General features: G+C 39.4%; 10 protein-coding genes and 6 pseudogenes across 20 annotated transcripts; 3 read left to right on the top strand and 13 right to left on the bottom strand.

The window, feature by feature from the left end:
- The first annotated feature begins 18,354 nt into the window (after nt 1-18,354).
- On the top strand, nt 18,355-19,293 carry OR51I2 (olfactory receptor family 51 subfamily I member 2). The gene has a single exon (XM_066360625.1). It carries the CDS (start codon nt 18,355-18,357, stop codon nt 19,291-19,293), a length of 939 nt encoding a protein of 312 aa, XP_066216722.1.
- Nucleotides 19,294-27,892: 8,599 nt separating this feature from the next.
- LOC136388818 (olfactory receptor 51I2-like) lies at nt 27,893-28,837 on the bottom strand. The gene has a single exon (XM_066360624.1). It carries the CDS (start codon nt 28,835-28,837, stop codon nt 27,893-27,895), a length of 945 nt encoding a protein of 314 aa, XP_066216721.1.
- A 14,818-nt stretch (nt 28,838-43,655) lies between these two features.
- Nucleotides 43,656-44,668, top strand: LOC136388817 (olfactory receptor 52D1-like). The gene is given in 2 exon segments (XM_066360623.1): nt 43,656-43,691; nt 43,694-44,668. Coding segments are annotated over 2 exon segments (1,011 nt in total).
- A 16,422-nt stretch (nt 44,669-61,090) lies between these two features.
- OR52D1 (olfactory receptor family 52 subfamily D member 1) lies at nt 61,091-64,896 on the top strand. The gene is made up of 2 exons (XM_066360622.1): nt 61,091-61,200; nt 63,475-64,896. Exon 2 carries the CDS (start codon nt 63,525-63,527, stop codon nt 64,476-64,478), a length of 954 nt encoding a protein of 317 aa, XP_066216719.1. The 5' UTR covers nt 61,091-61,200; nt 63,475-63,524; the 3' UTR covers nt 64,479-64,896.
- A 7,297-nt stretch (nt 64,897-72,193) lies between these two features.
- On the bottom strand, nt 72,194-73,750 carry LOC136388020 (ubiquilin-1-like). Its single transcript, XM_066360079.1, has one exon. It carries the CDS (start codon nt 73,748-73,750, stop codon nt 72,194-72,196), a length of 1,557 nt encoding a protein of 518 aa, XP_066216176.1.
- Nucleotides 73,751-86,960: 13,210 nt separating this feature from the next.
- Nucleotides 86,961-88,758, bottom strand: UBQLN3 (ubiquilin 3). Its single transcript, XM_066360621.1, is given in 2 exon segments — nt 86,961-86,987; nt 86,989-88,758. Coding segments are annotated over 2 exon segments (1,797 nt in total).
- A 16,471-nt stretch (nt 88,759-105,229) lies between these two features.
- UBQLNL (ubiquilin like) lies at nt 105,230-107,002 on the bottom strand. Its single transcript, XM_066360078.1, is given in 10 exon segments — nt 105,230-105,426; nt 105,429-105,452; nt 105,455-105,500; nt 105,503-105,636; nt 105,639-105,695; nt 105,698-105,970; nt 105,973-106,059; nt 106,062-106,148; nt 106,151-106,363; nt 106,366-107,002. Coding segments are annotated over 10 exon segments (1,755 nt in total).
- Nucleotides 107,003-109,241: 2,239 nt separating this feature from the next.
- Nucleotides 109,242-116,237, bottom strand: LOC136394213 (olfactomedin-4-like). The gene is made up of 6 exons (XM_066367019.1): nt 116,112-116,237; nt 114,222-114,374; nt 113,164-113,388; nt 112,814-112,979; nt 112,253-112,412; nt 109,242-110,126 (listed from the first exon to the last, which is right to left on the bottom strand). The coding sequence occupies exons 1-6, from the start codon at nt 116,178-116,180 to the stop codon at nt 109,403-109,405; spliced, it is 1,497 nt and encodes a 498-aa protein (XP_066223116.1). The 5' UTR covers nt 116,181-116,237; the 3' UTR covers nt 109,242-109,402.
- A 3,607-nt stretch (nt 116,238-119,844) lies between these two features.
- On the bottom strand, nt 119,845-127,910 carry OR52H1 (olfactory receptor family 52 subfamily H member 1). The gene is given in 10 exon segments (XM_066360077.1): nt 119,845-119,971; nt 121,587-121,665; nt 126,982-127,111; nt 127,113-127,158; nt 127,160-127,436; nt 127,439-127,599; nt 127,601-127,718; nt 127,721-127,792; nt 127,795-127,865; nt 127,867-127,910. Coding segments are annotated over 10 exon segments (1,125 nt in total).
- A 7,554-nt stretch (nt 127,911-135,464) lies between these two features.
- On the bottom strand, nt 135,465-254,745 carry LOC136394159 (tripartite motif-containing protein 5-like). 11 transcript variants are annotated; one of them, XR_010749166.1, is made up of 9 exons: nt 254,616-254,732; nt 249,210-249,697; nt 248,417-248,512; nt 247,246-247,476; nt 229,215-229,237; nt 227,425-227,525; nt 227,150-227,176; nt 136,511-136,679; nt 135,465-135,715 (listed from the first exon to the last, which is right to left on the bottom strand). XR_010749166.1 is itself a non-coding variant. In XM_066366936.1 (8 exons), exons 1-8 carry the CDS (start codon nt 254,677-254,679, stop codon nt 136,672-136,674), a joined length of 1,038 nt encoding a protein of 345 aa, XP_066223033.1. In that variant the 5' UTR covers nt 254,680-254,732; the 3' UTR covers nt 135,465-136,671. The 11 variants fall into 11 exon arrangements, 9 of the variants coding, with proteins under 9 accessions (XP_066223033.1, XP_066223025.1, XP_066222998.1 ...); XM_066366936.1 differs by having other exon boundaries at nt 135,465-136,679; XM_066366928.1 differs by lacking the exons at nt 135,465-135,715; nt 136,511-136,679 and adding an exon at nt 144,468-145,987.
- Nucleotides 141,271-143,472, bottom strand: LOC136388814 (tripartite motif-containing protein 5-like; annotated as a pseudogene).
- On the bottom strand, nt 176,490-177,067 carry LOC136389680 (E3 ubiquitin-protein ligase TRIM22-like; annotated as a pseudogene).
- On the bottom strand, nt 184,095-224,402 carry LOC136389678 (tripartite motif-containing protein 5-like; annotated as a pseudogene).
- Nucleotides 191,883-201,413, bottom strand: LOC136389679 (tripartite motif-containing protein 5-like; annotated as a pseudogene).
- Nucleotides 254,746-261,565: 6,820 nt separating the features above from the next.
- On the bottom strand, nt 261,566-282,557 carry LOC136388016 (E3 ubiquitin-protein ligase TRIM22-like; annotated as a pseudogene).
- A 1,909-nt stretch (nt 282,558-284,466) lies between these two features.
- Nucleotides 284,467-287,401, bottom strand: LOC136388015 (tripartite motif-containing protein 5-like; annotated as a pseudogene).
- Nucleotides 287,402-288,358: the final 957 nt, after the last annotated feature.

The raw sequence follows: 288,358 nt of genomic DNA, 5'->3' as shown, positions 1-288,358 counted from the left end.
TGTAAGTAAGACTTGTGTACCATATGTTTGAAAGAAATAAGATAAGTATATAAATAAGTAAACTTTAATTGATTGCAAGGGTTCTCAGGTTACAACAGTCTCAACATATGATGTTTCAAGTTTACGATGCTCACTCTCATAAAAAACTTTAAAAAATTGAGATGTGAGTGCTTCGCCTTACGGCATTAACATCATACTTACAGACTATGTGGGCAAGCTAGTTTGGTTGTGCGTGAGGGAGTTGACATCCTCCAGTATGCTTACCTACTCCATTTTGGACTGTTAAAAGCAGAAGTGTTACATTTAAGTTAGGCTAGGCCTAGGGTGTGTTTTGATCTATACCAAAATTTGGGTTACGTCGCTGTTATAGGAGCACAACTATATCATAACCCAAAAATCCCTTGTTTATGAATGCTGAAATATTTAAAGGAGAGTGTATTGATATGCAACTTAACTTTGATATACTTTGATAAGATAAATGAATTGGTGGATGAATAGAAGAATGGACATATGGGTAGGTATATGATAAAGATAGCATAATAAAAATTAATAATATTTAAGTGGTAGGTATACTTGTGTTTATTATAAAACTTTCTCAACTTTTCTATGTGTTTACATTTTTTTCATGATAAAATGTTGGAATATTTTAAAAATTTATTATTAAAATGTAGTTGGCATACAATATTACATTAGTTTCAGATGTACAACATATTGATTTGACATTTATTATATATATTTTATAATGTGATCCCACACTAAGTCTAGTAAAATTTTATAAATAAAAGAAATAGAGCAGGATATAGAGCATTGTTCTTTTTTTTATTATTATAATTTTATTTTTTTAATGGGGCGACATCAATAAATCAGGTTACATATATTCAAAGATCAACAAGTCCAGGTTATCTTGTCTTTCAATTATGTTGCATACCCATCACCCAAAGTCAGATTGTCCTCTGTCACCTTCTATCTAGTTTTCTTTGTGCCCCTCCCCCTCCCCCTTTCCCTCTCCCTTTCCCCCCTCCCCTCATAACCACCACACTCTTATCAATGTCTCTTAGTTTCACTTTTATGTCCCACCTACGTATGGAATAATGCAGTTCCTGGTTTTTTCTGATTTACTTATTTCACTTCCTATAATGTTATCAAGATACCACCATTTTGCTGTAAATGATCCGATGTCATCATTTCTTATGGCTGAGTAGTATTCCATAGTGTATATGTGCCACATCTTCTTTATCCAGTCATCTATTGACGGGCTTTTTGGTTGTTTCCATGTCCTGGCCACTGAGAACAATGCTGCAATGAACATGGGGCTGCATGTGTCTTTACGTAGCAATGTTTCTGAGTTTTGGGGGTATATACCCAGTAGAGGGATTGCTGGGTCATAAGGTAGTTCTATTTTCAGTTTTTTGAGGAACCACCATAATTTCTTCCATAATGGTTGTACTACTTTACATTCCCACCAACAGTGTATGAGGGTTCCTTTTTCTCCACAGCCTCTCCAACATTTGCTATTACCTGTCTTGTTAATAATAGCTAATCTAACAGGTGTGAGGTGGTATCTCATTGCAGTTTTGATTTGCATTTCTCTAATAACTAAAGAAGATGAGCATCTTTTCATATATTTGTTGGCCATTTGTACTTCCTCCTGGGAGAAGTGTCTGTTCATGTCCTCTTCCCATTTTTTATTGGATTGTTTGTTTGTTTGTTGTTGAGTTTTATGAGTTCTTTGTATATTTTGGATATTAGGCCCTTATCTGAGCTGTTGTTTGAAAATATCATTTCCCATTTAGTTGGCTTTCTGTTTATTTTGTTATCAGTTTCTCTTGCTGAGCAAAAACTTCTTAGTCTGATGTTGTCCCATTCATTAATTTTTGCCTTCACTTCTCTTGCCATTGGAGTCAAATTCATAAAATGCTCTTTAAAACCCAGGTCCATGAGTTTAGTACCTATGTCTTCTTCTATGTACTTAATTGTTTCAGGTCTTATGTTTAGATCTTTGATCCATTTTGAGTTAATTTTAGTACAGGGAGACAAACTATACTCCAGTTTCATTCTTTTGCATGTGGTTTCCATTTGTCCCAGCACCATTTATTGAAGAGGCATTCCTTTCTCCATTGTATGTTCTTGGCCCCTTTATCAAAAATTATTTGACTATATATATGTGGTTTTATTTCTGGACTTTCTATTCTGTTCCATTGGTCTGAGTGTCTATTTTTCTGCCAATACCATGCTGTTTTGATTGTCGTGGCCCTATAAGAGAGTTTGAAGTCAGGTATTGTAATGCCCCCAGCTTCATTCTTTTTCTTTAGGATTGCTTTGGCTATCCGGGGTTTTTTATAGTTCCATATAAATCTGATGATTTTTTGCTCCATTTCTTTAAAAAATGTCATTGGAATTTTGATGGGAATTGCATTAAATTTGTATATTGCTTTGGGTAATATAGCCATCTTGATTATATTTATTCTTCCTAACCAAGAACAAGGAATATTCTTCCATCTCATTATATCTTTCTCGATTTCTCTTAACAATGGTTTATACTTTTCATTATATAAGTCCTTTACATTCTTTGTTATGTTTATTCCTAAGTATTTTATTTTTTTGTTGCAATTGTGAAGGGGATTATTCTTTTGAGTTCGTTCTCAGTTGTTTCATTGTTGGCATATAGAAAGGCTATTGACTTCTGTATGTTAATTTTGTATCCTGCGACCTTACTGTATTGGCTTATTGTTTCTAGTAGTCTTTTTGTGGATTCTTTGGGGTTTTCGATGTATAGGATCATATCATCTGCAAAAAATGATACCTTTACTTCTTCTTTTCCGATATGGATGCCTTTTATTTCTTTGTCTTGTCCGATTGCTCTGGCTAGAACCTCTAATACCACATTAAATATGAGTGGAGAGAGTGGACAACCCTGTCTTGTTCCTGATTTAAGGGGGAAAGCCTTCAGTTTAGTGCCATTTAATATGATGTTAGCTGATGGTTTATCATATATGGCCTTTATCATGTTGAGATATTTTCCTTCTATACCCATTTTGTTGAGAGTCTTAAACATAAAATTGTGTTGTATTTTATCAAAAGCCTTTTCTGCATCTATTGATAAGATCATGTGGTTTTTGTTCTTTGTTTTGTTGATATGGTGTATTATGTTAACCGTTTTATGTATGTTGAACCATCCTTGAGATTCTGGGATGAATCCCACTTGATCATAATGTATTATTTTTTTAATATGTTGTTGTATTCGATTTGCTAGTATTTTGTTTAGTATTTTAGCATCTGTATTCATTAGAGATATTGTTCTTTAGTTTTCTTTTTTGTGCCATCCTTGCCTGGTTTTGGTATGAGGGTTATGTTGGCCTCATAAAATGTGTTTGGAAGTATTGCTTCTTCTTCAATTTTTTGGAAGACTTTGAGTAGAATAGGAACCAAGTCTTCTTTGAATGTTTGATAAAATTCGCTGGTATAGCCTTCAGGGCCTGGACTTTTATTTTTGGGGAGGTTTTTAATGGTTTTTTCTATTTCTTCTCTACTGATAGGTCTGTTTAGGCTTTCTGCTTCTTCTTGACTCAGTCTAGGAAGGTTGTATTGTTCTAGAAATTTATCCATTTCTTCTAGGTTGTTGAATTTAGTGGCATAAAGTTTTTCATAGTATTCTACAATAATTCTTTGTATATCTACGGTGTCCGTGGTGATTTCTCCTCTTTCATTTTGGAATTTGTTTATATGAGTTCTTTCTCTTTTTTCCTTGGTAAGTCTTGCCAAGGATTTGTCAATTTTGTTGATCTTTTCAAAGAACCAGCTCTTTGTTCTATTAATTTTTTCTATAATTTTACTGTTCTCTATTTCATTAATTTCTGCTCTGATTTTTATTATCTCCTTTCTTTGGCTGGTTTTGGGTTGTCTTTGTTCTTTTTTTCTAGTTCCTTAAGGTGTGAAGTTAAGTGGTTCACTTGGGCTCTCTCTTGTTTGTTCATATATGCCTGAAGTGATATGAACTTCCCTCTTATCACTGCTTTTGCTGCATCCCATAGATTCTGATATGTCGTATTGTCATTTTCATGAGTCTGTATATATCTTTTGATCTCTGCACTTATTTCTTCTTTGACCCATTCATTTTTTAAAAGTATGTTGTTTAGTTTCCACATTTTTGTGGGATTTTTTTTTTCCTTTTTGCAGTTGATTCCTAGTTTCAGGGCTTTATGATCAGAAAATATGCTTGGTACAACTTCGATTTTTCTGAATTTGCTGATGTTGTTTTTGTGGCCCAACATATGGTCAATTCTTGAGTATGATCCATGTACACTGGAGAAAAATGTATACTCAGTCACTTTGGGATGAAATGTCCTGTAGATGTCTATCATATCCAGGTGCTCTAGTGTTTTGTTTAAGGCCACTATATCTTTGTTGATTCTCTGTTTCGATGACCAATATAGAGCCATCAGCGGTGTATTGAGGTCTCCAAGTATGATTGTATTTTTGTCAGTTTTTGTTTTAAGGTCAATAAGTAGCTGTCTTATATATTTTGGTGCTCCTTGGTTTGGTGCATATATATTAAAATTGTTATTTCTTCTTGATTCAGTGTCCCCTTAGCCAATATGAAATGGTCATTTTTGTCTCTGAGTACTTTTTCTGTCTTGTAGTCAGCATTATCAGATATGAGTATTGCTACACCTGCTTTTTTTTGGATGTTATTTGCTTGGAGTATTGTTTTCCAGCCTTTCACTTTGAATTTGTTTTTATCCTTGTTACTTAGATGAGTTTCCTGTAGGCAGCATACAGTTGGATTTTCTTTTTTAATCCATTCTGCTACTCTGTGTCTTTTTATTGGTGAGTTTAATCCGTTTACATTTAGTGTAATTATTGACACTTGTGAGTTCCCTATTGCCATTTTATAGATTGCTTTCTGTTAGTTTTGTGTCTTGTTTGATCCTTCTCTTTCGTTTTTCTATCTTTTGTTTTTATTTGGTTGTATTCCATACATCTTTCCTCTGTTGCTATCTTTTTTATCTCATGTACTTCTGTGGTGGTTTTTTCAATGGTGGTTACCTTTAAGTTATGAAAAGGGTTCCTACCCTGTTCATTGTAGCGCACTATTTTGTGAGTACTTTTGCACTCCATCGTCCTTTGCTACTGTTAATCTTCATCCTCTCACCCCTTTCTTTTTGTTGTTGTCACAGTTTAAATTTGGTTTTATTGTGTTCTTCTTGGAGCTTTTACTTGTGGCTCTGTTTTTTTTTTGTTCTTTTATCTGATTGGAGAACCCCCTTTAGTAATTCCTGGAGTGGGGGTTTTCTGATGATAAATTCCCTCATCTTTTCTGTATCTGTGAATGTTTTTATTTCTCCTTCATATTTGAAGGATAGCTTTGATGGGTATAGTATTCATGGCTGAAAGTTCCTCTCTTTCAGGACTTTAAATATTGGGGTCCACTCTCTTCTAGCTTGTAGAATTTCTTCTGGGAAATCTGATGATAATCTAATGGGCCTTCCTTTATATGTTGTATTCTTCTTTTCCCTGGCTGCCTTGAGAATTTTTACTTTGCCATTGGTTTGTGCCAATTTCATTATGATGTGCCTTGGAGTAGATTTGTTGGGGTTAAGAAAACTCGGAGTTCTGTTTTCTTCATGAATTTGAGGCTTTAGTTCTTTCCACAGGCTTGGGAAGTTCTCATCTATTATTTGTTTGAGTATGTTCTCTGTTCCATTTTCTCTCTCTTCTCCCTCTGATATACCTATTATTCTTATGTTATTCTTTCTGATGGAGTCAGATAATTCCTGTAGGGCTATCTCATTTTTTTTAAATTTTTGAGTCTCTTTCTTCTTCTCTCTGTTGTGCCTCAAGTTCCTTGTCTTCTATTTCACTAATCCTCTCTTCTATCTGGCCTGTCCTATTAGCTAAGCTTGTTACCTCGTTTTTCAGCTCATGAATTGAGTTTTTCATCTCTGTTTGATTTGTTTTTATAGTTTCAATTTCCTTAGACATATATTCTTTGTGTTCATTGAGTTGTTTTCTGAGCTCCCTAAATTGCCTTTCTGTGTTTTCTTGTATATCTCGGAGGATTTTTAGGATTTCTATCTTGAATTCTCTGTCATTTAACTCCAAGGTTTCCAATATATTAAATTTTTTCTCCATAGATTTTTCCTCATCTATCTGTGTTACCTCTCTTTCTTTTGTATCCATGATATTCGATTTTCTCTTCCTTAATGGCATCTGAGGGTGGCTTTGTTGATAGTATTAATGAGATTTAATAAAGAATAAAAAGTTAAAAAAATAAAAAATTGAAAAAAGTTGAGTTTTTTTTAAATTTAATGAAATAAAGAAAACTAAAATGAAATAAAAATTAAAAAAAAGAAAATTATTCCCCCCCTCCTTTTATCCTCTCCTCTCCTCTCTCCTTTTTCTTGAGAAAATCTTGTGGTGAACTGTGAATTATATTGTATTTAATAGAACAAACAATGCCTGTAATGGAGGGCCTGAATTGGGGAAAAGTAATAAAGGGGCAAGACAAAAAATAATAATAAAAAAATAAAATAAAAAATAAAATAAGGGGGGGTATGGACCCACAAAAAGCAAATAATGAAAAAATTTGGATCAAGAATAAAATGATTTGCGTTTAGGTGTTGGTTGACTAAGAGTTATGATGAGAGGAGTATGAGGGAAACAGGAAAATGGGGGGACAAATTAAAAAATTACTATTGTATTTAGTGGAACAAGAGCTTGATAAAATGGAGAGCCAGGGATGGGAGCACTGCTAGTGAGTTAAAAAGGTGAAGTAAAAGCCCCCCAAAATGCCACAAACATAAGTTTGAGTCCCAGATAAAATAATTTGTTCGTTATTGAGGTTTGAATAAGAGGAGACGTAAAGGAGAAAGGAAGAAACTAATATAGAGGGAGAAAAGAAAGAGAGAGAGAGAAAAAAGAGGGAACCACTAAAAGAAGAAAAAATAAAAAAGAGGAGAGAGAGAGAGAGAGAGAGTTAAGGGTTTTGGAGTGCAACCCTCATAGAGAGAAAGGAAGAGGAAAGAAAAGATAATGGGAGATGTAACACTTATGGGTAGTGTAGTTCAAGGAGAGGAGAGAGTAAGACCGGTAGAGAGTTAAACAACCAAATTGGAGGAGGAAAAAAAAAAATCAAGGATGAAGATAAGAGAAACAAATGAACAAATATAATAAAATGGGATAGGTTATAAAGTCTGCGGATTATTCTTGATTTTGAGAGGTTATCTTCTTGCTTTTTCTTTTCTCTCCCTCTTCCTGGTAGGTGACTCTGTACTCCGGGTTCTGCCCCTTTGGCATGCTCAGGTAGAGGTTTGCAGTTGATAAGTCTCTATGGCGATGTCATGTATTGTGCTTCAGTCTCGTTGGCAGTTGAGGTTCATTAGCATTTATAGGCTCCAACAGTGAGAGAGTCCGTGTTCCTGGAGCCTCTCTCCTAGTCTTTCCTTCCTCAATTAGTAGCCTGATAATCCAGCTATGGGGTTGCTGCTGCCTCTGCCGGGATAGTAAGAGGCTCAAAGAGCTGGCAACTCCCCACTCTATTCCCATTCAGCACAGGGCTCTGGGTAAGGTTCAGTCAGTCAGAGCAGCTAGAAAAATCAGCCGGGGCTTCCACCCACTCAAAGACCTCTGGCTCTGCCACTCTATCTGGTAACATGGGCGGGCACCCACTCCCGGGGCGCTTGGAGGAAACTCTCATTCACTATCTGCGCGTGCAGACCAGGATGTTAGACCAGAAGTCTCGCCCTCTGAGTGAAAACCCCCGCCCGCACTGAAAAGTTCCAGCATTGGAATTGGCTCTTGCTCCATCCCCGTGTGCAGCTTTTTCAAGGTGCTGGGGCAGCCTGAGACTCCGCCCTCGGCCCACACAAAAGCCCCTGACTCTGCCCCTCCATGGGACAACACGGGCTCCCACTCCCGAGGTGCTGGGAGGAGTCTCCTGCCCACTCTCCATGCGTGCAGACCAAGATGTCAGGACCGAAGTCTTGCCCTCTGAGTGAAACCTCCCGCCCACACTGAAAAGTTCCAGCGTTGGAATTAGCTCTCACTCCCTTCCCGTGCGTGGCTCCCTCAGGGTGCTGGGGCGGCCCGAGATTCCGCTTTTTGGCCCACACAAAGGTCCCTGACTCTGCCCTTCTGTGGGATAACACGGGCAGGCACTGCCGAGGCACTCGGAGGAATCTCTCGCTCACTATCTGCATGCGCAGACCAGGATATCAGACCAGCGGCCTCACCCTCTGAGTGAAACCCCCGCCTGTACGGAAAAGTTCCAACATTGGAATTAGTTCTCGCTCCCTCCCCGTGTGTGGCTCTCCCAGGGCGCTGGGGCGGCCTGGAGGTTTTCGGCCCACACAAAGGCCTCTGACTCTGCCTCTCTGTGGGGTAACACGGGCGCACCCTCCCGGGGCTTTGGAAGGAATCTCTCGCCCACTATCTGCGCGTGCCAACCAGGAGATCAGGTAAAATGTCTGCCCCGCTTGTCTTTCTTTGTCTGGGTTTGGCGCGAGTGTTAGCTGTATTGCCCGGGTTGTCACAGGAACAGTTTTTCCTCGGCTTGGATCTCCGTGCCACAGCCTGGTTCGGCCGTTTGTGCCGCGACCTGGATCTATTCACCCCCTTTGCCCACCTTAGTTTCTATATTCTCAGTTTCCAGTGAAAGCCGCCCTGTTTAGGTTAGTGAGGAAGGCAGAGCATTTCTTACTCCCTATTTCCTTCAGGGTTTGGTTATATATTTAGCCAATTTTTCGCTCAATCATACCTTTGGGTGTATTGCGAAACATCTGGAGGCTCCACGGATAGGTTTTTCTGTTTCTGGTTGAAGATCTTGTTGAGGTTTGGGGGAGATTTATCGGTATCACTTCCTACCCTGCCATTACTCTGATGTCATCTCTAGAGCATTGTTCTGAAAGCACAAACCATGTTTAAAATTATAATGAAATTCAACCAAATGCAAATAATCTAACAGCCTATTTTAAACCAACCCTGAGAATCTTTTATGTAAACTCAATATTAGTACAGGGTATGACAGTCTTGATATACAACGTTTCAAATTTATTTCTCTCATTCTCATAAAAACTTTAAAAAAATTGAGATGTGAGTGTTTTAGCTTATATTGTTAGCATTGTACTTACAGACTACAAGGGCTAACCAGTTTGGTTGCCCATGATGGAAGAATACTCAGTAACATGGCCTATGAATGTGGGAGTTGGTGTCCCCGAGTACAATTACCTACACCTGACTGAAAAGCTCAACTGTTCCATATGTGTTAGGTTAGGGTGTGTTTCGACTTACCCCAAAATTTGGGTTACATCACTGTCATAGGAATGAACTGTGTCATAACCCGAGAACCCCCTGTAGATGTTATAGGATGAATTTTATGAATTTGACATAATTGATATCTTTTCATATGGTGAAAGACAAGAATCAAATTTCTCAGCTGTATCTTGTTTTGCCCCAAGGTTAATTGCTATGGTTAGTAAAAAAGGCCCTCATTGCTATATGTGTTCTCTAAGTTAGGGCCATCTGGTTTTCCCCCAAAACTATTCTCTCCCCTATGGAGGCTGCAGAACCATGCAGAACCAACTACAAAGAGTATAATCACTGCTTTCAGAAATTAACAATGTTATTAAAAAACAGTCATCAATTCTATTTGAGTAGGTAAGGTTTCAGTAATAAAGGTAGGTTTTGATTATGTGCAAGTCTTGAAGTAGTTCCCCCCAAAAATCTGGCTTTCTGGCTGTGAGAGTGATCATTTTACACAGCAAGATTTCTCCTCTTTAGAACTCAAGTTCAATTACTCTCATCTTTCACAGACTACAGTGAGTTACCCCTTACATGGTGTTAACTATGAATATCAAACTCCACAGGAGAGGGCCCATTTTACATGCTAATGATACATGAAGAATGAGGTGACTGAATGAATTATGCTTCTATTCTGTACTATGGATAGGTTTGATTAAAATCTACTCCCACTCTTCTGCAGCTCTTCTGCATATATCCACAGTCAAAATATTACTTGGAGAATATCCCAAACTCCATTGTCAGTGTACTTCCAGATAGATCCTGCTGTTAGGAAACATTGGCAGAAAAAGAGTATGTCACTTTCTACACTCCCCTACCTGAGGCAGAGTCTCTGGCATGGTTTGTAGCTCATCCATGGCTCCAGCTTCTGCTGGCTGAGATCACCTTGGCTCTAGTTAGCTTCAGCAATACCACTTTGACTCTCCAGCCTAAGAGGTGGTACTGGCTTTCAGTAGTTGCAAGTCTCTAGGTTGTATTAACATCTTCTAGTCAGTTTCTCAGCTCTTTTGAAATTTGTTTAAACAGTTCCCAGGATTAAGTTTATTGTTTCATTGTGTTGGTTATTACATAATTGTCTCTCAGCTTCAATCCACCTTTTATATTACAATTTGTGATACTGGGACTGTCTTCTGCAAACTGTACTTCTTATTTGTCAAAGAACTTCCAAGATCTGTAAATGGAATGGGTGTGGGAAGAGGCTCTAGGAAGTTGGGACAGGAAGGAAGAGGATTTGATTTCTGTTGCTGTCCATGGTACCCAAGTAAAACTTCTTCACTCAAGCAACAGTGGTTAATTCCAGTGACACAGTGGGTTGCATTTTGCAGCTTTTTAATGTTCCCAGAAACAGACTAAGTCGGAGAAGTCCCCAGATCCTCCCTGTAAATCTTAATCATTCAGGACCTCTTGTATAAACTGTTAGACCCCATCACCACCTAAACCATGACAGTTCTCAAAAGTCTGAGTTTCAGCTCTGCAGCATCCCTCCTCCAAGCTTGTATAAATTAATCATTGTGAACCCCTCCCTTTGATGTCCAGGCCTAGCATTCAAAGCTACTTTTCAAAATTACTACCTCTAATGACACCCTTATTTTTTCTTTTTCCCTTGGGCATTCTGTAAGACTTGGTTAACAATATTTTTACATTTATTTTTCTTAATTAAGGGAATTGATGTGGTTTTAATATTCTAACTAAATTATAACTAGACCTTGGACTCTGTTTCTTGGGTTAGATTGTGACTAATACTTGTGAATTCAATAGTTACTAAATACTATATTCCAAGCACTATGTTAAGACTAAAGGTGTAGGGATGATCAAAACCAGTGAGATCTTTCTTTGGGAGAACTAATGGTATAGTTGGAAAAACAAAAGTAAATGCATTGCAATCAATGTGAAAGGACTGTTATCAAGAAATAAGGCATATTGTGGAAGTATGGGAGTTTACATTAATGCAAATAATCAAAAATGCTTGAACAGATAAGACACCAAAAATAATATATAACTAATTCATTTATTCATTCATGTCATTATTCAACAAATATTATTAGACATCCAATATATACTAGGGGGAGGTGAGAGGGACTGGATTCTTTCTTTTTTCATGGTCTCCATATTAAGTTTTGTGACAATAGCCTGAAGAAATTATAAATAAATTTCCTCATTGACATTACCTGTAACATTCCAGGGTAAAATAAAGGAAGAAGTATTTGAAAGAATTCATTGGTGCTAGAACAAGTCTGAAACTTTTTGGGTTAAAATTTTCTAAATTTGATGTAATATTTTCTAAATGGATAATTGTGCATCTTATATTATTTTCTCACTTCAGAAAATACTTTTAAACTTCTTTTTAAAGAAACTTTGAAGGCTAGTGAATGACAATAGATGACACTATTTTAGAGTACATGTAGTAAATGCTAATTTATGGGAACATTTTAGCTATTTCCCTGAATATGTACACTTGCATGCCTCACTCTATTCTGAAAGCAACTGCTAAATACTTACATCACACGAAGTCCTGCCAAGCCCTAAATAAGACATGGCTTCTAAAACTATGATGCTGACAATAATCTCATTCATTCATTCTAAAGGTCAAGAAACTCCCAGCCACTGAACTAGGTAAGGGGGTTTGTAATTTATTTACAGTTGTAGAACATTTTAATAGTATTTGACAGATTCTGTAATGAAAAAATGTCAAGGACCCATGGCATCATAAAAAAGCTCAAGTGAATCATGTAGCAGAAGAAACTCAATGAGTCTTATAGGTATAGGATTCACCAGGAAGAGTTTTCATTTTTCCTTTAATTTAACATTTTCTCTTTATTACAGCTTACATGAAATATAATTTTGTATTAGTTTCAAATGTACAGCTTATTGGTTAGACAATCAAATACTTTACAAAGTTATCCCCTGTTTTTTTCAAGTACCCACCTGGTAGCATACATAGTTATTACAACATTATTGACTATATTCTCAATGCTATATGTTACATCTATCTGCCATGAGAACTTCCCATTTGAACTTCTTAATTCTTTCATCTTTTTTACCCAGTGCCCCAACCATCCATCCCTCTGACAATCATCAGTTTGTTCTCTGTATCTATGAAATTATTTCTCTTTTTGTTGTTCTTTATTCTGTCCTTTAGATTCTACATGTAAGTGAGATGACAAGAAGGAGTTTTCAATGGCAGAATTCCTCACTTGGGAAATAATGTAGAAAAAACCACTAGAGCACAGTCATAAAACAGAGTATTTGAGAATTTGCAAGAGGTTCAGGAAAACAGGAACAAACATTGTGAGGCTTGGAGTGAAGAGAGCTTGGAGAAAAACATACATATTTAACAGCTGTGAATTTTGCAAAGGAATGGTTTAAAAACAGAAAACAGGCAAGTCCCAAACAGCATAATTTTAGCTCAGAAAATGAAAAGGCCTTCTGAGTGGAGAAATTTCAATCTGATTAGAGTTTGAGGTACATTTGTAAATGGAACACAATTTTATTTATTTATTTATTATTTACTTACTTACTTATTTATATAGAGAGACAGACATACAAAAAGACTGAAAAGTATAGAGATGAGACACATCAATTCTTCATGTGGCATCTTAGTTGTTCATTGATTACTTTCTCATATGTGCCTTAATTGGGGGGGGGGTAGGGAGTAACTCCTTGCTCCAGCCAGTGACCTTGGGCTTCAAACCAGTGACCTTAGGCTTCAAACCAACAACCTTTGGACTCATGCCAGTGACCATGAGGTCATGTCTATGATCCCACGCTCTAACCGGCAACCCCATGCAAGCTGGTGAGCCCATGCTCAAGCTGGTACCTCAGGGCTTCAAACCTGGGTCCTCAGCATCCCAGTCGGACACTCTATCCACTGTGTCACCTCCTGTTCAGGCTGGAACATGGTTTTAAAATGGATTCTTCACCTGACCTGTGGTGGCACAGTGGCTAAAACGTCGACCTGGAAATGCTGAGGTCGCCGGTTCGAAACCCTGGGCTTACCTGGTCAAGGCACATATGGGAGTTGATGCTTCCAGCTCCTCCCCACCTTCTCTCTCTGTTTCTCTCTCTCCTCTCTCTCTCCCTCTCTGTCTCTCTCTCTCCCTTTATCTCTCCTCTCTAAAATGAATAAATAAAATTAAAACAAATTTTTTTTAAAATGGATTCATCTCTCAAAATAACTGATACATGAAAACAATGGACATTAGTTTTAATGAACAACCATTAGTACTTTTTTAATTTATTTTCAAAGAACCAGTGATGTGACTTTAAACTCCTTCTCTGAATTTATTGGTTCTCAACCATGAGTGCGTTTGTTCCTCAGGGGACATGTGGCAATGTCTGGAGCATTTTTGGTTGTCATAAGTGGGGTGGATATCTATTGGACCACGGGTGTTTAATATAAATATCCTATAATGCACATGACATCACATCACAACAAAAAATTATTTAGCCCAAAGTGTTAATAGTGCTGAGGTTAAGAAAGTCTTGCTTTATTAATATACAATTAAATTATGAGTTAGAGAATTTAGTAAAGATTTCTAAAGTGTTTCTTTGAAGAGAGTTAAATTTCCCACCTCACACCCCACACCCGAGAGAAAGGGAAGGGTGGTAACTCCACTTTACCATGAGTCCAAAGAGAGGGACTTCAAGGATTCTACTCAAGAAATGTATGCCCCTGAAATTTAGGAAGAGAGACACACAATAGACTGTTTCCTTATCTCTGCTTGAGAATCTAAATGGAGATATAAAAGTTACCTTGCTGTGCTAATAGCAGAATTGCATGGAAGACTATCACTGTTTTGGGTAAGGCATTTGTTGCAGTAGAGGAAGGCTGACCATTCCCTGGATGGGTTACATGCTAGAAAGAGATGGCATGGTGTGGTCTTAGAACCTGTCTTGAAGAACATATAGTTCTACGAAGGGCATCTGGGTTGTGGATAGAATCATAAACAATCATTAAAAAATAGATTTTAAAAAAGGGGTTAAATCAAGTAGAAAAAAATATAAAACATAGGGAGAACATATTTTTGAATGATCTCTGAAAACACCCAATGAAGGAAGTCAGCTTTAAACATTTAACATACCTAGTAAGCAAGACAGCAGCTAACTGAAGCACTAATTATAAAGCTTCCACTTCCCTCCTTTCTCCTCCCTGAAGAAGTCAGAAACAGTGGTTAACCAGTAAGGGAGAGGAAAAGGGGAAAGGCTATAAAATTTGGATACTGGGAAGCTTGATTTATAACCTGGAGTCCAATATTCTAATTACTTACCAGAGGATGATTTATTTTCTGAATGTGACAGGAAACTGAGTTTTCAAACAGAGGAAAAAATAGCTCTATTTAACACACTTAAAGGGAAAATAAAAGTAAAAATAGTAATTTTCTGATTATACCTTATTTGTGAGATTAGTCAAAATATTACTTAACTCTGAGATCCCTTAGAAGATGATGAGCTTTTCTCATTATGATGGCCTGGCCATCATTCACCAGATGGTGTCGTGCATTGGGTATTGAAATTGTCTGGCAGAATGCTGCAGGGTGTTTTTTGTTGTTGTTGTTGTTTTCAGTTAAAAGTGCCCATGTTTTATTCTCATAAATCATTAAGGATCTCAAGAGACTATAACCTTCTTGATGCATTTTCAGACACAAAATTAGCATCTCTCTGTTCTCTCCAGGGGCTTATAGTGAGATATAAAAACAGCAGGCAGGAATTCACTTTAAGAGATAAAGAGAAGAATGTGTTGTTCTGTGGTATCTTTCATATGATTCTCTTCTGGTGAGTTCTGAATTCCTGTTCTAGTAAGCTAGCTGACTCTTCTGATGCCTGTTCCAAGAAAGAGTTAAATTGGGACAAGATTAAGGTGAGAAAGGGATTGGGTGGAGGTTACCGGATAGCAGCATCTTATGGTGATCAGAGTAGGCAGAAATATCCTTGGACTTGTGGTTGTTGTTCCTTGGGAAACTGCCTCTGATTTCTAACAACATTTATCTGCTAGCTCACTTTCCAAAGTCCATTCCTTGGGATCAATATTTCTATGAGTTATTAACATTGTTGCAAGGTCAGGGAGGGAAGCAGGACTCAGGGCACAGAAAAGGTTCAGAAATCCAGGAGCAAAATACTCACAACTTATTTCATGACTCAGACTAACAGCTGAGCCAGAACATGATGTCATCCTGCTCTTGTTTTATAAATTTTGAGATAAAATATGTAAAGGATCCCAGGAGATTAAAAGAGTAGGAGAAATCAGCTAGTCATTAACTTCAGATGAACTGTAAATAGCTAAGCGTTTCTTTTACTATTTAAGACATAGATTAAAACCTATGGTCTTTAGAGGAACCTCTCTATACATCCCTTCAACCCCATGCCTACCTTATTTTGCCTTCTTCCAGCATCCTTAGCAAATATTCTTAGGAATTCTTTCCTTGACCAAAAATTAAAATGTAAAACAGAAGAACATCACAGCCATAAAGTCTCTTAGAATATGTCCTTAAAAAAATTATAAAGAAAAGGCCCCCAAAAGAAGAATGAATTTTCACAAGCTCATATAACCAAGCCATATCAGAGCCAAGGTTGAATCCCAGGCCTCCTGACCCCCAGCCCAAGGGCTGTTGTCTTTAATACTCCTCGTTCCTATATGATCTCAGTTAAAAAAAAAAGTTGTGGATTCCAAAAAATACAGCTCAGCATTAGAGACAATTAGTTTTCACATCATTTTCTCCACATGAATCTGACTTTAGCACTCCCTTTGTTCAAGGGCATCTGAGATACCTCCATTCAGAAATGTGTATGTATATTTCTCTTTTCAACTTCTTCTTCAATACTTTCATAATGCCCCAAAGATCTCAGTAAGATATTAGACAGTCTTACAGATCTTTTTTAAATCGAGCTTTCACTCACCTACTTGCCGTGCACAACGAAGCAAGCTCACCTCAGTGGGCTTCAGTGTCTACATCGGTCAAGGATTAAGTGAGTAACTGGCTGCAGAGTACCTAGGACAATAGCATGTACTCAATACGTATAGTTTTTCCTCATTGTTTTCTTTTCTTCACATGCATCCAGACAACATAGAGGTCAGTGGCCACTAAGTGACAAAAAATGTGAACCAGGAATTGTTCAGGTAGGCTTTTTGCCATAAACACGAAATCTGAGGTTTTTATACCCAACATGGCTCTGGCCCTGCCCTTCAGAGAATCCTATTTTCATTGAAGCCTATATTCTTCTCCTTTTTATTTCAGTTCCCCTTCCATTAGCTCAGTCTCTTCTGCTTTCTCTGATCACCTATATGAGGCTCTGTATGGAAAATAGAAATTGTAGTCAGGTAGGTCGACAAGAAACAGACAAGGCTGGTCAGTCCTGGATCTTAAAGAATCACAGTCTGGATGGGAGACAGGTACGCACAGACTGAGCCCCTGGACCAGAAATGCAATCAATCACATAGAGAAGCAGTCCTTACTTTCTAGGAACTACAGGAAGATCTAAGTTTTATACTGCCAGAGAAATGCAGGAAGGTGTTTTGGAGACATATGCTGCATCACACAGCATCCCTGTGACCCTCAGATACCTAAGGCTTCCAGATCCCCCTCCTCCTCCATTTCCATCAAAAGGAATTTGAAATTATGCTGTGGCCTTGCTTTGTTAGAGGTTGGAGAGGAAGGAGAAGGGGAAAATAGTGGTATATAGTTCTGAAACTTCTCTTCCAAAGAGAATGACTTATAAGCCTGAAATATGTCTGCCAGGTGACAAGTCTTTTAGCTTCTCTATCTTCAATCACAATGAGGAAATGAACATAAAAGCATTTTTTAAAAATTAGACTGATAGAAGAATAAAATATATAATCACTTTCACAGAGATACAGTTGTGAGTTAACCTCTAGGAACTGAGAATGTAATATGTATAAGAAAAACTGTGAGTAAATGCAATACAGGAGGTGGAACAGTGCCTAAATATAAGTGAGTTAATAACAGTGGGTAAGTATAAACCTATAAATATGCAAGTGGAACTGTTGTGTGAGTATACAAATCTATGAATAGCCTGAGTGTTATGCATATATAAATGCTACATGTATGTAAATGTGGACTGAGCATGATAGGGCTCAGGCATATTCAAAAGTATACAGGTCAAGAGGTAGTGTGTGAACATATCCATATAATAAGAGTAAGGTGGTGAGAGTTGGCTGTGAGTGAGTGTTTTGTAAGAATATGAACGGGACAGAGCATAGGTTGGTGTAGAGGGTCGTGGATGTGTCTACGTGAATAACAGACATATTGAGAGTACATATGACTGGGAAAGTCTGTATTTGGAACAATGCCCTCTCACAGGCCTCATGTTAGTGTACCTATAGAATATTAAGGAAAGAATTTACAAGTTTTTAAAAAGCATGAACAGTTTTGTGCCTTTGCAGAAGCATATGGTTTCTTTGCTGGTTTTTTTTTTTTTTTTTTTTTTTTTTTTTTTTTTGCAGCAACTCTGACAAAAAAAAGCTGATGTCTGGGGGTGGTCACTTCCTCCACATCCCACTGCCCCTCCCCACCTCCTTGACCAAACACACACCACACAAACTAGCTTCCAGGGAATGCTCTCATTAATCGGTGACACATCTGAATTAAACACCGTTTTCAAGGATATATTTAAATAAATACTTCCAAGAGCTGTTGAAAATTCAAAGTCTTGGTGTCCTTTTATGATAATGATCTACTCATTGTAGGTAACAATTTTCATTCAATTATGCTTCTAAAATACATTAAAATTGTGAAAAAATATAGTTTAAATATTTTTCTTGTAACTAATTAATATTTTTAAAGTATTTGTCAATGTCTTTTTTCTTTCTTTAAATAGGGGGAAATATTAGCCCAGCCTGTACGGCCAGATGGTCATAAAATATAAAGTGTTCACCTGCATTATTCTAAAAGCAGTGATTTCATGAATGCATCCATTTCCAACTAAGTAGACATCATCTGCTGTGTCTCTCTCCTTGGTTTCTTCTCCTCTAATAAGTGCAACTCTTAGAAATCTCCACTTCATATTGTTTCACCCTGAGAAGTATCCTGGATTCCTCCTGCCATGAGATTGTTCAATGTTACTCACCCTACTTCCTTCCTCCTGACTGGTATCCCTGGCCTAGAGAGCTCTCACTCCTGGTTATCAGGGCCCCTCTGTGTGATGTATGCTGTGGCCCTTGTAGGCAATACAGTGATCCTTCAAGCTGTGCGAGTAGAGGCCAGCCTCCACAAGCCCATGTACTACTTCCTGTCCATGCTGTCCTTCAGTGATGTGGCCATGTCCATGGCCACACTGCCTACTGTGCTCAGAACCTTCTGCCTCAATGCCCGCAACATTGCTTTTGATGCCTGTCTGATCCAGATGTTTCTCATTCATTCCTTCTCCATGATGGAGTCAGGTATTCTCCTGGCCATGAGCTTTGACCGCTATGTGGCCATTTGTGATCCCTTGCATTATGCCACTGTGCTCACCAATGAAGTTATTGCTGGGATGGGTGTAGCTGTGACTGCTCGGAGCTTCATCACCCTCTTTCCTCTTCCTTTCCTTATTATGAGACTGCCTATCTGCAGATCCAATGTTCTTTCCCATTCCTACTGCCTGCACCCAGATATGATGAAGCTGGCCTGTGCTGATATCACTATCAACAGCATCTATGGACTCTTTGTTCTTGTATCCACCTTTGGCATGGATCTATTTTCTATCTCCCTCTCCTATGTACTCATTCTGCGCTCTGTCATGACCATTGCTTCCCAAGAGGAACGCCTCAAAATTCTCAACACCTGTGTGTCACATATCCTGGCTGTACTTGCATTTTATGTGCCAATGATTGGGGTCTCCACAGTGCACCGCTTTGGGAAGCATGTCCCACGCTACATACATGTCCTCATGTCCAATGCCTACCTTTTTCTACCTCCTGTGCTCAACCCTCTCATTTATAGCGCCAAGACAAAGGAGATCCGCCGAGCCATTGTCCGCATGTTTCGTCGCATCAAAATGTGACTTTCACATTTGGCTTTAAAATATGATGTTTATTGTAGCCATAGGCTGTCATTCATGGTATGATCATGATCATTGTCATCATCATCATGTCATCATCAAGAATAAGATAGATATGTTTACTTGGGAAAAGTAAAAGCTCAGAAAATGGAGAGATAAAACTTGTAACAGAAAACAAATAGTAGTGCATTTATCAAGCATCAATAGCATTATTAGCAAGATAAATATTAGAGGCATTAAGTGATTAGTCAAAGCTTTATAGAGAAAAATTAATCCAAGCTAAGAATCATTTTTTTACAATAATAAATATTACTAATATAATAATAATTATTACATTGAGTCTTTAAAGTGTCAGTTTTGTTCTGTTGTAAATTATTCGTGTGCATTAATTCAGTTATTTTTTATAACAATCCTATGAAGTATAGAAAATTAAGTAAATTATTCAGGGTAACACCATTCAGATGAACCAGCGCTAGTCTGCTTCCAATATTTGTACCTAAGCATTGCAAGTACTGCCTCTCTGTCTAATGGCATCATTATTACCATTACCATTCCTCTTGTTGCTTTCACCACCATTTTCACTCCCCCAAATTCAGGAGCTGTTTTAACTTCACAATGTGAAATTTGATGTATTGGCATAACTTGTCATAAGATAAATAAACAAACATCACCCAGAAAAACTGGCAGAGCTGGAATCTAGAATAAACTCCAGATTTCCCTCTGCTTCCTTTATCTACCCACCAATTAATACCTCCCCCAAGAAAAGTAATTTTCAATATCTGAACCATAAACTTATTTTTTGACATGGCACTATACATATGACTTCTCTTTCTCTTTTTTTTGGGGGGGATATTTTAATTTGCACCCACAGTGACATAAAAATAGATGTTAGAAATTATGCCCTTCTAGCCTGACCAGGCAGTGGTGCAGTAAATAGAGCATCGGACTGGGGACCCAGATTCGAGACCCTGAGGTGGCCAGCTTGAGTGCGGGCTTATCTGGTTTGAGCAAAGCTCATCAGCTTGGACTCAAGGTCGCTGGTTAGAGCAAGGGGTTACTCAGTCTGCTGAAGGCCCGCGGTCAAGGCATGTGTGAGAAAGCAATCAATGAACAACTAAGGTGTCGCAATGAAAACCTAATGGTTGCTGCTTCTCATCTCTCCTTGTTCCTGTCTGTCTGTCCCTATCTATCCCTCTCTCTGTCTCTCTCTCTGTCTCTGTAAAAAAAAAAGAAATTATGCCCTTCTAGACTTCCCAGCTATAAAAAAGGCCTGTAATAGGCTGAGTAGAGCATTGATCTCTTGGACATTACAAAATAATTCTTTCAGACCTTCTCTAAAGTTGATTTTCCTTCCATACTCTTTTCCTTGATATCAGAGAAGTGGGATTCAATAACAAATTCCTTGGCCTAATTTTAGTGGTCACAGAATAAATTTGGGCTTACTTCTAGACTAAAATAAAGGAGATGACCAAACTCACCAGTGAAACTGGTCTGGAGACCTCATACTAACAAAAGATACATTATCTAGAGTTTTTATCTCTGTGCAATGCTCTACTGAAAAAATATCAAGGAGATGTGCCAGGTGCCAAATCGAGGAAACTATTTCTGAGTGGTGATAATGTAAATACATATTTGGGATCTAGTGTTTCCACAAAAATTTCTTAACTTCAACAAGAGACACACAATATATGCGCTGTTGTCCACAAAATAAATTATTTCTCAGGGCATGATTGAATAACAGACTCAGCATCATTTTATATGAAAAATAATTGAGAAATTAGAGGTCTAGAGTCAAAATAGGGTCTTTGTCAATATAAATAATGACCTTTTTAATTCATAAACAGCATTCTTAATTGAAACATTAATAATAATAATTATAATAGTTTATAATGTCTTGAAAGTTTAATTTTAAATGAGTATAAAGATGCAAAGGCAAGGTTTGGCAAACCTACTATATGAAAGTGAAGAAAGCACTTACTGATTCCCATCCCTCAAAGAGAGGGGAAGACATCTTGGACCACAGACTTAACCTTGAATCCCAATGGTATAGCAGGATAAAAGACAAGGGGAGGGGAATAGGAGCCTGCTGAAAGATGCTCTGGCTCTGTCTACTTCATTTCCTTTCTTTTCACTTCATCATTAGTTAGAAATACTGCTTGTTTATACAGGATAAGGGAAGAGCATTTTAAGTTTTGTCTCTTCTCATGAGGCAGGTGGCATAAGAAAACTTGGGGCCACTCCTGCAATGTCTATTTTAAGAAGGCCTGGTGTAAGTCCTGTTGTTTGACCTTAAGTAGAAAATCACTTTTAACTCTTTTAATTTAACAGGATTTTCTTTGAATTCAATGTTTTTCCCTATTAATGGTAAAATACTTAGACTTTGGCCTCGTAAAAAGGAGAAAAGAACTTCTTATACTTTTTTTTTTTTTGGAACTTCTTAGGCCTACCTTTAACCTAAGAAAAGTAACATATTGAACATGGTCCAGCTAAACTTGTGAAGGGTCTGTTTTGAAGTTTATGGTGGGAAAAAAGTCTTTGAATAACATAGGTCATTATTTTGTCTTGTCCTATAATGGGAGCATATCTCATGCTCTGGGCCCATGTTGGGTGGGTCGATGGAGAAACAGAGAGAGAAAAAAATAGAGCAAGGGTTATGGTAAGATAGTATTCTTGCCTGACCAGGCAGTGGCGTAGTGGGTAAAGCATCGAACTGGGATGCGGAGACCCAGGTTTGAAACCCTGAGATTGCCAGCTTGAGCGCAGGTTCATCTGGTTTGAACAAGGCTCACCAGCTTAAGCCCAAGATTGCTGGTTTGAGCACTCAGTCTGCTGTAGACCCCCATTGAAGTCACATGTGAGAAAGCAATCAATGAACAACTAAGGTGCCACAACAAAGAATTGATGCTTCTCATCTCTCCCTTCCTGTCTGTCTGTCCCTATCTGTCCCTCATTCTGACTCTCTCTCTCTCTCTGTCTCTGTCACACACACACAAAAAGATAGCATTCTTGATCTCTGTGCCTCGTAAATGACTCAATAAAAGTTAATATAAACAGAATGTGATAAAGAATTGAAAAAGTGCAAATCCAAATTATGTGGACTTTATGAAATTAATTTCTCTGTGAACCCAGGAAGTGAGAGAACCTTCAGAAACAGAAGTGTGGTAGAAAAGGGTAACAAATAAGCCCCAGGACGTGGCCATCAGCCCACTTTCTGAGTACCACAGAGAAGTCCAACTCTTCCTCGCGAAGCCGTCTCCAGACCTGACCAGCTCAGCTCGGACAACACTACAATGCTGCTGCTGCTGCTGCCATTACAGTTTAATTGGATGAGAAGTGCACTTCACCCAGAAACTGTTTTCGAAAGAATAAATAGGAACCAGGCACAGAGAGTCTCTCCTCTGAGTTACGGCTATCATGGTCTTGTTAGACCAGGGATAGGTGAACGTGGTTTGTGTTCATATTGATAAATTGTTTTTTCTTTTTCTTTTCTTCTATTATCCAAGGAAAACCTGTTTATTAAATATATGAAATAAATACAGTAGCTAAAATATCCATTAAGTAATTATTTTATTAGTTCATTTTGTACATGTGCAATTCAGGGGTCAGCTTATACCACCCAAATGTTTGATATTTCAGTGGAATTTTTATAAACCTACAATACTATTCAAATGGAAAATACAATCACCTTCCAGAACTTTCTATAAATTTGTGGAGTCATGTATCATTATATTAAAGCACTGGCATGTGGCAGGCTTTATTAAAATTTTAGGTGAAAAAGAGATCTCAACTAATAGAAATGCAAAAAGCATTAGTCATTGGATGATCTTGATGGTACTTCATTTATGCCAGTCATATTATTGAGAGAATTTCTCCCTAAACTTTTTCCAGCCTTAATTCCTCATACCAGTGATATGCAGTTATTGCCTTTTATTTAACCCCGGGTCTAAAAATCATGGAGAAATTTTTTTTCAGGAAAATATATAATTCTGGTGGAAAGCTATTTTTTCTTATAAGTTATTTTGTTTGCTTTTAAGAAACATAACACTTCATTGATTTATTTTTCAGTCAACAGAGTTTATTGAAACCTAAAATGTGCTCAGCATGGTATTAGGACTGAGGGTCCAGTGATCATGGAATTTAGTCATAGGTTTTGTGAGAGAAACCTACATGAACAGAGATTGAAGGGGTATGTCAAAGTCTCCTGAGATGTGTTTAATAACTACATGTTTCTTTTTAGTACAGAGATTGAAGGGGTATGTCAAAGTCTCCTGAGATGTGTTTAATAACTACATGTTTCTTTTTAGTACCCCTTGCAAAGCTACACCATGGTTTGAGTGAGCACACTATGATGGAAGTGTGTTACTGGTGGGAATATAGTAATCATTCCTGTGAACTGTATAAAGGCTCTGTATTTAAAGTAAACTTCCCATATTACTGGGCTTGAAGAAATCAACTCCCTGCATGACATCTGCATTTTTACAATATAAGACAGACTATCAACAACCATGGATTAGAATCAATGTTAAGTGTTAGTCTCAACAGTGATAAAGACAAATTCTTCTGTAAATTATAGTTTAGAACTGATAGAGTACAAAGTGGTATTTTTTATATTTGACAAGACATTGTAAAAACAAAAATTTTCGTATAATATTAATACAAAAGAATCTGAAAGTTAACATTTTTATAAACAATTCCTTGACTAAATGTAAAAGAGGCAAGTAAAATAAATCTGAAATTCAAACAAAGAAATTCCTGCTTAACAGTCAGGTTCAAACCCTTATGTAACTGGGTCGTAGACACAAATTAGAAATATTTCCTATGTCAATTACTCAATTTAGGTATAGAGATTGATAATTACATTCAACAGGAAATATCGATCAACATTTAGAATTCAAATATCTACAAAAACATTTTTACAAATAAAGTAGAAAAACAAGTTTAGGTTTATTAGGGAAAGAGACTTAAAAGACACAACTCAGGTCAAATTGGACAACGAGGAATGATTTCTAAACCAATCCTGATTTATATTCAATGTAATTTCTTAATTTTTCCATTGATTTGAGAGAAGGAGTGAGAGAAGCATCAATTTAGTTGTTTCATTTAATTGTGTATTCATTGATTGCTTCCTGTCTGTGCTCTGACTATGATCGAACTCACAAGCCAGGTTGACACTTTATCCACTGAACCACTCGGCCAGGGCCTCAATGTACTTCCTTAAAGAAAAGCCTTTGCCTTCAGTTCAGACAAAAATATTATAAACTGGTTTATAACTTATCATTTATTTAGATGTTAGTACACTATTTAAATACTATTTGATCAGTGTGAACAAATGCAATTTATCTCAGAAAGAAAAACCTCTTTTCCCAAGTCTGTTAATTAGGAAATTGATCAATATTTATTAGGAAGCAATAAAACATACATACACACACACAAATATTGGATTTTTTATATTAAGAAAATAACAGCTTTTCATTTTCTATCCCCATAACATATTTCTCTGTAATGTATATTCAGTATAAACAGGTTATATGTACTCGTATGTGTGTGAGCATGTGCATCCTAGTAATCCTTCCTAATCCAAATACATACTGGAGGGTGAATCTTTCTGGAACACTAAACGAAACTTTTATCACTTTTGTGTAGTGATTCCTTATTTGTTCAGAGCTAACCACAGCAGACTTAGAATCAACTGGTGAAACACACAGGAAACATCTCTCCATGTCCCATGACTTTGTTATCAGGAAACAGACTCAATCCATCCACACATCCCCAGTGCTCAGCACAGAGCTAGGCCCGTATCAGTCAGCCCCATGTGTGTTTGTTACAGGAAGAAATAGGGGATCTGTGTACAAAATGCTGATAGAAGTACTTTCAATGTCACACTGGTACTCTTCCTATCCTCATACCTTATTCTGTGGCTTCTGAATTCTGTAATTGAGATTAAGATGTATTTTCTTAAAAAATAAGCCTGACTCCATTGGAGCAAAGGATGGCCCAGGCGCTGGGGATGGCTCCTTGGCGCTGCTCCAGGCACTAGAGTGGCCCTGGTCGCGACAGAGCGACGCCCTGGATGGGCAGAGCATCGCCCCCTGGTGGGCGTGCCGGGTGGATCCCGGTCGAGCACATGCGGGAGTCTGTCTGACTGCCTCCTCGTTTCCAGCTTCAGGGAAAAAAAAAATAAGCCTGAAATACTAAAGCCAGCTATATGATTTCTAATATTTAGATATAGATACTGAAACAAGAAGATCTAGAAAGATTTTTTAAAAAGAAGGAAAATTGCCATTGTAATCATGACTCTAAGGGTTGTGGGTCAATTTTTGCCCTTCATTTTTTTCCTTTCATGTTTGCTCATAACTGTGCACAGAGTTAGTTTAAATCCCATTTTCAACCCCATATATAAGGAAGGAAGGTTTTTCAGGGTGACTGGGAAAGGATTCTCTGGACTGGGAGGGAATAGCAGGGTAGTTTTCCCAGCTTCGTGGCTTTAGGGTTCCCTCTGCTTTTGCGCAAAAACTCAAAGTAGCCCCACTCTTGAAGACCCCTTCTGAGTCTCTCCTTCCTTCTATTCTAGCCTTGAGCTCTCCAGGCCTTTTATTCCAAGCAATACAAACAGCTTGTGATATTTATGTAACAGTAGCATCATTTTCTTGCATCTGCTTCCTCTTTAGCCTTTGCACCTGTCATCAACACCTTTCTATTTGAGTAATCTTTATGTTACATGTGGTTCCCTTCAAGCTGAGGTTATAGTCTCTCAGTAAAGCTTCTGTGCTAAACTTTTCTAAGATTCTCAAGTGCGTAGGACCACAGCTGCATTGCTCGATCTGCTCAAGTGCAAGAGGACTTAAACCTGGAAAAGACTGTTCCCAGGTTCACCAGTCAATCTCAAAGCCATCTGCCCAAGTTTCTGTTTTGGGTATGGTCTCCTCTTTTTGGGGGTGGATATTGTGACTTCTTGTTTTAGTTTAAATTTCCTGTAGAAGTAAGTTTTGTTATTACTTTCACTACACTGCTTCCCACTACATAATTCTAATCTTGGCTACATCGACCCTATTATAGAATATTTGAGGTTTCCTAGTCATCTAATATTATTGGAGAAGTTATCCCTAGATTTCAATTCTAGTTTTTTTGTGAGATTTTTGTTGTTATTTTGGCACTTAAGAGATATTTAGAAATGATTCATATCTATATTTTTGCTATGTGTAGGGTATCATAATGTTACTCAGCTCCTATGGCTTTATTTTAGAAAAGTTATTTTATGATTTTATGAGAAAAATACATGGGAAGGATACTTATTTTTTTTAAATGGTAACTTTTTGCCCCAGCATCTGTTTTCACCCATCGTCCAATAAAATTGAATTATGCCATGACCTATCACCCAGTGAAAGTCTCCATTCCATGTGTTTACTTTTGCCAAGAGTTACAAGCCAGCATGGTCTGTCTTGGGTGTGCTTTGCATGAATTTGCAGAGTATTCCTCTTACTTTATGGCTATTACTCTCTGGAGATTATGGTTTGTGAATTTTTTTGGTATCCGTCAGCCACCTCTCCTCCACTTTAACATATGCTGAGATTCTGGGCTTGGCCATGAAAGTCCATATTTCAGCAAATCATGGTCAAACTTTCAATGCTTCTAGAGCAAACACATATCACCATTAATAACTAACATATTCTAGCCTGCCATTTAGAGTGTTTATTATCTTCCTAGAAGAAAGTAATTCTTCCCCTAGTCATGCCTAAGGGGTGGCAACTTATGATTTTCTTCACAAATTTTTCTTTCAGCCTTAAACTTATGAATTTCAAGTGTTATATCATTTATAGTTCACATTCAATATGGCAAGCATATATGTTTCATTTTATATAATGCAAGAGGCTCTTATTTCAAAAGTATAAAATTAGCCACAGCTATTGTATATCTTTAATTTCTTTTTCTTTTTTTGCGAGAGAGAGAAAGGAACAGACAGGAAGAGAGAGAGAGGAGAAGCAACAATTCTTTATTGCAACATCTTAGTTGTTCATTGATTGTTTTCTTATATGTGCCTTGATTGGGGTGGGGTGCTCCAGCAGAGCGAGTGACTCCATGCTCAAGCCAGTGACCTTGGGCTTTTGAACCTGGGTTCTCAGTATCCCAGGCTGATGCTCTATCCACTGTCCTACCGTCTGGTCAGATATGTGTATCTTTAATTTTTAAAGCTTAAAAATATTTAAAACTAGTACTACTTTTAAAATATTGAGTAATACTTATGATCTCAAGTAACATAATACCCAACCATACTACTGTTGACACGTATTCATTAGTTTTTGAAATTTATTTGAAAACACAAATGTTTATAGATATTTAGACTAATAAAAGAGTTTAACTGAAGACCTATTTTCTTGTTAGATCTGAGAAGTTATTTTTGGCAACCTGTGACACATTTAAATATAATCTAAAACAACATGATGTTTTGAGTTGTGAGTTATAGCTAGGCTATACCATACACTACTGGCAGGTACCAAATTGTAGGCCCATGGAGATTGAAATCCTCCAAAGAACTAGCCTAGAACATGCAAAAATCAGCAATAATAAAAACTCATAGGGTACCTTTCAGAAGTTTTCTCCTTGATCACAGCTTAAATCCCAATAACATCTTGCGTAGCCTCTTACGAATCTCTTTAGTCTTAATGGAATAAATAATTGGGTTTAGCATTGGAGGCACAAAGAGATAAACCAGAGACATGAACTTGTGCACATACTCAGGGGAATGTTTTCCAAATCTGTGAACCATGGATACACTAACCATGGGTACGTAAAAGATGAGCACAGCACAGATGTGTGACACACAGGTGTTGAATGTCTTAAGCCTTTCCTCCTGGGAGGTAATGGCTAACACAGAGTGTAGTATGAGAACATAGGAGAGGAGGATAAGCACTGAGTCAGCACCAAATGCAGAGATAACAATGAACAGGCCATACATGCTGTTGATGGTTGTATCTCCACAGGGCAAGTGGATGAGGTCAGGATGCAAGCAGTAGGAGTGGGTCAGCACGTTGGCCTTACAAAAAGGCAGCCTCTTCAGAAGGAAAGGCAGTGGGAAGACCATACAGAAGCTGCGGATGATGATGGATACACCTATGTGAGCCACGCGGATATCAGTGAGCACAGTAGAATAACGCAAGGGGTTACAGATGGCCACATAGCGGTCAAAACTCATAGCCAGCAAGATTCCAGACTCTGTCCAAGAGAAAAAGTGGATGAAGAACATCTGAGTCAGGCAGGCATCAAAGGCAATCTCTGGAGCATGAGAACATAAGGCAGCCAGTACGGTGGGCAAGGTAGAAAAGGACACACCCAGATCATTAACAGACAACAGAGATAAGAAGTAGTACATTGGCTGATGCAAGCTCTGCTCCTCCTTTATGATGAAGAGAATTAGAATGTTGCCCAGGATGGAAATGGCATAAAGCAGAAAGAGGAAGGCAGTTAACCAGTGTTCCAAGCCCTCCATCTCTGGGAAGGCTGTTAGTGTAAAGCTGGTAGTGCTTGAGATGTTAGTCCCAAAACTGTTCATGGGGTCCCTGGGTGGCTTTTAGGGAAACACAACCAGAATGAAATGAGGTTAGACAGTAGAAGATATAAAGAACAAGGGTAGTCACTGTCTTCAAGATGGAAGAGACAATAACATTTAAATTTAATACCAAAGATCTTGAAAAGGCAAGGAAGAAGTGGGTTAGGGGTCACTGGCTATATCTCAGGCCTTCCGCAGTCTGACTATATCAACAAATGGGTTATATTCTTCAACTCCTTCCCCATGAAATCCTTTGACTCTTTTCTTTTTTTCAAACATCTCCTATTCTTTCTGTCTCTGTCATTTATAAAGAAAGATTTAAATATTTCTCCATTGGTGGAAAATGGTTTTGCTCTTTTTCTGTACCAAATGTCATCCACCATCTTCTTCAAGAGGCAAGATACAGTGTGTCTTTCATGAAGTCCTTCCTTAATATTTTCCACTTATTAATGCATCCCCTTTTGTACAAGTATGACATTTTTGTCTATATTCTGATCTGTGTCTCTTCTTTTGTCTGCCCATAAGCATCACACCAGCTTCTCATCCTCTCTTTGTTGCTTGAGCTCCTCACTTACTCACCAAGAGTCCAGAAACTCATGCTCCTTCACTCCTGATTGTTCCTGGGTTTTCTCTCTGGTATGTTTACATGTGTTTTCTCTGTTTAGATTAAAGATTCTCAAACTGAGCTGCATGTTAGAATCACTTGAGTACTTTAAAATAACTTTTTTTTTTTTTTTGCCTGGACTTTACTCATACCAACTAAATCAGAAGGTCTAGCAGTGGAACTCAGGAATCAGTATTTTTTAAATAAACTTCTCAAGTGATTTCACTAGGCAGGCAAGTTTGAAATTAGAGGTTTATATAAATTCAATGAGCTTCACATATGCCCCACCTCATAACAACTTTTTCTTTAATGGGCTTTAATTTCAGGATTTACTATCATAGGAAACAAAGAGTAACAAAAACCCTTTTTATTTTCCTCACATATTCTTTAAATAATCACTCATTTCTCTGCTCTCTGTATAACTATCTTCAAAACTATTTTGCACTCATAATGTCCTTCTAATCTTGCCTCTGTATAGCGATGATCCCAAATGTATATCTCCAGTTCAGACTGCTCTTCTAGTTCTAGGCTCAACTCCCTACCAATTGAAATATCTCATCAGCCTCTCAAACATAACAAATGTGAACTTGAGCTCTTTAGTAATCACCATACTTGATCCTCTCCAATATGCATCATCTCATAAAAATCCATTATCATCTATTCACCAGTCCAGAAAAACCTAGGATGTTTCTCTCAATTTCTCTTACTATATCTAATAAATCTAATACCAGCTTTCCAAAAATATACTTAACACGGGCTGTCCTCTCTATTTCACTTTCAGTTGTAATTCATGCCCCGGCATCTTCAACCAGGATTTCTGCAAGATCTTCTCTAATCTATTCTCCATAAAATAGCCACATTATTTGTTTATAATACAAATAAAATAATTTTTACTCCTACTAAAAATCTTCCAATAGTCGCCCTTCCCTTTTGAAATAAAATGTAAATAGAATTCAAGCATCCTTACTATGACATAGAACAGCATTAACACTACCTGGAAACTTACCTCCCAATGTCTAATCATTCTAATCATCTCTGCTCACGGTCCTATGTCCCTGTTGTATATCCTCACATATTTTTCTCTTATCACACTTTAGAATTATAATGAATTCTTATACATGTTTGATTATTTGAATTTGGTCATTTTTCTCCCTCAATAAATTGTAAGTTCCTGTAACTGGCTCTTTTTCTTCTCAGTTTTATCCTCAATACATCGCCTAGTCACTGGGCATGGAGCCCTGGATTAGGACTCAGGGATTACCAGTTCTAGTTCCAAACAATAAATACTGATTAAATAAATAAACTATCTTAGAAAATATATACGAACTTCATTAAATATTTGTATTCTAATCACTTTAGGATTTTGAAACTACAAATGAGATTTCTACAGAAAGGAAAGAGCTGAAGTCCCAACTTACCTCCCCAGGGTAGCTCTGGTGGATGGGAGGAGAGAGGTAGGTGAAGTGTTCATCAGGGAAGAAACAGTAAGAACTCTGCACACTCGGCTCATAACCTTCCTGCCAGCCTCCACCCCCTCCATGCTCTGAGCTGTAAAACTGCCTCTTTGTGTCCCCTGGGCCTAGTACATCCCATGGCTCTGAGGTGGCTGGGGCAGCAGGGAATGCCAGAAATGTGAGGTAGGTGGCTCCTTTGTGACCTGGCATTTCTTTCAAACTGTGCAATTTCAAAAAGAAAAACAAAACAAAACAAACAAACAAAAACAACAACAACTAAGAGTTAGAACTAAATTATTCTTCATTTAGTAGAAAAGAATATGAGGTCCAGATAATCCATTCAACAAGTGGAAAACTCACCGAGCTGAACTGAATCCCAGATCCTGTAATTTTCACAGCAAATTTGCAAGAAAGGCAGTTGCTATCACAATTCTTCCAATGCACCTTCCAAATTACAAAAATGTTTTAAAGTATAATTACATATAGTACTTCCATTACCATTTCCAAACTTTTAATGGGCTTGTGCTATGACACTGCCTTCCTTTTCAAACTTTATCTTGAGCCATTTCTCCTCTGTTTTTTCTATTACCACCATAATTATCTTTTACTCCCTTGCCTATGCTAGAGTTACTCCTTCCTCATGGCCTCCTCATGGCCTTCACAAAAGCTCTTCCCATGTCTTGGAAGCTTTTCTTCATTCACTTTTCCTTCTTTGGGCCAAATTCTTATCCATTAGCTCTTAGCTTAAACTACCTTATGAAAGATTTTTCTAACCCCTTAGCTTAATAAATATATATCTAACATTCTCCAATGGCCTTTTCTAGTTCTTCCCAGAGTTGTGATTATGTGATTTAATGTAAACAATAAATTACTTATTCCATGTCTCTCTTTTATATTTATATACAAATTCCATGAAAGATGAATCTGAACTTTTTATTCTTTAATATCTAAACCATCTTTTTATTTCTAGATAGATACAGTGGTAATATTATTAAGGTACATATTAAAAGGATTTGAACTTTATCCTTAAGCAATAGGAGCCACCTAATGGGTGTTTTGTAAACGGATAGAATCTTTAGAGAGATTATTCTGGCTGCAGTTTGGGGAAACAAGAGAAAAGAATGGTGAACAATAAGATCAGTTTTAAGATATTGCCAGGGTGAAGTGAGGAGTAATAATAAAGGCCCAAAATAAGATAACAACAGTGATGAAGTAGAGGCAAAGACTGGATAAATCAAAGTCTAATTAGAATTTTCAGGACTTAGTATCCAATTATAGATAAAGGGGTAAGGTAAAATAGCTAAAATAGCTAAATTCTCTCTTAAAATTTATTTTATTACTAAAAGATTTCTCTACCAAAATAGTAAATAGCAAATTCCAAAATTGGCAAAATTGATCTCCCCTTATTTTAACCAGAAAGTATATAAATTATCACTTTACAAAAATATACAGATAAATTTTTTTTTCATTTTTACAGAGGCTAGGATTTTGTTATATTAGATGTCTTTTCTGGAATCTGTTATTGTTTAAATACTTTTTCATTATTTCACTCACTAACGTGATAAATTATATTGTGTCCTTTTTAAATCCTAGGACAGGTGCCATTTTTATCTATATTGATTAAGTGTATTCACAACTTTTAATATTTATATGTGTTTTTATTATATGTTTAATCTATAGAAGTTTTGTTGACAAAATTTGTTTGTATCTCTTATCAGGACTATACTTGCCCTGTTACATAGCTTTCCAATTTTATTTATGACTTAATATGTATAAGAAGCATTATCTGTTTCTTAAAATTTGAGAGAAAATTAAGGAAAAGGATCTTTTACTATAATATGTTGGGGTGGGAGTAGAGTTAACTTTTCATTTCTTTCTCAATTACTAGTTAATTCTTTATTTATTTACATTTAAAATTTTCCAAAAATATCAATTTACTCAAGATTCAAATTACTTATAAAATGTTCTACAGTCATTTAAAAAATAAATCTATTCTAGCCCTACCGGGTGGCAGTGCAGTAAATAAACATTGACCTGGGATGCTGAGGACTCAGGTTCAAAACTTTGAGGTCACCAGCTTGAACATGAGCTCACTGGCTTGAGCACAGGCTCAGCAGCTTGAACGCAGGTTCACTGGCCTGAGCGTGTGATCATGGGAATGATCCCATGGTCTCTGGCTTGAGCCCAAGGTCACTAGCTGGTGCAGAGTCATTGGCTAAGTCAGAACCCTAGCCCCCAGTCAAGGCACATATGAAAATCAATCAACAACTTAAGTGCTTTAACTAGGAGTTGATTTTTCTCATTTCTCTCCCTTCCCATCTATCTTTCTGTCTGTCTGTCTGTCTGTCTGTCTCTCTCTCTGTGTGTCTCTCTCACAAAATAAATAAATCAATAAATTTAATCTAGTATTTTATGTAATTAAGTTTTTTTCCCCATTTGATTACATTTTCCAGTAGCTTGTTAAAAATTAGTTACTGGATTATTTTCACTCTTTCCCATTCACATTCATTCACTTCTTTTATTTTAACTATTTTAATTGTATTTTATTCTTTTATAATGTCCAAAATTGAATGCTTAATTTCTTAACTTTTACTCTTTTTTTTTTTCATAAAGATACTACCCTAATTAACCAAAATCTATTATTACTGAATGTTATATCACTTAATATAATTTACATATAATTACATGATCTCATTCTAAAATCTGGGTGGACAGTGTGTGTTACTAAAATAAATGTGAGTGCTTTTGGATTATGTTGATAAACAAATTAATAGGCAAATAATGTTTGGTTACATATTTTTATGCATAAACATGCTTTATATAACTCATTTTGAATTTGTTCAACTAATTTATAGAAATAATTTTAATGAATTGGAAATGCTAGGGTTAAAGATATTGACTTTGAGTGATGGGTATACAACATAATTCACAGTTCAGATGCTATAGAAGCGCTTACCTGCAACTTATGTACTCTTTTTTGTGTGTGTGACAAAGACAGAGAGATACAGAAAGAGGGACAGATAGGGACAGACAGACAGGAAGGGAGAGATATGAGAAGCACCAATTTTTTGTTGCAGCACCTTAGTTTCTCATGGATTGCATTCTCATATGTGCCTTGACTGGAGGGTGGTGGGCTATAGCAGACCTAGTGACCTTGCTTAAACCAGTGACCTTGGGCTGAAGATGGTGAGCCTTGCTCAAACCAGATGAGCCCGTGCTCAAGCTGCCAACCTCGGGGTTTCAAACCTGGGTCCTCTGCATCCCAGTCCTATGCTCTATCCACTGCACCACAGCCTAGTCAGACAAACTATGCAGTCTTATTGATCAATGTCAACCTTTTAAATTTAATTTTATAAATAAAATGAAAAACATAAAAAAATAAAATATTTATTTTATTCATTTCAGAGAGAAGATGGGAGAGAATGAGAAAGAGACAGGAATATCAATTTGTTACTCTGTGTGCCCTGACTAGGGATTGAAACATCAATTTCCACACTTCTGGATAATGTTTTAACCAGGTGAGCTATCCAACCAGGCAGCCTTGACTTTTCTTTACTTTTTGTAGTCCCACCAGGCTTACAGTAATGCAAAGTCTTGAACAGGAGATGTACTAAGTGAGTCACTGATCTCTTCTGAGGTTTTGTTGTCTTTATTGTAAATTGGAGATACTAAGAAACTTAGCTAAAGATGTTGTGTATATATAAATGTGACAATTGTGAAAAATCTTAGGAACAAAGACTTTTCAACTCTGAGTTCTAAAGCCTTCCCTATACTCTCCCCTCCAGCCTTTCGTCTGCCTTTGCTCCTCTATCTGCACCAGAACTTCTCTATATTTTCTTCTCAGGAAACAATATTTTCTCCATGACATAATCTTAGGACCCTTTTGCTTTTCCTACCTGAAAATATTTCTTAAACATTTTTGTTTGCCTTTGTATGCAATATGTGGATACCTTTCATTTAGAGTCTTTAGCAATACATAAAGTCCTGCCAAGTGGCTTTCAAAACACATAGTTATTTTATATATCCCTACATAACATATTATTCTGAGAAAAATGTGGTGGTGCTTATTCATACCAATACATCTATATAGCCTAATAGGGTGTTTCTCCTGGGAAAGTAGTGACTTGAAGAAGAAAGAATGGCATAATTTCAGTGAACAAGGGCATCAGATAGAAAATATAGAACTGAGGAAGTGGTAAAAGTAGAATCATGCAGGAAAAGAACAAAAACGAGAACCTGACTCAGATCAGAACAGCCTTTCTTCTTTTATATTGTCATAGTCTAACACTGAGAATTTTTACACTAGAGGCAGAGTACCTTAGGCCTGAGTCCAAAGTGTCTGAAACCCCAATTTACCTACTAAAAATAGCTCCAGGCATGGAAGATGCTGAGGGAGGTAGAGCAGTAGTAGGGGTCCTGCATGCCCTGCCAATAGTCCCCAGTTACCTCTGCAAAGTACATTACCTACGCAATATAAGACTACCTCCAGAGAATCAATCCCTTAAGCTTATGTCAACTCAGAAGCTCACAAACTACTGGGAATATGGAATACCCACAGTGCTCAAAACTTCACTGACTTAACATTTCTTCACTCATATACAGTAGGGATGATCAGAACTGGAGGGATCTGCAAGTATATTCTATGTAGCCTCTCATTATTTTACAGACGTGATCATTAGAACCTAGAAAGAAAAGGAGAGATATCAAATTTATATAGCTTGACAGTGGCAGAATATTTCAATCTAGGTCTTCTAACGTAATCTGTGACTTTTTTTAAAATTTTATTTATTTATTTATTTTTTACAGAGACAGAGAGTGAGTCAGAGAGAGGGATAGACAGGGACAGACAGAGAGAAAGAGAGAGATGAGAAGCATCAATCATTAGTTTTTCATTTCGCGTTGCAACACCTTAGTTGTTCATTGATTGCTTTCTCATATGCGCCTTGACCATGGGCTTCCAGCAGACCGAGAAACCCCTTGCTGGAGCCAGCATCCTTGGGTTCAAGCTTGTGGGCTCTTGCTCAAACCAGATGAGCCCGTGCTCAAACTGGTGACCTTGGGGTCTCGAACCTGGGTCCTCGGCATCCCAGTCCAATGCTCTATCCACTGCACCACTGCCAGGTCAGGCAAATCTGTGACTTTTTAATAGATAACTGACCAATATCCACAAGAAATAATGAATCATACGAAGAGTGCTTAAGTTTCATATAAATTCATTTCAGCTGAGTGTATTAGAATTTGAGAGACTCTCCCTAGAAGATCATCAATGAAATTGACTCAACCAGGATAAGAAGCACTAGTACTCTGCAGCTGACCACATACACAGTATAATTACAAGTCAAATTATTGAAAGTATTTGCCTAAGTCAAGAAGATGTTGAGAGCACTGCAGTATGCTTAATTATTTTTGAATACTTGCTAGAAAAACAACATTAAGTAATAAAGATTAGATGAAAAAGTTTTGAGCTATACAGACATGAGCTTGAGTCTAGAATATGCCACTTGCCTTGAGAAAGTTTCTGAATCACACACAGTTTTATTGCTTCTCCTGTAAAGTAAGTTATAATCACTCTTACATCCTAGAATGATGAGGATGATCAAACAACCTACGGCATGCACAGCATTTAGCCTATTTTCTGACACATAGCACTTTATGGATGCTAATGATTGTGTTTCAATCCCAAACACTGGGTCTTGAAAGTAAAATAATTAAGAATGGATAGGGATCTAGGTGTACAACACAGTAGGAATAAATTCTTGAATAATGTTGACTCATTTGTAGGAAAACACAAGCAGAAATAGCTGAAAGGAATAGTGATTAGTAACAAAAGACACATACTTGAACCAGATTGGGGAGTGCAATAAAAGAAATCCTGTTTAGAAAGAACTTCTCAGATACCTGAGGTTTGTCTCAGACAAACAAGGCTGAAAATGTAGTAGAATTCAGTGCATTACCAAATATATTCCAAGATCTCATAGTCACACTGATTATCAAGGGAAAGGCAGGAGATCACCCAATCCCTGGTCAATAACACACAGATTTATCTGAATTTTATATCTATTGCTTCTTTTCTTATTCTATTGCGTTTTTGTCATAAGCCAATCTCTTTAAACTTTCCCTTATGAAAAAAGTAATACTCTTAATTTATTGCAAAGTTGCTATCTTTACCCTAGGGTCTACGATGTACAGTATATGTTAACAACAGTAACAGTAAGTCAAGTCCTTTATTTAACGTAGACACACTTTTAGTCATGGGAATGTGTAGATGAATAAGTATATCAAGTAATATTCTGCCTTACAAGAGCATAAGGAAACATAATAATTTAGTGTATGCATTTTATTAGATGCTTCTTAATCTCCTGGATAACTTCTCCCTAAAGACCTCCATTCTCTCTCTTCATTCTGGACCAGCTGCTTCCTGGTTCTATTACGCAGCTGTCATTAAGGAATTCGCTCTACTGCTCTGTTTCCTGGCTCACATATTTTACCTGGCTTTCATATTTTTGGCTGAGAGTCTTTCTCTTTCTATTTTTTAGGAAGATATTTATTAATTGTATGGCATGTCTTTTTTATTTTAAATGCAATACATATTTTTCTATCTCTCCTTCAACTGTTTGTAGAAAAACTTCCCTGTGCAATACACTTTGCCAAGCATCATAAAGATCTGGTGCTAATTTCCCTGTGTGTGTTTTGGAGGAATGGAGGAGGGGCAGTTTTCTCCATACTTCCAGACATTAGCTGAATGTCCTACAATTTAAATAAATTCTGACACCACCTACCCAGAGTTAGTACAAGATTCCACAGGTTAAAGGCTCAGTCCCATAAGACTGCCTTCCTCTGAGCAGTGGAGTCGCTATAAGCATGATATGCCCCAGCCAAATACTGTTGGAAATTGGTTGCTCACAGTGGGATTCCTCTTGCTATCTCCATGTGTGATTGAGGCGTGTTTGAAAGACCAAGAAAAAACCTCCTCTCCACTTCTTCCACCTGGGCAGGGCCTACCTGCCTCTATACCATGTTTCTGGCTCCTGAGATCTTATCAAGGATGGGTCCTAAGAAACCTCTGGCAGATGAAAAATATGAGGGCTAAGGATCCCAATGGTAGTAAATGCTAAATCAGGAATATAATTCATTTTCTTGCCCTTCAGCTCTAGGGTTTTATTTTTCTCCAAAGCCAAGTCCTCATCCAGGGGCCCTCTTCTTAGGGGACTTTCAGAAGCTAAAATGTGGGGTTGGCTAGAATTGAAGGTGATAGACATAAAATCACCAATGATACTCAGTGTTCACAATGTTTCTCCAACTTCATCAAGAATTTGGGGGGCATTGTCTCTTTCAAATATAAAAATCAAATTTAGAGGAAAATACACTTTACCCATTTTACAGATGAGAAAAATTAATGCCCAGAAGGTCAAATTAAGTTTAAAGTTATAATGCCATTGAGTGGCTTCATTCAAACATTCATTTATTCACTTAATATTTTCCTAAACCTAATAATTTTTATCCAGCAAAGACACTGGAACATACCTCATTTGTCTGTGAACCATTACTATCTCTGCCTTTTTTTCTTCTGTTTATCCTTATTTCTCTATTTGATTGTCTCTCTATCTTTATCTCTCTTTCTGCTTCAAAAATAAAGAAAAAAAAGGAAAGAAAAGAAACTAAAATCAGTCTCCTTTATCCTTGTGACTGGAAACTCTTTGCTTTCCCCTAAGGCCACCAGCTAAGACCTTGGAGACACACCTGACCGCTTTCCCACCACCCCACATGGATCTGGGGCTTGCATCAACTTCATTTATAGTGTCACAGAAGCTTTTAAGGTCAATGATTATATAATTTTATTATTTTAAATATTTTCATTTAATATATAATTTTCAAAGATAAAATTTAATTATGTTTACAATTAGATGGTTTTTAATACATTTACAAAGTTAAACAACCATCATCAATATCTAATTTTAGAATATTTTCATCACTTTAAGAATAAGCTCTGTAGAAGACAATTAAAAAACTTAGGTAGCAGTATTATTTTACAATATCAATATTGACACTATGATAAATACTGTATCCTTTTCTACTAGTTAAATATGGAATGAAAACTTTTACATGTCAACTTTACATTTTTGTGGGAGCATGTACCATTTCAAAATTATTTTAGAAAATAATCAGGCAAAAATGTTGAAGACCATTGGTTGAAATTAACATAAGAGAAGATAGGTACAGTAGTCTCCCCTTATCCATGGCTTCAGTTATTTTTGGTCATCTGCAGTCTGAAAATTTAAATAAAAATTTCAGATATAAATAATTTATTACCTTCATATTGCCCACCATTTGGAGGAGTGGGACCAAATATGGCACCAGCTCATGGAGGACCTGAATTATTCTTTTGTCAAGCATATCTGCACTGTATGCACTACTTGCCCTTTGGTCACTTAGTAACCATCTCAGTTATCAGATCACCTGTTGCACTGTGTAGTGCTTGTGTTTAAATAACCCTTACTTTACTTCATAATGGCTCCAAAAATCAAGAGTAGTTTCAGTTCTATCACAGATATGTATGAACAGAGAATAATATAGTATATGTAGCATTCAATTCTATCTGTGGCTTTAGGCACTCAAACTAAGCAAGGGGACTATTGTATGTATAAGGAAAAAGAATATAATACTTTGAAGGTTGTGACAAAAGGAATCCTTGGTATTGAGGTTTGATGTGTAGCTAATGTCAAAGGATGTAAAAGGAACTTGCTAAAACATTGATGTTATTTACTACCATGGCTAGTCTCATGGGCATGATACCCAGGCAGTGCATAAAAAATAAACCCATGCTTGAAAGGATCCTGTGTTTTTCTCTGTCCTGCTTCCATGCTCTTGCAATTCTTAATAGGCACTTTTGAACTAATGTTTTGTGAAATGAAATGTAATAGGACAACAGAGTATAAAAATGTCCACTGTCATTTCTTGCCACCTTATTTGTTTATATCAATAGTATTAGTAATGCTCTATGAACACAGAATACTATAGACTCATGTATGAAAATTCAGTGAGATACACAGTATTAATGTGAAAAGAAGTGAGAAAGGAAGAGAGACTAGTGAAGAGAAACAAAAATTACTAGATTGTATTTCCACTTTTCTAGAAAATGCTCTATACGTAGCTTCCTATTTTTACTTCTTTCTCAACCTTCTTCACTCCCACTTTATGCTCTCCTTAAAAATGAACACCATGGCTCAGATCCCTAGAGTAGGCCCCATGGGTTTTCACACCTGAGTGTCACAGGGAGCAATAAATAACCTCCTGAGCAGAGGAAGCTGGGACCCAGAGCTGAACTAAAGACACTCACTGGGCTCAAAAAACAGGACAGATTACAAATTTCAACTCAAACATATCAACATTCAGACACCATTATCCTCCAATTCACACTTATACAACCTGCACAAAAAAACACAGTTTTTACATCCCTAAATGAACCATTGCACACTGGTATACACCTGTACAAGCTATTATTTCAGCACATACCCTCTCATATAGCCTCACACTCACATATAACACAGGTCACAGGCTCCAACCTCAGCATGCTCAACTTGTAAGCACACATTACTCACATAGGTACATTCTGGAAATCAGATTACTCAAAAATTTGTGTTGAAAAAAAGAACTCAGAGTTCATTTATTGAAGACTAGCTTTCAGGGGAAATTTGAGAAAGAGCCTTTGTAGTGACCCAGAGACAGCGCTGAATGTAATGCATTTGGAGGGATGCACTATTCCACCCAGAATGGTGCTTCAGCTCACTGTCTTTTCCCTATTTACTTCCTTGAAAAACAACATTGCTTGTACCTAATTTTTCTGGTACTCATATATAAGATGCTCACAGAGTAAGAGCTTCCTTATAATAACCTTTAGAAATCTTCTGTTCAGGCAAGAATAGGCTAGGGAAAAGAGGGAAGAGCAGCTGGTAGTGACTTCAACTCTCCACTCTTCACCACCCAAGCTTCTTTCCTTTAGTGGCTGGGGCCACTCTTGAAAGTCTCCAGGCAAATCAGAGGGGCTTTCCACTGTATCTTTCTCTTTGGAATTCAGGTGAGTAAAGTTAGTACAGCATTAGATAACTGATATTACAATGCCTTTACAAAAAAAATAATAATTCAAATGTTGGCCATATATATAAACAGTTGAGATGAAAACACCAAATGTTAAATCAGGAGACTTGAGACCCAATTGTAGTTCTGACAGTAACAGGCTTTGAGGTTTGGGTGATATCAGATCACTTCTCTGAACTTGGACTTCCTCTTGGCAACACAGATCTGAGTATGATTATTATATTCTTTATCACTCCCATATGCAGCTATAAGGTAAAGAGCTTGTGACATCAGATCATTTACAGCAAAATGGTGGGATCTTGATAACATTATAAGGAGTGAAATAAGTAAATCAGAAAAAAACAAGAACTACATGATTCCATACATTGGTGGAACATAAAAATGAGACTAAGAGACATGGACAAGAGTGTGGTGGTTACCAGGGGTGGGGGGAGGGAGGACAGGGGGAGAGTTAGGGGGAGGGGGAGGGGCACAGAGAACTAGATAGAGGGTGGCGAAGGACAATCTGACTTTGGGCGAGGGGTATGCAACATAATTTAATGAGAAAATAACCTAGACATGTTTTCTTTGAATATATGTACCCTGATTTATTAATGTCATCCCATTACCATTAATAAAAATTTATTTAAAAAAAAAAAAAAAAAAAAAAGAGCTTGTAAAATTGGGGAGGGCATTGTTTTTGTGTCCAAACTTTTTAGTTCCATACACTTTAATTTTTTTTTAAGCTAGAAAGACAAAGAGTGGGACAGATAGGGAGAGACAGACAGAAACAAAGAGAGATGAGAAGCATCAGTTCTTCACTGTGTCACTTTAGTTGCTCATTGATTGCTTTCTCATATGTGCCTTGACTGGGGGCTACACCAATACTAGTGATCCCATGCTCAAGACAGCATCCTTAGGCTTCAATCCAGCAACCTTTGGGCTCGAGCCAGTGACCAATGTGTCATGTCTATAATCCCATGCTCAGCCAGAGATCCTGCACTAAAGCCAGATGAGGCTGCGCTCAAGCTGATGTCCTCTGGTTTTGAACGTAGGTCCTCTGCGTCCAAGATCAAAATTCTATCCACTGTGTCAGTGCCTGGTCAAGCCACTTTAATCTTTCTCAACCACAAAAACAGTGTGACATAAGTAAGCCAGCTGTTTTCATTCCCAATTTAGAAATGAGAAAATTGAGTCTCAAAAAAGTTATGAGAATTATTCAATGCTAAATAGTAAATAAGTAGAAAAGCTGAGACTAGAATTACATTGTTGTTATTTTTTAAAATTACAGTTTACATTCTCTATTTTTCTATATTTCTTTCAGATGTACAGCATAGTTGTTAGACAATCATGAACTTCATAAAGTAGTTTCCATGATATTTTCAGTACCCACCTGTCCCAATAAATAGTTATTACAGGTTTATGACTATATTCTCTATACTGTAATTTGCATCTCTGTGACTATTTTGAACCTACCAATTTGTTGCTTTTTATAAATTCAGACTTCCCGAAGAAGAAAAGGAATTGTCCTAGGTCATATAATCCTCTTGTAATAGAATAAGGACTAAAATTCATGATTCTAGGCCTCTCATAAAAGGTTTTTTTAAGAATTATAATATTACTGAGATACACAGTACATTATACTAGCTCTCTTCAACAAAAAATAATTCACTCTTCCAGGATGTGTACTGTTGGTGAACTCTAGGATATTTCACTCCTTCCCTCAATTTACCTCTATTATCAATGACATTCTGATCAGGCCATTAACTCCACCATTGCACTGGTAGGTATACAGTGTACTGAACTGGCTCTACCATAGTTAGCAGTGCTGTCTCCTCAGCTAGCATAATTGATGCACATCTTGCTTTCATTCATGTTACCCTCAAGCAGGCACAAAACACTGTAGTTATTTAATCATGAAGCATTTGAATATATTCAGGTAGCCTAGTATATTCTTTGTAGACACTAACGGTGACATAGAAAATTAAGACATTTGGTGTATATCTGGGTAGATATGGTATAAGACACTGAATAAGTCAGTAAATCATTATGACATGAAGGCAAGGCGCCAATACAAGGCAAGATTCAATCAGAATTGAATCTTACAGTGAATACTGAGAAAAATTTTTAGGTACAGAGATAGCTGTGTTGTGCAAAAGTTGCAATTATGCAAAGATATAGTTCTTAGTTCAATAGACTTTTAAAAAGTAATGGATGAATAAAAAATATAAAAGATGACTAAAGTCTAGAGTAGAGGGGACGCTTCTGAGAGGCAAAGGCCTCCCAGATGTTAAACATATAGTTTTACTTATATGTAAAAACTAAAGAGGTTAAAAAAAAACCCAAAAGTAAAGGGGCTCCTTGAGCAAAGGGAAGATCATAAACTAAGAGGCTAGAAAGTTTTCTATATGTAAACAAAAGAGAGTGAATGATGTGCAGGATGTAGTGGGAGATGAATCTGTAAGTATTGTTCTCATCTAGAAAGAAAAATCCTTAAATTCTTAGCTTGGTGCTTTGAACATAAAACGCAAAACATGAATTTTGAATATAGAAAGGGAAAAATGATAAAAATGGATTATATGTAATAGTATCTTTTAAGATTCTTAAACACATTAATGATAAATATTTCTCTTAGTCTAAAATAGATTGTTGATAGATCATCATTTTATGTGAATAAACCAAATACTTAATGTTACAGGACAGGTGTACTATCTTTCTTTGGATAGAGTCTTTTATTTGCCAGACAGAATGTCAACTTCCAACATTAGTGATGACAGGCTCCCATCGACTCTCTTCCTGACGGGGATCCCAGGACTGGAGTGGGCACACACCTGGATTGCCATCCCCTTTTGTGCCATGTATCTGGTAGCACTGGCTGGGAATGCTACCCTCATCTTTGTCATTGTCATGGACAACGTATTTCATGCACCCATGTACATGTTCCTTTGCCTTCTCTCACTCACTGACTTGGCTCTCAGCTCTACCACTGTCCCCAAAATGCTGGCCATCTTGTGGTTTCATGCTGGAGAGATTTCCTTTGGTGGCTGCCTTGCCCAGATGTTTTGTGTCCATTCTATCTATGCTCTGGAGTCCTCAATTCTTCTTGCCATGGCCTTTGATCGATATGTGGCTATCTGCAACCCACTCAGATACACAATCATCCTCAACCATACAATCATAGGTAAGATTGGCCTTGCTGGGATATTCCGCAGTGTGGCCATTGTCTCCCCTTTCATCTTTTTATTGAGGAGATTGTCCTACTGTCAGCACCATGTCATGGCACACACATACTGTGAGCACATGGGCATTGCTCGACTGGCCTGTGCAAACATCACTGTCAATGTTGTCTATGGGCTGACTGTGGCCTTACTGGCCGTGGGTCTGGACTCTATTCTCATTACTATCTCCTATGGTTTTATTCTCCGTGCTGTCTTTCGTCTTCCATCCCACAATGCCCAGCACAAGGCACTGAGCACTTGTGGCTCTCACCTTGGTGTCATCCTGGTCTTCTACATTCCTGCCTTCTTCTCCTTCCTCACGCACCGTTTTGGCCAACACCGAGTCCCCAAGCATGTGCACATCTTTCTGGCTAATCTCTATGTGCTGGTGCCTCCTGTGCTCAACCCACTCATCTATGGGGCTAGGACTAAGGATATTCAGAGTCGACTTATAAGACTGTTTCATTTGAAAATTTCAATATGAACTCTGAGAAAAGGTTGGAAATGAGAAGAGTAAAATTGTATGGTAGCTGTCTCGATACATGTACATTGGCAGAAACCTATGATATGAGAGGACTGTGTTTATATGGGTGCAAACTCTGAAAAGGCCAGAAGAGTTGGAGATATCTGTAATTACATTGAAATGTCTTTTTATCCTGAGGCTCTTTGAGCAGCTCTGAATAGCCCAGAAAGGTAAAAATATTTTTAATTTTGTCTCAGAAATATCTATGATTTACAAAATAGTGAGCCAGTTACTGTTCTGAAAGGAGTCTCAGTTTCATGGTAAAAATTGTCTACTCTCAGTTCAAATAGAAAAAAAAATATTTGAGGTAAATTGAATTGAGATCCAATAGTTTGAGTGATTAAGCACACAGGATCTCAAATCAAAGTGCCTGGATTTGAATCCTGGTTCCTTCACTCCCTAGTTTTGTGGCCTTGAGCATTTTGTTAAATCTTTCTATGCCTCAGTTTGACAAACTGTTAAATGAAGGATAATGACAATATATAACTCTTAATGTTGTAGTGAGGAATAAATACATTTAAAAATGTCCTTAACATTTAACATGCTCAATAAAATAAATATGAAAAAGTTATGTAATCTTTTTAAATATTATTAGCCAAAGTACAACTTACTTAAGGCTGTTGTATATTATATCACTTCACAGGATTAGTATGATAAAGATATAACACATTTTAAAATATTTAGACAGTGCTTGTGATATGAATAGTGCTCTTTAAAACTCTATTTTCTCTACCTCTCTAGACTTCCATTTTGAAATACCTTTCTTTTTAGCCATAAAGTAATTTCTTATTTAAGATTTAAAGAAGATTGCTCCGAGGCCAGGTACTGTTCAAAATAATTCTTTCCTGGCCGGTTCGCTCAGCGGTAGAGCGTCGGCCTGGCGTGCGGGGGACCAGGGTTCAGTTCCCGGCCAGGGCACATAGGAGAAGCGCCCATTTGCTTCTCCACCTCCCCCCCCTCCTTCCTCTCTGTCTCTCTCTTCCCCTCCAGCAGCCGAGGCTCCGTTCGAACAAAGATGGCCCTGGCGCTGGGGATGGCTCCTTGGCCTCTGCCCCAGGCTCTAGAGTGGCTCTGGTCGCGGCAGAGCGACGCCCCGGAGGGGCAGAGCATCGCCCCCTGGTGGGCAGAGCGTCGCCCCTGGTGGGCGTGCCGGGTGGATCCTGGTTGGGCGCATGCGGGAGTCTGTCTGACTGTCTCTCCCTGTTTCCAGCTTCAGAAAAATACAAAAAAAAATAAAAATAAAAAAAAATAATTCTTTATTGCTTTATTAAACTCAGTTCTAAAATACACAAATTAGTCCACAGAAACTGCTCCCAATGGCCCCCAAATAACCCTAAGTTTAGGTATTTGTATGGACAATATCTCATATATTATCCAGAGCTTTTTGATGAAAAGAAATGTGATGTGTGGATCCAAATAGACTTGAATTTAAATTTTGACTTTCTGTTTTACTAACAGCTGCATAAATTAGGGCACACCACTTAATCAACCCCAACCTTAGTATCATTGTGCATTATTGTTCCTGACATAAATCAAGCACTTAATAAAAATTAGTGGTAGTTGATAGTATTTAATTAAAAAATATTTAATTGATGAAACTTATGCTATATTTATTATATTTGCATGTTCTAAAATCATTTATATTGTTTATATATTTACTTCTTTTTTTTTTTTTTTTTTTCATTTTTCTGAAGCTGGAAACGGGGAGAGACAGTCAGACAGACTCCCGCATGCGCCCGACCGGGATCCACCGGGCACGCCCACCATGGGGCGACGCTCTGCCCACCAGGGGGCGATGCTCTGCCCATCCTGGGCGTCGCCATATTGCGACCAGAGCCACTCTAGCGCCTGGGGCAGAGGCCACAGAGCCATCCCCAGCGCCCGGGCCATCTTTGCTCCAATGGAGCCTTGGCTGCGGGAGGGGAAGAGAGAGACAGAGAGGAAAGTGCGGCGGAGGGGTGGAGAAGCAAATGGGCGCTTCTCCTGTGTGCCCTGGCCGGGAATCGAACCCGGGTCCTCCGCACGCTAGGCCGACGCTCTACCGCTGAGCCAACCGGCCAGGGCTATATTTACTTCTTGATTGATGTATTTATTAGCATTCTAAACTTGATCAGATTAAGCATCTTAGGTCTTTTGTATGTATGCTAATATACTCTTAATAAATATTATAGAAAAGTTCTATAGACCATACTGGTATATATCATACTTTCTGATGTATTAATAAATAAATGAATTTTGTTTTTATTGTGCTATTATGATGAGTGATAACAATGTATGTCAAGCATAATGTCTGGCACATGATAAACATTCAACAGTTACACATTGCTTATTTTATATTACACTGGGCTGATCAGCTGAAAACATATCCACAAATATCAGGACAGAGGGAAGGGAGAATTTTTCAAAGATGATTGAAAATTTAAGAAATTGCAATTTAAGAAAGAGTATCACAAACTGCCTGGGTAAGACAAAAAGAGAAAGTGATAGTTTTGGCCATGAAATAGTCCAAGTCTAACTGTAGAAGCCAGTTCACACTCAGGGAGCTACCAAGGACCAAGGCCAGTCATGTCTGTGGCCTCAGTAGAGCTCAGAAGAGAAAAAGCAATGTTAATCAGCTTAGCAATATATAAATTAAGTGCAATCCTTATCAAAATCCCAATGTCATTTTGTAAAGAAATAGAACAAAAAGTCACAAGGTTTGTATAGAACCATAAAAAACCCCAAATAGCCAAAAAATTCTGAGGAAAAAGAATGAAGCCAGAGGTATCACACTGCCTGACTTCAAATTATACTATAGAGCCACGATAATCAAATCACTATGATATTGGCAGAAAAACAAATATACAGACCATTGGAACAGAATCAAGAGCCCAGAAATAAAACCACATTTATATGGACAAATCATATTTGACAAAAAAATCGAAAACACACAATGGAGACAAGAAAGCCCCTTCAATAAATGGTGCTGGGGAAATTGAAAAGCCACATGCAAAAGAATGAAACTTGACTACAGTTTTTTCCCCTGCACAAAAATTAATTCAATATAGATCAAAGACCTAAATATAAGATCCAAAGTGTATAAAGAGGGACATATATAAGGTGATGAGAAATGATTTGACTTAGGGTGATGTGTATACAACATAATCAGCAGTTCAAATGATGTGAAAATATTTACCTAAAACCTATGTATTCCTTTTGATTAAAGTCACCCTGTTAAAATTAATTTTTTAAATAAAATTTTTTTAAAAACAAGAGAAATGCAAAGGCATAGAACAGGAACAGGAAGAGAAGGAGGGACAGGACAGCTGTGCAGGAACAGCCACCAAGAGGACTGCTGAGAGAGCTTGAAGACGTTGGGTGAGATCGGGTCCCTGGGGGCCACAAAGCCGGACAAAGATCAAAAGAAATGTGCAGCCCTTACAAGTTTTATAAATTTACTGAAACAGTGGTGGATAAATCTCAATCAGGTCTTTGATAGGTTTATTGAGGTGAAATTGATGTACAAACACTGAACATGTTTAGTGTTTACGATTTGATTTGTTTGGACATATACATAACTCCATAGTCTGCGTATTAAACATATTCATCACCCCTGAAAGTTTCTGTGTGTGTATGTGTGGGTGTGTTAATAATCTTCAATCAGTTTTAACTCAGCCTGAAATAAGGTTAGTGGTTAACAGGAGAAAGCAGTATTTCCCCAAGTGATACTTCCCTGATCACCACAACCCAGAATTCAGTATTATTCATGCTGTCCAGGTTCATCCATGCTGTCTTAAGGGTAAGATTGTCTTCATTTTTACGGCTGAGTAGTATTCCATTGTATAAAATACACACATAAAAAGAATTTGACTATTGAGGAAAGACAAAAGTCACTAATCATCAAGTATTTGCAAATTATTCAGCCTGCCCCTGCTAGAGCCTTAAGCAACCTTACTAGACCACTTTGTAAGTCGCACATTGAGAAGGAATCAGTGCAATGAGCAAATTGCAAAGAACAGTTTACAATAAGCCTAAGCATGGAATTCTGCCACATTGGATATTCCTTTTCTTTTTGCCCTGAGTCTAGCTCTTTCAGTTTGTGCTGAGGGAGATCTTTTTTTTTATGATGCATAGTATTTCATAATTTATTTTTATATTTAATACTGTGCTGAGGAAGATCCTTTGAACATGGACTTTGAGTAATTAAGTCCCGATGAGGTCCTGAGCAGCCAACCTTTTGAGTTCTCCCCAATGTCATAGCCCATTCCCAGATCTTACATTCACCTCATCACTCCCAAGTCAGTCTGTATGTGTCTCATACAACACACACACACACACACACACACACACACACACACACACACACACACACACACACACACCTACATTCATTTTCTTGTGTATGCACAATTTTTATTAAAAATCCTTTTTCTGAGTCCTGAGGAAACTCTCTCTACCACCTCCCTTAACCTCCTACTTGATGGCCTCATTACTTTATTTTGATTTATTTAGTGCTTACTATAAATAAGCATAGTAAATTTCTTCATTGTGATTTGGATTACTCTCTGAGATTAGAGGAATTGGAGAGACTAAGCCTAGAGCCAAAGGTTATCAGAGAAGTGAAGATGAAGACAATGGCAACACAAGAAGCTGAACTGCCTACATGGGGGCAACTGAAGACACTTTCCTAGGAGGCAGAAAATGTTTTGATTGGGACTAAGACTCCAAAAACATCCCTGACTCTGTTTCTGGCAATGTTGGCTGTTGTGCCCATAACAGTAAGAGGAACTAGCTATTCTTACTAAATTTATATTCTTAATTTCCTTTAAATAGACCTGATAATTGGAAAAACACTCCCTTTTTCTGTTTATGTTAATAATTCTGTGTGGCTTCCAGGACCACTTGACAGGTGTGGACCCTTAAGGCCTGAAGAAGAAAGACAGGTTATATCAAATTATACTGTGGGATCAGGTGGATTACCCTTTTTTATAGGTGCAGGAGATCATTGCTTAAATATAAAATCACAGGATTCATTACTACATAGAATGGGTCACATCGCCTTATTCTATATATATCCAAGGGCAGACCTTTCAGACTTATATTCGCCTACCTTATATGTTCATGATTGGTCCTGTGTTCTGGAATGAATCATTTTATCTCATTACCTGTGTGAATTGATCTTTTTATACATGTATCAGTTCCTTTATTAATTATAATCAATCTGTGATTCTGTGTATATATTTAAAGCTAGCACAGAAGTCTGGATCCCTGTTTAGATGCATAGACAATGGCAAAAGTCGCCTGAAATGTATTTAATAGATGAAACTCTAAAAAAGATATATATGACACTTTTAGAGAAAAATTAAAATTGCTTTCTAGTACACTTTTATTAAGTAATATTGCTAATGGATTTTTTTAACTAAACCCTGTTAAACATTTAAAGTTATCAAAAGCTTCTACAATAAGTGCATTAATTGTCATTGCTGTTTTATTTGTTTGTTTGTTTGTATTTTTCTGAAGTTGGAAACGGGGAGGCAGTCAGATAGATTCCTGCATGCGCCCGACCCGGATTCACCTGGCATGCCCTCCAGGGGGCGATGCTCTGCCCATCTGGGCTGTTGCTCTGTTGCATCCAGAGCCATTCTAGCACCTGAGGCAGAGGCCACAGAGCCATCCTCAGCTCCTGGGCTAACTTTTCTTCAATGGAGCCTTGATTGTGGGAGGGGAAGAGAGAGACAGAGAGGAAGGAGAGGGGGAGGAGTGGAGAAGCAGATGGGTGCTTCTCCTGTGTGCCCTGGTTGGGAATCAAACCTGGGACTCCTGCATGCCGGGCTGACGCTCTACCACTGAGCCAACCAGCCAGGGCCTGTTTTATGTTTTTGTATTTGCTTAGTCTGGAGAAAGAGCAGAAGCAAATTGTGTCATTTCCAAGGACGAGCCTCCTTACAAGGAGGCTTAATGTTTCAGAATGAGATAAAGAAAAAGGGGAAAGATGTTGTAAAGAAGCCAAAGCACCAAGTGACTTTCTGTTCCCATCCTGAGGAAGTGAAGGTCCAGACCAAGGATACATGACGAAAGGCAGTCGCACGTCCAGGGAAGGCCTCAGGGACGCGATGCTTGGCCCTGCTGGAGCTTTCTGCAGGTCAGAAATCAGACAGATGGTGTGGTGTTATGTCTCAGAAAGGGCAAGAGCAATCTAATCAGTTTTGCAAAATTAAATAATAAAATTAGACACTGTATTCTGCTTGTTAGTTTCTCACGCATGATGTCATGTGTCTGCTTAATAAATTGGATAGCTGATCTCTCCAAGTAACCTCAATCCTGGAGAGATTGGGGTCCTCTACTTGCAGTATTATTGCTGCCTCATTCCTTTGCGGCTGCTCTTCAAGAAACCCTGAAAACAACAACTATGCCTCTCTCTATTTTATTCTCTAATCTGGAGTAAGACTAATACTTTTAAAAGGCAAATCTAAAATTCACGTTGCTCTGATTAGAAAACTTGCATGCTCCCTCACTGCCAAGAAATTAAATGCCAACTCACTGGCTTAGAATTAAAGGTCCTCATGGTCAGTACTAAATGAATATTTCTGGCCTCAAATCTCAATTATTTTTTCTTCAAGATACCTAGATAGGACTATTTGTTATGCAAACTTGAACCACAATTCCTCAACTCCCAGAGGTTGCCCAGAATGTGTATACCTATTCAAACCATTTTCCAGGCCACAAGATCAGTGATGCCCTCCAAAGATACTTGGCTGTTCACTGCCAACAGAGATAACTTCTCTCTCATAATTCTCACAACTCTAGTTTTGCATCTTCTTTTGTACCTGTTTCTCTGCCTGCCTTGCATTATAGCTATGAGAGTCCTATCTCTTCTACTGACTCACTAGCTGCAAAAACTTAGTCCCGACTCCTTTTCCTTTAAATATTTATTTTGGGGGCAAATTCCTAAATTGTTTTTTAGGGTCCAGGTCCATAAGCTTAGTACCTATGGTTTTTGTGTTTTTTTTGTATTTTTCTGAACCTGGAAACGGGAAGAGACAGTCAGACAGACTCCCACATGCGCCCGACCGGGATCCACCTGGCACGCCCACCAGGAATGACTCTCTGCCCACCAGGGTCGATGCTCTGCCCCTCCGGGGCGTCGCTCTGCCGCTACCAGAGCCACTCTAGCGCCTGGGGCAGAGGCCAAGGAGCCATCCCCAGCGCCCGGGCCATCTTTGCTTCAATGGAGCCTTGGCTGCGGGAGGGGAAGAGAGAGACAGAGAGGAAGGAGGGGGGGGTGGAGAAGCAAATGGGCGCTTCTCCTATGTGCCCTGGCCGGGAATCGAACCCGGGTCACCCGCACTCCAGGCCGATGCTCTACCGCTGAGCCAACCGGCCAGGGCCAGTACCTATGTTTTCTTCTATGTAATTTATTGTTTCAGTTCTTACATTTAGGTCTTTGATCCATTTTGAATTAATTTTTGTGCAAGGAGACAAATCGTAGTCAAGTTTCATTGTTTTACATGTGGCTTTTCAATTTTCCCAGCACCATTTCCAGAAGAGGCTTTCTTTTCCCCATTATGTGTTTTTGGCTTCTTTGTCAAAGAATTTTTGTCCATAAATATGTGATCTTATTTCTGGGGTCTTGATTTTGTTCCATTGATCTGTATATCTGTTTTTCTGCTAATATAATGCTGTATTGATTATCATGGCTTTATAGTATATATATTTTTTTACTTTTTAAAAATTAATTTTAATGGGGTGACATTGATAAATCAGGGTACTTTTGTTCAGAGAAAACACTTCTAGGTTATTATGCCATTTGATTATGCTGCATTCCCATCACCCAAAGTCCAATTGTCTTCCGTCAGCTTCTAACTGGTTTTCTTTGTGCCGCTCCCCTCCCCCAACCCCCTCCCTTTCCTCCCCTCACCCTGTAACCCCCACACTCTTGTGCAACATGGATGGATCTTGATAATTTTACAGTATAATTTGAAGTCAGGTAGCATGATACCTCTAGCTTCATTCTTTTTTTTTTTTTAATTTTCTTTTATTTATTCATTTTTAGAGAAGAGAGAGAGACAGGGAGAGAGAGGAGAAAGAGACAGAGAGAGAGAAGGTGGAGGAGCTGGAAGCACCAACTCTCATATGTGCCTTGACCAGGCAAGCCCAGGGTTTCAAACAGGTGACCTCAGCATTTCCAGGTTGACGCTTTATCCATTGCGCCACCACAGGTCAGGCCCAGCTTCATTCTTTTTTCTCAGGATTGCTTTGGCCATTCTGGTTTTTTTATGGTTCCATACAAACTTCTTAAATATTTTTCTATTTCCTTGAAAAATGACATTGGGATTTTGATGGGCATTACATTAAATTTCTATAGTGCTCTGCGTAACGTTGCCATTTTAACTATGTGGATTTTCCCAATTTATGAACATGGAATATTTTCCATTTTATTGTGTCTTTTTTAATTTCTTTCAATACTGTTTTGTAGTTTTTGTGTATTCCTAGATTTTTTGGGTTTTTCTTCTGTTTTAAAACAAACTGGTTTTTTTTTAGTTTATTTTTCAAAGTTTCATCTTTGGCATATAGAAAAGCAATATAATTTTGTATATTGAATTTTTATCCCGTGAGTTTACTGCATTGTTTTTATCATTTCTAACAGTTTTTTTGGTGGAATGTTTGGGGCTTTCTATATACAGGATTATATCATCTGCAAAGGCAAGATAAGTAAAGGCCAAAACAATAAATAAAACTATATCAAATTAAAAAAAATTTTTTTACTGTATACAATAAAAGAAACTGACAACAAAACAAATAAGCAGCCAACTAAATGGAAGATAATATTTTTAAACAACAGCTCTGATAAAGGGTTAATTTCCAAAATATATAAAGAACTCACAAAGCTCAGCAACAAAAAAGCAAACAATCCAATTACAAAATGAGAGGAAGACATGAAGAGACACTCTCCTAAGATGACATACAAAGGCCTTTAGATATATTAAAAGATGTCTTCTTTATTAGCTATTTGAGAAATGCAAATCAGAACTACAATGAGATACTACCTCACATCTGTTAGATTGGCTGTTACCAACAACACAGGTAATAACAAGTGTTGGAGAGGCTGTGGAGAAAAAGGAATCCTCATTACTACTGTTGGAAATGTAAACTAGTACAACCATTATGGAAGAAAGTATGGTGGTTCCTCAAAAAATTAAGAATAGAACTATCATATGACCCAGCAATACCTCTATTGTGTATCTACCCACAAAATGCGAAAACATTTGTACAAAAGACACCTGCACCCACATATTCATGAGGCAGCATTATTCACGGTGGACAAGACATGAAAACAACCAAAATGTCACTCGATAGAGGATTGGATAAGAAGATGTGGTACATATATACAATGGAATACTACTCAGTCAGAAGAAATGATGACATAGTATCATTTACATCAACATGAATGGACCTTGAGAATATTATACTGAGTGAAATAAGTATGTGTAAAAGCTAAGAACAGTATGATTTCACACATAGGTGAGATGTTAGAGACTCATAGACATAAGTAAAAGTGAAGTGGTTACCAGGGAGAGGGATATTTGGGAGAGGAAAATGTGGGGGAGGGGTTCAGAAAAGGGTTTAAAGAGGGACAAATACAAGGTGATAAAAAATTATTTGACTCTGAGTGATGGGTATACAACATAATAGACAGTTAAAATGCTATAGAAACGTTTACCTGCAACTTATGTACTCTTTTTTTGTGTATAACAAAGACAGAGAGATACAGAGAGAGGGATAGATAGGGACAGAGAGACAGGAAGGGAGAGAGATGAGAAGCACCAATTCTATATTGTGGCACCTTAGTTTCTCATTGATTGCTTTCTCATATATGCCTTGACCAAGGGACAATAGCAGACAGAGTGACCCCTTGCTTAAGCCAGCAACCTAGAGCTCAAGATGGTGAGCCTTGCTCAAACCAGATGAGCCTGTGCTCAAGCTGGCAACCTCGGGGTGTTGAACCTGAGTCCTCTGCATCCCAGTCCTATGCTCTATCCACTGCACCACAGCCTGGTCAGACAAACTATGCAGTCTTATTGATCAATGTCAACCTTTTAAATTTAATTTTATAAATAAAATGAAAAACATAAAGAAATAAAATATTTATTTTATTCATTTCAGAGAGAGGATGGGAGAGAATGAGAAAGAGACAGGAATATCAATTTGTTACTCTGTGTGCCCTGACTAGGGATTGAACCAGCAATTTCCACACTTCTGGATAATGTATTAACCAGCCGAGCTATCTGACCAGGCAGCCTTGACTCTTCTTTACTTTTTGTAGTCCCACCAGGCTTACAGTAGTGCAAAGTCTTGAACAGGAGATGTACTAAGTGAGTCACTGATCCCTTCGGAGGTTTTGTTCTCTTCACTGTAAGTTGGAGATGCTAATAAACTTAGCTAAAGATGTTGTGTATATCCAAATGTACACAGTTGTGAAAACTATTAGGAACAAAATATTTTCAACTCTGAGTTCTAAAGCCTTCCCTGTACCCTCCTCTCCAGTCTTTCATCTGCCTTTGCTCCTCTATCTGCACCAGAACTTCTTTATCTTTTCTTCTCAGTATACAATATTTTCTCCATGACATAGTCTTAGGACTCTTATGCTTTTCCTACCTGAAAACATTTCTTAAACATTTTTGTTTGCCTCTGTGTGAAATATGTGGATACCTTTTATTTGGAGTCTTTTAGCAATACATAAAGTCCTGCCAAGTGGCTTTCAAAACACGTAGGGTCTTTTTATATATCCCTACATAACATATTATTCTCAGAAAAACGTGGTGGTGCTTATTCATACCAATACATCTATATAGCCTAACAGGGTGTTTCTGCTGGGAAAGTAATGACTTGAAGAAGAAAGAATGGCATAATTTCAGTGAACAAGGGCATCAGTTAGAAAATATAGAACTGAGAAAGTGGTAAAAGTAGAATCATGCAGGAAAAGAACAAAAACAAGAACCCTACTCAGATCAGAACAGCCTTTCTTCTTTTATATTGTCATAGTCTAACACTGAGGATTTATATGTACACTAGAGGCAGAGTACCTTAGGCCTGAATCCAAAGTGTCTGACACCTCAATTTACCTATCAAGGGTAGCTCCAGGCATGGAAGGTGCAGAGGGAGGTAGGGTAGTAGTGAGGGTCCTGCATGTACTGCCCATAGTCCCCAGTTACCTCTGCCAAATAGGTTGCCTAAGCAATATAAGGCTACCTCCAGAGAATCCCTTGAGCTTATGTCAACTCAGAGCTCACGAACTAATGGGAATATAGAACATCCACAGTGTTCAACACCTCACTGACTTAACGTTTCTTCACTCATATACAGCAGCAGGAATGATCAGAACTGGAGGGATCTGCAAGAAAATTCTTTGTATCCTCTCATTTTACAGAAGAAATTATTAGAACCTAGAAAGAAAAGAAGATATCTCAAATTTATACAGCTTGACAGTGGCAGAATATTTAAACCTAGGTCTTCTAAAATAATCTGTGAATTTTTACTAGATAACGGTGACCAATATCCACAAAAAATAATGAATCATATGAAGAGTGCTTAAGTTTCATATAAATTAATTTCAACTCTATGTATTAGAATTTGTGAGACTCTCACCTGGATCACTCATGAAGTTGACCTCCACCAGAATAAGAAGCACTAGTACTCTGCAGCTGACCACATACACAGTATAATTACAAGTCAAATTATAGAAAGTATTTGCCTAAGTCAAGAAGGCGTTGAGAGCACTGCATTATGCTTACCTTTTCATAAATGTTTTTTGAATACTTGCTAGAGAAACAATATTAAAAAAAAAAAAAGATTAGCTGGGAAAGTTTTGAGCTAGATAGACCTGAGCTTCAGTCTAGGATATGCCACTTGCCTTGAGAAAGTTTCTAACTCACACACAGTTTTATTGCTTCACCTGTAAAATAAGTTAAAATCACTCTTACATCCTAGAATGATGAGGATGATCAAACAACCTATGGCATGCAAAGCATTTAGCCTATTTTCTGACACATAGCACTTTATGGATGCTAATGATTGTGTTTCAATCCCAAACACTGAGTCTTGAAAGTAAAATAATTAAGAATGGATAGGGATCTAGGTGTACAACACAGTAAGAATTAATTCTTGAATAATGTTGACTCATTTGTAGGAAAACACAAGCAGAAATAGCTGAAAGGAATAGTGATTAGTAACAAAAGACACATACTTGAACCAGATTGGGGAGTGCAATAAAAGAAATCTGGTTTAGAAAGAACTTCTCAGATACCTGAGGTTTGTCTCAGACTAACAAGGCTGAAAATGTAGTAGAATTCAGTGCATTACCAAATATACTCCAAAATCTCATAGTCACACTGATTATCAAGGGAAAGGCAGGAGATCACCCAATCCCTGGTCAATACACACAGATTTATCTGAATTTTATATCTATTGCTTCTTTTCTTATTCTATTGCGTTTTTGTCATAAGCCAATCTCTTTAAACTTTCCCTTATGAAAAAAGTAATACTCTTAATTTATTGCAAAGTTGCTATCTTTACCCTAGGGTCTACGATGTACAGTATATGTTAACAACAGTAACAGTAAGTCAAGTCCTTTATTTAACATAGACACACTTTTAGTCATGGGAATGTGTAGATGAATAAGTATATCAAGTAATATTCTGGTTTACAAGAGTCATAAAGAAACATAATAATTTAGTGTATGCATTTCATTAAATGCTTCTTAATCTCCTGGATAACTTCTCCCTAAATACCTCCATTCTCTCTCTTCATTCTGGACCAGCTGCTTCCTGGTTCTATTACGCAGCTGTCATTAAGGAATTCACTCTACTGCTCTTCAAGGTTGATATTCTATTTCCTGGCTCACATATTTTACCTGGCTTTCATATTTTTGGCTGAGGGTCTTTCTCTTTCATATTTTTAGAAAGATTTTTATTAATTGTATAGCATGTCTTTTTTATTTTAAATGCAATATATATTTTTCTTTCTCTCCTTCAACTGTTTGTAGAGAAACTTCCCTGTGCAATACACTTTGCCAAGCATCATAAAGATCTGATGCCAATTTTCTGTGTGTGTTCTGGAGGAAGGGAGGAGGGGCAGTTTCTCCACACTTCCAGACATTAGCTGAATGTCCTACAATTTAAATGAATTCTGACACCACCTACCCAGAGTTAGTACAAGATTCTACAGGTTAAAGGCTCAGTCCAATAAGACTGCCTTCCTCTGAGCAGTGGAGTGGCTATAAACATAATATCCCTCAACCAAATACTGTTAGAAATTGGTTGCTCACAGTGGGATTCCTCTTGCTATCTCCATGTGTGATTGAGGCGTGTTTGAAAGACCAAGGAAAAACCTCCTCTCCAATTCTTCCACCTGGGAAGGGCCTACCTGCCTCTATACCATGTTTTCTGGCTCCTGAGATCTTATCAAGGATGGGTCCTAAGAAACCTCTGGCAGATAAGAAACATGAGAGCTAAGGATCCCAATGCTAGTAAATGGTAAATCAGGAATATAATTCATTCTTCTTGACCTTCAGCTCTAGGGTTTTATTTTTCTCCCAAGCCAATTCCTCAAACCAGGGGCCCTCTTCTTAGGGGACTTTCAGAAGCTAAAATGTGGGGTTGGCTAGAATTGAAAGTGATAGACATATAATCACCAATGCTACTCAGTTTTCACAATGTTTCTCCAACTTCATCAAGAATTTGGGGGGCATTGTCTCTTTTAAATCTAACAACCAAATTTAGAGGAAAATATACCTTACCTATTTTACAGATGAGAAAAATTAATGCCCAGAAGATCAAATTAAATTTAAAGTTATAATGCCATTGAGTGTCGGAGCTTCATTCAAACATTCATTGATTCACTTAACATGTTCCTAAACCTAATAATTTTTATCCAGCAAAGACACTGGAACATGCCTCATTTGTCTGTGAACCATTACTCTCTCTCCCTTTTTTTCTTCTGTTTATCTTTATTTCTCTATTTGATTGTCTCTCTATCTTTATCTCTCTTTCTGCTTCAAAAATAAAGGGAAAAAAGGAAAGAAAAGAAACTAAAATCAGTCTCCCTTATCCTTGTGACTGGAAACTCTTTGCTTTCCCCTAAGGCCACCAGCTAAGACCTTGGAGACACACCTGACCGCTTTCCCTCCACCCCACATGGATCTGGGGCTTGCATCAGTTTCATTTATAGTGTCACAGAAGCTTTTAAGGTCAATGATTATATAATTTTATTATTTTAAATATTTTCATCATTAATATATAATTCACATAATAAAATTTAATTAAGTTTAAAATTCAGTGGTTTTTAATACATTTACAAAGTTACACAACCATCATCAATATCTAATTTTAGAATATTTTCATCACTCTAAGAATAAGCTCTGTAGAAGACAATTAAAAAACTTAGGTAGCAGTATTATTTTAAAATATCAATATTGACACTATGATAAATACTATATCCTTTTCTACTAGTTAAAGATTGAATTAAAAAATTTATATGTCAACTTTACATTTTTGTGGGAGCATGTACCATTTCAAAATTATTTTAGAAAGTAACCAGGCAAAATGTTGAAAACCATTGGTTGGAATTAACATAAGAGAAGATAGGTACAGTAGTCTCTCCTTATCTATGCCTTCAGTTTATTTTTGGACATCAGCAGTCTGAAAATATTAAGTGCAAAATTCCAGATATAAATAATTTATTAGCTTCAAATTGCACAACATTCAGATGATTGTGATCAAATATTGCACCATTTCATGGAGGACCTGAATTATTCTTTCCTCAACATATCCACACTGTATGCACTACTTGCCCATTGGTCACTTAGTAACCATCTCAGTTATCAGATCGCCTGTTGCACTGTGTAGTGCTTGTGTTTAAATAACCCTTACTTTACTTCATAATGGCTCCAAAGCTCGAGTAGTTTCAGTTCTACCGCAGGTATGTATGAATAGAGAATAATATAGTTCATGTAGTGTTCAATTCTATCTGTGGTTTTAAGCCCTCGTGATTAAGCGAGGGGATTACGGTATGTACAAGGAAAAAGAATATAATACTTTGAAGGTTTTGATGAAAGGAATCCTTAGTATTAAGGCTTGATGTGTAGCTAATGTCAAAGGATGTAAAAGGAACTCGCTAGAAGATTGATATTATTTACGACCAGGGCTAGTCTCATGGGCATGATACCCAGGCAGTGCATAGACCCATGCTCGGAAGGATCCTGTGTTTTTCTCTGTTCTGCTTCCATGCTCTTGCAATTCTTAATAGGTTGAGCTCCAGCCTCAGCATGCTCAATTTGTGAAATGAAATTGTGAAATTAAATGTAATAGGACAACAGAGCATAAAAATGTCCACTGTCATTTCTTGCCACCTTATTTGTTTATAGTATCAGTAATGCTCTATGGTCACAGAATACTATGGACTCATGTATGAAAATTCAGTGAGAATGCACAGTATTAGCTTGGAAAGAAGTGAGAAAGGAATGGAGTGTAGCAAAGAGAAACAAAAATTATTAGATTGTATTTCCACATTTCTAGAAAATGCTCTATACATAGCTTCCCTTTTTCACTAATTTCTCCCCCTTTTTCTCCCCCTCTTTATGCTCTCCTTAAAAATGAACACCATGGCTCAGATCCCTAGAGTAGGCCCCCTGGGTTTTCACACCTGAGTGTCACAGGGAGCAATAAATAACCTCCTGAGCAGAGGAAGCTGGGACCCAGAGCTAAACTGAAGACACTCACTGGGCTCAAAAAACTGAGGACAGATTACAGATTTTAACTCAAACATATCAACATTCAGACACCATTATCCTCCAAATCACACCTATACAACCTGCACAAAAACATAGTTTTCACATCCCTAAATGAAACATTGTATACCAGTATACACCTGTACAAGCTATTATTTCAGCAGATACCCTCTCATATAGCCTCACACTCACATATAACACAGGTCACAGAGCTCCAGCCTCAGCATGCTCAACTTGTAAGCACACATTACTCACATAGGTACATTCTGGAAATCAGATTCCTCAAAAATCTGTGTTGAAAAAAAGAACTCAGAGTTTATTTACTGAAGACTAGCTCTTGGGAAGAGATTGGAGAACAAGCCTTCATAGTGACCCAGATACAAGGCTGAGTGTGATGCATTTGGAGGGATGCACTATTCCACCCAGAGTGGTGCTCCAGTTCCCTGTCTTTTCCCTATTAACTTCCCTGCAAAACAACTGCTTGTACCTAATTTTTCTCGTACTCATATACATGATGTTCACAGAGTAGCGGCTTCCCTATAATAATCTTTAAAAATTTTTCTTTAAGGTAAGAATAGGCTAGGGAAAAGAGGGAAGAGCAGCTGGTAGTGACTCCAACTCTCCACTCTCCACCACCCAAGCTTCTTTCCTTTAGTGGCTGGGGCCACTCTTGAAAGTCTCCAGGCAAATCAGAGGGGCTTTCCACTGTATCTGTCTCTTTGGAATCCAGGTGAGTAAAGTGAGTACAGCATTAGATAACTGATATTACAATGCCTTTACGAAAAAAAATAGTAATTCAAATGTTGGCCATATATATAAACAGTTGAGATGAAAACACCAAATGTTAAATCAGGAGACTTGAGATTTAATTGTAGTTCTGACAGTAACAGGCTTTGTGGTTTGGGTGATATCAGATCACTTCTCTGAACTTGGACTTCCTCTTGGCAACACAGATCTGAGTATGATTATTATATTCTTTATCACTCCCATGTGCAGGTATAAGGTAAAGAGCTTGTAAAATTGGGGAGGGCATTGTTTTTGTGTCCAAACTTTTTAGTTTCATATACTTTAATCTTTTTGTTAGGCAAGAAAGAGAGAGACAGATATGGACAGACAGAAAGAAAGGGAGAGAGATGAGAAGCATCAATTCTTCACTGTGTCACTTTAGTTGCTCATTGATTGCTTTCTCATATGTGCCTTGACCGAGGGGCTACACTAATGCTAGTGTCTTCATGCTCAAAACAGCATCCTTGGGCTTCAAGCCAGCAACTTTTGGACACAATCCAGAGACCATGGGATCATGTCTATGATCCCATGCTCAAGCCAGAGATCCTGCACTCAAGCCAAATGAGGTTGCACTCAAGCTGGCTACCTCAAATTTTGACCCGAGTCATCTGCATCCCAGATCAATACTCTATTCACTGTGTCAGTGCTTGATCAAGCCACTTTATTCTTTCTCAACCTCAAAAACAGTATGAAATAAATAAGCCAGCTGTTTTCATTCCCAATTTAGAAATGAGAAATTGAGTCTCAAAATGATTATGACAATTATTCAATGCTAAGTAGTGAATAAGTAGGAAAAATGAAACTAGAATTCCATTGTTTTTTTTATTCTTAAATTACAGTTTAAATTCTCTATTATTTTATATGCATTTCGGATGTACAACATAGTTGTTAGACAACCAAGAACTTTATGGAGTAGTCTCTGATATTTCCAATAACCATCTGTCCTAATAAAAAGTTATGACTGGCTTATTACTATATTCTCTATACTATAATTTGCATCTCTGTGACTATTTTGAACCTACCAATTTGTTGCGTTTTATAAATTGAGACTTCCCAAAGAGGAAAAGGAATTGTCCCACGTCATATAACACTCTTGTGATAGAATAAGGACTAAAATTCAGATTCTAAGCCTCTCATAAAAGGTTTTATAATATTACTGAGAAAGGCCGTACATCATATTAGCTCTCTACAACAAAAAATAATTCACTCTTCCAGGATGTGTACTGTTGGTGAACTTTAAGACATTTCACTCCCTCCCTCAATTTACCTCTATTATCAATTGACATTCTGATCAGGTCATTAACTCCACCATTGCACTGGTGGGTATACAGTGTACTGAACTGGCTCTACCATAATTAGCAGTGCTGTTTCCTTAGCTAGCATAACTGATGCACATCTTGCTTTCTTACATGTTACCCTCAAGCAGGCATAAACACTGTAGTTATTTAATCATGAGGCATTTGAGTATATTCAGGTAGCCTAGCCTCTTTGTAGACACTTTACGTGACATAGAAAATTAAGACATTTGGTATATATCTGGGCAGATATGGTACAGACACTGAGTAAGTCAGTAAAACATTACGACATGAAGGCAAGACACCAATATTATGCCATTAAGAGTTATCAGAATTGAATCTTTCAGTGAATACTGAGAAAAATTTCTAGGTTCAGAGATAGCTGTGTTGTGCAAAAGTTGCAATTATGCAAAGATATAGTTCTTAGTTCAATAGACTTTTAAAAAGTAATGGATGAATAAATAATATAAAAGATGACTAAAGACTAGAGTAGAGAAGTGATGCTTCTGAGAAGCAAAAACATATTGTTTTACTTATATGTAAAAACTAGAGAGGTTAAAAAATACTAAAGTAATGGGGCTTCCTGGGCAAAAGGCCCCTTTAGCATAAACTAAGAGGCCAGAAAATTTTCTAGATGTGAACAAAAGAGAATGAATGATGTGCAAGATGTAATGGGAGATGAATCTGTAAGTATTGGTCTCATCTACAAGAAAAAATTCTTAAATTCTTAGCTTGGCGTTTTGAACATAGAATTTAAAACATGAACTTTGAATATAGAGAAGGGCAAATAACAAAAATGGATTATGTATTTTAGTATCTTCTAAGAGTCTTGTACACATTAATGATAAATTTTCTCTTAGTCTAAAATAGATTGTTGATAGATCATCATTTTATGTGAATAAACCAAATACTTAATGTTACAGGACAGGTGTACTATCTTTCTTTGGATAGAGTCTTTTATTTGCCAGACAGAATGTCAACTTCCAACATTAGTGATGACAGGCTCCCATCGACTCTCTTCCTGACGGGGATCCCAGGACTGGAGTGGGCACACACCTGGATTGCCATCCCCTTTTGTGCCATGTATCTGGTAGCACTGGCTGGGAATGCTACCCTCATCTTTGTCATTGTCATGGACAACGTATTTCATGCACCCATGTACATGTTCCTTTGCCTTCTCTCACTCACTGACTTGGCTCTCAGCTCTACCACTGTCCCCAAAATGCTGGCCATCTTGTGGTTTCATGCTGGAGAGATTTCCTTTGGTGGCTGCCTTGCCCAGATGTTTTGTGTCCATTCTATCTATGCTCTGGAGTCCTCAATTCTTCTTGCCATGGCCTTTGATCGATATGTGGCTATCTGCAACCCACTCAGATACACAATCATCCTCAACCATACAGTCATAGGCAAGATTGGCCTTGCTGGGATATTCCGCAGTGTGGCCATTGTCTCCCCTTTCATCTTTTTATTGAGGAGATTGTCCTACTGTCAGCACCATGTCATGGCACACACATACTGTGAGCACATGGGCATTGCTCGACTGGCCTGTGTAAACATCACTGTCAATGTTGTCTATGGGCTGACTGTGGCCCTGCTGGCCATGGGCCTGGACTCTATTCTCATTACTATCTCCTATGGTTTTATTCTCCGTGCTGTCTTTCGTCTTCCATCCCACGATGCCCAGCACAAGGCACTGAGCACTTGTGGCTCCCACCTTGGTGTCATCCTGGTCTTCTACATTCCTGCCTTCTTCTCCTTCCTCACGCACCATTTTGGCCAACACCAAGTCCCCAAGCATGTGCACATCTTTCTGGCTAATCTCTATGTGCTGGTGCCTCCTGTGCTCAACCCACTCATCTATGGGGCTAGGACTAAGGATATTCGGAGTCGACTTATAAGACTGTTTCATTTGAAAATTTCAATATGAACTCTGAGAAAAGGTTGGAAATGAGAAGAGTAAATTTGTATGGTAGCTGTCTCAATGCATGTACATTGGCAGAAATCTATGATATCAGAGGACTGTGTTTATATGGGTGCAAACTCTGAAAAGGCCAGAAGAGTTAGAGATATCAGTAATTACATTGAAATGTCTTTTTATCCTGAGGCTCTTTGAGCAGCTCTGAATAGCCCAGAAAGGTAAAAATATTTTTAATTTTGTCTCAAAAATATCTATGATTTACAAAAAAGTGAGTCAGTTACTGTTCTGAAAGGAGTCTCAGTGTCATGGTGAAAATTGTCTACTGTCAGTTCAAGTAGAAAAGAAAAAGAATATTTGAAGTAAATTGAATTGAGATTCAATAGTTTGAGTGATTAAGCACAGAGTATCTCAAATCAAAGTGTCTAGATTTAAATCCTGGTTCCTTCACTCCCTAGTTTTGTGGCCTTGAGCATTTTGTTAAATCTTTCTATGCCTCAGTTTGACAAACTTAAATGAAGGATAATGACAATATATAACTCTTAATGTTGTAGTGAGGAATAAATACATTAAAAAATGTGCTTAACATTTAACATGCTGGAAAAAGTAAATATAAGATGAGAACGTTATGTAATGTCTTTAAATATTATTAGCCAAGTGATAACTTATTTTAGGCTGTTTTATATTATACCACTTCACAGGATTAGTATGATGAAGATATAACACATTCTAAAATATTTAGACAATGCTTGTGATATAAATAGTGCTCTTTAAAACTTTATTTTTTCTACCTCTCTGGTCTTCCATTTTGAAATATCTCTCTTTTTAGCCATAAGGTAATTTTTTATTAAAGATTCAGGAAAGATAGCTCAGAGGCCATGTGCTGTTTAAAATAATTCTTTATTGCTTTCCTAACCTCAGTTCCAAAATACACAAATAAGTCCACAGAAACTGCTTCCAGTGGCCCAAAAATAACCCTAAGGTTATGTATTTGTATGGACAATATCTCATATATAATCCAGAGTTTTATGATGAATAGTTATGTGTTGTGTGGATCCAAATAGACTTGAACTTAAATTTTGACTTTCTCTTTTACTAACAGCTGCATAAATTAGGGCACACCCTTAATCAACCCCAACCTTAGTATCATTGTGGATCATTGGAGCTGACATAAGTCAAGCACTCAATAAAAATTGGTGGTAGTTGATAGTATTTAATGTAAAATCTTTAAATCTATAAAAGTATCTATGTTTATTATATTTGCATGATCTAAAATCATTTATGTTGTTTATATATTTACTTCTTGATTGATGTATTTATTATCATTCTAAACTTTATTACAGTAAACATATTATGTCTTTCTTATGTAATGCTAATATACTCAATAAATATTATGGAAAAATTCAACAGACCATACTGGTATATATCATATTTTCTGATGTATTAATGAATAAATGAATGATGTTTTTATTGAGCTATTATGATGAGTGATAACAATGCATGTCAAGCATAATGTCTGGTACACAGTAAACATTCAACAGTTGTACATTGCTTATTTTATATTACACTGGGCTGATCAGCTAAAAACATATCCACAGAGGTAAGGGAGAGTTTTTCACTCAGGATTGCAATTTAAGAAAGAGTATCACAAAGTCCCTGGGTGAGGCAAAATGAAAGTGATAGTTTTGGCAATGAAATAGTCCAAGTCTAACTGTAGAAGCCAGTTCACACTCAGGGAGCTACCAAGAGCCAGGGCCAGTCGTGTCTGTGGTCTCAGTGGAGCTCAGAAGAGAAAGAGCAATGTTAATCAGCTTAGCAATATATAAATTTAATGCAATCCTTATCAAAATGCCAATGTCATTTTTTTTAGACATAGAACAAAAAGTCACAAGGTTTGTATAGAACCATAAAAAAACTCAAATAGCCAAAGAAATTCTGAGGAAAAACAATGAAGCCAGAAATATCACACTGCCTGACTTCAAATTATACTATAGAGCCACGATAATCAAAACACTATGATATTGGCAGAAAAACAAACTTACAGACCAATAAAACAGAGTCAAGAGCCCAGAAATAAAACCACATTTATACGGACAAATCATCTTCGACAAAAAAATCGAAAACACACAATGGAGACAAGAAAGCCCCTTCAATAAATGGTGCTGGGGAAATTGAAAAGCCACATGCAAAAGAATGAAACTTGACTACAGTTTTTTCCCCTGCACAAAAATTAATTCAAAATAGACCAAAGACCTAAATATAGGATCCAAAGTGTGTAAAGAGGGACATATATAAGGTGATGAGAAATGATTTGACTTAGGGTGATGTGTATACAACATAATCAGCAGTTCAAATGATGTGAAAATATTTACCTGAAACCTATGTACTTTGATTAACATCACCCTGTTAAAGTTAATTTTCTAAATAAAATTTTTTTAAAAATAAGAGAAATGCAAAGGGTAGAACAGGAACAGGAAGAGAAGGAGGGACAGGACAGCTGTGCAGGAACAGCCACCAAGAGGACTGCTGAGAGAGCTGGAAGACGTTGGGTGAGATCGGGTCCCTGGGGGCCACAAAGCTGGACAAAGATCAAAAGAATGTGCAGCCCTTACAAGTTTTATAAATTTACTGAAACAGTGGTGGATAAATCTCAATCAGGTCTTTGATAGGTTTATTGAGGTAAACTTGATGTACAAACACTGTCCATGTTTAGTGTATACGATTTGATTTGTTTGGACATATACATAACTCCATAGTCTGTGTATTAAACATATTCATCTCCCCTGAAAATTTCTGTGTGTGTATGTGTGGGTATGTGTTAATAATCTTCAATCAGTTTTAATCAAGGCTGAAATAAGATTAGTGGTTAACAGGAGAAAGCAGTATTTTCCCCAAATGATACTTCCCTGATCACTACAACCCAGAATTCAGTATTATTCATGCTGTCCAGGTTCAACCATGCTGTCTTAAGGGTAAGATTGTCTTCATTTTTACGGCTGAGTAGTATTCCATTATATAAAATACACACGTAAAAAGAATTTGACTATTGAGGAAAGACAAAAGTCACTAATCATCAAGTATTTTCAAATTATTCAGCCTGCTCTTTCAGCCTGCCCCTGCTAGAGCCTTAAGCAACCTTACTAGACCACCTTGTAAATCGCACATTGAGAAGGAATCAGTGCAATGACCAAATGCAGAGAACAGTTTACAATAAGCCTAACCATGGAATCCTGCCACATTGGATATTCCTTTTCTTTTTGCCCTGAGTCTAGCTCTTTCAGTTTGTGCTGAAGAAGATCTTTTTTTTTATGATGCATAGTATTTTATAATTTATTTTTTTACTTACTACTGTGCTGAGGAAGATCCTTTGAACATGGACTTTGAGTAATTCAGTCCTGATGAGGTCCTGAGCAGCCAACCTTCTGAGTTCTCCCCAATGTCATAGCCCATTCCCAGATCTTACATTCACCCCAACACTCCCAAGTCAGTCTTTATGTGTCTCTTACAACACACACACATACACACACACATGCACACACTCACACATGCACATACTCACACACACATACATTCACTTTCTTGTGTATGTACAATTTTTTTTAAAAATTCTTTTTCTAAGTCCTAAGGAAACTCTCCCTACCACCTCCCTTAACCTCCTACTTGACTGCCTCATTATGGAATTTTGATTTTATTTGTGCTTATTACAAACTCTAGAATCAAAGAGCTTGGGTTTCTTCATCTCTGTTAATCACAAACTGTGAGACTTTGGGAAAATTACAAACTAAATAAGGCACACTTTGTCTGCCTATACATGAGTCACCTCAGTGATAGAGCAGAGATGTGCAGAAAATAATGGGTCGCCCTGGCCGGCTGGCTCAGCGGTACAGCATCGGCCTGGCGTGCGGGGGACCCGGGTTCGATTCCCGGCCAGGGCACACAGGAGAAGCGCCCATTTGCTTCTCCACCCCCCACCCCCTCCTTCCTCTCTGTCTCTCTCTTCCCCTCCCGCAGCCAAGGCTCCATTGGAGCAAAGATGGCCCGGGTGCTGGGGATGGCTCCTTGGCCTGTGCCCCAGGCGCGAAAGTGGCTCTGGTCGCGGCAGAGCGACCCCCCCGGAGGGGCAGAGCATCACCCCCTGGTGGGTAGAGCATCGCCCCTGGTGGGCGTGCCGGGTGGATCGCGGTCGGGCGCATGCGGGAGTCTGTCTGACTGTCTCTCCCCGTTTCCAGCTTCAGAAAAATAAAAAAAAAAGAAAATAATGGGTGAACTGAGAAAGTATTGATGACTTTCACTAAGACATTGGGACCACGGAATTCAGAGTAGGGATAGGAGCCAGGGGAAATAAGCTGAGTTATATTTGGAAGTGCTGAGCCAGAGGTTCCTCTGGGACATCCAAGGGAAAGGCTAGTGTGCTGTGGAAAGTACAAATAGATTAGCTTTAGGAACCATGTTAATTAATAACCATGTTAGTAGAAGTAAGAGCAAGTACTAAGAAAATGGCCAAACTCATTGAAGGATGAATGAAGAAATAACCCGTGTCAGAGAGAGATTAAGGTTGGTTGAGGCCTCGGGCACAGAAGAAATTTTTGGGCCCCTTACAAAAAGAGAGAGAAGAAAAATAAGAATGCATTTTAACCATATTTTTACATAATTTGTACATAATTAAAATTACACATATGAAACCAAACTTGGTGTCATTAGAAAAAAGTGTAAAGTTGGGTTTTTCCAGGGCCCTTTAGAAGTCAGGGCCTAGGACGCACACTCAGCGCTCCCACCATAAAATCCACCTCTGATCAGTGTAACATACTCTCAGGATGCACGACTCTCTAAGACAATAGTTAAGAGAATAGATTAAATAAAGGAGCTTAAAGAAAGAGAAGTCGGTACATTAAATTCCCCAGAAATTTTTGGGAAAATAAAAAAATGAGAAAGAGTCTTGAGAAAGTTTCTGCACCATACTGAGGATAAGATAGAGACTACAGAAAGTGGTAAAACATGATCACTGGAAGGGCAGACGAAATTCAGGGATAAAGGGAGAGATAAAGTTTAGTAACCAATAAGGCAACAAATGCAAGCATTTTGCAGCATAAAGGCAGGAAGTGTGCAGAGGAAGGGAGGATGGAACTTCAGAGGTCATGGAGGTGGACCACATAAGAAAGGATCCTGGAACAGGGAGATATCAGAGGAAGAGCCCTGGCTGAGAGGGAAGTTAAACCTCCTTTCTTTGCAATACCGAGACTGGCCATAATGACAGAGAGATATGGTCAAAGAGTGGGAGGCTTCCAGACATAAAGAAAACCAATACAGTAAGGTCGCAGGATACAAAATTAACATACAGAAGTCCATAGCCTTTCTCTATGCCAACAATGAAATATTAGAAAACGAACTCAAAAAAATAATCCCCTTCACGATTGCAACAAAAAAAATAAAATACCTAGGAATAAACATAACAAAGAATGTAAAGGACCTATATAATGAAAATTACAAAGCATTGTTAAGGGAAATCGAAAAAGATACAATGAGATGGAAAAATATTCCTTGTTCTTGGATAGGAAGAATAAATATAATCAAAATGGCCATATTACCCAAAGCAATATACAAATTTAATGCAATTCCCATCAAAATTCCTGTGAGATTTTTTAAAGAAATGGAACAAAAAATCATCAGATTTATATGGAACTATAAAAAACCCCGAATAGCCAAAACAATCCTAAAGAAAAAGAATGAAGCTGGGGGCATTACAATACCTGACTTTAAACTATATTATAGGGCCACAATAATCAAAACAGCATGGTATTGGCAGAAAAATAGACACTCAGACCAATGGAACAGAATAGAAAGCCCAGAAATAAAACCACATATATATGGTCAAATAATCTTTGATAAAGGGGCCAACAACACACAATGGAGAAAAGAAAGCCTCTTCAACAAATGGTGTTGGGAAAACTGGAAAGCCACATGCAAAAGAATGAAACTCGACTACAGCCTGTCCCCGTGTACTAAAATTAATTCAAAATGGATCAAAGACCTAAATATAAGACCTGAAACAATAAAGTACATAGAAGAAGACATAGGTACTAAACTCATGGACCTAGGTTTTAAAGAACATTTTATGAACTTGACTCCAATGGCAAGAGAAGTGAAGGCAAAGGTAAATGAATGGGACTACATCAGAATAAAAAGTTTTTGCTCAGCAAGAGAAACTGATATAAAAATAAACAGACAGCCAACTAAATGGGAAATGATATTTTCAAACAACAGCTCAGATAAGGGCCTAATTTCCAAAATTTACAAAGAACTCATAAAACTCAACAACAAACAAACAAACAATCCAATAAAAAAATGGGAAGAAGACATGAATAGACACTTCTCCCAGGAAGAGATACAAATGGCCAACAGATATATGAAAAAATGCTCAGCTTCATTAGTTATTAGGGAAATGCAAATCAAAACTACAATGAGATACCACCTCACACCTGTTAGATTAGCTATGATCAACAAGACGGGTAATAGCAAATGTTGGAGAGGCTGTGGAGAAAAAGGAACCCTCATTCACTGTTGGTGGGACTGTAAGGTAGTACAACCATTATGGAGGAAAGTATGATGGTTCCTCAAAAAACTGCAAATAGAACTACCTTATGACCCAGCAATCCCTCTACTGGGTATATACCCCCAAAACTCAGAAACATTGATACGTGAAGACACATGTAGCCCCATGTTCATTGCAGCACTGTTCACAGTGGCCAAGACATGGAAACAACCAAAAAGCCCTTCAATAGAAGACTGGATAAAGAAGATGTGGCACATATACACTATGGAATACTACTCAGCCATAAGAAACGATGACATCAGATCATTTACAGCAAAATGGTGGGATCTTGATAACATTATAAGGAGTGAAATAAGTAAATCAGAAAAAAACAAGAACTACATGATTCCATACATTGGTGGAACATAAAAATGAGACTAAGAGACATGGACAAGAGTGTGGTGGTTACCAGGGGTGGGGGGAGGGAGGACAGGGGGAGAGTTAGGGGGAGGGGGAGGGGCACAGAGAACTAGATAGAGGGCGGCGAAGGACAATCTGACTTTGGGCGAGGGGTATGCAACATAATTTAATGACAAAATAACCTAGACATGTTTTCTTTGAATATATGTACCCTGATTTATTAATGTCATCCCATTACCATTAATAAAAATTTATTTAAAAAAAAAAAAAAAAAAAAAAAAAAAAAAAAAAAGAAAACCATGGGTTCCTGGGAAGCAAAAGCCGGGATTCCTTTAGAGTCACTCAGGTTGGCCTAGCAGGGGATCATGGCGACAATGGTAAGGCTTGGTGAGGAACTGGGTTGCCAACTGAACAGGAACAAAAACACTGAAAAAACCATATATGATTTCCCTACTTCATGTTCAAATTTGCAAAATACTCTCTTATGAAAGGTATCAGAAGGTGAAGCCCAGACCCAAGACCATTTAATATGATCATTTCCTTCCCCAAACAACATTCCCTTTGCCCAACCACCCCCCCAAATTGACATCACCCATGAGTTCCAAGCAATCTTTTTAATGTAGAGTAGGCTTGGGTAGTGAGGGAGGGGATGTTTCAGTATGCACATGTTCTGAGTAAGAGGAATTTCCAAAATAAGCTACTTCCCCTCCCTTCCCCTTTCCCCTTCTCGACCTCTCTCTCCATGGATTGGTGCATTGCGGATGTAAGCTGAAGGGACCTAGGCCTCTGGTTCCCCCAGCAACCTCTCAATGGCAGCGTGGATGTCTCCGCCTGTGGCCATCAGGGCCTGCAGGTTAGCATCACGATTAGTAAAGCCCATGGCCTTCAGATGTTCCACTTCTTGCTGGTACCTGCTTTCATTGAGGAGGGGTGAGGATGGTGAAGATTGGGTAGACAGGGAGCAGGCATTGGCCAGTGCATGGAGAAGCTGGAGAACAGCCATGGTTGGTTGGACAGGGTCTGTTCTGTAACCCTGTCCTGCACCCTTACTTTCAGGGGCTCTTGTAGTCCCATGTGGTCTACCTGCACCCCAGAAACAGGATCCCAGGCCAGGTACCTCCCTGGACAGTATCTTCAGGCCCTTTTCTATTTGTATCAATGCCTGCAGTGCCCGTGGGTTGGTGAGGATGGGGAGTAGTGGTATATGATGTCGCAGAGGACTGCCAGCAGCCAGCTGCTGTAGCAGAGCTGGATTTTGCTGAAGGACATGCAAGGCTCTACGCAAGGCAGAGGGTGAGGGTCTTAGCTGACTAGTTAGAGTGGCTTTCTCTGTGGGCTGCTGGCCATCCTGGGAGGAAAGATCTTGGCCTGAGCATGAGTGTGGCATACCAGTCTTGCACCCTGAATTGGCCTGATTTGAGGCCATGCCCCTGGCCTGGGCAACTACTCCTGCACTGACCTCTTGTGCCAATGGCCTGACAGGAGCAGAAGCGGTGGGGATGGCAGTGATGGTGTCAGTACTGTTGTTTACATTGGCCTCCCCATTGCCAACCTCTGAACCCGGATTGTGACCTCTGGAAGTAACCAGTGGGGCCAGAGTGAAGAGCAGGAGCTGCTGGATATCAGAGCAGACCGGACGCATGGCATTATCACCACCTGGCACTGCCTTCAAGGCCTCTAGCCCTGGCTTATCTGCCTGCAGGAGCGCTTGTTGCTGGGCTGGGCTCTGCAAGGTTTCCAGAGCCTTAAGATCTGGCTCAGGTTTCTGTACTGGCCTTGAGGACTCAGGAGCATGGCTAGTATTGGCTGGTTTCTCACTTGCCAGGCCTTGAACCAGAGGGTCTTCCAAGAACTGCACCACAGGCTCAGGTGCAGCCATCAGGAGTTGAGCCAGCTGGCCAAAGAAGTCAGCCAGATCAGGTGAACTCCGGGCTAGCCAGCCCAGCCTGGCTACGATCCCAGCACTCTCTGAGGTCGAGGGTTCAGAATGATGGGGGCAGTGGTCTATAGGGTCTGGCAGAGTTCTGGAACTGGACAGAGTTCCTTTCAGATGCATCCTTACCACCAAGTGAACTGTAGTTCCATCAAGGATACCACGTTGGCTCAGAATGTCTTGATCCCGGAGGATCTTTCCTGTGAAGATGAGCACCAGGCGGTCAGTATCACAGTGAAGGCGTTTGGAAATCAATTTCTTAAAGTGACGGACACTGCTATTTTCTGCCACCATAAATTCCTGGAAGTCCTGAGGGGTCTTGACAGACACTCTGATGATATGTGATGACTCTCGACCAGATACCAGGTGGCTGTCCCCTGCTTCTTTCCTAACCCGTTCCATATTTCCTTGAGAGCAGAGGCAGGACCACCCGAGGACCTGTAGAAATGTAGATGTAGCACTGAGCCCACCTGGTGGCAGGTACTGGTAGGTGTCCAGTGATGTTCTCTCACCCAAGTCCTATAGACACCACCTCCCAGTGTACCCCTGCAGCCACCAGGCTCCCATTGGGATGGCAGCTGTCCTTCTCCGGGGCCAGCCTTAGGGGACATGATGTCAGTGATGAGGTCACAGTTGAGATCTGAATGGGGGAAGGGCAGAGGTCTCTACCATCTGCCTTAAGTTGGCTCTCTTTGTGATTTGAGTTAAATAGTAAAAAAAAAATAATGTTCTTTTTTAAAGACATGTTTTGCAGAAGTACTGTTGAAAACCATACCAACTGAGTTTGATCAATGAATATATATGAGTAGCAAAGGCCACTATGGAATCAGCTACGAAGTACGGATTCTAGTCACCTATCTTTCACTAAATTTCTATCTAATGATCATGGCCTAGTCAAGACGACAGGTTCCCATTTCTATATGAAGAGAGTAGAGATATGTATAATTAGTCCATTCAGCCTTAATTAGGGTCTTGTAGGCAGCTAGCATCTCTGAGAACCACAAGGCTGAGTAACCCATCTAGTTGGTTATAAGAAAGAATCATGTTCCCCAAAAACTTGTAAACAGTTACTCCCAAAGAGATAAACTATTATTTCAGCTCTCACAGGATCAGATCTGAAACAAGAGAAGTTGTAAGAAATTAACAAAGTTTGAATTCAGGTCTTTATTACTTAAATAGATTTAAGGTATATTTGAAAAGAAGATTTGTTACTTGGGAGGGGGCATATTTTGGTTATAAAGACAGAAAACAGGGTCTCTCTCAGGCACTGTTTTGATCAGTGGGTGGGCCCCTAGGTAAAGTCTCTAAATCCCTGTAGTAATTATATATTTTTATTGAAAAGATGAATATATCAGTCTGTTCTAAGGTTTTGCCATTATAAAATGGAATCAGAGCTGCTACCCCAGAAAAATTGCTGGGTACATCTTACTCCTCAAACCTTTGGAATATTCGAACTGGACACAATAACCTTTGGATTGGGACAAAAAACAGTGCGCTACAAACAACTGTTTGGAAAGCAGACACCCCAAAGACAGTACTGAAAATGAAACTACTTCTTTAGAATTAGCACCACTGGGTATAGCTAAAGAATAACTTAGCTTAATTGCACCTATAGAAATTCCTTTCTTGGCTACTAACACCAATAGAAATTTCTTCCTTCTATTCATGCAATTACTCCCCTTCCCTTTGCCATTAATAGCTCCTAATGGAAACACTATCTGGGTTTCTACCTGAATTACTGCTCCTTAAAATTGCAAGTTCCTAGAGTGAGTGAACTCTTGACTCGCTCTTCACAAACCTGCCTTACCCATAGTTATCCCTATCGCAGCTAAGTACACAGCCAAGACAGCTAATGTCAGAACAAGTCTTTAAAATTTGCCTTTCCCTTTAGTCTCCTTCCCTTTTCTAATAAGATTATCATTCAACCGACTCTCCAGGCCCAAAACACAGAAATCATCCTGATTCTGCTCTTTCCACATCTAATTTATCAGTGGCATTATGAGCTTTTTCTTTGAAATATGTCCTAAATGTGATCATCTCAATACTTTCAATACTGCAACAGCCTGCTGCTGGTGTCCCTGCTGTCTTTCTTGGTCCATTAGAGTCACTACTTCCCATAGTTGTGCTGGTCTCAAATTGTCAATTACCAATATTGTAGCTGGATGGGCCCCGTTGTTATTTTATTTTTTTTTTTATTAAATTTAATACAGTGACATTGATAAATCAGGGTACATATGTTGAGAGAAAACATCTCCAGATTATTTTGACATTTGACTGTGCTGTATACCCCTCCCCCAAAGTCAAATTGTCTTCTGTCACCTTGTATCTGGTTTTCTTTGTGCCCCCCGCCCCCCCACCCCCCCATCCCCCATTGCCATCACATTCTTGTCATCCTCAGCAATAGCTATCAGGGAACTCTGAAAGAGACAGACATTATTTACAAGTCCTGGAAGTTACATGGCACATATGGGACCCCATGAAAAGGTCAGAGAAGGAGAGACAGAGACAGAGAGAGAGAGAGGGAAGTACAGACCTGGGGTTCTGCATAATTCAGACAGAAAGTCAGATAGTGTTTCCATTAGGAGGTATTAATGGCAAAGAGAAGGGGAGTAATTGCATGAATAGAAGGAAGAAATTTCTATTGGTGTTAGTAGCTAAGAATGGAATTTCTATAGGTACAACTAAGCTAAGTTATTCTTTAGCTATACCCAGTGGTGCTATTTCAAAGTTGGGGCCCTAGTGTTCTGAGGGCTTACTTATTGTTGGTGGATTTAAAACCTGAGAGCAGTAATTTAAAAAACAGCAAGAGAAAAAATAAGATGCCTAAATGGTCTATTATGGAAGTCAGCCATGATCTCTAAAACAAAGGAAATATCAGATGAGAGGGGGCACCATGGCTCTTTATCTAGTCCTGTAGCTGGCAATGTGTTTCTTTGGAGATAGCTGTCTTTGAAGTTGAGGCCTCTTTGAAGTGGGTATCTGAGAAATCAAAGCTAAAGTCTGGCACTTGCATTACAAAAAAAATATGCGCCATCAAGGCTTAAAACTAAAAGTAGTGAAATGATATTTAAAAAATATAGCCCAACCACAATAAACAAAATAGGATGGTATTGGCAGAAAAACAGACACAGAGACCAATGGAACAGAAACAAGAACCCAGAAATAAAACCACAAATCATCTTCAACAAAGGAGCCAAAAACACACAATGGAGAAAAGAAAGTCTCTTCAATAAATGATGCTGGGAAAATTGGAAAGCCACATATAAAAGAGTGAAACTTGACTACAGTTTGTTCCCCTGCACAAGAATTAATTCAAAATGGATCAAAGACCTAAATATAAAATTTGGAACTATAAATTACATAGAAGAAAACATAGTTACTAAGATCATGGACTTTGACCTCAGAGAACAATTTATAAATTTGAACCCAAAGGCAAGGTAATTAAAGGCAAAAATAAATCAATGGGACTATATCAATCTAGAAAGCTTTGCACAGCAGAAAAACAAAACAAATCACAAGAAAAAAACTGACAACAAAACAAATAGGCAGCCAACTAAATGAGAGATATTTGCAAAAACAGCTCTGATAAGGGGTTAATGTCCAAAATATATAAAGAATTCTCAAAGCTAAGCAACAAACAAGCAAATAATCCAGTTAAAAAATGGGGAGAGAATTGGAACAGACAGTTCTCCCAAGAGGATATACAAATGGCCAAGAGATATATGAAATGGTGCTCATCTTCACTAGCTATTTGAGAAATGCAAATCAAACCTACAATGAGATACTACCTCATACCTGTTAGATTGGCTATTACCAACAAGACAGGTAATAACAAGTGTTGGAGAAGCTGTGGGAAAAAAAGGAATCTTTATTCACTGCTGGTGGAAATGCAAATTAGCACAACTACTATGGAAGAAAATATGTTGGTTCCTCAAAAAATTAAGAATAGAATTACCATATAACCTAGCAATTCCTCTACTGGGCATCTACCCCAAAAGCTTGAAAACATTGGTATGTAAAGACCCTCACATTTATTGCAGCATTATACACAGTGGCCAAGACATGGAAACAATCAATGTGTCCCTCAAAAGAGGATTGGATAAATAAGATGTTGTACATATATACAATGCAATACTACTCAGACATAAGAAATGATGATATAGTGACATTTACAACAACATGGATGAACCTTGAGAACATACTGTGTGAATAAAGCAAATCAGAAAAAGCTAATAACTGTATGATTTCATACATAAGTGTGATATAAAACTGAGACTTATGGACATAGATAAAAATGAAGTGGTAACCAGGGGGAAGGGAAGGTGGGGGAGGAGTGTGGGGGAGGAAGGGTATAGAGAGGGACAAATATAAGGTGAGAGAAAAGGATATGACTTTGGGTGATGGGTATACAACATAATTAACAGTTTAAATGCTATAGAGATGTTCACCTGAAACCTTTGTACTCTTATCGATTATTGTCACCGTGTTAAAGTTAATTTTCTAAATAAAATTTAAAAAATAAAAATATAATTCAATTTACCCCACCTTTTATCCCAAAACCATCAACGGTTTTTCTTATTATACTTTAGTGAATCTAAATGCAGAGTGCTTCTGTCCCTGGAACACACTTAGTGCTTGCTTGTTTGTTTGTTTTCTTTTTTTTTTTTTTTTTGTATTTTTCTGAAGTGAGAAGTGGGGAGGCAGAAAGACAAACTCCCAGATTCCCGCATGCACCCCACGGGGATCCACCTGGCATGCTCACTAGGGGATGATGCTCTGCCCATATGAGCCATTGCTCCATTGCAACCAGAGTCATTCTAGCACCTGAGGCAGAGGCCATGGAGCCATCTTCAGTGACCACGGCAATTTTTGCTCCAATGGAGCCTTGGCTGTGAGAAGGAAAGAGAGAGATACAGAAAAAGGATAGAGGGAAGGGTGGAGAAGCAAATGAGTATTTCCTTTATGGGCCCTGGCCAGGAATTGAACCCAGGATTTCCACATGCTGGGCCGACGCTCTACCACTGAGCCAACTGGCCAGGGCCTTCACTGCGTGTTTTTTGAACTGATGTTTCTTTTGACCAGGAACTCTTCTTGCTCCTGCCCTTCACTTTCATAACTCCCTTTGTTCATCACATCTCTGCTTAAATGATGTTCTTCCTAGACTACCCCAAAAAAGCCCACTTGTGGTTCTCTGTTTCCTTATCATATTAACTTTCTTCTTAGCCTGTCACCTTTGTTTGAAGTTAGATTGATCGTTTGGTGCCTGTTTCTCTGTTGGTTCTGTGAAGGCAGGGCTTTGTGTCTAGAATACCTCCCTTCTTCAGCACTTAGCACAGAACCTGTCATAGAGATGGTGTTCAATTAACATTAGCTTAATAAATAAACAGATCTCCAAGTCTCCCTTCTCTAAACCTTGCACATCTAAGCTTATTAAAAATTTTTATAAATTCTATCTCCAAAATATATTTTCAGTTTGCCACTTCTTGCCATATGCCTTTGTGGAAATCCCCAGTCTGGCCTGGCTGGTTGTCAGTTGATTAGAATATTGTACTTATACACCAAAATTTGATCCTCAGTCAAGACATATAAAAAAATCAACCACTGAATGCACAAATAAGTGGAACAACAAAATCAATGTTTCTCTCTCTTTCTCACCTTTCCTCTTTCTCTAAAATCAATAAGTAGTTTTTAATTGCTTATTCTAAACAATAAAAAGCGACTCAAAAACCTTTATTGAATTATATATAAAAAAAACAACAACCAGAAAACCTAAGGGCAACACCATCTCTCGCTACAATGCCTGCATAGGTCTTCTGACAGGACTTGGCTTCCACCCTTGCTGCCCTCTCATTCACGTTCCACATAAATTGAAAACAAAATCCATACTCTGTACATGTGCAACAAAGCCCTGTGCGATCTTACACTCACCTGTCTTTCACACCTCACCTTAATGCACTCTCCCTCTTATTCTCTGTAATCTTGACACTGAGGAGAAACAAAGTTTTTCACCCCAAACTATGTTTATTAGGGTATTATTTTAAGCTGGCTGTTATAAGAAACAAAATACTCAGAAAGAATCTTTAACTGCCTAAAGGAACTCAGATAGAAAAACCTGCTTAAAAGAATCAAGCCATCACCTTAACATAATGTGAACTACGTGGAACAGACAGAGAGGAATAGCAAAATTGGTTGGACTCTGTGTCCCAATGTTTGGTGGCCCAGCAATAATTTGCTGAGCAAATTCTCTCTTTTTCATCTATTTGTGTGTTGCCTACTTTCTCTTTGAAATTTCAGACCCCTGCCTCCTTCTCCTTAGTTCAGAATAGTATATAAGCCTCAACTGCCCATGTGTCCTCAGGCCCCATAGTCTTAGGGAACCCTGAAACGTACATATGTTATAAATTTGGTCATTTTCTCCTGTTAATTTGTTTTGTGTTAATTTATTAGTCAAAAAGAATTTTTTAGACAGAATTCAGAAGCGTAGAAGGATAGTTATTTTTCCTCTTCACAACCCTCTATTCTTTTCTTTTTCCTCTTTTTCTTCCAATGTATCAAACTCTGTCTGAACTTGGAGACCTTTTTCACACTTTTTCCATCTGCTTGAAACATTCTTCTCCCAGCTCTTTGAGTGTCTGGCTTCCCCTTACCATTCAAGTTTTGGCATAAATATTCTCTCCACAGAGATATACTATGACCATCCTTCTAAAAATATATTCCTCCTCCCCTAGAAACATACTTTGTTTATTTTCTTAATGAAATGTATTATAATTATAATTCAATATTTTTATGTAATAGGAAGTAATATATAATGGAGATTAAGAGTGCAGCCCCTAGAAACACAAATTCAAACCCAGTCTCTGTCTCCATCATTTACTAGCTGTGTAACCTTAGACTTGACACTTAACATTCTTTTTTTTTTTTTAATTTTTGAATTATTGATTTCAGTGAGAGAAGGAAGGAGAGAGAGAAAGAGAGGGAGAAGTAGGAACATTGAGCTGTTCCTGTAGGTGCCCTACTTAAGGAATCAAACCAGCAACCTCTGTGCTTCAGGACAATGCTCTAAATAACTGAGCTATCCAGCCAGGGTGTAGACACATAACATTTTTATACCTTACTTTACTCAAGTGTAAAATGGGTTTAATAATGGTACCTACCTTATAGGGTTCTTTTAAGAACTAAGTAAGTCAATATGTACAAGTTTATAGACAAGTGCCTAGTTCTTGGTGAATGCTCTGTGTTAGCTATTCCTTCTATTTATTGTTTGTTTGTTTGAAGTCTGTTATCTCTACAACATTATAAGTTCCTTAAGCATTTGTATTTCTAGCACTAGGCACAGTTTCTGACATATGATAAGTGTCTGGAAATATTTTACCAAACTAATAAGTTGCAAAAGGTGACGTTAGTATGTTGGAAGTAAAGCTCCATACTATACAAACAAGTTGAAAGGCAGGCTATACAACAGTGTGTGCAATATAATACCAGTTCTGCAAAATATATAAAAGAACACTGTCATAGAGTTAGCAGTGTTATCTCAGTAGTGGAATTATTGCAGGAGGTTTTTGTATTCTTATTTTATTTATTAATATTATCTAAATATTTTTTAAATATTAAAATTTTTAAATTGGAAAGGGAAATCAAATTATGGTTTTAGAAAAGAAGGGTTTCGACTGTTAGAATAGTAGAGACTCAATGACGATTTATCAAGAAAATATTGGCTTGCTGTTTGAAAATCAATGACAAAAAGGAAATAAGAATTTAAAATGTAACTGATGATAACACGGTTTCATCACAGTAATATCCTTTCTAAAAATATAATGAAAAAATTTTACTTAAAATAACCAAAAAAATATAATGTTTAAATAAAGCTAAATGTGTAGAACTTATCTGAAAAAAACTACAGTTCTTGATAAAAAAATAGAAACATTTCTTATTTTAAAAGAATAAAACTATCTCTAATACATTTCTCAATTTTTTTCTGATTGATAAATGTAAAGGAATGCCAACTAAAATGCCATTTTCCTTTTTCTGAAATTTGACATCTGAATTCAGAAAAAGCAACAAATTAGACAATGGGATTTTATAAAGCAATAATGAGTCATGCACTGGTCTTTTACTATTAAATATTTCAAAATTAAAATAATTTGAAAGACTGGGGGAAAAAGATGAAGGAATTAAAAACTACAAATTGGTAGTTACAAAATAGTTCAAAAGAGATAAACTATAGCATATGAAATATAGTAAAAAATATTGAAATAACTGTGTATAGTACCAGGTAAGTACTTAAAATAACAGAGAGACCACTTTGTAAAGTATATAGTTATCTAACTTTTATACTGTACACCTAAAACCTGCATAAAATATTATATATTGAGTGTAAACTGCAATTGAGAAAAATTTTTAAAGAAAAACCAATAGACAGATAAATAAATAAAATAATTGAAGAAGCATAGCAGTAGTACATTTTTAAAAATAGATACACATATACTCATATGAGAAACATGGAAAGAAAGATATTTTAGTCCAGTGTAGATATTTTCAAAAGTCAAGGGTGAATAAATTTCAATTTAATACCACAAACTCTGTCCCTTGCACTATGAGTAAGGATTAAAGCATTAACATCATTTAGTGCAGTGCTTAAGAGTATAGGCTCTGGAAGTAGACTGTTTAATTTCAAATCCTGGCTCTACTATACAGAAACTGTGCAACTTTAAAGGAAATGCTTTTACCCTCTTCCTATGCCTCAGTTTTTCTCATTTGAAAAATATAAATAATAATATGATCTGCATTAAAAAAAATATTGTGTGGTTTCATTTGTAAAACTCAGAACAAGGCCTAGCATATAGAAAAACATAAAAAGTGTTAACACTTATTAAAAGTCAATGTAATTTTTGCAACCCTAAAATATCTAGAAAATTTTGGGCTTGTATTAATCCCCTTAGTGTGGGATCTTTTCAAAGCCCTGTGGATGAAAAAGGAGCCACATGCTGAACCTGACAAGCTCAGAAAAAGCATGTATGGTGGCCTTTCAAACTCAGAGACCTAAAGTGACCACACAGGATGGTCTGAAATGAAAACTTTCTTAAGAAGTGAGAGGAGGGGAAACAGAGACAGATTCCTGCATGCACCCCAACCAATCAACCTGGCAAGCCCCCTATTAGTGATGGTCTACCCTTAGAGGGTCATTCATTGCTTGGCAACCGAGCTATTTTTATCACCTGAGGTGGAGGCTCCAAGAAGCCATCCTCAGTGCCTGAGGTCAACTCTCTTGAACTGATAGGGTCATGGATGTTGAAGGGGAAGAGAAAGAAAGTGAGTGAGATAAGAGAGGGTGTGGAGTGGAGAAGCAGATGGTCACTTCTCCTGTCTGCTCTGACTGGGACTTGAACCTAAAACGCCACACACTGGGCAGGTCAATGCTCTGCCACTTAGTAAATGGTCAGGGCCAAAACGTTCTAACTAAAAGCAGTTTATGGTGGGTAGTCATGTCCTAGAGTGGTATTTTTCTTAACAAAGGTCAATGCTCACCTTAATCTAGCCTGTTTGTTGTCTTTTCTAGAATATTGTCATATCTATAATAACTTACCTGGTAACATATGGGTAATTTTCTTTTTCTTCCCTCCTCAGGGCATGCATCATACCAGAGCAGGAACCAACAAACACCCTTATTGTTGTTATTACCATGTTAATTAGCACCTGTCCAGGCAGTGGCACAATAGACTATTGAACTGGGATGCAGAGGACACAGGATTAAAACCCCGAGGTCACCAGCTTGAGCGTGGGCTCATCTGGTTTGAGCAAGGCTCACCAGCTTGAGCTCAAGGTCATTGGCTTGAGTAAAAGATCACTTACTCTGCTGTAGCTCCCCGATCAAGGCACATATAAGAAATCGATCAATGAACAACTAAGGAGCCACAATAAAGAACTGTTGCTTCTCATCTCTTTCCCTTCCTGTCTGTCTGTCCCTATCTGTTCTTTCTGACTCTCTCTGTTTCTGTCACAAACAACAAACAAACCATGTAATTACCTTATGTCTGCGTATGCATAAGAAATTTCAGTATAGAGGGGGTGTCCTTGGGTTATGGCAGTCTCAACATAGAATATTTAAAGTTTATGTCACTTCCAAAAACTTTAAAAAATTGAGACGTGAGTGTTCGGCTTACACTGTTAGTGTCATACTTATGAACTACCTGGGTGAACTAGTTTGGTTGCGCACTGTGGAAGAATATGCAGTAATACGGCCTATGAGTGAGGGAGTTGGCATCTCCCAGTATGCTTACCTATAACCATTTTGGACTGTAAAAAGTGCAAGTATTGCATTTGCATTAGGCTAATCTGTGTTTTGACTTACACCAAAATTTGGGTTACTTCACTGTCATAGGAATGAAACTATGTCGTAACCCAAGGACCCCCTGTACATATTTTTACTTTTAATCCAATCCCAAATATTTCCCCACTTTGCTTTCTTGTACCTCCCTAATCTATCACTAATCAATTTCATGTAACCCTCTTACATCTTCCCCTTTGATTCTAATGTATAAAATAAGTAGGGAAGCTGCCATTTTCTAGAGCATCTTCTCAATCCATTGAGACTTCGCTCCCCGGCAATTGTAGACAGCTTGGCTCAAATAAAGTCGTAAAAAATTCTTATAGGTTTGGAAGTTTGTTCTGTTGACATCACTTAATCTCCTCAACCATTTTCTCATTCAGTCACTCATTTCCTCACTCTTCATTCAATACTGACTTAATTATTTACCTAGTGCTTTGCATACACCAGACCCTATGTTAGCTGCTATTGGAGAACAGTGACTGTGCCTGCCCCAGGAAACCCCTTCTCCTGGAAGTTCACCTCTTTCACTATGGAGCAAGGAATAGGGCTAAAGAGTTCAGTTATTGATGAGTCTATAGCAAAGATTCTAAATACCCCATCAACTGTAGAGGGCGGCTCTCCAGAAGACATGGCCAGAAATGAGTCCATTTAATGAACTCTTCTCCCTATCCAGGACTTTTAGATGCAGATTCCCTCCTTTCCATCCATCCTGGTAAATTTGCTTTCCTTCCTCATAATAAGACACATGAAAGCAGCAACATTTCTTTATCCATTCTTTGTTTTCTTTTTTTTCCAGGATGAAAATTAGAGATGGTAGGTGTACATCTATCTTTCCAGTCGGAAGTAGCCCCCAAACACTTGCCTTATTAGTTTCAGAAAATGGGAGGCAAGACTTTTTATCTTTGTTTCCCCTTGCACAGTCATAAACTACAATTCCTTTGATTTTGACAAGCACTCTCCCACTGATGGGGATTAAAGTGAAGGATAGAGGAGGTCTTGGGATCTGGTGCTCCACTTAGATATTAAACACTAAAGCAATGGGAGAAAGAGGTTGTCCCTAAAACCTCTTTTTATCTCTAAGCCACCTACAGGTAGTTAAAAAGTAAAGATAGTTTTGTTCAAGTATTTTGGGTTCTAAGTAGAGTTTCTGTTTCTCCCAGTCTCTGAAAGGGCCTCCAAAGCTGAATCTCTGACATTTGAACACACACCACAGCCACTTGTACCACAGCAGTGTCCTCTACCAAAGACACTTCTCTTTCCTTGACAGGAATATAATTTTTAAAAATGTTTATATTTCCTTTTTGTGATAAAACTCTGTGTTGTGTGTGTAGCCTTATACAGGTGGACATAAGGTGTGCCTCTGTGAAGACGTGTTTACCTGTGAATATGCACTGAATGTTGGTGCATTTCTCCATAGTGTGCTTATCAGTGTGAGTCCATGGGTATATTTACGCCTATGGGGACTGGAAGGCATGGTTTTTTCACTGGATTTATGAATTGTAACACTTTCACCCTAGAAGTAATAAGCAACAGGAAGCAACCCTGAATGGAAACTAAAATTTAGTCCAAAATTCCAAGGGCACTTCCTGTGTGTGACAACTTCTACCTCAGTGCCTTGTATCTAATGAGTCTTCTGCTGGAATAGTCTTACCTCCCCTCTCAAACCTTTACCTACTTCATTCTTACTTTTCAGATGGTAGCTTAGAGTGCATTCTCATGGCAGTCTTCCTTGTCTCTGCAGAAGAGATCAAACTCATCATATATTTTACACTCTGCTTTTTCTTCTTAGCACTTATCATCGTTTGTAATTACAAATGAGTACCACTCTTCAAATACAATGTGAACAGTTCATACTACCAGATGATAAACTGATGAGGGCAGTATCATCTCTCTTTTACTCTCATTGAATGCCTAAAAGTGAAGGTGGAGCCCAAGGTAGGTATTTAATGTCATAGCTAGGAGGTGCAAGAAAGACAAAAATACAGGGCAGGTAAAGTCTGTGTCAATGACAGAAATTCTCTGAATCTGCTTGTTAAGGAAAGTAACTTTGTACACCTGGTGATATAGGGGCATCTTAGAGCTCAGCCTGAATTTCACTCAGGGATCAGCCTCAAATCCAGAAAATGAGAGCCACCTGTACAATAGTCTTCAGGGGCAATAAAAATAAGAACCTGTCCATTTTCACTCTTCAGTCAGGCCGGTGGTAGAAGCACTAAAGAATGAAATACATGGGCCCTGGTCAGTTGGCTCAGCAGTAGAGCATTGGCTTGGCCTGTGGAGGTTTGATTCCCAGTCGGGGCACACAAGAGAAGCGCCCATTTGCTTATCCACCCTTCCTCCTCTCCTTTCTCTCTATCTCTCTCTTTCCCTCCTTTCCCTCCTGCAGCCAAGGCTCCATTGGGGCAAAGTTGGCTCAGGTGCTGAGGATGGCTCCATGGCCTCCACCTTAGGCACTGAAATGGCTCTGGTTGTAATGGAGCAATACCCCAATGGGAAGAACATCGCCTCCTGACGGGCATACCAGGTGGATCCCGGTCAGGTGCATGCGGGAGTCTGTCTGACTGCCTCCCCACTTCTAACTTGAGAAAAATACAAAAAAAAAAAAAAGAATGAACTACATGGTAGCAGTTCCCACAGGACACAAAATTCAGGGGACCTTTGGAAGCTCACTAAGAAAGCTGCCTCGGCTCACCTTGCTCTATTCCCCATGCCTCTGAATTTTCTAATTTCACACTTCCAGTGTCCCCTCAAGCCCTCCCATTCATGCACAGAGCTCTGACCACTTCTCCCACATGTTCCCATTTCTCAGAGCCCACAAAGAATCAGACACAGGCAGCAACTGACACTGGAAATTGGATGTAATTGCATCTCAAGTCAGGCATAGGTGGAGCTCAGACTGGGCACCACGATGGCACAGGGGCAGGGGTGGTTGGGTCACTCACAGCACCTTCACCCTGTTTCTGGCCCTCATTTGTCCTCATTGACTCTGAAGTGACAGTGTCTCTGCAGTAAAGGGCATCATAGTAAATTTGGTTCATAATGCGGTTGCATTCAAGAATGGGGGAGCTAAGCAGTGGGATATGGGAGAAAAGAGGAAAAGGTACAGTCAGAATGACTCATGCTCCTACAACTGCCTCAGCTTCTCCGCTGCAGCATCCACATCACCTCCTGTGGCTATGAGGGCCTGGAGGTTGGCTTCGGGATTTTGAAAGCCCATGGCCTGCAGTTGTTCAAGCTGTACCCGGAAGTGAGAGTCGGGCTGCTGCTGCTGGGAATTGTTACTAGCTAGGGCTTGCAGTATCTGGAGGAAGGGAGAGGAATGGAAGCCTAGCTCCATAGATCCTTGTGCTGGGGGATCCTCAGGAACTGGGGCTGGGGAAGGAGCCTCGGGTATATGGGTGCCTTCTATAGGTTCTGCACCTCCTGCCATATGTTCCAACCCTCCTAGGCAAGGCATAAACCACAGTAGGAGATGAGGTGATTCAATTGCCAGGACCTTCAGAGCCTGCTCAATTTGCAGCAGGGCATGCATGGCACGAGGGTTTGCCATGGCTGCCTGAAGGTGCAGCAGCAGGGGCAGCTGCTGGCTCATCTTATCCTGCAAATGTGGGGCCTGATTCATGCTGGCTGGCCGCAGAGATCTTGGATAAGCTGGTGGCGGCAGCCAGCCATGTTCAGAGATCCCAGGGGTAGCCACCATGGGGGAAGGTGGTGAAGGAACAAATGAGGACCTGTTGGAAACACTCCCCAGCCCTGAGATAAGATCAGGCAGGCTGCTGTTGTGACCAGTGGAGCCATTCCCTGTACCATCTTGGCTTTCATTTTTCCTAGGACTACTCTCTGTGGGATATCTCAGGAACGCTGGACAAGAGGACTTGCCCTTCATTGCTACTGACTCTTTGAAGAGTGGGGGGGCTGACTCAGGTTTCTGGGATGAAGATGAAGTTGGAGGATCTTGATTTCCTGTTGGTGGTGTTTCTTGGCTTGGGCTGAGGGTAGATGCAGTCCCCTGCTGGTAGGTTCTCAGGAACTGGGGGGTCTCATGTAATTGCTGGAGATAGTCATAAAGCCCTATATTAGCCAGAATGTTGGTAACCCTATTTTTAACTTCAGATATGTTCTGGTTCTCAGGCCACCTACCTCCCCTGCCACCTGAGCCTCCATATGTAGAAGCCCAGGGGTTGGGAAGAGGGTCACAGTTCTCCATCCTTGAAGGTTGACTGCTGTTCGTGGTAGCATTAGCAGTAGTGATAGCAAAGGGATTGCCACCAAACTGCTCCTGTACTGCATTGAGCATTGGGTCCATAATATCTGTGTACATGGTCCGAAGCACATTGTAGCCACCAGGGATGCTCTCCAGGTTACTGAGGGCCTGGTCCTGGCTACGCATCATCTCTTGCATCACGGCAGGGTTGCGTAAAAACTCCAGCGTCTGCCGCATGATTTCGGGGTTGTTGAGAATATGGCCAATCTCAGGGTTGTGCTGGATCAGCTGCTGCATATGAGGGTTGTCAAGAACCAGCTGGTGCACAAGGCCTGTGTTGGATAGAAGACCCTGGACAAAAGGATCATCAATGATCTGAGCCACAAACTCAGGCACAGATACATCCTGCCACAACAGGGAGCTTGGATGGTCAAGGAAACTACCAGAAGTCAGACCCAGCCCACTGAGGCCTGTGAGGACACCTAAGCTAAAGGTGGGTGGCCCATCTGCTGGGTAAATGGAGCTTGGCTGAGGGAGCAACCCAGGGGCTGGAGGAGAGACTGAAGAAGCTGGGGACTCAGTGGCCACCATACAGCGCTGCATCTTGATGACCAAGTGGACAGTGAGTCCATCTCGCACTCCACACTGTGCCAGTGAGTCTGGATCCTTGAGAATTTTTCCAGCGAAGATTAGGATCAGCTGATCAGGGTGAGCCTTAAAGCGCTGAGATATCTCTTTCTTCAGCTGCTGGATGGTGCAAGTGTCCGTAACTGAGAAGTCCTCCTTGGCCTTGGGCATCTTCACTGTCACCTTGATGAAGTGGGGATCCTGGACAGGTGTTAGGCTGTCCTTTGGCACGGCCCCTCCACTCTTGGCCATGGTGTACAGTAGGAGGCCCAGGTCTGTGGGGAAACAGCTGGAGGATAGGAATGTGAGACCAAAGTCATCCTTTTGGACAGTGGTGAAAGTAGGAAAAGTAAGCAGAAGAGGGCTTGGGATTTCAGAGTGGGAAAACTGGAGGGTTCAGATAGGAGAGGCAATGACGGTTCCTGGGATATGATCCTTTGAGAGGATTATGGGTCTGAGAGATGATGAGGTTAGGGATGGAACACCTGAGACCCTGAGAAAGAGGTCCACAGTGGCAAGAAAAAGAACCCAGTTTGGCAAATACATACCGATCAGCTGTGACCCCGTCCTTCTACTTATAAAGCATTCCAACTGCCCTCATCTTGCTGAACAGCCAGCCCTGAAGACTTCTGGGCTGAAACCCACTCCACCAGGTCACCTCTGTGACCTCAGCACTGACATCACAGCTTCATACAATGGGCTCTTGAAATTTCTCCAGCATCCCTCACCCCAACCTTCAACTTTGCCACTTACTTTGTCTCAGTTGCTATTTTAATAGTGAGAGGCCTTGGCTGACCCTCCTTCTGAGTCTAAGAGTCCTGTTTCCACAACCCCTGGTATGTAGTATGTGGAAACTCACTTGGTTAAACAACTAAGAAAGATTCCTTAACTTTTTGTGTCCTCATTAATACTCAGATCCAGCTACTTTTCAGTCTACCTTCTTCTTCCTGACAGCTTATGTTTCTGTCTTTGCTCTGAGTCAACATTAGTCATAAATTATTTCTATATTTTTAAAGTACTGAGTTTCTGATGGGCAGAAGCTAGAGTATGAGAAAGGGATGAAGGATAACAATTTTTTTAGTTAAAAAGAACTGTTATTATCCTCCAGAACAACTCCAACAATAGATGGGCTATTTATTGAGATTAGAAAAAACAAAAACAAAACAGAGAAAATATGGTTGTTATAGAGAAAATTAAGATTTCATTGTTACCTATATCTGATATGTCTATTTTATATCCAACTGGAAGTGTAGAAGATAGTTAAATATCATGAGTCTAAAGTTTATCCACATTGACAAGGTATTTAGAATCATGAGCTTAATGAATATAGAAAAAGGACAGAGGTTAAAAAAAAAAAAAGACCAAGAGAAAGAGAGAAAGATAAAAGTTTTAAAAAGGAGAGAGTAACCACATGTGTCAAATGATACTGGTAGACCAATAGGATGAGAACTTATAATTTATGTTGGATTTGACAAGACAGAATTACGACTATGATGAAATGAGTTTTGGGAAAATGGTGGGAGCAGAAAACTTGATGGCTTGGGTTTAAAATCACATGGGCTGGAAAGAAACTGGATCCAATAAGAGTATTCTAAGTGAGGGGGGGGGGGAGAATGCTGGCTGTATGGTAATGTGGCGATAAAGGCTTTTTTTGTTTTTTCTTAAGATGACAATATTACAACATAGTTTTATTCTGATGGGAATTATCCAATGAGAAAAAAAGTGATGCAGGAGAAAGAAAACAATTTCAAAAGTAAATTATTGAGTAGATAAATTAGTGGAGAGTTTGATTTAGGAGCATGGACATGTCATTCAATACAAGATGGAGGGCAGAGTGTACAAGTACAGATGCAAGTTAATTGTTCAAGTTAATGATGGACACAGCTGTAAGTCACTTCTGATCACTGTCTTCTTCTTGGAATATGCAAAAAGCAGAACATGCATTGTGATCAAGAATAGAAATGGAGCCCCTGGCTCAGCAGTAGAACATTGGCCCGGGGTGTGGAAGTCCCAGGTTCAATTCCTGGCAAGGGCACACAGGAGAAGTGACCATCTGCTTCTCCAACCTTCCCCCTCTCCTTTCTCTCTTCCCCTCCTGCAGCCAAGGCTCCACTGGAACAAAGTTGGCCCATGTGCTAAGGATGGCTCCATGGCCTCTACGTCAGGCACTAGAATGGCTCAGTAGCAACAGAGCAATGCCCCAGATGGGCTTAGCATCGCACCCTGGTGGGCATGCCAGGTGGATCCTGATCAGGCACATGTGGGAGTCTGTCTGTCTGCCTCCCTGCTTCTCATTTCAGAAAAATACTAAATAAATAAATAAATAAATAAATAAATAAAAATAGAAATGGGGATGGTGAAGGTTTGAGAAAAGTGGAAGAATTATAAAATTGTTATCTCAGAACATAAGATCAAGGACTAAGACATTGGATCTTTAAGTGTGGTTCCCCAGACTAGCAGCATCAGCATCACCTGAAAACTTATTACAAATGCAAAACCTGGAGCTTCACTCCCGACCTATTAAAACAGAACCTCTTGGAATGGAGCTCAGAAATGAGTGTTTTGACGCACTGTCCAGGTTATTCTAATGCAGACTCTGGTGAGACATATTGGAGTAAGATTATGTATGAGGTTCACTAACAGACCAATTAAGGCTTTTGGTAATAAATTTAGATGTGATTAGTCAGCACAGTTGTCTGTTTTTCTTTGCCTATGCAGAGATCAGGTGGAGTTGGATAGATCATGGTGAGTTTTCTAGGTGAGTGCTGTGCCAGAATGGTTATAACGATAGATATGGAGTAGTGGTCAAACTAGATAATAAGCAGAAAGCAAAAGATGGTGCAAGGAGAACACCTACCCCACTTCTAAGTCCATAGGGAATGACAAAGCAAACAGCACTGCTGGAAGAGCAGTGTCCCCAGTGCACAGACAGAATTCAGTTACAGCAAAAAAGATGAGGGAACTTTTGGAAAGTTATATGGATAAGGGTTTTGTTGTTGCTAAATTGTGAGTTTTAAATGGTAAGGTGGAAAGGTTTGGAGAATTGATGATGATTGGAATGTTGAATCAGAGAGATGTTCAAGTATATTTGGATAAGAACTTAAAAGATGACCTGGAAAGCCTAGGCTTTTTATGTAATCTGAGCCAACTAAGGTATAAGACTTAATTAGATTAATAGGATGTCTTATTGGGGATATAAAGCATCAGTTCTAGCTATATGTTTTTTTTTTTCTTAAGGTGTATCATTTTAGGAGGTTGTGGTGGTGGAATGGGAGTCTTTGGGAATAGGTTTACAGGTGCACTTGGAGTTTTGTGCACCTATCCTTTGCTCTTGCTGATGAATATGTCAAGGCTGAACAATGGGTGGTCTGTGAAGAGCACAGACATCTCTGTGGATCCCCTTTGCAGTCCAGAATCAGAATATTTACCACCTCCACTGTTAATGCCCTAGTCTCAGACACTGCCATCTTCTACCTGCTCTATCACAAAAACACCTACTTGTTTTACTTTCAACTTTTTCTTTTACCACAGTCTTGTCACCTCTCAGAAACAAGGCTAATAAATTAAATCACTTCATTCCTTTGTTCAAAATCCAGCACTGATTTCCATAGTAAAATCTAAAGTCCTCACTAGTCCTACAAATCTCTTCATGATTCCTGTGATGTCCTATCCCCCTTCCACCCCATTTTCTTGGTCACTCCAGCTACATCATTTGCTTTTTATTCTTCAAACACAAGAAGAGTCCTACCTGATGGCTTTTACTTTTATTATGTAGGCTCTTCTTCCTGAACATCTTTTTCCCAGGGAAATGCATATTGAAGTCTCGAACTCCTTCTGATTTCTGCTCAATGGTCACCTTTTCAGAGGTCTTGATTATTGCCTATTTAGAATAAATAGCTTAATGTCCTTCATGTTTCTTCATGGTATATCATCACCTGACATATCTCTAAGTTGAATACCGTATCCCCACAAAAGGGAGTAAACTCCATAAGTAATGAATCTTTAACACTGCTGTTTCTTTGATGCTTAAAACAATAGTTGACTTATTAACTTATGGCAAGAACTTATTAAATTATTTAATAGTTGAGTAGTTGAACTACAATTGTTTTTGTACCAATTGGCTGAGATACTCATGATGAGATATGAAAAAAGGAGATGGGACCTTGGTTCATCATAGAAAATGAAAGCTACAAGGGAAAAATTAAAAGCACTCCTCTCAAGATCAGAAACAAGACAGGGTACTAAAATAAACTCAAAATGGATCAAAGATCTAAACATAAGACCTGAAACGATAAAGTACATAGAAGAAGACATAAGTACTAAACTCATGGACCTGGGTTTTAAAGAGCATTTTATGAATTTGACTCCAAAGGCAAGAGAAGTGAAGGCAAAAATTAATGAATGGCACTACATCAGACTAAGAAGTTTTTGCTCAGCAAGAGAAACTGATAACAAAATAAACAGACTGCCTACTAAATGGGAAATGATATTTTCAAACAACAGCTCAAATAAGGGCCTAATATCCAAAATATACAAAGAACTCATAAAACTCAACAACAAACAAACAAACAATCCAATAACAAAATGGGAAGAGGACATGAACAGATACTTCTCCCAGGAAGAAATACAAATGGCCAACAGATATATGAAAAGACACTCATCTTCTTTAGTTATTAGAGAAATGCAAACAAAACTGCAATGAGATACCACCTCATACCTGTTAGATTAGCTATTATTAACAAGACAGGTAATAGCAAATGTTGGAGAGGCTGTGGAGAAAAAGGAACCCTCATTCACTGTTGGTGGGAATGTAAAGTAGTACAACCATTATGGAAGAAAGTATGGTGGTTCCTCAAAAAACTGAAAATAGAACTACCTTATGACCCAGCAATCCCTCTACTGGGTATATACCCCAAAAACTCAGAAACATTGATACGTAAAGACACATGCAGCCCCATGTTTATTGCAGCATTGTTCACAGTGGCCAGAACATGGAAACAACCCAAAAGCCCATCAATAGATGACTGGATAAAGAAGATGTGGCACATATACACTATGGAATACTACTCAACCATAAGAAATAATGACATCGGATCATTTACAGCAAAATGGTGGGATCTTGATAACATTATACGAAGTTAAATTAGTAAATCAAAAAAAAATAGGAACTGCACTATTCTATACGTAGGTGGGACATAAAAGTGAGACTAAGAGTCATTGATAAGAGTGTGGTGGTTATGGGGGGAGGGGGGAGAGGGAGAGGGAAAGAGGGAGGTGGAGAGGTACAAAGAAAACTAGATAGAAGGTGACAGAGGACAATCTGACTTTGGGTGATGGGTATACAACATAATTGAATGACAAGATAACCTGGACATGTTATCTTTGAATATATGTATCCTGATTTATTGATGTTGCCCCATTAAAAAAAATAAAATTATTAAAAAAAAAAGAAACAATACAGGGGTTCCCCCTTTCATCCTTATTCAACATAGTTCTGAAAGTCCTAGCCACAATCAGACAACAAGAAGAAATAAAAGGCATGCAAATTGTAAAAGAAGAAGTAAAACTGTCATTATTTGCTGATGACATGATACTGTACATAGAAAACCCTAAAGTCTTTGTCAAGAAACTACTAGGCCTAATAAATAATTTCAGCAATGTGGCTTGAAATAAAATTAATATCCAGAAATCAGTGGCATTTTTATACAACAATAAACTGTCAGAAAGATCAATTAAGGAAACAATCTCCTCTACTATTGCAACAACAAAAACAACAAAAAAGCATCTAGGAATAAATTTAACCAAGGAGGTAAAAGACTTATACTTGGAAAATTATAAGACATTGAAAAAAGAAATCAGGGAAGATACAAACAAGTAGAAGCATATATACCGTGTTCATGGATAGGAAGAATTGACATCATTAAAATGTCTATGTTACCCAAGACAATCTATAGATTCAAAGCAATTCCTATTAAAATACTAATGGCATACTTCACAGACTTAGCACAAATATTTCAAAAATTTATATAGAACCAAAAAATTACCTGAATAGCTTCAGCAATCTTGAAAATGAACAACAAAGTGGGAAGTATCACACTTCCTGATATCAAGTTATATTATAAGGCCATTGTAATCAAAACAGCTTAGTATTGGCATAAGAAACAGAAATACAGATCAATGAAACAGAAGAAACCCCAGGAATAAACCCATGCCTATATGGTCAATTGATATTTAATAAAGGAAGCAAGAGTATACAATGAAGTAAAGACAGTCTCTTTAATAAATGGTGTTAGGGCCTTTCCCATAGATGGCGATGGAATAAGCAGATGTACCAACTTCCAACTCTCAGAATCAAAGTGGATTAGAACTTAATTTTAAGAACCATTGTCTGGAAAAACCAACTTTGAACTAAACTAAGAGGACTCTTCAACCAAGGAACACTGAAGAAGCCACGTTAAGACTGGTAGGACAAGCAGAAATGTGGAGAGGACTTCCTAGCTCCCTGGAGCAAATGGCAGCCCGGAGAAACTGGCTTGGTAAGAAAAGAGTTTAGCAGAGGGGGTGGCCCCAGGAACAAAGCCTCAGCCTGCAGCCCCAGAGACTAGAAGAGGTGTATGGACAGTATCTAGCTGCGAATCAAGTCAGGATACTGTTTCTGAGAAAGAGACACTTTTCTCAGATCCAGAATTCTTCTTAAAGGGACCGCACAGAAAACCTCTTTCACAACCATCCACCCAGGGCTCTGGGGGACAGGAAGAGAGGAGAGAACTGAAGTAGCAGGAAGAGAGTGTAATCTAGGAGGCACAGGTAGAAACACTTTGAGGGACAGCCACCCTAACCCCTGGGCTGAGTCTCTCCCCAAATCTGAAGAGAATATTTCCCCTGGAACCAGCAATACCAGCAAAGGGAAGCAGGACACCAGCCAAACAAGCTCTCCCACAAAACTCAGAGTAGAGCCACTAGGAAGGAGGAAGAATTCAGGACTACAGTATGGTGTGTTAGGGTCTGACCTGCAGCGCCACCACCCACACTGCTGAGGGCTAGCTGGAGGGCAGGCAGCAGCTGGACACAGAAGTGCGGTGGGGGTGGAAGACAGGCCAGCCACGCTTGAGGCCCGGTGTGAGCTCAGTCTAGCCTCACAGGGGCAGAGGGGATGCACAAAAGCAGTCAGGCCCAGCTGCGGGCCCGCCTGCAACCCAGCTTGCAGGAGAAGGGCAGGATCCCGGGATGGGTGGAGATTTGCTGCTGAGCAAGGGCCCGCAGGCATGCAGCCTCACCTAACCTGCAAAGCCAAGGCTTGTGGCCCTACACATGAGCCGGCTCCACCCACAGGGGTGGGGTGAAAGCCTGGGAAAAGGTAGAGACCAGCAGTTGAGCAAAGGTGCTCACCCCTGCCCTTAGTGCTGAGGCTAGTGGCCCATGCACAGCGTGCAACCCCACTTGTGAGTCTGGGGCGAAAGCCAAGACCAGCTGAGGCTTGTAGAGCTGGGCAATGAACACAGCCCCTCCTGTGGAGGAGAGTCAGAAACTGCAGCAGGCCAGCACTGGCAACGCCCATACCCGAACTCCCTAGGCAGCTGCAGTGGGGGTGGTGGGCCTGCAGACAGACCACACCTAGGGAACACAGAGGCAGCACCCATTGGAATCCAGTATCCAAACACTTCTTATGCACAGATAAAATAGGCAGGCAGAGAAATGCAACCCAAATGAATCAAGAGAAATCCCCAGAAAAGGATCTGAATGAGTATAACCAAATTTAAAGATGCAGAGTTTAAAAGAACTATTGTTAGGATGTTCAAAGAGCTTAGAACAACAAAAGATGGTTATTACAAACACCTAAATAAAGAGATAGCAAATATAAAAAAGGAAATTGAAATAATAAAAAAGAACCAGTCAGAAATGACAAATACAATATCAGAATTGAAGGCCACAATGGCAGTAATTAAAAGCAGGATGAATGAAGCTGAGGATCAAATCAGTGAGTTAGAGGACAAGATAAACAAAGGTATAGAAGCAGAGCAGCAAAAGGAAAAGAGACTCAGAAAGTCTGAGGAAACTCTAAAAGAGACTCAAAAAGCCTGTGACAACATGAAAAGAAATAACATCTGCATCATAGAGATTCCTGAAGAAGAAGAGAAAGAACAAGGAATAGAACCTTTGTTCAGTCAAATCATAATTTGAAAAATTCCCTAAATTAAGGCAGGAAAAAGTCTCACATGTTCAAGAAGCCTGAAGAACTCCATTAAAGAGAAACCCAAAGAAATCTAAACCAAGACACATTATAATTAAAATACCAAAGCTAAGTTATACAAAGAAAATATTAAAAGCTGCTAGAGAAAAAAAGACTATCACCTACAAAGGAACCTCCATAAAGATGACTTCCGACTTCTCAACAGAAACACTTGAGGCCAGAAGGGAATGGCAAGAAATATTCAAAGTAATGCAGAACAAGAACCTACAACCAAGACTATTAAGCTATCATTTAAAATTAAAGGAGAAATAAAAAGCTTCCCAGACCAAAAATAAAAAAAAAATAAAAAAAAACCTCAAAGAATTCACTACAACCAAGCAAATGCTTCAAGAAATGCTAAGGTACCTGCTATAAACAGATTAAAGGGGGAAAAGAATATAGCAAAAGAGGAATACAACTTTAAAGAATAAAATGGCAATAAACAACTACATGTCAATAATAACCTTAAACCCTGGCCGTTTGGCTCAGTGGTAGAGCATCAGCCTGACATGCAGGAGTCCCGGGTTTGATTCCCAACCAGGGCACACAGGATAGGCATCCATGCTTCTCCACCACTCCCCCTCTTTTTCCCTCCCTGTCTCTCTCTTCCCCTCATGCAGCCGGGGCTACATTGCAGCAAGGGTGGCCCAGGCACTGAGGATGGTTCCATGGCCTCTGCCTCAGGTGCTAGAATGGCTCTGGTTGTGGCAGAGCAATGCCCCTGATGGGCAGAGCATCACCCCCTGGTGGGCATGCCAGGTAGATCCCAGTCAGGCACCTGTGGGAGTTTGTCTGACTGCCTCCCCATTTCCAGCTTCAGAAAAATACAAAAAAATAAATAAATAAATAACCTTAAATGTAAATGGATTAAATGATCCGATCAAAAGACATAAGTTAGCTGTGTGGATAGGAAAACAGAACCCTTATGTATGCCGTCTACAAGAGACACACCTTAAAATAAAAGATTCACATAGACTGAAGGTAAAAGGATGGAAAAAATATTTCATGCAAATGAAAATGAAAAATAAGCTGGGGTATCAATACTTATATCAGACAAAATGGACTTGAAAACAAAGGCTATAGTAAGAGATAAAGAAGGACACTACATAATGATAAAGGGAACAATCCAACAGGAAGATATAACCATTATAAATATCTAAACACCTAATATAGGAGCACCTAATATATAAAGCAGACTTTGATGAATATAAAGGGTGAGAACAACAGCAATACTATAATAGTAGGGGATTTTAATACCCCACTAACATCAACAGATAGATCCTCAAGAGAGAAAATTAACAAAGAAACAGTGGACTTAAAGGACATACTAGACCAACTCGATTTAATAGATATCTTCAGAACCAGAATATACATTCTTTTCAAGTGCTCATGTACATTCTCTAGAATAGACCACATGTTAGGGCACAAAAGTGGTCTCAACAAATTTAAGAAGATTGAAATCATATTGAGCACTTTCTCTGATCACAATGGCATGAAACTAGAAATCAACCACAACAGAAAAACTGAAAAATACTCAAAAACTTGGAAACTAAATAGCATGTTATTAAATAATGAATGGGTTAACAATGAGATCAAAGAAGAAATTAAAAAATCCTAGAAACGAATGATAACGAGCATACATCAACTCAAAATTTATGGGACACAGCAAAAGCAGTCCTGAGAGGGAAGTTCAAAGCATTACAGACATACCTCAAGAAGCTAGAAAAAAAACTCAAATAAACAACTTGACCCTGCATTTAAAAGAACTAGAAAAAAAACATCAAGTAAAGCCCAGAGCTAGTAGAAGGAAGGAAATAATAAAGATCAGAGCAGAAATAAATGACATAGAGGCTAAAGTAACAATAGAGAGGATCAATGAACCCAGGAGCTGGTTCTCTGAAAAGGTAAACAAGATGGATGAACCTTTAACCAGACTCACCAAGAAAAAAAGAGAGAGGACTCAAATAAATAAAATTACAAATGAGAGTGGAGAAATAACAACTGACGCAACAGAAATACAAAATATTGTAAGAAAATACTATGAAGAACTGTACGTCAAAAAACTAGACAACCTAGATGAAATGGACAAATTCCTTGAAACATACAATGTTCCAAAAATCAATCTGGAAGAATCAGAAAACCTAAACAGACCAATTACAACAAATGAGATTGAGACAGTTATCAAAAAACTCCCAAAAAAGAAAAGTCCTGGGCCTGATGGCTTCACAAGTGAATTCTACCAAATATTGAAAGAAGAACTAACTCCTATCCTTCTCAAGCTATTTCAGAAAATTCAAGAGGAAGGAAGACTTCCAAGCTTCTTTTATGAGGCGAGTATAAATCTGATTCCAAAATCAGGCAAAGACAACACAAAGAAAGAAAATTAGCTTAACATATACACTATGGAATACTACTCAGCCATAAGAAACGATGACATCAGATCATTTACAGCAAAATGGTGGGATCTTGATAACATTATAAGGAGTGAAATAAGTAAATCAGAAAAAAACAAGAACTACATGATTCCATACATTGGTGGAACATAAAAATGAGACTAAGAGACATGGACAAGAGTGTGGTGGTTACCAGGGGTGGGGGGAGGGAGGACAGGGGGAGAGTTAGGGGGAGGGGGAGGGGCACAGTGAACTAGATAGAGGGTGGCGAAGGACAATCTGACTTTGGGCGAGGGGTATGCAACATAATTTAATGACAAAATAACCTAGACATGTTTTCTTTGAATATATGTACCCTGATTTATTAATGTCATCCCATTACCATTAATAAAAATTTATTTAAAAAAAAAAAAAAAAAAAAAAAAAAAAAAAAAAAAAGAAAGAAAATTATAGGCCAATATTGCTAATGAATTTAGATGCTAAAATCCTCAAAAAAATATTAGCAAACTGGATCCAGCAATATATGAAACAAATCATACACCATGATCAAGTGGGATTTTTCTGGGGAGGCAAGGCTGGTACAATATTCGTAAATCAATCAATGTGATTCATCACATAAACAAACAGAAGGAGAAAACCACATGACAATTTCAATAGATGCAGAAAAAGCATTTGATAAAATCCAGCACCTATTCATGATCAAAACTCTCAGCAAAGTGGGAATACAGGGAACATACCTCAACATGATAAAGGCCATCTATGGCAAACCCACAGCCAACATCATACTCAATGGGCAAAAATTAAAAGCAGTCTCCTTCAGATCAGGAAGAAGGCAGGGGTGCCCCCTTTCACCACTCTTATTCAACATAGTTCTAGAAGTCCTAGCCACAGCAATCAGATCAGAAGAAGAAATAAAAGGCATCCAAACTGGAAAAGAAGAAGTAAAACTATCATTATTTGCAGATGATATGATACTGTATATAGAAAACCCTAAAGTCTCAGTCAGAAAACTACTAGACCTGATAAATGAATTCAGCAAAGAGGCAGGATATAAAATTAATATTCCAAAATCAGAGACATTTTTATACACCAACAATGAACTGTCAGAAAGAGAAATTAAGGAAATAATCCCTTTTACTATTACAACTAAAAAAATTAAATACCTAGGAGTACATTTAATCAAGTAGACTTGTACTCGAAAAATTATAAAACATTGATAAAAGAAACCACGAAGATACAAATGTGGAAGCATATACCATGCTCATGGTTAGGAAGAATACACATCATTAAAATGTCCATATTACCCAAAGCAATTTATAAATTCAACGCCATACCAATTAAAATACCAATGACATACTTCAAAGATATAGAACACATATTCCAAAAATTTATATGGAACCAAAAAAGAACACAAATAGCCTCAGCAATCTTGAAAAGGAAGAATAAAGTGGGAAGTATCACACTTTCTAATATCAAGTTAGACTACAAGGTCATTGTACTCAAAATAGCTTGGTACTGGCATAAGAACAGGCATATAGATCAATGGAACAGAACAGATAACCCAGAAACCAATCCACAGCTTATGGGCAACTGATATTTTACAAATAGGTAAGAGCATACAATGAAGTAAAGACAGCCTCTTTAACAAGTGGTGTTGGGAAAATTGGACATATAGCTGCAAAAAATGAAACTAGAGCACCAACTTACACCATTCCCAAAAATAAACTCAAAATGAATAAAAGACTTAAACGTAAGCCGTGAAACCATAAGCATCCTAGAAGAAAACATAGGCAGTGAGCTCTCCGACATCTATTGCAGCAATATATTTGCCAATTTATCTCCACGGGCAAGTGAAATAAAAGACAGAATAAACAAATGGGGACTATATCAAACTAAAAAGGTTTTGCACAGCTAAGGACAATAAGAACAGAATAAAAAGACAAACTACACAATGGGAGAATATATTCAACAATAGGACTGATAAGGGGTTAATATCCAAAATTTATAAAGAACTTGTAAAACAACACCAAGAAGACAAAGAATCCAATCAAAAAATGGGCACATGGCCCTGGCCGGTTAGCTCAATGGTAGAGCATCGGCCTGGCGTGCAGAAGTCCCGGGTTCGATTCCTGGCCAGGGCACACAGGAGAAGTGCCCATCAGCTTCTCCACCCCTCCCCCTCTCCTTCCTCTCTGTCTCTCTCTTCCTGTCCTGCAGCCGAGGCTCCATTGGAGCAAAGATGACCCGGGCGCTGGGGATGGCTCCTTGGCCTCTGCCCCAGGCGCTAGAGTGGCTCTGGTCGCAACAGAGCGACGCCCCAGAGGGGCAGAGCATCGTCCCCTGGTGGACAGAGCGTCGCCCCCTGGTGGGCGTGCCGGGTGGATCCCAGTTGGGTGCATGCAGGAGTCTGTCTGACTGTCTCTCCCCATTTCCAGCTTCAGAAAAATACAAAAAAAGAAAAAAATGGGCACAAAAAATGAATAGACACTTCTCCAAAGAGGATATACAGATGGCCATAGGCATATGAAAAAATGCTCAACATCACTAATCATTAAAGAAATGCAAATTAAAACCACAATAAGATAGATATCAGTTCACACCAGTCAGAATGGCACTCAATAAAACAACACAGAATAAGTGCTGTTGAGGATGTATAGAAAAGGGAACCCTCCTGTACTGCTGGTGGGAATGCAGACTGGTGCAGCCTTTGTGGAAAACAGTATGGAAATTCCTCAAAAAATTAAAAATCAGACTGCCTTTTGACCCAGCTATTTTTCTTTTAGGAATATACCCTAAAAACACCGTAGCACTGTTCCAAAAGGAGAAATGCACTCTCATGTTTATGGCAGCATTGTTCACAATAGCGAAGATCTGGAAACAGCCCAAGTGTCCGTCTATAGATGAGTGGATTACAAGGCTTTGGTATATATATACTATGGACTACTACTCAGCCATAAGAAATGATGACATTGGATCATTTACAACATGGATGGACCTTGATAACATTATACTGAGTGAAATAAGGAAATCAGAAAAAACTAAGAACTATATGATTCCATACATAGATTAGACATAAAAATGAGACTCAGAGACGTGGACAAGAGTGCGATGGTTACCTGGGTGGGGTGTGGGGAGGAAGGCAAGAGAGGGAGGGGGTTGGTGAGGGTAGGGACACAAAGAAAATCAGATGGAAGATGACAAAAGACATTTTGACTTTGGGTGATGGGTATGCAACATAATCAAATGTCAAAATGACCTGGAGATGTTTTCTCTGAATACATATACCCTGATTTATCAATGTCACCTCATTAAAATTAATAATAAAAAATTTTAAAAAACCCAAAAACTAAAAAACTAAAATAAAATAAAATAAAATAAATGGTGTTGGGAAATTGCACAGGTACATGTAAAGAAATGAAACTAAACCACCAACTCACACCATTCACAAAAACACCAACTCACATTATTTACAAAAACAAACTTAAAATGGATAAAAGACTGATATGTAAGTCGGGAAACCATAAAAATCTTGAAAGAAAATATTGCCAGTAAACTCTGATATCTGTCATAGAAATAAATATATTTGCCTATATATCTCCACAGGCAAGTGAAATAAAGGATGAAATAAACAAATGGCACTATGTCAAACTAAAAAGCTTTTGCACAGCAAAAGACACCATTAATTAAAATAAAAGAGACAAACCACACAATGGGAGAACATATTTGCTGATGTCTGATAAGAGGTTAATAACCAAAAATTTATAGAGAACTTGTAAAACTCAACACCAGGAAGGTCAACAATATAATTTAAAAATGGTCAGAGGAACTGAATAGACACTTCTCCAAAGAGGAAATAGGTATATGAAAAAATTCAACGTCACTGATTAGAGAAATGTGAATTAAAACCATAATGAAATACCACCTCACACCTGTCAGAATGACCCTCATTAGCAATTCAACACACAAGTGAGGGTGTGGAGAAAAGGGAACCCTCCTGCACTGCTGGTGGGAATGCAGATTTGTGCAGCCACTGTGGAAGACAGTATAATGTTTCCTCAAAAAATTAAATATAGAACTGCCTTTTGACCCAGTTATCCCAATTTTAAGAATATATCCTAAGAATCCCAAAACACTAATTCAAAAGAAGATACACACCCTCGTGTTTATTGCAGCATTGTTTACAATAGCCAACATCTGGAAACAGCCAAAGTGTCCATCAGAGGACAAGTGGATAAAAAAGCTACAATACATATACACAATGAAACACTATGCAGCCATGAAAAAGGATATTTTACCTTTTGCAATTGCATGAATAGACCTGGAGATTATTATGCCAAGTGAAATAAGCCAGGCAGAGAAAGACAAATATTATATCATTTCACTTATATGTGGAATCTCATAAGCAAGGAACTGAGGAACAGAACAGAGGCAGAGGCAGGGTCACAGGGAACAGAGGGACAGCTATCAGAGGGAAGAGGTGTGAGAAGGCATGATCAGAGAAGATAAAATAATTAATGAAATTATATATACATAACACATAGATACAGATAAAAGGATAGCAAATCCCAGAGGGAAGGGCAGCAACAGAGTCAGAGGAAACGGGCTATAGGGGGTGTAATGGGGGGCGCACTGTTGGGGAGTGAGAGTGTTATATTGAGTGGGACACTTAAATCCCTGTTAACACAATACATTTACAAATTTAATAAAAACTAAAAAAAAAAAGAAAATGCAAGCTACAAACATATGCTGAGGAATGATGTTACTGGAAAATGTTGTGTCCCATGGAAGCCTGTTTTGTTTTGGTTTTGTTTGTTTTTTATGAATGTGAGTAAAGGTGGTGGCAGCCTAACCTCTCCATGCTAGAGAGAGAACAGTAACAGTCCAGCAAAACCCTATGGTTGTAAATATGGCAATTAATAACAGACTCTTAGGAGGATTAATTGTCAGTAAGACCTGACTGAAATGTGGACTTTTCCTACGTTGGCCCACTATTCTCCCACTTTCTTTTTTTTTTTTTTTTTTTTAATTTTTCTTTTTTTTTTTTTTTTAATAAATTTTTATTAATGATAATGGGATGACATTAATAAATCAGGGTACATATATTCAAAGAAAACATGTCTAGGTTATTTTGTCATTAAATTATGTTGCATACCCCTCGCCCAAAGTCAGATTGTCCTCCGCCTCCCTCTATCTAGTTCTCTGTGCCCCTCCCCCTCCCCCTAACTCTCTCCCTCTCTCCCTCCCATGTCCTCCCTCCCCCCACCCCTGGTAACCACCACACTCTTGTCCATGTCTCTTAGAAGATGTGGCACATATACACTATGGAATACTACTCAGCCATAAGAAATGATGACATCAGATCATTTACAGCAAAATGGTGGGATCTTGATAACATTATACGGAGTGAAATAAGTAAATCAGAAAAAACTAAGAACTACATGATTCCATACATTGGTGGAACATAAAAACGAGATTCTCCCACTTTCAAGTTTGAACAATTTGGATTTGAGAAATCAAGAAAATCTTTAAAACTAAATATCTGATTCTATTTATAATATTTTTCCCTTTTGTTTGTTTTGCCTTCCTTACATGTGGGTTTGCTATGTATCTTTGTGTATGCACATAAATATGTGTACCTGTGTGTTGAATGTGTGCATATATATATATATATATATATATATATATATATATATGAATCTTCAGCTGTGTAAATCTGTGTATCTTTACATCCCTGTCTGAGGCTTATACGTATGCATGGTGTTAGGTATATGAGCATGGTATGATATCTGTGCATGTAGTTCTATGTGTACTATGATTATATTAATATAAACATGTGAGTGTTTACATATGAAGGTAAGTGAGACTGGGATATCACACAGAGAGTTGCCTTTTTTTGTGTGAAAGGAATAAAGCCAAACCTCAGATGGGAACAAGTGGGTGTAGCCATTTTATTGACATATCTTTCTACCATGGCCAATGGTCAATTATTTGGTAGAGAAGGTATTGGTCACTTTCTCCTACTCCAGGACTTCTCTGGCTGGCAGAGAGGTGGTCAAAAGAGTTAGCAGGCAGGAAAGAAGAAAATAGGCAGGCATTGTGGCTACAATCCCTGGGATATCTTGAGCTTGCTAAAACAGCACTCAGTGGCAATGAGCACCTGCGGATTGGTGTGGTGGTTCTCAAATCCCATGGCCTGAAGAGATACCATTTGCTTGCTGAAACAAACCTCAGGGCTTATAGAGGGTGGAAAGGAGAGTCTCCAGCTAGAGACTAGCTGGACTGCTCCAGATTTTGGCAGCACTCAGGTCCTTTGGGCTCAGCCTATCTGGCACATCCCAGATGTCATGGATGTTGCAGCCCAAGCCCCAGAGAGATAAGGTGCAACCCAGGGCAGAAGAATAGGATCCTCACTGGCCAGCAGCTTCAGACCCTGCTCAATCTGCAATATTGCTTGTGATGCCTTAGGGTGGGTTAGGGCTATAAACCCGTCAGAAAGCTGCATCTGTGCAGGAAGGTGAGCAGCTGATGCCTCCACTGTTCACTCAGCTGGGACATACAAACAAAATCATCTGGGCTTCCAGGAAGGAGTTGTTCAGAAACAATTGCATCATGCTTCCTATGTTATGGGAAGTGCTGTTCTCCTCTGACAGCTAGAAATCATCCTCTAACTTCTAGTCAGAGCTGTTACTGGCATCGTTGCTTTTTCCCTGGGGTTGCTATGTGAGTTGTATGCTAAGTAAGGCTAGTTCCCCAGCTGACTGTTGAATGGCACAAGTATGAGTCTGGCCTCTGGTGGAGTTAATGATAATAATACTAGTCCTATAAGTATGGTTCATCTCACTGGGGTAGCACTGGCTGAGGTGATTAAAGATAAACCACAAGATCTATTATAAATGACTCAGGTAATAGGGAGCTGTGGGAGCTGGTCATGCTTTCCTGCAATGATGGTGGAGATAGGGATGATGACTGGACTTGTTCTTGCACTTGATTTTCCAAGAGAGCTGTGAAAGTATTGCCCCAAAGGGATCTTGTGTACTATTGAGTAATTGGTTATTAGAATCAACATAGTTCTGATCCAAGGCACTGTCCCCATCTGTGATTGTCTCTACATCCAGGTGTAAACAAGGGCTCAGTGGATGCTCAAGATTCTGTGCCAGTATCTGAATGAGCTCTTGAATCAAGACAAGGTTCCTGGCCAGCTCCAGCATCTGCCATAGGATGTCAGAATTGTCATATGTGAGACTTCTGGGTTCTGCTGCACTGGTTGTTACATTTCTGGGTGTTCTAAGATGAACTGTCTCATGAAGTCCATGGTGAACAGAAGCCACTGGGTGCTATCATTCTCCAGTATCTGTGCTATATACTTAGGACCACCCAATTCCAGGGCCTGCTTATGCACTTGAGGTGCACTAGGCTTCACAAAGAGGGCTAATTCCACTGGGGTATGACTCATACCAGCAGGCTGGAACACCCCACTGCTGTTTCCTTTGGTGATTCTGTCCCAGTGGCAGAGCTCATTGGTCAGTAGGTCCCAGGAGGAATGGGCTAAGGTTCTGGAGACTTGTTTTGACTTGATGACCAAGTAGATAGTGTGGCCATTCAGGATGACCCTCTGTCTCAGTGTTTCATGGTCTTTGAGAAGATGGCCCGTGAAGACCAGCACTAGTTTGTCCATTTCGCATTGAAAGTGAGCCAATAGCTTCTCCTTGAACTGCCTCACCAAGATGTCATCAGCTATCATAAAGTCTTCCTCCTTGCCTAATGTCTTCAGTGTCACTTGAATGGTACTCAAAGAGATGTTCTTGTTGGCAGGCAGACCTGAAGGACAGCCAGTCTGAGCCATGCTGGATGTTCTGGACATGACGTGCTGCATGAATTTTAGTGGGAAGGCAGATGGGGAGCAAGTGGTAGTAGGGGCAGGAGGGATGAGACTCTGTCTCAGGTATTAAGTTCTCAGGCTACAGGCTTGTTTTTTTTTGTCACCCCAAAAAGGAAGAGTAACCAGGCTGGACTAGGTATTTTGTGATGTTCTATCCCCATCTGAGTTGTCCAGATGTGGCCCAGCTGAGATCTGTCATGACTACTGATTTATACTTGCTACAAAATGGTCTAAGTAGAGATGGCTTCTCCTGGGGCTGTCCCTCCCCTTGCCCCACCCACCAAGAGCATAACTTCTTCAGAAAAAGGATATTGTGATGTTAACTCTGGCCTCACAGTCTCTGCCAGAACTAACAGAGAAAGGAGGACATATTTAGGGGGTTCAAATCTACATAATAAAATAAATTTTAAAAATTATGCAGAAAATTGAGAATAAAGTTATCAGGTTGGAACTATTAAAATATATAAATAAATAAAAGGCCAGAATGGTTGTGTGGGATATGTAGTACTATGTGGGGTCCTTTATAAGAGTATTAGGCTTATAGTATGAAAAGTTGGGTCTACTGAAGCCATAAGCTAACTATCTGTGGGTAAGAATGAAATCTCTCTCATAGAAAGAAGCTTATTGCATTTGTTAGTACTGTAATCTGGAGAAAGTTGATTACAAATAAAAATAGAGCAAGAACAAAGTTTTTAAATGAAAGAGAAGGTCATTTTTTTTCTCTAAGTCTAAATTTAAAGGATTGCAGACTCAATTGCGAGCATTCTCAGAGGATTGGGATCAAAGGTAGAGATTTTCTTTATCCTAGAAGCAGGAGCAGAGTTAGCCAGTGCAGCTCCCTAGAGGCATTCCAAACTAAAGGTTAATGAGCCTTTTCTTGCAAAGGTTAATAAATTAACTTATCATTTGGTCTTTTCTATATGTTATTACAGCAGAATTTTTTAGAATGATTTGTTCCAATGTTCTAGCATGATTTTAATTGCCTACTTTTGTGTTGAAGCATTAAGAGGAAGATACTTCCATAAACCAAGGTGAGAGGAAAGGTGGTTAACAGTGGAATTTCTAACTAGACAAGTTTATGCAACTAAAATGTCAGATACTCAGTACCATGCAAATTTGGAAGATGGTGATGGATTTTTATTTGGGTAGTAGATGAATTTCCTGTTGTTAGTAGATAGGTTAAAATGCATACATATGTCCAGGTTGGTGTTTGAGTGTGGATGGAAATATTGTATATGAGGGTGTTTACCTCTGATTGGATAAATATTTGCAAATGTATACATGTGAAAGTATATTCATGAGGTAGTGTATATAAAGTATTCTGGTATCTGTGTGACTGAAGACTTCAGGACCTGAAACCTTAAACATTCCATTCACCTGCCCCATGCGCAGGTGCACTGTGCAGATAGGAGTCAAGAAAAGTGTCCAGGCCCATATGTACCCTGTGTCTTGAAGATGAGCAAAGAAGCTCCAGACAGTTGTCTAGGAGACTTCCTGCTATTACACTAAAGGGTTCTTTATTGAGAATGTCTGGATCAACACCTCAATACACGTCAACCCTACCTCGGGCTCAGCCATCAGTTGCTCACTTACTGGAGCAGGACTCAGACCTTAGCCCCTTTTCACTCATACTCAAAAGTGAGACTATGTTACACAGTGAGATGTTGATTTTTACACCAAGACACTACCCCCTTTTCCTCCAGATACTCCACAGGTGGCTGGGAATAAGAAAGGGAACTTGGGCCTGACCTGTGGTGGCGCAGTGGATCAAGCGTTGACCTGGAACAGTGAGGTCGCCAGTTCAGAACAAAAACAAAAACCCTGGGCTTGCCTGGTCAAGGCACATATGTGAGTTGATGCTTCTTGCTCCTCCCCCCTTCTTTCTCTCTCTCTCTATCTCTCTCTCCCTTTTCTCTAAAAAATTAATAAAAAATAAAAATAATTTTTTAAAAATACTATTTAAAAAAAAAAGATAAAAAGGGAACTTGCACATCCCAGTCTAATGACCATCTCTCCTGGATCTTCTGCACCAGAAGCAGAGGCTGTCAACCTGAGATCAAATCTAGCTCACAGAGTCCTACAAATGTAGGAGCTGAATTCAGTTTCAACACAGAATATGAGATGTATTTTAAGTTCAGCTCCTATAATTCTATGATTCAAGTAAAGAGGGAGCAACATTTTCCAGCCCATATTTTGTTTCCCAATGAAAACCCAATTAAATCTACCCACACAATTATTAAAGAAAACTTTAATGAGCTGATTGAGATGCTAAGTTGAAAGAACTAAGTATAATCAATGCCACCAATCATTATGGCTGATGGCCATTTGGGGAAGTGGGCCACGTAGAGGGTGAAGAGGAGGACACACTTTTACCAATGCTCTTCCCATTGGGGCTCAGGGCCTGAAGGGCTTGTTGGGTTGGACAGCTTTGGGTAGAGCTGAAACCGCAGAGGATCTTTTGGCTGCTGCTGGTGGTGGGTTGGGCTTCAGCACCAGGAAGCTGAGGTCATAATTGACCAAGTAGCCATCATTGTAGACATACAGCTTGTGATCTAAGGGGCAGTAGTTGATGCCATGCAGCGTTTCCAACATCTTATCCAGCAGGATGCTGAGATGGCTCTCCTGCCCATTAGTGGTATCGAAAGCATAGAAGATCTCTTCCTGGCGGGTGTTAAGGGAGCGTAAGGCATAGAGCACCCCACAGGCCATGAAGGCCCCTGACAGGGCGGGCTTGTACTGGCTGGTGCGCCAGGTATTCTCCACTTCCAGGGTGCTGGCATTGAGGAGGCTCACAACCAGGTTGCCTTTGCTCTCCTCTGTGGCATAGAGCACCCATAGACCCTTCTCGTCACTGGCAAAATCTAAGTCCTTCCAGGGCACACCAGCATAGGAGAAGCGGTTGTTGTAGGTGGCGCCGGGCAACGGGCGCTGCAGAACCAGGCGGTTAGTAGAGAGGTCTACCTTGGCTATTTCACCTGTGCCATAGTAGTTGAAGTACATGAAGTTCTTGTACACAGTATTGCCACTGCCATCACCATAGCCCGTCTTCCGCTCCTCATAGTTCTTCATCAGCACCAGGTCGTCATAGGACTTGTATAGTCGGTAGTAGTCAAAGTACCTAGACCAAACCCCACATCAGAATCATCAGGAGACAGCAAGAAGCAGAGTAACAAAGTGCTATTAAAAATGAGCACACTGGGCCTGACCAGGAGGTGGCACAGTGGATAGAGTGTTGGACTGGGTTGCAGAGGACCCAGGTTCGAGACCCCGAGGTTGCCAGCTTGAGTGCAGGCTCATCTGGTTTGAGCAAAGCTCACCAGCTTGGACCCAAGGTTGCTGGTTCCAGCAAGGGGTTACTCGGTCTGCTGTAGCCCCACAGTCAAGGCACATATGATAAAGCAATCAATGAACAACTAAGGTGCCACAACGGAAAACTAACGATTGATGCTTCTCACCTCTCTCCATTCCTGTCTGTCTGTCCCTATCTATCCCTCTCTATGCCTTAATAAAAAATGGGCAGGCTGGTGTTCTAATTAATAGTGGGCTTTGGAATCAAACAAAATTGATTTTTAACCATTTTTTTTTACTTATACTATGACAAAATAAATAATTGTAAAAGCAAAAACCCAGTTCCAGTAGTAATACAATCAATGGCAATAATATCTAATAGGTACAATGCATGTATGATCTCATTTAATTTTAATAAAATCATTTTCAGATAAGTTTTATCCCCATAGACTAGGAGATTGGGTCTCAGAAAGATTAAGTAATTGGCTCCAGGTTAATCAGTTCATATGTCAAATTTGTAAAAAAAAAAAAAAAAAATCTCTAAAATAATTACTAGAATATTCATTTCAAGGTAAATAATCAAGTAAATGATAGCTATTAATTTTTCTTCTTTAAGGATAATCTTTTATACTTAGACTTCACTATCTATCTGTGCTAGAGACACAGGAGTTTTGAAGTTGGATTCAGGAGGTCTTAAGCTCAGATGGTCACTTTGGAAAGACTTTAAAATTGTTCCTGATTTATGAGTATTGCCATCTCTTAATATCAGGCAGTAAGTGCTGCTATACCAGTAGAGATTTTGAAAGGATTTAAAAACCAAAGCTCCTGGGCCACTTTACTCAGTGGATAGAGCTTTGGCCCAGTGTCTGGATGTCCTGGGTTCAATTCCTGGTAAGGGCACACAAAAGAAGCAACCATCTGCTTCTCTCCCCCTTTTCTTTCTTTTCCCCTCCCACAGCCAGTGGCTCAATTGGTTCAAGCATGGCCCTGGGTGCTTAGAATAGCTCAGTTGGTCAGAGCACATCAGCCTCAGGAGCTAAAAATAACTGTTGATTCGAGCTTTGGCCCCAGATGAGATTGCTGGGTAGATCCTGGCTGGGGTGCATGTGGGAGTCTGTCTCACCATCTCCCCTTCCCTCGCTTTAAAAAAAAAAAAAAGCCAAAGCAGGTAAGTATGTTCTGTATACTACAAAATATCTATAGGACTTGGGAAGCCTTTTCAGCAGAAAGCTCAGCCTCCTGAGATAAGCTTCCACTGCGATTCTTTAACGACTGGTTCAACCCGCATTCATCCCTCCCATGACCACCTACTCAGTTGAGTTTATATCACACTTCTGTATGTACTGACTTTAAATACCTGGTCTGTGATTTGTGTCTGCCTTCCTAGCCAGGCTGACAGTTTACTGAAGGGCTCATTCATCTACCCATTGATTCATTTAACCATTCTTTAACAAATATTTATCTGCTCCTACTATGTTGTCCACACTTTTCTGTGTAATTTCATGTCGTATTCTCATTTATTTAATTACTCTCATTTTACAGCCGGCTAAAAATAAGTCTGAGATGTTAATTCATATGATTCAAACTCATATCTGTTTGATTCCAAGTGTCAAGTATGATCAATTTTACCCTCTGAACTTCTTCTGAGCAGAAGTTAGGATTTTGAGGTCCAGGTATAAAAGAATTTGTTTGGAGATAAATTAAGCTAAGCATAGAACCAGCTTTAGATTATGATGGGATTAGAAATTTCAGACAGTGAGTTTGTGAAAAAAGCTTAGGGCAGGTTGGGCTTCACCCCTGAGAGTAGACTCTCACGAGAGTAATCAAGCTGAGAATAAGTTTTCCCAGGAGCACACCTGAAATAGAGGGAAGAAGCTGAGATGAGACCACAAAGAAACCTGTTAGGGTATATTTGGAATGCACCTGGTTGCAGAAGAGAAATCATCCTGGACTCACCTGCTGTCTGTACGCAGAGGGGCCACCCAGTAGAGGGAAGAAGATGAGTTAGGTGCTGAGTCTCGGCCCCAGGCTCCTGCCTTGTAAGAGAAGCCTCTCCAATTGAGCTGCACCACGAGGGGTCTGCTGACTTTCTGGAGGCCTCCATGGGCACAAGAACCTAGAGGAGACAACAAGCAAGGTATGAAATAGGTGTGAAGCACATGACCTCCAGAGAGCAGAATATGAATGTGTAATAATCATGTGTGCAGTTGAGTGTATGTCCATGCACCTGAATGTGTACATAAGTATATAATCAGGTGTGATTGTGCATGAATAGAGACTAGTGTGTATGTCTGATTATGGGTATATTTACATGTCTATGTATATGGGTATGCCTGTGTGTGAGAATGTACCGATCTCAGTCTGCTTCCCTTAGTGATATACCAAACAAGGAAATAAAAGACTTACTTAACATCAAGATCTTTACTGCTCACCCCTCAGTACACCATAGCCAACCCTACATGCCCAACCCTGTCCTTGGATATATGAGATCCTGGGAAGTTCCGTCTGAGGCCTCACCTGGGGGCAGGTATGGGCCAGGGTTTATGGAGACCTCCTCTTGCTCCTTCTCCCTCTCACACTCGCTGAGGCGGCTCTCAAGGACATCCACCTCCTGACGGAGAGCATGGAAGCTGCGCTGGTTAGAGTCAGCCAGAAGGTTGAGTGTGAGGCTGGCATTAGCTACCTATGGAAATGAGATGCCAGGAATGTGGGCCACTGAGTGTTCTTAAGAACTGAACTCAGGCTTGCACATTTCTCAGCTCAGGGTCTTCTTCCTCAGAAAGAAGTGCTTTTGGAAACTTAAATTTGTGATTAGATAAGACAGGAGGCTAAGGAGGGAAGAGAAATATTTAAATCCATCCACATACCTGGCTCTGGAGTTGGTAGAGGATGTTCTCAGCCTCCCTAATCTTTCCCTTCGCCTTAAGCTGGGCCGCCAGCTCCTGTGCCGCTTCCAGCTCCAAGCGCAGCAGGTTGAAGGTTGGGAACTCATAAGAGGAAGCAAGGGCAGTAGGACCTCTGGCCTTCGGGGTACCGTTCATTTCCAGGATCTGGGTATCCTGATCTTTGATGGTGCGTGCATACTCACTGACCTGGCATGGGGAGATGGACAGGCAGTTCCTCCAAACTTCAACAGCTATGGCTCTTCCTATCCATTTACAAACCATCTTCACTCAAGTGCCACTCAGCTTACAAAATGTTATCTTATCCGCCACCTTATTTGCTTTCACTAACAGTCCTTGAAGTGAGCATTAACATTATTCCTATTTTACAGCTGAGAACACTAGCATCCTTTTTGCTACAAGAAAAATTAGTGTTCCCCCTGCACCACCCAGATTCTCTCCTTTTCTGTTTAGAGCTGAGCACTCTCAGGAGGTTAGTGAGTGCATGAATAAATTGACTTCCAGTTTCCAGTATGGTCCCATACCATCAACCTTCCCCAGGAGTTCCACTAGAGACCATTGCAAATAGCAAACTGCCTGTCACACTGCTGATGCAATATTTTGGTTTACTCATCCTCACTTATAGCATCAATTCCAAGCTCACCAGCCCCAACCCACACCTCCCTCTACCGATTGCTCCTATTTTAACTCTTCCACTCAAACCCTGTCCTACCTTCTTTGCACCGGTCTTTCCACTTCCAAGCCTTTTTTTGCTTTCTGCCCTCTTTCCACCTCCCTGTGAATCCATACTCACTAATTCACCCGTTAATGTAGGAAGCACCCTTTACACAAGCCTCTCTGTTACTTCCCCTGGCACCCAAAAACAGTACCTAATTTTCTGTTTATACTAAGGATACACCTCAAAGATGAGGGCTGTGCTTCTCTTCAGCGCCTTCTTTACTACCAGAACTCATCCTCATGCTGAGTCCAGGAGAAGCTGTGCCTATACCACTTCTTGCTCCAGCCCCAGCCCCAGAACTCACCCTGGACAGCTCCTGCTCGTACTTGCCCATAAGCTCCTGGGCTGTACTCCGTAGTTGTTCCAGCTGCTTCAAGAGGATGTTGTTGTTGGGCAGGTAAACCACACAATGACATATATCATCCTTATCCATGGAGCCTGACACACCTCTTACCAGCTGCAAAATTATGGTTAAAGGCACATTAAGCATATATATTGAGGCACAATGAGCTTTTTGGCAACATGAGACAGGAGAAGTGGTTGCCCCTGCTGATGTGCCTAAGAACAGTCGTCTCTGCACAGGAGGTGGTTCTGGACACGTCTGGGCATTCTTCTGCCATGGGTTTGAGTGACCCTTTCTTTGACTTCCCAGACCTGAAGCTACAGTCTCCTTCCAACTCCTATCGGTAGGGCCACCCTCACCCTACTTCATGTACTGTCTGGATCTGGCTGTGATTCCCGATTCCCATAACTGGAAGCAGACTTTAGTCTATGAGAGAGAGAAAGGCTGCTCTGAAGGACTTGTCAAGGGACCAGTTTAGAGGCTACAGTTTTGTGCAGCACCCCCACTCTAGAGACTTTGTAAATCCCCACAGCTTTGCTTTGTCTTGAAGACAGCAGATACAGAGAGGTCCAAATTGTCAAAGGAAAAAATTCATAATAATGGCACCATGGGGCAACAAAGTCTGGACTGCTATTTGGCATTCACAAGAACATGACAAGGTAGAATTTGTAACCCATGCTTTATAAAGGGAAAACCAGAGATTCTGAGAATTAAATATATATGTATATATATTCTCCTGAGTTACATGATTAATAAGTGATCAGGCTGCAAGCTGCCTGCAGGTCTCATGTTTGTTCTACATCCAGTGCCTGTACTCCTAAGGGAGCAGCAGCGCTCCCAGCTGTGTTCGGGTGGGTGTGCAATGCAGGCCCGCAGTGTGGGGGAGGCAGGCAGCTGCTTTGCCTCAGCTAAACAGAGGGGGGGGGGAGGTTCTAGAAATGAGAGATGCATCATTTGAAATCTTCTCCCCTTTAACTTTAATTGTACTTATAAACCCACTCATTCTAGAGCCAGTTTGCCTAAGTTCTACTTCTGGCCCTGTGACATTGGGTGAATTACTTTACTCTCTTGGTGTTCCAGTGTCCTTGTGTGTAAATAGAATCTTATGCTTTATTTTATGAATACATATATGTAGCGATTAATTTGTAAAGACTCTTACTAGCCTGTGGTTATTATAGTTATTTATTATAGATTCTAAGTTATTAAGACTCATTAGTTTGTTAGTTATTAGGAGCCCCTATGGCCATCTTCCCTTGCCCATTTTGAAGCTGGATGGGCTAGTTCTAGATTGAAGACTCCTTCTCAACTTGTTGGTTAGGCCTGTGGCACCAGATGAGGTTTCTTTACAGAATCTTTGAGAATTAAGATATGTCTCTAGTCCTCCTCTGAATAGTCCCATACCTAGTGTCTGTGGCCTTGGTAGTTAATCTGGCATTATCTTCTGCCTGCTGCAATTCCAGCTCAACAATATAGTTTAGGAGGATAATGAAGCAGAAATCACATGCTTACAACAGCCCAAGCTAACTTACCTTAGCTCCAGCATCCTTAACACAGGTAAAGGGTGGCAGACTTCTGCATAAAATGAAGGTTAATAAAGAGCATGTGGACAGCCTAGAATTTATTCCTCTCACCTTCATCCTTGTTTTCCTCTCTCACTATAAGCCCACCCAAGCCCAGGGATCTTCAAAGCAGGCAGAATATTCTGTCCTCCTTCAACCCTTCCCTCTCTACCTTCTCTCTCTCCCAGAACATAGGAAGTTATTTAAAAGGACCCAAGAAGTGAGGGAAACCATTCCAAAACACAGAACCATCTCCCACTCTGCTTGCAAGCCCTCCACCATCCACCTATACCTGAGTCTGTCCTGGGAGCACCAGGGGCAGCAGCAGTAGAGTAGTCAGAAGGGTTAAGACGGGTTGCATGTTGCATCAGCTGCAGGATGGACTAAGATCTCTGAGTTCCCCTATGCTTTTATCTTTGGTCCAAGTGAACAACAGCCTCACCAGGAGGGGCTCAGATTTCGACATCTGAAGGGAGGGAGGGTGTGGAGAAGGTATGGGGGTAAAGGGTGGGAAAGAAAGCTTGCAACACACTGGTGCCTCCTACAAATATGTGGTGGAATGAGTTTCTCACTATAAACAGGGTCTTTCTCATTCATCCCCGATCTGAGATCCGTCTTTGTCCTGCTGGGCACCCCTGTTCAAACAGATTAAGGCAAACCTGATACATTCTGTGGAGGCCTTGGGATGGGTCCATTTCAGGAAGGATTATGGCCTTTCCCTCAGCTTGAGGGAAGGAAAACTCTAGAAGGAAATGCGACCTTACCTGCTTCATCTCAAGGACAGAAGCCATGAACTTAACCATGCGCCCTTGGATGAGGGACAAGCTGTATATCTAGGAGGGTTGCTTCAGCAACACTGTGCTGGTCTCCTCTGTTGTGTGCCCTGCCTCACTCCCAGAATGTGTCTCTTCCACTCTTACAGATTTTCTAAACATTTCTATCCCACCCCCCTATTCAAATGTAGCCCCCAATTCAAGCTCCTGATGCCAGTAGCCTCCACTGTCTATACTTCAGGAAAGTTGCATCCCAGTATCTTCTAACAACTCACACAGTCTGCTGAACCTCCAGTCCTCTGGGCTCCCAACTGGTCCCTACAGCCAGAGAAGAGTTTGTGTTCTGAGTCCTGGATAAGGAGTCATAGTACAGTGGCCCTGGTGCTGCTTTGCTTCTTGAGTACTCAGGCCATGATGAGTCTCACATCTGCCCAAATGCCAAGGAGAATGTTAGTTTTTCTGTGAAGTACATGTCACTCTCCCTACCCTGTTTTTCCATTAAAGAATTTGGGTTTTGTAACTCTACTGTCTGTATCCTTTATTAATTTCTTATTTCTCACTGCACCCCCAACTTTAGATACTAAGGGAATTCAACATAAAGGTCCTTTGCTTACTTATCCTACCCTTTAGGATCCTTTGCCCAGCACACAATACCTGGTTGAGAAAGGCATATGAAACCTCCACTTCTCCTTCTAGGGAAAGGATCTGAGAGCTTAGGTGAGGTGACTCCACGTAAATATGCCCTAGGCTCTGTTAGGCAATCATTGATGAGATATCATATCTTATCTTGCTTTATAGATTTTCAACCTCAGACTTCCTGCCTAAGCCCAGGGATCTATTCTCCAACTCCTCTGGCCTGGTCTTGATGTAACAGTGGGTCCAGAGGAGCCACAGAGTTCAGGGAGATAAGAAATGAGTTGGAAAATCTAAGCTGCATGAAATTGGAAACCTATGCAGAATCAGTATCCAGGAGGGTGTTACTAAACCTAAGGACAGGAGTGACGGAGAGGAGAAAGGGTGAAAGAACAGAGAGAACATGAAGCATAAAAACGGGTGCTGGGTCATCTTATTACTATTTGACAGCTGAAACTAGCAAGTGGTACTAGTTGAAAAAAGCAGGAGAAGGCTAAGGATCTAAGTCAAGTAAGAAATAGCTTGGCCCTGACCAGTTGGCTCAGCGGTAGAGTGTCAGCCTGGCGTGTGGGGGACCCGGGTTCGATTCCTGGCCAGGGCACATAGGAGAAGCACCCATTTGCTTCTCCACTCCCCCCTCTCCTTCCTCTCTGTCTCTCTCTTCCCCTTCCGCAGCCAAGGCTCCATTGGAGCAAAGATGGCCCGGGTGCTAGGGATGGCTCCTTGGACTCTGCCCCAGGCGCTGGAGTGGCTCTGGTCGCGGCAGAGCGAGCCCCGGGGCGGGGGGGGGGGCAGAGCGGGTGGATCCCGGTCGGGCGCATGCGGTAGTCTGTCTGACTGTCTCTCCCCGTTTCCAGCTTCAGAAAAATACAAAGAAAAAAAAAGTAAAAAAAAAAAGTAAGAAATAGCTTAGGGAGGCAGCCACAGTAGTGTCTACTCCCTTCTTTCCCTGAGCCAACAGGTCTTCCAGATTTAGGTATTATTCACCCAGCTCAGAAACCAGGTCAGTTTCCAGAACTGTGTTCTATTTTATTCACATTGTGTTATTTTCCCAGCACCTTCTGTCTTCATCCCTTCAGCAAATATGGAATCTTTGCTTAGTGTTACACACTGTACAAAAGGCCCCATTCAGAGCCACCTTTCACTAATCTGATCCTGGCTAGATAGAGTGATGGAGAAAGACAAGATCCTGATGCCTAAGCTGTCCTGGGCCTTCCTGCCTGCCCAGGTCCAGGTCTGACCGCTTCTATATGTACGTGATACATCTACGGAGATCAATATGGGGTTAGAAAGAGCTGTGATAGTCCAAGCATGGAAGGCATAGGGATAGGTCAGTTCAATATGTACCGTGTCCTCATGATAAGAATAGAAGTGAGGTGAGCATAGAGCCATCTATTGGCAGATAATGGATATTCCATGGTTAGCTCTCTGCCTAAATGGGTCCCGCAGCACTGCTTGACCATCTGAGGGCACACACTGGAGAAAATAGAGTGCTCATTCATTTTCATGAGAAGCTCTCTCAGGGCCCACATCCCTCATTGCTCCAACCCAGCAGAGCTGAAGCAAGTGCTTGAGACTCTGAACAAGCTGCTGGGCCCGCACTCTGTAGACAGCAAGATTAAGGACACATGTGGCACCATTATGTAGAGTTTAGCCAGCAGAATGTGGGCATGGCTGGGCACTGTGTGGCAGCCAAAATGGCAATCCAAGGAAGAGATGAGTACAGGTATAAAGAAGAGAGTGAAGATACTGGCATGAGACCTGCAAGTACCCAGGGTTTTGTGGTGGGCACCATGGGATGGCAAGGAACAGACATCATGGAGAATGTGAGTTGAGGAAGCACCTATGAGCTCTAGGTTCAGGGCTGGTGAGAGAAACATAATGGCCAGTGTGTACCAAATGTTTCAGTGTATGTCATCACATGCCCACTGAGCCATACACATAAACGCAGTAGGTGTAGGGAACACCCCATGCCAACAATGTTGCAGTCTCTGCAGCAGAACTACAAGAAGCACCATGATACAAGCACGATGGATCACAAAGTCTACAGCCACTATACTGATCACACACTGGGTCAGCAATATTCCATAACACAGAGGCTGGCAGATGGCCACATAGTGATCCACAGCCATAGCGAGCAGCACTGACTCCACAATGAAGGCTACGTGGGCCAGAAAGAGCTGAGTTAGGCAGGCCTCAAAGGAGATCTCATCTGATGGACCCCAGAGCACAGCCAGAGCCTTGGGCACTGTGGATATGGCCAGAATGAAGTCAGTGGCTGCCAGAATTCCCAGGAGCGGGTACATGGGTGCCTGGAGTGTCTTGCCAACTGCCATCTGCCCCAGTTGAAGGGCACATCTTGTTGAAGAGGCCATGTACATACAGCAGGCACAGACAGACAGGCATGCAAGGCCTGGTATTCCCAACAAGACAAAGGGCCTGGGCCTGGAGATGAGCATGGTCTGGTTGAAAGCAGGCAGAATGGGATCCAGCTCCATCTCCTGGTTCCAGCTGGGCCTGTCCCTGTGGGGTATAAATGGAGCCTGAGAGAGGCAGTCCACAGTTCTACAAATGCTAGATAGATGAGGACAGGGCTTAGGGCTTAGGGTGCTATAGTATTTATGGAGAGTCATCTTTATGCCAGACACTGTTCTGAGAATTTCGTATATGCTGACTTACAGATTCCCTAACCGTCGTGTTGCCATAGGATGGATCAAGGTTAACAGCCTTACTCTTGGTCACACATCTGAGAAATAGAACCAGGATTTGTGTCAACACTCATTAGGCTAAAGACCATGCTCTTCTTCACATTGAGTGGGAACTTAAAACTCTGTCAACATGATAAATTTAAAAAGAAAAGAAAACAAAATGAAAGAAAAAGAAAAGAAAAGATCATGCTCTTCTGATAGTTTTCTCTGAATGAGATGTCTCTTCTTCAAATCAGGCTCATGGGGACATTGAAATGTGTTTTTCCTGATGATGTGTCCCAAAGTTATGTCTGTCATGTTATCTAAGCCTAATCTTTCCAACTGCCATATAGCCTTTGTGCTCCCTTCACTCCCAGAGAAAGGTAAGGCAGAGGAGGGAAATACGCAATGGCTATTTTCTACTCCATTTACTGACAGCTGCTCAAACAAAGCTCCTTTTCCAAGATCCTTTCCCAGAAGCCACTTTATTAGCTTAGACTCACTCACTGAAACATCACAATTCTCCCAGACTGTCCAGTATTTTTTTTCCAGGGACCCATATCCTCTGATAATTCCTCCCTCCTGCTTTGATCCATCATAGCTCTATGTACTTGTGTCATAAATTTAATTTCTCCCTTGACCAGTATAGACATTCATGTCCTGATTGAGCTTTGTGACCTTTATGTTCTTCTCATCTTTTGTTCATGGGGGAAGCCCTTGGATTATACAGAACTCAGTCCGGGAAAGTTCTGATCCCACTGAGGGCACAGCAGAGCATCCAGGTCAGACTGCCATAGAAGCACCTGGTCCAGATGTGGCATTCATGCCACAGTAACAGTACCAGTGGTGGTCAGTTTAAAATGGTTGAGGCAGGTGGACTTCACATACCTGGGTTTATGTGAGTATGAAACAGCCTACAAGAAGCTCTTCATGCTCCACCTAAAGACCACAATTATGTCTTTGAATTTCATAAGATATAGAATCTGGTATTTTAACCTAGTCCTAGAGACTGAGGAACCTGGGAGAGATGAGCAGAGAATCAGGTCTCTGGCCCTGGGTGAAGCTATCAAGCTTCTGTATGTGCTCCAGCCTTCTTTGCAGCACAGCATCCTGGGCCTTCTCTCACATCCCCACTCTGATGCTCGCCGAGTAGGGTCAGCTACTTTACCAGCTAGACTTTTCTACATGGACGTCTTCTTTAGAAACCAGAGCTTCCTTGTGAAGGATGAAGCTTCACCAAGTCATGGGGACTCTCTCACAACGGGAGCCCTTGTGAGTTCCTCTGAACCCTGGGAACATTTTGCTGTGACCAACTAAGCAGGCCCAGACTTTACAAAAGAAGAAGGGTGTGTCAAGTCCCTCAGGGCTTGAGAATGTCTCTTACAAAACCACAGGGTAAGCACAACTGTACCCAGGCTGGGGCGTGGTTAAAAAAAAAAAAAAGTCCTGTACTCAAAGTGTGGGCTCTACTAGCACACTTCCTCTTGGCAATATTCCAGGGACAGCTCCCCTGTTTTCTCCAGGTTTACCAGCCATACTCCTGCTATTCCCATTTCCTCCTATAGGCTAAACGACAGGGAGGAGAAGGAAGCCAGGACCCATTTCCCACCCTCCAGCCTCAGCCTCTGTTCTGCATTTGCTTCTCTGTAGCTGCAGTCGCATGCTTCATATCACCTACCTGCCTTCTCTGCTCTCCTTGCCTGCCAGTCTCTCACTTCATCTCCAGGCCTAGTGCCACGGTAGGTCAGGAGTTCTGCAAAGGACACATTGAGGGAAAAGTGAGGTAGATTCTCTATTCTCCCTGAACTCCCAGGCCCTACTGTCTCTGAGCTGTGGCTCGGAGTCCAGGAGCTTCTCCTTGCTGGTGACGTACTTTAAAGGTGTCACACTAATGTGTGCTCCTATCTGTGATCAGGAAACTGGTGTATAGAGAAGATAAGGTCACATAGAACTGAGACTAGGAATAAGATCTCCTGGATCACAGTTCAGGACTGTTTCCTGTCCTGGACTTTTTGCCTATTCTTCAATTGAGAACAAGTTTCTACTTGAAAGAAGTTGGCTTTACCACTCACACAGATACGGCAGCTCTACTTGCCCCTGGGATTTCACTCCCACTCTGAGGGTATCCTCATTCTGACTCCATTCACATTTCTTCCTGGCATGAATCTTTGGGGCTACTAGTGGTGCACAGACCTGCATGAACCAGCCATAGGCTGTGACTTGTCCCCCCCCTCTTCTGCCTCCTCTCCATGGGATTCCAAGCCAGAGTTCATCACTTCCTCCTCCTTTTTCTGTTGACCCTTTTCAGGGGGCCTCTGGCTCCTTAGAGCTACTCTACTCAGAGAGGATCACATACCATGTCCTGCCTAAGAGACTTGAGGGACAAGATATTCCCTCCAGGAAAGAATAGAATATTAAAGAACATATTAAATGCATCTGGAAGCATTATGGGAAAAAAGGAATAGTAAAAAGAGGTCAAGAAGTGAACTCAGACAGCAGTACAGGGTTGTTATATTATTTGCAGTGAATAGGTTAATCACTTTGAACCCTGATTTAAACAGAATATGTAGTCCTTATCCTGATTTTGGAGGAGGTAGGCGTGAGAGAAAAACATGGTTCAAGGTTACATTTTTCTTGCTTCTGTTTATTCCCACTTAAGCACAGTGGTTAAGATCCAGAGTGGGTTCTGAAGCCACATTACCAAGGATGACACCCTACTTCTGCTACATATAAACTGTGACTTTAGACAAGATACTCAGTTTCTTTATGCCTCAAGTTTCTTGCTTATTTAAAAAAAAATATTGAATGATTTTAGAGAGAGGATAGAGAGAGAAAGAATGGGCCATGGAGGAGCAGAAAGCATCAACTTGTAGTTGCTGCATATGCCTTAACCAGGCAAACCTGGAGTTTCAAACCAGCGACCTCAGCACTTTAGATAGTCACTTTATCCACTGCACCACCACAGGTCAGATGCCTCAATTTTCTTATCTCTAAAATCAAGATAATAATAAACATGCCTACATTATAGAAATAATGTAATGATAAATAAAATAATGTATGTAAAGCAACTATATAGGGTAAAACAGTGTCTGAAACACAGTAAATGCCTAACACATGTTAAACAATATTATTATTATTATTATTATTTCCTTAGTACTTTTTTGTTTTATATTTTATTGATTTTTAAAGAAGGGGATGAGATAAGCGAGAAGCTTCAACTTGTAGTAATTGCTTCTTGTATGTGCCTTGACTGAGCAAGCCCAGGGATTCAAAGTGGAGACCTTAGCATTCCAGGTCAACACTTTACCACTGCGCCACCACAGGTCAGGCATATCCTTAGTACTTTTATTACTCCTGGAACAAAATAACTATATCTAATTGTCTTTGCCACATGATTTTAAGCATATGTACAAAATCTGGCCTAGGTATAAGATGCAAGAATCTGGACAACAAGATGGGAGCAAATGAGATGGCAGAGTGAGTGTGGCTCAAGTCTAAAAGGCAACAGAAATCAAATCCCAAAGCCCTAAAGAGTGGTTAGATGTGGAAAGTCTGGAAGAGAGTGTATAAAGGATATATTTGTTGATATCTACTTTTTATAGAAAAGTGTTCTATATTCTTAAAATGGGAAGTCAATTCCTTTATTAATAAGGTCTTAATAGCCCTTATTTAGTATAAGAGATGTAGAATTCACAAAAAAGAAAAGATATAGAATGAGGCAATTTATGTGTTAGAAAATTACCTGCTGATTTTTGCATAATGTCTTAACCCAAACTAAAATATGAATTTTATTCATGGTCTGACAATTAGGCAGAATATTTGCAATCTTAAAAGAGTCATTGTCAACTAGGATAGTAAATTTAAACTTGAGGAAAGAACAAAGCTGTGGCTAATCTATTTTATTTGTGGGTTTTGTTTGTTTGTTTGTTTGTTTTTTGTTTGTTTGTTTTTGAATGAGAGGCAGGAAGAGAGACAGGAACATAAAGCTGTTCCTGTATATGCCCAAACCAGGAAATTGAAATGGCAACTTCTGTGTACCAGAATGATGCTCCAACTAACCAAGCTATCCAGGCAGGGCTTAATTTTTTTATTGATTTTTAGGGAGACAGAGAAAGTAAGGGTGAGAAAGCAGGAGGGGAAAAGAAGCATTCACTTTTTGTTCCACTGAGTCATGCATTGTTTGGTTGTTTCCTGTCTGTCTTGACCAGGGATTGAACTCACAACCTATTGTATTGGGATAACACTCTTTTTTTTTTCTTTTTTTTTTTTTCTCTCACATTTTGCTGAAGCTGGAAACAAGGAGGCAGTCAGACAGACTCCCGCATGCACCCGACCGGGATTCACCCGGTATGCCCACCAGGGGGCAATGCTCTCCCCCTCTGGGGAGTCACTCTGTTGCATCCAGAGCCATTCTAGTGCCTGAGGCAGAGGCCACAGAGCCATCCTTAGCACCCGGGCCATCTTTGCTCCAATGGAGCCTTGGCTGCAGGAGGGGAAGAGAGAGATAGAGAGGAAGGAGAGGGTGAGGGGTGGAGAAGCAGATGGGCACTTCTCCTGTGTGCCCTGGCTGGGAATCGAACCCAGGACTCCTGCACGCCAGGCTGATGCTCTACCACTGAGCCAACCGGTCAGGGCCTGGGATAACACTCTTAACCAACTTAGCCAACTGACCAGGGCCTGTTTTCTCCTTTAATAAATAGTAAAAGGGAGGTAGCACTTTCTTTTTTTTTTACTTAGGTTTTATTCAATCACATTTGAAATGCAACATTATATTAATTTCAGGTGTATAATATAATGATTAGAATTATATAACTTACACTGATTACCTCCATAAGTCTAGTGGGTTCTATATATAGCTATTACAATACTGTTGACTGTATTCTCTATGCTGTGGGGTGAGAGTATTTTAAATGATAATGATGAGCTCAAATTTAAACACTATGGTCCTAGGGAGCAATGGCAGTGGTATTAGTAAAATACTAACATAACAGCTAACATTAGAACACTGTTTTAAAATCTGAAAAGCATATTTATCTACAATTTTTTAAAATCCTAGTACCAATCTCCTGAGGTAGGAAAGCAGACACTGAAATTTAAAGGAAAATCACATCTAGAAACTGAGACATAGTTACCAGCAAAGAGTCCATAAAGACATAGAAATGCATGAAGTCTTCTGGGAAGGGTATAAAAATAATAATAACAGATAAATGGTTCAAAGACAGAGGGTGGAAAGAGGAAATGGAGATAGTGCAGGACAGAATCCTTCCTTTGTTATTTTTGTTATTTTTCTAGGTCACTAAGCCTGCATGAAAGCCATTGGTGCCTGTTGGTGAATAAGCATGGGTTTGTGTTACTGCCAGGTTGAAGGATGCACATACATTTAAATTATCTTGGCTCAGGTCAGACTCAATTTATGTATTATTCTTTTAGTAAAATTTTTAAAGTATCGGCTGTTGACCAATTCACATTTTCAGCAAGAGGGAAATAACCAACCAGAAGAGAATAAAAGATAATCTCTTCTGATATTTTTGAGCATTTTTAAACATTTGGCACAGGAAGCAGAATCCCCGGTCACATGTGGCTAAATTTAAGACAACTGGAGCTTAGAAGGACAATAAAAACAGGCTCTGATATTCTGGAGTCTGTTTTTGGAACAGTGAGGCTGTGTTCAATGGGAAGGAATATCTCTGAACTGGAGGGGGAGGGGGATGAGAGATTTTGTTCTAACTCTACATATATGACTTCTTTACTATGTACCTGGGAAAAGTCATTTTTACTTTGTCCTCTTCATCACTTTACTCAGCTTTATTTTTTGCACTGGTTATATTATTGCTATTTGAAAGCAATGAATGTATTTGTTTTCATGTTTCCTATCTGCTACTCTTTCTAGAATATAAGTTCTATAGAAGCAGGGTAGATCCTCTTTCATAATTTTTAACCTCATATTCTGAATGCTTAGAATAAAGTTTGAAATATAGTACCTACTCAAATATTTTCCAAATGAATAAATATTTTTTTAAATTTATTGGAACAACTGTATATCTTTCTTTTTTCACAATATATAGTAATTCCTCAGTTCTAATGCTTATGACATTTGGACGCATCTTACCATAAATGTTACATCACCATAGTGCTGCCCTTCTCATCCCTTTTCTCACTGTAGAAGTGTGTCTTCTAATTGACTCTCTTGCAATCAAGAAAATGAATTCTATAAATAAGAGCTCCACTAGTCCTTTGGACAATGGGGAGCATATTTAATACTAGCATTCAACTGAACTAGCTTGAAGTCTCACCACTGTATGATATAAAGAGGGCTAAAAGATTTTTCTTTTTTTTCTTTTTTTTATCTTCCACAATGAGAAATCCAGTCCTTTTCCTGGACCTCCAACTATTTTTAAGAGTCATGTCCTCCAGGGTCACTCACTTCCTCAATGTGTCTTGAAGCCTGAAAGCTACTCTTCTATCTCAGCACAAGTGCCAGTACCTCTGGCGTTGATAAATATACTTCTCTCATTTCCATGACAGCACTGCTGAAAGAACTCATTGCTTTCATTACTAATTATAGCAGATTTATACTGAAAATGTTTATGTGCAGGGTGGATAGACATTTAAGGAAATACAGTGAGGCATAACATGGATAATAATTGAATCAAATATTGTAAATGTCCTAAATCCATTTCTTAATCCTATTAATAAGTAATGTCTAACTGATAATTTTACTTTGTCTCTCTCCCTTAGTGACTCTATCTCACATTTTTTTCTTCATAACTATAAACCTCAATTTCCAAATTTTAATATTTTTCCATTAGAGTAAGTAATACAGCTCTCTGTTTGCACCTTCTTTTCCCTGATCAGACCTTGTAGAATAACCATAAGGAAACAACTCATCCAAGAATATTTTATACACAGGACCATCTTTTTCATAGGTATCATACCATTTTCCTGGTATGCAAAAGTACCTGCAGACAGTTCTTACTTCAATATCATTTGCTTTTATATTTTTGCTACATTTAAATACACTACAAATTATCTTAGCTATTCCAGTATACAGTGGAATATCATTCTATACCTTTGGTAGAAAACAAAAATATGACCTTATTTCTGATCTGCTTGGTCTTCACTTCATAGACAATGGGGTTGAGTGCAGGTGGAAGAAATGTATAAAAATTGGCAAAAATAATGTGAAATGTGTGGGAAATAATTATGTCCAAAGTGACAGGCAAGAATGGAGAAAAAGTCAAGTGTTTATGAGAATGACACAGAAGTGGGAACCACAAGTGCCAAGTGCCTTCTGGTGGGCATCTCGGGGAGGAAGGTGAAAAACAGCACAGAGAATGAGGGCATAAGAAAAGGCAATGAGAATTACATCTGAGATTACTGTCACGATGGGAACACAAAAGCTATACCAGATGTTGATTGAGATATCAGCAGAGGCGAGTCAGGCAATATCTATATGCTCACAGTATGCATGGGGTACAATGTGTGTCTGGCAGAAAGGCAGGCGTTTGAGCAAGAATACAGAAGCAAGATGATGCAAAAGCTGTGAAAAGAGATGCCCACAACAGTCTTGATGATGTTCTTGGGGGTCAAGAAAGTGGTGTATCTCAAAGGAAAAAAAAAAAAGGCCACAAAGCAATCAAATGCCACAGCCATCAAGATGGCTGAATCCAGAACAAAGCTATAGTGGGGAAAACATTTGTGTAAGTTACCTTTGGAATATAATTTCTCAAGGCCCAAGCAAAAAGGTACTGAGTGTTTTAGGAACACTAGCTGTGGACAAGATAAGGTCAGTCATGGCCAGCATGAGAGAAAGAAGGACATAGGACTGTGAAGGCTACACTTCACTTCGGTGAGGTAGAGAAGGATGCAGTTTCCCACCTGGCCAAGATATAGATGATACAGAAGGGAATCCCAATCCACACGTGGGAATGCTCTAGGCCTGGAATCCCACCAGGATGAAGGTCCTGTGTTGTAGCTGCTCAGGTTGAAAATGACCATTGCAAACAAAGATTTAGCCTGGGTTCTGAGGACGGAGAGTGTTAAAGGATAGTTAGGGTCACTTGAATCACTCTCACTTCCAACCACCTGTCATTATTGATTTTTGTAAAGAAAAGGTGATCATATAACTTGTCATCCAAAATAAAAAATTTTGATTTAAATAAAGATTGATATTACAACAACTGAGGTTAACATGCATAAACCAGAATTATCTTAAATGTATTTGATTTATACAATCATTTTACATAGAAAGAATATCTTCTTTTTCAATAATTTAAACAACTTTTCCAAGGCAACTTCCAGACCTGCTGCAATCACTCTTATACAGTTTATATGACTTTATGGGCATCATTGTTTAAGATCTGTCTGTTCTGTCATTGTTATATCAATTTCTGCCTCAAGGTAATTACTCGTACCACCCTGGTGACTGTGATTCTAAGATTTGTGAGGTCAGCTGCCCTTAATGGGCATCTAGTAACCTAAGTCAGCTTAGCATATGCTAGCTGAATTCCTACACTATCTGGATAACTCAATTTTAATTAGGAAAATTTTCTATAACTGAGATTCATGAGCCCTGCTCTTACAAAAAAAAAAAAAAGTTTTTAAACCCCTATACACTATACAGCTGTATAATAACCTAATATTCTGGACTTAATGACAATGTTAGTTAAGATTTCTGTCCTAAATAAGAATTATTTCCTTCTCTACACATTTTTATTAGACTAAAGATACCCCCCCAGTAAACATACTTTCAGATACATTCACACATTGAATACTTAAAATTGCAAACATACTTTGTTATAAATTTACATTTTCTCATGCATTTTACCATCATGTTATCCTCAAATTGTCTTACACAGAAATAAACTTTCCTTCCTCTCTCTTTATTTCTATCTCTCTCACACACACATGTATGCACACATTCACCCATTCACACATATGCACACACCAGACACACACATGTACTGCACACACACCAATGAAAATATAAACAAATTGTTTTATAATTGGATTTTGGATTTTAACACTGCTTTACAACTTTCTAAAACTTTTGCTCAGAGAATTTTTTCTTTTGTAATAGTTTTCCCATGGTTTTGAGAGAGAAGAATGAGAGAAAAAGGGAGAAAGAAAGGAGAAAAGAAGAGAGACAGCAAGAAGCATCAAATCATTGTTTCACTTAGCTGTTCCATTTAGTTGTGAACTCATTTATTGCTTCAAATCAGTGCTCTATCATGGAACAAACCTGCAATGCTGGGATGATACTCCATCTACTGAACCACCCCTTCTGGGCAAGGGAATATCTCTAAAGACTAGGTTCCAATACCTTCTTCCTTCTCCAGTAATGTGTTTACATAGAATGCTTATGTAATCTACAGAAAACCAACCACATAGTAAGACCAGGGACTCCCAAGATCAGAACTAAGAGAAAGCATGTGATGGTCATGCACCTCAGGTTCCAAACCTGATAAAGACATATCTCACCTTCAACCCTGTATCTACTCCCACTTTTTGTCTCATTATTTAGCCCAGCTTATCATACTTTCCATCTCCCAGACCAATACTAATTTTCTCCTGTCTTCTTCTTTTGCCCAATGAGAAACAGGATTTCAGTCTTTTTTTCTGACCTGAGTTTGAATTATTATAAGAAAATAAAAATACTTTTCTTATAATAACTCATACTCTCCTCTATTGGGACTTCATAACTAATATGGTCTTCATAACTCACATGAAAACACAATCCAGAGTTCAGACAGTGAGCCAGGTAGTCCAGCCCTCATCTGCTGAGTATCTGTGTTCCCCCTTTTAGCTTTATCTTGGTTCTTTTGTCCTCTGCGGACCTAGAGCTCATCTATTGCAGACAACAGAGATCTGAGCAGGTTGTTCAGCCTTCATGTTCAAACTTCTCTTCTGTGCTGCTCATGTGCTCCAACAATACATGACATTAGCCCCTTAAAGTCCTATGTTTTGAATCACAGCTCTTCTAGCTTTTCTGAGGTTACCTTTTATTTATACACATGTGAAAAAAGCTCTTCTCAAGCTTTTATAGTTTCATGCACTCAAACAGATGTTCATTCATTCAAAAGCATTTATAAACACACATGGACACACCTAAAGAAACTCTGAGGCTTGTTATTCAACAAATTCACAATGTGGGGCAATCTACAAAATAGTCTGCTTTTTGCAATATGTTAATGACATTTAGAAAAAGAGGGCTTTAAGGAGAAAAATACCTTTGTACATAAAAATAATTTTAAGAGAATGAACAACCAAATGTAACTATTGACTAGATTCTGATTAAACAAACCAGGTGTGAAAGATAAGTAATGTGCAACTGGGAGAAATATAAATATAAAATAGGTATTAGATGATATAAAGTAAATAGTATTGTTTTTATTAAATGTCATTATGGTACATATACACAGAAATTCCCATAACATCTTAATAAAATATGGACACAGAGTATGTGCTCTGTAGCCAGAAGAGTAGGCATTTTTATCCCAGTTCCATAATTTAACCACTTTGTGAACTTGTGCAAGCTAACTTGAACTGTATGATCCTTGAGTTCCTCATTTTTCAAAAGGATCTAATATCTGTAATTTTAGTAATCATTAAAGTAATATAAAGTACTCCTCAAAATCACTCTTTAGTGTAGTACCTGGCACATAATTAGCATGTAAAAGTTTTGCTCTTTTTATTAGATTATATTTTGTATCATTGGTATTATTACTAGCAGGTAGATCACAGAGTAAAAAAGAGAAGCACAATAGCCAGATACATAAAAACTAACAAGAGCATTACACAAACTCACACACTTAATTCCATTCTTTGTGTTAATGCTGTGGGTTCTTGTCACATGTCCGATACAGAAATTGCCTGAACACTGCTTACAATGGCCATTTTTAACAAAAATACATAATTGTCCATTTATTCTAATCTGTTAGGGCCCATTTGATGGAGTATATATGCAAGCACTGGAGATCATGACCATGACCTTGAATTATACTGGGGAACAATTTTTTTTTCCATTTTCTGTTGCATGGGGTTTTAGAACTTTTCTATATAAATCTGCATCACTGATTCCAAATCTGAAATCCATTTTCTGGTGGATGTTCCAATTTTTATGCAATTTTAATTTCTCTTTTGTTACAGTTAATGGCATGCATTGGTTTTTAAATTGGAGTTAAAGGGCAATGACTCTTGGATTGAACATAACCACAAGGCAATTAATGTTTTACAAACATCACTTTTACATAAATGTAGTTGGGTTTTTTTGTTTGTTTGTTTTTTTTGGTTTGTTTGTTTGTTGTATTGTTCTGAAGCTGGAAACGGGGAGAGACAGTCAGACAGACTCCTGCATGCGCCCCGACGGGGATCCACCCGGCACGCCCACCAGGGGTGATGCTCTGCCCACCAGGGGGCGATGCTCTGCCTCTCCTGGGCGTCGCTCTGCCGTGACCAGAGCCACTCTAGCGCCTGGGGCAGAGGCCAAGGAGCCATCCCTAGTGCCCGGGCCATCTTTGCTCCAATGGAGCCTTGGCTGCGGGAGGGAAAGAGAGAGATAGAGAGGAAGGAGGGGGGGGATGGAGAAGCAAATGGGCGCTTCTCCTATGTGCCCTGGTCAGGAATCGAACCCGGGTCCCCCGCAAGCCGGTTTCCTCATAATTATGACACATAATATGAGGAGCTCAATTCTTGTCTTGATCACTAAGGAGAACTTGAAAATAAGCAATATATGCATGTATCACAAATGATAAAATATCTCACCTTTGATGTTGAAGTGTGTAAACAGCCATACATATAACAAAAGGTGTCAGGACGATTCTTACATTTACGCTTACTTGAAGAAGCCATGATTCAATCTTAAAACAAAATAAGAAGGTGTTTTTATCAGATAATAATTTTTTACCTTTAAAAACAACTACATTTATGGGCCCTGAGGAAATGCTTTGTGACTGGACAAAAGGAAAATGCAAAGGAATGCCTTTTGGTATTCCCATGGTTTGGTGTGAACCTAAGGACCACAGCAGTGACTGTTATTTCTGTCTGATCCATACAAAGGGCATCGGCAAGAGAAAAATGGCATATGATTGCATATCCTAATATTCTTTCAGCATTATGATCTATCCCACACTCTGAGACACTCCTGGTTCCAGTTTTCAATGGTTTTATTTCTTCTAAGGACAAAGAAAGTGAACATGGTGATCAAGTGTATTTTGATAAGATGCATGAGGAAATGGTTGTAGAATCTGTAGGGTCTTCTTCTGATGCCAAGCAGTCAACAACCCCTCAGCAGTTTAGCCAACTCGAATTGAATGACTTAGTAAGAGATTTGGGCCTATCAAAGAAAGCAGCTGAGATATTAGCTGCCAGACTTCAAGAGAAGAATGTACTTCACCGGTCAGCTAAAGTATCCCATTTCAGGAAGCGTGAATAAATTTTTGTGGACTTTTTTCTGAAGATAAACACATTTTTTACTGTCATGATATCAGTAGTCTTCTCAGCCAGCTAGGTGTTACCACTTACAGTCCAACAGAATGGCGGCTATTTCATGACAGCTCTAAACGGAGTCTGAAATGTGTTCTCCTGCGCAACAGTAATGTTTATGCAGTGGTTCCAATTGGTTATTCAACTCATCTGCGAGAAGATTATAGTGACATAAAAATTGTCCTCAACTTTCTGAAGTATGAGGAGCATAACTGGATCATTTGTGTGCATCTTAAAATGATAAATTTTCTGCTAGGACAACAGAGAGGTTTCACAAAGTATCCTTGCTTTCTGTGATTGTGGGACAGCTGAGCTCAGGAGAAACACTGGACACAGAAGAAGAGGCCAGAACGTGAAGCTCTGGAAGTAGGGATGCAAAATATTGTGAATGAACCTGTAGTTAATTGAGACAATATAATTTTCCCCTCACTTCACATCAAACTTGACTTAATGAAGCAGTTTGTTCAGGCTTTGAATAGAGAAAGTAAATGCTTTTAACATATTATTTCTGCTTTTCCTACCTTGTCTTTTGAGAAAATAAAAGCAGGTATATTCGATAAACCTCAAATTTGAACCTTCATATGTGAAAGAATTTTCCAGGAAGATGAATAAGGAGGAGAGAGCAGCATGGCAGTCTTTTGTTGCAGTTACAAAGAACTTCCTTGGCAACAAAAAAAAACAGAAAATTATGAACTTCTGGTTCAAAGGATGCTGTTTGCTTTTTGCAACATTGGATGTAACACGAGTGTTAAGATTCACTTCCTGAACAGTCACCTTGATAAGTTTCCCGAAAATCTTGGAGCTGTTAGTGATGAGCAGGGAGAACACTTTCATCAAGATCTAAAGACGATGGAAGAGCATTATCAAGGGTGATGGGACAGAAATATGATGTCAGACTACTGCTAGAGCACCAAACAAGATTGTCCTCAACAAGGACACAAATGCAAGAGCTACAAATGCAAATTTTTGCCTGAATAGAATTTAACTAAGTTTTGTGCAAATTTTATGATTAAAATAAGTGTTTTAATATGTTCTATTTCAAAATTGTAGACAAATTCTGATGCAATCATATCTTTTAGTGTATTAGTGTATTTACTGCATTATATAAATTATTATATTTTCACAAAGATGATGCCCAAGAAGACATTCTACTTCATTATGTTAAAGTAAATGTTGAATATTTTACAGTAAGATGAAAACCTAAAATCTTGAATTGCAAAAACTGTAGCTTACAGAGAAAAACTAATGTCAGATTTGAGATCAGCACACTTTAATTAGGTAAGAACTAGTGTTTTTTGTGGATGCAACAAAAATTTTGTTCCCCAGTGTTATAGTTAGGAGTTGCTCAGGAAAGAAAGTCAGTGTGTTTCATCCATGGCTCCTAGAAAATGGAGACTAGAGCTTTTCATTCCCTTCCCCCATGCTCTCCAAATCTGAATCTCAACCTTGGCCCTCCAATGAACCAGGATTCACCTAACCTTGGGGTAAGGCCAAAGAGAAAGAAGACAGATTGTGCTGACCAACACACAGCGACTCTGAAAGAGGGTCAGACACAACAAATATAGAGATGAGTGGAGGGCAAACGAAGGGACTGCTGGGCAGGTTGATTTCTGGCTCATTTTTTGGTTGTTTGTTTTTCTGGTCATGGCTCAATGTGGGAAAGAGGTAGGTAGTGATGGCCCGAGGGACTTAGACTCCCTCTCATCTTATTTTCAAGGGAAGTATATAAAGAAACTTATTTTAACCCTGCCCATGCCTGTGAGTTAGCACAGCCTCAGGGTGCATTTTTGGTTTTGCACTGGCATGTGAGCTGATGCACCTGTGCGTATGTGGTCCTTTGCATATGTGTGCCCCTCTCTCTCTGCCCCCCTCTTTTTGACTCACTCTTTCTTTCCTTTCTCTCTCTCTCAATCATTGAAAAAAAATTTTTTTAATCTGAAAAACAGAAAAGTGGGTTGGATCTGTCTCTACCCAGGCAGGAATCTTGCATGCTATTCCCTTTGAAGAATTGCTTGAGGTTGTTTCTGTTGGAATTGAGTAGATGCCTATATATTCACTTTAACTTCAAAAGTATCATGTCCCAAACTGTGTCAACTATCCCTTCCGAGAAGCTCTTTCATTGCTCCTAAGCCCAGCAAATGCCACCTCACAATGCATATGCATATTTTGTTGTTGTTTTTACTAAATTTCATTGGTGCTGTCCCTTAAAAATCTAATGATATCTGGCCAGGTGGCTCAGTGCATAAAGAATTGTCCCAGTCAGCTGAGGTCATAGGTTCTATCCTTGGTCAGGGCATACACAGGAAGCAATAAATGAGCACATGTAACCCTGGTGGTTGAGACCAGGCAGGATCACTTTGGATTCGGGCATATACTCCCTAAAAAATAAGTCACAGGAACCAATAATAGGTTGTCTTATATATACCTTACTCTTCACTAACCAAATTATCTCCTCTCTTATATGCTTTGTCCATGTTACCAATATCCACTAGGTAACTGTCCAAACACTACAATATTTACCTAAATTTCAGTCTCTATCAGGCTTAGAGACTGAATTCTCTTAACTGACTTAGTTCAGTTTTTAGTCATCAGAACTGCTTTATCATAAGAAAGTTATTTGTTTGAACAGGTGTGTACCAATAAATTGTGTCTCTTCTCTCTCAGATTAACTTCTTCCATGATACAAAAAGCTAGGTCAACCACAGGGACTACAAATGAAAAAAAAAAAAGCTTTGGTCTCTGTATTAGGTATTCCTTCTGTTGTATATAACAACAACAACAACAAAAACAACAACAAAACCTAAAAGATGATGAAGTAGAGAAAAGAAATTTGGATGTCAGGTATAATTTTTTTTTAAGTCCAGTGTTTTATTTAGATAGCTAAATTTAACAGAGTGACATTGATCAATAAAAGCACATAGGTTTCAGGTAAACATTTTTATAGCATTTGAAGAGTTGATTATGTTGTATACCCATCACCCAAAGTAAATCATTTTCCATCACTTTATATTTGTCCCTCTTTACATGATACCTGACACCCCCTCCCCCACATTTCCCTCCCTCAGGTAACCACTTCACTTTTATCTAGGTACATGAGTCTCAGTTTTATATCTCACCTGTGTGTGAAATCATACAGTTCTTAGCTTTTTCTGATTTACTTATTTAACTCAGTATAATGTTCTTAAGATCCATGCATGTTGTCATAAATGGCACTATGTCATTTCTTATGGCTGAGTAGTATTCCAGTGTATATATGTACCACATCTTCTTTATACATTCCTCTATCGAGGGACACTTCGGTTGTTTCCATGTCTTGGCCACTGTGAATAATGCTGTGATGAACATGGGAATGCATGTGTCTTTATGTACCAATATTTTTGAGCTTTGGGGGTAGATACCCAGTAGAAGGATTGCTGGGTTATATGGTAGTTCTATTTTTAATTTTTAGGAATCACCATACTTTCTTCCATAATGGTTGTACTAATTTGCATTCCCACCAGCAGTGAATGAGGGTTCCTTTTTCTCCACAGCCTCTCCAATGCTTGTTATTACCTGTATGGTTGATAATAGCTAATCTAATAAGTGTGAGATGGTATATCATTGTAGCTTTGATTTACATTTCTAGAATAGCTAGCGAAGATGAACATCTTTTCATATACCTGATGACTATTTTTATGTCTTTTTGGGGGAAGGGTCTATTCGGGTACTCTCCCCATTTTTAATTGGATTATTTGCTTGTTTGTTGCTGAGCTTCGTGAGCTTTAATATATTTTGGATATTAACCCCTTATTGAGTTTTTTTCAATTTTATTTAATAATGCTTTGTAGTTTTCAGTATATAGATCCTTTTCATTTTTTATTAAATTTATTCCTATGTATTTTTTTAGTTTATTTTCTGAATATTTGGTTTCTTTTATCTAAGACTAACTTTTTCATGATACACAAAGCTAGGCCACCCACAGGGTCTACACATGCAAACAAAAATTGCTTTGGTCCCTGTGTTAGGTCCCTTTTGTTAGATAAAACAAAATACAATTAAAATATAATGAAGTAGAGAAGAGAAATTTGGGTGACAGTTGTAACTTTAATCAAAGCCTAAGTTTGAAGTTCAAGTACCTTCTTCATGCTTGGCATATGTCATTCTCCAAATTCCATTTATTCCCCCTATATTGACTTTATCTTCAGTTCATGAAGAAAATATGAATCTATTCAGATCAATTCCAGGAAAAAAGCTTGTTTTTTAAGTTATCTTAAATAAATCTTTGTCCTGCATTGGATCAGGCACCTGTATTAAAACATCACTGCGTTATTGCTGGAATAATATAAAGCAATGTTGGAAGCAAGTATTCATATTTAACTGTAATTAATTTAGTATCAATTTGAAGTAGATAATGATAACACAGTATGCATACTATAATTAGAAGAGCAATCACCACAAAAATAGAAAAGAGTAAAAAGGATTTATTCTAGAAATATCTGCTTAACTCAAAAGAAGCTAGTCAATGAGAAAGAGAACAATAAAAATTTATTTTCATATACAATATATAGAAGCAAATAACAATATAAAATAATAGAGTTATAACAACAATTATTTTAAATATAATTGTGTTATTTAACCAATTAAAAAGCAGAGATTGTTGGACTAAATTTAAAATATTCTTAATTTTTTTAAATGAGAGGAGGGGAGATATAGAGACAGACTCCCACATGTACCCTGACTAGGATATACCCTGCAACCCTCATCTGCTGCCGATGATCGAATCAACCGAGCTATTCTCAGCATCTGAGGCTGACACTTGAACAAACGCAGTAATCCTTAGTTCCTGGGGCTGGTAGTTGAACCAGTCAAGCCACTGGCTGCTAGAGGGGAAGAGAGAATGATGGAGGAGAGAGAGGTTAAGAGAAACAGATGGTCGCTTCTCATATGATCATGATAGGGGATCAAACCCAGGACTTCCCCCTGTCTGGCCAACTCTCTATCTACTGAGCCAGCTGGCCAGGGCCTTCAATTATTTCTAGCTACAAAAGACAAATTTTGGATTTAAAGAGACAAATATAACAAAGAAAAAAGATAGAATTCTGGTCAAAATGATGGAGTAGGTAAACACTGTGCTCATCTCCTTCCCACAATCACATAAGAATTATAAATTATGTAATAGTTACCCTTAAAAATCACAAGAATATAAGCTTAACTAAAGATAAGCTGATTCCTATAACTAATGATGTAAAGAAGTCAGCTGGAGACTGGTGAGAGGGGCAGGGATGAAAGGGACTGGCCCAACTTCCAGATGAAGAGGTTAAAAAAATGAGGCAAATATCTTGGCTGAAGAAGTTTCATCTGAGAAATGAGCAGTCCCAGCCCCACACCAAGCTCCAAAACCAGGAGTAGGGAAGAGAAATCTACCAGTCTACCAGTGCAGGGAGGAGGAGTCTTCACAATATCTGGCTGTGAAAATCAGCAGGGACTCCGTTTAGGTGAGATGAAAGGTTGCTGCAGACCCATGTGTCCTCTTAAATAACCTTAGCAATGAGTCACTCACCAATAAACACTTGTTTTAAGCTCCACAGAAAACACAGAAGCTTGCCAATGCCAGGGACATACAAGGAGAAACTGAATTATCTCCCTTCAGTTTGAAGCCTGGAGGGGTTCGTCTTCCTAGGACTAAAAATGCCAGTAGGTGGCACTGTTTTCTTATTGAACCCTACCCCTGTATAGCCTGTAGACACAGGTCAATGACAAAACTAATACCACTCTTGCCCACCTTGGTGATTCTCTGAAACCCTAACCCACCTAATTCAAGTCTCTGATCCAATTTCTTCTAGAGGTTAAGCCACAAAAGCCACTGACCTGCCAGCTTACATTGCTGGTTTTCCTCAAGTCTTTTAAATGTGCACAGACCCCAAATCAGCAATGGCTGACCTTACTGGCAGTAGGGGCATTTGAACTTGGTTAATAGCATAGCATCTACAAGGCAGCTCCAAGACCAGTGCAGACAATCACCAAACTCAGATCACTTTGTAGCTCCTACCAGGTGTTGTATCCCCAGACACAGAAAGTGGCTGACCTTAGCCTGCTCTGAAACCCTTCCCAAGGTGTCCCAAAAACAAAATACTTGGTGGCCAGTTTCAGGCCATACCAGAGAACCACCCAATTAGTACCACAAATAATACACACAAAAGGTGGAACCAGCAGGCACAAGAGATTCATTAATGTGAATCCTGCTCCATGGAATCAGCCCCTATACAATAGCTTGTTCACAATAGTCAATGACATTCTTCACAGGCACTAGGTCTGAGGGTCAATTCCACTTACCAGCATATCAACAGCAATCAAAACCCAAATACAATAGGAGAGTACACACAATCCACACAAGGGACATTTCTGGAGAACCTGGCTCAGGTGATTAGGGCACCACTGAGCTTCTAAGGACACTTACTATATGAGGCCACTCTGCTTAGACTGGAAGATGTGACAAGTATACCTAACCCATAGAAATAAACAAACAAGGCAGACAAAATGAAGAGACAAAGACATATGTGCCAAGTAGAAGATCAGGGCATTATTTAAAACAAACAAACAAAATAGAATAAGAAATCTACCAGATGCAGAATTCTATTTTTCTCTTTTTTTTATTTTATTATTATTATTGCTATTATTATTTTTTTTGAGAGGGGGGGACAGACAGAAATGGAGAGAGATGAGAAGCATCAATTCATAGTTTTGGCACCCTAATTGTTCATTGACTACTTTCTAATATGTATCTTGACAAGGGGCCTTCAACTTAGCCAGTGACCCCTTGCTCAAGCCAGTGACCTTGGGCTCAAGCCAGCGACTTTGGGCTTCAAGCCATTGATCTTTGGGTTTAAGATAAGTACCATAAGGTCATGTCTATGATCCCACACTCAATCTTGCTACCCCGTGCTCAAATTGGTGAGCCCATGCTCAAGCCTGTGGAACCCAAACTTCAACTGATGACATCTGGGTTTTGAACTGGGGTCCTTAGTGTCCCAGGCTGATGCTCTATCTACTGTGCAACCAACTGGTCAGTGGAATTCTAAATACAGTTTATAAGAATGCTCAATGAACTTAGGGGAAGAATAGATGATCTCAGTGAGAACTTCAACAGCGAGACATTAAAAATAAAAAAGAAGATAGAAAGCATTAAAAAAGTAGTAAGAGAAGTTAGTTACCTCTAAAGAAGTTCCAACAAGATTATCAGCTGATTTCTCAATGGAATCTTTGTAGCCCAGAAGAGATTGGCATGACATTTTCAAAGTAACGAAAAGCAAGTACCTAAAACCTAGATTAGTCTACCTAGTGAGCCTATCATTTAGAATTGAAGGAGGCATAAAGAGCTTCCCAGATAAAGAAAGGCTTAGAATTCATTACCACCAAACCAGTGATAGAAGAAATGTTAAAGAGACTTAAGAAAAAGGAAAAAAGAAAGAGAAAAAAATATGAATAAGAATATCATCAAGAATGTAGAACACATGAACAACATAATAAACCAGATAAACCCAATGGCATCTCTAGACCCCTTCAACCAATTAATGCATAATGCAATCTTTTTGAATTCATATAAAAATCCCTGGCCATTCAATATTTTAGGCTATAAAGCAAGTATCAATACATTTAAAATACTAAAATAATAAAACACATGTTTTCTGATCAGAAAGTAATAAAAATGCATAGCAAGAGAAAATATATCACTTAGTATTTTGTATATATTACAGTTTCAAATAACTAAAAGATTAACAACAACAACAAATCCCAAAGGACATTTGGAAATAAGATTAATTGAATGAAAATAAATAATTCAAAAATATGGAACACAGCTAAACAATTCATTTGTACATTAAAATGATAACAGAAAAGACAGTGTAAAATCATTCATCTATATACCACTTTAAGAAACTAGAAAAATACCAACAAATTAAATACAATACACACAATAACACATACTGGTGTACACATGTGTATATAGAAATACACAAGAGACTGTAAAATTAATAGTGGAAATCAATAATATGGGAAGGTTAAAAATAGATATACCAATAAAACAATAATATTTATTCTTGAAAAAATCAATGAGATTAATAAAAATAACTAAATTAACCAAAAACACACACACATAAATAACCAAAATCAGAAATAAAATTGAGGACACTACTGTGAATGCTGTAGAAATGAAAGATTTTAAGGGATTATAAAGACTAATTTTATATAAAAATCTGACAATTTAGAATAGAAAAATTTCTAAAAAGATGTCCATTACCAAAAACTAACTCACAAAGTGTACAAAAAAATAAAACTAAGAATATCCAGTACAAGCAAAAATATATATATTTTAAACCCTTTCAAAGAGAAAGACCCAGAGAGAGATGATTTCACTGGTGAATCTATTGAATAAAGAATAGTCCCTGGCCGGTTGGCTCAGTGGTAGAGCGTCGGCCTGGCATGTGGGGAACCCGGGTTCGATTCCCGGCCAGGGCACATAGGAGAAGCACCCATTTGCTTCTCCACACCCCCCCCCCCCCCGTTCCTTCCTCTCTGTCTCTCTCTTCCCCTCCCGCAGCCAAGGCTCCATTGTAGCAAAGATAGCCCGGGCGCTGGGGATGGCTCCTTGGCCTCTGCCCCAGGCGCTGGAGTGGCTCTGGTAGCGGCAGAGCATCACCCCCTGGTGGGCAGAGCATCGCCCATGGTGGGCGTGCCGGGTGGATCCCAGTCAGGCGCATGCGGGAGTCTGTCTGACTGTCTCTCCCCATTTCCAGCTTCAGAAAAATACAAAAAAAAAAAAAAAAGAATAACACCAATATTTCACAATTAAGAAAAAGTAATAGAAAGAAAAAAAACTGAACTCAATCTTTGGGGAAAATAAACCCAAATTCTAGGTTCAAAAAGAGGTGTCTAAAATATTCTAGGCTAAATCACAGATATAGAAGCCTATAGATATTATTCGACACAATGGATCATCACTCTACAAACAAATTTTAAACTGAAATAAATACATTAATTAAAACAATAAATTTTCTGGTAATTTATGTATTCAATTATTTCAATAACTAATAAAAGAAATGCAAAGAAGGATTTCCACAAGAACAAAGGAACCTCAGAGTCACCACCAGAAACAGCACAGCCACACAGCAGAGAAGAAAACTTAGTCTTCCTTTTCCTCAAGTTCTGATGCTGGACCTTCTTCTCAAGTCCTACCTGCAGCATCTCCACTGTCGATCCCTGCAACCGATGCTCTAGATTCGAGATGAGATCTCTCATCAACTGGCTCTGCTGGACCAGCTCTTGATCATCTTTTTTCAGGTATCACAAACTATGTCACTCCAGCTCTCCAGCTTTTGCAGATCTTTCTGCTCCTCACTGTCCAGGATACCTCTCTGTTTTTTAAAACAATCCTGACACTGTCTTTGCTTTTGTACTTGATTCTTCAAGAATGAGAAAGAGTGTGAGGAACTCAGGCTGGCAGAAATTGGGAGCCAGAAAAACAAGTATTTGAGTTGGAAGTTCTCCCAGTGAAGGGAGATACACCAGAAGAGCAGTTCTTGGGGAAGCTGACTTTTCCTATTATTTTTTCTCCATCACATTCCAAAATAATGACCTCAAGTCTGTATTGTTGCGGCCAACCCTGAACAAAAAAGGGACACCTGATATGGCTCTGCTCTCACACAGATGCCCAGAAGAGTCACACTTCACTTCATTACACCTGATCCCCTCTTACACACACGCTCTTTCTAGCATTGAAAGCCAGGGACATATCCATGAGCCACTGGCAATAGGCTTCCCTTGAAAGAGTTAAAGGCTCAAAATAATGAGAGAAATGAACACAGAATTCACTAGCCATTCTCACCAGAGTCTCTTGATGAGAATATCTAAACTAGAAATATCTGTGTTAATTTTCACATGTTAATGTTCAGCCTCATCCCTATAAAGAAGACAATAAAGAATGATGAATCAAGGACTAGGGACATAGGGACTGTCAGGGAACAAGATTGAAGGGAATTCCAGAGTGACTAAAGCCCATGGTCCTGCCCAGATTCCTTCAGAAAGAGTCTTCTGCCTTCCAGAAAGTCCTCTCCTCTCTGATTTCAGATCTTAATGTCTCAGCTTTCTGTTGGTCTGCCCTCAGCCTGTCCAGAGCTGCCTGGAGCTTCTCCTGTGACAGAGGAATCACACCAGGAACCATGCAAATCTCTGTCTTGAAGGAAATCTGATGTGGTTAATATGTTTTTTAAAGTTCAGAATATAGAGGTGATCACTCCATGTCAACAGAAGACTGATTGTTTGTGTCTTATAAGAAGAAACATGATCCTGTAGTAAGGAAATAACTTGGGTCTTGATCCACCCAGCTGCCCAGTTACCTCTCCTGTCCCAAAGGGAAATGACCACTTGCTTGGACATCAAACCAATACCTATTAGCACAAGGCATAAAAATATCTACTCCTGCTTTAGAGTCTTCTCATCATTTTATAATTGTATGAAATGCACAGAAATGTCATTCAGACCTTGAAGATGAGCATGGAAAGAAAAGTGATCACAGGCCTCAGGGATATGGTGGCAAGATACCTCATGTCATATGCAAAGTGGAGATTCCCTATCAAGTTTCATTTTCTGCCCTGTCTTTCCCCCATCCTGCTCTGTTACCTTGTACTCCTGGGCAACCTACTCCATGAGGAATGTATGGTGATCACACTCTTGAGACCACTCACAAAGCCAGCAAATTTACCTCCCATCCTCCTTACAGAAGAGCAGGAATTTCTCTCCATGGTGCACACAGGGATCTAGTTCTCTTTTGCTTCTCCTCTGGGCTCAGTTTGACCTCCATAAACTCCTCTACTATGTTGGCCACATGCCGGTTAGGTCACAGGTTTTCAAGCTGGTAAATAATTCAGCACACAGGGCAGCTGCTCTCTACTTCTTAGCCAATTGTGAACTCCTTGTTGTTTGCAGTGATGCAGGTTTGACAGAAGCTGTGCTCACAGTCCAGGCTCAGGGCTTCTGTCAGGAGCTCCAGGCAGATGGGGTAGGTAACCTCATCCATTATGTTGTTCAGGATTACTGAATCCATCGCAGTGGCTACCCCACTTTTACCTGTTCTGATTTGAGGATCTCGTGCTTACAAATTCCTGCTTCATTGAAAAGGTTAAAGGGAGGCAGCACAGAAAGAGAGGCATAAAATGATATTAACTATGTTGAAATCAGGAAAAAGGCAAGAAGCAATATTGAAGGACAAGAAAATAAAAGGTAGAGAAACAAGTAAAGTAGTTCGCTGTCTGGTAGAGGAACTTTTCATAACAATTTTAAATACTTTTTATTCATATGACATGACAAATTTAAGTATTATATTTTCTGTGTAATAGTTGTTACAGTCTTTCACTTTACTGAGCAGAAAGATGAGCTGAGGCCTTTCTACCAAGACTCTGTGTGATCTACCATCTCTCCAGCTTCCACTTCCCATGCCAAAATACACATCCTCAGTGAAAAAAACACCAAGCCACTTATGCGTCTGGGTTGTTATACCTGCACTTCTCTCAGTATGCAATGCTGCCTTTCAGATAACTCTCTCCTTCAGATGACTCTCTCCTTACATGTTCATTTAAGAAAGACCTGCTCTGACTTACATATTTGCATTGTAAGCATTGCCATCATTTTCTGTATATTTGAAATTATTTCTCTTATTATCATAAAATAATGTGACAATGTGTTTGTATACATGTCAAGAGCAAACCATCTTTCAGAATGTACATAGAAACAGTGGCTTACAAAGGTCATTTATCTTCATTACACAGGGTGGAAATTAACCCAATGCATACAGGGACAACCTGTAATGTTCTGTTACTACCCTACAGAGTTAATGAAAGACAATTGAAATAACTTAAAACGGTCTAGGATTCCTGTGTTGACAAATAATGAAATTTCACATTGGTCTGTAATAATGCGAAAAACATTGATAGGAGCTGAATTTTGTGTATGTGGGTGGTGAGAAGGGAGATAGTATCACAGGATCACATATGTCACATACACTAAAAAAATGTAGGAAAACAATTGAAAAAGTTTTCAATTTTATATAAGATCATTCAACAAAATTTTAATAACTATATATTACACACTAATGAAACTAATATACATAAACACAATAATGAGTTTAAAGAGAGAGTTTAAACCACTATGACCCTGGCACTTACTTGGAAATGAAATGAAATAATCAGCCATATACATGTTACAAACAAGAAGATGTGAAAAAACTACTAGAGAGGCATGCATTTTTTGGAGATTCAGATAATGGGGGCAGATAAATGGTTTTCCAGCAATTACAACTTGAAAAAAAGGAATTGAACTGAAAGCCAAAGAGATGAAAATATGGCATATGGGAGAGAAAATCATGTACTAGGTAATGAAAGTGACCTGTTCATTAAAGACACACCAATGTGTCTGAGTTTGAAAATGCTGGTGTGGCTGGGTGCAGAAAACTGCTAGGCTCTTTGGTCTCACATGAGCCTGCAGTGACCTGACACATGGCATCTCCCCAATCATGTAACATTTAAGGCCTCTTTTCCAAGAGCAGAAGAAATTATCCCTTAGGTCAGGGGTCCCCAAACTAACGGCCCGCGGGCTGCATGCGGCCCCCTGAGGCCATTTATCCGGCCCCTGCCGCACTTCCAGAAGGAGCACTTCTTTCATTGGTGGTCAGTGAGAGGAGCATAGTTCCCATTGAAATACTGGTGAGTTTGTTGATTTAAATTTACTTGTTCTTTATTTTAAATATTGTATTTGTTCCCGTTTTGTTTTTTTACTTTAAAATAAGATATGTGCAGTGTGCATAGGGATTTGTTCATAGTTTTTTTTATAGTCTGGCCCTCCAACAGTCTGAGGGATAGTGAACTGGCCCCCTGTGTAAAAAGTTTGGGGACCCCTGCCTTAGGTGGTGGTATGTTTGATGGATCCAGTGGGGAATTGGGAAGATGAGTGGGATGGATACACAGGCACACAGGAGAGAGATAATGAAGCTTTCAGGAGAAGGAGATGAAGGAAACAGAGAGCAGGGGATGGGAGTGAGACACAGGGTGAGGCTAATTGTGAAGACTGGTGGTTAGATTAGCTATCTGGGAACAAAATGTTATCAAACCTGGTCTCCTTCTTCTTATGAATATAGGGTAGTCTCACTTTTATTTTTATGTTTTATTTTTTTAAAAGAATCCTATAATATTATATAAATGGCCTGAAGTGAAAAGTGCATTTGGACTAGGAGGGCTTATTAAGGACCACAGATGCTAGCAAGTACTTTACACTTCAAATTTCAAAAGGTGATTGTGACTTTTACAAACAGCTGTGTCTTGATTAGGCCCTGCAGCTGTGTTCATGGGCTTTCACAAAGTAATCAGTGCTTTGTACCTCTAGGCTAAATAATCTATGATGTTTCATACTTATATACTGGGTTAGGCTTCTTCAAAAGCAAAGATGACATTGATAACAGACTTCAAGTACCAGTGTAAATGTCATCACTGAGAGCTCACTAGAGGCAGCCAATGTTGGAATGCCGAGTCCTGTGTCTCCTGTCCTGTACCCCAGATAAACCAAGTGACCTGGAAACAAATATTTTTGGGTCAAACAAATGTTAATGTCAAACTGGAAATGATGGTGGTGTTTATTCAAAGACGGTGGCACATAGTGGTAACACAGTGATTAAACAACACTAAGAAAAATGATCATCCACAGCTCACCCCAAGGATACAATGAGTTAGCAGTACTGGGAGGGTATGTAACACAGCAGAGGGAAGTCCAGGCTGTGGATGTTGAGATGTAGAACAAATGTATGTTTGGGGAGCATACAGAGATTAGCAGTCAGGATAAAGACTACACAGAATCCTTAAGCAAAATGAAAGGTCACTTAGATCCCGTATTGATGACTATAGACCATATATTTATTCTAATGAAGATCTCAGGTCCCCAAATAAAGAAACTTATAATCACCATTGGATGATGGCCCTAAATACCCACATATTGTCTTTGGTTGGTCTTACAGTTTGAAATTTCCTAATGTCGTGAGCCCAACCAAATTTCCCCTGTGGATACACATCTGTTTTACTGATAGCTCAACACAGTCATGGGGCCCCAGAAATACAAGAAGGCATGATTGCTACTTAGAGGTTCATAGGTCATGTGGAGGAGAAAGCTCTGGAATGGATTTGCCGAGAGCAAATTTACACCTGGTACACGCCAGACTTTTTAATTCAGGAAATTATCTCTGTCAATTTAATGAGAAGAGAAAACAAAACTCATAGCAACTTAAAAGTTTTATATTCTTTTCTGGAGAGGGCTCCATATAAGGGGCCAGAAACATCTGCTAAAAAGTAGATGTCCCTCAATACAAAGTTTTTTCTTGTTGCATGTAAAAGTTCAGGTTTTACCTTGTAATTACATACATCATCCTGAGTAGGGTATTCCATTAAATGAAAAGACATGAATGTCCTTGGAGAGTCATTTCTCACTCATACAATAGTGCAGCTTATTCCTAGTGAGTCAGAGATTAAGTCACAATAGCAACATGGTGACAGAAAGGCAGTGATAAAAGGAACAACTTAGAGATGAATTTCCCTATTCTACAGATGAGGGCTAAAATATAAATGTGTGTGCATCCACAGAGGGATTCTGGATATTACCATCTTAGAATTCTTTCTCTCAGTCTCCCAAAGTAAGGATTGTGAAAATTCCTGTGGACAACCAAGTATGAGAAAAGATGATATTTGATCAAACTGTAATTTTTTCTTTATAGCACTGATAGTGATGGGAATGGGAAGTTAAAATGCAAAAATATATGGGTATACCGCCAGAAACAGATTTAACGGCCAGCGCACTGGGCATGCTCTCTGGGCCCCAACTTCTCAAGTGCCCTGCAAAACCCCAACTTTAAACTTTTTTATAATGACACCAAGTTTAAGGGGCCCAATATTTTCTTCTGTGCCCGACGCCTCAACAGACCTTAATCTGCCTCTGGATCCCACCATGTCCTGAATGAACGTCCATTGCAGATAATACACCCCTCCTATCTCATTGGAAGGAGAAGAATGGAATTCTCTTTATCTTCTTCAGAACTATCAACTTGCTGTAAATGCAAGGCTGACCTGGGCAAGAAAATGCTTACCTACACTGTTGTTAAGAAATCCCACAATTGTACTTCTGAATATTGTATCACTGTGAATAAGTTTTCAAAACTGAATAAACAGAGCTAATATTTAAATTCACTTTTCATTAAATAGAATTACTCCAAAAAATGGGTGGGGAAGATATTATACAGCTAAAAATACTTATTTTACAATTAGCTAAAGTTTAAAGAAAGTTGTCATTCTTTTCCTCAAGTTATTTTATTTCTTAAAACAAAGCAAGGGTTATATTTTTAAAAGTAAACAAATATGCATTTTAAAATTATTTTTTCAGTTACATTGAGAGGCAAAATAAAAACTAATAAACAGCAAACTTGATAATGCCTTATATGCTAGAAATTCCAGAAGTTACTGAAAACATTGTTGTTCAATTTTTATAATACTACATTAGGCAAATTTTATTTTTTTTTTACAAATAAGAAATAGAATCATATAAAATTCAGATTATTTGATTAAGGCCAATATGTAGCCAACCAGAATTATAATAAATTTCTAACTATCACAGACACAAACAAATATACACACAGGCTTTTCTATCACTGGCAGGGTGGTCTTGACAGCAGCACAGAGGTATCTGGGATCTGAATATGAGACTCCAGTAAAAACCAACCTAGTGTCCCTAAAGGCACAAACCTATTCCATGAGACACAGGCACAGTTTATATTTTTCAGATTTGCAGAGAAAAAGTTTATTAAAATGAGACACGTGTTTTATACTTAATGACACTTTCCTTCTCACAGTGAATCTAACTATGCTGTGCTTTTTAATACCTGGGCTATTTTAGGTAAATTGCATTCAAGTGTATTATTCAAGGTTACAACTGCATGTACAAAGAGAGACTGCACTTGAATTCAGACACTCTGGACACAAAACTCCCACTCTTAGCACATATTATTGATGATATTTTCCCGTTCACTCCTTGAGGTATAACCAATATTGTGGGAAAACTGACACATCCATGGAGATTCATTCTACAGTGAACAACTTCTATACCAAGTCTTGAATAGTATACAAAAGTAGTTTAAAAGCTTTCCTTATTCTTCTCAGTGGCAGAGGAAATGAGATTATAAAATTTTGGCAGAAATGTCACTTACATACTGGTGTTCTTATTGAGGTATTAGTCATCATACTTTAGATTATATATAATGAAGAATTAAGATAGTCTATTAATATAAACAAGGTGTCAAAAATATGACACAAGACAAATTTTATGCTTATTGATGAATGAAGGAAGCAGAAATGGAAAAAAAAGGGACACGGCAAGGAAAGGTTGGTGAGAATGCTGTAGGTGAGTGAGCTCAGTGCTTTATGTGCACCTAAGACTGGAGGCTCTTAAAAGAATGTGGATCTTGCTAACACAGTGTCATAGGACCAGGACATGTCATAAGATTGAAAAATGGGTATATTACCAGAAAAAATGAACATGAGGAGAATTTATAGATAAGATTCCCCTGGTTTGTGACATTCAAAAATGATACAGTTCTCGCCTCACAATCTACAAAAATGCCAACACGACAGGGACGAACAGGCAAGGAAAGAGTTCTTTTCCAGGGACAATTGCTGGACTCATTTTCAAAAGCATTATATTGACATTGATTCTCTAATCCTATGACCCAAATCCCATATTTAGGTTGATATCTAGAGTAATTCAGTGGACAAGGAAAACTTGGAAAAAAATCACTCCCTGCAGAGGTTTTTTTAAAGAGTTGTGCACAATATACTCCCAAGACCCAGGCACTTTTCTGTGACACATCTACCTCCCAATAATGTTTTCCTGATGGGACGATCTGTGAGCCAAAAACAGCATAATTATGAAAATCATTGATATGATTATTATAATTTGTATTCAATGTTGACACACGTCTCGCTTCTCTCTGATCCTCAGAAATGGTAACAGCTTCATGATTTATTGGAATACACAGGGTCACGTGAACTGTAGAAAAAATTACAAGGTTGGTTAAGAAATATGAGGTACCTTCATTTGTGACATTTTAAGAGAAATCTTGAGAATTATGTGAATGGGAACAGGGAAGAACTTAGTTCAATTCTTGGGGAGAGAGGTAGAACACTACAGAAATTTAAGATGTATGTGTTTGTGTCTGGAAAGAAAACATGGGGCTTAAGACAGGAGACCGAGTAGCAAATGTAAAATTCTGCAAGAAGGTTAAGACAGAGTGGTATCACGATATTGTGATATCTGCTTACCCCAGAAACGGCGCACATCAGTCAGCTCTGAAATGATAAAAATCCATAATATTAAATATAAGCAGAGGATTCAGCATTAAAATCTATTTTCTTTCCAGATCAGGAGAGACAGTGGGGTCCATGTGAGGTAGTGCATGAAAGAAAGGGAAAACAAGACAGCAGGCTACCCCCCATTAAATACGACCATATCCTCCACACATAATATCCATCCTCCTTTGTCTCCTCTGTCCACACTTAGAGACTGAGCCCTCCTCCCTCTTTATCCCACCAGCACAGGAATCCCGCAGCCACCCTCTTGCCCTAGCATTCCTCACCATTCAACTCTTCCAGCACCACTCCCAGGTCAGGAACTTGGAACACTATCCTTTCTTTCTTCTTAAAAACTTTTGGTTTCTTCAGAGTGAAGGCATTACTCCTAGAAAAGAGAAAAATTGACCTCCACAGCTCTGACTTTTTATGCCTCTTAAACCACCGACTTCTATCTAAGGACCCCTTTCAAGCACTTAAGCTAACATCCATGGGGAACCTGAGAAAGGAGAGACTCTTGACTGTAGAGCCAGAAGAACCATGCTCGTGTCCCACTTTATATGTAAACATTTTGTCAGTTTAGAAAGGCCTTAGCCTCTCAAAAGAACAGATTATTCCTTCTAAAATAACAACTAACCTTTACGTCTACCTCCTGAAATCATATAAAATTATAAGATGTCATTTTTTTAAAAAAAGGAAATTTTAGTCTCTTACATTAATGTGAGGAAAGTTGCTGCATGAATGGGGAGGGATAATACATAAAAGTGAGGTGGCAGAACCTGGTTCCTGGTTGTCTGAGATATTACAAGTGTGGGAATTCTGTCTGGAGAGGACCAAGACCTTTATATTCTACTCCCCACTAGCGAGGCCCTCACAATAACATCTGAGATTTCAGGTTCTCAGATAAAACAAGAACACTTGGAAAAGAAGACACTGTGAATACCATACTAATAATAGTGGTCTGAGTTTCAAAGTGAAAGACCTTGATGAAGCCAAGTCGGTGTACAAATGTAGAAACAAGGATGCTGCCCTTCCATTCTGGCTTCAAAAGTACATACTCACAGTGTATCAATTGTTTACACCAGGGCCAAAACATTATTTGCAAATGAAGACTGTTATTGGAAAATAAAAATAACTGTATAGAAGGAGCTAGTCTCTTCTTATTAATTTAATTTAAATTATAAATTAATATTATATTTATAATTTAAAAATTAATAATATAAGTACATAAATATCAAAATATAAATATGTGTAATTATATATAAATATAAAAATTTAATATAATTTAAATATAAAAATGTTGTCTTCAATTATGGATACTTGGCAGGTAAAGAAGACACACTTACCCATAATAGATCAAGTAGCTATGAAATAGTGGAACCTCAGATATATACAGGCATGCTGAGTAAATAAAATTTATGAAAATACAGGATTCTGATGATGCAACATTTTGGTCCTAATTCTGCTACTGGCCCAAACTCTGCAACTTCCACCACCCAAATTTCCTATAATAGAAAACGGCCCATTCTTAATAGTTATAGAACACTCAGATCATATGAACAGAAATTTAAGATAAAACTACACCCAAATTTTCCAACGCTGAGTAATACTTTTTTCTCATTAACCTTCAGATAGCTTAAATGGCTTTAAACCTCTTTTCATAGCACAGATGGACCATCTCTGGTCTCCCACATGTACCTTTCCATGATGCCATTCACATCCTACAAAGAAAAGAGAAAATATGAGTCAAGAATTGTTAAGACCTCCTAACTTAGAACGCTTCATCATGTCCTCTCTACCCCCTGGTTTGGTGGGAATAGAGATGTTCCCAATGTGAGAGCCAATAAGTAATGACCCAGGTCAATCTTTCCATAAGATTCATGTGAGTTGTCAAGTTTCCAAAAAGGTAGAAACATTCTGACTCTCTGTGATGTTGGCATAAGGCTTCTAGTGCCTGGAAGTAAGACATATTTATGAGGAAAGAATATTGCTTCTAATTTTTATCCCCTAAAGTTCATAAAAATCCTCATGAGATGTTTTAAAAGATCCATTGTTTGTTCTTTCTTTCACCATAATATAACGTGATGAACTATTACTGAAAATACATTATGCCAGCTTGGGAGAATCAAGGATAAGTAAATAATCATATTCCTCAAGAAGTTAACATGACTCTGCTGAGGAGACAAGCAAACAAATGTACTAATGTAGACTTGTCTCAAGTCGTCCCTCACTATATACACCATTTATAAATGACCTAACTCACTCTCTAAATTTAACACACACCTGTGCAATTTCTGAGTTTTTATTTTTATTCAAATTTGTCTCTCTTTTTTTTTTTTTTTTTGTATTTTTCTGAACCTGGAAATGGGGAGAGACAGTCAGACAGACTCCCGCATGCGCCCGACCGGGATCCACCTGGCACACCCACCAGGGGCGATGCTCTGCCCACCAGGGGGCAATGCTCTGCCCCTCCGGGGCATCGCTATGCCGTGACCAGAGCCACTCTAGCACCTGGGGCAGAGGCCAAGGAGCCACCCCCAGCGCCCGAGCCATCTTTGCTCCAATGGAGCCTTGGCTGTGGGAGGGGAAGAGAGAGACAGAGAGGAAGGGGTGGGGCGGGGGGGGGGGTGGAGAAGCAAATAGGCGCTTCTCCTATGTACCGCTGAGCCAACCGGCCAGGGCCTCAAATTTGTCTCTTAAATACAGGCTAATATATTCCCTAGTAAAAAACCCATAAGATCCAATAACTTGGGATCTCTTATATGTACTTTCACCACACAGTTTCCTCCCTTATTCCCCTTTGTCCATGTTACCAATATCACTCAGTCACTGTCCTATATGTGCATTACAATCTCCACCAAGCTGGCTTAATTCATATCATTAACAGTTTTTAACAATCTTAAATTTCTCATTATCATATATTTTTTGTTTTCACACATACGTACCAATACACTTTGCCTCCTTTATCTCAGAATAACATCTTCTATGACAACAAAAAGGAGACCAACCACTGGGTCCACACATGCAAAAAAATTGCTTTGGTCTCTGTATTAGGGCCTTTCTGTTGTATATGACAAAAAAATTAAAAGTTGATGAAGTAAAGAAAGAATATTTAAAAACCGTTGTAACTTTAATCAAAACGTAAGTTTGAAGCTCACATATTGTCATCAGGATCTGGTCCTTTCATTCTCTAAATTCTATTTATTTCATCTATATTGACTATATCCTCAGTTCATAGTAAAAATATAAATCTCCTCATATAAGTTACAGGAAAAAGGAGAACTTGTCTTCCTAATTATATCAAATAATTATGTGGCCTGCATGGTTTTGGTCTTCACTGAATCAGGTGCCCTTATTAAAATATCATTGTGATGTTTCTAGAATAATATAAAGCAATTTTATTTATTGCTTTATATGTAATTCATACATTTCTATTGCAATTAATTTAGTACTAATCTGAAGTAGATCATGATAAAATAACATGCATATTGTAAGAAAAAGAGCAACCACCACCAAAATAAATGAATAGTAGAACTTAAAACTTTATACTGGAAATTCTTGTTTAACTCAAAAAAAGCTAGACAATAAGAAATAGAACAATGAAAATTGCAGGCAAAATATAGAAACAATGAACACAACACAAATTAGTAGAGCTACATTGACAATTGTATTAAATGTTATGGTCTTATTCCACTAATTAAAATGCAGAGATTTTAGGATTAAATAAAAAGCAATTTCAATTAATGCCAAATATAAAAGAAACATTTTGAATTTAAGGACACAAATATGGCCAAAATATAAAGAGTTCTGGTGAAAATGATGGAGTAAGTAAATGCTGTGTTCATCTCCTCCTACACTCACATGAAAATCATAACTAAATTACAGAGTAACCTCTCTTGAGAACAACATTAGTATGAACCAAACAAAACTCCTAAAACTAATATAAAGAAGAAGTCACCTGGAAGATGGGTAAGAAGTGAAGAAACAAAATTGGGTGGTCTCACATTCATGAATGGGGTTTAAGAAACGAAGGGGATAGAAATGGCACCGTGAGGAGCACGACCGAAAAATCTCCCCAAAATTTCAACAAATTCATCAACCAGAGACAGAAAAATCTATCCTTGGAGCATCCAATACTTCCACACCCTGAAGGTGAAGGTAGCGTCAAGCGAAAATTTGACTAAATATATAATCAATCCTGAAGGAAATAAGTCGGACAAAGAAACTCTCTGCCTTCCTCACTAACCTGAGCAAAGGCTGCTTTCACTTGGAACTGAGAGTTGGGAGGAGCTAAGGGTGTGGAGGTAGCTAGGCTGCGGCACGGACGTTTGTTCAAGCCGAGGAAAGAGTGTGCCTGTGGTGAATCAGCCCATGCAAGCAAACACCCGTGCACCGCGCCACCCGCGTGCACCGCAAGCATCCCAGCCTCCCGCGCCACGAGCAGCCCGGCCTCCCGCATGCCACGCCACAAGCAGTTCAGCCTCGTGTGCAAGTAGCCCACGCATGCAAAGAACAACCACCCGCGCATGAGTGACCGCCCGCACCATGAGCAGCAGCTGCCAGCAGTGCACTGGGAGTGCGCCAAAGCGAACTTCCCTACACCCGAGCTTCTCTAGACGGGTGGGGCACCTCACCCAACCATTCAAGCTAACAATCAAGCATTGGGGGAGGGGCGTGCACCTTGCAGTTCATTCTGGAGAAATTCCACGGATCCAATCCCTGAAATTAGCTTAACCCACAGGCTGCTCACCTCCCAACTGACCTACGGGGCTTTAATTGACAAGATCTCTCTCAGTTCAGGTATCCAAGACAAGAGGCGTAATATTTTTTAGTGCCTCTTGCTAAAGGGGTGGGGGCAACTTCTGATTGGCAGAGCTTGCATACTCAGGCATATATGCTAAAAAGAGGGACTTGGCAGTGTTAAGCCCTCCTGTACTGCAGGCAGCGACTAGTGCATCTTCTTCCCAGCCAAAACAGGCTACAAAGTGCGGAAAGCCTGGGGAGAGTGGTCCCACAGAGTGCTAGGTGTGCTGAACAGGCCTGGAGGCTCATAGAAAGTCACCTTGAAAGCAATTGGCTCCCAGCCTTGCCTGATTACACTGGCTGCTCTGACTGCCAGAGCCTTACCCAGAGCCCTGTGTTGAGTGGGGATAGAGTGGGGATTTGCCAGCTCTTTGAGCCTCTTACTCCCCAGGCAGAGGCAGCGGCAGCCTCATAGCTGGATCATCAGGCTGCTAATTCAGGAAGGAGAGACTAGGAGAGAGGCTCCGGGAAAACAGACTCTCTCATTGTTGGAGCCTGCAAACGCTAACAAGCCTTGACTACCAAAAAGACTGAAACCAAATATATGACATTGCCGTAGCATCTCATCAACTATAAATCCCTACCTAAGCATGCCACAGGGGCAGAGCCTGGGGTACAAAGTCACCAACAGGAAGAGGGAGAGGAAAGAAAAGGAAAGAAGAAGTTAACCTCTCAAATTCAAGAAAAATCCACAGACTTTATAATATGTTCCACTATTTTTTTGTTTGTTTGCTTCTTTCATCTTCTTGCCTTTATTAGTATTATTTCCTCTACCTTGGTCCTTTTATTCTCTGCCTGTCTTACTCTTTCCTTTTCTGGAACTACACTACCCATAAGTGTTTCATTTTATTTATTTTCTTCTTCCTTACTCTCCATGAGGGTTACATTCCTAAACCCTTAACACTCTCTCTCTCTCTCTCTCTTTTTGTTTTTTTCTTTTTTCTTCCTTTCCTTTTCCCCTTTTTCTTGTTTCTCCTTTTCTATTAGTTTCTTCTTTTCTCCTTTTAATTTTCCTCTCATTCAATCCTCAATCACAACAAATTATTTAATTTGGGACTCAAGTGTTTTGTGTTTTTTTTGTGGCATTTTGGGTGCATTTTACTTCGCTTTTTAACTCATTAGCATTCCTCCCAACCCAGAATCTCCATTCTATTCAGTCTTTGCTCCACTTAATATAATAGTTTTTTCCCCCCTTTTCTGGTTTCTATCTTTTTCCTCTCATTATATCTCTTAATCGACCATCACTTACAAGCAAATCATTTTATACTTGACCCAAATTTTTTCCTCATATGCATTTTGTGGGTCCCTACTTCCTTTTTTGCCCCTTGAACAGTTTCCCCCAACTCAGGCCCTCTGTTATAGGCAGTTTTTGTTCCATTTAGCATAATATAATTCACAGTTTATCACAATATTTTCTTAAGGAGGAGGGAAGAGGAGGGGAAGAGAAGAAAGAAAAGGGGAGGAAAATAATAAATTATTATTGGGATTTTTTTCCAAATTTTTTTTTACTTTTTCTCTCTACTTTTTACTCATTATTAATTTTCATTAATGCTATCAACAAGACCACCCTCAGATGCCATTAAAAAAAAAGGAAATGAAATATCATGGATACAAAAGAAAGCGAAGTAACACAGATAGATGTGAAAAAATCTATGGAGAAAAAATTTAATATATTGGAAACCTTGGAGCTAAATGACAGAGAATTTAAAATAGAAATCCTAAAAATACAAGAAATCAGAGATATACAAGAAAACACAGAAAGGCAATTTAGGGAGCTCAGAAAACAAATCAACAAACACAAAGAATATATTACCGAGGAAATTGAAACTATAAAAACAAATCAAACAGAGATGAAAAACTCAATTCATAAACTGAAAAATGAGGTAACAAGCTTAGCTAATAGAACAGGCCAGATAGAAGATAGGATTAGTGACATAGAAGACAAGCAATTTGAGGCACAACAGAGAGAAGAAGAGAGAGACTCAAAAATTTAAAAAATGAGAAAGCCCTACAGGAATTATCTCATTCCATCAAAAAGAATAACATAAGAATAATAGGTATATCAGAGGGAGAAGAGAGAGAAAATGGAATGGAGAATATATTCAAACAAATAATAGACGAGAACTTCCCAAGCCTGTGGAAAGAACTAAAGCCTCAAATTCAAGAAGCAAACAGAACTTCGAGTTTTCTTAACCACAACAAACTTATTCCAAGGCACATCATAATGAAAATGACAAAAACCAACGACAAAGAAAAAATTCTCAAGGCAGCCAGGGAAAAGAAGAATACAACATATAAAGAAAGGCCTATTAGATTATCATCAGATTTTTCAGCAGAAATTCTACAAGCTAGAGAGTGGACCCCAATATTTAAAGCCCTGAAAGAGAGGAACTTTCAGCCAAGAATACTACACCCATCAAAGTTATCCTTCAAGTATGAAGGAGAAATAAAAACATTCACAGATACAGAAAAGATGAGGGAATTTATCATCAGAAAACCCCCACTCCAGGAAATACTAAAGGGGTTTTTCAAACCAGATCCAAAGAATAAAACAAAACAAAACCACAAGTAAAAGCTCCACCAAGAAGACAATAAAACCAAATTTAAACTGTGACAACAAAAGCAAAAAAAAGGGGAGAGGACGGAGATTAACAGTAGCAAAGGACGATGAAGTGCAGAAACACTCACAAGATAAGGTACTACAATGAATATGGTAGGTATCCTTTTCATTACTTAATGGTAACCACCCTTGAAAAAACCATCACAGAAGCACATGACTTAAAAAAGGTAGCAACAGAAGAAAGAAGTATGGAACAAAAACAAACAACAAATGATAGAAAAACAAAAGAGAAGAATCAAACAAGATACAAAACTAACAGAAAGCAATTTATAAAATGGCAATAGAGAATCCACAAGTGTCAATAATTACACTAAATGTAAATGAATTACACTCACCAATAAAAAGACACAGAGTAGCAGAATGGATTAAAAAAGAAAATCCAACTGTATGCTGCCCACAAGAAACACAACTAAACAACAAGGATGAAAACAAATTCAAAGTGAAAGGCTGGAAAACAATACTCCAAGCAAAGAACATCCAAAAAAAAGTAGGTGTAGCAATACTCATATCTAATAATGCTGACTACAAGACAGCAAAAGTACTCAGGGACAAAAGTGGTCATTTCATAATGATTAAGGGGACATGGAATTAAGAAGAAATAACAATTCTTAATATATATGTACCAAACCAAGGAGCACCAAAATATATAAGACAGCTACTTATTGACCTAAAAACAAAAACTGACAAAAATACAATCATACTTGGAGATCTCAATACACCACTGATGGCTCTAGATCGGTTATCCAAACAGAGAATCAATAAAGATATATTGGCCTTAAATGAAACAATAGAGCACCTGGATATGATAGACATCTACAGGACACTTCATCCCAAAGCGACAAAATATACATTTTCCTCTAGTGTACATGGAACATTCTCAAGAATTGACCATATGTTGGGCCACAAAAATAACATCAGCAAATTCAGAAAAATTGAAATTGTATCAAGCATATTTTCTCATCACAAAGCCTTGAAACTAGAATTCAACTGCATAAAAGAGGGAAATAAAATGACAAAAATGTGGAAACTAAACAACATACTTTTAAAAAATGAATTGGCCCTGGCCGATTGGCTCAGTGGTAGAGCGTCGGCCTGGCGTGCAAGGGGTCCCGGGTTCGATTCCCAGCCAGGGCACACAGGAGAAGCACCCATCTGTGTGGAAGGGCCCCCTCTCCTTCCTCTCTATCTCTCTCTTCCCCTCCCACAGCGAGGCTCCATTGGAGCAAAGATGGCCCAGGCGCTGGGGATGGCTCCTTGGCCTCTGCACCAGGCGCTAGAGTGACTTGGATCAAGACAGAACGATGCCCCAGAGGGGCAGAGCATCGCCCTCTGGTGGGCAGAGCGTCGCCCCCTGGTGGGCGTGCCGGGTGGATCCCAGTCGGGCGCATGTGAAAGTCTGTTTGACTGTCTCTCCCCGTTTCCAGCTTCGGAATAATACAAAAATAAATAAATAAAATTAAAAAAAAATGAAAGGGTCAAAGAAGAAATAAGCTCAGAGATCAAAAGATATATACAGACAAATGAAAATGACAATACAACATATCAGAATCTCTGGGATGCAGCAAAAGCAGTAATAAGAGGGAAGTTCATATCACTTCACGCCCACATGAACAAACAAGAGAGAGCCCAAGTGAATACTTAACTTCAGACCTTAAGGAACAAGAAAAGGAAGAACAAAGACAACCCAAAACCAGCCGAAGAAAGGAGATAATAAAAATCAGAGCAGAAATAAATGAATTAGAGAACAGAAAAACTATAGAAAAAATTAATAAAACAAGGAGCTCGTTCTTTGAAAAGATCAACAAAATTGACAAACCCTTGGCAAGACTCACCAAGGAAAAAAGAGAAAGGACTCATATAAACAAAACCAAAATGAAAGAGGAGAAATCACCACAGACATCATAGATATAAAAAGAATTATTGTAGAATAATATGAAAAACTATATGCCACCAAATTCAACAATCTAGAAGAAATGGATAAATTCCTGGAACAATACAACCTTCCTAGACTGAGTCATGAAGAAGCAGAAAGCCTAAACAGACCGATTAGCAGGGAAGAAATAGAAAAAGTTATTAAAAACCTCCCCAAAAATAAAAGTCCAGGCCCAGACGGTTATACTAGTGAATTCTATCAAACATTCAAAGACTTGATTCCTATTCTACTCAAAGTCTTCCAAAAAACTGAAGAAGAAGCAATACTTTCAAACACATTTTATGAGGCTAACATAACCCTCATTCCGAAACCTGGCAAGGACGGCACAAAAAAAGAAAATTATTGACCAATATTTCTAATGAATACAGATGCTAAAATACTAAACAAAATACTGGCAAATCGAATACAACAACATATTAAAAAAATAATACATCATGATCAAGTGGGATGCATCCCAGAATCTCAAGGATGGTTCAACATATGTAAAACAGTTAACATAATATACCATATCAACAAAACAAAGAACAAAATCCACATGATCTTATCAATAGATGCAGAAAAGGCATTCGATAAAATACAACACAACATTATGTTTAAGACACTCAACAAATTGGGAATAGAAGGAAAATATCTCAACATGATAAAGGCCATATATGATAAACCATCAGCCAACATCATATTAAATGTCATAAAACTGAGTACTTTCCATCTTAAATCAGGAACAAGACAGGGTTGTTTACTCTCTCCACTCTTATTTAACATGGTGCTAGAAGTTCTGGCCAGAGCAATCAGACAAGAGAAAGAAATAAAAGGCATCCATATCGGAAAAGAAGAAGAAAAGGTATCACTTTTTGCAGATGATATGATCCTATACATTGAAAACCCCAAAGACTCCACAAAAAGATTACTAGAAACAATAAACCAATACAGTAAGGTCGCAGGATACAAAATTAACATACAAAAGTCCATAGCCTTTCTATATGCCAACAATAAAATATTAGAAAATGAACTCAAAAAAATAATCCCCTTCATGATTGCAACAACAACAACAAAAAATACCTAGGAATAAACATAACAAAGAATATAAAGGACCTATATAACAAAAACTACAAAGCATTGTTAAGGGAAATCAAAAAAGATACAATGAGATGGAAAAAAATATTCCTTGTTCGTGGATAGAAAGAATAAATAAAAGCAAGATGGCCATATTACCCAAAGCAATATATAAATTTAATGCAATTCCCATCAAAATTCCTATGACATTCTTTAAAGAAATGGAACAAAAAATCATCAGATTTATATGAAACTATAAAAAACGCCGATTAGCCAAAGCAATCCTAAGGAAAAAGAATGAAGCTGGGGCATTACAATACCTACTTCAAACTATATTATAGGGCTATGACAATCAAAACAGCATGGTATTGGCAGAAAAAAAGACACTCAGACCAATGGAACAGAATAGAAAGTCCAGTAATAAAACCACATATATATATGGTCAAATAATTTTTGATAAAGGGGCCAACAACACACAATGGAGAAAAGAAAGCCTCTTCAACAAATGATGCTGGGAAAACTGGAAAGCCACATGCAAAAGAATGAAACTCGACTACAGCTTGTCCCATTGTACAAAAATTAATTTAAAATGGATCAAAGACCTAATATAAGACCTGAAACAATAAAGTACATAGAAGAAGACATAGGTACTAAACTCATGGACCTGGGTTTTAAAAAGCATTTTATGAATTGGACTCCAAAGGCAAGAGAAGTGAAGGCAAAGATAAATGAATGGGACTACATCAGACTAAAAAGTTTTTTCTCAGCAAGAGAAACTGACAACAAAATAAACAGTCAACTAAATGGGAGATGCTATTTTCAAACAACAGCTCAGATAAGGGCCTAATATCCAAAATTTACAAAGAACTCATAAAACTCAACAACAAACAAACAAACAATCCAATAAAAAAATGGGAAGAGGACATGAACAGACACTTCTCCCAGGAAGAAATACAAATGGCCAACAGATATATGAAAAAATGCCCATCTTCATTAGTTATTAGAAAAATGCAAATCAAAACTACAATCTGATACCACCTCACACCTGTTAGATTAGCTATTATAAACAAGACAGGTAATAGCAAATGCTGGAGAGGCTGTGGAGAAAAAGGAACTCTCATTCACTGTTGGTGGGACTGTAAAGTAGTACAACCATTATGGAAGAAAGTATGGTGGTTCCTCAAAAAACTGAAAACAGAACTACCTTATGACCCAGCAATCCCTCTACTGGGTATATACCGCAAAACTCAGAAACATTGATACGTAAAGACACATGTAGCCCCATGTTCATTGCAGCATTGTTCACAGTGGCGAAGACATGGAAACAACCAAAATGCCCTTCAATAGAAGACTGGATAAAGAAGATGTGGCACATATACACTATGGAATACTACTCTGCCATAAGAAATGATGACATCAGATCATTTACAACAAAATGGTGGAATCTTGATAACATTATACGGAGTGAAATTAGTAAATCAGAAAAAACCGGGGGTGGGGGGAGAGGGAGAGGAAAAGGGGCACAAAGAAAACTAGATAGAAGGTAACAGAGGACATTCTGATTTTGGGTGATGGGTATGCAACATAATTGAATGACAAGATAACCTGGACATGTTTTCTTTGAATATATGTACCCTGATTTATTGATGTCACCCCATTAAAAAAATAAAACTAAAAAAAAAAAGAAAGAAAAAAAATAACAATAAAAGAAAAAACCAAGATCTACATGATTTTATATATTGTTGGGACATAAAAATGAGACTAAGAGACATGGACAAGAGTGTGGTGGTTACTGGGGGTGGGGGGGAGGGGGGCGTGGGAGGGAAGGAGGGAAGGGGGAGGGCGAAGGGCACAAAGAAAACTAGATAAAGGGTGACAGAGGACAATCTGACTTTGGGTGATGGTATGCAACATAACTGAATGACAAGATAATCTGGATATGTTTTCTTTGAATATATGTACCCTGATTTATTGATGTCACCCCATTAACATTAATAAAAATTTATCTATAAAAAAAAAGAAACGAAGGGAATATCTTTGCTGCTGAAGTTCCATTTAAGGAATGATGAGTCCTAGCCCCACAATAAGCTCCTCTGCCAAAAGTACCAGTGCCTGGAAGAATGAAAAGCAACAAGAACTCAGTCCAGGTGAGATGGAGGAAAACTGTAGACCCAAGCAATCTCTTAAAGTGCTCTACCACTGAATCACTCACCCACAAACACTTGTGCTAAGTTCTAAAAAAATGGACAAAGCTTGCAAAGTATCAGAAACATATTTGAAGAAAATGAATTGTCTGGCTTCAGATCAAAGGCTGAAGAAGTGAATCTTCCAGGGACTAACGTGCCAGCAGTTGCCATTGTTCTCTTGTTGACCCCTAGGCATACATAGCTTACAGGGGCAGGACAACACCAAATCTGAGTCTCTACTAACCTGGCTAACACCATTCTTACCCCATCCTGGTGATTCTCTAAGACCCCACAGCACCCAATTCAAGCCTCTGTCCGAATCTCTTTCCGAGGTTAAGCTATACAAGCAGCTCACTTAATAGCTTGCACTGATGGTTTTTCTTCAGTCTTTCAAATATCCACAAATGACACACAAACAGTAGCTGACCTCAGGGAGCCCTTTACCTCTTGCAAAGGGACCCCATCTTACAATAATGGCAGCTGACCTTGGATACAACATAGCCTCTGCAATACACCTTCAAGCCCAACATAGACAACCAGCAACCTCAGATCACTTTGTAGCTTAAAAAGGTGGTGCTGGGCCAGACACAGGCAGTGGCTGACCTTAGCACACACCAAGAGGCTCCAGGACCAACAAACTTGGTTGCCAGGTTCAAAACACTCCAGAGCACCTCCCAATTTGCACCACAAATTACACACACAAAGGGTGGACCCAGCAAGCACTAGAGCCCTGTTAAAATGAATCATTGTTCATAAAGAGAGCCATCGTATAATAGTTTGCTTACTGTAGTTAATGCCATTCTAAACAGCTACTCAGCCAGAAGATCAATCCCATCCATCAACATGTCAACAGCAATCAAGGCTCAACTACTCTTCTACAGCAGAGTACACATAATCCACACATGAACATTTCTGAAGTGCTTGGCTTGGTGAACAGGGGAACTGCACCCAAACGCCACTCTGCTTAGATTGAGAGACATGGCAGATATACTTAATACAAACAAATAAACATAGAGAGAAAGCCAAAATGAGGAGAAAGAGAAACATGTTGCAGATGGAAGATCAAGACAAAATTTTTTTAAAAAATGACTAAACAAAAGAAAGAAGCAACCTACCAGATTCAGAATTCTAAGCACTGGTTATAAGGATGCCCAATGAACTTAGAGAAATATGAGATGATCTCAGCAAGAACCTCTCTCTCACTGAGATATAGCAAACATAAAAAGAAAAGATATAAAGCATAAAAAAGACCTAGTAAGAAATGAAGAATAATAAAGAATATTAAAATCAGCAAGAGAAAAGCAATTAGTTACCTACAAGGGAGCTCCAACAAGACTATCAACTGATTTTCACTAAAAGCTCTGAAGATGGAAGGAATTAGCATGAAATATTCAAGGTGATGAAAAGCAAGTATCTACAACCTAGCTACTCTACCCAGCAAAACAATCACTTAGAATTGAAGGAGACATAAAGAGCTTCACAGATAAGAAAAAGCTGAAAGAGTTCACCACCACCAAATCGTTATTACAAGAAATGTTAAAGGGCCTTAAGAAAAGAAGATATATAACAAAAATATGAATAATAAAAGGATCAAGAATGTAGAACATATGACCGACATTATAAATCAGATCAATCTAACTGGCATTTCTAGACTTTGTCACTCAATTAATGCACAATACACATTGTTTTCAAATTCATATAAAAAATGGGCATACACTATTTTAGGCTATAAATTGTGTCAATAGTAAAAGACTAAAATAATAAAATACATGTTTTCTGATTGAGTGATTAAATTTAAAATACACAGTAGAAGAAAACGTAAAATGTCACCACCTATTTGTAAATTAACATAGTTTCAAATGTTCTAAGGGTTAACAAAAGCACAAATCACAAAGGAAATTTCAATATAAATAAAAATGATTGAAAATACAATAAACAAAAAGCATGGAATATACTAAAACTAATTATTGATATCATTAAAATGATAACAAAATTGACTGTATAAAATCAGTGGTCTAAATTCCACTTAAGAAAAATAACAGCAAGCTGAACAATACACACAGATTCATGTGTGCATTGCATATACATATATACACAGAGGAAACTATATAATTGACACCAGAAATCAATTATATAGAAAGGTAGAAAATAGATAAATCAAAAAAAATAAACTTGTTTTGGAATAACACCAGAAAATTTAACCAATCATACCTAAATTGACCCCCCAAAAAGTAAATCATCATTCATAAGTAAAAGAGAGAACATTACTGTGACTACAATAGAAATCAAAGAGATTAAAGGGATTATAATGCCTTTATGTTTACATATCTGACAATTTAGAATGGACAAATATTTTAAAAATGTGCATTATCAAAAACTGACATATAAAATGAAAAAAAAAAGAAAAGCTAAGAAAATCTAATACAAGAAAGAAAGTATTTTAAATCTTTCCAAAAAGAATGGTCCAGAGTGAAATTGGTTTGACTGGTGAATATATTGAATACTTAAACTAAGAAAATACCAATCCTGCAGAGTTGTTTATTTAAAAAAAAATAAAAATAGAAAAAAATATCAATTTTTCTTTAATAAAAAAAAACTCTTGGGGCATTAAGTGGTATCTGAAAACTATTCTAGGCTAAAACACAACTACAGAGCCATATAGAATATAACTGGTTACAATAAAGCTTTTCTCAGATTTTGCACTGTAATTGATACATTAATAAAAACAAGATTTTTCCCTGGGAATTCATTCATTCAACTATTCCTGTAATTAGAGATGTAAGGAAGGGTATTTCAAGACCAAAAGGACCTCAGTATCACCAGGAACAGCATAAGAACAGTAGAGAAGGAAAATTACTCTTTATTTTCCTCAAGTTCAGATGCTAAGCTTTCTTCCCAAGTCCTACCTGCAGCATCTCCATTGTTGACATCTGCAACCGATGCTCCAGATCTGAGATGAGATTTCTCACCAACTGGCTCTGTTGGACCAGCTCATTCTCATCCTGTTCCAGGTCACAGAGAATTTCTTCCTCAACCTTCTCCAGCTTTTGCAGGTTAATTTGCTCTTCATTGGCCAGGATATCTCTCAATTTTTGAAAACACTTCTGAACACGTTGGCTCTCACTTTGTATGTGATGCTTTAGAATTGAAAAAAAGAGAAAGGGACTCATGCTATCAGGCAGAGATGAAGCCAATAAAAGAATTCTTTAATATGGAAGTTCTCATAAAGAGGGGGGATGGAGCAGAAGAGCAATTCTTGGGGAGGCTGACTTTTCCTATTATTTACTCTTTATTACATTCCAAAAACCATGGCCTAAAGTCCAGATTATTAAGGCTAATCCTGAACCAAAATGAGACACCTGGGTATAGCATGACTATCACACAACTGCCCAGGACAGTCATGCCACCCTGCATTACTCCTGACTCCCTCACCACCCTCTTTCTAACATTAAACACCAGGGACAGCGCCATGACCTCTGGAAGCATTAAAGACTCGAAATATTGAAAGAAATGAACAAAGAATTCATTAGCCATCCTCACCAGATTCTCTATGAGAATGACAAACCTACAAATATTTGTGTTAATTTGTGACATGTTTATTTTCAGCCCACTCCTATCAGAGAAATGATAAAGAATGCCTAATCTATCACTCTGGACATATCAGCTCAGGGAACAAAGAGGAAGGGAGCTCTTTGTGACTAACACCCGAGGTTCTGCCCAGGTTCCTGTCTAACTACCTCAGGAAGTGTCTCCTCCTACCTTCCAGGAAGTCTTCTCCTCTCTGATGTCAGCTCCCAACTTCTCAGCATTCTGCTGCTCTGTCCTCAGCTTGTCTAGAGCTGCCTGGAGCTTCTCCTGGTAGAGAGAAATCACACCTGAATCAAGATATGGGCTTTCTCAGCATCAGTGTAGAACAGGGGTCACCAAACTATGGCCCGCGGGCCGCATGCGGCCCCCTGAGGCCATTTATCCGGTCCCCACCATATTTCCGGAAGGGGCACCTCTTTCATTGGTGGTCAGTGAGAGGAGCATAGTTCCCTTTGAAATACTGGTCAGTTTGTTGATTTAAATTTACTTGTTCTTTATTTTAAATATTGTATTTGTTCCCGTTTTGTTTTTATACTTTAAAATAAGATATGTGCAGGGTGCATAGGGATTTATTCATAGTTTTTTTTATAGTCTGGCCCTCCAACGGTCTGAGGGACAGTGAACTGGCCCCCTGTGTAAAAAGTTTGGGGACCCCTGATGTAGAGGATACACTGGGAAGAAATCAGTCTGATCTCTAAAGAAATTAGAGTTAACAACAACTATGAGAATCTGTGACTTGAAGGAAAGCTACAGTAGTGAATGAGTTTTTTAAGACTCAGGTGATAGAGGTCAACAATCCCATGTCAAAAGGGATTTTAACGAGTTGTACACTTGAACCATGTATGGTTTTATGAAACAATATCAACTACATAAATTCAATTGATAAAAATAAATAAATAAATTACTATCTCTCCATATACAAAAGAAAAATAATATACAGAGAAGTCTGATTCTTTTTGTCTTAAAAGAAGAAGCATGATCCTGTAATGAGGGAGAACATGGGTTCCATTCCATCCAGCTGCCCAGTTACCCCTCCTGTTCAAAGAGGAAATGACAACTTTGCTTGGGCACCAAGACTCCACCTATAAACACATAATATAACAATATCTGCTTCTGGTTTAAAGTCTGCTCATCATGTTGTAATCAGGTGGAACACACAGAAACGTCCTTCACGTATTAGAAGGTGAGCATAGGAAGAATACTGATCAGGTTCTGGGCTCTAGTGGCAAGGTCCTTAGAGTGAAACGCAAAGTGGAGATTTCTCATGAAGTACCATTTTCTGCCCTGTCTTTCCTCCATCCTGGTCTATTACCTTGTACTCCTGGGCAACCTCCTCCATGAGGAATGTGTGGTGATCACGGTGTTCTTGAGACCGCTCACAAAGCCAGCAAATGAACTTTCCATCCTCCTTACAGAAGAGCCAGAGTTTCTCTCCATGGCGCACACAGAGATCTCTCGTTTGCTCCTCTTCTGGGCTCAGCTTGACTTCCCTGAGCATCTCCACTATGTTGGCCATATTCCGATTAGGCCGCAGGCTCCCACGGTGGTAACTGATTCGGCACACAGGGCAGCTGCTCCCTTCTTCCTGCCCATTCACGGAGTCCTTGTTGTTTGCAGTGATGCAGGTTTGGCAGAAGCTGTGCCCACAGCCCAGGCTCAGGGGTTCTGTCAGGAGCTCCAGGCAAATGGGGCAGGTCACCTCCTGCTTTATGTTCACCAGGATTCCTGAAGCCATCACAGCTGCTCTCTGGCTCCTATCTGTCTTGATCTGAGGCTCCTTTTGCTCACAGATTCCTGCTTCATAAGAAAAGGTTAATAGAAGGCAGAGTAAGAAAGGTAGGCATACATCAATACTAACTGTTGGCTGGGCAAGAACAAATATTAAAGAACAACAACAACAAAAAAGATAAAAAGACAAAGAAAGACATGATTACTTGATAGAAAAAAAAGACTTTTTACAATCATTTTAATTACTTTTAGTTCATCTGACATGACAAATTTCATTTTCCTCTGTGTAAGGGTTGTAATTGTTCTTTACTCCTATTGAACAAAAGAATGATCTTAGGCCTTTCTATTTACTAAGATCCTGTGTTACCCACCTTCTCTCCTGCTTCTTTAGCATGTGCAACACATCCTCCAAGGTAAAAGCACTGAACCACTTCTGCATCATGGTTTTCATACATGCTATTCTCTCAGTATGCAATGCTGCCCTGTTATTAGTAGGACTTACTCTCACCCTTAACTTTCTCCTTACAGGTTTCTTTATCAGAAAGACCTGCTCTGATTTGCATATTTACACTGAAACCATTACCATCATTTCTTGTATGTTTCAAATGATTGCTATTATCATGATATAATCTGTGGCTATGTGCTTGTGTACGTGGCAAGAGTAAACCCTTTACCAGATGTGTACACAGAAACAATGTGTCACTTTCAAAGATCATTAATGTTCAAACAAGGAGTCTAGATAAACAATATATTCAGGTCCCTCTTCAGAAGCCTTTTCCAACCCCATTAAATTTAATCAAAAACAAACAGGTAACTTAGGAAGCTCTGGAATTTCTTTGTTAATAAATGCTGAAATTTAGCATTGGCTAGTAAATATGTCAAAGACATTGACAAGAGCCAAAAGATGTATATGTATGTGGATGGGGGGAGGGAGAGAGTACAAACATATTCATATGATCATACGTAACGTACCTGAAAAAATAGAAACACAGAAGAAATGAATATTAGCTTGTGAAAATAGTCTCCCAATTTTATTCAATATCATTAATTTTTAATGACTATGAATCACACATGTTGTGTAAAGCCAGTAGCCATGGCCACCATCACAGCCACCTGGCCCATGCAGGTTCGCATTTGATTCGGACAGAATGTAATGAAACAACTGAGCCAAGAACAGTTGGGCTATTAGCTTTAATCCTAGCTTGCACTCAGCAGGCAAAAAATACACACAGTGGGAAAACACTTCCCTTTCCATTCACGGCTCCCAAAGCCACTGACTGATGCGAGTCAAGTTTCCTAGAATCAAAGGTTTCTAGCTCACCAGCCTTATTCATCTCTGTGCCCAATCTCCTTCTCTCTGCACAAACTCTGCACAAACTGGCTTTTCCTTCAGCACTCCACATCTTGGCTGCTTCTTTTCCCCTTCACATGGCCTTTCTCAGCTCTCCTCCTGCATAGGCTCCTCTACCCCATTTTATAGTATAGAAATTAAAACCTTTAATCCAATATACAAACAAGGAAGTCTCCAATACAAAGTCACTTCTCTGAGGCATAATGGGATTCCTCATGAGAGTGTACTACCCCACATCATGCAACAGTCAAGGGTGTGGGGAAAAGCTTAGTCGTAAAACTAAGCCTTAGGCTACAATGACGCTCCCTGCTTAGAGCCTGTCCCCCAAACCTAATGCAAACTATAAGCTAGCAAACATATATATATTGTAAAGTCAGTACCTGTGGCCACCATCACAGCAGCCTGGCCCATGCAGGTTCGCATTGGATTCAGACAGTCAGTAAAGAAACAACGGAGCCAAAAACTGGTGGGCCATCATCTTTAATCCTAGCTTGACCCAGCGGGCAAGTAAAAACACACACTGGGCTCCAAAACCCACTCACATTCAGTGCTCACAAAGCTACTGACTTATCCGAGTTTCCTAGAATCAAAGGTTTCTAGCTCACCAGACTTATTCACCTCTGTTCCCCATCTCCTTCCCTCTCCCTGCACAAACTCTGCACAAACTGGCTTCTCACTCAACACTCCGCCATCTTGGCTGCTTCTCCTGGCCTCCTCCACCTGGCCTCTCTCTGCTCTCTGCTGTCTCCTCTAATGCTAGTCTCAGGAACTGAGAGTGCAAGCTCCCGTTCTGTGTAGAAATCACAACCTTTAATCCAATATACAAAATAGGGAAGTCTCTAATACAAAGTCACTGAGGCATGATAGGATTGTACCACCCCACATCAAAAAGGGTGGGAAAGGCTTAATCCCAAAACCAAGCACCAGGCTACAAGGATCCTGCCTGCCCACAGCCCGCCCCCAACACACATTAATATCACCTAGGCGACGGCTTCCATGTGGGCAGCGCCATCTTTAACAAAGTGAGCATAATATAATTTATCTGCCCAACACATATTTACAAACTTATTTGACCAATAACATGCTAACAGCTAAACTAATACACATCAACATACTAATGAGTTTAAATGGAGCATTTAAACCACTATGACCCTGACACTACCTGTAAAGTAACAGTATCATAATCAGCCATATATATAGAAACAAGCTGATGTTAAAAACACTGCTAGAGGGGTGTACATGTTGTTGGAAAATCAAATAATGGTCAGTTAAAATGTTGTTCAACAATTCCAACTTGAAAATATAAAGGTAGAACAAAAACAAAGATAAAGGAAATATGGCATACAAGAGAGGAAAAACTGTTTTAGGTGAAGGAAGTGACTTGTTCGTAAAAATGCATCACCTTGTCTGAGTTTGAAAATACCGGTGCAGCTGGGTGCAGAGAAAACTACTGGGCCTTTAGTATCACATGAGCCTGCAGTGACCCTGACACATGGCACTTCTTCAATTGTCTAACACTTAGGGCTTCTTTTCCTGAAGCAAAAGAAGTTATCCATGTTTAATCATCAGTGAAGAGGAGGAATAGTCACCTTAGCCTTTGCTTGGTGGTATGTTAGATGAATCCAGTTTGGAATTGGGAAAATAGTGCAGAGACCATATACAGTTAACTCGTGGTTACAGAGACTGCTCCAGATCAGGTTTTGATGAACAGCAAGATCAGAGGTAGACATTGTATTAGGGGTAGATGTTAAATGAGGTCTACCTGTGTTCATAACTCCAGAATGGTCTAAACATGGGTGTAGGGCCACCAATTATTTCTCATCCCATTCAAGATCCAGTTCATCCTGAGACCTATCAATACCGTTCTTGGGTAAATAAGTTTGTAAAACGCGATTTTTAGGTTTGCTTGCTTATATTTTGCATTGGCCTGGGCAGTGCCATGTGTATGTAATCTGTGAAAGGCTGTGGTACTTGTCCTCAGGGCAGCAGATTGCACATTGTGGATTAATTTTCTGCCTGGGAGGGGCCGTTGTATTGCTAATGTTTGCTGGACAAGGCATTTTTCCCCCTGCCTGGATTTTGCCAGGAGGGAAGAAGTGCAGGTGTGGAACCAGAGCTGAGAGGCTTTAAGAGCTCAGCTGGGGCTGGTGGGAACCTTTGATTCCAGGAGTCACCAGAGAAGATTTTCCGGGTTGTGGATCCAAAGAATGCACCAGGGGTCAGGGAGCTCTGAATGAGAGGGAATCAGACTTCCCTGCTGTTTACTAGTCCACCAGTAGACTTTAATAAACAGCATGGCCCACCATTTTTGGCACCACTGTTTATTTACCATCTGCCTGAATGCAATGAGAACCTGCATGGACACAATGGCAGCGGCCTCTGGCCATACAACCCTATAGAAGAGGGAGGAGCAAAGCATGCATGTTGGAGCTGCAGAACATTGTCACAGTGGGGGTACAAGGAACTAAGGTCAAAGCAGCTGCTGCCCAGGACACAGAAAAGGGAAGTGCAGAGGAACCTGAGCCCCCACTCATGGAGGGAACCCCAACCTACCTGCACAGTGACTCCAGTGCTCCATAGCAGGCAGGGAGATGGGTGTGGGAACATGAGTGGTGTCTGAGCTTCAGGAATATTACAAATGCCCAGATTATGCTTGAGAACCTGTGGGTTTGTGCCTAATATCAGGTCCCTAACCCTGACGTACTGACCAGAAATCTGAGCCCACAAATTGTCCTCAAAATCCAGCAAGACTTCTGCCCATGAGATCCTTAGGGGTTTAGGAACAGGAGATTTCTCTTTTTTTAAATTCTTAGTTAGAAAGTTAAGTTTAACACGGTGACATTGATTAGTAAGAGTACACAGGTTTTAGGTAAACATTTCTTTTAGTATTTAAACTATTGATTACATTATATACCCATTATCCAAAGTCAAATCATTTTCTGTCACCTTATTTTTGTCCCCCTGAGATTTCTATCTTAAAGCCTAATGCCCAGAAATTAAAGGACTTACAGGAAATGCCCCAGGAATCAGCACAAAAGCAAAAGATTTAGAAGTGCCTCAGACCACGTGTGAAGGAGTAGAAAAGCCATTTCTGGGACCTAGATGTGGTGGTGGAGCTGGTGAGGGTGGGGAGGAGGTTCATTGGCCACCACCCCCTACCTTGCCAGCTCAGGGCTGCATCTGCCTGTAACCAGTCAGAGCCACTTGGTGTACTGCCCCATCTTGCTGCTGCAGCCCCTCTGCCAGAGCTGACTGGAGAGTGCCCGCACCCAGCGCCCTCCCAGGAGCATCACCCTGGCCCTACCATGGGGACAGGAGCCACTTCTGCCACCTAGCTCAGGCCCCGCAGCAGCCATTAGACCCAGGCAGCCTCTCAGTTATCTCCCATTAATCTCTAGCTCTGCTGACTGGGTGGAAGGGGTGGAGGATGTGTTTCAACGCCCCAGGGTTAGAAAGGAAAGAAGGCACAGTTCTTATCAGGCTACCACCCCTGAGAAACTACACAGAGCACAGAGGAAACTCACCACAATCTTTCGGGTTAAAAACCTGATTCAATTGTTCTAGAATTCCATCCTGAGGGGTAGACATGTTCACGATTCCCTCTCCAAACCAGAGGCTTGAAGTCCACAGAGCTCCTTGAGGACCGGAGTGAAAATGAAAGTTAAAATTCTTTGGGGAGGGGCAGAGAGCAGAACATTTATAGACCAATGGGAGGCCTTCACCAGGGCCACTGGGAAGTAGGAAGGCTTTGTGTCTCTGTCAGTCAGTCAGAGCTTCCTCCCTACATGCCAAATTTGGGTTTGATCCCAGGTCAGGGCACACACAACATTCAAACAATGATGGCATGAATAAATGCAACAATAAACTGATGTTTCTCCCCCCACCCAACTCCCTCTGTCTCTGCTTCTTTTTCTGTTTCCTTCCTCTTTCCCTAATACCAATAAAATAAAGATAAACTTTTAAAAAGTGCAAAGACACGCGCAGCAGAAACACTCACCACCGTAGCATTTTTCCTGCTGTCTTAATGGAGGAGGAACACAGACTTACTCATTTCTGAGGATACTGCAGCCCATCAGCTCCCTGGAGAGAGTGAGGCTGACCAGGAAAGGGCAACATTGACATGCATATGTCATTGCAGAGGGGGCCCATACAGACTGCTGACCCTGCCTCTATCACTGAGAGTAATGATGTGACCAATACCTGAAAATGGAGATATGTCTGGGCAGGCGGAGAAAAGGCTTTCTCATGAGAGAGAATTGCTATAAAAATAAAGAAGAATGTCAAATCAACTTATATTTAGCATATTCACTTACATTAAAGATGATATTGCAGTACTTAAAAGATAAGTAGCTATGAAAAAATAAGAATTTCTCTTATAATAAAAAATAATTACTACATGCACAACTCAGTATAGTTTACTATAGGCAGAAGGTTACACTGTGAGCCTCTAGGAAGTATCCATTTTGTCTTACTGAAGCTTTAACCCTGATAAACTGTAACATCTTGAAAATTTAACTGGTTATATCTCATGTGAATTCATTTTACCATAAGAAAGACAATATGATTGATAGCAGAAATAGAAAATTTAAAGTGAATGTTTAGAGAAAACAAATTATAACCTAGAATAGTATACTAGAAAACCATAATTAAAATATATTTGGAAATTTAAAAATAGAAATATTTATTATGCAAAAAGATAAGATAAAAATGATGTGGTTTCTTAATCAAGTATTTTATTTGAAAGCATAAGAAAGGTACTGATATTTAAAGTAGACTAGCATTCATTCTTATCAACCATTATTTCAAATCACATAGAAAAGCAATCAACATCAATCTGAACCCTTGCTTATATGTTAGAAAATGAAAAAGTTAATGCAAACATTCTATTTCTTAAATTTCACAATTATGTTATTCTCTGTATTTTTCTTTCTGATGAGAAACTTCATTCAATTTAATTTAATAAGGGCCAGTAAGTAGCAATATAAGTATGGTTATGAAATTCTATCCGATTTCAAAGTCAAGGGTCTAAGCTGTGCAGTGTTCATTCTCTATAACATGTCATCTGTAACAGCACCCTGGCCATTAAGTATTCAAAATAATTTAAATCATTATCAGGAGTAGCCTCTTCTTTATTAATGGATACTGGATTGAGCCCATCCATCAATATATCCTGGCATCTAAAATTTTTCCATGATGCTCTAGGTTCCTCCTGTAAATGAGCATGTTTTATGTTTTCCATCCTACTCTACATCTTAGGAAATTTAGCTTCTAACTTTTCTTGGGGTTCAACTGCAGAAGGGACATCTAGGTTGGAGAAAAAAGGACCCATAATCCTGCCTCCTCCTCTCATTAGCTGTAGACATTAAGACATATCTCATAAATTTATAAATACTTTCAAATTCCTGATAAGAATTCTTTCTTTTCTGATATTTTTGGAAGTAAACTTTGATAAAGATGCCTTCCATATAATTATGCATATAATTGTATATTCATAATGATGTGGGTGTGTGTATACAGAAGTATAAATGTGCATGTGCATACCTTTCTCAGACCAAGTATATTACTTCACATTCTATTAAGACAATTATTTACCCTTCTAGATCTTAATGTGGGCTCTGTGCTCTCAACCCTAATTTATATTGTAGGCTTCTCTAAGAAAAGTTTGTCGCCTGACCAGGCAGATAAAGCGTCGGACTGGGATGCGAAGGCCTCAGGTTCGAGACCCCAAGGTCGCCAGCTTTAGTGCGGGCTCATCTGGTTTGAGCAAAAGCTCACCAGCTTGGACCCAAGGTTGCTGGCTCGAGCAAGGGGTTACTCAGTTTGCTGAAGGCCCGCGATCAAGGCACATATGAAAAAGCAATCCATGAACTACTAAGGTCTTGCAATGAAAAACTGATAATTGATGATTCTCATCTCTCTTAATTCCTGTCTGTCTGTCCTTGTCTATCCCTCTCTCTGACTCTCTCTCTCTGTCCCTGTAAAAAAAAAAAGAAAAAAAAAAAGTTTGTCCCTTTACTATCCTGAGTAAGTCTATTTCTTATCAAATTTGAAATTCATTTTAAAAGTAAAAAAAAGAAAAGTGAAATGCATGGTATACAGGGTGTTATACTCAGATGTTTCACCACAAAAAAAAAAAAAAAAAAAATCCTGAACACAAAAGACTGTCCCTAATGAAAATAGCAGTCCCAAAATATGAATCCCTGCAGGACAGTTTTGGGAAACATACATTTATGGGATTATGACAGATCCCCAATAAAGAGCTTTAAAACACTCAGTCCCAACCTGGGTGTAAAAAGTTCTACAACACAGGCTGGAATGGAATGGTCTTGACAGCAGAGTATGATAACTTGACAAATGACATCAGTAGAATCAGTTCCTGGATTTTTGAGAGCAAACAACCTGTTGCACAGGACACTGTCATAGTTTATACTTCTCAGAGATCATGAGAGCAAACACTTATTATATTGGGCAGGCTGTTTAAATAGGTGCTTTACATTAAGTGACAGTTGTACACCATGATCATAAGAATTAGGTGCAGTCGTGTTTTATAAAAAGAAACAAAAATGTGTTCATCATTAAATATCTAATAAAAGAGACAGGATTTGAACTCAAGAACTCTGAATGTTAAATTTATATTCCGAATACATATACGGTATTACCTTTGTTTTTTTCCCCTCAGTCTCTGATGAACCTGCTATCTGTTGGGCAACAAACAGATATACATTCAAACGTGCTTCGTTTGGTGGTGGAGGGTGGATGACTATGGATTGGCCTAGGATCATGGTTGGTGGCAGGCAGGTTTAGCCACTCCCAAATTTCCCATATGTAAGATGCACACTTTTAGGAAAAACTTGTAATCTAAGAACTGGATGTGCCTTTAACAGTGGTTGTGGCATTTTCAGTGCCTAGATGGAACTGAGAATGAGGCAATACCATAATTCTGATAAATGATAAAGGAAAATATAGCGTCAACCTGGAAATGCTGAGGTCGCCAGTTCGAAACCCTGGGCTTGCCTGGTCAAGGCACATATGGGAATTGATGCTTCCAGCTCCTCCCCCTTCTCTCTCTCTGTTTCTCCCTCTCTCTCTCCTCTCTAAAAATGAATATATAAAAAAAATAAAAAAAAACTTTTTTTAAAAAATGAAAATATAGAGAAACAGGAGGGTAGAAATATTACACTGACACTGCTCTGTCTTTGGGAGGGATTAGATGCCTTTTCCTGAGGTTACAGGTAAATGTTAATAGGTAACAAAGTATTTCTTCTAAATCAAGTCAAAAACAGTGCAAATCTCAAGAATGAGTAAAAGCACTAAAGAAGGAGACAACAGAGAAGAAATGGTCTGAATGGAGCAGTGAGCTCGGGTGCAGGAGATCAGCCCCAGGACAAGGGGCCCTGCACTACGCAGAAGGGGTGAGGGCAGGAGAAGGTTCAGGAACTCGGTGGGCACAGAGTCCTAGGACCTGGACAGGTCCAAGGGTTAAAGTATGGATAAGCAGTCTAAAAAAGAGGCAAGTAGGGAATTTGCAGATAAGTGATCCATTGTTTGTGATATTAAAAATGAAGCAGTGCCTGCTTCATAGTCTAAGAAAATCCTAACACTATGTGGAAGAACAGCCATGCAAAGACTCAAGACTTTGGGATCAGAGGTGGAAGAGTTCCCAAAGGCACTGTACTCAGATTTATTCTGTAACCCTACAAGACAGTAGCCATTTTTAGGTCTAAATATGAAGCAAACATTTGAATAATTTGCATTTGGGTTAAAAACAAACCCAGAGCTTTATTTTTTTATTGAGGTCACTTGTTTTATCACATACCCTCAGGATCCAGGCAAACTTTCACAAATCAGCTTCCAAGTAATATTGCCTTGAGGAGAAACTTTGGCAGCACAAGATATCAAAAGAAGAAAAATTACATGAATATGCATTTTGAAATATAAAATGGTGCCCAAATATCACTTGTGTCTGTTTTGCAGAAGCGACAATATTCAAAAAAACATTGAATGGCATCAATATCAAGTCCTAAAATTTACAATCACTTGTATTACATAGTCAGTGTGTCTTGTGACACTGTGAGGAGACATATTGAGAATTGACATGAAGGAACATGAGTTACTGGGTCAGTGATGAGTAGATCATCAAGAACTTAGGGTAAAGACAGTAGGGAAAAGTAAGTGAGGATTAATCGTAATAAAAGGAAACTTGACTTGGGATGGTGAACACAAAATACTGTATACAGATAATGTACTATAGAATTGTACATCTAAAAGCAATATAATTTTATTAATCAATATTACCACAATAAAGTAAATGGAACTGTTGCATCTATGTATTTTTATAAGAAACACATGAAGCTAAGATCATCAGACCAAATATAAACTATACCTTCTGAAAAAAGGTAAGAACATGGTGATTTGAAGAATCTGTACCTTCTTACCACAGGTGCTTTGGACTTCTGTCCACTCTGAAATGAGAAATGTTTCAATGATTCTGTTAGTAAAGGAGAAAACACTGATACTTGTCTTTTCCTGTGAGTTAGGACAATAGAGGGGTGTCCTGTGACACTATCAATAGGTGAATGAGGGGACACTTGGCCATTCAACCTTAGATATGTTCACATCTTCAGCACAAGGTATCTATCTCTTCTTGTCAGGACTATCTCTTATAGAAATAACACCCACTCCCTATTTTTTTCTGAAATTACAGGAATCCCACACCAACACACACACACACCTTCCCCTGACTTTGCTCACCTTCCAACCCTTCCAGTATCCCACTTAGAGCTGAACTCAGATGCACTCTTCAGTTTCTTGGAAACAATTTTTGGCTTCTTCAAGGTCCAGATTTTCCTCGACCATGCTCCTAACTTTATTTCCCTCTAAGACTACTATGTCCCTGACCTTTCCTTCCATTGATGATACCTCCTCACTCAACCCTCTTTGCTGAAGAGTCTGAGGGAATGAGAGATGGAAGAACTGACACAGCAACCAGAATAAATGTATTCATGCCTAGGTTTCCATTTATCCTCTATATGACCTTGGGAAGGACTTCTCACAAAGCTCATTGTCCTCTATTAAAATGAAAAAAAAATAGCACCATACTGTCTACCTTTTAAAAATAATATATTAATAATAAAAAGGTAATAATATAATAGTTGATAAAATAATGGTTTTTTAAAGTTGTTTGTTATATCTATAAAAAGGATTTCATACAAGGAGTACTAACTGCCATCAGAGGTTCCTCCAGGAAGAGGCAGAGTTGTAGGTTCACAGACAGACTGTCATTGGAGACACTCTAGAACCTGTTACTGAGAGTTATAGGTCATCAAGTGTGACAATCCTGTATTAAAAGATGAAAGGGTCCCCTAAGCGTGTTATCCCAGTATGAATGCCAAGAATAACATATGAGGTAACATTCTCTGGAGAAACATTACATAAATTTGGGAAAAGAAACTTTATAACATCCAGATTAACACTTGTCTGAATTTCAGGTGATAGATGCTGCCAAGTGGGTAAGCAACTTTAAACAAAGACATCATATTTTTCTATATGTGTAAGTGTATAAATAAATACATATTGTTTATAGGCACCAAGTTTAAAGTCAATATTCCCGAGAGTTGAGTCTACTTATTTATTTATTTACTTATTGTAATCCAAAGAATATCACGTTGGAAGACCTTGTAGAACTGTCCTTGTAGAAAATCTGGGATACTGGCTGGTACAAAGGACAAGATCTCACCTGTGACATGGCAGGCAACTCTGAATTATACACACCAGAGCTGAGGCAGAAACTAAGAGTTGACCACAATGAGTGAAGTCATGGAGTTCTGACACTAAAAACCCTTATTTCTAATGCCTCTCTTGATCCAAACTCTGTGACTTCCAACCAACTAAATTTCCTACCATGTCTGCCTGTCATCACTAATTTCAAACAATGTAATACTCAAATTTCTAAGTCTTTTTTAAAATATTGATTGATTCAAGATTACTCTTATGAGTATAATTCTTTCATAATGCAATAAAAGAGTATGCCTTGTCTCATAACCTACTTTCTTATGGCATTAATCACATCTTGGGTAGAAGAGAGACAACATAGGTCAAATGTATGGTTGCCAGATTTAGAAAATTACATTGGCTAGTTAAAATTTAATTTTGGACTAATAGCAAATATGCCTTGGTATAAGCATGACCTTTGTCATATTCATTATAGTTTACTGCAAAAAAATGATGTGTTGTTTGTCTAAAATTCAAATTTAACCACACATCCTTTATTGTGTCTGGCAACCGTCGAAGAAGTGCGAAGCTCTCAGCTCTCTTACTTTATAATGTTTTAATCACTCTTTTCTTCACATCCTTTGATAAAATGAGAATAAAAAGATGGTCAGAATAAGTAAATGAGGAACACACTGTAGTGATAAGACCCAGATCACCTAGCCAGTTGTTGGCACAGTGGATAGAACATGGCCTGGGATATTGATGGCCCAGGTTCAAACCTCCGAGATTACTGGCTTGAGCGCAGGCTCATAAGCTTGAGCATGAAATCATAGACATAACTCTAGTTGCAGGTTTGAGCCCAAGGTCACTAGCTTGAGCAAAGGGGTCTCTGGCTCAGCTTGAGACCCCTAGTCAAGGCTCAAAACTATCAATGAACAACTAAAATGCTGCAACTCCAAGTTGATGCTTTTCATCTTTTTCCCTTCCTGTCTGTCCTCTCTCTTGCTCTCTAAAATAAATAAAAATTTAAAAATTAAAAAAAAACACCCCAGACTATCCATTTCAGAAGACTCCTGCAAAGGTATTTAGAAAGATGCTTCAAGGATCTAGAGGTGAAATATATTTTAAAGAGAGGCCTATCATTATACATTCTTGAAAAGACCTACTTTATACAATATACTTTTATTTATTCTATAAACAAAAAATGGGGGTAAAATTTTATATTTATCATATACCATTCTAGGCTCTGGGTAATTAAAAATGAAAAATTCATTATTACAATACTCAGGACATGTATTTTATTTTTTCTATAGTAACAAGCAAACTAACATTTGAAGCAGTTTTTCTCTGGTCTCTCTCTGCTCACTCTGTATGCCTCCTACACACAACCCGCAGAAATCTCATCTCTTTGTAAATATAAAATAAGTCACTAGAACCAGCAACAGAGAAAGTCTAAAATGTAATTGACAGTTTCTCAACCATTTACATCTGATTGTGCAGATCAATATCTATTCCTCACTATCTGAAAAGTACATCTTGTCCTGAGTTCTAATATTATACTAAACCAGTCCAAAAAGGGGAAAAGAAACAGCTTCCAGAGGGTCTTATTTCTGGCAGAGCACCTAAGATTTCATTCTGCCCACCTGCATCTAGATAAAAGATCTCCTTTCTGATGGCCCTCAGCCAGAGTTTAGCTTATGAAGAGGGAAAAATTGGCTTTGTCTCACAGGCTTCACTAAGGAGAACGCAAAAGGGATTTTCCGCTTGAAAAAGAAAAAAAAGTAATCCAGCTCACCTTTGGCAAAGTAGAAGCTCAAAACCTCAGAATGAGAAGATAAGGGTTCATGCAGGAGCCTGTCTCTGCCTACCCGCTTATCACTTCAGAAAAATACAAACAAACAAACAAACAAAAAAAAAAACATACGAGTGGAAATGAATCAAAGAAAGCATAACAGAAGCTTAACAATAAAAATGGGAAGACACCATGTAGTACTTTTGGCAAAGCTAATTCTTTAGTATGTTCTAGGACCTACACCATCTCAGCACTCAACTGCTATATTTTTATCTTTTTTGCAGATAATTCTAGCATGAATATTTGAATAAGAATTTGAATTCCAATGATACATGCTACAGCTGCCCTGAATTCTCAGAATTTCAATTTAATCGTATAACTATTAGTTAAGCTTCTCCTGTATTCAGGACCTAAAATACTCACTAGGGATAAAAATCATGATTCAGAAAGTCTGGGTTCCTGCCCTTTGTAATGCAGAGTGTGTGATGGGGATGATAATCAGTGATAGAGCTCTGTTCATTTGCACTGACTTGATGAGTGGGTAGCAGCTATCACTGTGAAAGTTAGAATGAAATTTTAGAAATGGCTCTCCACTCCCTGGCTAGTTAGCTCAGTTGGTTAGGAATGTCATCCTGAATCAATGACGTTGCAGGTACAGTCCCCGGTCCATGCATGCATGGGAAGCAACAAACAAATGCATGACTGAGTGGAGCAACAAATGCGTGCTTCCCTTTAACCTCCTCTCTCTCTCCCTTCCTCTACCTGTCTCTCTAAAAATCAAAAATTAAATCCTGGTTGTTGGTTGGAATGTCATTCCGGGGCAGAGGTGGCTTATTTGATTTCCTGGTCATGGCACATACAGGAGCAGCTCAGTATTACTGTTCCTCTCATCCTCTCTCTCTCTCTCTCTCAATAAATAAAAAAAATAATAAATTTTAAAAATGTTTTTTTATTGTGAGCCTATTGAGAAAATTTTTCCAAACCACCATTGAATCATAAGGGTCTACCAGTTAATTACCAATTTTTATTCCTAACTTAAGGAGGCCAGATGATGAATCCTTCCAAACATAATGGTAGAGGCTGTCAGTGACATGTTACCAGCAAGTAGGAGGCAGGAAGAGAATAACGAATAGTGCTCTTCAGTAATAGTCTTTTTGTGAGTAACACTCAACCTCTACAACTGTCTACTTTTCTCATTTGATACTCTAAGTACCACCAATCAAAAGCAAAACTGCCCTGGCCGGTTGGCTCAGCGGTAGAGCGTTGGCCTGGCGTGCCGGGGACCCGGGTTTGATTCCCGACCAGGGCACATAGGAGAAGCGCCCATTTATTTCTCCACCCCCCCCCTCCTTCCTCTCTGTCTCTCTCTTCCCCTCCCGCAGCCAAGGCTCCAGGCTCTGGGGATGGCTCCTTGGCCTCTGCCCCAGGCGCTGGAGTGGCTCAGGTCGTGGCAGAGCGACCCCCCAGAGGGGCAGAGCGTCGCCCCTGGTGGGCGTGCCGGGTGGATCCCGGTCGGGCACATGCGGGAGTCTGCCTGACTGTCTCTCCTCGTTCCCAGCTTCAGAAAAATACAAAAAAAAAAAAGCAAAACTAAAAAATTTTAAGAGGAAGTGGAAAAGAAGGGGAAAGTGATGCATAACAGAGTAGTATAATATAAATAGAATAACAATAAAATAAGTTTCATTTTAAAAATATATAATTGAAGCATTTCTGTTGTCTGTTATTGCATTTATGCCCTGTTATGAAACATTTTCTCCATCTATGTGTTTCAGATGGTGCAGCTACAAGATGGTGAAAGCTCCAGACTGGCGTCCCTGACTGACAAGACTGCACAGCTAGGTGTTCTTCATATAATAACTCATATGAGACACAAACTGCCACTGAATGGCAATATATTCAGATTATAGCACCTATATTTTGGTATTTTGTTTGTAACTTACAGAAAAGTAAGCTAATCTGGTCTTATAAACTCTTCCTGATTCACATATGTGTATGAGGCAGGAACTGGAATTCAGACAGGCATAATTGGCTAAGCTATCTTGAAAGTTTTAGTGTTAAAGATATGAATGAAGTGATTTCTAACAACAATTAAACTCATGATGTTTTCCTATTTCTATAATGGTCATGTAAATTTTTCACAAATTACATTTTGAGATCTGTCATTTTTTTCTTAATAATCTTTATCATAATACAATACTCTCACTGAGTAACTTTCTTCACCCAGCCTTGCAACCAACATCAATAAGATTGATGAGGCAGGAAGGTACCTTCCCTATGTTGTGTCTTACTGTTGTGTATCTGATTAATTACAACATATTGTTATGGTGAGTAATTTTAAATAGAAAGACATGAAGTTATATCTCTATGGTTATAATTTTAATTGCATTGAACATGCTGATGATAATCATGTGGTTATAATCACATTCTAGTATTATTAGTGTTTATATAAACTCTGCTGACAAATTTTAACCAACAATTCTCTTCCTAATCTCCTTTGTTCCTGAGATGTACTCATATACTTATCTCAATGCCTCTTCTTTATCTACACCACCATACTAACCACATTGCTTTCTGTGCCCTATGTTTTTTCAGTCTGGAAACAATTAAAAATCAAAGTGCACTAATTGCTCTTTCATTAAATTCCTGTTCAACAGTAGATAGGTATAGAGGCTAAAGAGAACACAGAGCCCTAAGGAGCATGTATTATGCCCTGTGTTTTACAACATAAAATGCTGAAATGTGGACCACAGCAAGGTGGTTAGCTCCGGGGATGCACTTTAGGTGATGGGAGAAGGATCATGGTTCATTCAGGTATCATGCTGGCTAATGCTTCCTTTTACCCTGAAAAGCTCTTATTTCCTCACTGGTGTCCCTCCACCTAAAATCTGATATTTCAAAAGATGTCCTGAGTATACCAGGACCCTTCATCCTGATATCTAAACATCTCTTGAGCCTCTGACTTCCTCCAATATTTTTCAGATGAATTTTTTATACTTTCTTTACAGACAAGCTCAAAGACATTAAGTTTTATTATAGCTGCTATTTCCAAACACTTGATTGGTCCAAGACTTTAAAGCCATATCTGCCTTACCTCAGCCTGCTCAGCAATGTATATGCTATGTTGTGGTTTGACTTTGAAAGAAAGGTACTTATTGTAGGTTAAAGTGTAAGACCTGATAAAGTGCCAGCTTTTACACAATTTATTGCAAAACAGATCTCTTTAATCACATTCTGGAACCCTGCATCTTATACAAATATCTCATACAAAGTCTGAAGAGAACATTTTGTTCTCTGGTGCTCTGGATGTGAGCTTGTCTCAGTGATTCAAGGTGAAGGCAAGAGTAAATCTTGAATATGAGATTTGTGGGAGGCACACCCTAGTCTGTTCCTGTGTACTCCACATAAAAACTCTTCCCACAACTGAGCCCTCCACTCTACTTTTATTGTCAACAGGATAAATAGATCAAATACAGACTATGCCAACAACCACTCTAATATTTATTTTTGCATTAACCACCAGACAATAAATCATCTATTCTTCTTTCTCAACTGTGAGAATAAAAGAATGGGACAAACACTTGAAAACAAATGGGGCATAAAATACATCAATCCTTAAAACAAGTAAATCTGTCTAGTGAATCATTCTAATTACTCAAGTGCAAAGATCTGTCTGTATTTCAGCATCTGGACATAAGATACCACCAAGGCTTGCAGGAATGTTTCCTGAAGAATCAACTCTCCTTCTTTCCATTGGGATGAGGGGTGATGAGAGAAAAGACTTGTCACACATGTGTCACCCCTGAAAAGATAAAATTCATAATATTAAATATAAGCAAAGAAGTCAGCACTAAAATCTATTTTTTCTCTACATCAGGAAAAAGTCTGGGGTTTGTGTGAAGCAGTATACACAAGAGTCAGAGGTGAACAAGACAGCTAAACACTAAATAATATATATATGACCATATCTTCAGCATATAGTATCCATTCTTTTTTGTCTCCTCTATCCAATAAAATCTAGAAACTGAACCCTCCTTCCTCTTTAACCCTCCACCAACACAGGAATCCCACAGCCACTCACTTGTCTGGCATTCATAATCTTTAAGCCCTTGCAGCATCCATCTCAAGTCAGGAACTTGGAACCATCTCCTTTGTTACCTGCAGAGATTTGGCTTCTTTAGAGTGAAGTTTTTAATCCTAGAGATGACAAAAATGGATGTCAATGCCTCTGAATTTTAGTCTCTTCAAAACCACTGATTTCTTTCTATTAGCTTCCTTGAGCACTTCTGCCCCTTCCATGGAAACCCAGAGAAAGAAGAAAGTTGACTCCTGATTTTGGAACCAGAGAAATTGTGCTCATGTCTACTCTCCCAGTTTTCTCCTGGGTGAACTTGAGAACTCAATGACCTTTCAGAAGCACAGTTTATTTCTTCTAATATGAAAACTAACCTCTCTCTCTCCCTCCTAAAAGTCTTATGAAATTATATGCAACTGTAGATTTTTATAAATGCAAAATTTTGTATGTTAAAACAAATTTATTCAAGGAAAAGTCATAGTGTGGCTTTAGAGCCCAGGCATATGATAAGAGACTGAGATTATAGATTTGTTCCTGATTGTTTGAGATATATCAGGTGTGGGAATGCTGTTTGAAGAGTACCAAGACCTTTAAATTTTATTGCCCAGGAGAAAGGCCCCCAGAACAACATCTGAGATTTGAAGTTCATGGGAAAAAAATATAACACTTGGAAAAGTTGATTCATTGAACACTATACTATTAGTATTCTAAATTTCATGTGTTTAGAAAATATTGATGCAGTCAAGTAGTTATGACAATTTAGATACAAAAGGAATTCCCTCCCATTTGGATTCAAAATAAGATTGCTCAGTAGTTTGCACCAGAGCCAAATTATTTCCTGATATTCAAGTTTGCTTTTGAAAAATAAAGTGAACTATATAGAAAGACCCATTTCTTCTTTTTCTAGAGAAGATATTTAAATATAAAAGAGTAGTTTCCAAATGTGAGTTCTAAACATGTAGAGTAGATACAACCTACACACAATAGATCAAGCAGCTATAAAATAAAAACTGGAGTTCAACACAGGTATGGTAGGTGACTAATTGAGTTTATCTTCAGTTCGTGATGAAAATATGAATCTCTTCTATAAATTCCAGAAAAAAATAAATCTTGTTTTAAGTTATTTTAAATAATATTTTGTCCTTCATTGGATAAGGAACCTATATTAAAACATCACTGTGTTGCCTGACCAAGCGGTGGCGCAGTGGATAGAGCATCAGACTGGGTTGCAGAAGACCCAGGTTCGAGACCCCGAGGTCGCCAGCTTGAGCGAGGGCTCATCTAGTTGAGTCCAACATCGCTGGCTCAAGCAAGGGGTTACTTGGTCTGCTGAAGGCCCGCGGTCAAGGCACATAAAAAAAAAAAAAAAAAAAAAACAATAAACATCACTGTGTTGATGCTGAAATAATATAAAGCAATGTTGGAAGCAAGTATCCATTTTTAATTGCAATTAATTTAATATCAATTTGAAGTAGATAATGATAACACAGTATGCATACTGTAATTAGAAGAGTAATCATCACAAAAATAGAAAAGAGAAAAAAAAACATTTATACTAGAAATATCAAAAGAAGCTAGTCAATGAGAAAGAGAACAATAAAAATTTATTTTCATATACAACATATAGAAGCAAATAACAATATACAAGAAATAGAGCTACAATATTATTTTAAATATAATTGTGTTATTTCACCAATTATGACACAGAGATTGTTGGACTAAACCAAAATTATTTTTAATTTTATTTTTAAGTGAGAGGAGGGTAGATAGAGAGAAAGACTCTCACATGTGCCCCAACCAAGATATACCCTACAACACCCAAGCAGCAGATTTTTGAATAAACTGAGCTATCCTCAGCATTTGAGGCTTATGCTCAGACTTACCCCACTATCCTTAGCTCCCCGGGCCAATAGTTGAACCAATCAAGCCACTGGCTGCAAGTGTGTAAGAGAGAAGGAAGGAGGAGAGAAAGAGGAGGTTAAGCAGATGGTTGTTTCTCATGTGTTCTGTGACCTGGGATCAAACCCAGCACTTTCACCTGCCTGGCCAATGCTCTATCAACTGAGCCAGCTTGCCAGGGCCTTCAATTATTTCTAGCTGCAAGAGACATGTTTTGGATTCAAAGTGACAAATATGGCAAAAGTAAAAAGATAGAATTCTGGTCAAAATGATGAATGAAGCTGGGCCTGACCAGGAGGTGACACAGCAAATACTGCATTGGACTGGATTGCGGAGGACCCAGGTTCAAAACTCTAAGATGGCCGACTTGACCGCAGGCTCATCAGCTTGAACGAGTGGTCACTCGCTCTGCTGTAGACCCCCAGTCAAAGCATATATAAGAAAGTAATCACTAAAAAACTAAGGAGCTACAATAAAAAATTGATGTTTCTCAACTCTCTCCCTTCCGGTCTGTCTGTCCCTGTCTTTTTTTCTGACTCTCTCTCTCTGTCTCTATCAAAAAAAAAAAAATCATGAAGTAGGTAAACACTGGATCATCTTTTTCACAATCACATGAAAATTATATAATAACGACCCTTGAAAACCAAAAGAATATAAGCTGAAAAATTCCAATAACTAAGGATGTAAAGAAGTCACTTGGAGACTGTTAAGAGGGGCATAGGCAAAATGGGCTTGCTCGACACCCACATACAGAGGGTAAAAAATAAAAAGAATATCTTGTCTGTAAGGATCCCAACTGAGAAACAGGGAGTCCCAGCTCCACACCAAGCTCCAAAGTCAGGAATTCAGGGAACACGAGTCCCCTCAATATCTGGCTGTTAAAATCAGCAGAGAATCAGTTCAAACAACATGGAAAGATGCTACAGACACATGTGTCCTCTTAAATGACCTTAGCAAGGAGTCACTCACCAACAAACACTTGTCCTAAGCTCCACAGAAAGAAGAGAAGCTTGGAAAGTGCCAGAGACATATAGAAAGACAATGAATTGTCTCCCTTCAGATTTTAGCCTGCCACCCTTCAGATTTTAGTCTCTCATTTTACTGAACTAAAATGCCAGTAGGTGGCACTGTTCTTTTGTTGAGCCCTACCCCTACACAACCAGTAGACACAGGTCAATGATAAAAAAAAAAGTCGCTGTTGACTTGGCTAACATGACTCTTGCCCCACTCTGGTGATTCTCTGAGACCCTACCCCACCGAATTCAAGCCTCTCACCCATTTTCGTCTAGAGCTTAAGCCATAGAAGCCACTGACCAGCCAGCTTACATTGCTGTTTTTCCTCAAGTCTTTCAAATGTTCACAGAACCAAAATCAGCAATGGCTGACCTTACTGGCAGTTGGGGCATCTGAACTTGGTTAATAGCATAGCATCTGCAAGGCAGCTCCAAGACCAGCGCAGACAACCACCAACCTCAGATCACTTTGTTGCTCCTACCAGGTGGTGCTTCTCCAGACACAGGAAGTAGGTGACCTTAGCCAGCACCAAAATTCTAAGTACAGTTTATAAGAATGCTCAATGAACTTAGGGGAAGAAAAGATGATCTCAGGGAGATCATAGTAAACATGAAAAACCAAAGGAAAAAAAAAAAGGAGATAGAAAGCATAAAAAAGCAGTAAGAGAAAAGAAGTTAGTTGCATATAAAGAAGCTCCCACAAGATTACCAGCTGATTTAACAATGGAAATATTGTATTCCAGAAGAGATTGTCATGTCATATTTAAAGTAATGAAAATCAAGTACCTAAAACCTAGATTAGTCTGCATAGCGACCCTATCATTTAGAATTGAAGGAGACATAAAGAGATTCCCGGATAAGAAAAAGCTGAAAGAGTTCATCAGTACGAAAGAAGTATTACAAGAAATGTTAAAGAAAATTTGGAGAAAGGAAAAAAAAAAGATAAAAAATTTGGATAAAACATCATCAAGAGGCCCTGGCCAGTTGGATCAATGGTAGAGCATCAGCCCAGCATGTAGAAGTCACGGGTTTGATTCCCAGCCTGGCACACAGGAAAAGCACCCTTTTTTTTTTCACCCTTTTCCCTCACCTTTCTCTCTATCTCTCTCTTCCCATTCCACAGCCAAGGCTCTATGGAAGGAAGGTTGACCAGGGTCCTGAGGATGGCCTCATGACCTCCGCCTCAGACACTGGAATGGATCTGGTTGCAATAAAGCAACTCCCCAGATGGACCGAGTATCACCCCCTGGTGGGTATGCCGGGTGGATCCCGGTCAGAGGAATGCGGGAGTCTGTCACTTGCATTCCTACCCCCTCCACTTCTCACTTCTGGGAAAAAAAAGAAAAAGTATATCATCAAGAATGTAGAACATTGGCCCTGGCCGGTTAGCTCAGGGGTGGAGCATCGGCTTGGCGTGCAGGAGTTTTGGGTTCGATTTCCAGCCAGGGCACACAGGAGAAGCACCCATCTGCTTCTCCACCCCTACCCCTCTCCTTCCTCTCTGTCTCTCTTTTCCCCTCCTGCAGCCAAGGCTTCATTGGAGCAAAGTTGGCCTGGTGCTGAGGATGGCTCTATGGCCTCTGCCTCAGGCGCTAGAATGGCTCTGGTTGCAAAACAGCAATGCCCCAGATATGCAGAGCATCGCCCCCTGGTGGGCATGCCTGGTGGATCCCGGTCGGGCGCATGTGAGAGTGTCTGACTGCCTCCCCGTTTCCAGCTTCAGAAAAATGCAAAAAAAAAAAAAAAAATAGAATGTAGAACACATGAATAACATAATAAACCAGATCAACCCAATTGGCATCTCTAAACTCCTTCACCCAATTAATGCTCAATGCAGTCTTTTTGAATTCCTATAAAAATTATTGGCCATATAATATTTTAGGCTATGAAGTGTGTATCAATACATTTAAAAGACTAAAATAATAAAACATATGTTTTCTGATCAGAAAAAAATGAAAATGCATAGCAAGAGAAAACATTAAAAATTACGCTGTATTTGCATATAAATATCACAGTTTCAAATATCCAAAGGATTAATGAAAACAACAAATCACAAAGAAAATTTGGAAATAAGTTGAATTCAATAAAAATAAAAAATAATGCAAAAATATGGAACATAGCTAAAACAATTCATTTATAAAATTAAAATGATAAAAGAAAAGACTGTGTCAAATTGTTCATCAAAGGACCTTGCCAGTAGGCTCAGTGGTAGAGTGTTGCCCCACTGTATGGATGTCCCAGGTTTGATTCCCAGCCAGTGCACATAGAAGAAGCACCCATCGGCTTCTCCACCCTTCCCTGATTCTTTCTCTCTATCTCTCTCTTACCCTCCTGCAGCCAAGGATATATTGGAGCAAAGTTGGCCTCGGAAATAATGATGGCTCAATGGCCTCTACCTCAGGTGCAATGGAGAAATGCCCCAGATGGACAGAGCATCACCTTCTAGTGGGCATGCCGGTGGATCCTAATTAGATGCATGCAGGAGTCTATCTCTTTGCTTCCCAGCTTCTCACTTCAGAAACTATACAAAAGAAAAGAAGATTTATCTATATGTCACTTCAAAAAACTAGAAAAATAACAACAAATTAAACACAATACACATGATAACACATACTGACATACACATGTGCATATAGAAATACTCAAAAGAGACTATATAATTGAGAATAGATGTCAATAATATGGGAAGGTTAAAAAAAGATAAATCATTAAAACAATAAAAGTTATTTCTGGAAAACATCAATAAAGTTAATAAACATAACTAAATTAAACCCACCCCCCAAAAAAAACACGCACACAAATAACCAAAATCAGAAATAAAGTGGAGACAACTGCTGTGAACGCTGTAGAGATGATTACAAAGACTAAATTGATGTACAAACCTGACAATTTAGAGTGAGAAAGTTTCTAAAAACATGTCTTTATCAGAAACTGACTCACACAATGTACAAAAAAAAAAAAGTAAACCTATACAAGCAAAAAAAATATTTTAAATTCTTTTAAAAAGGAAGACCCAGATTAAGATGGTTTCATTGGTAAATGTATTAAATAATTAAAAAATAATACCAATCTTTCCCAATTATTTATTCAGAAAGAATAACAAAAGAAAAAAAATCTGACACATTCTTTAAGAATAAGATAACCCAAATTCTTTGTTCATGAAGAGTTGCTTTAAATGTTCTAGTCGAGATCACAGATTCAGGAGACTATACATATAATTGGACACAATGGATCATCACTCCACAGACAAATTTTAAACTGAAATAGATATTTTAATAAAAACAATAAATTTCCTTGTAATTTATGTATTCAATTATGTCAATAACCAATAGAAGAAATGAAAAGAAGGAATTACTGCAGGACCAAAGAAACCTCAGAGTTACCACCAGAAACAATACAGCCACACAGCATGGAAGGAAACTTAGTCTTCCTTTCCCTCAAGTTCAGATGCTGGGACTTCTTCCCAAGTCCTACCTGCAGGATCTCCACTGTTGACCCCTGCAACTGATGCTCCAGATCTCAGATGAGATCTTTCATCAACTGGCTCTGCTGGACCAGCCCTTGTTCATCTTTTTCCAGGTAACAGAAATTATATCGGTCCTTCTTTCCAGCTTTAGCAGCTCTTTCTGCTCCTCACTGTCCAAAATACCTCTCTACATTTTAAAACAATCCTGACAAATTGTCATTGCTTTTGTACTTGATTCTTCAAGAATGAGAAAGAGTGTAAGGAACTCAGGCTGGCAGAAATTGGGAGCCAGAAAAACAAGTATTTGAGTTGGAAGTCCTCCCAGCGAAGGGACATACACCAGAAGAGCAGTTCATGAGGAGCTGACGTTTCCTATTATTTTCCTTCATCACATTCCAAAATAATGACCTCATGTCTGCATTATTGCGGCCAACCCTGAACCAAAAAGGGACATCTGATATGGCTGAGCCATATCCACATATGCCACATATCTTACACAGATGCCCAGGACAGTCACACTTCACTCCATGAAACCTGATTCCCCTCTATGCACACACTGTTTCTAGCATTGAAAGCCAGGGATATATCCATGAGCCATTGGCAATAGGCTTCCCTTGAAAGAGTTAAAGGCTCAAGATAATGACATAAATGAACACAGAATTCACTAGCTATCTTCACCAGAGTCTCTTGTTGAGAATATCTAAACTACAAATATCTGTGTTAATTTGTGACATGTTAATTTTCAGCCTCATCCCTATAAGGGAGACAATAAAGAATGACTAATCAATGACTTGGGGCATAGGGACTATCAGGGAACAAGGTAGAATGTAGTTCCATGTGACTAAAACACATGGTCCTGCCCAGTCTCCTTTAGAAAGAGTCTTCTCCTGCCTTCCAGAAAGTTCTCTCCTCTCTGATTTCAGATCCTAATGTCTCAACTTTCTGCTGGTCTGCCCTAAGCCTGTCCAGAGCTGCCTGGAGCTTCTCCTGTGACAGAAGACTCATATCAGGAACTATGCATATCTGTGTCTTGAAGGAAATCTGATGTGGTTAATATGTTCTTTAAAATTCTGAATATAGAGGTGATCACTCCATGTCAACAGAAGACTGATTGTGACTTATAAGAAGAAACATGATCCTGTAGTAATGAAATAATGTAGGTTTCGATCCACCCAGCTGCCCAGTTACCCCTCCTGTCCAAAAGGGAAATGACCACTTGCTTGGACACCAAACCTACACCTATTAGCACAAGGCATAAAAATATCTACTCCTGCTTTAGAGTCTTCTTATCATTTTATAATTGTATGAAATGCACAGAACAGTCATTCAGGCCTAGAAGGTGAGCATGGGAAGAAAAGTGATCACAGGCCTCAGAGATATGGTGGCAAGATACCTGATGTCAAATGAAAAGTGGAGATTTCCCATCAAGTCCCATTTCCTGTCCTGTCTCTCCCCCATCCTGGTCTGTAACCTTGTACTCCTGGGCAACCTCCTCCATGAGGAATGTGTTGTGACCACAGTGCTCTGGAGATCTCTCACAAAGCCAGCAAATTTACGTCTCATTGTCCTTACAGAAGAGCAGGAATTTCTCTCCATGGTGCACATAGGGATCTCTCTTTTGCTTCTCCCCTGAACTCAATTTCATCTCTATAAACTCCTCTACTATGTTGGCCACATGCTGGTTAGGTCACAAGTTTTCAATCTGGTAAGTAATTCAGCACACAGGGCAGCAGCTCCCTCCTTCTTAGCCAACAGTGAACTCCTTGTTGTTTGCAGTGATGCAGGTTTGACAGAACCTGTGCTCACAGTACAGGCTCAGGACTTCTGTCAGGACCTCCAGGAAGATGGGATGGGTCCCCTCATCCATAATGTTCTTCAGGGTCAATGAATCCATCACAGTGGCTACCTCACTTTTATCTGTCCTGATTTGAGGTTCCTCGTGCTTACAAATTCCTGCTTTATTGGAAAAGTTAAAGGGAGGCAGCACAGAAAGAGAGGCATAAAATGATATTAACTGTGTAGAAATCAGGAACAAGGCAAGACCCAATATAGGACAAGAAAAGAAAAGGTAGAGAAACAGTAAAGTAGTTCAGTGGCTGGTAGAGGAACTTTTTATAACATTTTAAATACTTTTTATTCATATGACATGACAAATTTAATTTTTCTCTGTGTAATAGTTGTTATAGTCCTTCACTTTTACTGAGCAGAAAGATGACATGAGGCCTTTCTATTGTACTAAGACTCTGTGTGACCAACCATGGCTCCAGCTTAAGCTTTCTCATGCCAAACACATCCTCAGTGCAAAAAGCACCAAGCCACTTACGCGTCTGGGTTGTTATACCTGCACTTCTCACAGTATGCAATGCTGCCTTTCAAATAACTCTCTCCTTCAAATGACTCTCTCCTTACATGTTCATTTATCAGAAAAACCTGCTCTGACTTGCATATTTGCATTGTAAGCATTGCCATCATTTCCTGCATATTTGAAATTATTTCTCTTATTATCATAACATAATATGTGAAATGTGTACGTCAAGAGAAAACCATCTTTCAGAATGTACATAGAAAGAGTGACTTAAAAAGGTCATTTATCTTCAATACACAGGGTGGAAATTAACCTAATACATACAGGGACAACCTGCAATGTTCTGTTACTACCCTACAGAGTTAATGAAAGACAATTCAAGTAACTTAAAAGGGTCTAGGATTCCTGTGTTGACAAATAATGAAATTTCACATTAGTCTGTAATAATGCGAAAAACATTGATAGGAGCTGAATTTAGAGTATGTATGTGGGTGGTGAGAAGGGAGATAGTATGAATATATTCACAGGATCTCACAAGTCACATACGTTAAAAAAAATAGGAACACGATGGAAAAAGTATCACAATTTTACACAAAAACATTCAACAAAATTTTAATACCTATATATTACACACTAACTAAAATAATAGACATAAGCACAATAATGAGTCTAAAGAGAGAATTTAAACCACTATGACCCTGGCACTTACTTGGAAAGCAAATTAAATAATCAGTCATATATCTATACATGTTACAAACAAGAAGATGTGAAAAAACTACTAGAGAAGCATGCATGTTTTGGGAACTCAGATAATGGGGTCAGATAAAGGGTTGTCCAGCAATTACAACTTGAAAACAAAAGAATTGAACTAAAAGCCAAACATGATGAAAATATGGTATACGGGAGAGAAGAACACGTACTAGGTACTGGAAGTGACCTGTTCATTAAAGACACACCAACGTGTCTGAGGTTGAAAATGCTGGTGTGGCTGGGTGTAGAAAACTGCTAGGCTCTTTGGTCTCACATGAGCCTGCAGTGACCCTAACACATGGCACCTCCCCAATCATGTAACATTTAAGGCCTCTTTTAAAGAGCAGAAGAAATTATCCCTTAGGTGGTGGTATGTTTGATGGATCCAGTGGGGAATTTGGAAGATGAGTAGGATGGATACACAGGCGCCCAGGAGTGAAATAATGAAGCTTTCAGGAGAAGGAGATGAAGGAAACGGAGAGCAGGGGATGGGAGTGAGACACAGGGTGAGGCTAATTGTGAAGACTGGTTGTTAGATTAGCTATCTGGGAACAAAGTGTTATCATCAAACCTGTTCTCCTTCTTCTTCAAGCTGGAAATGGGGAGGCAGTCAGACAGACTCCTGCATGCTCCCGACTGGGATCCACCCAGCATGCCCACCAGGGGGCGATACTCTGCCCCTCCGGGGAGTCACTCTGTTGCATCCAGAGCCATTCTAGTGCCTGAGGCAGAGGCCACAGAGCCATCCTCAGTGCCTGGGCAACCTTTGCTCCAATGGAGCCTTGGCTGTGGGAGGGGAAGAGAGAGACAGGGAGGAAGGAGAGGGGGAAGGGTAGAGAAGCAGATGGGTGCTTCTCCTGTGTGCCCTGGCCGGAATCGAATCCAGGACTCCTGCACGCCAGGCCGACGCTCTACCGCTGAGCCAACCGACCAGGGCCTCTCCTTCTTCTTATGAATATAATGTTGCCTTACTTTTCTCTTACTTTTTCTAATTTAATTTAATTTTTTTTTTTTTTGTATTTTTCCAAAGCTGGAAATGGGGAGAGACAGTCAGACAGACTCCGGCATGCGCCCGACCGGGATCCACCTGGCACGCCCACCAGGGGGCGACATTCTGCCCACCAGGGGGGGCTGCTCTGCCCACCAGGGGGCGATGCTCTGTCCCTCCAAGGCGTCACTCTGTTGCAACCAGAGCCACTCTGGTGCCTGGGGCAGAGGCCAAGGAGCCATCCCCATCGCCATCGCCTGGGCCATCTTTGCTCCAATGCAGCCTCGCTGCGGGAGGGGAAGAGAGAGACAGAGAGGAAGGAAAGGGGGAGGGGTGGAGAAACAGATGGGCACTTCTCCTGTGTGCCCTGGCCGGGAATTGAACCCTGGACCCCTTGCATGCCAGGCCGACACTCTACCACTGAGCCAACCGGCCAGGGCCTAATTTAATTTAATTTAATTTTTTTGAGAATTCTATAATAATATATAATTGGCCTGAAGTGAAAAGTGCATTTGAACTAAGAGGGCTTTATAAGGACCAAAGATGCTAGTAAGTAAGCTTACATTTCAATTTTCACAAGCTAGCCCTGGCCGGTTGGCTCAGTAGTAGAGCGTCGGCCTGGCATGCAGGAGTCCCAGGTTCGATTCCTGGCCACGGCACACAGGAGAAGTGCCCATCTGCTTCTCCATCCCTCCCCGTCTCCTTCCTCTCTGTCTCTCTCTTCCCCTACCACAGCCAAGGCTCCATTGGAGCAAAGTTGGCCCGGGTGCTTAAGATGGCTCTGTGGCCTCTGCCTCAGGCACTAGAATGGCTTTGGTTGCAACAGAGCAATGCTCCAGATGGGCAGAGCATCACCCCCTGGTGGGCGTGCTGGGTGGATCCCGGTAGGGTGCATGCGGGAGTCTATCGCACTGCCTCCCCGTTTCCAACTTCAGAAAAATACAAAAAAAAAATTTTTTTTTTCATAAGGTAATTGTGACTTTTATAACCAGCTGTGTCTTTTTAAGGCCCTGAAGTTATGTTCATGGGCTTTCTCAAGGTAATCAGTAGGCTCACATAATCTATGATGTTTCAAACACATGTCTGATTAAGCTTCTTCTGAAGCAAAGATGACATTGATAAAGTACTCAAGTACAGTGTAAATGTCATCACTGAGAGCTCACTTGAGGCAGCCAATGTTGGAATGCCATGTCCCATGTCTCCTATCATACACCCCTAGATAAACCAAGTGACCTGGCAACTTATATCTTTTTGGGTGAAATAAATGACAATGGTCAGTCAAACCGGAAATTACGGTGGTGTTCAGTCAGAGATGGTGGCACAGAGTGGTAGCACAGTGTTGCTCACTCTCCCACCTGGACTTCGTATGGCACTTTGGCCACAGCCTAGGCTCCGGAGCTCTCCTGGATTCTCCAGGTTAATGGGGCTATGAAGCAATAAACAATGAAGGAAAGGAGAGCAGACATTAATCTAGAAGATTGCCAAAGTTTAACTATAAATGTAAGATCTTCTGTATGAGATAAACAATGTTTTCACTTTACTCTGTGATCAGGAGGAACACTTAGTGTCTGTGAGAATTAATTTTATATGTGAAATTGTATAAGCCACAGAATGTAGATTTTTAGCCAAATACTTGTCTCAATGTTGCTATAAAAGTATATTTTAGATGAAATTAGTACTTAAACCAGTACACTGAATTAAATAGATTGCCCTCCAATATGTGGGTGGATCTCATTCAACGAATTGATTGTCTTAAAAGAAAAAAGACATAAGAATCCCAAAAAGGGAATTCTGTCTCCAGACTTGGCTTTAACAAGTTCTTCCTTGGATCTCCAGTCTCCCAACCTGCCCTAAAGGTTTTGGACTTGTTATCTTTTAGAATTTTCTAAGTTAAATTCTTAAGATCTGGAAAGACAAGATGGCCACGGAGTAGGCAGACGTTCCAACTCCCACATCCCAGAACCAAAATGGATTACAACTTAATTTTGAGAACAGTCATCTTGAAAGACCAACTTTGGACTGAACAAAGAGGATTCTACAGCCAAGGATGACCAAAGAACCCACACTGAGACTGGTAAGAAAGGCAGAGATGCGGAGAGGGCTGCCCCAATCCTGGTAGCAAGCAGTGGACTGGAGGGATTCTCATGGTGGAGAAGAGAGCCTGGCAAGTTGTGGGTTGTGGGACCTCGGCCCCAGATCTAGAGTCCAAGCCTAGAGCCCTGGAGCCTGGAAGGGGAAAATAGACTTTTTTTGGCTGAGAATGGAGCCCATATACTGTTTGAAAGGAGACAGAACTCTCAGACCCAGGCTCTGTATTAAAGGGACCGCATGGAGAGCCTCGCTCACAGCCACCTGCCCGAGGCTCCAGGAATGGGAAGTGTTGTGAGGACTGAAGTTGCCTGGGGAGAGTGTGGTCTCAGAGGCACAGGGGGAGACACTTTGAGAGATAAACACTCTAACACCTGGGGTGAATCACACCCCAAATCTAAAGTGAACATTATTCCTCAAGCATCCACACTAACAAAGGAAAGAAATTACCCTGCCCACTGTAGGCTTTTCTGATACAGTCAGATCAAAGAAAAGCTTAGAGGCAGGCAGTACATTGGAAACACAGGTAGTGCTGGGGTCTGAGCTACAACACCCCCACGCTGCTGAGTGGTCTCCAGGTTCATGGGCTTGCAGCTGCAGGAGGCTAGGCAGTCAGGGCGAGCGGACACCAGACCGCCAGTGAAGGCGGAAGCCATAGTGGCCAATGCAGAGGTCGGAGTTAGCATGCAGTCCCGCCCCTGGTGGTGGCTGAAGCCCAAGGTGATGGTAGAAGTAGTCCCAGTGGCAGTGCACAGGTCCGCCAATGAACACAAAGGCCATGGAAGCTGCTGCAGAGTCCGAGGAGGTGCACAATCACACCTGCGGCATGGGCTCGCCCCTAGAGGAGGCTGAGGCCCGGGCAACAGCAGAAGCAGTCTGAGCAGCGATGGCACACTGACCAGTCCAAGAAGGCAGAGGCGGTGGCGACTGCTAAAAAGATCTGAGCTCATGCGTAATTATGCCTGCAGCAGGGGCCCACCCCTAGCGGTGGCTGAGGCCGGGGCTACAGGGAAGTGGTCCAAATGGGCACACATCAGCCACCACAGGTGATGGCAGCTGTGGCGGGCCTCTGCGGAGGTTGGAGCTCTCATGCAATCCAGCCCAAGTTGTGAGCATCCCCTTAGCAGCTGCTGGGCCTGGGTGACCTTGGGGGTGGTCTGAGCGGGTGTGCACGGGCCCAACCAGGGTGGTGGAAGCTGCAGCTGTCAGAGGCTGGCTGGCACCGGCAGCAACTGAGCCCAAACGCCCAAGGCGGCAAGGGAAGCAGTGGCAGGAGGGTGGGGCTGGAGAGGCTGAGAACAGACCACACAACCACACAACGAGAGCACAGAGGCCACACCCATTGAACCCCTGAGACCACACCATTCTAAGGGCTGGAAAAAAAAAAGACAAAATAAAATAAATAAAATGTCTGGATAGAAAGACATCTGAGGCTAAGAGGCAAGCCACATCAAATACCGTGCCTAATTAATGAATTACACTACTGAGCCCAACAAGTAGCCAGCAATAAGAGGCAGCAGAAAGCAGATCTCAGGGGAACATGAACTTTTAAAGAAACTAACCAGGACAAGAGCAGATAAAAGGTATCCTAGGAGTGCTGCTGATACATACATTACCAGGGCCGGTAGAGGCAGCCCCAAGATCTGGATCATCTGTAGCTCCAAAAAGGTAGATAAGAGCCAGTCATAGGCAATAACCCCCACTGATCTGCACCAGGCTTGGGCCAGGAAGGTCCAGGCCAGGCACATCCAGTGGTAGGACACAGAGAGCATTATTTCAGGACCTAACAACCCTTGTTAGAGAGGTAGCTTAAGGAAGGGCTCCTCACACATGATCCAGGTAAGACATAAAAAACACCGACACAAATGGCAAAAAGAATAGCGATAGCAGATAAGCAGTCCACAGCAGATTACAAACAGCAGCTGATGCCAACCCCAAAAGATCTAGAAACAACACAACTGAAAATCGGAGGCAGACATACCAACCTTAGACTCAGCTAGCTACACAAACTATACACCAAAAGGGAGAGTGTATACACAAAATGGGAAGACAAAGAAATACAATTCAAATGAATCAATAAGAGAACCCCCCCCCCCCAAAAAAAAATGAGTGAGATGGAAATAACCAAATTACCAGATGCAGAGTTTAAAATAATGATTGTTAGGATGCTCAAAGATCTTAGAGCAACAATGGATGGACATAACACCTAAATAAAGAGATAACAAGCATTAAAAAGGACATTGAAATCATAAAAAAGAACCAGACAGAAATGACAAACACAGTATCAGAAGTGAAGACTATACTAGATGGAATTAAAAGCAGGCTGAATGAAGCAGAGGATCAAATCAGCGACTTAGAGGACAAGATAAGTGAAAGCACAAAAGCAGAACAGAAAAAGAAAAAAGCATTAAAAATTCTGAGGAAACACTAATAGAGCTCTGTGACAACATGAAGAGAAACAATATCTGCATAATAAAGGTTCCTGAAGGAAAAGAGAAAGAATAAGGGATAGAGAACCTGATTGAAGAAATTATAGCTGAAAATTTCTCTAAATTGATGCAGGAGTCACACAGGTTCAAGAAGCAGAGAGAACCCTATTAAAAAAGAACCCAAAGACACCCACACCAAGACACATTATAAACAAAATACAAAGCTAAGAGATAAAGAAAGAATACTAAAAGCTGCAAGAGAAAAGCAGTCAAGCACCTACCTACAAAGGAACCTTCATAAGGATGACATCTGAATTTTCAACAGAAACACTCGAGGCAAGAAAAAAATGGCAAGAAATATTCAAAGTAATGCAGAACGAGAACCTACGATCAAGACTACTTTACTCAGAAAGGCTATCATTTAAGATTGAAAAAGAAATGAAAAGCTTTCCAGACAAAAAAAAACCTCAAGGAATTCATCACAACAAAACCAATGCTGTAGAAATGTTAAGGGACCTGCTGTAAAGAGAAAAGGGGGAATTAATCCATTGAGAGACATGTAGATTTAAAGAAAAAATGGCAATAAACAACTACATATCAATAATAACCTTAAATGTAAATGGACTAAATGCTCCAAACAAAAGACATAGGGTAGATGAACAGATAAGAAAATAGGACCCATACATATGCTGTCTACAAGAAACCCACCTCAAAACAAAATATACATATAAACTGAAATGAAAAAGAAGGAAAAAAAATATTTCATGCAAATGGAAAGGAAAAAAAAGCCGAGGTAGCAATACTTATATCTGACAAAAAACACTTTAAAACAAAGGCTATTCTGAGGGATAAAGAAGGTAATTACATAATGATAGAAAGAACAATACAACAGGAAGAGATAACCGTTATAAATATCTATGCACCTAATATCGGAGCACCTAAATATATAAAGCAGACTTTGATGGACATAAAGGGAGAAATCAATGGTAATACTGTAGTAGTAGTAGGAGATTTTAATATCCCAATAACATCACTGGATAGATCCTCAAGAAAAAAATTAGCAAAAGAACAGCAGAATTAAGGGACACATTAGATCAACTGGACTTAATAGATATTTTCAGAACCTTTTACCTTAAAGCAGCAGAATATAAATTCTTTTCAAGTACTCATGGTATATCCTCTAGGATAGACCACATATTAGGGCATAATATGAGTCTCAACAAATTTAAGAAGATTGAAATCATATCAAGCATCTTCTCTGAACACAATGGCATGGAACTAGAAATAAACTATAATAGAAAAACTGAAAAACACTCAAACACTTGGAAACTAAATAGCATGTTATTAAATGACGAATGGGTGAATAATGAGATCAAGGAAGAAATAAAAATTTTCTTGAAATAAATGAAAATGAGCATACAACAACTCAAAATCTATGTCACACAGCAAAAGTAGTCCTGAGAGAGAAGTTCATAGTATTACAGGTGTACCTTAAGAAGTTATTAAAAGTTCAAATAAACAATTTAACCCTACATCTAAAAGCACTAAAAAAGAACAGCAAGTAAAGCCCACAGGAAGTATAAGGGAGGAAATAATAAAGATCAAAGTGGAAATAAATGACATAGAGGCTAAAAAAATTAAAAAAAAAAAAAACAATAGAAAAGATCAATGAAACCAATAGCTGGTTCCTTGAAAAGTTAAACAAGATTGATGAAACTTTAACCAGCCTCACTAATAAGTACAGTGAGAGGACTCAAATAAATAAAATTAGAAATGAGAGTGGAGAAGTAACAACTGACACAACAGAAATACAAAGGATTGTAAGAAAATACTACGAGGAATTGTATGCCAAAAAATTAGACAACCTAGTTGAAATGGACAAATTCCTTGAAACATATAATCTTTCAAAAATTGACCTGGAAGAATCAGAAAGCCTAAATAGACCAATTACAACAAATGAGATCGAAACAGTTATCAAAAAACTCCCAAAAAACAAAAGCCCTGGTCCAGATGGCTTCACAGGCGAATTCTAACAGTCAAAGAAGAACTAACTCCTATCCTTCTCAAGTTATTTCAAAAAATTTAAGAGGAGGGAAAACTTCCAAATTCCTTTTATGAGGCAAGCATAGTTTTGATTACAAAACCAGGCAAAGATAACACTAAGAAAGAAAACTATAGGACAATATCCCTGATAAATTAAATGTTAAAATTCTCAACAAAACATTAGCAAACAGGATACAGCAGTACATGAAAAAAATCATACATCATGATAAATTGGGATTTATTCTGGGGAGGCAAGCCTGGTACAACATTCACAAATTAATCAATGTGATTCATCACATAAACAAAAGAAAGGAGAAAAACCACATGATAATATCAATAGATACAGAAAAAACATTTGATAAAATCCATCACCCATTTATGATCAAAACTCTCAGCAAAGTGAAAATACAGGGAACATACCTCAACATGATAAAGGTCATCTATGACAGAACCACAGCCAACATCATACTCAATGGGCAAAAATTAAAAGCAATCCCCTTCAGATCAGGAACAAGGCAGGGGTGCCCCCTTTCACCACTCTTATTCAACATAACTCTGGAAGTCCTAGCTACAGCAATCAGGCAAGAAGGAGTAAAAAAAGCTTTGAAATGAGAAAAGAAGTAATAAAACTATCATTATTTACTGATGATATGATACTGTACATAGAAAATCCTAAAATCACAGTAAAAAACCTACTGGACATGATAAGTGAATTCAGCATGGTGGCAGGATATAAAAGTAATACTCAGAAATCAGAGGCATTTTTATACAACAAGAATATGTGTCTGAAAAAAATTAATTAAACAATCCCCTTCACTACTGCAAAATAAATAAATAAATAAAAATAAATAAATAAATAAAGTACCTAGGCGTAAATTTAACCAAGGAGGTTAAAGACTTTACTCAAAAATTATAAAACATTAATAACAGAAATCAAGGAAGATACCATATACCGTGTTCATGGTTAGGAAGAATAAAGATCATTAAAACGTCCATATTATTAAATTGTTCAAAGCAATTAATAAATTCAATGCAATTCCTATTAAAATACCAATGACATACTTCAAAGATATAGAACAAATATTCCAAAAATGTATATGGAACAAGAAAAAAACACGAATAGCCTCAGAAATCTTGAAAAAGAAGAATAAAGTGGGTGGTATCACACTTCCTGATATCATTATATTACAAGGCCATTGTACTCAAAACAGCTTGGTACTGGCAAAAGAATAGGCATATAGATCAAAGAAACAGAACAGAGAACCCAGAAATAAACCCATATCTTTATAGACAATTGATATTTGATAAAGGTGGTAAAAGCATACAATGGAGAAAAGATAGTCTCTTTAACAAATGGTGTTGGGAATATTGGACAGCACCTGAAAAAAAATGAAACTAGACCACCAACTTACACCATTCACAAAAAATAAATTCAAAACGAATAAAAGACTGAAATGTAAGTTGTGAAAACATAAGCATCCTAGAAGAAAACATAGGCAATAAGCTCTCTGACATTACTCGCAGCAATATATTTGCTGATTTATCTCCACGGGCAAGTGAAATAAAAGACAGGATAAACAAGTGAGACTATATCAAACTAAAAAGCTTCTGCACAGCTAAAGACAATAAGAACAGAATAAAAAGACAAACTACACAATAGGAGAACATATTTGACAATACGTCTGATAAGAGGTTAATAACCAAAATTTATAAAGAACTTGTAAAACTCAACCCCAGGAAGATACATAATCCAATCAAGAATTGGGCAAAAAGAAATGAATAGACACTTCCCCAAAGACGACAAACAGATGGCCAATAGGCAGATAAAAAAAAAAAAGTTCAACATCACTAATCATTAGAGAAATGCAAATTAAAATTACAATGAGATATCACCTCACACCAGTCAGAATGGTGCTTATTAACAAAACAACACATAATAAGTTCTGGAGAGAATGTGGAGAAAAGGGACCCTCTTGCATAACTGGTGGCAATGCAGACTGGTGCAGCCACTGTGGAAAACAGTATGAAGATTCCTCAAAAAATTAAAAATAGAACAGCCTTTTGACCCAGCCATCCCACTTTTAGAAATATATTCCAAATATATTTCCACATCAATGATTCAAAAAAAGAAATGCATCCCCATGTTTATGGCAGAATTGTTTACAATAGCCAAGATCTGGAAACAGCCCAAGTGTTCATCAGTGGATGAGTGGATTAACAGCTGTGGTACATATACACAATGGAATACTATGGGGCCATGAAAAAGAAGAAAATCTTACTTTTTGCGACAACATGTATGGAACAGGAAACTATTATGTTAAGTGAAATAAGCCAGGCAGAGAAAGAAAAATACCATATGACTTCACTCATTTGAGGAATCCAATGAACAATATGAACTAAAGAATGGAAGAGATGGGATCAAAGGGTTCAGAGGGAAAGTGGACAGAGGAAAAGAGGAAGGTAGGATGGGATGAGAGCAGTAAAGCAAAAATAAGGAGGAGGACAGTGTGGGAAGGAGGGCTAGAGGGATATGGTGGGGAAGAAGGGAAAGGGGGGAGAACTTTGGGAAGACACTAGAATTCATGTACACCCAATAAATTAAAATAAAATAAAATAAAATTCTTGGAGCATAAAGTGGTATCTGAAAATAGTCTAGGGTAAAACACAAATACAGAGTCCTATAGAATATAACTGGATACAATGAAGCTTCTGTCTATGGTCAGATTTTGCACCTTAATAGATACATTAATAAGAACAAGATTTCTTTTGGAAATTCATACTTTAAAATATTTCTGTAATTAGAGTTGCAGGGAAGGGTACTTCAAGACCAAAATAACCTCAGTGTCACCAGGAACAACAGCATAAGCACACAGTAAAGAAGGAAAATTATACTTTATTTTCCTCAAGTTCAGATGCTAAGCTTTTCTCCCAAGTCCTACCTGTAGCATTTCCACTGTTGACCCCTGCAACCGATGCTCCAGATCTGAGATGAGATCTCTCACCAACTGGCTCTGCTGGACCAGCTCACTCTCATCCTCTTCCAGGTCACAGAGAATCTCTTCCTCAACCTCCTCCAGCTTTTGTCGGTCAATTAGCTCTTTATTGTCCAGGATACCTCTCAATTTTATAGAACACTTCTGAACATGCTGGCTTTCACATTGTATATGACTCTTTAGAATTGAGAAAAAGAAAAATGGACTCATGCTATCAGGCAGAGATAAAGCCAATAAAAAAATTATTTAATTTGGGAAGGGGGATAAAGCAGAGGAGTGATTCTTGTGGAGGCTGACGTTTCCTATTATTTCTCTTTATCACATTCCAAAAACCATGGACTCAAGTTTAAATTATTAAGGCTAACCCTGAACCAAACTGAGACACCTGGGTGTAGCATAACTATCACACAGCTGCCCAGGACAGTCATGCCACTTTGCATTACTCCTTACTCTCTCACCACTCTCGTTCTAACACTAAACACCAGGGACAGCGCCATGACCTCTGGAAGCATTAAAGACTCAAAATATTGACATAAATTTATAAAGAATTCACTATCCATCCTCACCAGATTCTCTATGAGAATAACAAACCTACAAATATTTGTGTTAATTTGTGAGATGTTTGTTTTTAGCCCACTCCTATCAGAGAAAAGATAAAGAATGCCTAATCAATGACTCTGGACATATCAGCTCAGGGAACAAAGAGGAAGGGAGCTCTTTGTGACTAACACCCAAGGTTCTGCCCAGGTTCCTGTCTACCTCAGAAAGTGTCTCCTCCTACCTTCCAGGAAGTTTTCTCCTCTCTGATGTCAGCTCCCAACTTCTCAGCATTCTGCTGCTCTGTTCTCAGCTAGTCCAGAGCTGCCTGGAGCTTCCTCTGGGAGAGAGAAATCACACCCAAGTCAAGATATGGCCTTTCTCGCATCAGTGTAGAAGATACATTGGGAAGAAATGAGTCTGATCCCTAAAGAGATTAGAGTTGACAACAACTATGTGAATCTGTGACTTGAACGAAAGCTACATTAGTGAATGAATTCTTTAAGACAAGTGATAGAGGTCAACATCCCCATGTCAAGAGGGGTTTAATAAGTTGTACACTTAAACCCTGTGTGGTTTTGTGAAACAATGTCAACCACATAAGTTCAACTAATAAAAAATTAATTAAAAATATTACTATTACTCCATATCCAAAAAAAAAGATATACAGAGAAGTCTGATTCTCTTTGTCTTAAAAAACGAAGCATGAGCCTGTAATAAGGAGGAACTTTGGTTCCCACCAACCCAGCTGTGCAGTTACTCTCCTGTTTAAAGGGGAAATGACAACTTTGTTTGGGCACTGTTGGTCAAATACGTTTGTATATATGATATATAACTTTGCTCTCTTATAGTTTGTATTGGGTGTGGGGGAAAGGCTATAAGCAGGCTGGGTCATTATAGCCTAAGGTTTAGTTTTAATACTGAGCTTTTCCCCACACCCTTGACTGATTGCATGATGTGGGGTGGTGCATGCTCATGAGGAATCCCCTTATGCCTCAGATATGTGACTTTGTATCACAGACTTACTTGTTTGTATAGTGGATTAAAGATTTTGATTTCTATACTATAAAGTGGGGCAGACTGGGAGCTTGCTCTCTCGGTTCCTGCTATCACCATTGCAGGGGCCTTTCTGATCCCTTGTCCTTCATGGGAAAAGCAAGTTCTCTGCTTTTCCCTTGTCTTCTTTTGTGGTTTGCCTGTCTTGGTGAGACACCAATAAACAGAATGGCCCATCATCCTCTGACTCCACCATTTCTTTACCATCTGCCTGAATTCAATGGGAACCTGCATTTTAATGGCCATGGTGGTGGCTCCTGGCCATACAACTGGCATAGTTTGTGGCAGGATTCGGAAATTTATATGGGACCACCACCCTGAGGGGTGCGGTAAAGGACTGGTTACTGTTTTGGCTCCCTATTGTTTTCTTTTAGGGGCCATGGGCTGCGTGTTTTTTTCTCAAGAGGAAACCAGGAGTTCTGTATGAGAAGCTGCCCAGGAAAAGAGGCTGGAGTTGGAGCGAGTACTGGAGAAGGAATTACGGGTTCGTGAGTTGTAGTTTGCCCTGTTAGCTGAATGTTTGCACTGGCATTTGTTGGAGAAACAACTGTGGATTCAAGAACTCAAATCTGGCCCTGGCCGGTTGGCTTAGCGGTAGAGTGTCGGCCTAGCGTGCGGAGGACCTGGGTTCGATTCCCGGCCAGGGCACATAGGAGAAGCGCCCATTTGCTTCTCCACCCCTCCGCCGCGCTTTCCTCTCTGTCTCTCTCTTCCCCTCCCGCAGCCAAGGCTCCATTGGAGCAAAGATGGCCCGGGCGCTGGGGATGGCTCTGTGGCCTCTGCCCCAGGCGCTAGAGTGGCTCTGGTCGCAATATGGCGGCGCCCAGGATGGGCAGAGCATCGCCCCCTGGTGGGCAGAGCGTCGCCCCATGGTGGGCGTGCCGGGTGGATCCCGGTCGGGTGCATGCGGGAGTCTGTCTGACTGTCTCTCCCCGTTTCCAGCTTCAGAAAAATGAAAAAAAAAAAAAAAAAAAAAAAAAAAAAAAAAAAAAAAAAGGAACTCAAATCTCAGCTTCTGGCCAAAGCCAGCAGCCACAGGAGCCTAAATGGTCACCAAAGGAGCAGCAGCATCTGTGCTGGTGAATTGGCTTTGAGACTGCGGAAGCAAGTGCTTGCAACTATTCTTCTGAAGATGAGAAGTCACAGGCTGAAGCTACCATATGTACATGGAGAGCTGGACCAGTGGTCGCCAAGAAGGTATAAATGCAGCAGTGAAAAGTCCCTCAGGGGCAGCCACAGCCTTCTGTCCAGGTAATGGAACACTCTGTGGTTCAGCCCTATACCCAGGCAGAGATGATGGAGTTGGGGGCACAATTTAGGCAGAAACCTATTGAATTTCTGGTAGCCTGGTTACTACTATTATGTGACATAGGGATGAATGGCATCATGCTCTCCAGAACAAAGATGGAGAATTGGCTGCCATTACCACACAGAGATGGAGAATTGGCTGCCATTACCTCCTCCTTGAGGCAGCATCCTCAGAACTGCCATGGCAACCCAGGAGACCATACCCTATTACAGGGGTTGGGAACCTATGGCTTGTGAGCCAGATGTGGCTTTTTTGATGGCTGCATCTTGCTCGCAGACATCTTTAATAAAAATATAATAACGTTAAAAATATAAAACATTCTCATGTATTATAATCCATTCATTTCCTACCATTCATGTTCATGGTTGCAGATGGCTGGAGCCAATCACAGCTGTCCTTTGGGACAACAACAAATTTTTATTGGATAATGCATAACATACATGGGTCATTGTATAGCTCTCATGGAATTATATTTTAAAATATGTGGCGTTCATGGCTCTCTCAGCCAGAAAGTTTCCTGACACCTGCCATATTAGAATGGGTGATGGCTGCCATTTGTATGGTCTGGCAGAATGCTGGAGAATTTCCAGGGGCAATGAGATGATGGCAGTGCTATAGTGAGTTAGTAAAGGTCCTTCGGGAACTAGGTATGAAGAATGCTGTTTTTGTAGGCAGAGGCACAGACTCCCAACTCACACCACTGAACTGGATTACAAACTAATTTATGAACAATCAGTGTGAAAAATGAACTCTGGACAACAAGAACAGCTCTCAAAAACCAAGGAGTAAAGAAGGAGCCACAACAAACCTGGTAGAGACCGCCTGAATCTCCCCTGCTTACAGGAACAGAGGGGGGCTTCCAAAAAAAGGTGGAGAGAGACAGACAGATGGTGAAGGGCAGAGGAAGGTAGGGGATGACCTGAAAAGCTGACTTATCCAGTGCTGGAGGTGGCCAAAGCTGGGGGAGGGGCTGATCCTTCCACAAAACAAAAGTCTGAAATGCTTCTGGTTCACAGATCTCCAGACATCTCTCCAGCTCCAATCAGCACAATAAGACACAGCTGAAAACAAGAAGTGGGGAAGAGGGGCAGCAACTCAGGTCTCCATGAAGATCTAAGATACACTACCTCCTACTGAAGCTGAGAAAACACCCTGCCCCCAGAGAGAGTAACTAGCAGAAGACGACTTCAAAGTCTCAGGTAACAGTCACCACATTCCTGGATACAGTTTCAAATAAGCCCCTGGCTGAGATCAGTAAACAAGACTATCACTTGTTAAGAAAACAAACAAATCAAGACTTCAAAGCAGCCCAAATTTGAAAGTAGATTACAAATAATAGCTGATACCAACCCAAGAAGACCTGGAAATAACACAATTGAAAACTGGAGGCAGATAACACCCAGCTTAGACTCAACCAGCTCTACAAACAAAACACCAAAACACAGAGACATAATGAGAAGACACACAAGTGCAATCCAAATGAAACCACAAGAGAAACATACAAAAAATGAACTGAATAATATGGAAATAACAAAATTTCTAGATGCGGAGTTCAAAATAATAATTGTAAGGATACTTAGAGATCTTAGAACAACAATGGATGGTCATTACAAACACCTAAATAAAGAAATAGCAAGTATAAAAAAGAATATTGAAATATTAAAAAACAATCAGCTGAGAAATACAATATCAGAAATGAAGAACACAATGGAAGAAATTAAAAATGGAATGGATGGAGCTGATAATAAAATCAGCAAGTTGGAGGACAAATGGAATGCAGGCATGAGAGCAGAGAAGAAAAAAGGAAAGAGACTCAAAAAGTCTGAGGAAACTCTTAAAAAGCTCTGTGACAACATGAAGAGAAATAACATCCACATCATAGGTGTTCCTGAAGAGGAAAAGCAAGAACAAGGGATAGAGACTTTGTTCAATTATATCATAGCTGAAAACTTCCATAAATGAACACAGGAGAAACTTTTATAAGTTCAAGAAGCACAGAGAACTCCATTAAAGAGAAACCCAAAGAAACCTACACCAGACACATCATAATTAAAATACCAAGCTAAGTGATAAAAAGAAAATATTAAAAGCTGCTAGAGAAAAAAAGGCTATCATCTACAAAGCAGCCCCCATAAAGATGACATCAGACTTCTCAAGAAACACTTGAAGCCAGAAGGGAATGGCAAAAAATATTCAAAGTAATGCAGAACAAGATCTTACAACCAAGACTACTTTATCCAGCAAGGCTATCATTTAAAATTGAAGGAGAAATAAAAAGCTTTACAGACAAAAAACAACTCAAGGAATTCATTACAACCAAACCAATGCTGCAGGGAATGTTAATGGGCTTGTTATAAACTGATCAAAGTGAAAAAAATATATAGCAAAAGAGGAATACAGCTTTAAAGAATAAAATGGCAATAAACAACTACATATCAATAATAACCTTAAATGTAAATGGATTAAATAATCCAATCAAAAGACATAGGGTAGCTGCATGGATAAGAAAACAGGACTCGTACATATGCTATCTAAAAGAGACACACCTTAAAACAAAAGATGCATATAGACTGAAGGTAAAAGGATGAAAAAAAATTTTATGCTAATATTAAAAAAGAATCAGTCAGAGATGATGAAAAAAAGCTGGGGTAGCAATACAAATAACAGACAAAATGGACTTTAAAACAAAGGCAATAGTAAGAGATAAAGCAGGCCACTACATAAAGATAAAGGGAGCGATCCAACAGGAAGATATAACTATTATAAATATCTACACACCTAATATAGGAGCAGCTAAATATATAAAGCAGACTTTGATGGATATAAAGGGTGAGATCAACAGCAATACTATAATAGTAGAGGATTTCAATACCCTACTAACATTACTAGATAAATCCTCAAGAAAAAAATTAACAACAACAACAACAAAAAACAGACTTAAAGGACACACTAGATCAACTAGATTTAATAGATATCTTCAGAACTTTTCTGAAGCAGCAGAATATACATTCTATTCAAGTGCTAATGGTACATTCTCTAAGATAGACCACATGTTAGGGCACAAAAGTGGTCTAAACAAATTTAAGAAGATTGAAATCATATCAAACACTTTCTCTGATCACAATGGTTTGAAACTAGAAATCAACTACAACAGAAAAACTGAAAAAATACTCAAACACTTGAAAACTAAATAGCAGGTTGTTAGATAACAAATGGATTAAGAATGAGATCAAAGAAGAAATAAAATATTTCTAGAAACAAATGATAATGAGCATACTCAAAATTTATGGCACACAGCGAAAGCAGTCCTGAGAGGGAAGTTTATAGCACTACAGGCACACTTTAAGAAGCTAGAAAAAGCTTAAATAAACAACTTAACTCTCCATCTAAAAGAACTAGAAAAAGAACAGCAAGTAAAGCCCAAATATAGTAGAAGGAAGGAAATAATAAAGATCAGAACAGAAATAAATAACATAGAGGCTAAAGAAACAATACAGAGAATCAATGAAACTAGGAGCTGGTTCTTTGAAAAGGTAAACAAGATTGAAAAATCTTTAACCAGAGTCACCAAGAAAAAAAGAGAGAGGACTCAAATAAATAAAATTAGAAATGAGAGTGGAGAAATAACAACTGATACAACAGAAATACAAAATATTGTAAGAAAACATTATGACAACCTGTATGCCAAAAAACTAGACAACCTGGATGAAATGGACAAATTTCTTGAAACATACAATCTTCCAAAAATCAATCTGGAAGAATCAGAAAACCTAAACAGACCAATTATACCAAATGAGATTGAAACAGTTATCAAAATACTCCCAACAAAGAGAAGTCCTGGGCCTGATGGCTTCACAAGTGAATTCTACCAACTATTCAAAGAAAAAATGACTCCTATCCTTCTCAAGCTATTTCAAAAAATACAAGAGGAAGGAAAACTTTAAAGCTTCTTTTATGAGGTGAGTATAATTCTGATTCCACAACCAGGCAAAGACAACATAAAGAAAGAAAATTATAGGCCAATATCCCTGATGAATTTAGATGCTAAAATCCTCAACAAAATATTAGCAAACTGGATCCAGCAATATATGAAACAAATCATACACCATGATCAAGTGGGATTTTTCTGGGGAGGCAAGGCTGGTAAAATATTCGCAAATCAATCAATGTGATTCATCACATAAACAAAAGGAAGGAGAAAAACCACATGATAGTTTCAATAGTTGCAGAAAAAGCATTTGATAAAATCCAGCACCCATTCATGATCAAAACTCTCAGCAAAGTGGGAATACAGGCAACATACCTCAACATAATAAAAACCATCTATGACAAACCCACAGCCAACATCACCTCAATGGGCAAAAATTAAAAGCAATCCTTTTATGATCAGGAAAAAGGCAGGGGTACCCTCTTTTACCACTCTTATTCAACATAGTCCTGGAAGCCCTAGCCACAGTAATCAGACAAGAAGAAGAAATAAAAGGCATTCAAGTTAGAAAAGAAGAAATAAAACTATCATTATTTGTAGATGATATGATATTGTATATAGAAAACTCTAAAGTCTCAGTCAAAAAACTACTGGACCTGATAAATGAATTCAGCAAGGAGGCAGAATATAAAATTAATACTCAGAAATCAGAGGAATTTTTATACACCAACAATAAAAAGTCAGAAAAAGAAATTAAGGAAACAATCCCCTTCACTAGTACAACCAAAAAAATAAAGTACCCAGAAGTAAATTTAACCAAGGTAACTATAGACTTGTACTTGCAAAATTATAAAACATTGATAAAAAGAATTCAAGGAAGATACAAACAAGTAGAAGCATATACCGTGCTCATGGTTAGGAAGAATAAACATCATTGAAATGTCTATATTACCCAAAGCAATTTATAAATTCAATGCAATACTAATTAAAATACCAATGACATACTTTAAAGATATAGATCACATATTCCAAATATTTATATGGAACCAAAAAACAACATGAATAGTCTCAGCAATCTTAAAAAAGAAGAATAAAGTGGGAGGTATTACACTTCCTGATATCAAATTATACTACAAGGCCATTGTATTCAAAACAGCTTGGTACTGGCATAAGAACAGTCATATAGATCAATGGAACAGAACAGAGAACCCAGAAATAAACCCACAGCTCTATGGACAACTGATATTTGACAAAGGAGGTAAGGGCATACAATGGAGTAAAGACAGCCTCTTTAATAAATGCGGTTGGGAAAATTGTGCAGCTACCTGCAAAAAAATGAAACTAGATCACCACTTACACCAGGGGTCTCAAACTCACGGCCCGCGGGCCGCACGCGACCTGCCCACCAATTTTGTGCGGCCCGCAGACTAATCAAACTTCATGGATTAGTCTGCGGGCCAGTCTGCGGCCGCACAAAATTGGTGGGCGGGCCGCATGTGGCCCGCGGGCCGCGAGTTTGAGACCCCTGACTTACACCATTCAAAAAAATAAACTCAAAATGGATAAAAGACTTAAATGTAAGCCGTGAAATCATAAGCATCTTAGAAAAAACATAGGCAGTAAACTCTCCAACATCTCTCACAGCAATATATTTGCTGATTTATCTCCACATGCAAGTGAAATAAAAGACAGAATAAACAAACGGCATTACATCAAACTAAAAAGCTTTTGCACAGCCAAAGACAATAAGAACAGAATAAAAAGACAAACTACACAATGGGAGAACATATTTGACAATACATCTGATAAGGGGTTAATAACCAAAATTTATAAAGAACTTGTAAATCTCAACCCCAGGAATGCAAACAATCCAATCAAAAATGGGGAAAAGAAATGAATAGACACTTCTACAAACAGGACATACAGATGGCCAATAGGCATATGAAAAAAATGCTCAACATCACTAATCATTAGAGAAATGCAAATTAAAACCACAATGAGATATCACCTCACACCAGTCAGAATGGCGCTCATCAACAAAACAACACAGAATAAATGCTGGCCAGGATGTGGAGAAAAGGGAACCCTCCTGCACTGCTGGTGGAAATGCAGACTGGTGCAGCCTCTGTGGAAAACAGTATGGAGATTCCTCAAAATATTAAAAACCAAACTGCCTTTTGACCCAGCTATACCATTTTTAGGAATATACCCTAAGATCACCATAGAACTGTTCCAAAAGAAGAAATGCACCCCCATGTTTATGGCAGCATTTTTCACAATAGCAAAGATGTAGAAACAGCCCAAGTGTCCGTCAGTGGACGAGTGGATTACAAAGCTTTGGTACATATATATTATGGAATACTACTCAGCCATAAAAAATGATGAAATTGGATCATTTACAATAACATGGATGGACCTTGATAACATTATATGGAGTGAAATAAGTAAATCAGAAAAAACTAAGAACTATATGAATCCATACATAGATGGGACATAAAAATGAGACTCAGAGACATGGACAAGAATGTGATGGTAATGGGGAAATGGGAAGTTGGGGGGTTGTGAGGGGGCAAGAAAGGAGAGAGAAGGAGTGGGGGAAGGGGAGGGGCACAAAGAAAACCAGATAGAAGGTGACATAAGACAATTTGACTTTGGGTGAGGGGTATGCAACATAATCAAATGTCAAAATAATGTGGAGGCCCTGGCCGGTTGGCTCAGTGTTAGAGCGTCGGCCTGGTGTGCAGAAGTCCCGGGTTTGATTCCTGGCCAGGGCACACAGGAGAGGCGCCCATCTGCTTCTCCACCCCTCCCCCTCTCCTTCCTCTCTGTCTCTCTCTTCCCCTCCCGTAGCTAAAGCTCCATTGGAGTAAAGATGGCCCGGGCACTGGGGATGTCTCTGTGGCCTCTGCCTCAGGTGCTAGAGTGGCTCTGGTCGCAACATGGCGACGCCCAGGATGGGCAGAACATTGCCCCCTGGTGGGCAGAGCATCGCCCCTGGTGGGCGTGCCGGGTGGATCCCGGTTGGGCGCATGTGGGCCTCTGTGTGACTGTCTCTCCCCATTTCCAGCTTCAGAAAAATACAAAATAATAATAATAATAATAATAATAATAATGTGGAGATGTTTTCTCTGAACATATGTACCCTGATTTATCAATGTCACTGCATTAAAATTAATAAAAATAAAAAAAAAATTTTAAATGAATGCTTTTTTCAATCCTGCATCCCATGGGCCAGACAAGGAAGTGTTTACAGCAAAAATGAGGGAATTTATCCTTGCTAGCGCCCTGTAAGCCCTTTTTGGGTCATTTGTGGCTATCTTGGGCCCCTATTTGTGGAAGCCCATCAATCCAGTTACACAGTTGGTAGCAGAGTTGGGAGAGCTGGAGGCCCCTCAGGATCATAAAGCAGTGAGGGCTGCTGCCTATGTTGCCCCTCCCCCCAATTAACAAGGGAAACGGGCCTATAAAGGTTACCCGAACACAGATGTGGGTATATTTGATTGCAGCTGGAGGAGATAAGGGGAAATTAGATGGCCAGTCTAATAAAATTTTTTGGAGCTTTAGCAACAGCTTAAACCAGAGCAGAAGTTCCAGCCACTGAGACAAAAGGCTCCAGCAGCTACCAATAAAAAGTTTGGTGCACGGGCAGCTCGGTTATGAGATTATATGATAAAGAAGCTGAGGAACAGGAGAACACCCAAGACCCATTGTACCAGTTTGAATAGGAAAAGGGCCAAGGGACCCGTCTAACTTTTCACACAGGGGACCAATTCACAGTCCCTCAGACTGTTGGAGGGCTGGATTATAATAAAAACTATGAACAAATCCCTATGCACACTGCACATATCTTATTTTAAAGTAAAAAAAAAAAAATACAGGAACAAATACAATATTTAAAATAAAGAACAAGTAAATTTAAATTAACAAACTGACCAGTATTTCAATGGAAACTATGGGCCTGCTTTTGGCTAATGAGCTCATCAATGTGCTCTTCTTACTGACCACCAACGAAAGAGGTGCCCCTTCCGGAAGTGCGGCGTGGGCCGGATAAATGGCCTCAGGGGGCCACATGCAGCCCGCAGGCCATAGTTTGGGGACCTCTGATATAGTATTTGAGAGAGCCTGAGAGTATACTGAGGCAAAAGTTCTGGTATGTCTGGAATGCTCCTCCTTGGGGGGCTTGCCAGCTTCTTGGAATTCCTCTGTCTCAGGGGCAATAATCCAGTAAGGGTGAGGTTTGACAGATAAGTGGAATATCAAGAGGACAGTTTGGAATTCACATATCTATCATTTCTCAACTCTGGTTACATATAAAAGAAAGGCAGTTATTAATTTTATAATATATGGTGAGGGGTGATGAGGAGAAAGAGGAGAAAAAATTAGAAAATTATTGCTTCTTCTGAAGAGAACTCAAGAAAAGAACCTTTCCAAGCCAAGTCCCTCATCCAGTTAAGGAGGTCATCAGTTTTCGTGCTGTGAGGTGTGATCCAGGTGATGTCCTCAAAATCCTGAGTGAGGAAGTAAAAAAATTTTGCGAGGTAATAATTGTGAATTGCTTGCTGTGAGTGCCGAGTGGACAGAGTGACATGGTGATACATGGTCTCCTGGATGAGCCTCATTAGACGTGCTGGTCTGGTTCCTCTCAAATGGGAGGACATGTGGAGATTTTTAGAGACAGGGAACCTGTTGGTGTAAGTTTTTAGAAGGACTGAATATGTGTGGTTTAAAAGGAAGGGGGTTTGGAGAACATTTATGAGGAAATTTCTCGGGCTGAGGGGCAGCTTCTTCCTGCTGTCATCCCTACCTATTTGATATTTCCCTCAGGAAGTTCTCCTTGGGGTATTGGAGAATAGAAGTGTAGCAGCATTTGATTGTAGGTAATCTTACAGATTTCCCTCATCTGGACTTGTAGGAACTTGATAAAGAAGGGGGGCAAGTATTTTGAGATTAGGAATGCAGAGATAAGGAGGATTGTATAGCGGGAGTGAAAGTATTTTCATGGTAAAGTTAGAGATATTCTTTCTTAGCAGCCCTGGAGAGAGCAATTAGCTTGAGCTAAAAGAAATGTTTCATGTCTGTTTGTAGGCTCTTTTTCAGCCAAGAAGACCCAGCAATCTTGTCCCCTTATTATGTGAAGGGTAAAAAGACTGACAAATGTTAAGAGGTAAATGCTATTCGTTCTCCTGATTTTTCAGGGATATGGGAGAGCTTTAGGGTTAGGGGACCTGTGGGGGTTGAAAGATAGGATTTAGGAGGTTTGCTGATATAGGGTTTCAGATTTTTCTGTTTTGCGAGGGCAGGTTTCAGGGTTGGTGTGTAAGGTTAGGTAGATTTTTCAAATTTTCTGATTGGTGAAGGTTTGCTTGTGATTCTGTAAGAAACTAGTGAACAAGTGTAAGAGGCAAGGTCTAAAAGTTAGAAAAATAAAGAGGAGAGTGAGTGGATTAATGAAAGGCAATAGTCAAGACACCCAGTTTGTGTGAAACCACTGATTCCATGTTTACGAATTCACTGGGCTTCAGAGAGAGAGAGAGAAGAAACAAGACAGGGAAGTGGCCAGTACCCCTGCCCCTAGACCTATTTTTATAAAAATTCTTAAAGCAACAAGGAGAGGAATTACCTGTATAGCTCATATGGTCCTTAGATTGACAGGTAGTGTACTAGGAACTGGAAGAGGCTCATGAGGTGGGATTAGATTGATATTTGGGGTGAGATAGATTAGGGTACAGGTTTTTATTTAATTAGTAGAGAGACACAGATAGGTGTTGGTCCCACATGAGTAGAAAGTCCCTGATTGGATGAGGAAGGTTGAGAGGTGCAGTAGGAGTTGTCAGGATTATGGTGTGTGGACCTGTCCATGTGAAAGTCAGTCCTTGGGTGATGTAATGCTGGAAGCAACTCTTTGACAGTCTTTGAACAGTTTTCTGAGTAACCTATAAATCCTGCAAGTACTTCGGGAAAGGGTGGTTACATTTTTACACTTTGCAGTTAGAGTTCAAGTCCTACTGATCATGGCTTCAAGCTGTAATTAACAGCAGGTCCCAACCTACAATAGGCATGGGGCATTCAGATGAGGAATAAAGGAGATACTATGCATTAAATAAGGTAACAAAATCAGACTGTCAATACCCATAGTAGAGACCTTTGAGGGATAAATAAAACTTAAATATTCTGGCAAGGCATAGTAGATGGCCCTTGTGTTTATGAGAAATGAGATCAGTTTATCTGCTACTTGGAAGAAATACCTTAAGCTCATGAATGATGTCCTTCAGCCTTCACTGGCAATTCCCAGCATTCTGGGCAAGGTCAGGTCACAGGTAGCTGGAGCAGGGCTAGAAGAGACTCAACCCTCCTTCCATGGAGCAAGGGGGCAGCTTACTTTCTTGTGTCCCTCTTTCCACAACAATGATGTGTCCCTTGATGGGGCCAGAAAGCCTGGAAGGCTTCAGTTCAATGACCTTTCTTTCCACTCTGGAGCAGGGCCCTGATGGAATCCTATGAAGCCCTTTAGGGCACTGGAGCCTTTAAGAGCATATGCCAAAAGTTGTATTTCCTGACCTCTTTTGGGCCTTATTTACCTTTTCTGTTACTTCCTTGGCTATTACAGACCTTAAAAGCCATGCTCAGAAGATCTCACTGAGGGGCTTGACTAAGAGAGCAAAATTGGGAATCCAGTGTCTCAAGAAGCCTATTAAACCAAGGAAAGAAAGGATTTGATTTGCAGTGGTAGGTGGTTGGAGACTGCGGAGGGTCTGAGTTTGATTTAGGGTGAGACCTCAGGTGGTGGGGGTTAAGGCAATGCCTAGATAGACTACAGACTGAGAATGAAGTTGAGCCTTTGCAAAGACACAATATCCCTTCACAGCAAAGAAGTTAAGAAGGGTGGTGGTGTGTCTCCTTGAGGCAGGCAGGGAGGGGCTGCAGAGGAGTAGGTTATCTACATATTGTAAGAGAGTACTAGTTTTGAGATTGCATGCTGCTAAATTCTGAGTTAGTGCTTGCCCAAACAGGTGTGGGCTGTTTTTGATCCCCCAGGGTAAGACAGTCCATGTAAAGGTAAACAGAAAGTAAGAGTCAGGGTGTAGAGTAATGGTAAAGAAGTTATTCTTGAGGTCTAGGACCTGTAGAGATTAGGGACTACTGGATGGAGGGGAATTACCACCTCATTGATTAGATGTAAGGCTTGTATGAGGCAATAAGCCCCTGAAGGTTTTCAAACAGCAAGGCTGGTGGTATTGCAGGGAGAGTCCATGGGGATGAGTAAGCCTTGATTTAAGAGGTGGGTAATTATTGGTGTGAGGCAGGGGTCCCCAAACTTTTTACATAGGGGGCCAGTTCACTGTCCCTCAGACCGTTGGAGGGCCACCACATATAGTGCTCCTCTCACTGACCATAAATGAAAGAGGTGCCTCTTCTGGAAGTGCAGTGGGGGGCCAGATAAATGGACTCAGGGGGCCGCATGCGGCCCAAGGGCTGTAGTTTGGGGACGCCTGGTTTAAGGCCTTAGAAACAGACACAGTTACACATTAAACAAAGACTTCACAAGTTATGAATTAAGAAATTTAAATGAGCGCACTTTACTTGTTTCAATTAAAATTATACTAGAGATATTTTCTGACAAAGAGACAAGACAGATTACTTACATAGCTTAATATACAATTCTGCTTTTTTAAAGTTTTTCAAGATGACAGGGAGTTGCCGGCATAGAGGGGAGGAAGAGAGAAAGCAGACAGATGGACATTGTGAGCAGCTGGATGGAAAGAAGGAGGGTCAGAATCTGCAAGAGGAGGAAGAGGAGATTAAAGCACCACATGGTCAGAGGAGTCAAAAAAGATTTAGAGCTCTGAGGAGAGGTCAAGGAGGAAAGAGGCACAGTCACAGTTTGTAAGGAGGGAGGAGGAGTCAGAAGAAGAGACAGACAGAACTGCAGGTTGTAAGGAGGGAGGAGGAGTCAGAGAAGAGACAGGCACCACAGCCAGAGCCACAGCTTCTAAGGAGGGGGGAGGAGACAAAGAACACAGTGGAGAAGGGAGGGGGCTCTTGGAGGGAAGAGACTCAAGTGGAAAAGATTTGCAGAGGGACCAGAGAGGGGTCCTGAGAGAGGGGTGCCCTCGGGGGTCAGTCAGGTGGGAAAGAGTTGGGAGTCCACAGAGAAGGAAAGATTAGGAGTGGAGGTTTTGGGTGAGGTTTCTCTGGCCAAAAATGACCTGCGTGTAGAACAGAAGGCACAGAAATTAAGGACAGGAGAGAAGGGAGAAGAAAAGCCTGCACGTAAGGAATTTCTGATGCCCTCCCCATCTGGTTGCAGAAATTGTAAAGATCTCTTAAGATAGTGTAATCAAGGGTTCCATTCTCTGGCCAGTGAAAGTCATCATCTAATTTATATTGAGGCCAGGCTGTATTACAGAGAAAGATGAGTTTTTTTTGGTTTGAGGTCAGACAAACCAAGTTTGGTGAGATTTTTGAGGACACAGCTAAGGGGAGTCTGTCCGTACGGTTTGGACTGAGAGGAGCCCATAGTAGAGGAGACTGGTGAGAGAAGGGGGCATCCCCACCTTCAGTCACAGTTCCAAGAGGAGAAAATCTTCGTAGAAAGAGAGTCTTAGACAAGAGGTCGTCACCCCAAGGCTGAGATCCCGGGACATAGGAGAGGTGCCTGGGCAGGTGCACCTAGACTTTCATAGAAGTCCAGTAGAGGAGTAGAGGCAGATCACCCGTAGATATGGGGTCCAAATTCAAAACAGTCTGACCAGGAAGGGGTGTTTTGGAGAGAAATTTGGAGATCAAATGGGGAAAAGGGAGGGAGAAACTCCTTACCTTCTGGTCCAGCAGGGGTTCAGGACAGGGTTAGACAGCTGGCCAATCAACCTACAGTTGTACATCCAAACAGAATCAGGGAGTAAGCCCAGGATGAGCTGCCGCTGCCCATTGCTTCCCTGCTTGTAAGTTTGAATGGCAAAGAGGATCATCCAGGCAGTTAGTATCCTGTCCCAGGTTTCGGCACCAAATGTTGGAATCCATGGGAGTCCAAAAGAGACCAGAGTAACAGGCATTATTGAAAGGAAGAAAGGAACCCTGCTGGGCACTTCTCCGGAGGAGAAGAGCACCGCTTACAGACTAGGGGCGAATTATATAGTGTTTGGGAGAGCCTGAGGGGATACTGAGGCAAAATTCTGGTATGTCCAGAATGCTCCCTCTTGGGGGGCTTGCCAGCTTCTTGGAATTCCTCTGTCTCAGGGGCAATAGTCCAGTAAGGGTGAGGTCTGACAGTTAAATGGAACATCAAGAGGGCAGTTTGGAATTCACGTATCAATCATTTATTGAGTATAGAGCGCATCCCGTCTGATGATGTTCCCTGGTCTCAGGGACACAGAGGCCAGGGAAGTCTCATGGAGTGACCCACATGAGAGATATTTAAAGGGTCCCGTCTAGGGTGGTCAAGCTAATATGACGTGGTGAAATCTCACTGGCTGACGGACGGTCGCTTTTTTCCAAAGGACTCCTGGGAAGTTTCTTTTGGCACATTTGGCTGTGGACGGTCCTAGCCAAAGTTCCTGGGTCTGGGTTCCCCACGTGGCCATCCCCCATTGCCCACCACCCTACAATGATGGGTCGGCTAAGCCATGAGTTAGGGACATACCACTTTGTGGCAGACGTGGCTAATGCTTTTTTCTCTATTGATATAGCTGCAGGGAGTCAAGACCAATTTGCCTTCAGTTGGGAAGGAAGACAAAGGATCTTTACAGTATTACCCCAGGGCTATTTGCATAGCCCCACCTTGTGCCATGGGCTTGTGCTGACCTGGCTAAATAGAAACAGCCAGAGGCAGTTCCCATGTACCATTATATTGATAATATTAGGGTGACTAGTGATTCTCTTCCAGAATTGGAGCAATCAGTCCCTACCCTGCTATCCCTTTTGAAAGCATGTGGCTGGGCAGTCAATGAGAAAATTACAAGGACCTGGGTTATCTGTTAAAATCTTGAGAATTGTCTGGTTGGGTAAGATGAAAGTTATCTCTGATGCAGTTATAGATGAGATCCAAGCATACCCCATGCCCACTACAGTAAAACAGTTGCCTGAGTGCTGCATATGGGTGAATGCTGGTCCTTGAAAGTGACAATGTACCCACTTCACTGGTTCAATGGTGAGGCAATGGGCTCAAGAGCTGGGGGTGGACTGGAAATACCATGTTCCCTATTGTTGGGCAGATTAAATATATTATGCTGACTTTGTTAAAGATGGCACTGCCCGCTGCCCACGTGGAGGCCGTCACCCAGGTGATATTAATGTGTGTTGGGGGTGGGCTGTGGACAGGCAGAAACCTTGTAGCCTGGGGCTTGGTTTTAGGACTAAACCTTTCCCACCCTTTTTGATGTGGAATGGTACAATTCCATCATACCCCAGATAAGTGACTTTGTATTAGAGACTTCCTTATTTTGTATATTGGATTAAAGGTTTTAATTTCTACACTATAAAATGAGGGCAAAACAGGAGCTTGCACTTAGTTCCTGAAATTAGCATTAGAAGAGACAGCAGAGAGAGGCCACGTGGAGGAGGCCAGGAGAAGCAGCCAAGATGGCGGAGTGTTGAGTGAGAAGCCAGTTTGTGCAGAGTTTGTGCAGGGAGAAGGAAGGAGATGGGGAACAGAGGTGAATAAGTCTGGTGAGCTAGAAACCTTTGATTCTAGGAAACTCGGATAAGTCAGTAGCTTTGTGAGCACTGAATGTGAGTGGGTTTTGGAGCCCAGTGTGTTTTTTACTTGCCCTCTGGGTGCAAGCTAGAATTAAAGATGATGGCCCACCAATTTTTGGCTCCGTTGTTTCTTTACCGACTGTCCGAATCCAGTGCAAACCTGCATGGGCCAGGCTTCTGTGATGGTGGCCTTGGATACTGGCTTTACACCTACCACTCCCCCCCCCCCCCACTGCTGGTATCATTGAGCTGTATAATGGACTCTTAAAGCTGGGACTGAGACAGCTCCCTTACTGGATGGACACACCGCTTATAGATAGTAATCCAGATTTTGAATAAGAGACCTTGACGGGGGAGCCCAGCTCTAGTAGTGGCCCTCCTACATCAGGCAGCTGTCCCCATTCAGTTGCGGATATGCACCAAGCACATTTTACTCAAGCCCGGTTTTGGACAGCAGGACAATGAGCTCTTGCCTGCCCCAACAGCCCTTCTTAAAGGCCAACGGCCTCAATGGACTTGGCCCTGGACTATACAGGCCCCCCACTTGAGATGAGTGGCCTTGTTGGCACCATGGGGAAAGGCGCTAGAGGTGGACCTCCAGTTAACTCCATGGGCAACCAGCACCTGGCCACCTAAGGTAGAAGTGTATTATACCTTGAGTGTTTAGAAAAACAGCATTATGAAGGGCACCTTTGTAATTTCTTTATGGCCAAAAATAAATTCTCCGATTTTACTACACATAGAACCAGCAGATGCTGGTCTATTGGCCAATAAGGTTTGGTATGCCTGCTCAGGGCGGCCTCTGGTACCAGCTACGGTGCTGTCTGCAGGCAAAACTCTGGCCTGTATTCTGCTAGAGGGAAAAGATTTGCCTCTCTTGGTGCCACTGACAGCTTTCTCATTTTGCCCATAGCTTTTGATTTGTTAATCCTATTGCTGTAGTTGGTACTGTTTCTGTTTATGCAACGTATCCCACTCCTTGCACAGTGACCATCATGGAAGGTACCTGTGATTTAGATTGTGAAGCAAGCAAAAGCGGTGAGATATTGGTCAAATAAGTTTGCAAATATGATATATTGATATATGTTTGCTCATTTATACTTTGTATTGGGTGTGGGGGACAGGCTGTAAGCAGGCCTGGTCATTATAGCCTAAGGCTTAGTTTTAAGACTAAGCTTTTACCTATACCCTTGACTGATTGCATGATGTGGGGTGGTGTATGCTCATGAGGAATCCCATTATGCCTCAGATAAGTGACTTTGTATCAGAGACCTCTTTGTTTGTATATTGGATTAAAGGTTTTGATTTCTATACTATAAAGTGGGACAGACCTACCTGGAGCTTGCTCTCTCAGTTTCTGCTATCACCATTGCAGGGGCCTCCCTGAGCCCTTGTCCTTCATGGGAAAAGCAGGTTTTCTTTTCCCTTGTCTTCTCTTGTGGTTTGCCTGTCTTGGTGAGATACCAATAAACAGAATGACCTACCATCCTCCAACTCTGCCATTTCTTTACTGTCTGCCCAAATTCGATGGGAACCTGCATGTAAGTGGCCACAATGGCATCTCCTGGCCGTACAGGCACCCAAAACCCACCTATCAATAAAAAATATAAAAATATCTGTTTCCGTTTTAAAGCCTACTCATCATGTTGTAATTAGGTGGAACACACAGAAATGTCCTTCAGGTATTGAAAGGTGAGCATAGAAAGAAAAGTGATCAGGCTCTGGGCTCTGGTGGCAAGGTCCTTAGAGTGAAATGCAAAGTACAGATTCCCAACAAATACCATTTTTTGCCCTGTCTTTCCCCCATCCTGGTCTGTTACCTTGTACTCCTGGGTAAACTCCTCCATGAGGAATGTGTGGTGATTACAGTGTTCTTAAGGCAGCTCACAAAGCCAACAAATGAACTTTCCATCCTCCTTACAGAAGAGCAAGAGTTTCTCTCCATGGCGCACACAGAGATCTCTCGTTTGCTCCTCTTCTGGGCTCAGCTTGACCTCCCTGAGCATCTCCACTATATTGGCCATATGCCGATTAGGCCGCAGGCTCGCAGGGTGGTAACTGATTCGACACACACGGCAGTTGTTCCCTTCTTCCTGTCCATTCACGGAGTTCTTGTTTTTTGCTGAGCACCCTAGGCCCCAACTTCTGAAATGCCTCACAAAACCCAAACTTTACACTTATTTCAAATGACACCAAGTTTAAGGGGCCCAATATCTTTTTCTGTGCCCAAAGCCTCACCTGACCTTAATCTGCCTCTGGATCCCACCATGTCCTGAATGAATATCTATTGCATAAAATACACCCCTCCTATCTCATTGGAAGGAGAAGAATGGAATTTTCTTTATCCTCTTCAGAACTTTCAACTCGCTATAAATGCAGGGCTGACCTGGGCAAGAAAATGCTTACCTACACTGTTGTTAAGAAATCCCACAATTGGCCCTGGCCAGTTGGTTCAGTGGTAGAGTGTTGGCCTGGCGTGCAGGAGTCCCGGGTTCGATTCCCAGACAGGGCACACAGGAGAAGCACCCATCTGCTTCTCCACCCCTCCCCATCTTCTTCCTCTCTGTCTCTCTCTTCTCCTCCTGCAGTCAAGGCTCCATTGGAGCAAAGTTGCTCTGGGCGCTGAGGATGGCTCCATGGCCTCTGCCTCAGGCAATAGAATGGCTCTGGTTGCAACAGAGCATTGCCCCCTGGTGGACATGCCGGGTGGATCCCGGTCAGGCGCATGCAGGAGTCTGTCTGACTGCCTCCCTGTTTCCAGCTTCAGAAAAATACAAGGAAAAAAAAAAAAGAAATCCCACAATTATACTTCTGAGTCTTATTGTATCACCGTGAATAAATTTTCATAACTGAACAAACAGAGGTAATATTTAAATTCAGTTTCCATGACATAGAATTACTCCAAGAAATGGGGGGAGGACTATACAGCTAGAAATACCTATTTTACAATTAGCTAAAGTATAAAAAAAGTTGTGATTTTTTCATAAAGTTATTTTATTTTTTAAAACAAAGGGTTATATTTTTGAAAGTAAATTAATATGCATTCTTAAAATTATTATTTTTTAGTTACAATGAGAGGCAAAATAAAAATTAATACACAACAAACTTGATAATGTCTTATATGCTAGAAATTACAGAAGTTACTGAAAACATTGTTGTTCAATTTTCATAACACACATTAGGTAAATTTTATTATTGTTTCTTTTACAAAGGAGAAATTGAATGTCATAAAATATAGGTTATTTGATTAAGGCCAATGTAGCCAACCAGAATTATGATAAATTTCCCACTGTCACAAACACACACACAGGCTGATCTATCACTGGCAGGGTGGTCCTGACAGCAGCTCAGAGGTATCTGGGATCTGAATCATGAGACTCCAGTAAAACCACCCTACTGTTCCTAAAGGCACCAACCCATTTCATGAGACACACAAACAGCTTATATTTTCAGTAATTAGTAGAGAAAAAGTTTATTAAACTGAGACACATGTTTTATACTTGATGACACTTTCCTTCTCACAATGATTCTAACTATGCTGTGCCTTTTTATACCTGGTCTATTTTAAGTAAATTGCATTCAATTGTATTATTCAAGGTTACACTGCATGTATAGGGAGAGACTACACTTGAATTCAGACACTATGCACAAAGAATTTCCACTCTTAGTACACATTATTGATTACTTTTCTTGTTCACTCTTTGAGGCATAACCAACATCATGGGAAAACTGATATACTCGTGAGGACTCATTCTATAGTGAATAACTCCTAAACCAAGTTTTGAATAATATACAAAAGTTGTTAAAAACCTTTTTGTATTCTTCTCAGTGGCAGAGGAAATGAGATTAAAAAATTTTGGCAGAGATGTCACTTGCACACTGGTGTTTCTTATGAGGCATTAATCATCATCCTTTAGATTATGTATAATGGTGAATTAAGATTCTCAATGAATATGATATAAGCAACGTTTCGGGAAACATATAACAAAAGGTAAATTTTATGCTCTATTGATGAGTGACTGAAGATGAATTGGAAAAAAAAGGGACACAGCAAGGAAAGATTGTTGAGAATGCTGTAGGTGAGCTCAGTGCTTTTTGTGGAATATTTTTTTTATTTGAAGATCCAAGAAAGCCCGGAAGCTCTTCAAAGAAAGTGTATTCGGATAACACAGTGTCATAGGACCAGCACATGTCATAAGATTGAAAAACGGATATAGTCTCTGAGAAAATGAACATGAGGAGAATTTATAGATGAGATTCCCCTGGTTTGTGACATTCAAAAATGATACAGTGCCTGCCTCGCAGTCTACGAAAACGCCAACACGATAGGGATGAACAGGCAAGGAAAGGGTTCTTTTCCAGGGACAATTGTTGGATTCATTTTCAAAAGCATTATACTGACATTGATTCTCTAATCCTATAACCCAATAGCCATATTTAGGTTGATATCTAGAGTAAATATGTGGACGATTACCACTTGATATAACAACACTCTCTTTAGGGTATAATTTAGGCATTTCTTCACAATATACTCCCAAGACCCAGGCACTTTTCTGTGACACATCTACCTCCCAATAATGCTTTCCAGATGCGACAAACGGTGAACCAAGTACAGCATAATCATTATAATCATTTGTCTGATAAGTATAATTTGTATTCATTGTTGACACATATCTCGCTTCTCTCTGATCCTCAGAAATGGTAACAGTTTGATGATTTATTGGACGACACAGGGTCATGTGAACTGTAGAAAAAAATACAAGGTTGGTTAAGAAATATGAGGTACCTTCATTTGTGACATTTTAAGAGAAATCTTGAGAATAATGTGAATGGGAACAGGGAAGATTTAGTTCAATTCTGGGGAGAGGTAGAACACTACAGAAACATAAGGTGTACGTGTTTGTGTCTGGATAGAAAACATGGGGCTTAAAACAGGAGACCCAGTAGAAAATGTAAAATTCTGCAAGAAGATTAAGACAGAGTGGTATCATGAATGATATTGTGATATCTGCTTACCCCAGTAGCGACGCACATCAGTTAGCCCTGAAATGATAAAAATCCATAATATTAAATATAAGCAGAGGATTCAGCATTACAATCTATTTTCTTTCCAGATTAGAGGAAACAGTGGGGTCCATGTGAGGTAGTGCATGGAAAAAAGAGAGAACACAACAACAGGATGCCCCTCTCCTTTGTCTCCTCTGTCCACACTTAGGGACTGAGCCCTCCTCCCTCTTTATCCCACCAGCACAAGAATCCTGCAGACACGCACTTGCCCTGGCATTCCTCACCATTCAACTCTTCCAGCACCACTCTCAGGTCAGGAACTTGGAACACTATCCTTTCTTTCTTCTTAAAAGGTTTTAGCTTCTTCAGAGTGAAGGTGTTACTCCTAGAAAAGAGAAAAATTGACCTCCACACCTCTGACACTTTATCCATCCTAAACCACTGACTTCTATCTATTGACCCCATTGAAGCACTTAAGCTAACATCCATGGAAAGCCTGAGTATGGAGAGACTCTTGACTGTAGATCCAGAAGAACCATGCTCGTGTCCCACTTTATATGTAAACATTTTGTGACCTTAGGAAGGCTTAACCTCTCAGAAGCACAAATTATTCCTTCAAAAATAACAATTAACTGGCCCTGGCCGGTTGGCTCAGCGGTAGAGCATCGCACTGGCATGCGGGGGACCAGGGTTCGATTGCCGGCCAGGGCACATAGGAGAAGCGCCCATTTGCTTCTCCACCCCCCCCCCTTCCTCTCTGTCTCTCTCTTCCCCTCCCGCAGCCAAGGCTCCATTGGAGCAAAGATGGCCCGGGCACTGGGGATGGCTCCTTGGCCTCTGCCCCAGGCGCTAGAGTGGCTCTGGTCGCGGCACAGCGATGCCCTGGAGGGGCAGAGCATCGCCCCCTGGTGGGCAGAGCGTCGCCCCTGGTGGGCGTGCCGGGTGGATCCCGGTCGGGCGCATGCGGGAGTCTGTCTGACTGTCTCTCCCCGTTTCCAGCTTCAGAAAAATACAAAAAATAAAAAATAAAAAATAACAATTAACCTTTATGTTTACCTCCTGAAATCATATAATTTATAAGATATTATTTTTTTTAAAGGGAAACTTTAGTTTCTTACATTAATGTGAGAAAAAATTACTGCATGAATGGGGAAGAATAATACATAAAAGTGAGGTGGCAGAACTGGTTCCTGGTTGTCTGAGATATTTCAAGTGTGGGAATTCTGTCCGGAGAGGACCAAGACCTTTATATTCTACTCCCCACTAGCGAGGCCCTCACAATAACATCTGAGATTTCAGGTTCTCAGGGAAAAACTGAAAAACTGGTAAAGAAGTTACTGTGAACACCATACTAATAATAGTGGTCTGAGTTTCAAGTTGAAAGAGCTTAATGCAACCAAGTCGGTGTACAAATGTAGAAACAAGAGTGCTGCCCTTTCATTCTGCCTTCAAAAGTACATACTCACAGTGTATCAGTTTACACAAAGGACAAAACATTATTTGCAATTCAAGAGTGCTATTGGAAAATAAAGATAACTGTATAGAAGGACCTAGTCTCTTCTTTATAACTTAATTTAAATTATAAATATATAAATATTAAAATATAAATATATATAATTATATATAAACAAATAAAATTATTAAAAATTTAATATAATTTACATATAAAAACGTTATCTTCAATTCTTGATACTTGGCAGGTAAAAAAGACACAATTACCCATAACAGATCAAGTAGCTATGAAATAGAGGAACCTGAGTTAAATACAGGCATGCTGGGTAAATAAAATTTATGGAAGTGTTGTGGTCTGGTGATGTAACACTTTATCCCTAATTCTGCTACTGACCCAAACTCTGCAACTTCCATCACCCAAATTTCTTATCATAGAAAATGGCTCATTCTTAATAGTTATAGAACACTCAAATCATAATTTCTGAATAGAAATTTATAATAAATCTACATTTAAATTTTCCAACCCTGAGCAATATTTTATTCTAATTAGTCTCCAGTTAGCTTAAGTGGCTTTATACCTCTTTTCACAACACAAATGGACCATCTCTGGTCCCACACATACCTTTCCAGGATGCCATTTACATCCTACAGAAAAAAAAAGGAAATATGAGTCAAGAAGTGTTTAGACCTCCTAACTTAGAATGCTTCAACACATCGTCTCTACCCCCTGGTTTGGTGGGAATAAAGATGTTCCCAATGTGAGAGCCAACAATTAAAAACCCAGGTCATTGATTCCAGAAGATTCATGTGAGTTGTCAAGTTTCCCAAAAGGTAGAAACATTTTGACTCTGTGGGATATCAACTTGAGACTTATAGTACCTGGTGGTGAGACATATTTATGAGGAAAGAATGTTGTCCATAATTTTTATCCCCAAAAGTTCATAAATATCCTTTTGAGATGTTTTAAGGGATCCATTGTTTGATCATTCTTTCAACAAAAGTATAACATAAAGAACTATTACTGAAAATGCATTATGCTAGCTTAGGAGAATAAAAGATAAGTGAATAATCATATTCCTCAAGTTTACCTGGTTCTGCTGAGGGTCCAAGGAAACAAATGTACTAATGTAGGCTTCTTCAAGTCTCTCCTCACTCTATACACCATCTATAAATGACCTCATTCACTCTCAATTTAACACACATCTGTGCAATTTCCAAGTGTTTATTACTATTCAATTTTACCTCTTAAATGCAGGTTATTGTTTTCCTTAGTATAGATCTCACAAAACCTGACGATGAGCTTATGCGTCCCACTCCTCACCATGCCTTTCTCTCTCTGTATCCTCTTTCTACAATCAATAAATAAAATCTTAAAAACTGTTTGGAAGAAGTCAACAGAGTAGTTGGACATTCCAACTGCCACCTCCCAGGAACAAATTGGATTACAAATTTATTTAAGAACAATCATCTTGAAAGACCAACATTGGACTAAATGAAGAGGAGTCTATAACCAAGAATAACAGAAGAAGACTCTCCGAAACTGGTAGGAAGGGCAGAGATACAGAAAGTGCTGCCTTGTTTCCAGAAGTGAGCAACGGCTGAGGGTCTGGAGGAACACTCACTGAGAGTAGGCTCACCCTGAGAGGAAAGAGAACAAAGCCCCAGGGCCAGAGCCCCAGAGCCTAGAAGAGACACCCACACAGCATTTGACAGTAAAAAGAGCCACGGTTTCTGTTTGTGAGAAAGAGACAGGAGCTCTTGGGGACACAGGATCCATCTTAAAGTGCCAGCACAGAAAATTTCATTTGCATCCACTTACCCTGTGCTCCAGAGGGGGATGGCAGAGAAGACTCAAGTTGAGTGAGAAGAGTGTGAAGTTGGAGGTTGATGGGCAAATAAGTTGATAAAATGTGCGTTTTAGGTTTGCTTACTTATATTTTGCATTTGCCTGTGCAGCACCATGTGTCTATAGTCTGTGGAATGCTGCAGTATTTGCCCTCAGGGTGACAGATTGCAAATTACAGAAAGTACCATGTGTAGTGTTTGCTCATCCACTGGTATGAGACTTTAATAAATGGAATGGCCACACTGTCTCTTAACTGTCATCCTGAATCCAGTCAGAACCTGCATGGCCACAATGGCAGTGGTCACTGGCCTTACATCTTGTGCAGCCAGCAGCCTTCAGATGAGATTGGTATGGGGCTGCCACCACCCTTGAAGGGTGGTTAGAGGACTGGTTGGTATGGTTCCTCATGGCTTCCTGTTAGGGACTGTGGGCTGGCTGGAGGTTTCCTTTGAGAAGAAATCGAAAGCTGGCAGCTGCAAGAGCCTAATATGGAGCCGTCCCTGCAGAGTGGCTCTGAGTTGGATGGAGCAGACATTTCTAGCTCTTTTTCTGAGGATGAGGAGGCTCAGACTGAAGCTGACATCCACAGACTCCAGAAGGTAAAAATCAAGCAGCAAAGAGTACCTACTAAGCCCTAGTAGGTTTGCTGTGATTGTGGGACATAGGGGTGGAAGGCATCATGATCTCTGGAGCAAAGGTGGAAATGTTTGCCACCATTGCCAGGTGCTCCTCCTTGGGGCAGCATCTTTAGAGCTGACATGATGGCAGGAATGAGAGCAGAGACCTGAGATCCCATGTGAACCTAGTTGCCCGTTATGAACCTTTAACTTGGTGATTTGTACAGACAGCAGGACTGTCTACTGTAGACTAACTCTTAGACTGCAACCAGAGGAGGGCACTGGCTCCTTTGTTGGGTGGACAACATAAGAGACCCTGATGGAGAGGGGCAACTCTGGTGGAGGCCCTCCTGTACTGAAATGCACCACGGACACTTGTAAGGTTTCCATGGACACAGCCCTGAGGCCCTCTCACCTACTGTTGAGTAGGGGATTAGAGATGGGCCTCTAGTTTGTGCCTTGGACAGAGTGCTCAGGGAAACATAGTGAAGGGCACCTTTGTTATTGTTGCAAATGTATAACTTGTGCCCTTACTATAGGTTGTTTGTTTATGTTGTGTATCTCATTCCTTGTACAGGGATACCTGTGGTGTAAATTATGAAGCAAGAAATCCTAAAGGGGTGGAATAGTGGGCAAATAAGTCAGTAAAATGTGATTTTTAGGTTTACTTATTTATACTTTGCATTTTCCTGTGCAGCGCCATGTATTTGTAGTCTGTGGAAGTTTGCAGTGCTTACTCTCAAGGGAAATGGCAAATTACAGATTACCTTCCTGCTTAGGAGCGGCCATTGTTTTGCTAATGTTTGCTGCAAATGGATTTTTATTTTTCCCAGCCTATTTTGCAAGGAGGGCAAAAGGAGTGAAAGTATGGAACCAGAGCTCAGGGGTTTTGCAAGCTCAGCTGAGGCTGGTAGGGTCCTTTTATTCCAGGAGAAACCAGAGAAGATTTTTCAGGTTATGGGACCAGAGAATGCATCATGGCTTTGAGAGCTCTAAATGACAGGTAAGTGGTCTTCCCTGCCTGTTTGCTCATCTGACAGTACAAGACTTTAACAAACTAAATGACCCACCATTTTCTGGCTCTATTGTTTTTTTACCATATGCCCAAATCCAATGAGAACCTGTACAGCCGTGAAGGAAGCAGCCACTAGCCTTTCAGAGGCCCAGGGAAAGACACTGTGGGGGACGGCCACCGGAACCCCTGTGCTGTGTCATTTTGAGTCATTATTCAATACTGCAGTTGCCATCTTTCTTGGGTGGAGCAATCCCCTCAGAGCTGTATCAGGATGGAGGAAAGCAACTGCCCTGCCCTGGCAATCCCCGTTGCCCTCCTCATGGACACCTGGTCATTCTGAGAACTCGGCCAGGAAGCAGGGTGTGCATCAGTAACTCACGTTTTCTGCATTGAGGCCAGAGCTTTCTCCAGCACCCTACTGGGGCTAATTGGTACTTCTGCCCCATGGGAGACTCGGTAGAAAATGTACGACTGTGGGAACATGACACCTCTGGTTCTCAGAGGCCACATCCACCAGATTCGTGGAGCCAAACCCACTGAGGTTTGTAAAAAATGTCTGAACAGACAGAAACTGGCTGACAAGCAGAGCCACACCCACCACCCTTCATAATCCCTGAATTGTCATGGGCTATAAACCCTACCAGAGGTTTCTTCAGTACTGAGTCCAACAAGCAACCAGCAGACAGAGGCTAGAGGCTAGACTCAGGAAACTATGTTATATAGCCAGTAGCTATGGCCACCACCACAGCCGCCTGGCCCATGAAGGTTCACATTTGATTCTGTCAGACGGCAATGGAACAATGGAACCAAGAACTGGTGGGCCATTATTTTTAATCCTAGCTTGCACCTGGCAGATGAGAAATACACAGAGTGAGAAAGCACTTCCCTTTCCATTCAGGGCTCCCAAAGCCACTGACTCATCTGAGTATTCCTAGAATCAAAGGTTTAAACTTCACCAGCCTTATTCACCTCTGTTCTCCATCTCCATCTCTCTGCACAAACTCTGGACAAACTGGCTTCTCCTTTTACAATGGTAATTTCAGGAACCAAGTGAGATAGCCCTTGGTCTCCCTTATTTTATAGTGTAGAAATTAAAGCCTTTAAGCCAGTATACAAATAAGGAAGTCTCTGATACAAAGCCACTTATCTGAGGCATAAATGGGATTCCTCATAAGAGTGCACCACTCCACATCATGCAACAGTCAAGAGTGTGGGGAAAAGCTTAGTGTTGAGAAGATCTTAGTAATAAAAGGGTGGGAAAGACTTAGTCTTAAAACTAAGCCTTAGCCAATAGGGACCGTGCCTGCTTACAGCCTGTCTCCCACACCCAATGCAAACTATAAGCGAGCAAACATATACATCATATTTGCAAACTTGTTTGACCCACATAGAGGCAGCCAAAAATTCTGGATTGCTTGTAGCTCCAAGGAGGATGCTGAGGGCCAGTCACAGGCAGTTTCTCCCACTGATCTGTGCTGGTTTCCCTCCAAGGAGTCCCAGGGCTGGCACATCCAGTTGCTAGCTGTAGAGAGCATCGGTTCAGGCCTTAACAACCCTTACTAGAGTAGTATCCTAAGGAAAAACTCCTCACACTTGGCCAGGCTAAGGTGACTTCCACTCTCTGTGATCAGCACCAGCACAGCAGCTCATGTGCATTAGATAGGGTGGAGTTTCACAGTCAGCCAGTCTGGGTGCTGGATATCCTGTCCTGCTGGGCTAGATTCCACAAGAGGAAGAGAGAGAGGCTTGGAGTATGGACAATTAAAGTGCGGGTCCCTGTGAGCCTATTGTTGGGTCTGGTCGAGGGGCTTAGCCACTTTCTGAGGGAGGGGGGGCACAGTGAGCCCCAGGAGAGGACTCTCTCAGCCTTCCTCCCTGAGACCAGGACCTCACCAGCTGGAAGAACTTCTGCAAAGGGGACAGTAAGCCCCACTCAATCTGAACCTGCTGCTCACCTAGCTGGAGAGAAATAAAATTTGAGTGTCCAGCAGTGGTTGAGGGATCAAGCTCTGGAGAAGTGGCCACATTCCCTGTACTGAGCTCCTGACCAAGAGAACCCTGAAGTACAAGGTCTCACTAACATTGTATTCCCAATCTCAGCTGTCCTAACCCACCAAGCTTGCAACCTCTAGAGGGGTTAGTTGGGTGAGGTCAGTCTTAGCCCCCACTACAGGCTTACTACAGAAGACTGTGGGAAGACCAAGTAGCTACAAGAGGAGGTAAAGAAGATGAAAAGTGGAGGCAGATCTTTCGGAGCATGGAGCTTTTTATGGAGCTGCTGTCACCTCTAAGCAGGAGAATGCTGATCTTTTTTTTTTTTTTTTTTTCATTTTTCTGAAGCTGGAAACGGGGAGAGACAGTCAGACAGACTCCCGCATGCGCCCGACCGGGATCCACCCGGCACGCCCACCATGGGGCGACGCTCTGCCCACCAGGGGGCGATGCTCTGCCCATCCTGGGCGTCGCCATATTGCGACCAGAGCCACTCTAGCGCCTGGGGCAGAGGCCACAAAGCCATCCCCAGCGCCCGGGCCATCTTTGCTCCAATGGAGCCTTGGCTGCGGGAGGGGAAGAGAGAGACAGAGAGGAAAGTGCGGCGGAGGGGTGGAGAAGCAAATGGGCGCTTCTCCTGTGTGCCCTGGCCGGGAATCGAACCCGGGTCCTCCGCACGCTAGGCCGACGCTCTACCGCTGAGCCAACCGGCCAGGGCGAGAATGCTGATCTTTATACACAGTTTTGCCCCTCCCACACCACCTAGGCACAGGAAATACAGACACAAACAGCAAACAGAGCAGTAGCTCCAGAGAATTAGCCCACTGTAGGTTACAAACAACAGCTGATACCAACCCAAGAAGATCTAGAGAAAACACAACCAGCAGTGGGTGGCAGACAGCACCAAACCAAGACTCACCTACCTACACAAGCAGCACACACAAAGGAGGAGTCCAGCTGGCACCAGACACTGTGGAGAATAAATATGCCTAATAGGACAGACACTGCAGAGTGTCTAATACACAAGATCAAGCAAAGACAGATTAAGGTCAGTTGAGGACCCGGGTCCAGAAGAAAGTATTGGGTCCCTTGTTATTAAAAAAAGTGTAAAGAAGGAGTCATGTGGGGCCTTTCATAAGTCGGGGCTGAGGGCACATGTCTGGTGCTCCTGCCTTTAAAATCTGTCCTTGTGATCAAGGTTGACCCTTAGACCCAGCCAGCCTGAAGAGAAAACCGCACCCATGAATGGATCAACTGCACTCAATACTTACACACAACAGGATGAAAATAGTATCCTCAAGACGCATTCTAAAAGCAAGAAAATCAGGTGGCCTGGAGGTCAGTGCCACCAAGTCCATCTTCCTCATAAAGATACCACAACAAATTTCAAAATCAGACAGCACTACCCAATACATAGACAAAATGGACAGACAGAGAAATAAAACCCAAATGAATCAAAAAAGAAATCCCCCCAAAAAGAACCAAATAAAATTGAAGTAACCAAAGTACCAGATGCAGAGTTTAAAATAATATGCTGTATTCATCTCCTCCACACTCACGTGAAAATCATAACTAAATTACACAGTTACCTCTCTTGAGAATCACATTAAGATGAGCTGAACAGAACTCCTAAAACTAATAATATAAAGAAGAAGTCACTTGGAAGACAGGTAAGAAGGGCAGAGAGAAAATTGGCTGGTCTCACACTCATGAATGGAGGTTAAGAAATGGATAGAATATCTTTGCTACAGAAGTTTTACCTAAGGAATGTTGAGTCTTAGCCCCACAAGGAGCTCCTCTGCCAAAAGTACCAGTGTCTGAAAAAATGAAAAGCAACAAGAACTTAGTCCACATGAGATGGAGGAGCACTGTAGCCCCAGGCATTCATTAAAGGACCCTACCACAGAATCACTCACTCACAGACACTTGAGCTAAGTTCCAAAAAATGGAAAAAGCTTGCAAAGCACCAGGAATATATTTGAAGCAAACTGAATTGTCTGGCTTCAGATCAAAGGCTGAAGAAGTGAATTTTCCAGGGACTAATGTGCAAGCAGTTGCCATGTTCTCTTGTTGATCACTAGCCCTATATAGCTTACAGGTGCAGGACACCACCAAATCTGAGTCTCCATTAACCTGGCTAACACCATTCTTACCCCACTCTGGTGATGATCTAAGACTCCACTGCACCAAATTAATGACTCTGTCCCAATCTCTTTTAGAGAGGGTAAGCCACACAAACAGCTCACTTACTAGCCTGCATTGATGGTTTTCCTCGAATCTCTCAAATATCCACAAACTACATACAAATAGTGGCTCACCTTAGGGGGCCCATTACCTGTTGCAAAGGAGCCCCCTCTTGAAGTAGTGGCAATGGATCTTGGTCACAACATAGTCTCAGCAATGCACCTACAAGCCCAACATAGACAACTAGCAACCTCAGGTCACTTTGTAACTCCTACCAGGTGGTGCTGGGCCTGACACAGGCACTGGCTGATCCTAGCCCAAACCAAAGCCCTTCCCAGGCCCAGAACCAACAAACCTGGTGGCCAGCTTTGAACCACTCCAGAGAAACTCCCAATTTGCACCATAATTGACACACACAAAGGTGAATGAAACAAGCATTAGAGCCCTGTTAAAATGAATCATTTTCCTTAAAGATAGCTCTCATACAATAGTTTGCTTAGTGTAGTTAAAGCCATTCTACAAATCTACTCAGCTAGAGGATCCATCCCATCCACCAATATGTCAACAGCAATCAAGGCTCAACTACAACAGAAGAGAACACATAATCCACACATGAACATTTCTGAAGTGCCAGGCTTGGTGAACAGGGAAACTGAACCCAAAGGCCACTCTGCATAGATTGGGAGACATGGCAGATATACTTAATACAAACAAATAAACATAGAGAGAAAGCCAAAATGAGGAGAAAGAGAAACATGTCCCAAATGGAAGATCAGGACAAAATTAAAAAAAAAAATGACTAAACAAAATAGAAATAAGCCATCTACCAAATACAGAATTATAAACACTGGTTATAAGGATACCCAATAAACTTAGAGAAAGATGAGATGATCTCAGTGAGAACTTCCTCACTGTGATATAGAAAAAAATTTTAAAAAAGATATAAAGTAAAAAAGACTCAGTAAGAAATGAAGAATAAAAAAGAATATTAAAAGCAGCAAGAGAAAAGCATTTAGTTACCTATAAAGGAGCTCCATCAAGACTATCAACTGATTTGCAATGAAAACTCTCAAGATGAAAGGAATTAGCATGAAATATTCAAGGTGATCAAAAGCAAGTACCAGCAAGGCTATCATTTAGAAGTGAAGGAGATATAAAGAGCTTCCCAGATAAGAAAAAGCTGAAAGAGTTCATCACCACCAAACCAGTATTACAAGAAATGTTAGTCTTAAGAAGAAGAAAAAAATATCAAATTTATGAATAATAAAAGGATCAAGAATGTAGAGCACATGACCGACATTATAAACCAGATCAATATAACTAGCATTTCTAGATCTTGTCACTCAATTAATGCACAATACACATTCTTTTCAAATTCATATAAAAAATTGGGCATATGCTATTTTAGGTTATAAAGCAAGTGTCAATACATATAAAAGACTAAAATAATAAAATACATGTTTTCTGATTAGGTAATCAAATTTAAAATACACAGCAAAAAAAATGTAAAAAGTCAACTATTGTTTGTAAATTAACACAGTTTCAAATGTTGTAACAGTTAACAAAAAGCACAAATCACAAAGAAAATTTGAATATAAAATGAACTGTTTAAAAATACAATAATCCAAAAGCACGGAATATACTAAAACAAATTATTCCTATCCTTAAAATGATAACAAAAATGACTGTATAAAAACAGTGGTCTAAATTCCACTTTAAGAAAAAAAACAAGTTAAACAATATACACACATTCGTGTATGCATGTGCATATACATATACTCACTCAGAGGAAAGTATATAATTGAGAGCCAGAAATCAATGATATAGAAAGGTTGAAATTAGATAAATCAAAAAAATAAACTTTGTTTTTGAAAATCACCAAAAAATTAACCAATCCTACTTAAATTGACATCCCCCAAAAAACAAACCATCATTTAGAAGTAAAAGAGGGAACATTATTGTGACTACAATAAAAATGAAAGAGCTTATAGGAGATTATAATGACTAATTTCATGTTTACACATCTGACAATTTAGAATGGACCAATTTTTACAAAAATGTTCATTATCAAAAACTGACATATGAGATCCTGGCCGGTTGTCTCAGTGGTAGAGCGTCGGCCTGGCGTGCAGAAGTCCTGGGTTCGATTCCCAGCAGGGCACACAGGAGAAGAGCTCATCTCCTTCTCCACCCCTCCCTCTCTCCTTCCTCTCTGTCTCTCTCTTCCCCTCCCGCAGCCAAGGCTCCATTGGAGCAAAGCTGGCCCGGGTGCTGAGGATGGCTCTATGGCCTCTGCCACAGGCGCTAGAATGGCAATGGTTGCAACAGAGCGACGCCCCAGATGGGCAGAGCATCGCCCCCTGGTGGGCATGCCAGGTGGATCCCGGTCAGGGGCATGTGGGTGTCTCTCTGTCTCCCCGTTTCCAGCTTCAGAAAAATACAAAAAAACAAAAACAAAAACAAAAACAAAACTGATATATGAAATGTAAAAAAAAAAGGAACTTTAAAAATCTAATACAAAATATAAAGTATTTTAAATCTTCCCAAAAAGAATGTCACAGAGTGAAATTGGTTTGACTGGTGAATATATTGACTAGTTAAACTAAGAAAATATCCATCTTTCACAGTTATTTATTCAGAAAAAAATAGAAAGAGGAAAATAATCTCCATTATTAAAAAAAACAGGGGAGACAAGATGGCCATGGAGTAGACAGACGTTTCAACTCCCACATCCCAGAACCAAAGTGGATTACAACTTAATTTTGAGAACATTTTTTTTTTTCTGAAGCTGGAAATGGGGAAGCAGTCAGACAGACTCCCGCATGCCTGCATGCCCACCAGGGGGCGATGCTCTGCCCATCCGGGGCATCGCTCTGTTGCGACAAGAGCCACTCTAGTGCCTGAGGCAGAGGCCATGGAACCACCCTCAGAGCCTGGGCCATCTTTGCTCCAATAGAACCTTGGCTGCAGGGGGGGGGGAGAAGGGGGGGACAGAGAAGAAGGAGAGGCGGAGGGGTGGAGAAGCAGATGGGCGCTTCTTCTGTGTGTCCTGGCCGGAATCGAACCCGGGACTTCCGCATGCCAAGCCCACGGGCAAACCCGCCAGGGTCAAGAACAGTCATCTTGAAAGACCAACTTTGGACTAAACAAAGAAGATTCTATAGCTAAGGACCACCAAAGAACCCACACTGAGACTGATAGGAAAGGCAGAGACGCAGAAAGGGCTCCCTTACTCCAGGGAGCAAGTGGCAGCCTGTAGGGACTCTCACGGTGGGGAGGAGAGCCCGGCGAGTTGTGGGTTGTGGGTCCTCAGCCCCAGAACTGGAGTCCTCGATCCTGGAAGGGGTGAACGGACTGTACTTGACTGAGAAAGGAGCCTAGATACTGTTTGAGAGGAGACAGAACTCTAGAAACCAGGCTCCTTAAAGGGATGGTGTGGAGAGCCTTGCTCACAGCCAGCTGCTCTGAGGCTCCAGGAACAGGCAGAGCTGTGAGGACTGGAGCTGCCAGGGGAGAGAGTGGTCTCAGAGGCAGCATTGGAGACAATTTGAGGGATGGACACTCTAACACCTGGGCTGAATCACGCCCCAAATCTAAAGTGAAAATTCTTCCTCGGAGCAGCAACAACAGCAAAGAGAAGAAATTACCCAGTCCACCGGAGGCTCCTCTGCCCCAGTTAGAGCAAAGAGGCACTTAGCAGCAGGCAGCATGTTACGGTTACAGGCAGTGAGTGCTGGGGTCAGAACTACACCACCACCCCCCCCCAAGCTGCTGAGTGCTCCCTGGGAGTGGGCAGGCGGCGGTAGAGAGGCGTGGCTGAATTAGCCAGTGCGGTTCCAGCAGGCACGCGTGGACCTACTCGTGGGGTTGAGGGCAGCAGCCGCCACTGCAAAGGTGGAAGTGAGCCTGCCAACCCACCCGCAGCTGTGCACAGGAGACTATGGAGGTGGTCAGACTGCAGACTTGTGCAGGCCAGCCCATGGAGCCAGGGGTCTCAGTGGCAGATGAGAAGGTCCAAGTTCACACACAATTCCGCCTGTCCTTGGATGCAAAGGGCGACCAGAGGACAGCGGAAGCGGTGGGAACAGCTGCGCGTAGGCCCGCCAGCAGAGACAGAGGACACAGTGGCTGCTGCGGAAGTCAGAGTTTGTGCGCAATCACTTCTGAGACTTGGGCCCACCCCTGACAGCAGCTGAGACCCTGGCAACAGCGGAAGCAGTCCAAAGGTGCACGCATGCGCTGCCTGCGGTGGCGGAAGCCATGAAAAGCGGCTGTGAATGTCTGATCTCGCACTTGGCTCGTGGCATGAGTCCACAACTTTGCAGTGGCTGGGGCCCGAGTGACCTCAGGGTCAGTCCAAGCGGGTGTACATGGGCCCACCGGGGACTGCAGAAGCCCCGGCCACAGAGGCAGGCTGGCACTGGAAACACCCAAACCCAAATGCCCAAGGTGGCAACAGCAGCGGCAGGGGCTGGTGAACAGACCACACATTGAAAGCACAGAGGCCATACCCACTGGACCTCTGAAACCGTTACACACTTTTGAGTGCTGAAAAAGAAGGAAAAAACAAAACAAAATAAAGCAATAAAAAATCTGGATAAAAGTTATCTGAAGCTAAGGGGCAAGCCACATCCAAAACTTTACCTAATCAATGAATTATACTACTGAGCCCAATAAGTAGCCAACAATAAGAGGCAGCAGAAAGCATATTTTAGGAGAACTTGAACTTTCAAAGGAACTTACGCCAGGCCAAGTATAGATAAAAGTTAGCATAGAAGTGTGGCTGATATTTACAATGGCACCTGGGCCCAGTAGAGGCAGCCACAAGATCTGGATCATCTGTTGCTCCAAAAAGGTAGATAAGAGCCAGTCATAGGAAATGACCCCCACCAATTGGCTCCAGGCTCTGGCCAGGGAGGTCCAGGTCAGGCACATCCAGTGGTCAGATACGGAGAGCATTAGTTCAGAACCTAAACACCCTTGTTGGAGAGGTAGCTTAAGGAAGGACTCCTCACACATGACCCAGCTAAGACATAAAAAAAATGCCAACAAATAGCAAAAGGAATAGTTATAGCAGATAAGCAGTCCATAGCAGATTACAAACAGCAGCTGATGCCAACCCAAAAAGACCTAGAAACAACACAACTGAAAATTGGAGGTAGACAATACCAACCTTAGACTCAGCTAGCTACACAAAGAACGTACCCAAAGGAGGAGTGTATACACAAAATGAGAAGAGAAAGAAATGCAATCCAAATGAGTCAACAAGAGAAATCCTCAGAAAAAAAACTGAGTGAAATGGAATTAACCAATTTACCGGATGCAGAGTTTAAAATAATAATTGTTAGGATGCTCAAAGATCTTAGAGCAACAATGGATGGACATAATGAACACCTAAATAAAGGGATAACAAGCTTCAAAAAGGACATTGAAGTCATAAATAAAAACCAGACAGAAATGACAAACAGAATATCATAAATGAAGACTACACTCAAAGGAATTAAAGCAGGCTGGATCAAGCAGAGGATCGAATCAGCGACTTAGAAGACAAGATAAGTGAAAACATAGAAGCAGAAAAGCAAAAAGAGAAGAAGATCAAAAAGTTTGAGAAACTCTAAGAGATCTCTGTGACAACATGAAGAGAAACAATATCCGCATAATAGGGAGTCCTGAAGGAGAAGAGAAAGAACAAGGGATAAAGAACCTGTTCAAAGAAATTATAGCTGAAAATTTCCTTAAATTGATGCAGAAAAGAGTCACACAGGTTCAAGAAGCAGAGAAAACCCCAATAAAAAACAACCCAAAGGGACCCACAACAAGACACATCACAATCAAAATACCAAAGCTAAGAGATAAAGAAATAATACTAAAAGCTGTAAGACAAAAACAGTCTATCACCTACACAGAAATCCTCATAAAGATGACATCCAACTTCTCAACAGAAACACTTGAGGCCAGAAGGGAATGGCAAGAAATATTCAAAGTAATGCAGAACAAGAACTTACTACCAAGACTTTTTTATTCAGCACGGCTATTGTTTAAGATTGAAGGAGAAATAAAAAGCTTCCCAGACAAAAACAAACCTCAAAGAATTCATCACAACCAAACCAATGCTGCAAGAAATGTTAAGGGACCTGCTGTAGACAGAGCAAAGTGTGGGGAAAAAAATCTAGTAAAAGGGAAAGGTAGATTTAAAGAAAAAATGGAAATATACAACTACATATCAATAATAACCTTAAAAGTAAATGGATTAAATGCTCCAATCAAAAGACATAAGGTAGCTAAATGGATAAGAAAACAGGAATCATACATATGCTGTATATAAGAAACCCACCTCAAAAAAAGATACATATAGGCTGAAATTAAAAGGATGGAAAAAATATTTCATGGAAATGGAAATAAAAAAGAGCTAGGGTAGCAATACTTATATCTGATAAAATAGACTTTAAAACAAAGCCTATAGTAAGGGATAAAGAAGGTCACTACATAATGATAAAGGGAACAATCCAACAGGAAGAGATAACCATTATAAATTTCTATGCACCTAATATAGGAGCACCTAAATATATAAAGCAGACTTTGATGGATGTAAAGGATGAGATCAATAGCAATACTATAATAATAGGGGATTTTAGTAGCCTACTAACATCACTGGATAGATCCTCAAGAAAGAAAATTAACAAAGAAACAGCAGAATTAAGGGACACAATAGATCAACTGGATTTAATAGATATTTTCAGAACCTTTTACCCTAAAGCAGCAGAATATACATTCTTTTCAAGTGCTTATGGTACGTTCTCTAGGATAGACCATATATTAGGGCATAAAATGAGCCTCAACAAATTCAAGAAGATTGAAATCATATCAAACATCTTCTCTGAACACAATACTATGAAACTAAAAATCAAGTATAATAGAAAAACTAAAAAACACTCAAACACTTGGAAACTAAACAGCATGTTATTAAATAACAAATGGGAAAACAATGAGATCAAGGAAGATATAAAAAATTTTCTTGAAACAAATGAAAATGAGAATACAACAACTCAATATCTATGGGTCACAGCAAAAGCAGTTCTGAGAGGAAAGTTCATAGCATTACAGGCATAACTTAAGAAGCTATTAAAAGCTCAAATAAATAACTTAACCCTTCAAATAAAAGGACTAGAAAAAGGACAGCAAGTAAAGCCCAGAGGAAGTTTAAGGAAGGATATAATAAAGATTAGAGCAGAAATAAATGACATAGAGACTAAAAGAAGAATACAGAGGATCAATGAAACCAGAGCTGGTTGTTTGAAAAGGTAAACAAGATCCATGAACCCTTAGCCAGACTAACCAAGAAAAAAATAGAAGAGTCAAATAAATAAAATTAGAAATGAGAGTGGAGAAGTATCAACTGACACAACAGAAATACAAAGGATTTTAAGAAAATACTACAAAGAACTGTATGCCAAAAAATTAGACAACCTAAGTGAAATAAAAAAATTTCTCAAAAAATAAAATTTTTCAAAAATCACTCTGGAAGAATCAGAAAACCTAAATAGACCAATTACAACAAATGAGATCAAAACAGTTATCAAAAAACTCCCAACAAACATAAGCCCAGGCCCAGATGGCTTTACAGGTGAATTCTACAAAACAGTCAAAGAAGAACTAACTCCTATCCTTCTCAAGCTATTTCAAAAAATTCAAAAGGAGTGTAAACTTCCAAGCTCCTTTTATGAGGCAAGCATACTTTATTTTTATTTTTATTTTATTTTATTTTTTTCCGTATTTTTCTGAAGCCGGAAATGGGGAGAGACAGTCAGACAGACTCCCGCATACGCCCAACCGGGATCCATCCGGCACACCCACCAGGGGGTGACGCTCTGCCCACCAGGGGGCGATGCTCTGCCCCTCCAGGGCATCACTGTGTTGCAACAAGAGCCACTCTAGCGCCTGGGGCAGAGGCCGAGGTGCCATTCCCAGCACCCGGGGCCATCTTTACTCCAATGGAGCCTCGGCTGCGGGAGGGGAAGAGAGAGACAGAGAGGAAGGAGAGGGGGAGGAGTGGAGAAGCAGATGGGTGCTTCTCCTGTGTGCCCTGGCCGGGAATCGAACCTGGGACTTCTGCACACCAGGCCGACGCTCTACCACTGAGCCAACCGGCCAGGGCCAAGGCAAGCATACTTTTGATTACAAAACCAGGCAAAGACAACACTAAGAAAGAAAGCTATAGGCCAATATCCCTGATGAATATAGATGCTAAAATTCTCAACAAACTATTAGCAAATCAGATACAGCAGTACATGAAAAAAATCATACATCATGAACAACTGGGATTTATTCTGGGGAGGCAAGTCTGGTACAACATTCACAAATCAATCAATGTGATTCATCACATAAACAAAAGGAAGGAGAAAAACCACATGATAATATCAATAGATGCAAAAAAATTTTGATAAAATCCAGCACTCATTTATGATCAAAACTCTCAGCAAAGTGGGAATACAGGGAACATACCTCAACATGATAAAGGTCATCCATGACAGAACCACAGCCAACATCATACTCAATGGGCAAAAATTAAAAGCAATCCACTTCAGATCAGGAACAAGGCAGGGGTGACCCCTTTCACCACTCTTATTCAACAGTTTTGGAAGTCTTAGCCACAGCAATCAGACAAGAAGCAGAAAGAAAAGGCATCCAAATTAGAAAAGAAGAAGTAAAACTATAATTATTTGCTGAAGATATGATACTGTACATAAAAAACCCTAAAGTTGTGGTCAAAAAATTACTGGACTTGATAAATGAATTCAGCATGATGGGAGGATAAAAAATTTATACTAAAAAATTAGAGGCATTTTTATACACCAACAATGTTCTGTCCACAAAAGGAATTAAGAAAATAATCTCCTTCACTACTGCAACAAAAAAATAATAAAGTACCTAGGAGTAAATTGAACCAAGGAGGTTAAAGACTTGCACTCAGAAATATATAAAACATTGATAAAAGAAATCAAGGAAGGTACAAACAAGTGGAAGCATGTAATGTGTTCATGGTTAGAAAGAATAAAGATCATTAGAATGTCCATATTACCCAAAGCAATTAATAAATTCAATGCAATTCCTATGAAAATACCAATGACATACTTCAAAGATATAGAACAAATATTCCAAAAATTTATATGGAACCAAAAAGAACATGAATAGTCTCAGCAATCTTGAAAAAGAAGAATAAAATTTTGAAGTATCACACTTCCTGATATCAAGTTATACTACAAGGCCATTGTACTCAAAACAGCTTGGAACTGGCATAAGAAAATGCATATAGATCAATGGAACAGAACAGAGAACCCAGAAATAAACCCACACCTTTATGGACAATTGATATTGAAAAAGGTGGTAAAAGCATACAATGGAGTAAAGACAGTTTCTTTAACTAATGGTGTTGGGAAAATTGGACAGCACCTGCAAAAAAATAAAACTAGACCACCATCTTACACCATTCACAAAAACAAACTCCAAATGCATAAAAGACTTAAATGTAAGTTGTGAAACCATAAGCATCTTAGAAGAAAACATAGGCAATAAGCTCTCCAATATCTCCTGAAGCAATATATTTGCTGATTTATCTCCTGGGCAAGGGAAATAAAGGATAGGATAAACAAATGGGACTACATCAAACTAAAAATCTTTTGTACAGCTAAAGACAATATGAACAAAATAAAAAAGCAAACCACACAATGGGAGAATATATTCCACAATACGTCTGATAAGGAGTTAATAATCAAAATTTATAAGGAACTTTAAAACTCAACATCAGGAAGATACACAATCCAATCAAAAAAATGGGCAAAAGAAATGAAGAGACACTTCTCCAAAGAGGACATACAGATGGCTAATAGGCACATGAAAAAATGTTCAACAACACTAATCATTAGAGAAATGCAAATTAAATCCACAATGAGATAACACTTCACACCTGTCAGAATGGCGTTCATTAACAAAACAACACATAATAAATTCTGGCCAGGATGTGGAGAAAAGGAAACTCTCCTGCACTGCTGGTGGAAATGCAGACTGGTTCAGCCACTATGGAAAACAGTATAGAGTTTCCTCAAAAAATTAAATAAAAAACTGCCTTAAGACCCAGCCCTCCCACTTTTAGAAATATATCCCAAGAACACCACATCAATGATTCAAAAGGAGAAATCCACCCCCATGTTTATGGCAGCATTGTTTACAATAGTGAAGATCTGGAAACAGCCCAGGAATCCATCAGTGAATGAGTGGATTAAACAGCCTTGGTACATATACACAATAGAATACTATGGGGCCATGAAAAAGAAAAAATCTTGCTTTTTGTGACAACATGGATGGACCTGGAAACTATTATGTTAAATGAAATAAGCCAGGCAGAGAAAGAAAAATACCATATGACTTCACTCATTTGAGGAACCCAATGAACAATATGAACTGAGGAACGGAAGAGACGGGATCAAAGGGTCCAAAGGGAAAGTGGACAGAGGGAAAGGGGAAGATAGGATGGGATAAGAGCAGAAAAGCCAAATGGGGAGGAGGGTGTAGTGGGGAGGAGGCTATGGGAATGTGGTGGGGGAAAAGTGGGAGGGGGAGGACTTTGGGGGACAATAGAATCTGTGTACACCCAATAAATTAAAATAAAATAAAATAAAACAAAACTCTTGGATCATGAAATGGAATCTAAAAATACTTCTAGGCTAAAACACAAATACAAAGCCCTATAGAATATAACTGGATACAATGAAGCTTCTCTCCATGGTCAGATTTTGCACTGTAATTCATACATTATTATAAACAAGATTTTCCTTGGGAATTTATACATTCAAATATTCCTGTAATTAGAGATGCAGGAAGGGTACTTTAAGACCAAAAGAATCTCAGTGTCACCAGGAAAAGCATAAGCACACGGTAGAGAAGGAAAATTAGTCTTTATTTTCCTCAAGTTCAGATGCTAAGCTTTTCTCCCAAGTCCTACCTGTAGCATCTCCACTGTTGACCCCTGCAACCGATGCTCCAGATCTGACATGAGATCTCTCACCAACTGGTTCTGCTGGACCAGCTCACTCTCATCCTCTTCCAGGTCACAGAGAATCTCTTCCTCAACCTTTTCCAGTTTTTTCAGGTCAATCTGCTCTTCATTGTCCAGAATACCTCTCAATTTTTGAAAACACTTCTGAACACGCTGGCTCTCACTTTGTAAATGACTCTTTAGGATTGAGAAAAATAAAAATGGATTTATGCTATCAGGCAGAGGTAAAGGCAACAAAAGAATTATTTAATTTGGGAGTTCTCACAAGGAAAAGGGATAGAGCAGAGGAGCAATTCTTGGGGAGGCTCACTTTTGCTATTATTTTTTCTTTATCATATTCTAAAAACCATGGACTCAAGTTTGAATTATAAAGGGTAACCCTGAACCAAAATTAGACACCTGGGTGTAGCATAACTATCACAAAGCTGCCCAGGACAGCCATAACACCCTGCATTACTCCTGACCCCCCTTTTTCTAACATTAAACACCAGAGACAGCACCACGATCTCTAGAAGCATTAAAGACTCAAAATATTGCCTGACCAGGCGGTAACGTAGTGAGTGTCGGACTGGGATGCAGAAGGACCCAGGTTTGAGACCCCGAGGTTGCCAGTTTCAACGCAGGCTCATCTGGTTTGATTGAGTAAACCTCACCAGAGTGGACCCAAGGTTGCTGGCTTGAGCACGGTATTACTTGGTCTGCTGAAGGCCCATGGTCAAGGCACATATGAGAAAGCAATCAATGAACAACTAAGGTGTTGCAACGAAAAACTGATGATTGATGCTTCTCATCTCTCTCTGTTCCTGTCTGTCTGTCCCTATCTATCCCTCTCTCTGACTCTGTAAAAAAAATAAAAAGAATCCAAATATTGACATAAATTTATAAAGAATACACTAGCCTTCCTCACCAGATTCTCTATGAATAACAATTCCAAATATTTATGTTAATTTGTGAGATGTTTATTTTCAGCCCTACTCCTATCAGAGAAAAGATAAAGAATGCCTAATCAATGACTGGACATATCAACTCAGGGAACAAAGAGGAAGGGAGCTCTTTGTGATTAACTCCCAAGGTCCTGCCCAGGTTCCTGTCTACCTCAGGAAGCGTATCCTCCTACCTTCCAGGAAGTTTTCTCCTCTCTGATGTCAGCTCCCAACTTCTCAGCATTCTGCTGCTTTGTCCTCATCTTGTCCAGAGCTGCCTGGAGCTTCTCCTGAGAGAGAGAAAAATCACACCCGAGTCAAGATATGGGCTTTCTCAGCATCAATGTAGAGGATGCATTGGGAAGAAATCAGTCTGATCTCTAAAGAGATTAGAGTTGACAACAACTGTGAGAATCTGTGACTTGAAGGAAAGCTACAGTAGTGAATGAGTTTTTTAAGACAAGTGATAGAAGTCAACATGCCATTGTCAAGAGGGGTTTTAATGAGTTATACACTTGAACTCTGTGTGGTTTTATGAAACAATGTCAAGCACATAAATTCAATTAATAAAAATAAATAAATAAATTACTATCACTTCATATACAAAAGAAAAAAGATATACAGAGAAGTCTGATTCTCTTTGTCTTAAAGAAGAAGGATGAGTAAGGGAGAACTCAGGTTTATATCTACCCAGCTGCACAGTTACCCCTCCTGTTCAAAAGGGAAATGAGAACTTTGCTTGTGCAACTAAACTCCACCTATTAAGACAAAATATAAAAATATCTGCTTCTGGTTTAAAGTCTGCTCATCATGTTGTAATTAGGCAGTATGCGCAGAAATGTCCTTCAGGTACTAGAAGGTGAGCATAGGAAGAAAAGTGATCAGGCTCTGGGCTCTGGTGGCAAGGTCCTTAGAGTGAAATGCAAAGTGGAGATTTCCCATCAAGTACCATTTTCTGCATGTCTTTCCCCCATCCTGGTCTGTTACCTTGTACTCCTGGGCAACCTCCTCCATGAGGAATGTGTGGTGATCACGGTGTTCTTGAGACCGCTCACAAAGCCAGCAAATGACCTTTCCATCCTCCTTACAGAAGAGCCAGAGTTTCTCTCCATGGCGCACACAGAGATCTCTCTTTTGCTCCTTTTCTGGGCTCAGCTTGACCTCCCTGAGCATCTCCACTATGTTGGCCATATGCCGATTAGGCCGCAGGCTCCCAGGGTGGTAACTGATTCGGCACACAGGGCAGCTGCCCCCTTCTTCCTGCCCATTCATGGAGTCCTTGTTGTTTGCAGTGATGCAGGTTTGACAGAAGCTGTGCCCACAGTTCAGGCTCAGGGGTTCTCTCAGGAGTTCCAGGCAGATGGGGCAGGTCACCTCCTGCTTTATGTTCACCAGGATTCCTGAAGCCATCACAGCTGCTCTCCGGCTCTTATCTGTCTTGACCTGAGGCTCCTTTTGCTCACAGATTCCTGCTTCTTAATAAAGGTTAAAAGAAGGCAGAGTAAGAAAGTTAGGCATACATCAATAATAACTGTGAGCAGGGCAAGAACAAATATTGAGGGACAAAAAAAAAAAAGATAAAAAGATTCTGGGTCAAATAAGTTTGCAAATATGATATATATGTTTGCTTGCTTATAGTTTACATTAGGTTTGGGGGACAGGGTGTAAGCAGGCAGAATCCTTATAGCCTAAGGCTTAGTTTTAAGACTAAGCTTTTCTCCACATCTTTGACTGTATTATGGTGGGGGAGGATGCACTATAACAAGTAATCCCATTATGCCTATGGTGGGGGAGGATGCACTATAACAAGTAATCCCATTATGCCTCAGACTTTGCATCAGAGACTTCCTTATTTGTACATTGGATTGCAGGGGTCTCAAACTCGCGGCCCGCGGGCCGCATGCGGCCCGCCGAACAATTTTGTGCGGCCCGCAGACTAATTCACGAAGTTCAAAATATTTTGGATAAAATTAAGTAAGCCCGTGGATTAGTCTGCGGGCCGCACAGTTTGAGACCCCTGGAGGTTTGGATTTCTACACTATAAAGGAGAGCAGAGTAAAGCCATGTGAGGAGGTGAGAAGCAGTAAAGTTGGCAGAGTGCTGAAGAAGAAGCCAGTTTGTGCATAGTTTGTGCAAAGAGAAGGAGATGGGGAACAGAGGTGAATAAGGCTGGTGAATTAGAAACCTTTGATTCTAGGAAACTCTACTAGCATCAGTCAGTGGCTTTGGGAGCCTTGAAAGGAAAGGAAAGTGTTTTCCCAATATGTGTATTTCATGCCTGCTGGGTGCAAGCTAGGATTAAAGCTAGCCAACCAGTTCTTGACTCCATTGTTTCATTATCATCTGTCCAAACCAAATGCGAACCTGCATGGGCCAGGCGGCTATGATGTTGGTCCTGGCTACTGGCTTTACAAAAACAAAGAGAGACATGATTACTTGATTAAAAAAAAAAAAAAACAACTTTTTATAATCATTTTAATTACTTTTAATTCATCTGACATGACAAATTTTATTTTCCTCTGCAATGTCTATTATTGTCCTTTACTCTTATTGAACAAAAGAATGATCTTAAGTCTTTCTACTAAGATCCTGTGTGACCCACCTTCTCTCCTGCTTCTTTCGCATGCGCAACACATCCTCAAAGGTAAAAGCACCGAACCACTTCTGCGTCGCGGTTTTTCTACTTGCTATTCTCTCAGTATGCCCTGTTATTAGTAGGACTTACTCTGATCCTTAACTTTCTCTTTACATGTTTCTTTATCAGAAAGACCTGCTCTGATTTGCATATTTACACTGTAACCATTGCCATCATTTCTTGTATGTTTGAAATGATTGCTATTATCATGACATAATCTATGGCAATGTGTTTGTGTATGTGGCAAGAGTAAACCCTTTATCAGATCTGTACACAGAAACAGTGTGTGACTTTCAAAGATCATTTATCTTCTGGATAAACCTAATATATTCAGGTCCCTCTTCAGAAGCATTTTCCTACCTCATTAAAGTTAATCATAAACAAACAGGTAATTTAGGAGGTTCTGGGGATTCCTTCATTATAAATGATGAAATTTAGCATTGGCTAGTAAATATGCCAAAGACATTGACAAGAGCCAAAAGGTGTATATGTATGTGGACGGTCAGAGGGAGACAGTACAAACATATTCATATGATCACACATCACATACCTGAAAAAATAGAAACACAGAGAAAATCAATATCAGCTTGTGATAATAGTCTCCCAATTTTAGTCAAGATAATTAATTTTTAATGACTATGAATCACATGTGTAAAGCCAGTAACCACAGCCACCATTACAGCCACCTGGCCCATGAAGGTTCTCATTTGATTTGGACAGACAGTAATGAAACAACGGAGCCAAGAACTGGTGGGCCATTACCTTTAATCCTAGCTGCACCCGACAGGCAAAAAATACACACAGTGTGAAAACACTTCCCTCTTTATTCACGGCTCCCAAAGCCACTGACTTATCCAAGTTTCCTAGAATCAAAGGTTTCTAGCTAACCAGCCTTATTCACCTCTGTGCTCGATCTTCTTCTCTCTGCACAAACTCTGTACAAACTGGCTTTTCCTTCAGCACTCCGCCATCTTGGACACTTCTCTTCCCCTCCACATGGTCTTCCTCGACTCTCCTCCTGCATGGGCTCCATTGCCCCATTTTATAGTGTAGAAATTAAAACCTTAATCCAATATACAAACAAGAAAGTCTCCAATATAAAGTCACTTATTTGAGGCATAATTGGGATTCCTCATGAGAGTGCACCACCCCACATCATGCAACAGTTAAGGGTGTGGGGAAAAGCTTAGTCTTAAAACTAAGCCTTAGGCTAAAACGACCCTTCCTGCTTACAGCCTATCCCCCACACTCAATGCAAACTATAAGCTAGCAAACATATATCATATTTACAAACTTATTTGACCAGCAACATGCTAACAGCTAAACTAATACACATCAACATACTAATGAGTCTAAATGGAGCATTTAAACCACTATGACCCTGACACTACCTGTAAAGTAATAGTAATATAATCAGCCATATATTAGAAACAAGCTGATGTTTAAAACACTGCTAGAGACGTATACATGTTGTTGGTCAATCAAATAATGGTCAGATAAAAGGTCGTCCAACAATTCCTACTTGAAAATATAAAGGTAGAACAGAACCAAAAATAAAGGAAATATGGCATACGAGAGAGGAAAAACTGTTTCAGGTGAAGGAAGCGGCTTGTTTGTAAAAATGCACCACCTTGTCTGAGTTTGAAAATGCCGGTGCAGCTGGGTGCACAGAAAACTGCTGGGCCTTTAGTATCACATGAGCTTGCAGTGACCCTGACACATGGCACTTCTTCAATTGTCTAACACTTAGGGCTTCTTTTCCAGAAGCAAAAGAAGTTATCCATGTTTAATCATCAGAGAAGAGGGAGAAAGAGTTAGCTTTGCCTTTGCTTGGTGGTATGTTAGATGAATCCAGTGTAGAATTGGGAAAATAGCCCAGAGACCATAAGCTGTTAGCTTCTGGCTACAGAGACTGCTCCAGATTAGGTTTTGATGAACAGCAGATCACAGGTAGACATTGAATTAGAGATAGATTTTAAATGAGGTCTAACTGTGTTCATAACTCCAGAATGGTCTAAACATGGGTGTAGGGCAAGCAAATATTTCTTATCCCATTCAAGATCCAGTTCATCCTGAGACCTATCAATACCTTAATTGAACAAATCAGTTTGTATATTGCGTTTTTTAGGTTTGCTTGCTTATATTTTGCATTGGCCTGGGCAGCGCATGTGTATGTAATCTGTGAAAGGCTGTGGTGCTTGTCCTCAGGGCAGCAGATTGCAAATTGTGGATTAATTTTCTGCCTGGGAGGGGCCATTGTATTGCTAATGTTTGCTGGACAAGGCATTTTTTTCCCCAGCCTGTATTTTGCCAGGAGAGAAGAAGTGCAGGTGTGGAACCAGAGCTGAGGGGCTTTAAGAGCTCAGCTGAGGCTGGTGGGAACCTTTGATTCCAGGAGTCACTGGAGAAGATTTTCCGGGTTGTGGAACCAAAGAATGCACCAGGGTTCTGGGAGCTCTGAATGAGTGGAAATCGATCTTCCCTTCAGTTTGCTTGTCCACCTGTAGGAGACTTTAATAAAGAGAATGGCCCACCATTTTTGGCACCACTGTTTCTTTACTGTCTCCCTGAATGCAATGAGAACCTGCATGGCCACAATGGCAGCAGTCTCTGGCCATACAACTCTATAGAAGAGGGAGGAGCAGAGCATGCATGTTGGAGCTGCAGAACTTTGTCACAGTGGGGGTACAAGGAACTAATGTCAAAGCAGCTGCTGCCCAGGATACAGAAGAGGGAAGTGCAGAGAAACCTGAAGCCCCACTCATGGAGGGAACTCCACCTTACCTGCCCAGTGACTCCAGTGCTCCACAGCAGGCAAGGACATGGGTGTGGGAACATGAGTGGTGTCTGCGCTGCAGGAATATCACCAATGCCCAGACCATCCTTGAGAACCTGTGGGTTTGTGCCCCGTATCAGGCTCCCTAACCCTGGTGTACTGCACCAGAGAGCTGAGCCCACAGATTGTCCTCAAAATCCAGCAAACTTATGCCCATGAGATCCTTAGGGGTTTAGGGAACAGGAGATTCCTCTTTTTTTAAATCCTTATTTAGAAAGTTAGGTTTAACACAGTGACATTGATTAGTAAGAGTACACAGGTTTTAGGTAAACATTTCTTTAGTATTTTAACTATTGATTACGTTATATACCCACCATCCAAAGTCAAATCATTTTCCATCACCTTATATTTGTCCCCCTAAGATCCCTGTCTTAAAGCCTAATTCTCAGGAATTAAAGGACTTACAGGAAATGCCCCAGGAACCAGCACAAAAGCAAAAGTAGAGAAGTGCCTCAGACCACGTGTGAAGGAGTAGTACCCTTTTCTGGAGACAGAGATGTGGTGGTGGAGCTGGTGAAGGTGGGAGGAGGTTCATTGGCGACCACCCCCTACCTTGCCAGCTCAGGGCTGCATCTGCCTGTAACCAGTAAGAGCCACTTGGTGTACTTCCCCATCTTGCTGCTGCAGCCCCTCTGCCAGAGCTGACTGGAGAGTGACCGCACCCAGTGCCCTCCCAGGGGCATCAGCCCTGCCCCACCATGGGGACAGGAGCCACTTCTGCCACCTTGCTCAGGTCCCACAGCAGCCATTAGACTCTGGCAGCCCTCTCAGTGATCTCCCATTAATCTCCTAGCTCTGCTGACTAGGTTGAAGGAGGTGGATGATGTGTTTCATTGCCCCATTGTCTGATCAAAAGAAGGCACAGTTCTTATCAGGCTACTACTACCCCTGAGAAACTGCACAGAGCACAGAGGAAACTCACCACAATCTTTCAGGGTAAAAAGCCGATTCACTTGTTCTGAAGTTTCAGCCTGAGGGGCAGACATTATCACGATTCCCTCTCCAAACCAGAGGCTTGAAGTCCACAGGAGATCTTGAGGACAAGGGTGAAAATGAAAGTTAAAATTCTCTGGGGAAGAGCAGAGAGCAGAACATCTATAGACCAATGGGAGGCCTTCACCAGGGCCCCTGGGAAATATGAAGGCTTTGTGCCTGTGTCAGTCAGTGAAAGCTTTCTCACTACATGCCAAATTTGGGTTCGATCCCAGGTCAGGACACACACAACATTCAAACAATGATGGCATGAATAAATGGAACAACAAACTGATGTTTCTCCCCACATCCAATCACCTCTGTCTCTGTTTCTCTCTCTGTCTCTTTTCCTCTTTCTCTAATATCAATAAAAGGAAGATAAATTTTTAAAAAGTGAAAAGACATGTGCTGCAAAAACACTCACCACCATTGCATTTTTCCTGCTCTTAATGGAGGAGGAACACAGACTTACTCATTTCTGAGGATACTGCAGCCCATCAGCTCCCTGGAGAGAGTGAGGCTGATCAGGAAAGGGAAACATTGACATGCATATATCATTGCAGAGGGGGCCCATACAGACTGCTGACCCTGCCTCTATCACTGAGAGTAATGATGTGACCAATACCTGAAAATGGAGATATGTCTGGGCAGGCGGAGAAAAGACTTTCTCATGAGAGAGAATTGCTATAAAAATAAAGAAGAATGTCAAATCAACTTATATCTAGCTTATTCACTTAAAGAGGATATTGCAGTACTTAAACAGATAAGTAGCTATGAAAAAATAAGAGTTTGTCTTATAATAAAAAATAATTACTACATGTACAACACAATATAGTTTACTATAGGCAGAATGTTATACTGTGAACCTCTAGGAAGTATCCATTTTGTCTTACTGAAGCTTTAACCCTGATAAACTGTAACATCTTGAAAATTTAACTGGTTATATCTCATATGAAGTCATTTTACCATAAAAAAGACAATATGGCCCTGGCTGGTTGGCTTAGCGGTAGAGTGTCAGCCTGGCGTGTGGGGGACCCGGGTTCGATTCCCGGCCAGGGCACATAGGAGAAGCACCCATTTGCTTCTCCACCCCCACCCCCTCCTTCCTCTCTGTCTCTCTCTTCCCCTCCTGAAGCCAAGGCTCCATTGGAGCAAGGATGGCCCGGGCGCTGGGGATGGCTCCTTGGCCTCTGCCCCAGGTGCTAGAGTGGCTCTGGTCGCGACAGAGCGATGCCCCAGAGGGGCAGAGCATCGCCCCTTGGTGGGCAGAGCGTCGCCCCTGGGGGGCATGCCGGGTGGATCCCGGTTGCGCGCATGCGGGAGTCTGTCTGACTGTCTCTCCCGGTTTCCAGCTTCAGAAAAATACAAAAAAAAGAAAAAGAAAGACAATATGATTGATAGCAGAAATAGTAAATTTAAAGTGAATGTTTAGAGAAAACAGATTATAACCTAGAATAGTATACTAGAAAACCATAATTAAAATATATTTGGAAATTTAAAAATAGAAATATTTATTATGCAAAAAGATAAGATAAAAATGATGTGGTTTTTTAATCAAGTTATTTTATTTGAAAGCATAAGAAAGGTACTAATATTCAAATAGACTAGCATTCATTCTTATCAATCATTATTTCAAATCACATAGGAAAGCAATCAACATCAATCTGAACCCTTGCTTATATATTAGGAAATGAAAAAGTTAATGCAAACATTCTATTTCTTACATTTCACAATTATCATGTTATTCTCTGTATTTTTCTTTCTGATGAGAAACTTCAATTTAATTTAATAAGGGCCAGTAAGTAGCAATATCAGTACGGTTATGAAATTCTATCCAATTTGAAAGTCAAGGGTCTAAGACTCTAAGCAGTTGTTTCCCAACATGGGTCCCACGCCCCACAGGGGGGCAATTCGGTAGTTAAGGGGGCAATTTAAAAATGGACTCCACATGACTTTAACTCTTTCGCCCCGGGCCATTTAAATGCAATGCTAGATATCGGTGCCAAATTTAACAAAAAATGCAATTCTTAAATAATTGCGGTAAATAATTATTAAGTATAATTTCATTTGATGAGACCAAAATATCAACTGGGTGATTGGCGTCGTCAAGTAAACTGGTCCTGGGATCACCGCGGAGCGTGCTGTCTGCTGTGGGCAACCCCGGATGTTTTAAAAACTCGCTAAACAATGCAGTTATTCTCACCTAATTGGCCCATCGCAACTTCTGTAGTGTTTCACATCATTCAGTTGGTGTTAATTTGAAATAAGTGTCAGTCAAAACTGTTGTAAAAGCTCATTGATTTAATAAATATACATATATATATATATTGTATAGATATAATTGGTAAGTATTTGATTTTATTTTTATCTATATTAAACTCTTTCTTAAGTACTTCTTGCATCGGGGCTAGAAAGCACTAATATTTTATAAATATTATTGGGGCTATAATAGTGCATGCAGACAATTTTAATTTTAGAAGCATAACTTTCCAGAAAATTTTGTCAAGTGGAAAAAATATAGATACCTTTTGATTTGCGGTGGTAGTGTAGTAAATGTGTTATATACATTTAAATAAATATGAATTTTTAGTATATGTTTACTCTATGTCACATTGAATATATTTTAACACATATTTTAATATTAGTTTTTAATTGATCTTATTTTTATTATACCCCATAGTTAAATGAGTGGTGCAAGCAAGAAAAAAACTCGTCAATATTCGGAGGAATATTTAAAATTTGGGTTCATACCCGCTGTTCACGATGAGCGGATTCCTTTTTGTCTTTTATGCCAGCAATGCTTGACCAACGAATCAATGAAACGAGGTCATCTTGAGGCGCATTTGAAGGCAAAACATTGTGCTCATATTAATTCAGATTTGAGTTACTTTAAAACTTTAAAGAAAAATTTTGAAAAAAGAACAACATTAAAGTCTCTATTTACTGCTCATACTTCAACTAATAATCGTGTTCTTGAGGCTAGTTATCAAATTTCTTTATTCATCGCTAAAACTGGAGAAAATCACACTATAGGAGAGAATTTAATAAAACCGTCAATATCAGCATTTCTTAAAATGGTTCTTGAAAAAGATGACAAAGATGTAAAAGCTATGCCACTCAGTAACAATTCTGTTAGCAGAAGAATAGACGAAATGAGTAAGGATATTGAAAAACAACTTATTGAAAAGCTGAAAGCAAGAAAATTCTCCTTGCAAATGGATGAATCAACTTTGAGAGACAGTGAGGCAGTATTGATGACTTACTTAAGATATATTGATAAAGGACATTTTGCTGAAGGAATGTTGTTCTGTAAAAGATTAGAAAGCACCACTACCTCCAAAGATATATATAATAAGCTAAAAAACTACTTAGATGTCAATGATATACCAATGAAAAATATAACATCTTGTGCTGCAGATGGTGCTCCCAATATGATGGGCAAGAAAAATGGCTGCTTAAAATTGATGAAAGATGCGAATCCAGAAATGATTCTTGTGCATTGTGTTATTCATAGGGAAAACTTGGTAGCTAAAAAAATCTCGCCTGTTCTGAATGAAGTATTACATACAGTAATAAAGTGTGGTAATGCTATTAAAGCTAGTGCCAAATGTGAGCGTCTTTTCAAGCTATTTTGTGAAGAACAAAATGAAGACCATGTGAGACTCTTACTTCATACTGAAGTAAGATGGCTATCTAAAGGAAACTGTTTGAAAAGATTTATGGAACTGTTTGATACTCTTAGTGATTTTTTAAGCAACAAACCTGAAATGAAGTATCTGTTAACAGTAGATGGTAAAGCATTTGTTAGTTATTTAGCCGATATCTTTGAAAAACTAAATATATTAAATAAGCAACTTCAAGGAACAAATAAAACTCGTCGATGCAAAAGCAAAGATATTTGGTTTCATTACCAATATTGAGTTATGTCAGAAACATATTAACAACAAAAACTTTAAACAGTTTCATTGGCTCCAAAAATGTGAAGTAACTGATACTGCTTTACTTGTTATTGTCAATCATTTGAATGTTCTATCGGCTGATTTAAAAGAAATATTTTTTGATTTAAAACAAACTGATTTCTCAACATGGATGATGTAGCCAATGTTAGTGGATTTGTCTGATATATCAAATATGCAGTATCAAGAAGAACTCGCAGAATTGCAAAATGATGAGACAGTTAAAGCTTTATTTAATATCAAATATCAAATTTTAATACCCAAATTCAACCAAATGTGCAAGAAAACTATTGCTACCGTTTCCATCTTCATTTTTAGCTGAATGTGGATTTAGTGCTGTAAATGATTTACTGGTAAAAAAAAGAAATCAGCTGGATATAACACAACGTGGAGACTTGAGACTAAATCTAACCAAATTGGAACCTAATATAAAATCTCTGTGCAGCAAGCATCAAGCGCAAGGATCACACTAAATTAAAATAATAAATTAATATAGAAAAATCTGTATTAAAATTATTTGGAATTTAAATTTCTGTTTTTCATTATATGTTTTTAAATTTTACTTACTGTGTTTTGTTAACAATTTCATAGTGATTTCTTCCTAGAACCTATCATTTATGTTTATTAAGTGAACAAATCAATTTTTTAATGTTAAAAATTATGTATGTTACATAGGGGGGGGACATAAAAATTTTAGAAAGGTTAAGGTGGGGCATGGCACAAAAAAGGTTGGGAAACACTGCTCTAAGCTGTGCAGTGTTCACTCTCTATAACATGTCATCTATAAGAGCACCCTGGCCATTAAGTATTCAAAATAATTTAAGTCATTATCAGGAGTAGCCTCTTCTTTATTCCTGGATACATGGATTGAACCCATCAACCAATATCTCCTGGCACCTAAAATTTTCCCATGATGCTCTAAGTCCTCCTGTAAATCAGCATTTCTTAAGTTTTCCTTCCTACGCTATATTGTAGGAAATTTAGCTTCTAACTTTTCTTGGGGGTTCAACTGCAGAAAAAACATCTAGGCTGTAGAAAAAAGGACCCATAATCCTGCCTCCTCCTCTCATTAGCTGTGGACACTAAGACATATCTCATAAATTTATAAATACTTTCAAATTCCTGATAGTAATTCTTTCTTTTCTGATATTTTTGAAATTCAACTTTGATAAAGACACCCTCTATATAATTATACATTTAATTGTATATTCATAATGATGTGGGTATGTGTATACAGAAGTATAAATGTGCATGTGTATACCTTTCTCAGGCCCTTAACATTCTATTAAGACAATTAATTACCCTTCTAGATCTTAATGTGGGCTCTGTGCACTCAACTCTAATTTATATTGTAGGTTTCTCTAAGAAAAGTTTGTCACCTGACCAGGCAGATAGAGCGTTGGACTGGGATGCGAAGTACTCAGGTTCGAGACCCTGAAGTCGCCAGCTTTAGTGCGGGCTCATCTGGTTTGAGCTAAAGCTCACCAGCTTGGACTTAAGGTCGCTGGCTCCTGCAAGGGGTTACTCGATCTGCTGAAGGCCCGCAGTCAAGGCACATATGAGAAAGCAATCAATGAACTACTAAGGTCTTGCAATGAAAAACTGATGATTGATGCTTCTCATCTCTCTCCATTCCTGTCTGTCTGTTCCTGTCAATCCCTTTCTCTGACTCTCTCTCTCTGTCCCTGTAAAAAAAAAAAAAAAAAAAAAAAAAAAAAAGTTTGTCCCTTTACTATCCTGAGTAAGTCTATTTCTTATCAAATTTGAAATTCATTTTAAAAGTAAATAAAAGAAAAGTGAAATGTATGGTATATAGGGTGTTATATTCAGATGTTTCACCACAAAAAAAAAAAGGCCTGAGCACAAAAGACTGTCCATAATGAAAAAGCAGTCCCAAAATATGAATCCCTGCAGGAGAGATTTGGGAACCATACATTTATGTGATTATGACAGATCCCCAATAAAGAGCTTTAAAACACTCAGTCCCAACCTGGGTGTAAAAAGTTCTATAACACAGGCTGGAATGGAATGGTCTTGACAGCATAGACTGATAACTTGACAGTTAAGACATCAGTAGAATCATTTCCTATTTTTTTGAGAGCAAACAACCTGTTGCACAGGACACTGACATAGTTTATACTTCTCAGAGATCATGAGAGTATACACTTATTATATTGGGCAGGATGTTTAAATAGGTGCTTTACATTAAGTGACAGTTGTACACCATGATCATAAGAATTAGGTGCAGTCGTGTTTTATAAAAAGAAACAAAAATATGTTCATCATTAAATATCTAATAAAAGAGACAGGATTTGAACTCAAGAACTCTGAATGTTAAATTTATATTCCAAATACATATACGGTATTACCTTTGTTTTTTTTCCCTCAGTCTCTGATGAACCTGCTATCTGTTGGGCAACAAACAGATATACACTCAAACGTGCTTCGTCTGGTGGTGGAGGGTGGGTGACTATGGATTGGCCTAGGATCACGGTTGGTGGCAGGCAGGTTTAGCCACTCCCAAATTTCCCATATGTAAGATGCACACTTTTAGGAAAAACTTGTGATCTAAAAACTGGATGTGCCTTTAACAGTGGTTGTGGCATTTTCAATGCCTAGATGGAACTGAGAACGAGGCAATACCATAATTCAGATAAATGATAAAGGAAAATATAGAGAAATGGGGCGGCAGAAATATTACACTGACACTGCTCTGTCTTTGGGAGGGATTAGATGCCTTTTCCTGAGGTTACAGGTAAATGTTAATAGGTAACAAAGTATTTCTTCTAAATCAAATCAAAAACTGTGCAAATCCCAAGAATGAGTAAAAGCACTAAAGAAGGAGACAGCAGGTCGGAATGGAGCAGTAAGCTCAGGTGCAGGAGATCAGCCCCAGGACAAGGGGCCCTGCACTACACAGAAGGGGGTGAGGGCAGGAGAAGGTTCAGGAACTCGGTGGGCACAGAGTCCTAGGACCTGGACAGGTCCAAGGGTTGAAGTATAGATAAGCAGTCTAAAAAAGAGGTATTTAGGGAATTTGCAGATGAGTGACCCATCGTTTGTGATATTAAAAATGAAACAGTGCCTGCTTCATAGTCTAAGAATATCCCAACACTATGTGGAAGAACAGCCATGCAAAGACTCAAGATTTTGGATCAGAGGTGCAATAGTCCCCAAAGGCATTGTACTCAGATTTATTCTGTAACCCTACAAGACAGTAGCCATTTTTAGGTCCAAATATGAAGCAAACATTTGAATAATTTGCATTTGGATTAAAAACACATCCAGACCTTTATTTTTTTATTGAGGTCACTTGTTTATCATATACCCTCAGGATCCAGGCAAACTTTCACAAATCAGCTTGCAAGTAATATTGCCTTGAGGAAAAACTTTGGCAGCACAAGATATCAAATGAAGAAAAATTACATGAATATACATTTCGAAATATAAAATGGTGCCCAAATATCACTTGTGTCTGTTTTGCAGAAGCAACAATATTCAAAAAAACATTGAATGGATTCAATATCAAGTCCGAAAATTTACAATCACATGCATTACATAATCATGTGTGTCTTGTGACACTGTGAGGAGACATATTGAGAATTGACGTGAAGGAACATGAGTTACTGGGTCAGTGATGAGTAGATCATTCAAGAACTTAGGGTAAAGAGAGTAGGGGAAAGAAAGTGAGGATAAATCGTAATAAAAGAAAACTTGACTTGGGATGGTGAACACAAAATACTGTATACAGATAATGTACTATAGAATAGTACATCTAAAAACAATATAATTTTATTAATCAATATTACCACAATAAAGTAAATGGAACTGTTGCATGTATGTATTTTTAGAAGAAACACATGAAGCTAAGATCATGGGTCCAAATATAAACTATACCTTCTGAAAAGAGGTAAGAACATGGTGATTTGAAGAATCTGTACCTTCTTACCACAGGCGCTTTGGACTTCTGTCCACTCTGAAATGAGAAATGTTTCAATGATTCTGTTAGTAAAGGAGAAAACACTGATACTTGTCTTTTCCTGTGAGTTAGGACAAAAGAGGGGTGTCCTGTGACACTATCAATAGGTGAATGAGGGGACACTTGGCCATTCAACCTTAGATATGTTCATATCTTCAGTACAAGGTATCTATCTCTTCTTGTCAGGACTGTCTCTTATAGAAATAATACCCACTTCCTATTTGTTCTGAAGTTACAGGAATTCCACACCAACACAAACACACACACCTTCCCCTGACTTTCCTCACCTTTCAACCCTTCCAGTATCCCACTTAGAGCTGAACTCAAATGCACTCTTCAGTTTCTTGGTAACAATTTTTGGCTTCTTCAAGGTCTAGATTTTCCTCAACCATGCTCCTAACTTTTTTCCCTCTAAGAATACTATGTCCCTGACCTTTCCTTCCATTGATGATGCCTCCTCACTCAACCCTCTTCGCTGTAAAGGCTGATGGAATGATAGATGGAAGCACTGACACAGCAACTAGAAAAAAATGTATTCATGGCTAGCTTTCCATTTATTCTCTGTATGACCTTGGGAAGCACTTCTCATGAAGCTCATGTTCCTCTTTGAAAGTGAAAAAAAAAAGAAATAACACCATACTGTCAACCTTTTAAAAATAATATAATAGTTAATAAAATAATGGTTTATTAAAGTTGTTTGAGCATCCATAAAAAGGATTTCATACAAGGAGTACTAATTGCCATCAGAGGTTCCTCCAGGAAGAGGAAGAGTTGTAGGTTCAAAGATAGATGGTCATTGGAGACACTCTAGAACCTGGTTACTGAGAGTTTTAGGTCATCAAGTGTGAGAATCCTGTATTAAAAGTCCAAAGGGTCTTCTAAGCCTGTTATCCCAGTACGAATGCCTAGAATAACATATAAGGTAACATTCTCTGGAGAAAAATTACATAAATTTGGGAAAAGAAATGTTATGACATCCAGATTAACACTTGTCTGAATTTCAGGTACCAGATGCTGCCAAGTGGGTAAGCAATGTTAGACCAAGACATCAAATTTTTTATATGCGATAGTGTGTTTACAAAAACAAATTGTTTATTGACCTCAAGTTTAAAGCCAATATTTCTGAGAGTTGAATCTACTTATTTATTTATTTACTTACTGCAATCCAAAGAATATCACGTAGAAAGACCTTGCAGAACTGTCCTTGTAGAAAATCTGGGATACTGGCTGGTAAAGAAGACAAGATCTCACCTGTGACATGGCAGGCACCTATGAAGTATACAAACCAGAGCTGAGGCAGAAACTAAAGGTTTTCCACAATGACTGATGTCATATAGTTCTGATACTGTAAACTCTTCTTTCTAGTGCCTCTATTGACCCAAACTCTGTGACTTCCAACCAACTATATTTCCTACCATGTCTGCCTGTCATCATTAATTTGAAACAATGTAATACTCTAAATTTCTAAGTCCCTTTTTAATATTGATTGATTCAAGATTACTCTTTTGGGTATAATTCTGTCATCATACAATAAAAGATTTGCCTGGTCTCACAAACCTACATTCTTATGGCATTAATCACATCTTGGGTAGAAGAGAGACAACATAGGTCAAATGTATGGTTTCCAGATATAGAAAATTAAATTGGCTAATTAAAATTTAATTTTGGACAAATAGCAAATATGCCTTAGTAGAAGCATGACCTTTGCCATATTTAAGGTTGTCTACTGCTAAAAAATGATGTGTTGTTTGTCTAAAATTCAAATTTAACCACACATTTTTTATTTATTTATTTATTTATTTTATTTTATTTTTTTCATTTTTTTGAAGCTGGAAACAGGGAGAGACAGTCAGACAGACTCCCGCATGCGCCCTACTGGGATCCACCCGGCACGCCCACCAGGGGCCAGGCTCTGCCCATCCTGGGCATTGCCATGTTGTGACCAGAGCCACTCTAGCGCCTGAGGCAGAGGCCACAGAGCCATCCCCAGCGTCCGGGCCATCCTTGCTCCAATGGAGCCTTGGCTGCGGGAGGGGAAGAGAGAGACAGAGAGCAAAGTGCAGCAGAGGGGTGGAGAAGCAAATGGGCGCTTCTCCTGTGTGCCCTGGCCGGGAATCGAACCCGGGTCCTCCGCACGCTAGGCCGACGCTCTACCGCTGAGCCAACCGGCCAGGGCTAACCACACATTTCTTATTGTGTCTGGCAACCCTCGAAGAAGTGCCAAGCTCTCAGCTCTCTTACCTTACAATGTTTTAATCACTTTTTTCTTCACACCCTTTGATAAGATAGGAGTAAATAGATGGTCAGAATAAGTAAATGCGAATACACTGTAGAGATAAGACCCAGACCACCGAACTAGGGGTTAGCACAGTAGATAGAACATGGCCTGGGATATTGATGGCCCAGGTTCAAAACTTCGAGGTCACTGGCTTGAGTGAAAGCTCAACAAGTGGAGCATAGGATCATAGACATAACATCAAGGTTGCTGGTTTGAGCCCAATGTCACTAACTTGAGCAAGGGGGTCACTTGCTCAGCTAGAGACTCCCAGTCAAGGCTCAAAGCAATCAATGGACAACTAAAATGCTGCAACTTCGAGTTGATGCTTCTTATCCTTTTCCCTTTCTGTCTGTCCTCTCTCTCGCTCACTAAAATAAATAAATTTTAAAAATTAAAAAAAAAAATACCCAGACTATTCATTTCAGAGGACTCCTGCAAAGATATTTAGAAAGATGTTTCAAGGATCTAGAGGTGAAATATATTTTAAAGAGAGGTCTACCATTACTTTAATATACATTCTTGAAAGGGCCCACTTTGTACATTATACCTTTATTTATTCTAGAGACCTTAAAAAGAGGGGTAAAATTTTCTATTTATCATATACTATTCTAGGTTCTGGGGAATCAAAAATAAAAAATTCAGCATTACAAACCTCAGGATGTGTATTTTATTTTTTTCTATAGGAACAAGCAAACTAACACTTCAAGCAAATGTTTTCTGGCCTCCCTCTACTCACTCTATATGCCTCCTACACACGACCCCCCAAAATCTCATCTATTTGTAAATATAAAATACGTCACTAGAACGAGCAGCAGAGAAAGTGTAAAATGTAACTGACACTTTCTCAATCATTTACATCTGATAGTGCAGATTAATATTCATTTCCTCACTATATAAAAAGTATATCTTATCTTCAATTCTAATGTTTTATTAAAACAGTCCATAGCATATTCTAAATTTCTTTTTTAACCATTCACTTTTCCCTGGCTAGATGAGGATAGGGACAAACTGGATTGAACCATGACACAAAATATCTGGACACTAATCTTTTATTGGACCTGATAGAGAATATATTAGACATATTCTATTGTTGTTGAACAGAGGTGAGACACTAGGAGCCTGGGACAGTCTTTCATTTTAACCCCAAATAAATCTTACCACGAAAGCCTCACTCCCCGTATACATGAGTCATGTGGAATGCCTTCCCTGCCACTCTGTAAAAGAACACCAATTCCATGGGAAACAGAAGTAAATCAAGTAAGTGGATGAGGAAGAAAAGGCATTTGAACAGAAGCAGAAAGAGAAGCAGAAGAAACTCGAGAAATTAAAATTGAAGCCTTTCAGAAAGGTCCCAAGGACACACTTGAGATTAATAAATCTCCAAAAGGTATAAGCTTCTCCTTGAAACTGGGGCAATTAGTGGTCTTTAACTCAATTTCTGTTTTATCATCTTGATTTCTTGTCATAATGAACTGTTGTCTTGAAGCTTGTTGTACATTTAAGAATAAACTCTTGTAAAAAATGTAAACAATTTAACAAAAGAGAAAAAGAAACACCCTCCGGAAGGTCTTATCCCTGCCAGAGCCCCTAAGATTTCATTCTGTCCATGTGAATCTAGATAAAGATCTCATTTCTGCTGGCCCTCAGCAGGAGTTTGGCTTACGAAGAGGAAAAATTGGGCTTTGTCTCACAGGCTTCTGAAGAGAAGGTAGAAGGGTTTTTCTGGCTACAAAAGGAAAAAAGTATTCCAGCTCACTTTTGGCAAACTAGAAGGTCAAAACTTCAGAATTAGAAGTTGAGGGTGTATGCAGGAGTCTGTCTCTCTGCCTCCCCACTTCTCACTTCAGAAAAATACAAAAATAGCCCTGGCCGGTTGGCTCAGCAGTAGAGCGTCGGCCTAGCGTGCGGAGGACCCCGGTTCTATTCCGGCCAGGGCACACAGGAGAAGCACCCATTTGCTTCTCCAACCCTCCGCCGTGCTTTCCTCTCTGTCTCTCTCTTCCCCTCCCGCAGCCAAGCTCCATTGGAGCAAAGATGGCCTGGGCGCTGGGGATGGCTCTGTGGCCTCTGCCTCAGGCGCTAGAGTGGCTCTGGTCGCAACATGGCGACGCCCAGGATGGGCAGAGCATCGCCCCCTGGTGGGCAGAGCGTCGCCCCATGGTGGGCGTGCCGGGTGGATCCCGGTCGGGCGCATGCAGGAGTCTGTCTGACTGTCTCTCCCTGTTTCCAGCTTCAGAAAAATGAAAAAAATAAAAAAAGAAAAAAAGAAAAATACAAAAATAGATCATAGGTGTAGAAATGAATCAAAGGAAGCAGAACAGAAGTTTAACAATAAAAATGTGAAGACACCATGTAGTACTTTTGGCAAAGTTAATGCTTTAGTATGTTCTAGGACCTACACCAGCTCAGCACTCAACTGCTATGGTTTTATCTTTTTTGCAGATTATTTTAGCAAGATATTTGAATAAGAACATAAATTCCAATGATACATTCTACTGCTGGCCTGAATTCTCAGAATTTCAATTTAAGCCTATAACTATTAGTTAAGCTTATTTGTATTCAGGCCCTAAAATACTCACTAGGGATAAAATCATGATTCAGAAAGACTGGGTTCCTGCCCTTTGTAATGCAGAGTATGATGGGGATGATAATCAGTGATAGGGCTCTGTTCATTTGCACTGACATGGTGAGTGGGTAGCAGCTGTCACTGTGAAAATTAAAATGAAAATTTAGAAATGGTTCTCCACTGCCTGGTTAGTTATCTCAGTTAGTTGGTTAGGAGTGTCATCCTGAATCAATGATGTTGCAGGTACAGTCCCTGGTTGTGCACGCATGGGAAGCAACAAACGAATGCATGACTGAGTGGAACAACAAATGGGTGCTTCCCTTTAATCTCCTTTCTCCCTCCCTTCCTCTCTCTGTCTCTAAAAATAAAAAATTGAAAACCTGGCCAGTTGGTTTGAACGTGTCCCAGGACAGAGGTGTCCGATTTAATTTCCTGATCACGGCACATACAGCAGCAGCTCAGTGTTACTGTTCCTTTCATCCTCCTTCTCTCTCTCTGTCTCTCTTTCTCAATAAATAAAAGACAAAATAAATTTTAAAATGGTTTTTCATTGTGAGCCTATTGAGAAAATTTTTCCAAACCACCATTGAATCATAAGGATCTACCAGTTAATTACTAATTTTTATTCCTAACTTAAGGAGGCCAGATGATGAATCCTTCCAAACATAATGGTAGAGGCTGTCAGTGACATGTTACCAGCAAGTAGGAGGCAGGAAGAGAATAACGGATAGTGCTCTTCAGTGATAGTCTTTTTGTGAGTAACACTCAACCTCCATAACTGTCTACCTTTCTCATTTGATACTCTAAGTACCACCAATCAAAAGCAAAACTGAAAAAAATTTAAGAGGAAGTGGAAACAAAGGGGAAAGTGATGCATAACAGAGTACTATAATATAAATAGATTAACAATAAAATAAGTTTCATTTTTAAAAAATATAATTAAAGCACTTCTATTTCCTATTATTGCATTTATGCCCTGTTTTTCAGAAGGTGCAGCTATAAGATGGCGGAAGCTCCAGACAGGGGTCCCTGACTGACAAGACTGCACAGCTTGGCGTTTTTCACACGATAACTCATATGAGACATGAACTGCCACTGAATAGCAATATATTCAGATTATAGAACCAATATTTTGGTATTTTGTTTGTAACTTACAGAAAAGTAAGCTAATCTGGTCTTATAAACTCTTCCTGATTCACATATGTGTATGAGGCAGGAACTGGAATTCATACAGGCATAATTGGCTAAGCTAACTTGAAAGTTTTAGTGTTAAAGGTATAAATGAAGTAATTTCTAACAACAATTAAACTCATGATGTTTTTCTATTTCTATAATAGTCATGTAAATTTTTCACAAATTACATTCTGAAATCTGTTGTTTTTTCCTTAATCATCTTAATCATAATACAATACTCTCATTGAGTAACTTCCTTCACCCAGCATTGCACCCAACATCAATAAGATTGATGAGGCAAGAAGGTACCTTCCCTATGTTGTGTCTTACTGTCTCTGATTAATTACAACATATTGTTATGATGAGTAATTTTTAATGGAAAGACATGAAGTTATATCTCTATGGATATAATTTTAATTGCATTGAACATGCTGATGATAATCATGTGGTTATATTCACATTCTAGTATTATTAGTGTTTATATAAACTCTGCTGACAAATTTTAACCAACAATTCTCTTCCTAATCTCCTTTGTTCCTGAGATGTACTCATATACTTATCTCAATGCCTCTTCTTTATCTACACCACCATACTAGCCACATTGCTTTCTGTGCCCTGTGTTTTTTCAGTCTGGAAACAATTAAAAATCAAAGTGCACTAATTGCTCTTTCATTAAATTCCTGTTCAACAGTAGATAGATCTAGAGGCTAAAGAGAACACAGAGCCCTAAGGAGCATGTATTATGCCCTGTGTTTTACAACATAATATGCTGAAATGTGGACCACAGCAAGGTGGTTAGCTCTGGGGATGCACTTTAGGTGATGAGAGTAGGATCATGATTCATTCAGGTTTCAAGTTGGCTAATGCTTCCTTTTACCCTGAAAAGCTCTTATTTCCTCACTGGTGTCCCTCCACCTAAAATCTGATATTTCAAAAGATGTCCTCAGTACACTAGTACCCTTCATCCTAATATCTAAATTTCTCTTGAGCCTCTGACTTTCTCCAATATTTTTCAGGTTAATTTTTTCATACTTTCTTTCTTTTTTTTTTTTTTTTTCATTTTTTCAAAGCTGGAAATGGGAGACAGACAGATTCCCGCAGGCACCCGACTGGAATCCACTGGCATGCCCACCAGGGGGCAATGTTCTGCCCCTCTGGGGCATCGCTCTGTTGCATCCAGAGCCATTCTAGCGCCTGAGGCAGAGGCCACAGAGCCATCCCCAGCGCCCGGGCCATCTTTGCTCCAATGGAGCCTCGGCTGTGGGAGGGGAAGAGAGAGACAGAGAGGGAGGAGAGGGGGAGGGGTGGAGAAGCAGATGGGCGCTTCTCCTGTGTGCCCTGGCCGGGAATCGAACCTGAAACTCCTGCATGCCAGGACGACACTCTACCGCTGAGCCAACCAGCCAGGGCCACTTTTTTTCATACTTTCTTCACAGACAAGCTCAAAGACGTTAGGTTTTCTTTGTAGCTACTATTTTTAAATACTGGACTGGTCCAAGACTTTAAAGCTATAGCTGCCTTACCTCAGCCTACTCAGCAATGTATATGCTATGTAGTGGTTTGAATTTTGATAAAAAGGGATTTCTTGTAGGTTAAAGTGCAGGACCTGATAAAGAGCCAGCTTTTACACTTCTTATTGCCAAAAAGATCTCTTTGTTCACATTCTGGAACCCTGGATCTTATACAAATATCTCATACAAAGTCTGAAGGAAACATTTTGCTCTCTGTGGCTCTGGATGTGGGCTTGTTTCAGTGATTCAAAGTGAAGGTAAGAGTAGATCTTGAATATGAGATTTGTGTAAGGCACACACCCTAGCCCAGGGGTCCCCAAACTTTTTACACAGGGTGCCAGTTCACTGTCCCTCAGACCGTTGGAGGGCCGGACTATAAAAAAAAAACTATGAACAAATCCCTGTGCACACTGCACATATCTTATTTTAAAGTAAAAAAACAAAGCGGGAGCAAATACAATATTTAAAATAAAGAACAAGTAAATTTAAATCAACAAACTGACCAGTATTTCAATGGGAACTATGGGCCTGCTTTTGGCTAATGAGATGGTCAATGTCTGGTTCCATATTTATCACTGCTAGCCGTAACAAGTGATATGATGCGCTTCTGGAGCCATGGCATGTGCGTCCTGCGTCACCGGAGTAGTACTGTACGTGAGCGACACTGCACTTTGGGGTGCAGTACTCCAGGAGCACCAATGAAAGAGGTGCCCCTTCCGGAAGTGCGGTGGGGGCCGGATAGATGCCCTCAGGGGGCCACATGTGGCCCGCGGGCCGTAGTTTGGGGACCCCTGCCCTAGCCTGTTCCTGTGTACTCCACATAAAAACACTTCGCACATTAAGCCCTCCACTCTACCCTTATTGTCAAGAAGATAAATTGATCAAAAACAGACTATGCCAACAACCACTCTACTATTTACTTTTGCATTAACCACCAGACAATAAATCACCTATTCTCCTTTCTCAACTATGAGAATAAAAAAAATGGGACAAACACTTAAAAACAGGGCATAAAATACATCGATCTTTAAAACAATTAAATCTGTCTAGTGAATCATTCTAATTACTCATGTGCAAAGATCTGTCTGTATTCAGAGTCTGGACATAAGATCCCACCAAGGTTTGTGTGAATGTTTCCTGAAAAATCAACTTTCCTTCTTTCCACGGAGAGGGTGGAGAGAGGGGGTGATGAGAGTACAGACTTATCCAACTGTTGAGGATGGCATAATCTATCTTCTCACTGGAAAGAGTAAGGTCAATAAGAAGTAAACAATAAAAAACATAAGTATGTCTTAGCTTAGAGCATGTGTGGTGTGAGTATATGTTTGTCTGTGTTTATCAAAAGCAAGGACTGAGTAGTTTTGACAGTGATGTCAAGGACCTAAAAAATATTGTACATAAAAATTAAGGTGGTTTTTTTTTTCTTAAAATCATATAATTCATAATTAATTGGGGGACTGGCATTCCAGTAACTGAAAAGACATGAGACCTAGAATTCATTGTCAATATTTTAAGAGTATTGCTAATAAGTTGTACCTTCAGTCATCATAGCAATCTGGTAAATGCAATGCAGTGATCAAATTAAAAATTAAGACCAATTTCCTCCCCCCCCACACACACACACACACAACACACACACAAAGAAAAGTCAACCACGGATTTTTGTTTCATCAAAGATCATCCAAACTGATAAATTTGGCTATTCTTTTTTTTATTGTATTTTTATTAATTTTAATGCAGTGACATTGATAAATCAGGGTACATATGTTCAGAGAGAACATCTCCAGATTATTTTGACATTTGATTATGGTGCATACCACTCACCCAAAGTCAAATTGTCTTCCATCACCTTCTATCTGGTTTTCTTTGTGCCCCTCCCCTCCCCCCACCCCCTCTCTCTCCTTCTTCGCCCTCTCCCCACCCCACCCCCACTCCACCCCCTGTTACCATCACATTCTTGTCCATGTCGCTGAGTCTCATTTTTATGTCCCATCTATGTCTGGGTTCATATACTTCTTACTTTTTTCTGATTTACTTAATTCACTACTTATAATGTTATCAAGGTCCATCCATGTTATTGTAAATGATCCGATGTCATCATTTCTTATGGCTGAGTAGTATTCCATAGTATATATGTACCAAAGCTTTGTAATCCACTAATCCTCTGACGGACACTTGGGATGTTTTTAGATCTTCACTATTGTGAACAATGCTGCCATAAACTTGGGGGTGCAATTCTTCTGGAATAGTTCTATGGTGTTCTTGGGGTATATTCCTAAAAGTGGGATAGCTGGGTAAAAAGGCAGTTCAATTTTCAATTTTTTGAGAAATCTACATACTGTTTTCCACAGAGGCTGCACCAGTCTGCATTCACAACAGCAGTGCGGGAGGGTCCCTTTTCTCCACATCCTCACCAGCACTTATTCTGTATTGTTTTGTTGAGGAGCACCATTCTGACTGGTGTGAGGTGATATCTCATTGTGGTTTTAATTTGCATTTCTCTAATGATTAGTGATGTTGAGCATTTTTTCATATGCCTATTGGCTATCTGTATGTCCTCTTTGGAGAAGTGTCTATTCATTTTCTTTGCCCATTTTTTGTTTGGTTTGTTTGTGTTTCTGGTGTTGAGATCTACAACTTCTTTCTAAATTTTGGTTATTAACCCCTTATCAGACGTACTGTCAAATATGTTCTCCCATTGTGTAGTTTGTCTTTTTATTCTGTTCTTATTGTCTTTGGCTGTGCAAAAGCTTTTTAGTTTGGTATAGTCCCATTTGTTTTTCCTGTCCTTTATTTCACTTGCCCATGGAGATAAATCAGCAAATATATTGCTCTGAGAGATGTCGCAGAGCTTACTGCCTATGTTTTCTTCTAAGATGCTTATGGTTTCATGACTTACATTTAAGTCTTTATCCATTTTGAGTTCACTTCTGTGAATGCTATAAGTTGGTGGTCTAGTTTCATTTTTTTGCTGGTAACTGTCCAATGTTCCCAAGACTATTTATTGAAGAGGCTGTCTTTACTTCATTGTATGTCATAATTGGCTTTTATCATTTTGAGGTATGTTCCCTGTATTCTCAGTTTGTTGAGAGTTTTGATCATGAATGGATGCAGGATTTTATCAAATGATTTTTCTGCATCTATTAAACTTATCATGTGGTTTTTCTCTTTCTTTTTGTTTATGTGATGAATCACATTGATTGATTTGCAAATATAGTACCAGCCTTGCCTCCCCAAAATAAATCCCACTTGATCATGGTGTATGATTTTTTCCATGTATTGTTGGATCTGGTTTGCTAATATTTTGTTGAAGAATTTAGCATCTATATTCATCAGTTATATTGGCCTATAATTTTTTGTGTGTGTTGTCTTTGCCTGGTTTTCAAATCAGAATTATGCTCACTTAATTCTTCCTTCCTCTTGAATTTTTTGAAATAGCTTGAGAAGGATAGGAGTTGTTTCTTCTTTGAAAATTTGGTAAAATTCACTTGTGAAGTCATCTAGCCCAGGACTTTTCTTTGTTGGGAGTTTTTTGTTAACTGTTTTTGATCTCATTTGGTGTAATTGGTCTGTTTAGGTTTTCTGATTTTTCCAGATTGATTTTTGGAAGATTGTAGTTTCAAAGAATTTGTCCATTTCATCTAGGTTGTCTAGTTTTTTGGCATACAGTTTTTCATAGTATTTTCTTACAATATTTTTGTATTTCTGTTGTAAGTTGTCATTTCTCCACTCTCATTTCTGATTTTATTTGAGTCCTCTCTCTTTTTTTCTTGGTGAGTCTAGTTAAAGGTTCATCAATCTTGTTTACATTTTCAAATAACCAGCTCCTAGTTTCATTAATCCTCTGTATTGTTTCTTTAGCCTCTATGTCATTTATTTCTGCTCTGATCTTTATTATTTTCTTTCTTCTACTACATTTAGGCTTTACTTGCTGTTCTTTTTCTAGTTCTTTTAGATGCATGATTAAGTTGTTTATTTGACCTTTTTCTAGCTTCTTAAAGTGTGCTTGTAGTGCTATGTACTTCCCTCTCAGTACTGCTTTTGCTGTGTCCCATAAATTTTGAGTTGTTGTATGCTCATTATCATTCGATTCTAGGAATTTTTAAATTCTTCTTTGATCTCATTCTTAATCCATTTGTTATTTAACAACCTGCTATTTATATTCCATGTGTTTGAAAATGCTTGAGCTTTTTTATTTTGGTTGATTTCTAGTTTCATGCCATTGTGATCAGAGAAAGTGCTTGATATGATTTCAATCTTCTTAAATTTGTTGCGACTACTTTAGTGCCCTAACATGTGGTCTATCCTAGAGAATGTACCATAAGCACTTGAAAAGAATGTATATTCTGCTGCTTTAGGGTGAAAGGTTCTGAAGATATCTATTAAATCTAGTTGATCTAGTGTGTCCTTTAAGTCTGCTGTTTTTCTTTTTGTTGGTTTTTTTTTAAGTCTGCTGTTTTTTTGTTAATTTTCTTTCTTGAGGATCTATCTAGTGATGTTAGTGGGTTATTAAAATTCCATACTATTATAGTATTGCTTTTGATCTTACCCTTTATATCCATCAAAGTCTGCTTTATATATTTAGGTGCTCCTATATTAGGTGCATAGATATTTATAATCATTTTATCTTTCTGTTGGATTGCTCCCTTTATCATTATGTAGTGGCCTTCTTTATCTTTTACTATAGTCTTTGTTTTAAAGTTTATTTTGTCTGATATAAGTATTGCTACCCCAGCTTTTTTTCATTTCCATTTGCATAAAATGTTTTTTTCCATCCTTTTAACTTCAGTCTATGTGTATCTTTTGTTTTAAGGTGTGCCTCTTGTAGACAGCATATGTACAGGTCCTGTTTTCTTATCCATGCAGCTACCCTATGTCTTTTGATTGGATCATTTTATCCATTTACATTTAAGGTTATTATTGATATGTAGTTTTTTATTGCCATTTTACTCTTTAAAACTGTATTCTTCTTTTGTTATATTCTTTCCCACTTTGATCTGTTTACAACAGGCCCCTTAACATTTCTTGCAGCATTGGTTTGGTTGTTTTCAATTCCTTAAGATTTTTTTGTCTGGGAAGCTTTTTATTTCTCTTTCAATTTTGAATGATAGCCTTGCTGGATAAAGTAGTCTTAGTTGTAGGTTCTTGTTCTGCATTACTTTGAATATTTCTTGCCATTCCCTTCTGGCCTCAAGTACTTTTGGTGAGAAGTCTGATGTAATCCTTATGGCAGCTCCTTTGTAGGTGATAACCTTTTTTTCTCTAGCAGCTTTTAATATTTTCTCTTTATCACTTAGCTTTGATATTTTAATTATGATGTGTCTTGGTGTAGGTTTCTTTGGGTTTCTCTTTAATAGAGTTCTATGTGCTTCTTGAACTTCTGAGAGTTTCTCTTGCATTAATTTAGGGAAGTTTTCAGCTATGATATGATTGAACAAAGTCTCTATCCCTTGTTCTTTCTCTTCTTCTTCAGGAACCCCTATGATGCGGATGTTATTTCTCTTTATGTTGTCACAGAGCTCTCTAAAAGTTTCCTCAGACTTTTTGAGTCTCTTATCTTTTTTCTTCTCTGCACTCATGCCTTCATTCCAGTTGTCCTGCAACTCGCTGATTCGATCCTTAGCTCTATCCATCCTGTTTTTAATTCCTTCCATTGTTGTCGTCATTTCTGATATTTTATTTGTCATCTCCGACTCATTTTTTTTACTATTTCAATATCCTTTTTTATACTTGCTATTTCTTTATTTAGGTGTTCATAATGACAATCCATTGTTGTTCAAGATCCCTAAGCATCCTTATAATCATTATTTTGAACTTTGCATCTGGAAGTTTGGTTATTTCCATATCACTCAGTTCTTTTCCGGGATGTTTCTCTTGTGGTTTCATTTAGATTGCACTTCTCTATCTTCTCATTATACCTGTGTGTTTTGATGTTTTGTTTGTAGAGCTGATTGAGTCTAGGCTTGGAGTTGTCTGCCTCCAGTTTTCAATTGTGTTATTTCTAGGTCTTCTTGGGTTGGCATCAGCTATTATTCATAATCCACATTCAGATTTGGGCTGCTTTGAAGTCTTGATTTGTTTGTTTGTTTTTTAATTTGATGATTGTCTTGTTTGCTGATCTCAGCAGGGGTTTTATTTGAAACTGTATCCAGGAATGGGGTGGGTGTAACCTAAGACTCTGAAGTCTTCTTCTGCCTGTTAATATCTCTGGGGTCAAGTTGCTTTCTCAGCTTCAGTATGGGGTGGTGTGTCTCAGATCTCCATGGAGACCTGAGTTACTGCCCCTCCTCCCCACTTCTTGTTTTCAGGTGTGTCTTGTTGCACTGATTGGAGCTGGAGAGATGTCTGGAGATCTGTGACCTAAAAGCACTTTGACTTTTGTTTTGTGGAAGGATCAGCACCTCCCCCAGCTATGGTAGCCTCAGCAATGAATGAGTCAGCTTTTCAGGTTGTCCCTTACATTCCTCTGCCCCTCACCATCTGTCTTTCTCTCTCTCCTTTCTTTTTGGAAGACAAGCTGGCCTTTTCAACATACCTTGTTTCCTGGTCACCAGGAAAGTGGCTGTAAGCAGTATTTACTGCTCTGTTTCTTGGAATGAGATTCATTCTGGGCTCTCAGCCTTACCCCCCCCCTTTCTGTAAGCAGGGGAGATTCTGGCACTCCCTATCAGGTTTGTTGTGGGTTCTTTGCTCCTTGGTTTTTGGGAGCTGCTCTTGTAGTCCAGATTTGGATTTTCATGCTGATTGTTCATAAATTAGTTTATAATCCAGTTCGGTGGTGTGAGCTGGGAATCTGTGCCTGGCTATTCCTATGAACAAGCAAAAATGAGAACAGCCAATAATTAATTGAATAAACCATTTATTAATTAATTACAATTATTTATTTATTTATTCACTCATTCATTTATTTATTTAAATGCCTACTTGTTTGAGAAAAGAGTTGGGAATAAGAATGCCAGAAAACATGGTGATCCCATAAAGTTTTGAATTGGTGGAAACATACATTGCAGAAATAATGCTCCTGTTACCTTATTGGAGGAGAAAAACTCAGTTTTCTCTTTGTTCTTGAACATCTTCACCTCCTTGAAAAAGTAAGACTGACCTGGGCACAAACAATTATAGTTTTGTTAAAATGAGTCCAGCAATTCTTCTACTTATACTTACAATATTAGTGTTAATAACAGCATTTATTTATTTATTTTTATTTTTTAAAACTTTATTCATTTTACAGAGTGAGAGAGAGAAAGCATATGGGAGAGAGAGAGAGAGAAGTGAGGGAGGAACAAGAAGAATCAACTCCCATATGTGCCTTGATCAGGCAAGCACAGGGTTTCGAACCAGTGATGTCAAGAGTTCCAGATCAATGCCTTATCCACTGATGCACTGAGCCACCACGGATCAAGCATAACAGCTTTTTAAAGTAAGGCAAACCAAACTGAAATTCAGCTTCAGTGAAATATACTTACTGCAGCAAAATTAAAAAAATTAGACTAGGTAGTTCTACAGAAACATTTAAATTTCAATTAGATAAAATTGAAAGAAAGTTATAAGTTTTTTCTCAATATTATTTTATTTCGTAAGCCTAAGCAAGAACAAAAATGTTGAAAGTGAACTGGTATGTATTATTAAAATCACTTATTTCAGTGACAGTGAGAAGTAAAGAAAAAATGAATAGACAATATATTTGTTACTAATGACAGAAGTTATTAAAACATCATTTTTAATTTTCACAATAATACATCAGGTAAATTTTATGTATTATTTTTTATAAATGAGAAACTGAACCTGATAGACTTTAGTGTACTTAATTAGGGCCAAAGTGTAGTAACATCAGCTTTATAAAAAAATTTACTATCATACACACACACACACACACACACACACAGGTTTCTCTATCACCTGCAGAGTGGAGTAGTTTTGAGAACAGCAAAGAGGTATCTGGGATTTGAAACATGAGACTTCAGTAAAAGTACCCTAGTGTCCTCAGGGTACTTGTACCCTACTGTCCTCAAGGTACCTACTTGTTTTATGAGCTACTGACACAACTTATATTTTTGGTAATTAGTAATGAAAATATTTATTAAGTTGAGACATTCACATGTTCTATATTTAATAATTTTTTTCTTTTTGCAATGATTCTAACTATGGTATAATTGTTAAACAAGGATTATTTTAATAAAATAAAATGAAATCAGCATTAAGTTATCTTATTCAAGGATGCACAGCATTTATTTGAAGAAACTAGACTTTAGCTCAGACACTGTGGACATAAAACTTCCACTCTTAGTACATATTATTTATACTATTTTCTCCTTCACTAATTGATGAATGAGGACCATCACTGGTAAATCAACACACCTCTGAGGACTATTCTGTACTGAATGACTTCTATGCAAGGTCTTGAATAATATACAAAAGTTGTTGAAAAACTTTTTTTATTCTTCTCATTGGCAGAGGAAATTACATTGTAAAAACTTGGCAGAGGTCACCTCCATACTGGCCTTTTTATGATGCATTAGTCATTTACCTGGGGATTATTCAGCATGGTGAACTAAGGAGTCCCTACTAATGATAAGAAGATATTGGGGAAAATATAACACAAGGCAAATTCTACACTCTATTGTTGAATAATGATGTTGTAATGAAGAAAAGAATAGGGGACACAGCAAGGCAAAGTTGGTGACAATGCAGTTGATAAGTTTAGTGCATTTAGTGCACCCAATGCTGGAGGAACTTCAAATAAGTGTCTGAGGGAGTAAGAGGTTTAAGAACTTGAGAACTCAGTGTCATGGGGCCAGTACATTCCATAGAATTGAAATATAAATAAATTTACTAAGAAAAGAAATGTAAATTTATAGATGGAAAACCCATAGTTTGTCACCTTCAAATATAAACCAGTGCCAGCATTGTAGTAAAACCCCAACACAATAGGGAGGAACATTCAGGGAGACGGTTATGATTAAGAGATAGAGGAGGCAGAATCCACAAAAGGATTATATTCAAACAGATTCAGTAATCCTATATCCCAGTAGCCATATTTAGGTTAAAATCTAGAGTAAATATGTTGAAAAATATTAATGTTAAGTCTAACAAAATACATCATGTTTAATTCAGGACATTTTCCACCGTATATATTTAAGATGCAGGCACATTTTTCTTACAGATCTACCCACCAGTAATGTTTTTATAATATAATTAATAGTTATCACAGTATACCAAATTTATCATAATCACCTTTCTTATGATGAAAATATACCAAATATAAGAGACATCTCACTAGTCTCTGATTTGTAGACGTTAGTTTGGATATATCTTTGTGAAGATCTGGGTGACATAAACTAGAAAAATTACAGAGTTGGGTGTGAAATATGTTGTACCTTTATTTATGACATTATTAGAGAGATCTTGAGAATAAAATGAGTGGTAACTGGATACAACTGAGTGGTTCTTGGTGACAAGTATAACATTGCAGATATATAATATGTATACACATATGTGTGTTAAAAGGAAAAACAATGGTCTCAAGGTATAAGACTTGGTCAAATGTTAACTTCTGAAAGACTATGAGGACAGAGTAGCTTTATAATGCTGTGATTTCTGCTTACCTCAGAAGCAGCACACATCTCTCAGCCCTGAAAAGATAAAATCCATAATATTAAATATAAGCAAAGGAGTCAGCACTAAAATCTATTTTCTCTCTACATCAGGGGAATGTCTGGGGTTTGTGTGAAGCAGTATACACAAGAATGAAAGGTGAACAAGACAGCTAACCACAACACATTATATATGACCATATCTTCAGCACATAATATCCACTCTCCTTTGAAGAATGAGAGGTGAACGACAGCTAACCACTACACATTATATATGACCATATCTTCAGCACATAATATCCATTCTCCTTTGTCTCTTCTATTCAATAAACCTAAAAACTGAACCCTTCTCCCTCTTCAACCCCCACCAACACAGGAATCTCTCAATCACCTACTTGTCTGGCATTCATAACCTTTAAGCACTTGCAGCATCCTATCTCAAGTCAGGAACTTGGAACCATCTCCTTTGTTACCAGCAGAGATTTGGCTTCTTTAGAATGAAGGTCTTACTCCTAGAAATGACAAAAATAGATGCCAATATCTCTGAATTTTAGTCTCTTCAAAACCACTGATTTCTTTCTATTAGCTTCCTTGAGCACTTATGCCCCTTCCATGGAGACCCAGAGAAAGGAGAGAGTAGACTCCTGATATTGGAGCCAGAGGAAATGTGCTCATCTCTACTCTCCCAGTTGTCTCCTGGGTAAACTTGAGAAGTCACTGACCTATCAGAAGCACAGTTTATTTCTTATAATATGAAACTAACCTCTCCCTCTCTCCCTCCTAAAAATCTTATAAAATTATATGCAAAATTTGGTACTTTAAAACAAATTTATTCAAAGAAAAGTCAGAGTATGGCTTTAGAGCCTAGGCATAAGACAAGAGGGTAAGATTATAGACCATCGTTCCTGATTGAGATATATCAGGTGTGGGAATGCTTTGTAAAGAGTACCAAGACATTTAAATTTTATTGCCCAGTATAAAAGCCCCCAGAACAACATTTGAGATATGAAGTCGTAGGTAAATATATAACACTTGAAAAAGGTGACTTTATGAACTCTATACTATTAGTACTCTAAATTTCATGTGTTTAGAAAATATTGATGTAGTCAAGTAGTTATGAAAATTTAGATACAAAAAAAATTACCTTCCATTTGGCTTCAAAATATATGAACAAGATTGCCCAGTAGTTTGCACCAGGGCCAAATTAGTCCTTGATATTCAAGTTTGCTTTTGGAAAATAAAGTGAACTATATAGAAAGATCCATTTCGTATTTTTCTAGGGAAGAAATTTAAATATAAAAGAGTAGTATCCAAATGTGAGTTATTAGCATGTAGAGTAGATACAACCTATACACAGTAGATCAAGCAGCTATAAAATATGGAAACTTGAGTTCAACACAGGTATGCTAGGTGACTAAAACTTATGAAGCCACATGGATCTGGTACTGAAACACTTTATCCCTATCTGCTACTGACCCAAACTCTGCAACTTCCCCTCATGTAAATTCCCTACTGGAGATCTTGGTCCATTCTCAAATGTTATAGAACACTGAACAAATGATATATGAATTGAATTTTTTATTATTAATTGAGAGACCGGAAAGCAGAGAAATATGCACCCCAAACTAGATCCACCCATTAAACTTCCCTAACAGCAGTGCTCTGCCCATCTGGGGCCACTGCTCTATGCTCTGCAACTGACCTATTTTAGAGCATGAGGTGAGAGCACGGTGCCATCATCAGCGCCCAGAGCCAACTTGCTTGAACTATTGGAGCCATTCTATGAGAGTGGAATGGAGAGAGGGAGAGAAGGTAGAGAGGTAAGAGTGGAAAAGCAAATGGTCACCTCTACTGCATGCCCTGACCAGAAATCAAACCCTAGATTTCCACTACCAGGCAAACACTCTATCACTGAGCCAACAAGCCAGGGCCATGAAATTAAATTAAAATAGAATTGCACTCATATTTTCCTGCCTTGAATAATTCTTCATTCTAATTAGTCACCTGATAACTTTAATACCTTTAAATCTCTTTTCACAGCACAATGGGACCATCTCTAGTCTCTCACACATAACTTTCCATGATGCCATTCACATCCTAGGGAGAAAACAGAAAAGTTGCGTCAAGAAGATATGTCCTTCTCACTTACAAATCTTCATCACACTCCCACAAACTCCTGATGTTGTGGAAATAGAGAGGTTCCCAATGTAAGAGTCAAAAAGGTAAAGGAAAAACCCAGGTCAATATTTCCAGGAGACTCCTGTGAAGTTATCAGGTTTCCTAAAATGTAGAAACAACGTTGACCCTCGTGGAAGAACAGCATAAGGCTTTTGGTACCTAGAAATGAAACATACTCATGAGGAAAGCATAAGGCCCATAACTTTTATCCCTAAGTACATAAAGCTCCTCATGAGATGATTTGAACGACTCATGGTATGTTCATTCATTTAACATAAGTATAAAGTAATAAACCATTACTGAAAGTGAATTATGCCAGGCAAGGGAGTGTCAAAGATGAGCAAATAATCTTAACCTTTCTCAAAAAGTGTATATTCTTTCTCCTGAGGGTCCAAGTAAGAATATGTACTAAAGTAGGTGTTTCTCAAGTCTCTCCTCATTGTATACAAAATCTATATGACCTCATGCATTCCCTAAAATTATAACACACACCCATGCAATTGATTTCCAAATCATTATTTTTACTCAATTTTATCTCTAAATGCAAATTAATAAATTCCCTAAAAAATTAGTCATAGGAACAAGTAACTGAGAATGTCTTATCTGTACCTTACTCTTCACCAATGAAACTGTCTCCTCTCTTACCCACTTTGTCCATGGTACCAATATCCACTCAGTCACTGTTCTAGACTCAACCATATCTACCTGCATTTCAATCTCTACCAGGCCAGTTTAGTCCACATTGTTAACAGTTTTTAGTCATCTCAACTGCTTTATCATCAGAGATGTATTTGTTTGAATGGGTTTGTACCAATTATTTGGTGTCTTTTAACCCAGAATAACTTCTTTCATGATACAAAGAGCTAGGCCACCCATGGAATCTATATGTGCAAAAAGAAAGTATAAAAAAAGCAATAAGAGAAAAGAAGTTAGTTACCTATAAAGGAGCTCCCACAATATTACTAGCTGATTTAGCAATGGAAATGTTGTAGTCCAGAAGAGATTTTCATGACATATTCAAAGTAATAAAAATCTAGATCCTAAAACCTAGATTAGTCTACCTAGCAATCCTATCATTTAGAATTGAAGGAGATGTAAAGAGCTTCCCAGATAAGGAAAAGCTGAAAGAGTTTATCAGCAGGAAACCAGTATTACAAGAAATGTTAAAAGGAATTTAGAGAAAGGGAAAAAAATAATATTTTGAATAAGAATGTCATCAAGAGGCCTGGTCAATTGGCTCAAAGGAACCAAGGTTGAAAGAGAGTCAACCAGGCGTGTAGAAATTGCAGGTTCTATTTCCGGCCAGGGCACACAGGAGAAGCACCCTTCTACTTCTCAACCCTCCCCCTTCTCCTTTCTCTCTATCTCTCTCTACCCCTCCAGCAGCCAAGGCTCCATGAAAGGAAAGTTGACCTGGACACTGAGCAGGTTTCATGACCTCCACCTCAGGCACTAGAATGGCCTCAGTTGCAGCAGAACAACAACCCAGATTGGCAGAGCATCACCCCCTAGTGGGCATGCCTGGTGGATCCTTGTCTGACACATGCAGGAGTCTTTCTCTCTGCCTCCCAGCTTATCACTTTAGAAAAAAAAAGATTCATCTATATGCCCCTTTAAGAAACTAGAAAAATAACAACAAATTAAAAACAATACACACAATGGCACATACTGATGTACACATGTGCATATACAAATACTCAAAAGAAACTATATAATTGAGAGTTGAAGTTAGTGATATGAGAAGATTAAAAACAGATAAAACAATAAAATAATAAAATTTATTTCTAAAAAACATCAATAAACTTAATAAACATAACTAAATTAACCAAATACACACACACACACACACACACACACACACACACACACACAACATAAATAAGAAATAAAATGGAGGACACTGCTGTGAATGCTGTAGAAATGAAAGATTCTAAGGGATTATATAGACTAAATTTAGTACAAACCTGACCATTTAGAGTGGAAAAGTTTCTAAAAAGATATGCTTTATCAAAAACTGACTCACACAATGTACAAAAAGAAAACAACTAAGTAAACCTAATATAGGCAAAACAATATTTTAAAACTTTTCAAAAAGAAAGACCCAGAATAAAGTGGTTTCACTGGTGAATCTATTAAATAATTTAAAAATAATGCCAATCTTTCACAATTATTTATTTAGAAAAAATAACAGAAAGAAAAAAAATTTAAACTCATTCTTTAAGAAAAAAATAAACAAATTCTTTGTTCATAAAGAGGTGTATAAAATGTTCTAGTCTAAATCACAGATACAGGAGCCTATACATATAATTGGACACAACGGATCATCGCTCAACAAATTTTAGACTGAAATACATACTTTATAAAAACAATAAAATTCCTTGTAATTTCTGCATTCAATTATTTCAATAATCGATAACATAAATGCAAAGGATTTCCGCAAGAACAAAGGAACCTTGAAGTCACAACCAGAAACACCACAACCACACAGCAAAACAAAACAAAACTTAGTCTCCATTTTTCTCAAGTTCAGATGCTGGAGTTTCTTCCCAAGTACTACCTGCAGGATCTCACTGTTCACCCTGCAACTGATGCTCCATATCTGAGATGAGATCTCTCATCAACAGGCTCTGCTGGACCAGCTCTTGCTCATCTTTTTCCAGGTAACAGAGACTATCTCCCTCCTTCTTTCCAGATTTTGCAGCTCTTTCTGCTCCTCACTGTTCAGGATACCTCTCTGCTTTTTAAAACAATCCTGACAAATTGTCTTTGCTGTTGTACTTGATTCTTCAAGAATGAGAAAGAGTGTGAGGAACTCAGGCTGGAAGAAATTGAGAGACAGAAAAACAAGTATTTGATTTGGAAGATCTCCCAGTGAAGGGAGATACAACAGAAGAGCAGTTCTTGGAGAGCTGACTTTTCCTATTATTTTTTCTTCATCACATTCCAAAATAATGACCTCAAGTCTGCAATATTGTGGCCAACCATTAACCAAAAAGAGATACTTGGATATTGCTCAGCTCTCACACAGATGCCTTTACAGTCACACTTCACTTTATTACACCTGATCCCCCTCTTATACACACGCTCTTTCTAACATTGAAAGCCAGGGACATATCCATGAGCCATTGGCAACAGGCTTCCCTTGAAAGAGTTAAAGGCTCAAAATAATGAGAGAAATGAACACAGAATTCACTAGCCATTCTCACCAGAGTCTCTTGATGAGAATATCTAAGCTGCAAATATCTGTGTTAATTTGTGATATGTTAATTTTCAGCCTCAATCCTATGAGGGAGAGAATAAAGAATGACTAATTAATAACTTGGGACATAGGGACTGTCAGGGAACAAGGTTGAAGGGAGTTTCATGTGACTAAAACCCATGGTGCCTGACCTGCGGTGGCACAGTGGATAAAGCGTCGACCTGGAATGCTGAGGTCACTGGTGCAAAACCCTGGGCTTGCCTGGTGAAGGCACATATGGGAGTTGATGCTTCCTGCTTCTCTCCCCTTTCTCTCTCTCTCTCTCTCTCTCTCTCTCTCTCTCTCCTCTAAAATGAATAAATAAATAAAAATTAAAAAAATAAAACCCATGGTCCTGCCCAGACTCTTTCAGAAAGAGTCTTCTCCTGCCTTCCAGAAAGTTCTCTCCTCTCTGATTTCAAATCTTAATATCTCATCTTTCTGCTGGTCTGCCCTCAGCCTGTCCAGACCTGCCTGGAGCTTCTCCTATGACAGAGGAATCACACCAGGATTTATACAAATCTGAGTCTTGAAGGAAATCTGATGTGGTTAATGTGTTCTTTAAAATTCAGAATATAGAGGTGATCACTCCACGTCAACAGAAGACTGATTGTTTGTGTCTTACATGAAAAAACATGATCAGCCCTTCTCCCTGGAGAAGTGCCAGGCAGGGTTCCTTCTTTCCTTTCAATAAAGCCTGTTATTCTGGTCTTTTCGGACTCCCATGGATTCCAACATTTGGTGCTGAAACCCAGGACACAGTACTAACTGCCTGGACGATACCTCTTTGCCGTCCAAACTTACAACCAGGGAATCAATGGGCAATGGCAGCCCCTCCCGGGCTTACTCCCTGATTCTACTTGGACATTTAATTGTAGGTTGATTAGCTGGCGATCTGTACCTGTCTCAAACCCCTGTTGGACCAGAAGTTCCTGCAGGCTCCAATGAGAGAAATCTCCAGGATTACCTACAATTAAATGCTTTTACAACCCCTACCCCAACAGCCCCAGGGAGAAATTCACAAAGGAGGCTCCCTATAGGGATAACAGCAAGTAGTAGCTTCAGAAGGTGGCCTGTCCGAGACAAACATCCTTCCTGAAGCCCATACCCTCTCCTTCCCCCCACCTCTTTTCCTTTTTTATCATACCAAAGAGTTGAGAAACAATAGATATGTGGAACTCCAACTACACTTTTCTTTCCCACCTGGCTGCCTGACCTCACCATTACTTCCTGGATAATCGCCCCTGAGGCAGATCAGTTTCAGAAAGCTGATCAACCACCTAAGAAGGAGCATTCCAGAAAGCTGAAATCATAAAACCATAAAAGGGAACATACTAGAACTTTTGACTCAGTGTCCCCTCAGGCTCTCCCAAAACACTATAAAATTCGCCCCTAGTCTGTAACCAGTGCCTTTCTCCCTGGAGAAGTAACCAGCAGGGTTCCTTTCTTCCTTTTAATAAAGCCTGTTACTCTGGTCAAAAAAAAAAAGAAAAAAAAGAAACATGATCCTGTTGTAAGGAAATAAATTAGGTCTCGATCCACCCAGCTGCCCAGTTACCCTTCCTGTCCAAAAAAGAAATGACCACTTGCTTGGACACCAAACCTACACCTATTAGCACAAGGCATAAAAATACCTACTTCTGCTTTAGAGTCTTCTCATCATTTTATAATTGAATGAAATGCACAGAAATGTCATTCAGGCCTTGAAGGTGAGCATGGGAAGAAAAGTGATCACAGGCCTCAGGGATATGGTGTCAAGATACCTGATGTCATATGCAAAGTGGAGATTCCCCAACAAGTTCCATTTTCTGCCCTGTCTTTCCCCCATCCTGGTCTGTTACCTTGTACTCCTGGGCAACCTCCTCCATGAGGAATTTGTGGTGAACATGTTGCTGTTGAGACCACTCACAAAGCCAGCAAATTTACTTCCCATTGTCCTTACAGAAGAGCAGAAATTTCTCTCCATGGTGCATACAGGGATCTCTCTTTTGCTTCTCCTCTGGGCTCAACTTGATCTCCATAAACTCCTCTACTATGTTGGCCACATGCTGGTTAGGCCACAGGTTTTCAATCTGGTATGTAATTCAGCACACAGGGCAGCTGCTCTCTCCTTCTTTGCCAACAGTGAACTCCTTGTGGTTTGCCGTGATGAAGGCTTGACAGAAGCTAAGCCCACAGTCCAGGCTCAGGGTTTCTGTCAGGACCTCCAGGCAGATGGGGCAGGTAACCTCATCCATTATGTTGTTCAGGGTTATTGAATCCATCACAGTGGCTACCCAACTTTTATCTGTCCTGGTGTGAGTTTCCTCATGCTTACAAATTCCTGCTTGATTTGAAAGGTAAAAGGGAGGAAGCACAGAAAGAGAGGCTTAAAATGATATTAACTGTGTAGAAATCAGGAACAAGGCAAGAACCAATATTGGAGGACAAGAAAAGGAATGGTAGAGAAATAAGTAAAGTAGTTCAGTGGCTGGTAGAGAAACTTTTCATAACCATTTTAAATACTTTTTATTCATGTGACATGACAAATTTAATTTTTCTTTGTGTAACAGTTGTTACAGTCCTTCACTTTTACTGAGCAGAAAGATGAGCTGAGGCCTTTCTACCAAGACTCTGTGTGGCCAACCACGGCTCCAGCTTCTGCATTCCCATGCCAAGAACACATCCTCAGTTCAAAAAGCACCAAGCCACTTATGTGTCTGGGTTGTTATACCTGCACTTCTCTCAGTATGCAATGCTGCCCTTCAGATAACTCTCTCCTTCAGATGACTTTCTTCTTACATTTTCATTTATTAGAAAGACCTTCTCTGATTTGCATATTTGCATTGTAAGCATTGCTATTATGTCCTGCATATTTGAAATTATTTCTATTATTATAACATAATATGTGAAATGTGTTCATGTACATGTTAAGAGCAAACCCTTTCAGAATGTACATAGAAATAGTGACTTACAAAGGTCATTTATCTTCAATACACAGGGTAAAAATTAACCCAATGCATACAGGGACAACCTACAATGTTCTGTTACTACCCTACAGAGTTAATGAAAGACAATTCAAGTAACTTAAAAAGGTTTAGAATTTCTGTGATGAGAAATAATAAAATTTCACATTGGTCTTTATAATGCAAAACACATTGATAGGAGCCTAAATATGTGTATATGTATGTGGGTGGTGAGAGGAGAGATAGTAGGAATACATCACAGGATCACACAAGTCA

Source organism: Saccopteryx leptura, chromosome 1 (assembly GCF_036850995.1).
Source record: "Saccopteryx leptura isolate mSacLep1 chromosome 1, mSacLep1_pri_phased_curated, whole genome shotgun sequence".
NCBI classification, from domain to species: Eukaryota; Metazoa; Chordata; class Mammalia; order Chiroptera; family Emballonuridae; genus Saccopteryx; species Saccopteryx leptura.
Note: the sequence above shows the minus strand (reverse complement) of the source record. Positions and strands in the feature narration are given on the sequence as shown.

Coding starts and splice junctions, on each gene's coding strand:
- OR51I2 (XM_066360625.1), top strand. CDS start 18,355: ATGAGATTGTTCAATGTTACTCACCCTACTTCCTTCCTCCTGACTGGT.
- LOC136388818 (XM_066360624.1), bottom strand. CDS start 28,837: ATGAACAGTTTTGGGACTAACATCTCAAGCACTACCAGCTTTACACTA.
- OR52D1 (XM_066360622.1), top strand. CDS start 63,525: ATGTCAACTTCCAACATTAGTGATGACAGGCTCCCATCGACTCTCTTC.
- LOC136388020 (XM_066360079.1), bottom strand. CDS start 73,750: ATGGAACGGGTTAGGAAAGAAGCAGGGGACAGCCACCTGGTATCTGGT.
- LOC136394213 (XM_066367019.1), bottom strand. CDS start 116,180: ATGCAACCCGTCTTAACCCTTCTGACTACTCTACTGCTGCTGCCCCTG. Junction 114,375..116,111: donor TGCTCCCAGGACAGACTCAG/GTATAGGTGGAT, acceptor ATAATTTTGCAG/CTGGTAAGAGGTGTGTCAGG. Junction 112,980..113,163: donor TCTACCAACTCCAGAGCCAG/GTATGTGGATGG, acceptor TCATTTCCATAG/GTAGCTAATGCCAGCCTCAC.
- LOC136394159 (XM_066366875.1), bottom strand. CDS start 254,679: ATGTCTGCCCCTCAGGCTGAAACTTCAGAACAAGTGAATCGGCTTTTT. Junction 247,477..248,416: donor AGGAGAAAACTTCCTGGAAG/GTAGGAGGATAC, acceptor TCAATCCTAAAG/AGTCATTTACAAAGTGAGAG. Junction 226,878..227,149: donor TGATGTGCGTCGCTACTGGG/GTAAGCAGATAT, acceptor TTTTTTCTACAG/TTCACATGACCCTGTGTCGT.